The sequence below is a fragment of the Ranitomeya imitator genome, chromosome 6 (assembly GCF_032444005.1).
Source record: "Ranitomeya imitator isolate aRanImi1 chromosome 6, aRanImi1.pri, whole genome shotgun sequence".
Taxonomy (NCBI): Eukaryota; Metazoa; Chordata; class Amphibia; order Anura; family Dendrobatidae; genus Ranitomeya; species Ranitomeya imitator.
In genome coordinates, this window is record NC_091287.1 from 469,753,093 (window position 1) to 469,996,885 (window position 243,793).

Genomic DNA, 243,793 nt, shown 5'->3' on the forward strand with positions numbered 1-243,793 from the left:
ATATACAGTACAAACCAATATTTTGGACACACCTTCTCATTTAAAGATTTTTCTGTATTTTCATGACTATAAAAATTGTAAATTCACGCTGAAGGTATCAAAACTGTGAATCAACACATGTGGAATTATATACTTAACAAAAAAGTGGGAAACAACTGAAAATTTGTCTTATATTCTAGGTTCTTCAAAGTAGCCACCTTTTGCTTTGATGACTGCTTTGCACACTCTTGGCATTCTCTTGATGAGCTTCAAGAGGTAGTCACCAGAAATGGTTTTCACTTCAACCACCGTGTCTTTGTGCATCGCAGAAAAGCTGAACGGATGGACATGCCAGGTTCCCACCGTGAAGCATGGAGAAGGAGGTGTGATGGTGTGGGGGTGCTTTGCTGGTGACACTGTTGGGGATTTATTCAAAATTGAAGGCATACTGAACCAGCATGGCTACCACAGCATCTTGCAGCCTCATGCTATTCCATCCGGTTTGCATTTAGTTGGACCATCATTTATTTTTCAACAGGACAATGACCCCAAACACACCTCCAGGCTGTGTAAGGGCTATTTGACCAAGAGGGAGAGTGATGGGGTGCTATGCCAGATGACCTGTTCTCCACAGTCACCAGACCTGAACCCAATCGAGATGGTTTGGGGTGAGCTGGACCGCAGAGTGAAGGCAAAAGGGCCAACAAGTGCTAAGCATCTCTGGGAACTCCTTCAAGATTGTTGGAAGACCATTTCCGGTGACTACCTCTTGAATCTCATCAAGAGAATGCCAAAAGTGTGCAAAGCAGTCATCACAACAAAAGGTGGCTACTTTGAAGAACCTAGAATAAATTACATATTTTCAGTTGTTTCACACTTTTTTGTTAAGTATATAATTCCACATGTGTTAATTCATAGTTTTGATGCCTTCAGTGTGAATTTACAATTTTCATAGTCATGAAAATACAAAAAAACTGTGTCCAAACTCTTGGTCTGTACTGTGTATATATATATATATATATATATATATATACAGTGGGGCAAAAAAGTATTTAGTCAGTCAGCAATAGTGCAAGTTCCACCACTTAAAAAGATGAGAGGCGTCTGTAATTTACATCATAGGTAGACCTCAACTATGGGAGACAAACTGAGAAAAAAAAATCCAGAAAATCACATTGTCTGTTTTTTTAACATTTTATTTGCATATTATGGTGGAAAATAAGTATTTGGTCAGAAACAAAATTCCATCTCAATACTTTGTAATATATCCTTTGTTGGCAATGACAGAGGTCAAACATTTTCTGTAAGTCTTCACAAGGTTGCCACACACTGTTGTTGGTATGTTGGCCCATTCCTCCATGCAGATCTCCTCTAGAGCAGTGATGTTTTTGGCTTTTCGCTTGGCAACACGGACTTTCAACTCCCTCCAAAGGTTTTCTATAGGGTTGAGATCTGGAGACTGGCTAGGCCACTCCAGGACCTTGAAATGCTTCTTACGAAGCCACTCCTTCGTTGCCCTGGCGGTGTGCTTTGGATCATTGTCATGTTGAAAGACCCAACCACGTTTCATATTCAATGCCCTTGCTGATGGAAGGAGGTTTGCACTCAAAATCTCACGATACATGGCCCCATTCATTCTTTCATGTACCCGGATCAGTCGTCCTGGCCCCTTTGCAGAGAAACAGCCCCAAAGCATGATGTTTCCACCACCATGCTTTACAGTAGGTATGGTGTTTGATGGATGCAACTCAGTATTCTTTTTCCTCCAAACATGACAAGTTGTGTTTCTACCAAACAGTTCCAGTTTGGTTTCATCAGACCATAGGACATTCTCCCAAAACTCCTCTGGATCATCCAAATGCTCTCTAGCAAACTTCAGATGGGCCCGGACATGTACTGGCTTAAGCAGTGGGACACGTCTGGCACTGCAGGATCTGAGTCCATGGTGGCATAGTGTGTTACTTATGGTAGGCCTTGTTACATTGGTCCCAGCTCTCTGCAGTTCATTCACTAGGTCCCCCCGCGTGGTTCTGGGATTTTTGCTCACCGTTCTTGTGATCATTCTGACCCCACGGGGTGGGATTTTGTGTGGAGCCCCAGATCGAGGGAGATTATCAGTGGTCTTGTATGTCTTCCATTTTCTAATTATTGCTCCCACTGTTGATTTCTTCACTCCAAGCTGGTTGGCTATTGCAGATTCAGTCTTCCCAGCCTGGTGCAGGGCTACAATTTTGTTTCTGGTGTCCTTTGACAGCTCTTTGGTCTTCACCATAGTGGAGTTTGGAGTCAGACTGTTTGAGGGTGTGCACAGGTGTCTTTTTATACTGATAACAAGTTTAAACAGGTGCCATTACTACAGGTAATGAGTGGAGGAAAGAGGAGACTCTTAAAGAAGAAGTTACAGGTCTGTGAGAGCCAGAAATCTTGATTGTTTGTTTCTGACCAAATACTTATTTTCCACCATAATATGCAAATAAATTGTTAAAAAAACAGACAATGTGATTTTCTGGATTTTTTTTCTCAGTTTGTCTCCCATAGTTGAGGTCTACCTATGATGTAAATTACAGACGCCTCTCATCTTTTTAAGTGGTGGAACTTGCACTATTGCTGACTGACTAAATACTTTTTTGCCCCACTGTATATATATATATATATATATATATATATATATATTTACATATATACACACATATAAACACAGACACACACACACAGCTCTGGCATAAATTGAGAGACCACTACAAAATTTTCAGTTTGTCTTTTTAGGTATATTTTTGAGTAAAATGTAAGAAGTGTTCCTGTGTCTACCTTTGCAAGCAGCTGAGTGAGTCAACCTCACACAATATATATACAGTATAGTTCCATGAGCCTTGTTTTGTTTATAAAGGGGGGCTTACAGGGTTAGCTGGAGAGCTGGGCGGGACTAGCTAACCACACACACCTCCCACCTATGGGGGTTATTTCAGCAACATAATGTGACTATGGTTTGGTCAAATGATCTGTGTTCTACAGTCCTGAAAGAGGACAGATCTCTGTGTGTTGGATGGTCCTGCGAGTGGACCGGATTCCTGAAGATCACAGGGTAAGACCATGTACCTGTAGAGACTGTAACGGCTATCTGCATTGGGGAAGCTACCGAATTTCTGAGGGTCTGGGACTGTCGGGTTTGGCCTGTGGAGCAAGTCATCCTCTGGTACAGTGCTCCAAGTTAGGCAGCTTTCCTGGGAGCCTAGGACTGAGAAGTCAGTGTGTGGAGCGAAGCTCCAGGAAGGTAACCCAAAGTATGGGGGAACTGCGTGCACTGACGAGGGTCAGTTAATGAACTGTGCGGTCTCCCACGGTAACTGGATAAAGTGAGGTCCAGCGTGTTTAATGACTGCGATTTAAAGCCGTGTACTATGAAGTGCTATGGACTATATGTTAGGGATGTGATATATAACATGGCCTACAGTGGTTTATGAGTGTTTAATAAACCACATGGACTATTTGAGTGGAAAAAACATTCCTGTGTGTCTTAATCCCATTGCCAAGCGAGTGTCCCCAAAACAAACAGTGAGCGTTTCACTACAAATATATATACGGTGGGGGAAATAAGTATTTGATCCCTTGCTGATTTTGTAAGTTTGCCCACTGACAAAGTCATGAACAGTCTATAATTTTAAGGGTAGATTAAATATAACATTGAGAGATATAGCAAAAATAAAATCCAGAAAAGCACATTGTATAAATTATATAAATTTATTTGCATTTTGCAGTGAGAAATAAGTATTTGATCCCCTACCAACCATTAAGAGTTCTGGCTCCTACAGACTATAATACTACAGACAAAGGACCTTCACACAAAGACCGAAAAAAAAAAAACATATATAATCTTTATTGAAACAATCATTAAAAACATACAATGAGTAAATAATGCGATAGTAACCACTGATGCAGGACAAAAACAGTGGGACCCCCTGGACGAAGCATTTCAGTGCGAAACGCACGTCAGGTGTGGTGGGTCCCTGGGTTCCTCCTCTAGGTAACTATGCCTTTATTACTTCATTTGCAGTAGTCTGTATTTCCATCATGTGTCTGGGTTTACCTTAGATCTTTTGTCTATTTGTTATACATGCCTATTTCTTCTTATAGGGCTCGTATCTATTCAGGTGTATTTTACTTAGTTACATATGTTTAGTATCTTATACCCAGCCTGTTATTTTTACTGTACTACTGTTGTTTTGAGGTTGGTTCCTGCATGGGTCCCACTGTTTTTGTCCTGCAACAGTGGTTACTATCGCATTATTTACTCATTGTATGTTTTTAATGATTGTTTCAATAAAGATTATATATGTTTTTTACTTTTCGGTCTTTGTGTGAAGGTCCTTTGTCGGTAGTATTATGTGATTTCCTTCATGACCCTGGTAGGAATATTATTTGGTGTTTCTCCTACAGACCAATTAGATGCTCCTAATCAACTTTTTACCTGTATTAAAGACAGCTGTCTTACATAGTCACCTTTATAAAAGACTCCTGTCCACAGTCTCAATCAGGCAGACTCTAACCTCTACAATATGGGCAAGACCAAAGAGCTTTATAAGGATGTCATGGACAAGATTATATACCTGCAAAAAGCTAGAATGTGCTATAAAACCATAAGTAAGACGCTGGGTGAGAAATCAGCAAAAGATCAAATACTTATTGTATGTATGTCTGTATGTATATTTGACACAAAACTCAAAAAGCTTATAATAAATTTGTGGCCGGGAGTAGAATCGTATACCTCCCCCAGTATCAATGTCCAAATCTATGGGACAAATCAGGGAACTCCAAAACACATATTGCACAAGAGAACGGAGTACAAAAATCCCAAAGATCATGTTCATAAAAAGATATAAATTTTATTTTGACCAATACAAGCAGGTTATATAACAATACAATAAAGGCACATAGCCCAAATAAGGTGTAGAGGAAACCTATGGTATGCTTAAAGGTACCTTCACACTGACCAACTTCACAACGATATCGCTAGCGATCCGTGACGTTGCAGCGTCCTGGATAGCGATATCGTTGTGTTTGACACGCAGCAGCGATCTGGATCCTGCTGTGACATCGTTGGTCGGTGCAGAAAGTCCAGAACTTTATTTCATCGCTGGATCTCCTGCAGACATCGCTGAATCGGTGTGTGTGACGCCGATTCAGCGATGTCTTCACTGGTAACCAGGGTAAACATCGGGTTACTAAGTGCAGGGCCGCGCTTAGTAATCCGATGTTTACCCTGGTTACCAGTGTAAATGTAAAAAAAACAAAGACTTCATACTTACATTCCGGTGTCTGTCGGTCCCTCGGCATTCTGCTTCCCTGCACTGTCAGCGCCGGCCAGCCGTAAAGCAGATTACAGCGGTGACGTCACCGCTGTGCTTTAAGGCCAGCCGGCGCTCACAGTAAGTGCAGGAAAGCACAGCGCCGGGGGACAGACACCAGAATGTAAGTATCAAAGATGATCGCGATGTGCCGGCGGTGCAGGGAAGCAGAATGCTCCCTGCGTGCTTCCCTGAGACCCCCACAGCAACGCGATGTGATCGCGGGTCTCCTACCTCCCTCCCTGCAGTAAGTCCCGGATCCAAAATGGCCGTGGATCCGGGTCCTGCAGGGAGGGAGGTGGCTTACCAAGTGCCTGCTCAGAGAAGGCACTTGGTAACGCTGCACTGCTCTCAGACAGATCGGTGATCTGTCAGAGTGCTGAGCAAACTGGCAGATCACCGATCTGTATTGTCCCCCCCTGGAACAAAGTAAAAAAGTAAAAAAAAAAATTTCCAAGTGTGTAAAAAAAAAAAAAAAAAATCCTAAATAATGGAAAAAAATATATATATATTATTCCCATAAATACATTTCTTTATCTAAATAAAAAAAAAACAATAAAAGTTCACATATTTAGTATCGCCGCGTCCGTAACGACCCGACCTATAAAACTGGCCCACTAGTTAACCCCTTCAGTAAACACCGTAAGAAAAAAAAAAAAACGAGGCAAAAAACAACGCTTTATTATCATGCCGCCAAACAAAAAGTGGAATAACACGCGATCAAAAAGACGGATATAAATAACCATGGTACCGCTGAAAGCGTCATCTTGTCCCGCAAAAAATTAGCCGCCATACTGCAACATCAGCAAAAAAATAAAAAAGTTATAGTCCTCAGAATAAAGCGATGCAAAAATAATTATTTTTTTCTATAAAATAGTTTTTATCGTATAAAAGCGCCAAAACATAAAAAAAATGATATAAATGAGGTGTCGCTGTAATCGTACTGAACCGAAGATTAAAACTGCTTTATCAATTTTACCAAACGCGGAACGGTATAAACGCCTCCCCCAAAAGAAATTCATGAATAGCTGGTTTTTGGTCATTCTGCCTCACAAAAATCGGAATAAAAAGCGATCAAAAAATGTCACGTGCCCGAAAATGTTACCAATAAAAACGTCAACTCATCCCGCAAAAAACAAGACCTCACATGACTCTGTGGACTCAAATATGGAGAAATTATAGCTCTCAAAATGTGGTAACGCAAAAAATATTTTTTGCAATAAAAAGCGTCTTTCAGTGTGTGACGGCTGCCAATCATAAAAATCCGCTAAAAAACCCGCTATAAAAGTAAATGAAAAAAATGTATTTATTTCCATTTTCCCATTAGGGTTAGGGCTAGGGTTAGGGCTAGGGTTAGGGCTAGGGTTAGGGCTAGGGTTAGGGTTAGGGCTAGGGCTAGGGCTAGGGTTAGGGTTAGGGCTAGGGCTAGGGTTAGGGCTAGGGTTAGGGCTAGGGTTAGGGCTAGGGTTAGGGTTAGGGCTAGGGCTAGGGTTAGGGCTACAGTTAGGGTTGGGGCTAAAGTTAGGGTTAGGGTTTGGATTACATTTGCGATTGGGATTAGGATTAGGGGTGTGTCTGGGTTAGAGGTGTGGTTAGGGTTACCGTTGGGATTAGGGTTAGGGGTGTGTTTGGATTAGGGTTTCAGTTATAATTGGGGGGTTTCCACTGTTTAGGCACATCAGGGGGATCTCCAAACGCGACATGGCGACCGATCTCAATTCCATCCAATTCTGCATTGAAAAAGTAAAACAGTGCTCCTTCCCTTCCGAGCTCTCCCGTGTGCCCAAACAGGAGTTTACCCCAACATATGGGGTATCAGCGTACTCAGGACAAATTGGACAACAACTTTTGGGGTCCAATTTCTCCTGTTACCCTTGGGAAAATACAAAACTGGGGGCTAAAAAATAATTTTTGTGGGAAAAAAAGAGATTTTTTATTTTCACGGCTCTGCGTTATAAACTGTAGTGAAACACTTGGGGGCTCAAAGTTCTCACAACACATCTAGATAAGTTCATGGGGGGGTCTAGTTTCCAATATGGGGTCACTTGTGGGGGTTTCTACTGTTTAGGTATATTAGGGGCTCTGCAAACGCAATGTGACGCCTGCAGACCATTCCATTTAAGTCTGCATTCCAAATGGCGCTCCTTCCCTTCCGAGCCCTCCCATGCGCCCAAACGCTGGTTCCCCCCCACATATGGGGTATCAACGCACTCAGGACAAATTGGAGAACAACTTTTGGGGTCCAATTTCTCCTTTTACCCTCGAGAAAATACAAAACTGGGGGCTAAAAAATAATTTTGAGGGGAAATTTTTTTTTTTATTTTCACGGCTCTGCGTTATAAACTGTAGTGAAATACTTGGGGGCTCAAAGTTCTCACAACACATCTAGATAAGTTCCTTGGGGGGTCTAGTTTCCAATATGGGGTCACTTGTGGGGGTTTCTACTGTTTAGGTACATTAGGGGCTCTACAAACACAATGTGACGCCTGCAGACCATTCCATCTAAGTCTGTATTCCAAATGGCGCTCCTTCCCTTCCGAGCCCTCCCATGCGCCCAAACGCTGGTTCTCCCCCACATATAGGGTATCAGCGCACTCAGGACAAATTGCACAACAACTTTTGGGGTCCAATTTCTCCTGTTACCCTCAGGAAAATACAAAACTGGGGGCTAAAAAATTATTTTTGTGGGAAAAAAAATGTGTTTTATTTTTACGGCTCTGCATTATAAACTTCTGTGAAGCTCTTATTGGGTCAAAGTGCTCAACACACATCTAGATAAGTTCCTTAGGGGGTCTACTTTTCAAAATGGTGTCACTTGTGGGGGGTTTCAATGTTTAGGTACATCAGTGGCTCTCCAAACGCAACATGGCGTCCAATCTCAATTCCTGTCAATTTTGCATTGAAAGGTCAAACGGCGCTCCTTCCCTTCCGAGCTCTCCCATGCGCCCAAACAATGGTTTACCCCCACATATGGGGTATCAGAGTACTCAGGACAAATTGTGCCACAACTTTTGGGGTCCAATTTCTTCTCTTACCATTGGGAAAATAAAAAATTGTGGGCGAAAAGATAATTTTTGTGAAAAAAAAATGATTTTTTATTTTTACGGTTCTGCATTATAAACTTCTGTGAAGCACTTGGTGGGTCAAAGTGCTCACCACACCTCTAGATAAGTTCCTTAGGGGGTCTACTTTCCAAAATGGTGTCACTTGTGGGGGGTTTCAATGTTTAGGCACATCAGTGGCTCTCCAAACGCAACATGGCGTCCCATCTCAATTCCTGTCAATTTTGCATTGAAAGGTCAAACGGCGCTCCTTCCCTTCCGAGCTCTCCCATGCGCCCAAACAATGGTTTACCCCCACATATGGGGTATCAGAGTACTCAGGACAAATTGTGCCACAACTTTTGTGGTCCAATTTCTTCTCTTACCATTGGGAAAATAAAAAATTTGGGGCGAAAAGATAATGTTTGTGAAAAAAAATGATTTTTTATTTTTACGGTTCTGCATTATAAACTTCTGTGAAGCACTTGGTGGGTCAAAGTGCTCACCACACCTCTAGATAAGTTCCTTAGGGGGTCTACTTTCCAAAATGGTGTCACTTGTGGGGGGTTTCAATGTTTAGGCACATCAGTGGCTCTCCAAACGCAACATGGCGTCCCATCTCAATTCCAGTCAATTTTGCATTGAAAAGTCAAATGGCGCTCCTTCCCTTCCGAGCTCTGCCATGCGCCCAAACTGTGGTTAACCCCCACATATGGGGTATCAGCGTACTCAGGACAAATTGTACAACAACTTTTGGGGTCCATTTTCTCCTGTTACCCTTGGTAAAATAAAACAAATTGGAGCTGAAGTAAATTTTTTGTGAAAAAAATGTTAATTTTTATTTAAACATTCCAAAAATTCCTGTGAAACACCTGAAGGGTTAATAAACTTCTTGAATGTGGTTTTGAGAACCTTGAGGGGTGCAGTTTTTAGAATGGTGTCACACTTGGGTATTTTCTATCATATAGACCCCTCAAAATGACTTCAAATGAGATGTGGTCCCTAAAATAAAATGGTGTTGTAAAAATGAGAAATTGCTGGTCAACTTTTAACCCTTATAACTCCCTAACAAAAAAAAATTTGGGTTCCAAAATTGTGCTGATGTAAAGTAGACATGTGGGAAATGTTACTTATTAAGTATTTTGTGTGACATATCTCTGTGATTTAATTGCATAAAAATTCAAAGTTGGAAAATTGCGAAATTTTCAAAATTTTCGCCAAATTTCCGTTTTTTTCACAAATAAACGCAGGTAATATCAAAGAAATTTTACCACTATCATGAAGTACAATATGTCACGAGAAAACAATGTCAGAATCACCGGGATCCGTTGAAGCGTTCCAGAGTTATAACCTCATAAAGGGACAGTGGTCAGAATTGTAAAAATTGGCCCGGTCCATAACGTGCAAACCACCCTTGGGGGTAAAGGGGTTAAACACAAAAAAATTGTGCATCAACACAAATTCTAATAGTTCCAAAATGAAATCAGAAGAATGTCCATCCCAGTTGGCCGTCTTGAGGAAGAAGCATGTCGCTCTCAGGCCATCACAATGCCTAATTGAAGTATAGAGTGATTCTATATCGATGGTAACTAGGAGCATGCCCGCCTCGAGAGACAAGCCATCGACCCTTGTAAGTACATCAGCAGTGTCTCTGACATAGGAGGGGAGCATCTCCACAAGTGGTTTGAGGTAAAAATCAATAACCTTACACACATTGTCACACAACCCCCCTATGCCAGAGACAATTGGTCTGCCAGGGGAATTAACAGCATCTTTGTGCACTTTGGGCACTAGATAGAAGGTAGCAATTCTTGGGAATTTGGGTAGAAGACCATCAAGAACTTTCTTAGGGACAAACCCCGATTCGTTCGCATATGATAGGATGGATTCCAAATCCCTAGCAAAAGTCTGTATGGGATTATGAGGCAATATCTGATATGTGGTTTTATTTCTTAGTTGACGGAACGCCTCTTTTTCGTACTTATCGGTTGGCCAGATGACCACATTCCCTCCCTTGTCCGCTGGTTTGAAAACCACTGAATCCAGCAATTGTAATTCCCTCAGGGCCTTTCTCTGTATACCTGTAAGATTGTCATTACATATAAATTTTGTTATTTTCTTAAGATCCTCCGTAACAAGTCTACAGAAGATCTCCACCTGAGGACAAAGGGACAAGGGAGGGAATGTAAGAGGCACAACCGACGAGGGAAAATTACCTAAAGGTTTGGATTGTTGTTCCCTCAATAGATCTTCCAATACTTGTAAGGCTTCACGTTCCACATCCGTGGATGGACCTTGATTTGACTCCTTCTGGCTATATAACTTCTTTAATAACAGCTTACGACAAAATAGATGTGTATCTTTTAGGACTGTAAAAAAATCAAAATTATTGCAAGATACAAAATTTAAACCCAATTTTAACAAATCAATTTGTGTTTTTGAGAGAGAGTGGGAAGATAAATTAATTACCTCTAAATTAGAGTTTTTTGCTTTACGATCATATTTCATTGGAGGTGTAAACTTTCTTTTGCTAGTATACCGTCCCTTTGCAGCCCTTCCAGGTTGTATCTTTCTAGTTGTTTCTCTATTAGTAGATCATGATTGATTGGATGCCACACTCGATTTGTCAACCGAGGTCAGAGATGAGATGGAACCAGATCTTAACTGGGATGGAGGGCGTGCCTTTTTAATGTTGTTTCTCCACCGATATACTTTGCTATCTTGATAGTCGGAGTTATCCCTTTGTAATTTTTTAGTCTTAACTGCACCTATTTCCTGTTCCCATTTGGTGAAATCTTTATCTAAATCTCCATTTAATTTCACAAGGGCCTCTGGTGTCAAGTCCTCCTTAATTAATGTTTGTAAATTATCAATTTCTTTCTCAATCTCATCCAGTTTAGTCTCATCCAATCCCATCAATAATTCTATAAAACCTCTAGAGCATTGGGTAGCCAACTCCTCCCACTTCCCTTTGAAAACCTCATCCTCAATTAAAAATGATGGGAAGATCTGAATTTGTAAGCCCCTGGGAATCAAGTTACGGACCAGATATTGTCCCAAAGAGGCCATGTTCCACCACAACCTCGTCCTCCTTGTAAAGTGCTGCAGAATATGTTGGCGCTATAGAAATAAAATTATTATTAATATTTATTATTACCGTACATATGCACTATTAATTGCGGTCTTTGGGAATGCAGGTCCAGAGGGAGGTCTCCGGACCAGGATTCCCACCAATCTGCTTGCATTTAAAAGCCCACACATTGATAACTTTCTTTATATAAGGTTTACTTACTAAGTCTAAGGTGACAACCTGCCTAAACAAATTATATTATTGTCTGCAGATTCCAGATCTGTATGAGAGACAGATGGACAGACTTAGAAAGATAGATTAAAATTGCAACTCCAAGAAGAAAAGTCATGGAATTAGGGAAACTACAGGACAGATTGACATGTTGATGACATGCAAATGATGAAAATAGGAAACAATTTATTTTAAACATCTTGATTTATTCAGTATCGAGTGCTACATGCAGAACTTCCCACACTTACACGCCTTGACTCCTATCAATGAAGTTATTAGTGATTTCTGAGGAATGTTGTGCCACACGAAATGCACTTTGGCAGCAAATCATCAAGATCCTCTGCTGGCAGCTCCCTATGCAATTGCTGACCAATGACATCCCAGATGTCCTCGATGGGAGACAAATCCAGAGCCTCTAAGTCATGGTAGTACATTTAGGCTATGCAGGCTTAAGGCATTTTTTCATAATTTCAATATCATCAACATGTCTATTGATCCTGTGGTTTTTCACAATTCCACAACTTTTACTTCTTGGTGTTGCAATTTCAGTGTTGAGGATTATATATGGAACTTCTAAAATATGGATCTGCTCAGCAGCTCTACTACACTGGTGCTAGAGCAGAAGAATCCTAGATCCGAAAAGTTGTGCAACGTTATTGTCTGACACTCAGATAACTCTTATAAAGATCTAATATTTGCAGACATTTAAAGTCTAGTGATGAGCGAGTGTACTCGTTGCTTGGGTTTTCCCCAGCACACTCGGGTGGTCTCCGAGTATTTATGGCTGCTCGGAGATTTAGTTTTCCTTGCCACAGCTGGATGATTTAAGCTACTAGCCAGCCTGAGTACATGTGGAGGTTGCTGGGTTGCTAGGGAATCCCACATGTAATCAATCTGTCTAGTAGCCGCAAATCATCCAGCTGGGGCAAGGAAAACGAAATCTCTGCTGAATACTAACAAATACTCGGAGACCACCCGAGCGTGCTCGGGAAAACTCGAGCAACGAGTATACTCGCTCATCACTATTAAAGTCATGAGTGCTATTCCTCTTTTTATAGTACTAAATAGCACACATAAAACACAAGGTAAGTGCAGCCACCAGCATCAGCATGGCTGAAAGTGGTGGCACCCTTGAAATTGTTCCAGAATATAAAGTATTTCTCCACCAAAATTATTGCAAATACACATGCTTTGGTATGCATATGTTTATTTCCTTTGTGTGTATTGGAGCAACCCAAAAAAAAAGGCATATTGCGTATAATTTCATAAAACACCCACAAATGGGCAGAATTATGGGCAAAAATTATGGGTACAAAAAACTTTGTTTAAAGCATGTGCTGCTTGTTAAAACTCACCTGTGGCAAGCGACAGGTGTGGGCAAAATGAAAATCACACCTGAAACCAGATAAAAAGGGGAGAAGTTAACTCAATCTTTGCATTGTGTATCTATGTGCGCCACACTAAGCATGGAGAACAGAAAAAGGAGAAGAGAACAGTCTGAGGACTTGAGAACCGAAATTGTTGAAAAATATCCATAATCTCATGGTTTTAAGTCCATCTCCAGAGATCTTGATGTTCTTTTGTCCATGATGCGCAACATAGCTAAGAAGTTTACAACCCATGGCACTGGAGCTAATCTCCCTGAATGTGGATGGCAGAGAAAATTGATGAAAGGTTGCAATGCAGGATAGTTCGGATGGTGGATAAGCAGCCCCAACCAAGTTCCAAAGAAATTCAAGCTGTCCTGCAGGCTCAGAGTGCATCTGTGTCAAAGCGAACTATCTGTCAACATTTGAATGAAATGAAACACTATGGCAGGAGACCCAGGAGGATCCCATTGCTGGCACAGAAACATAAAAAAGCCAGACTGCCGTTTGCCAAAATGTATGTGCATAAGCCAAAATCCTTCAGGATAAGAGTCTTGTGGACAGATGAGACCAAGATCGAGCTTTCTGGTAAAGCACATCCTTCTGCTAGAAAAAAAGCGAGAGAAAAAAATGGGGGGAATGGAAAAATATATGAGTTCACCAAATGTAGAATGCCTCAATGAAGTGCGGTTCACGGAGTCTCCAGACCAGCTTCTGAGTAACAATTGCAATGGAAGACGGAAAAAATACAGCATCCACAACATATGGGAAGACCTGTGTTTCCCAGGTTCCCTCTACCCCACCCCACTTTTTCCCCATATGTTTTTTATTTTAATTTTGTTTTATGTTGCAATAAAAGTTATGTTTTAAATTAATACACCCATCTGTTGCGGATGCTCGATTTTTTCTTTATTCCATCACATCAATCTACTCTTTACCAAAAACAGAATGAGGACTACAAAGAAAAGAACACAGTACCTACAGTCAAATATGGTGGAGTTTCACAGATGTTTTGGGGTTGTTTTGCTGCTTCTGGCACTGGGTGCCTTGACTGTGTGCATGGCATCATGAAATCTGAAGATTACAAAAAGATTTTGGTTAACAATGTAGTTCTAAGTGTCAGAAAGCTGGGTTCGCGTCCCGGGTCATAGGACTTCCAGCAGGACAAGGACCCCAAGCATACCTCAAGAAACATCCAGAAATGGATGGAAACAAAGGACTGGAGATTCTGAAACTTAATCCCATTGAAGACCTGTGGAGAGATCTTAAACTTGCTGTTGGGAGAAGGCACCTTCAAATATGAGAGACCTATAGCAGTTTGCAAAGAAGAGAGGTCCAAAATTCTAGTTGAGGGGTGTAAGAAGCTTGTTCATGGTTATAGGAAGCGATTGATTGCAGCTATTTATTCCAAAGGGCGTGCAAGTAAATATTAGGTTGAGAGTGCCAACAATTTTATTCGGCCCATTTTGGGGTTTTGTGTGAAATTAAGTCCAATTTGCGTTTTATGCTATGTTTTTGTGCTATTCCAATTCACATAAAGAAAATAAACTTGTGTATAACAAAACATGTGTAATTGCAATAATTTTCTGGGAAAAATACTTCAGTTTCTGGAACAATTTTAAGGGTGCCAACACTTTCAGCCATGACTGTATGTAGAACGCTTTTAACACTTGTGTTCAGTATATACTTCCATCAAATATTTTAATGGCATTTATTTAAGAAAACAACCCTGACCAAACGATGTCAGCAAGACAAGGATGGGACTATTTATATATACTGTATACACCATCAAGAGCTTAAATTGAAAAATGTGCCCTGATCATCTTACCTGGCTGATGAAGTGTAGAGTTGGAGTCCATTAGCTGTCAAGGGGAAGAACATCATCCATCTTGGACATTTTTGAGATTTGGGACCATTTGTATGCTGTCAGTAATGAAGAGAAGACCACACATACAAGGCTCTTTCAATAGCAAAGAATAACAAGTATACTATAGACATATCCACATGGGACTGATGAGCTGAAGATTATCATTAGCAGGAAATTCACAGCTAAATCTGCATCAAATCATTATTTTTTGTTGCAGCTTTCATTGCAAAAATGCTGCAGGTTTCCCGCAGATTTCATCCTTTACATTTTTGCTCAGAGTGAAATCCACAATCCTTCATACATTGCTGGTAGTGTAAGACATTATACGGCAGAAAGTCCACAGAATCCAGTCACATGGTGATGTACCCTAAAGGTGAATTCACACACTGCAGATTCTATGGCAAAAATATCTGCTACTGGAAATCATTTCTATTTATCTGAATGAGGTTGGTTCAGAGTTTAACATTAAATCTGATTGGACACGATGAGAATTAGTTGCCGATTTGCCGCACAGATTTCTAGTAGCAAATTAACAACATAATACAGAAACATAAATGTAGATGAATTTAAGGATTGTATATTCTTCTCGTAAATTGACACAAAGTAAATTTTTAAATCCATAGCATGTCTATTCTTTTTGCAGGAGTAATTTCTGACTTTACCATGCATTGGTTGAATTTAGCAGCAAATCTGCATCAAAATCCACTGCCGCAAACAAATTCCCTTCACAGGTACCCTAAAATGGATTTTTACTTGATGACATATGAAATCCCACCAAACTTTTTCCCCAAGGTTCCATACATTATTATTGAATGGGGTTTTATCAAACCCCATTTACTAACAACATCAAAAATCTGCTGTGTATCATAGGCATGCTCCTGATTCCCTACACCACAGCATGGGTAAATCCTGCACCAAAATCATGTAAGAGTATGTGCATATTGAAGGCCTGATACATCAAGAACAGCGTTGTTCATCACGTCGGATGAGGAGATGGGCTGGAGTCAAACGCTCCTGATTCATGAAGAGGCGTACGCCTCCTCATGAATCTGGAGCACCGGTCGAGTGGTGAACACCGCCGCTTTTTATGAATTTGATGAATGTCCCGCCCCAGCTCTGCCTACTGTGTTGGAGACAGGTGACAATGGAGCGAGAAAGCCAAAATTATAATAATTTTTACAGCTCTTTAAGCTAGAATACTGGTGTAAAAGCTTTGATGCATCCAGCTCACTGTCTTTTTTTCTGAGGTTTAGAGTAGAAAATGAGCAGAAAATCCAAGTTTTTGAGGAGAATTTAGAGAGTTTCTGCAACAGTTTCTGCTCAAAATACTCCTAAAATTTACTCCGTGTGTACATACCCTGTGGTTTTTGGTGCACATTTATTAGTGTAATTTTCTCACTGTTGTGCACATGGAAAGGAATTAGAAAGAAAGGCACTGGCGAACTAGAAAAAGGTACAGAAAAGCTTCTTCTCCTCACCGTCCTCAAATAAGAACGCTACGACCAGAAAATGATCTGAAAACAAGTAAAAGACCTGTTCCTCCATATCATACATAATCAACAGTCAACAGAATTAGACTAAGACATGTCCACCCTGTCTAATATGTCTTCAGACTTAAGCTTCTCTGGGTTATATATAGTCGTGTCATACGCAGAATCCTTCGCTCTTATCTCATACATAAAGATTGTTGTCACTTTCCATGGGAAAATAGATATCACTCGTTCCTTGCAATTCCTGACTGGTGGGAACTGGTTGGCATTCGGCATCACTAAACAGGTGGCTGTTCCTGCAGAATGCACACACACGCAGCCAACAATCCAGTATGAGCAAGACATGGCGGTCTAGGCTTTCCACACATTCTTTGTGCAATCGGGTTTTAAAGGCCCTTGCCACACAAGCAGTAGACTCGGTCAATATTTGTAAGAGATGTTAAGTTTGATAAACTGTGTCTTTTTTAACCCCACATTTCCTCAAAGAGACACAGGGATATGTGATCTGCTGCAGACGGAGCAGCTGTGGGACGCTCATTGCTCCTTGATGTCATCGGCCTGTCAGAATTGACAGACAGACTGCACAAGCTCCTGCTTGCTCCATCGACCAAACAAAAACCACAGGCCGGCTCCATTTCACAAGGATCCTTTTCTGCTGGCTAAGGGTCTAGGAAGCTGCCTTGTTTATAACATGAGGAGCTCCATATACTTAGGAGACATGCACGCCTGGTGATAAGTTTACTACAATAACAGGGAAGCAGAGGACCATCAATCAGTGGTTGACTGATGTAAAGTGGGATGATCATTTATTAAAGTCTCAGTAGTCTTCTGGCTACTTTCTGCTTGTGTAGGTCTATTGTAAGGCTTGCGTCTTCGTATTTCATAAACAGAGACGGTTCCAGATTACCAGGACAGAGGTTTAGTTGACTGATTCATTGTCTACTGACCATTTAGACAATGTCATTACGGCACCAACCTGCACAGCATATTATGCACTTATCGGACTTGAGTCCACTGAAGTCAGTAGACGGCTTCATACAATTATGAGTGGTCATCAAAAAAGACTCATGGCTCATTCACACTTTAGCTTTTTCACATATATGAGAAAATCTAACTGTGCCAGAGCTGGTATGTCACTCTCCATAAGGAGAAACATTACCCCTTAGACCCCAGTCCAGAGCCTCTCACCTAGCCAAATCAGTTCTCATGCTTCACACTGACGAGGGCCAACAGCCCGAAACACCGCGTCTGTGAATTGAGATACTAATTTGGCTTTCATCCTAAGTCATATTGCACGACTCGTTAAAGGGTTGATTGTGACTCTTAGGATCGCTACTACCAACAGGTGGCGCTATAGAGTTAAGTCCTCTTTTTCTCTGAAGAAGCAATTTGCATATTGAGTTTCATCAGTGATTTTTCAGCATAGTGTCTTCTGAGTTTTTTTACAGCTTGGTCCAATTTTCAGCAATGTTCCACAATTTAAAAAAAAAAAAGTTTTTCCACCATCTCCCATCTGACTATGAAAATCGGACAACTGCTGTCCTTTTTTTCCACAGACCCATAGACTTGCATTGCCAAATTTGAACCGACACTCAAAATCGGATATGTCTCAGTGATTTTGCAAGGACCGCTTGGGTATTCTCACACAAATGTCATCAAAACAGAGTAAAAAAAAAAACTAAAGTGGTTGGATAGAGTAAAGAGGAAACAGTAGGGACTTTTTAAAAAGAAAGCCGACATGGACCAATGTACTATATTTCAATTGATGTCCATAACAAGGTATTTCATAATATTGAGGTGCTGAAGCAGCCTTTTCTAGAGTACACGTACTTTTAAACTAAAGTATATGAGAAAAGCTATCATAATATGATATTAAATAGTCATTTAGGATTAATATCTACTTTAGTTTCGAACCTCCCCTTATTCCCTGGGAGATAAGCGAGAAATATAATTCATCTGCCTATCCTCTCCCTTTGGCCAAAAAACATTACTTTCTATTCAGTTTCAATACGCATGTTCATGGGTGCGAGATAGGGCTCATTTTGGGTAATTCTTAAAAATCCTCTCCCCACTGTGAAAACAAATTGTTAGGGTTGGCGGATTGCACTAAATTAAACTATAAAGTGCAATCGCAACCCGAGTCCACCATGCAGATATGTTAACCTGCTGCTAGTGTAAACAAATGACGGATAAAAAACTAGCGAACGCACTGCGTTAAAACCACACAGCGAACGGGACGCAGAGTACCAAACTCAGCTAACCACCGAGCAGCACTAAAAAATATAAGTACCATACTCAGGTAACCACCGAGTGGCACAGAAAATATAAATATTAAGCTCAGCTACCCACAGAACGGCACAGAAAAATAACAAAAGTGCAATACCCTGTTAAACCCGCAGAGGTAAAAGCAAATGGCAAGCTAGGTGTGGAACCCTATCGCTCTCTCAGGGAAGTCTAGGCTAGTGGTTAGGCTTGCTCTTCAACTCAGCTGTGCCAACCGCACACACGACCGGAGACAGATGCTAAGCCAAGCGGAGGTTACCCACCCTACACTGCCTGTCTAGACACACAGTAACTGGTATAGATTGGCACACACACGTGCAAACAGAGTGGTAGCATATCCACCCACACAATCACCAAAGACGCTAGCACGCCCGCGTGTGGCGCTTAAAGCCTTTTATGCGCTAGGCTCCACCCCAAACACCCACGCCCAGATGGATGGGGTGTAGCTCGTGGGCCAATCTGGAGCCGCCACATCACCAGAGCAGTCAACGTCCGAGCACGAATGAAAAGGCGCCACACCATGGACATGATCAGTAAGATGATTTCTGGACTTAGACTCCAGAGGGTAGGGCTGCCTCTGTATACCACTGTTACCATAGACTTAGCTGGAGAGCCAGCAGTAACCACATGGACACTATGAAGCAGTGCAAGATGCTGGAACTGAAGTCTGTGCTAAGCAACAATCCTTACAGCTGGGCCTGGATGGGAGACCACAGAGGCGGACAAGGCCCAGGATCCATTCCGCGCAGTGAAAGAGTCCCGGCGCCTAGCACAAATACTGTCATTTTTCAGAAGCACATCTATCTCCCTGTGAAAAAGTTGATGTGCTGTTGACACTTTGTAAACTGCATGGGAACTGAATTAACATATTACCAATAGTGGTAAGTGAACGTGTGCTAACTTCGGAGTGCTCTAAAAATATGTTTGCGTCCCCGCAGCTGCATGTCTTGCGGCTGTTATACAACTGCAACACATGCAGGGATTGCTTGTTTGTTAGGCAATCCCTACGTGTGTTGCGGCTGTTGACAGGATAAAAACCAAAGCAGGTTTTTTTGTGATGAAGAGGTCATGTGGGACATTGAAATGCATTGACCTGTAACCTATACAATAAGATTCTCTTGATTTTATCCAGTCGAGCTTTTATCAGCAGCCATTGAACGACACCTCCATCCTGCTCTCTACAACACCTTGTCTGAGCACATTCACTCATCATTAATTACCAATCACATATCACTACACAGTCTGCATCAGTCCATGTACATGGGTCTCTAAAGTTGTAAAGATTGACTTGTTATATCATCAACACTCGTGTAGAAAACTACCTGTTCAAAAGGACCTTTACATATCATAACTGTAGGCCATCAGGTATCTAAAATGTGTGCTCACTTTAGGCTGAAACTAGCGAGCATTGCGGCTTTAAGTCTACTTATCTCAGCATGCTTAACATGTCACTCTACGCAATGAGAAGCGTTACCCCTTGGATATCGGTCAGACGCCTGTCACACAGCCAAACCAGATCTCACACTTTGCCCTCATGAGGGGCAGTACCCCGAAAAAAGGGTCTGCAAACTGAGTTTCTGGTTTTGGCTTTTATATTAAGTCGTGTGACAAGGCTGGTTAAAGGGTCGACATTGACTGTTAGGATTGCTACTTCCTATAGGTGGCACTAGAGTTCTAGTACTCTTTCTCTCTGAAGAAATAATTTGAATATTTCCCAGAGGAGCATTGGGGCTTTAAGTCTCCTCATCTCAGCATGCTTAACATGTCACTCTCCGCAAGAAGAAATGATACTCCTTGGATACCAGGCTGAGATTAGGAATCTGTTGCATAAGTTCATAATCATATTGCGGCATCATATCTATCTGCAAAAGTAGAGAAACCCTGGACAGAAAAAAGGTTAAGAACCTGAATGGCTGCACATTATGATCACTATGGTTCTATATTATTTGTGTGCCACCTTTTGTTTCCTCTATATTCTTCCATAAATGTGGTACTTTTAGGATAGAATATCTGTGTTAGAAGAAATAAAATGTCATAAAAAAAACTATATAAAACCAGAATCGCTTGGAAGTGTAGTACATACATATCTACAGTGGTCAGAAGCACTGCCTGCCATCAGGACTTCACCAATGGCATTGTTTTGGAAGCCTATATGGCGTATCTGCCACCATCGCTGCTGATATTAGCTGGTCACATAATCTGTACTGAATCATGGAATCCAGTGTCATGTGGCCTAGACGTTTATATTCTCAGGTCCATCATGGCCAACTTCTTGCGTAGTCCCTGACCCCTGTCACTGGGTCTGTTTGTTCAGTGCTAAAGTCACTGCATCCTGCAACGTTGCACGCTGATATGAGAGGACATTTGTCGATTATTCACGGTGTTGGTAAAGGTCTTGCCCTTGATGAGGAAAAGGCCAACTCTATTCCAAATATGTTTCTCAACAGGATGAAAACCCTTTAGCTAAAAATGAATACAGACGTCTTATGTTACTGTTAGCCCGATAAAGATCCAAGCACAGGAGAGCGGTCTGGAGACCATGCACAACCCTTAGTGACTGGTGAAACCTTGTTGATCTCGACCTTTAATGCTGATATATGATGAAAGACAAGCTACAAAGCCCTGTGGCCGTACAACAGAGGTCACTTTCACATCCCAGGCAAAATATCTGAGGCAGAGCTGCCGTGACCCAGGAGATTAAGTCATGGTGAAACTAGGGATTGTTCCTTCAGCAGTCTACTGAGAAAGTTACAGCGGCGGCTTCCCTCCTCTCTCCCTCCCCAGCTGAGCTTCTAAGAGGAAGAGAAGTCTTTTGAAGGCGCCAGGGCGTTATTGCACCACAAAGCGCTATATGTAGTATGCTGAGCTTTGTCACTGCTGCTGCAGGTTTCAGTGCCAAGCAAGCAAACAAATACAAACCCTTCTGTCTCCTGGAACTGGCTTTGACCTCCTGCGGTGAGAATCCATACACAGGCCAAGTCATTTCCTTAGCTTTTAATTCATCATAAGCTTGCGGTCTTTTTAATCAATTAAAATATGTATTCTTTATCTCATTCAATTTTCAGATACAACTGCTGATCACGTGCAACAGAATATTTGTGACTAATTGTATTCTTTGCAGACTTTATATGGTATTAAAAGAGCTCTCTGAAAGTATAAAGAAATAGAAAATGTTATTATAAAGTCCCAAATACCTATAATTAGAAAAATCACACATTGTCTAGGGAGATATTAACTATAGAACAGTAGAATGGCCGCTATATTGTTACAGCTACATAACTCTTATCCTATAAAGTTTATAGGACACCTTTGAGCAAGAGCTGTAGGCAGCTTCCTCGTGTAGGAAGATGTTTTCTCAGTGGATAATCAGTACATTAAATAGATTAGATATTTTGTTCTAATACTGGAAGTACCAGTTGTACTAACGTAAGAAGAGGCTGCTCACACTGCTGTCCACCTTCTTTGTTTGATCTAGTACTGGAGATACTGGGGGTGCTGAGGTAAGAAGAGGCTGCTTACACTGCTGTCCACCCTGTCTATCTGATGTAAAACTAGTGATACAGGGATGTTGAGGCAAGAAGAGGCTGCTCATACTGCTGCCCACCCTATCTTTCAAATATAATATTGGAAATACTAGGAGTGCTGGGGTAAGAAGATGCTTCTCACACTGCTGTCCTCCCTGATTTAATACTAATGATGATACCAGAGATGCTGAGGTAAGAAGAGGCTGCTCACACTGCTGTCCACCCTGTCTATCTGATGTAAAACTAGTTATACAGGGATGTTGAGGCAAGAAGAGGCTGCTCATACTGCTGCCCACCCTATCTTTCAAATATAATATTGGAAATACTAGGAGTGCTGGGGTAAGAAGATGCTTCTCACACTGCTGTCCTCCCTGATTTAATACTAATGATGATACCAGAGATGCTGAGGTAAGAAGAGGCTGCTCACACTGCTGTCCACCCTGTCTTTCTGATCTAATACTAGTGATACCAGGGATGCTGAGGTAAGAAGAGGCTGCTCACACTGCTGTCTACCCTGTAGTTTGATCAAATTCTGGAGATACCAGGGGTGCTGAAGTAAGAAGAGACTGCTCACACTGTAGTCCACGCTGTCTTTCAAATCTAATACTGGAAATACCGAGCATGCTGAGGTAAGAAAAGGCTGCTCAGACTGCTATTCAACCTGTCTATCTGATATAATAATGGACTTACCAAGGTGCTGAGATAAGCAGAGACTGCACATACTGCTGTCCTGTCAACACTGTCTTTCAAATCTAATACTGGAGATACCAGGGATGGTGAGGTAAGAATTGGCAGCTCAGCCTGTTGACCATGCTGTCTTTTTTATCTGATATTGGAGATACCAGTCGTGCTGATTTAGAAAGAGGCTAATGGTGTGAATTCCGCTCTTGGGCTCCCTCCGGTGGTTGTAAGTGGCACTTTTGTGAGTTCTGCTCTTGGGCTCCCTCTTGTGGTTTCTAGTGGTATGGCTGCTCCTTGGAGTTAGCTGTCATCAGCTGCCTCCACTTATCGTCTCTTCTGCTCGGCTATTTAGGCCTGGCTCTTTCTTCAGCCAGTGCCACTTGTAAATGGTTCCTGGTTGGATTCACATCTCTTTGGAGTTCCCTGTTATCCTGACCAGTTCAACAAAGCTAAGATTTTGCTTGCTCTTCTCTGTCCATAGATTGTGGACTTATCCATTCTGTGCTTTCTATGTTTGTCCAGCTTATCAGTGTGAATTAATTCTGTCTTGCTGGAAGCTCTGGGAGGCAGATTTGCCCTCCACACCTTTAGTCAGGTGTGGAGATTTTTTGTAAACTCTGCGTGGATTTTTGTAGTGTTTTATACTGACCGCACAGTATTCCATCCTGTCCTATCTATTTAGCTAGACTGGCCTCCTGTGCTCATCCTGGTTTCATTCTGTGTATGTCTTTTCCCTCTCCACTCACAGTCATTATTTGTGGGGGGCTAATCTATCCTTTGGGGATTTTCTCTGAGGCAAGATAGTTTTCCTGCTTCTGTCTTTAGGGGTAGTTAGCTCTTAGGCTGTGACGAGATGTCTAGGGAGAGTTAGGAGCATTCCACGGCTACTGCTAGGCTATGTGCACACGTTCAGGATTTCTTGCAGAAAATTCCTGAGAATTCCGGACATTTTCTGCAAGAAATCCGCAAGAAAACCACATGCGGTTTTGACGCGTTTTTGCCGCGGTTCTGACGCGTTTTTGCCGCGGTTTTTTCCGGACACTTCACAATGCATTTTGGATTGGGAAATCTGCAAAAAAACGGAAAATTAATGAACATGCTGTGTTTTTTGCCGCGATGCGTTTTTGTTGTGGAAAAAAACGCATCATGTGCACAAAACATGCGGAATTCATTCTAAATGACGGGATGCTTATTGTATGCGTTTTTTTTGTGGTTGTATAGCGTTTTTATCGGGAAAACCCACGAAAAAACCGCGAAAAAAATGCAACGTGTGCACACAGCCCTAGTGTTGTGTTTAGCTTAGGGACTGCGGTCAGTACAGTTACCACTTCCTTCAGAGCTCGTTCCATGTTGCTCCTAGACCACCGTATCATAACAGGCTAAGCAGACTTTTTTCCCACCCTGTCTTTCTGATCTAATACTAATGATATTAGGGGTGCTAAGGTCAGAAGAAGCTGCGCACATATTTGTCCACTTTGTCTTTCTTATTTAATACCAAAGATTGAGGGGTGCTAAGGTAGTAAGATACTTTTGTCTACTTTTTTATCTGATCTAATACTGGAATTACCATGGTGCTTAGATAAGTAGAAGTTATCTGTCTGTTAAAATTTTTATATAGATACAATATAATACAGCTGTCTTGTAACTGCTGGTGTTTATTCTGGCTCATAAACTGAATGGCATGCTTTTAAATGTCTTTTTTCTTGAATTTCCTTTAATAAAATGGCCTCTATTTCAACAGATCCAAAGTACCAGTATGTTTTTTTTAATCTAATACCGGAGATACCAGTAGTGCCGAGGTAAGAAGAGGCTGCTCACATAGCCACTCACCATGTCTTCCTGATCTAATACTTAAGATACCAGGGATGCTGTAAAAGGAAGAGCCTGCTCCTACTGCTGTCCACAGTGTGTTGTTTTATGTCGTACTAACGATTTCAGGGTTCAGGGATGCATGAATAGGAAAATATGAATGGTATCTACTTTGTCTATCTGATATAAAATTGAAGATGCCAGGGATGCTGAAGTAAGAAGAGGCTGCTCATACTGCTGTCCACACAGTATTTCTTATCTAATAAAGATACCAGAGAAGCTTTGGTAGGAAGAAGCCATTCGCACTGCTATCCACCTTGTCTATCTGTTCTAATATACTGGAGATACCAGGGGTGCTGAGATAGGAAAAGGCTGCTCACACTGCTGTCCTCTATGTCTATCTGATCTAATACTGAAGATACCAGAGATGTTGAGGTAAGAATAGGCTGCTCACACTGCTGTCCACCCTGTGTTTCTGATCTAGTATTGAAGTTACAAGGAGTGCTGTTGTAAGAAGAGGCTATCTCAGACTGATATCCTCCTTGTCTTTATGATCTAATACTGTAGATACAAGAACGACTTGTATCTGCAGTAAAACTAAGAAGAGGCTGTTCATACTGCTGTCCACACAGCATTTCTTATCTAATGCTAAAGATACGTAAGAAGAAGCTGTTGACACTGATGTCCACCTTGTCTATCTGATCTAATACTGGATATATCATGGTGCTCAGGTAAGAAGAGGGCTCTCACACTGCTGTCCAGCCTTTCTTTCTGATCTAATACTGGAAATACCAGGAGTGAAGAGGTCAGATGAGGCTGCTCACTGTGCTGTCCACCCTAAGCTTCTGAAGTAATAGATTTAAGAAGATACTTTTCAAATAACTGTCCACCATGACTTTCTGAATGACAATATGTGGTATTTGTTATCTCCAGGTCACAGCAGTAGAACTTCCGAATCCTACCGCTCATACTCAGACATTTTTCCTAACATTCTAGGACAGGTTTCTGTCAATCTAGCAAAGGTGGTGACAATTTTTATTCAATAGTGATTACCTTCATAGACCACCACTTTACTTTTTGATGCGCTTCTTGAGCCAAAGTCTGCAATGGATCCAGCAAACGGAGAAGTATGCATTCTTCGTCTACATTTCCCATTCCTTTTGAATCCAGTTCTGACTTTGGCTCCAGAAACTTATTAAGGTACTAATTTTGTATTTTTCCAAAAACCCTGTGTGTGAAGCTACCATAATAAGGGTTGCATGAGGCTAGAAGAGTTTGTTTTTTTCCCACAAACAGTGACATTCTTGTACATGGGCTGCGTATGGTATTGCAGCTTAGTCTCATTTACTTGAGGTTTAGTTGATGAAGCGCCTTACAACAGTTCAAATTGGAGTCTGGTGTTTTCAGTCAATTGGATGACTGAGTGGATGACATGTTTTATTTAAAGAACAGGGATCTATCAAAGTCTGATCTTCACAACACATTTGTAGAAGTGTATAATAGCATGAACAAAGGAGATTTCATAGGACCTAAGAAGAAGATTTATTGAAACTGGAAAAGGTTACAAAACCACCTCTATAGAGTTTGGACTCCACCAATCCACATTTTGACAGACTGTGTACAAATAGAGGAAATTCAAGATCATTATTATCCTCACTAATAGTGGTTAACCGACAATGATTACTCAAGATCAAGATATATAACAATTTTTGAGGTCACAAAGGAACCCAAGGTAGCAGCTAAGGCAAGGTTAATGAGACCATCATATGAAAGATGCTGAACAATTGTGGCGCCCCAGGGTCCTGGTCGTCACAGTAGCATTGCTTTCCTCACGGGGAGAGTGATGTTACGCTTGAAGGCAAGAAGGGATAACTGTAACCAGGTACCACCAACTTGCAACACATTCACACTCCAGGCCACCAGGGGGAGCTTTTGATCCTACTTACTAGGTGACTCCCTATATATATATATATATATATATATATATATATAACTGGTAGTCTGTAGGGAAAGTCAGTGAGTTCTTGCCAGGAAACAGACTGGATCAGTCTGAGACAGCAGAGGGTTTACCGAGCTGTGTAGCCGCAATGCAGCAGCTCCTGGAAAGAGACATTAAGCAAGCCGAATACATTGCAGAGAGCATACAGGAGAGCAAAGCACAGGAGAGAATACCACGGGGAGACCTGCCCCGAGCAGGCTGCCTCCTTCTGAGGTGCAGAGACCGGTAACCAGAACACCAAGGTTATAAGGACCTCTATGACTTACATCAGAGACCGCCAGGACAGCTGAACTCCACGTTACCTGTCCGACCTAACACCCAGGAGGCACGGTGGCACCCCTCAGAGGCCGGGGCATGTTAGAGTCCCTATAAACAGCCTCAAGCCACCAGTCATACGGGTTATGTCCTATCCTATCTGGGGGACAGAGAAAGAGAGATAACATCTGTGAGGACCTTATGGGAAGCCCTAGGCAGTAAGGGACTACAACACCACGGCGCTAGAGGAAGGCTTTTGATTTCCACCTGGATAAGGGAACTCCTAACTTGCCTTCAAGCTGGCCAGACCCTATCTGCCCTGTGATCCGGTGCCCTGGACTGTGGCTGCCATAAGCCGACAGTAAACAAGGTAAAGAGACTGCAAACCTGTGTCCTCATTAGTAACATAGTAACATAGTAACATAGTTAGTAAGGCCGAAAAAAGACATTTGTCCATCCAGTTCAGCCTATATTCCATCATAATAAATACCCAGATCTACGTCCTTCTACAGAACCTAATAATTGTATGATACAATATTGTTCTGCTCCAGGAAGACATCCAGGCCTCTCTTGAACCCCTCGACTGAGTTCGCCATCACCACCTCCTCAGGCAAGCAATTCCAGATTCTCACTGCCCTAACAGTAAAGAATCCTCTTCTATGTTGGTGGAAAAACCTTCTCTCCTCCAGACGCAAAGAATGCCCCCTTGTGCCCGTCACCTTCCTTGGTATAAACAGATCCTCAGCGAGATATTTGTATTGTCCCCTTATATACTTATACATGGTTATTAGATCGCCCCTCAGTCGTCTTTTTTCTAGACTAAATAATCCTAATTTCGCTAATCTATCTGGGTATTGTAGTTCTCCCATCCCCTTTGTTAATTTTGTTGCCCTCCTTTGTACTCTCTCTAGTTCCATTATATCCTTCCTGAGCACCAGTGCCCAAAACTGGACACAGTACTCCATGTACGGTCTAACTAGGGATTTGTACAGAGGCAGTATAATGCTCTCATCATGTGTATCCAGACCTCTTTTAATGCACCCCATGATCCTGTTTGCCTTGGCAGCTGCTGCCTGGCACTGGCTGCTCCAGGTAAGTTTATCATTAACTAGGATCCCCAAGTCCTTCTCCCTGTCAGATTTACCCAGTGGTTTCCCGTTCAGTGTGTAATGGTGATATTGATTCCCTCTTCCCATATGTATAACCTTACATTTATCATTGTTAAACCTCATCTGCCACCTTTCAGCCCAAGTTTCCAACTTATCCAGATCCATCTGTAGCAGAATACTATCTTCTCTTGTATTAACTGCTTTACATAGTTTTGTATCATCTGCAAATATCGATATTTTACTGTGTAAACCTTCTACCAGATCATTAATGAATATGTTGAAGAGAACAGGTCCCAATACTGACCCCTGCGGTACCCCACTGGTCACAGCGACCCAGTTAGAGACTATACCATTTATAACCACCCTCTGCTTTCTATCACTAAGCCAGTTACTAACCCATTTACACACATTTTCCCCCAGACCAAGCATTCTCATTTTGTGTACCAACCTCTTGTGCGGCACGGTATCAAACGCTTTGGAAAAATCGAGATATACCACGTCCAATGACTCACCGTGGTCCAGTCTATAGCTTACCTCTTCATAAAAACTGATTAGATTGGTTTGACAGGAGCGATTTCTCATAAACCCATGCTGATATGGAGTTAAACAGTTATTCTCATTGAGATAATCCAGAATAACATCCCTCAGAAACCCTTCAAATATTTTACCAACAATAGAGGTTAGACTTACTGGCCTATAATTTCCAGGTTCACTTTTAGAGCCCTTTTTGAATATTGGCACCACATTTGCTATGCGCCAGTCCTGCGGAACAGACCCTGTCGCTATAGAGTCACTAAAAATAAGAAATAATTCTTTACTGCGCCTTTCACCATCCTCCATCTACACACCGGGAGCTCTGGGGATATACTTCACCTGTGGGAAGTTATACCATCTAGCTGCCATAACATCACCCTCCCCCCCAGAGGACCCCTTAAAGCAGCGTTGGTCCCCACTGACCGAATACCACAGGTGGCGTCACAAACATAAACTTTATTCCCTTTAAAGATCTTCCCCTTTTAAATGGGAGCCCAGGGCCACGGACCGGGTCGCCACCGTGACATTCCCCTGTGAACCGCAGGACCCGGTACCGAGCACCCCACAGCCCTGGCGGGGCGACTCACAATCAATGGTCAGTATGGCAGGATTGCAAGGAGAAAGTCAGTGCTCTCCAAAAAGAAAATTGCTGCCCTACTGCAGTTAGCTAAACATCATGTGGACAAGTCAGAAGGCTATAGGAATAATATTTTGTGAGACCAAATGTTAGGAGTCGAGTTCCCACCGCTGAACAGGGGGAATCTCAAACCATGTCTGCTGTGGTCTCCCATTCTACATCAGCCGCAGTTGAGCCTGCTCAGCGGAGACGTCGGTCCCAGCGTCTCACTCAGTCTGATACTGTGCAAGGGGTTATTGCTGCCTTTCCAGGCTCTGCTGTTGTAGCCTGCACTGGTCAGTGGCGAGCAGACTTTTCTGGGACTAAGTCCTGCTTTGCACACACTGAGCATGCCCACATGAGGACCTCTCTTTGGAGGTCGGGGGTCACACGCTCAGGCCCTGTAGCAGCTCCCATTGGACCACTAGGAAGGTCCTTGTCTGCTGCAGCTATAAAAAGTTTGCATGGCCGCACGGCCATGCGCTAGTATCAACCTGTGTTATGAGCTTTGCTACTTGGTGGTCATGTCTGCATGTGGTTAGGTTTGGCTGAAATAAGCCCCTAGAATACCGGTACCTCCGGTGAGGAGTTTTGTATGCTTGGATTCAGGGCCCGGCTGAAATAAGCCCCTAGAATACCGGCACCTCCGGTGAGGAGTTGTTTGTGTGCTATGCTGACTGCATGACCACTCTTTGCTTTGCTCAGTTAGGTAGCTGTGATCCTCTGTGAGGTTAACAGGGTACAGCGTTTTCATATCTTGGCAATTCTGTGAAGTTAACAGAGTTCGCTTATACCGCCATATAGTGCCGCCAATTACTTTGCAGCAGATATCTCTGCACGGTGGACCCCGGGCTGCAAACGCACCTTGTTGTTTCCTTCCTATACTCGGTGCGTTCCGCTAGCCCTAACACCAAAGTAAAGATTTTTGGATTAAATGAAAAGCGTTATGTTTGGGGAAAGAAACACATTGCATTACAGCATAAAACATCATATCAATTTGTGAAACAAAGTGGTGGTAATATCATGATTTGAAACTGTTTGTTGCATCAGGGCAAGGATGATTTTCCATCTCTGATGGAACAATAAGTTCTGGATTTTATCTATAAATGCTTAAGGAAAATGTCAAGACATCGATCTATGATTTGAATCTCAAGAGACTGTGGGCCATGCAGCATGACAACTATCTGCAAAGAATGGTTGAAGACGAATAAAGTAAAAGTACTGACCTTAATCCTAAAGAAATTTTGTGGAAGGACCTGATTAGAACAGTCCGGGCTTACACCAGATACTTAAAGCAACGGTTCACATACATTATGTTTGCCATTCATAGACATGTAATATTGGATTATTTTCAACCCCCCAAAAGAAAAATGTTGAAGTCGTATATTCTTTATAATTTTTCAGACTATAAGACACAGTTTTTCCCAAAAAAATTTGGGAAGAAAATGGGGGGTGCATCTTATAGTCTGAACGCAAGTTGTGGCAGTGGTATAGCAGCGTCACTTCCTCAGGGTACCGGCGGCGGCAGAGGTGTGGCGATGCTGAGGCTTGGTGTTGGTGGTGGGTGGTGTGGAGTGCATCGTTGGTTTCCCTTCGGTCATCTTCCTGAAGCCGTGGATTGAGATCTAGGCTGACCTCCTGCGCTCCATTTTCCTGAGGCTGTGGGCTTGAGATCTCAGTGGCCCTCGGCTTCAGGAAAATGGCCGCTGCAGGCCGCGCGTGCGCAGATTGAAATCTCGGAGGCCATTTTCCTGAAGCTGAGAGCTGCCGAGATATCAATCTGCGCTCATGTGGCTTCAGGAAGATGGCCGCCGAGAAACCGGTGATGCACTCGGCTCTGCTCGCTGTGAACACCAGGCCGTGGCGTTGCCACATTTCTGCGGCCAGCATCCTGAGGAAGGGATCCTGCTCCATGCTTTGCCTCACCGCCGACACTGGACTCACAGCATTGCACCACTGGGATACCCCGGGACTGCAGCATTCCCCCACTTCTGCATCCTGAGGAAGGGACCATTCCTCCTGTGACCCCGCTCTACCACCTCTGGCCCTCAGGTAAGATACCTTAAATTCAGACAATAAGACGGACCTCCATCTTATAAAAAAAAATTTCTGCTATTTTCCACCACAAAATTTGGTGTGTGTCTTATGGATCAATGTGTCTTATAGTCTGAAAAATATGGTAATTTGTTTGATGTGGTTCTCTTTATCTGCTTTTAGGATTGAGGAAGTTTTTGGGCAAATGTATGCAATCATTCTGGAAATTCTGAAGGGTTTGCAAACTTTCAAGCACTACCGAAAATTCTTCCAGAGATTAGATTTGTGCTTTGTGATGTAAGGCTTGTATGTAACTGCTCGGCCATGGAAATGCATCCCATGGAGCTCTCGACACAGTTTTGAGTTCATGTTAATACCAGAAGAGGTTGGGACGCTACATTTTTTGAGTCACCAGAGAATTGGTGACTTTCATGCACTATACATCTCAGAAGTCAACGACTTCCCTTTGAAATTTCTCATGGTCTCTCACTTCATGGCTTTGTTGATGTGGTTCACAGAAGGTCATAAATTCAAAAAACATCCCAGAAACAAACAGCTGCCTCCGTCTTTATCATGAGGGTCTCCTGCATCCTTCTCATACATTGGTAATCTGACCTGGTGTTGGTAAGGCTGTTTTTTTCTATGTTCTTTGTTGATGTGGTTCCCAAATGCTTCCATCTTTCAATAATACCATTCACAGTTGATGATGGAAAATGTAGTTGGAAGACATTTGATGAACGGACTAGTTACATCGGTGACTCCTATTACAGGACCGCGCTGGTATCAGTGAGATCTTTACCACCAGCCGTTCGGGCCCAAATGTTAGTAAAGTCAGACAGCGTAGTGAGGGGCTGGATTTTATGCAACTCGACTGAATAAGAAAGCTGAATTCGTTGGGACCCAACACTATTGTCCATGTAGCATTTATTGTATACGACATGGGAAATAAAGTTGGCAAATGGCGGTGGAGGAGCACCCGACACATTTATTCTTTCAGCAGTGAACGCTTTCATGTGGAAGAATGTATGCACATAAGCCCGGTTTTAGCCCTGAGATCATATTCGGAATAGTTTGAGGCCGTGTGTACACTGTGGCATGCATGGCGCATTCTGCTAGGCCAGTAATTAAGTTAACTGGTAGCTGGTGACTATTGCACTGCAGCTGCCCCGGGCCTCTCCCCTGTGGCAGTGAGTGTGTGTGTGTGTATGTGTGTGTGTTTAGGAGGTGCTGTTTCCCACAGCTCTGATCTAATTCAGCTGTAATTCAATCTCCGTGTGACCAACACACAGCCAGCGCTCTCCCAGCCGCCGACAGTCTCCTCGCTCCCAGGCTGTGGGTGATACACATTTACACTGTCACTCTGACAGGCTCCCCTCATACAACCTCTGTGTATAGGCTTACAATGTCAATTGCCCAGTGGTTGGGGGCTGTCTGCGGCTCTTCCCCTCAGTTTCAGGCCTGGCCCCCCTGTGTACTGACTGCATACAGTAGACACCCTATACCTGTCACTCAGCCCCTGCAAAGAGACCTTTGTTTGATGGCATTTTGTAGGAGGGGGAGGCAGCTGAGCCTTATAATAAAACTGAGACCCTGGAACAGATGTAAGAGAGATCAAGGAACAATTCTCTGCTGATTTCAGCCATTTTCCTGAGATTTATTGTGCTTATTAGCTGCTATTCCATAAACGGCACATTATACCAGACCGCGTACATGTGGGCACTGCTAATGACTGGCTAATCAGATGGCAGAAGACATGCAGAACTTACCACAATCAAAAGAACTTTGAGGCCTTTTTATCACTGCTTTTACTTCTTCTCTTTATCTAGTTTTGTGTGTTTTGCGCCTTTTTCTTATTTATGCCATATTCATCCTTTTATTTTTTATTTTCCCCTATTTTCAAATCACCTTTTTATGTTTTTTTTCTGTATATAATATGGGATACCTGTTATAGGCTGATGAAAAAAGTCCAACCTGTTTGCCTCATATCAGATGCCTTATTGTTGATAAATCCTCTTTTATCACTTTATATAAATGACCTCTTCCAGGCTCCCCTTCATGTAAAACAAGCTCTGGGGGCAGAGTTATCTTCCAGGCAGCGTCCTCCCCTGAGCCTGGAAGAGGTAATTTATATAAAGTGATAAAAGATGATTTCTCAGCAACAACACATCTGATATGTGAAATCCAGGTAGGGTTTTTCAGCAGTCTATAACTTGTATGCCCGTGGTAATAGTTTATATAGGTCAAATGCGGTGACAGTGGTGACAGATTCCCTTTAAAGACAAAAATAACTATTTCTTACTTTGCGTAACATTCATGAATCGCTTGTGACATTTTTTTGCTCAAAAATGCCAACAGATTCAACAACACAAAAAAGAAATGTGACAAGAAAAAAAAGGAAATGATCTGGGCCTTAGTACATATATTTTTTTAATTATCCAACAAATAAGACACAAAAGTAGCTTTTTTGTTCATCTGGTATAGTGCAGAAGTTGGGGAATGTTCTCTAGATATCTGTGTATTATGTTCTGCAGAGACAAGTCCTGGCTGGAAGAAGTGATGGCTGTCTGTGCTGGATGAAGAAGAAAAGCGAAGATGAATATCTTCAACTAGAGATGTCACTGGTAGGTCATTTGTTACCTGTACACTTACACTATACACTGACACTGTATGCAAATCTCCTGTGTATAATGTCAATGGTGATTACTATATTATATGTACATTGATACTACATATAGAGCTCCTGTGTATAATGTCACTGGTGATCCCTGTATTACCTGTATACTATAAGCAGATCTCCTGTGTATAATTTAACTGGTGATCCCTGTATTATCTTTTTGCTGACACTATATACAGAGCTCTGTGAATAATGTCACTGGTGATCCCTGTATTACTTGTATTCTATTAACAGAGCTCCTGTGTATAATGTCACTGGTGATCCCGGTATAACCTGTATGCTATATGCAGAGCTCCTGTGTATAAAGTCACTGGTGAGTCACTGTATTACCTGTACAATGACACTATATACAGGGAACCTGTGTATAATGTCACTGGTGATCACTGTATTACCTGTACACTTACACTTTATATAGAACTCCTGTGTATAATATCACTGGTGATCCCTGTATTATCTGTACACTAACACTATATACAGAGCACCTGTGTATAGTGCCACTGGTGATCCCTATATTACCTTTATACTATATACAGAGCTCCTGTGTATAATGTTACTGGTGATCACTGTATTACCTGTATATTTGCACTATACAGTGTATACTATGTACAGAGCTCCTGTGTATAATGTAACTGGTGAGTCACTGTAAAACCTGTACACTTACACTATACACTGTATACTATGTATAAAGTTCCTGTGTGTAATGGCACTTATGGTAATATTAGTATTGTTTTTTTTAAATTAATGATAAGTATTGTAGAGTTCGGTCACTATGTAGTGGTAATATGTGGTCCAGTCATGGTGAGGAGATATTTTTCTCCTGTATATGTTATTATATGGACACTATGTGGTGGTAATACAGTTAGGGCCAGAAATATTTGGACAGTGACACAATTTTCGCGAGTTGGGCTCTGCATGCCACCACATTGGATTTGAAATGAAACCTCTACAACAGAATTCAAGTGCAGATTGTAACGTTTAATTTGAAGGGTTGAACAAAAATATCTGATAGAAAATGTAGGAATTGTACACATTTCTTTACAAACACTCCACATTTTAGGAGGTCAAAAGTAATTGGACAAATAAACATAACCCAAACAAAATATTTTTATTTTCAATATTTTGTTGCAAATCCTTTGGAGGCAATCACTGCCTTAAGTCTGAAACCCATGGACATCACCAAACGCTGGGTTTCCTCCTTCTTAATGCTTTGCCAAGCCTTTACAGCCGCAGCCTTCAGGTCTTGCTTGTTTGTGGGTCTTTCCGTCTTAAGTCTGGATTTGAGCAAGTGAAATGCATGCTCAATTGGGTTTAGATCTGGAGATTGACTTGGCCATTGCAGAATGTTCCACTTTTTGGCACTCATGAACTCCTGGGTAGCTTTGGATGTATGCTTGGGGTCATTGTCCATCTGTACTATGAAGCACCGTCCAATCAACTTTGCAGCATTTGGCTGAATCTGGGCTGAAAGTATATCCCGGTACACTTCAGAATTAATCCGGCTACTCTTGTCTGCTCTTATGTCATCAATAAACACAAGTGACCCAGTGCCATTGAAAGCCATGCATGCCCATGCCATCACGTTGCCTCCACCATGTTTTACAGAGGATGTGGTGTGCCTTGGATCATGTGCCGTTCCCTTTCTTCTCCAAACTTTTTTCTTCCCATCATTCTGGTACAGGTTGATCTTTGTCTCATCTGTCCATAGAATACTTTTCCAGAACTGAGCTGGCTTCTTGAGGTGTTTTCTGCAAATTTAACTCTGGCCTGTCTATTTTTGGTATTGATGAATGGTTTGCATCTAGATGTGAACCCTTTGTATTTACTGTCATGGAGTCTTCTCTTTACTGTTGACTTAGAGACAGATACACCTACTTCACTGAGAGTGTTCTGGACTTCAGTTGATGTTGTGAACGGGTTCTTCTTCACCAAATTAAGTATGCGGCGATCATCCACCACTGTTGTCATCCGTGGACGCCCAGGCCTTTTTGAGTTCCCAAGCTCACCAGTCAATTCCTTTTTTCTCAGAATGTACCCAACTGTTGATTTTGCTACTCCAAGCATGTCTGCTATCTCTCTGATGGATTTTTTCTTTTTTTTCAGCCTCAGGATGTTCTGCTTCACCTCAATTGAGAGTTCCTTTGACCGCATGTGTCTGCTCACAGCAACAGCTTCCAAATGCAAAACCACACACCTGGAATCCACCCCTGACCTTTTAACTACTTCATTGATTACAGGTTAACGAGGGAGACGCCTTCAGAGTTAATTGCAGCCCTTAGAGTCCATTGTCCAATTACTTTTGGTCCCTTGAAAAAGAGGACGCTATGCATTACAGAGCTATGATTCCTAAACCCTTTCTCCGATTTGGATGTGGAAACTATCATATTGCAGCTGGGAGTGTGCACTTTCAGCCCATATTATATATATAATTGTATTTCTGAACATGTTTTTGTAAACAGCTAAAATAACAAAACTTGTGTCACTGTCCAAATATTTCTGGCCCTAACTGTATATATAGTCTGGTCATGGTGTGACGGTATTTGTCCCTTGTCTGTGGTATTATTAGTCATCTTAAAAAATGTATATGACACATTCCCTTCAAGAAGAATAAATAAAAACATACCTAAAAAGTGTATTCGGTATATTAACAAATGTTTAAAAAGTTAGGAGTAGAGTAGGGCTCTGTCTACCTTGTCATATTAAAAAATATTTTGGCCAAAACAAAAGCTGATGGCCATGTATGTGATATGGTGTTCGATCAGAACGGCTAACGTGTGATTGGTGAGGACACGGTGCAGAAGTGGAGTTTTTCCAAGAGTGGGTGATAAGGCTGTGGAAGGTACGAGGGGTGAAGGCGGAGCTAGGGTAGAGTATCAAGGGGGCTCTAAAATTTGCCATTATGTGGCCCTGGGGTGGAAGTCCTGGTCCCAATCCCCGATTCCTCCTCACTAAACATAATTAAATGGTGGCATGCTCATGCATGTCTCGCTGCTGCAACTTTATTTATGTCTCTGGAATGGTTGCAGGGCCGGTTTTAGACAAAATGGGGCCCTGGGCAAAAGTTAAAAGTGGGGCCCCAAATGCTCACATATTGCAAAATCACACAGAAACATTTCAGTTGCTTTTACATGCGCTGAGTTCAGGCCGATAAACAAGCGTGATCGGCAATATTGAAGTCATTCGACACTTGTTTCCTGGTTACTTTACTCTGGCTGAGGAAGAATGATGGTGACAGATAGTCCTTGATAGAGTATAATTTAAGTCCCATATAGTATAATGCATTCCCATGGTCCTTGATAGAGAATAATGCAGCCCCCCTCAGAGTATAATGCAGACCGCCAAAGCACAGTATAATCCAGGCCTCTCCACAAACACACAGTATAGTGCAGGCCCCCTACACACAGTGTAATGCAGCCCAACCTCCACACACACACGCACACATAGACACAATACTTCTCCACCTCGTTCCCCCGCTGCTCTGGCTTCTGCAGAGCTTCTCATTGGCTCCTTTGCTAAGTCAGGGGCAGAGGGGGAGTGATGGGAGAGGGAGAGTCGTCTGACCCTCTCTCCTCCATCACCGCTTTCAACTGTATCAGCATCTATGATGCCGATAAGTTGAATGCGCGATTTGGGGGAGGTGGGGGCGGAGCTGGGCCCCTCTTACTCACGGGCCCTATAGAGGCCGTGTGGTGTTCCGCTATTAGCAGCATGCCACTAGCTGGGGGCCCCTAGAGGAGCGGGGGACCTAGGCAGCTGCCTGGTCGGCCTGCCCATAACACTGGCCCTGGATGAACGAAGATGTACTGGGCTACCTCTGTCAACGTCAAAGACACTGAATTATGTGGCAACAGTCATGTGCGAATTTGGCATCATTCAATTACGAACCCAGTAAGGAGAAATTAGGGTTTCGAGCCCCCTTGTTATAGTGATCGATAAGGTTACAGTGGGATCAAAATCTCCCTATTTGTAACTATTATACTTGTAGATTTGCGGCTAGGCGCTGGAGCACTGGAGTCACTGAACAACCATCCTTACCGGGTCCATCTTAGGCTTAGATTTCTGAACTTGGATACTGCTTTCTTGGATAGTGTGTCTGTATAATACTAATAGAGGCAAGACATTCAGCTAGAAAATCAGTTCCCCAACAATTCTGTACCTGTAACGACAGCCTTACTGGTACTTCTCACTATAAATCCTATCAGCACCTGCCAAAAGCTGCAACCCCTGATGACCAGTGCAATTTACTGCCATAGCCCCGGGGACACACTGTTTATATTAACGCTTGTCAGGCAGACTTGTAATTACTCAAATGTGAAAACTCACTGAAATGCAAACTCCAACGATAACATTATTTGACATCTTCAAAGTTTTCCTACTGTGATTCTTCAAATTCATAGGGGACGTATGAACATAAATATATTGTATTTGGCTTTATTTACTGCAATTTTCCAGCTTGTTAGAAAAGTTTTTTTTTTTTTATATAATTCTAAGCTATTCTCACTTTCTTTAATATAGATTTCATAATTGTAGTGGTAGGTGTAAAAAATGTCCAAAACACAACATAAATTGTAGTGGGTATGAGACTCTACTTACTCTACATTTTTTTTCATATCTAGTGTAGGAAATCTGCTGCATGGCCTTTTAACAATAATGCTTGTAACAATTAAGGAATATATTACAATAATGTTTTCCATTTAAAGGGGTTGTCGAAAATATAAATTAATATTCATCCTAATTTCCATAATGCCATAATCTCAACCACTCTCTAATATTCTTGAATTTAAAAAATCCCCTATCCTTACCTAATTACACTATCTGCTTTTCTTATTTTTTTACATCTTCCTTTTACATAACACTTTAAAAATCCCAGTGCATGCTGGGATACTCAAATGAAGCATCATGGGGCAGAGGCCGTTGCCTCTGCCTCATCAGTGATCCCACGTACCGTACATAATCCCTATTGGGCCATATGGATATCATAATGAAGGGTTCCGTACTCAGCAAGTCTCTCTCTGAGCTGGAATGGAAGATAAGACCAAGAGCTGCTCTGTACGGGTGTCTCAAAAAAGGTTTTTCTCTGATGCGTTTTAAGTCGATTCAACTCTCAGATTAAGAGTTGGATAAACTCAAAACGCGACAGAACACTCTTCTCTACCTTTATTACTTCAATGGATTTACAAGAAAAATCATTGGACTTAAAACAGTTACTGGACTAATTGTCCCCTTACAAATTAGCCTTCTCTTTGGGTACGGGGTTCAGTATTGTTGATCTATCTGATCTCAATGATTAATCAAACTATGGGACAGAAGTCCTCAGCTTCCCCTGGAGCATAAGCAGCGTGGTGTGGTTGGAATAATATGGTCCATATATTGCATTTTCTTACAGATTTCTAAATTAAAATCTGCAGCTTTTCTGCAACAAAAACACATATTTTTCACATTTTCTTACATTCTTTATGTTTGGTTTTGTTGTGAAAAGACACATAAAAAATGCAATACATCAATGCCAGGCCAGCAATTTACTCTTCAGATTTAAAGGGACTCTGTCACTTGAATTTGGAGGGAACAATCTTCAGCCATAGGGGCGGGGTTTTCGGGTGTTTGATTCACCCTTTCCTTACCCACTGGCTGCATGCTGGCTGCAATATTGGATTGAAGTTCATTCTCTGTCCTCCATAGTACATGCCTGCACAAGGCAAGGCAAGCGGGTAAGGAAAGGGTAAATCAAACACCCAAAAACCCCGCCCCTATGGCTGAAGATTGTTCCCTCCAAATTCAGGTGACAGAGTCCCTTTAAGGACCTTATTGAAATTTAAAACAAAAAAAACACAATAAAACAATGTTAAGCTCAGACTCTACACAAAAATACACAGCTTGTGGATAAGATCAAGTTATAACTCATTCATTTTGCTGGTATTGTAAAATGCTGATTAGAAAGTCTGCAGGTCTGTGCAGCATTTTGAGAGATATGTTCTCCTGTCCCTTGGTTTGAACAGGGAAGGGGAAACTCAGAACCTCTACCAATCTACAGTGCAGAACTAAGGATATAACATATTAAAGGTCTTGTCTGGGCTTAAGCTACAAGTCTGCAGTCACTCTGTGTGACTGCAGACTTGTGAATCCTCACATCACGCTCATTGTTCACAGTAAGGATTTTCTGGTGCCGACGCCGGGAGCGTCGGTCATGCGACCACAAGTATGCAATATGCATTCTCCCGGCTACATTCCGACTAGACGTTTTCTGGCCTACCTCACTACACTTGCATTGAGTTAGGTTGCGCCCATCTAGTCGGAATGTGGCTGGTAGAATGCATAGTGCTAACTTGCAGTTACATGACCACCACTTCCAGAGGATTCACAAGTCTGCAGTGACTGCAGACTTGTAGCTTAAGCCTGGACAATCCTTTAAATATGATTTGTCAATTAGCTAGGTTAATTTTTAATTGACATCCATTTGTGAGTTCCAATAACATTATATATATATATATATATATATATATATATATATATATATATATATATACACATACACACACACAGACGTACACATATACACACACCCTTATTTCAGTGTATTTTACACAAAACAATGCAGTTAATTTTTTTGGCTGACTTCAGGCAGTAAAAGTTGGGTTCTGTTGCATGTGTTCGTCAAGCGCTAACGGGGTTAAAATGTTCCCTGACCTCTGTAAATCACTCAGAAGAGCTGTGTGCTCTAATTCTCCGCTTTACACAGAGACGTTCCTAGCAAAACTGGCTGACTGTTCAACTGGGTCTTTCCAGGACTATAGAAAAGAAACATTATACTAGATGACCCAGTCCTGGGCTGACTATTGAGAATGTCACTTGCTTCCTTTAATCCTCACAAAGGCGGTATAGTGCAGGCAGCATTGCCGCACCGAAAAAAAAAACCTGGAAACTTCTGCCAATTTCTTCTTGAAAATTTATAGTCTGCCACCACTTTATCACTGTAAGCTGTCCCTTGTTTTCTCCTTTTACAGGCCTTTTTCCCAGTGGACAGTTCATGCCAGCTGTCTAGGCAGCAGGAACGTCCTTTTTTCCCAAGCCTCGACCTGTGGGAAAATCTTCATTGGCCAGTAATTGATTCCACCCTGCCAGCTCCATTACTTTAGGCCACAGTCAAACTGCCAGCAGTCTGGAGACAGCCAGCCACAGCCCTCCCTTACAGAACACTATTAACGGGCACAGTTACTGGCAGAGCTGCTAATACACAGTCCCCTGGCTGATGTGTCAGCCCACCCTGCAATTAGAACTAATCTGAAAATTGCCCAGTGTTTGCAGAGAAAGACGTGCACCTGATGGCTAATTGTTTGTGCCGGCTGATGTGAATATAACAGGAAAGTTACAACAAAATCTGTGCATGTTTCTCCACATCGTATAGAGGGGCAACAACACATACCCAAGATACAAAGATTACAACAAATCTTAATAAGAATGGTTTGGAGGATGTGTAAAAAATGTCACTATTGGACTAAGTCTTGTCATCCAGGTCCTGAGTTTTAGACCCCCTGTAGCCCAGTTCCTCATGGTTGCAACAAATGACTATGAAGTAGCCTTCCTTCTGCCTTCTTCGTGGTAGTAATAGCCATAACAATAGACAGATTCAACATCAGATTCTACGTCAGTCTGGCCCACAAGGTGGAACTATCTCAATTTTTTTTTTACTGGACCTCATCAAACAAGCCAATAATATCCACACCTCGCAGGTTGTGACTGGACCTCACCTTCTGAAGTGGTAGTCCATATCAAGATGAAACATGTTTCTCAATGTTCCTTTTTGTTTCCTAGACTCAGTCACATAAAGGAGTGCATAGTATATGATGGGTTTTGTAAAAAGAAAAATAGCCTCCCCTGCTCACCAACACCTAACTGGTGCCTCACTGACAAGGCCAGGCTCCCAGTGTAAGAAGCTCAGCTCTAGGTCCTTCAAGCCAATCGGAAAAACCAAGACTCATTAATTTGAGTGATGTCTAAAACTTATTCTTTAAACTGTCTTGTTGCTCATGATAAATGTCTTTAATGTTACAGATTGTTAGAAAAACAGACGCAAGCTGTGTGGCAGGTCTGACCTATCTCGCTGTGCTCCCAATGGTAACACGTAATTATGGTGTAGGTATTTATAAATTACTTATGGCCACAACTAATACTTATTTAGACATCTTTTTTTGTTAGGCCTCGTTCACACTTGTGCATATTGCACAGTAGTTGTGAGCCAAAATAAAAAAAATGGAATCTACAGAGAGAAAAGTATAATAGGAAGATTGACATATGTTCTGTGTTTTCAACCCTCTTATGATTTTGGCTTATAATACTACCTCAAAATACCAACTAAAATATGCAAATGTGAAGGTTGTCTTAAGGTACCTTCACACTGAGCGACTTAACAACGATATCGCTAGCGATCCGTGACGTTGTAGCGTCCTGGATAGCCATATCGTTGTGTTTGACACGCAGCAGCGATCTGGATCCTGCTGTGCCATCGTTGGTTGGAGCAGAAAGGCCAGAACTTTATTTCATCACTGGATCTCCCGCAGACATCACTGAATCGGCGTGTGTGACGCCGATTCACCGATGTCTTCACTGGTAACCAGGGTAAGCATCGGGTTACTAAGCGCAGGGCCGCGCTTAGTAACCCAATGTTTACCCTGGTTACCATTGTAAATGTGTCTGTCCCCTCGCCGTCAGCTTCCCGCACTGACTGTGAGCGCCGGCCGGCCGTAAAGCACAGCGGTGACGTCACCGCTCTGCTTTACGGCCGGCCGGTGCTGAGACAGTGCAGGGAAGCTGAGGCCGGGGGACAGACACTGGAATGTAAGTATGTACTTTTTTTTTTTTTTTACATTTACAATGGTAACCAGGGTAAACATCGGGTTACTAAGCGCGCCCTGCGCTTAGTAACCCGATGTTTACCCTGGTTACCCGGGGACTTCGGCATCGTTGGTCGCTGGAGAGCTGTCTGTATGACAGCTCTCCAGCGACCACACAGCGACGAAACAGCAACGCTGCAGCGATCGGCATCGTTGCCTATATCGCTGCAGCGTCTCTTAATGTGACGGTACCTTTAGGCTGTGGTGATATGTTGCAGCTGTATTGCAGCAAAAACTCAGGTATTTTGCAAAACTTGTGACACATTTAGCGGCATGCAAGTGTATGGGCACTCCTGGTCAAATTTACTAATTATTATTAGTAATATTTATTTATATAGCACCATTAATTCCATGGTGCTGTACATGAGAAAGGGGTTACATACAGAGTTATAGATATCATTTACAGTAAACAAGTTTACAGTGACAGACTGGTACAGCGGGGAGAGGACCCTGTCCTTGCGGACTTACATTCTATGGGATAGTGGGGAAGAGGCAGAAAGTAGAGGCGAGGCGATGGCGAGGCGATGGCTCTGGCGATGGCGAGGCGGCAGAATGGTTAATGCAGGCTGTATGCTTTCTTGAAGAGATGGGTTTTCAGGTTCCATCTGAAGGATCCGAGGGTGGTGGATAGTCGGATGGGTTGAGGCATGGAATTCCAGAGGATGGGGGATACTCGGGAGAAATCTTGGAGGCGGTTGTGTGAGGAATGAATAAGTGTGGAGGAGAGTAGGAGGTCTTGGGAGGATCGGAGATTATGTGAGGGAAGATATTGGGAGATTAGTTCAGAGATATAGGGAGCGGACAGGTTGTGGATGGCTTTGTAGATCAGTGTTAGTAGTTTGAACTGAATTCATTGGGGAATTGGGAGCCAGTGGAGGGATTTTCAGAGGGGAGAAGCAGGGGAGTAGCGAGGAGAGAGGTGGATTAGCCGGGCAGCAGAGTTGAGGACAGACTGGAGTGGTGCAAGAGAGTTAGCGGGGAGGCCACAGAGGAGGGTGTTTCAGTAGTTGAGGCGGGAGATCTACTGATCTACTAATCTACTGTTATTGTGAACAATTAAGCAAGTTGAAGATGAAATTAGGGAACACTAAAATCCCACATCCTAGATTCACTGAATGAAATATTCCAGTTGTAAATCTTTATTCATTACATAGTGTAATGTGTTGAGAACAATAAAACCTGAAAATGATCAATGTAAATCACAACTAATATCCCACGGAGGTCTGGAGTTGGAATGATGCTCATAATCAAAGTAGAAAATCAAATTACAGGCTGATCCAACTTCAGTGGAAATGCCTCAAGACAAGGAAATGATGCTCAGTAGTGTGTGTGGCCTCCATGTGCCTGTATGATCTACCTACAATGCCTGGGCATGCTCCTGATGAGGCAGTGGATGCTCTCCTCCAAACCTGGACTAAAGCATCCGCCAACTCTTGGACAGTCTGTGGTGCAACGTGACGTTGATGGATGGTGTGAGATATGATGTTCCAGATGTGTTCAATCAGATTCAGGTCTGGGGAATGGGAGGGCCAGTCCATAGCTTCAATGCCTTCATCTTGTAGGAACTGCTGACACACTCCAGCCACATGAGGTCTGGCATTGTCCTGCATTAGGAGGAACCCAGGGTCAACTGCACCAGCATATGGTCTCACAAGAGCTCTGAGGATCTCATCTTGGTACCTAATGGCAGTCAGGTTACCCCTGGTGAGCACATGGAGGGCTGTGTGGCCCTCAAAAGAAATGCCACCCCACACCATTACTGACCCACAGCAAACCGGTCATGCTGAAGAATGTTGCAGGCAGATCGCTCTCCACGGTGTCTCCAGACTCTGTCACATGTGCTCAGTGTGAACCTGCTTTCATCTGTGAAGAGCACAGGGTGTCAGTGGCAAATTTACCAATCCAGGTGTTCTATGGCAAATGTCAAGCGTCCTGCATGGTGTTGGGCTGTGAGCACAACCCCATCTGTGGATATCGGGCACTCAGACGGTTTCTAACCGTTTGTACAGACACATGCACATTTGTGGCCTGCTGGAGGTCATTTTGCAGGGCTCTGGCAGTGCTCCTCATGTTCCTCCTTGCACAAAGGCTGAGGTAGCGGTGCTGCTGCTGGGTTGTTGCCTCCTACGGCCCCTCCACATCTCCTGGTGTACTGGCCTGTCTCCTGGTAGCGCCTCCAGCCTCTGGACACTACGCTGACAGACACAGCAAACCTTCTTGCCACAGCTCACATTGATGTGCCATCCTGGATGAGTTGCACTACCTGAGCCACTTGTGTGGGTTGTAGAGTCCGTCTCATGCTACCATGAGTGTGAAAGCACAACCAACATTCAAAAGTGACCAAAACATCAGCCAAAAACATTGGTACTGAGATGTGGTCTGTGGTCCCCACCTGTAGAACCAAGAACCACTCCTTTATTGAGTGTGCCTTGATAATTGCCAATAATTTCCACCTATTGTCTATTCCATTTGCACAACAGCATGTGAAATTGTCAAACAGTGTTGCTTCCTAAGTGGACAGTTTGATTTCACAGAAGTTTGATTTACTTGAAGTTATATTCTGTTGTTTACGTGTTCCCTTTATTTTTTTTGAGCAGTGAATATATATATATATATATATATATATATATATATATATTTGACAAGATGTTCTTTTCCTGAAATTTTGCACCTTTTTCCTGCACACATAGCTTTGATCATTGTGGACAAATAGTTGTATTTTAACCTTATTGGTCCACAGGACTTGTTTCCAAAATGCATCAGTCTTGTTTAGATTTTCTTTTGCATACGTATGACACTGACAGTTGTGGTGTGGACACAGGAGAGCTTTTATTCTGATGCCACTTCCATGAAGGCCATATTTGTGTAGGTGTCTCTGAAGAGTAGAGCAATGTACTACAACTCCAGAGTCTGCTAAATCTTTCTGAAGGTCTTTTGCAGTCAAGAGAGGGTTCTGATTTGCCTCTCTAGAAATCCTACAAGCAAAATGACCCTCGTATATGATCCCCCTCTCTGCCTCACAACTGCCATTTCTTAATTACCGTATTTTTCGGACTAAAAGACGCACTTTTTCCCCCCCAAAAAAGGGGGGAAAACGGGGGGTGCGTCTAATAGTCGCAATGCAGGCTTACCTAGGTGGCAGAGGTGCGGTGGCAGAGGTCCGGTGGCAGAGGTGCGGTTGCGGGGGTGTGGCGGCAGAGGAGGCGCAGTAAGCGGGGTCCCTTTCCCCGGTATGGTGATGCAGCAGGCCCGGTATGCAGCAGAGCCGGGTGAATCCTCTTGTTATCGGTGGTGGCGGCCATTTTCCGGAGGCCGCGCGTGCGCAGATGGAGCGCTCTGCTTCCCGGGGCTTCAGGAAAATGGCCGCCGCGATCTCCATCTGCGCACGCGCGGCCTCCCGCAGCCATTTTCCTGAAGCCCCGGGAGCAGAGCGCTTCATCTGCACACGCGCGGCCTCAGGAAGATGGCCGCGCCCACCGATAACAAGAGGATTCACCCGGCTCTGCTGCATACCGGGCCTGCTGCATCACCATACCGGGGAAAGGGACCCCGCTTACTGCGCCTCCTCTGCCGCCACACCCCCGCCACCGCACCTCTGCCACCGGACCTCTGCCACCGCACCTCTGCCACCTAGGTAAGCCTGCATGGTACGCCAGGGACCCCTCTCACGCCATACCTCTCACTGCACCTCCTGATCCCAGCACCTCCTGATCCCAGCACCTCCTGATCCCAGCACCTTCTCATCCCAGCACCTCCTCATCCCAGCATCACCCCACCTCTGCCGACACCTTGCCTCCTGTGACCCTGCTCTGCCACCGCCATAAGATACTGTAAATTCGGACAATAAGACGGACCCCCATGTTATAAAAAATCTTTTTTTCTGCAATTTTCACCCCAAATTTGGGGTGCGTCTTATGGTCCGGTGCGTCTTATAGTCCGAAAAATACGGTACATTTTATACTGAGGAAAGGGCAACTTGAAAACGCTTTGCTATCTTCTTATAGACTTCTCCTGCTTTGTGGGCCTCCACCATTTTCAGAGTGCTCGGCAACTGCTTAAAAGAACCCATGGCTGCTGTTTTTTTTTTTGCAAAAGGTTAGAGGAGGCTGGGTTTTTATAAAGCTGGGAAATTTGTATCACCTGTCCTTTCCTAACAATGATAATGAACAAGCCATAACCGTAACAGGCTAATCAAGGTCTGAAACCTTGGACAAAGTTATCTGAGCGCACAAATTTCCATGGGTGCCTAAAGGTTTGCATAGGCCATTTTTCCCTTTTGTAATTCTTAAAATGAAAGAAAAATGACAATATGTACCATATTTTCTGGTGCATAAGATGACTGGGCGTATAAGACGACCCCCAACTTTTCCATATAAAATATGGAATTTGGGATATACCCACCGTATAAGAGGGGGGTCATCTTATAAGCCCAGTCATCTTATACGGCATGTGGTTCCCAGGGTCTGGAGGAGAGGAGACTCTCCTTCAGGCCCTGGGATCCATATTCATGTAAAAAATAAAGAATAAAAATAAATAATATGGATATACTCACCCCTCCGACGGACCCTGGCTCTCAGCGCTGCAAGCGTCTGCCTCCGTTCCTTTTTACATGAATAGGGATCCCAGGGCCTGAAGGAGAGTCTCCTCTCCTTCAGACCCTGGGAACCATCCAGGATCGCTCCATGCACCCGTACCCGGCGTATAAGACGACCTGCGACTTTTGGGACAATTTTTAGTGGTTAAAAAGTCGTCTTATACGCCGGAAAATACGGTATATATTTTTTTGCCTAAAATACAAAGGAAATGTGCCATCTTTAACTTTAGCCCTTTTATAGATCATTTCATCTTCAACCTGCTTAACTGTTCACAATAACAGGAATTTTGACTAGAGGGGCCCACATTTTTACATGCCACTGTATATAACTAATCATGTAATCAGGGGCGTAATTACAACAGGTGCAGGGGTTGTAATCGCACCCGGGCCCTGGAGCCTAGGGTGCTGTTGGCGCTTTCACATCGGGGCCCATAAGTTTCAAGTTACGCCACTGCATGTAATCACTACGAAGGGTATGTGTGCCTGAAACGCGTAGATGGATTTGTAATTTTTCCATGATATTTTAACTGCACTGATGTCTTTGCACTCGTTCACACTGAGAATAAAGTATTTACCGTAATCGTGAAGCTGGACTCCCTCTACCTCGTTTACACATGAATAACTCTACTGCAATGAAAGAGAAGAAGGGATCCGCACCGCTGGGACCACAATAGCCTAGTTTGTCAGCTCCGTGTTTAATCCTGCTGCAGGCATGTAACCTGAGATGTCGGGTGCTCGCATACTCCTTCTCCCATTGAAGATGTTTTAACTGTTTCTTCAAAAAAGCATGGATTTTCAAGACTGGTGAGTGCCACCTCTGCTTTCTACATATTGGGACATATATAACTCTTTCCCACACCATGATGTACTAATACATAATGGACAGGTGTGGATTAACGTACACTGACATACTTTTGCAGAAGACACTTGTGAAATTTGCTTTGCACTCACTTGTAGGCTGGAGGCCTCTACTGCACCCACATCCTTTGCTCCTGGACCAGCCGCACACACATCAGGGTATACGCAGGTTCGCTTTAACAAGTTGAACTCTACTGGACAGTTCAATTACATCAGTATTTAACATGCAGTATCGGTCACATCACACTCCGTTTCCAGTTTCATCAACACAGTACATTTCAAGCCTTTCGTTAACATCAGCTTGGACTATCCCTATGCTTGATTCTCTTGCCAGACCCAGGGATTTCCTGTCTAGCCCCACAGTACTCCGGAGATTTGTTACATCTCACTTTTGCGGTTTCCTCTGTATGGTAGAGTTTAAGGTACACTCCTCATTGCCTAATTTGGGCCATAGGCCACAGGAAAGTCCGCAGGAAATTTGGTAGGACCTCATGCTGTTAGAATGATATGTACGCCACGTCCCTCGAGTCCACTGCACCTTGAACTTCCACTTGTCATGAACCTCACATTTTCTCTAACTAATCCAGGAAATGATTCCCCTTTTTACTTGATACTGTCCCCCCATGTCTGGCTGGTCCCAAACATTTAACTGTATCATACACTATTCCCATTACTGTACACTAATAAGGTCCGCCACTGCCTTATTATAATTTATTTATATGGCACCATTGATTCCATGGTGCTGTACATGAGAAGGGGTTACATACAAAATACAGATATAATTGACAGTAAACAAACTAACAATGACAGACTGGTACAGAGGGAAGAGGCCCCAGCCCTTGCGGACTTACATTCTACAGGATCTATCCTAATGTTCCTAACTTTCACTACCTAAGTACTGGCCTATATTCAATGCTTCCCAATCCCCTGAGCTGAGTGTACTAGAGTTACCTTAGGCGTTACCTTCCAGTACCCACATAGCAGAATCAGTAATTATAACACTTTGCATATTTCACATTACACAATAAAATGCAACACAACCGCAAGTCAATATTCACACAACGCAAATTGTTGTCTTCAGGGTCAGGTACACGACAGTATCTGCCACTCGCACATTGCACCCTTGCCCCCACTACTGCTTCTCACCATGCTAGATGAGTAAAACAGACACGGGCTGCATTTTCATCTCTGTTGAAGCTGCAGGTTCCTATGCAGAGAATGGCGGTCAAGATGAGTTTGCCTTCAGCTGCTGCTCTTTGTATAGGCAGGGAGCAAGATGACCAGATTTCAGTTTTTCTTTTTTATTAAATTTGCAAAAATTTCTACATTTCTGTGTTTTTTTTCAGTCAAGATGGGGTGCAGAGTGTACATTATTGTGAAAAAAATGAACTTTTTTGAATTTACCAAATGGCTGCAATGAAACAAATAGTGAAAATATTTAAAGGGTCATGAATACTTTCCGTACCCACTGTAGGATCAAGTCCCCTTAGGGGACAAAAAAGTAAAAGTTTGAATCTCAACTTTTTCTTTCAATAAAAATAAAGACGTTAAATTAATTAAAAACCTAAACATATTTGATATCGCCACATCCATAAAGTCAGCTCTCACAAAATTTTAAATGAAATAACTCATTTGGGAAACAACATAAGGCGGAAAAAAAATCAAAATTCCAAAATTGTGGCTTTTCTGTGCTTCAAATTGTTATTAAAAAAACGACGACTTGTCCCGCAAAAAATAAGCCTTCACACACCTCTATAGAATAAAAACATTAAAGGACTCAGGATATGGAATTACAAGCCATTTTTTTTTACAAACTTCTGGTTTTTCTTCACATAAAAAAATATGCTCGTTTAATATCGCCACAATCATACGGACCTTGATTGTTACTGATTATTTTTACCATAAAATGAATGCCATAATAAAAAATAAGATTTTTTTTTACTACTATTCATTCAACTTGGATTGCTTTTCCTGATGTTCAGTGCATTTTATGATGAAATGGACGCTGGCATTCAAAACTGCAACTCGGACCACAAAAAACAAGCCCTTATCTGTATCTGCTTATGTCAATGGAAAATCAAAAAGTTATGGCTCTTTAAGGAAGGAAGGGTAGGGAAAAACGGAACGTAAAAATGCAAACTGGCTGTGGAAGGGGAGGGATTGATGATAGGTCAGCAATAGTAAATAATGGAAAACCACTTTGATCAATCTCTTATAGAGGTTGTTCAGGATTGTTACAAAAATGTGATTTTGCCCAAAAACATTGACATTTTTTATATGAATGAGGCCAAACTACAACCCAAGACAGAGCCCATGACGGACATAGCACAATTTCTCAAAAAAAACAAAACCCTCCACTTTAAATCACACAGATGCAATTGTTTCCTTACACAGTAGGACATTATTATACAGAAGTAGGTTTCCCTGTTTAAGTTGCACACTGTGTATTCAAAATCACATCTCCCTGAAAGTGATTGGGTCTCCGAACTTGTCCCTCGGACCTCTCCCACCACTCGCTCTTAACCTCTGAACTGAGAGGTGAAAATTACTAATTTCTTTTCAGAAGTGATTAGGATAATAAGGGAGATGTTTGCGCGGCGGGCACAAAGCGGAGGGTCACCTTTAATATAAACACGTAAGAGGAAATCTGAAGAAAACTGAATTTTCTCTGATCTCGAATTTCTCCAGGGTCACTTGTGAAAGTCGACTCCTTTCTCAATATGGCCAACAGCACAAGGAGTCACAAGGTCAAATGAGAAATAATGAAGTTGTTTCCAAAATGTAGACAACATTAAAAACTATCTTCAGTGCTTGATTCCATTATTTAAAATTTGCAGGACGGATGAATAGACCAAACGGAAAAACGTGTGATGATTACTGATGACATTTTTCTAATAAGTGGAACCTTATTGCTCCAAAAAAAATTAGGAGAAAACTTAATTCACACTGTAGTGTTGTAATTAGTTAAGAACAAAATGACTTACAAATGTCAGAGGAAAACAAAATCATCAACCAATTGCTATCTGGACCCTAAATCACCCTGAAAAACAAAGTAAAACATTTGATTTACAGTCAGATAAAACATTTTGTGAACTTCATGACAGCAACTCATAATGTGACTCTGTATCGTTCCATTGTTGACTGGGTGTAAGGGTTTCAATGTAGAAAAAGAAGCAGCATCCATTCCAGGTGAAAGGTATAAAGTCTTACGGTATGATGGTGGTGGAATAAAGACTTTATACCTTTCACCTGGAATGGATGCTGCTTCTTTTTCTACATTGTGAGTATTGGTCCAGTGGATCCATGGACGTTGGAGCGTGCATCCTGGCTTATTGAGTGCTTCTGGTTGCTGGGGTTTTTTTTGGGTGTAAGGGTTTGTCTGACTGTCCATGAAGACACCAATTGCGTCATGTGTATTATGTCTTGCCACTTTGTATATATTGTGTCATGTGCAGTGTAATATACATACTTTATAAGTCATGTAAAGGTAATGCATTATGTTTGGAATGTACAGTGTAGTATATGATAATATAAGATGAGGTAATGTAGGGACATATAATGTAGGGCTTAGTACATAAGGTAGGTAATATAAGAAAGGTGACTGTAGTTTGGTATTGATGTTGGGGTAAATTAGCGTTCATGTTTTCAACTAGCCCATAGTAAAAGAGGCTTAAGGTACTGTCACACATAACGATATCGTTTACGATATCGTTTCTTTTTGTGACATAGCAACGATATCGTTAAGGAAATCGTTATGTGTGACAGCGACCAACGATCAGGCCCCTGCTGGGAGATCGTTGGTCGCTGAGGAAAGTCCAGAACTTTATTTCGTCGTTGGATCTCCCGCTGACATCGTCTTCACTGGTAACCAGGGTAAACATCGGGTTACTAAGCGCAGGGCCACGCTTAGTAACCCGATGTTTACCCTGGTTACCAGCATAAACGTTAAAAAAACAAACACTACATACCATCCACCTCTCGTGTCTCCCCTTTTCCTCATAGTCTGTAAGCTTGCGAGTAGGGCCCTCATTCCTCCTGGTATCTGTTTTGAACTGTATTTCTGTTATGCTGTAATGTCTATTGTCTGTACAAGTCCCCTCTATAATTTGTAAAGCGCTGCGGAATATGTTGGCGCTATATAAATAAAAATTATTATATATTATTATTATTTACCTTCAGCTGTCTGTCCCCGGCGCTCTGCTTCTCTGCACTCCTCCTGCATCCTGTATCAGCGCCGGCCAGCCGGAAAGCACAGCGGTGACGTCACCGCTCTGCTTTCCGGCTGACCGGCGCTGACAGTGCAGAGGAAAGCAGAACGCTGGAGGACAGACAGCTGAAGATAAGTATGTAGTGTTTGTTTTTTTAACGTTTACGCTGGTAACCATGGTAAACATCGGGTTACTAAGCGCGGCCCTGCGCTTAGTAACCCGATGTTTATCCTGGTTACCGGGGACCTCGGGATTGTTGGTCGCTGGAGAGCTGTCTGTGTGACAGCTCTCCAGCGACCAAACAGCGACGCTGCAGCGATCGACATCATTGTCGGTATCGCTGCAGCGTCGCTTAGTGTGACGGTACCCTTAGTGTTAGGGCAAGTCATTGCTTCCTATAGATACAATAGTCAGATAGGATCGATTTCAAGTACAAGTAGGAAGTGTTCTGTGAGCACTGCAGTGCTGCTATATTGGGTGAACTATAGGAAAAGGAGACTAAGGGATGGGAATAGCGAGATCCTGAAGTGACCGACGAGACAGAGTAACCTTCCAGAAAAGGGGTCCTTGGATAGGACGATGTGTCTCGAGAAACGCTGAAGGCAACGGACCTAAAAAGGACTGAGTTTCTGGGAATAGTGTGGGTTCCGAGTGGTAGAACCAAGGCGCCAGTAGTGGAAGAAAAAGATTGCGGAACCGCTGAGCAAGTAGAGAGACTTGCTGATCAGGACATTGGCGACAATCTAGGCTGTGGCGAAACAGTGTGCCTCCCGGCCCTGGAGTAGACTACAGTGGAAGGATACCGTGTGACTGAAAATGCCTTATACTGCAAAGGAAACGTCTACTCCCGTCCTTATACATAACTTTTACCAAAGTAACAATCAGTAAAGATTGTGTTTTAGAACAGGTGTCTCCTTTATTGAACTCCGGAACCTATGATTCTGGCCAGCCAACACCACCAGTTATAGGCGGCCTGTAATGGACTCAAAACTAACACCAGCACCCAACCAGGACCCACACCAATGAAGTGCCGGGGCATAAAAGGAGAAGATGAGTGCCTTGCCCGCAGCCACTGCCTCTTGACGCTCTATATGGGCATGCACCTAACGAGATGGTGGATGGTGTCCCGGGGGATCATGGAGGATCTTCAGCCAGACTTCAAAAAGAGCATCAGTGACCTCCTGAACCGATAGTCAGATATATTGATACAAAATGTCCTAAAGGTTCTTAGATAGATTTCTTAGAAACATGAAGGACAAACAATGTTATTAATGCCTTTGGCATCCAGAAACTGGCCATCAAGAAAAAAACACTATTTCCATCAAGAAGAACCCCTGCACCGGTGTGAGGTCTGACAACGGCTATGAGACTATTATGTGAAAGTTGTGCAATCCTCCAAGAATATGCCTCCCCAGACTATCCTGGTGCAACCTCCAATCCAATATTGATGGATAATGTTCTAGACAGCAAAATCTTCACCATGGCATCTACAGACTTTCATATGCGCTCAATGTGAACCTGATCTCATTTGTGAGGAGAAATAGTTGCTAATAGTGGACCTGTTAATTCTGGTGTTCTCTGCGAATGTCAATCGAGCTGCAAGGTGATGATTTCTGGGCACAGATCCCTCTACTGAACATCCGGGCCCCATGAAGTTATGGACATCAGCAAAATGCAAAACTAGAGAAGAATTAGACAGGAAGGATAAGGAGAGAGTACTTGTCTGTGGCCACTTGCTAAGCCATTCCCTTTTGGGGGGTTGTCTTACTTTTCCTCTCCTGTACACCTGTGGTCACTTTCATTTTCACCCAAGTAGAAGGAATTGATTCACAATCACTTCTGCTTCCAAAACTTGACAGATTGATGTCCTTGAAGTGTAATTGACTTGAGGTTATCCGGTGATGTGTGTTATCTAAATTTTTGGACCAGTGTGAGCACAAGGACTATTTGTGGTTTTCCATAGAACTTCAGGTAGGCCTACAAAAACATCATAACTCTGTGTAAGGATCATAAAAGAAAAAAACAAAAAACATTCCTAAGCAAATGAGCTTATAAAAAAATTGTAAAAAAAAAAGTATATTTTAAAACAAATCAGATGCCAACTTGCTAGAAAGCCACCAGTGATGATCATAACTTGGTTGGGCTATGTCAAAGATTAGTTTATTCCCCTGTCTTCATATGTGCATTAGTGGGGCCGGATTCCTGTTATACAGACAGACTGAATTAGTACATGATGTTGAAAAGTAACGCTCGGAGCCAGATTGATGAAAAAACAAATTAGTGACAAAGCTGTATGGTAGATTCACTGGGTAGGTTGGTCCAGAAAATGTTAGAACAGATTCCCACCTTATCTGGGGTGTCCAGGTAAAGGGGTAGTGCCATTGCGTTCCATAGGATTCTTTTAGAACAGTAATTTATTAGGTTCTGCTAATGCGGTTGGTACCCTATGTCCTAATTTATTGAACAAGAGGGACAGTCACATATGTAGATGCCCCCTGCGTTGTCATGTTATCAATTTTACATTTGAAGAACTAAAAGGACCCTGCCTCCCCTCTTACTTGTCATTTTAATTTTTATTTCATAAATCAATAGTGTACATGAAAATAATCAACTTTTTAATATATCTTACTAGATAAATCTGAGTCTTTCACCTCCCAGACTGAAGACAGATTTTACCCATGAAATAGGAATTTTAAGAATAAATGATCAGTCATGGAGGAAAAGAACATTTCAACGTTTTTTAAGGTCATGTGTACAATTCATTTATGAAATAAAATTACTATTTAAATAGCCCACCACAGTCTTTGCTACTGAAGGTGCCTGAAAAGGTGCTGTTCTCAGAAAAGTGTCCTCTGGCTGTTATGTTTCTGCTCTTGAATCCATCTTAGACAATAGCGGCACTTTCTGCTATTCCAATCTTGGAAAACGATTTACAATCTAATTCTTTCATGGCTTTCTTTAAACCAATCTGATAGTTTGCCTTTATTTCTTGAAGGTAATTTCTTAAACTCCATAATGGAAAGTGATTGATCCCATCCTATGCAGTGAGTGCGGATTTCAGCAGCCAGCAGGATTCTGTAATGGCCAGCAATGACCCCTACTTGAAAAAAGGCTTTGTTTTCACCTGCACACTTGTTGCTATTTATGTGAATCCTGAGAACTTTGGCTTTCAAGCGCCACCAAGCATGAAAAGCACAAGTGCCTGCCCAGGTTTCAGCGGCTGAGTGTTTTAATAGGGATACGCACCTAGTCAGCACAGTTAATCTCATGTTTCCACAAGCTGACAGCGTGTCCAAGTTCCTAGCAAACATGATCATCTGAGAAAATGGACCTCATATATCCAGCTGGAATTCGTGCACTGTCTTTAGGGGGTCTGTCTGTGTATTAACAACAGTCTAAGCAAAATATAAAGCTAGTAAATCAATAAAAAGTCAATAAATTAAAAATGTCTTCACTTTCGAAAGTGCTAGGCTAGTCGGATGAAAAACAAGAAGAAACCTCTCACCCATTTTATTGAAATAGAACAGTGAAGGCAAACTCCTTCTCAGGGCTTGTCATTCTTGTACTCAATTCTGGGTTCACTGAAGGGTCGGACTGTCCAAGCGCAAAGAAAAATGGTGACGGCAGGTGCCGAAGTTCTAGAGATGATTTGACATTTTTCTTTATTTTTGCCGTTGACCAGTCCGACTACCACACAAATTTATGGTAGATTTTAGCTTGTCCTGAAATCCTGTTGAGAAAAGGATGCCATCATGTCCCAGAAGCTACAACGGCACATGCCACCTGCTCAAATTTTCGTTATTTCCACTAAAAATGTAGAAATTACAGAGTTGCACGAAAGCCAACTTTTATAGCAAATTCTCATATATGGAATAATTCTGATCCTGCTGCAGATCTGCTTGTGTTATTGTAATCCGACCCTACTCAAGTTTAAGAAGCCGATTCATCAAGCGGATTATCACAATTTTTTTTTAACTCTTTGAAATGTTGCAAAATTTTTGTGCAACTGATAGTTGTGCCAAATTGTTGAAACTTATGGTGTTTCTATGCAAATCCCAGCCAGGTGCACCAACTCTAGTAAATGAGGGGGCATGGCTGACAGTGCCTGCCAAATTCATCACAATTTCTGCCACAAATGTGGCGTAAATTACACAGGTCTGCAAACAACATTTTTTTCAAGAGCTGTTTTGGTTATTCCACGTAATCTTTATGTTTTTACATGCGCTGAATCCGAAAATGACCTCCGTTTTGTCATAGGACATCACGTTTTCTGACAATTCAAGTAACTACGTTAAATAAGACAATACCTCAAAATAAATGAAAATAGACTCATAAAATTAATTTTTTATTACAAATGTTTCATGAAAATCATTTTTTAACTGCAATGAGCTCACTAAGGCTGGTTTCACATTTGCGTTTTTTTGGGTGCGTTTTTGCGGTAAAAAACGCAAAAAAACGCATGTAAACGCATGCAAACGCTGCGTTTTTTTGACGCATGCGTTTTTGCATGTGGTGTAAAAAACGCGGCGTTTTACCGCGTTTACATGCATTTTTTCATGCGTTTGCGTTTTTAAAACGCATGCTGAGAAATGTGTGACAGCTGCCAATCATTAAAAAAAAGTAAAAAACCCACTATAAACAGAAATAGTTAGGGTTAGGGGTAGGGTTAGGGATCATAACCCTAACCCTAAAGGGATCCTAACCCTAACCCTACCCCTAACCCTAACCCTACCCCTAACCCTAAGGGATCCTAACCCTACCCCTAACCCTAACCCTACCCCTAACCCTAACCCTAACCCTAACCCTACCCCTAACCCTAAGGGATCCTAACCCTACCCCTAACCCTAACCATAAAGGGGTTAGGGTTAGGGGTAGGGTTAGGGGTAGGGTTAGGGGTAGGGTTAGGATCCCTTAGGGTTAGGGTTAGGGGTAGGGTTAGGGGTAGGGTTAGGGTTAGGGTTAGGGGTAGGGTTAGGATCCCTTAGGGTTAGGGGTAGGGGTAGGGTTAGGATCCCGTTATCACCTTTACGTTGGGTGGTGGCATATTAGTGTGTTTTCAGGGTTTTTAATAAAAAAACGCATGCATTTTTTAACGCAAAAAAACGCATGCACCAAAAAACGCATGCGTCCCCATTGACTCCAATGCATTTTTTTACACAAAAAAAACGCATGAAAACGCATGCGTTTTTTTTGGTCCAAAAAACGCTTCTAAAAATACTACAAGTAGCATTTTAGAAAAAAAACGCATGCAGTAAAAAATGCATGCGTTGCAAAACGCGACCAAACGCATGCACAAAAAAACGCATGCGTTTTCAATGTTAAATATAGGGGAAAAAAACGCATGCGTTTTTTTGAAAAAAACGCAGCAGACAAAAACGCAAGTGTGAAACCAGCCTAACACACACTAAAATCGATTCTTCTTCCCTGTGAGGCTTCCCTTGGTACTTTTACGCTTGTGAGTAGCATCTGGAATGTCTCTCTGGAGCGTCCAACAGTAGTCTGCCATCATTGTAATGCTCCATCTTCCCTGGTATCTTCTTTCCATCTCTTTAATGTCCTGGTGGAATCGTTCACATTGCTCTTCGCTCGCAGCTCCCAAATTTTCAGGAAAGTTGTCAAGGTAGGAATGGAGGAAATGCACTTTCAAACTCATCAGGTAACCTAAAGCTTGAAATGCTTTCAGCATTTGTCCGACGATTTTTTTGTAGCCAGGGTCTTGTATATCTTCAATGCATTGATGTGAATTAATTAATGACTTTTGACTTTCAAAACCCTAAGATAAAAAAAAAATACCAAAAATTGAGAAAAATATACTAAATTTGAAGAGAATTTTGCATTTTGTGGTAAATGCTGACGTCTAGGATTTTTTTCAATATTTTTCTCGTTTACAGAACACCAAAATACATGGAAATTAGATGAAAATAATCAAACAGCTTTTTAGTCGCAGACCTGTGTTACAAAAAAAGTATACCCAACCCTGATTACGTCTGCAGAACGTTACTGCAGCTGAAAGAAACGTCAAAGAGAGGTTCAAGCTTCTTTTTTTTTTTTCCAACATGTTTTATTGATTTAAAGGGACACTGTCACCTGAATTTGGAGGGAACAATCTTCAGCCATGGAGGCGGGGTTTTGTGCAGGCATGTAAGGCATGCAAGATTGCCTTGTGCAGGCATGTACTATGGAGGACAGAGAATGAACTTCAATCCAATATTGCAGCCAGCATGCAGCCAGCGGGTAAGGAAAGGGTGAATCAAAAACCCCAAAACCCCGCCTCCATGGCTGAAGATTGTTCCCTCCAAATTCAGGTGACAGTGTCCCTTTAAAGAGTATTAGGCTATGTGCACACGTTCAGGATTTTTCGCATTTTTTTCGTGTTTTTTTCGGTGGTTTTCCGCTGCAAAAGCGCTAAAAAAAGCTTACATTAAACAGCCGATTATTACAATGCAATCCGCAATTTTTGTGAACATCGCGGAAAAAAGCAGCATGTTCATTAATTTTGCACCTATATAATATAGTAGTGGAAAGCTCCAGAAAAATCCGCACAAAAAACGGGAAAAAAAAAAAAAAACGCAATAAAAACGTTAGCGGATTTCTTGCAGAAAAGTCCGGTTTTGTTCAGGAAAATTCTGCCAAGAATCCTGAACGTGTGCACATAGCCTTACAATAACAGATAATCATACAAGTCTTGAAGTGTCAAGCTTATTTGACAGTCGTAAAACTCACAATATTGGTTCATTGCCTAAAATTAAGTCATACAGGTTGGTTCAAGATTCTTAATGAACTTGGGACATCTTACTCCAACGCACACTCCATCAAGACTTACATGCAAAACACCTGTCATGATGAATAGGGACTAAGTGATAACAATAGAACAATGAAAAACGAGTCTAATATTGAAGCAATACTGATGAATCTGAATTTTAAGCACTCCCCATAGTCATATGTCATGTCCCTGCATTTGATGTGGGCTTGCATGCCTGACAACAGCATTTAACACGCACCGGCAGGGGGCACATCGCTTCACGCATCCATCTATGCCCCATGATATGATTGTGAGGCACTGATGGGTTGTCATGACAGTTGGGGGTCTGCTGATGACTCCATGCCTGTCGTTACAATCCTCCTGTGAAAGCCAAGCAATGGCGTTCATAGGAGACCGTGATTTTCTCTATACATAACAGGGCTGTTACACTGCTACGGTATGTATAGCACAAGTGATCAGACAATCACAGCTTCAAGTCCCCCAAGGGGACTAATAAATACAGTAAAAAGGGATTAAAAAATACATTGCAATAAAATGCTGTAAGAGGTGACCAAAATAGTATCAGTAAAAACATCATCCCAGGGTGTAAAATACTAGCCTTCACCCAGCCCCCTATCCCAAAAATTTTGAATGTTATGAGTCTCAGAAAATGGCAACAAATACATTTTTTTTTAAACAAATTTCCATATTTTTTTTCATCACCTAAAATCTGTTATCCACTACTAGAACAACCCCTTCTTACAACTAAATATTCGGTAAAATAATAGACCTCCTGTGCCGGCTCCGTTCACGCGGTGTTGGCACTACTGGGGCTGTGATGTGGTGTTGTGACATGTGACACCCGGCGCCCAATCAGCACTGGCGTCACTGTCTCCACCTTTGGACAAACTGAACATAAAGAGGAAGTCTGGGACCAGTTGCAGCCCAGACGTCCTCTTCACGCTTAGTTTGTCCAAAAGCAGAGACAGTGACGCCAGCGCTGATTTAGCGCCGGCAATCACGTGTCACAACATCGTATCACAGCCCCAGGACCACGAGTGCTGACACCGCGGGAATGGAGCCGGCACGGCAGATCAGTATAGGCTTTATTATTTTATACACCATTGACATTTTATGCATATGCTTTATCCGCAGCCTCCCGGGAAGAGTGAGGGAGTGTTGTTTAAAACGCTTCACGATTATCTTGCTAGGTAAACAGGCTGCCGATCACCAGACGAACGAGCAAATCTCTGGTTCGTAGGGTAAAATGATCTTTTGTGCAGTATAAAAGATCATCCTTTTCCGAGGTGCATTGCCCGGTGTAAAGAAGACTCACACTACTGAGAACTATGGAAGCCTATGTGTACTGGGCGAGCTAGTATAGATCACTCAGTGCACATCATTTACTTTGAACTACCTGTGTAACCAGCCATTCAAACGTCCACCAATTGGTAACATTTTACCAATCAGTGGTTGTATCGTGCTGCCGGTAGGTCCATGTAAACGGACCCTTGGTATGTAATGTTCTACTAAGGGTAACAGCCCCTAAGAGCAAGTTATAGATTCAGAAGGGTGAGGCTGCAAAAATAAATATTGCAAAGTTTAGGTTATCGTTACATTGGGTTTCAGGAAAAAAAGATTTTTATGAATGCTGGTGGTACTTGAGGGGATTGAAAGAGTGATAGGTCTTGAAGGGTGAAAGGGAGAATCCTCCTACAATCTAACATCTTTGGAGGCCTAAAACAAGGAATCCTGCAGAGTCCACACTTGGTGGATCAGCCCATGCGATATGTGGATTTACACATTGAAAGCAAGAAACATCAAAATCTTTGTCCATTCGAATAAATATTCTAAAGCTTTTTATCTGTGTGCTTCGTGCCCCTCCCCTATCCATATATTTTGTACCATAAATTTGCATCAAATCTGCGTTGTCGTGCATTAAAGTTACATTTTTCAACATTTCACAATTTGGACAGACAGGACAAATCTTTAGTAATGAAATACTCATGTAAGGGTTAAATATATGCAGGCAGGGTGAGATCAAGGTCAGTGGAGGTCCCTGGGCAGAACATTGGGGGTCTCTAAGTCAAGCTTCAAAGACTTGTAGCTGATCCTGGTATAAATCCTCTTGAGACAGTTTGTGGAGTCCTTTGGATGGTGAAGACCAAGGGCAATTTTCCCTTCCCAAAATCCGCTCAATAATCACACATAAAAAATGAAATATACATAGACATTGCAAGAATAACTCTTAGGAATTAGCTCTATAATTTTTCCGACAGAGCTGTGTTCTACAATACAAACGATTAATCTAGATGCGGGTTCATGCAGCGTAATAAAGCCAATGCTTAGACCATAGATCTTATTCACACTTTTTTGGATGTTTTAAACAATTGTCAATGAAAAATAAATGATCAAAGACACATTTGAGAGTTTTTGATGGCGGTTTGTATTTTTGGACACTGGTCACTAAGCAATGTCTGAATGGTGACAAAGTGGTGATTGTGCATGCCGGGATCCCACAACCCAGAAGTTATTATTATTATTATTATTTATTATTATAGCGCCATTTATTCCATGGCGCTTTACATGTGAGGAGGGGTATACATAATAAAACAAGTACAATAATCTTGAAAAATACAAGTCACAACTGGTACAGGAGGAGAGAGGACCCTGCCCGCGAGGGCTCACAATCTACAAGGGATGGGTGAGGATACAGTAGGTGAGGGTAGAGCTGGCCGTGCAGCGGTTTGGTCAATCGGTGGTTACTGCAGGTTGTAGGCTTGTCGGAAGAGGTGGGTCTTCAGGTTCTTTTTGAAGGTTTCGATGGTAGGCGAGAGTCTGATATGTTGTGGTAGAGCATTCCAGAGTAGGGGGGATGCACGAGAGAAATCTTGTATGCGATTGTGGGAAGAGGAGATAATAGGGGAGTAGAGAAGGAGATCTTGTGAGGATCGGAGGTTGCGTGCAGGAAAGTACCGGGAGACGAGGTCACAGATGTATGGAGGAGACAGGTTGTGGATGGCTTTATATGTCATGGTTAGGCTTTTGTACTGGAGTCTCTGGGTGATGGGGAGCCAGTGCAGGGATTGACAGAGGGGAGAGGCCGGGGAATAGCGGGGGGACAGGTGGATTAGTCGGGCAGCAGAGTTTAGAATAGATTGGAGGGGTGCAAGAGTGTTAGAGGGGAGGCCACAGAGCAGGAGGTTACAGTAGTCAAGGCGGGAGATGATGAGGGCATGGACTAGGGTTTTTGCAGATTCTTGGTTTAGGAATGTGCGGATCCGTGAAATATTTTTGAGTTGGAGGCGGCAGGCCTGGCCTGACTTTTGCTAGAAAGTCAGTCTCTTTCAGAGGACATTCGTGAGTGCTCTACGCACTTTTGTCAATAACTTATATTTAGGAAAATCACCAGTCTGGGACTGTCCGTTCTTTTATTAAATATAAAGGGCAGCTCCAGACTAGTGATAGGTTCTCTTTCAAGTAATATCTTGTTGGAGCGTGTAGACAAACTAAAATAATAAATTAGACCGTGAGGATGCATCAAGTCAAGTGCGGGATGAGGAGTGCAAGTCTGGGTGCACAGGCCACCATGGCCAATGTTAAGCCATTTAATAATGACAGTTGATGTCACTCAGAAGATACAATGCTCTGGAACTTCACAGGTCACTTATTTTTAAATGGGTTGTTTTGGGTGTATTATGTTTTTTTTTCATAAATGCTTAGATTGGTTTGGAAGATTTAAAAAAATCAAAAATTAACCGATTCCCCCTCATCTCCTGTTCTGCCAATGGTATCCCATCGCAGGAATGTGTGAAGTGGATCACGGTTTCCTCTAGTGATTGACTGCAGCAGGCACATGTTCCTATGATGGGACATCATTACTAAAACAGTAGATACTAGAAGGGGACCAGGCAGCTCCAGAACACGATCATGGGGCATTGTTATCAACTATGGATTCTTTTACTTATTTTCTTTTAAACCAATCTGATTTTGCATCTTTTAAACAAAAAAGGTTCCTAAAGAACACCTCTAATGTCTACATTTCCCTCCTCTGGTCATTATAATTACTTACTGTAAGTCTTATTATTTTAGGGAGTCATAAATATAGACGTAAGCTCTCCTTCCATATACTCTAGAAAAGTCAAATAACAGGAATATACAGACCAGTGCAGAAGTTGAATACAGTCGTGGAAAAAAATACTGCAAAAAGAATGCTTTAAAAAACACAAGTGCTAATTGTTTATTTTTATCAATTAACAAAATGCATAGCGAATGAACAAAAGAGAAAACTAAATCCAATCAATATTTGAAAAAGGTAGAGAAAACTGCACTTCCTAGTAAATTGTGTAAAATCATACATGGCAAGACTGAGCACAACAAGACACAAGGTAGTTATACTGCATCAGAAAGGTCTCTCCTGGGCAAAGATTTCAAAGACGACTGGGGCTTCAAGATGTTCTGTTCAAGATTTTTTTTTAAGAATCACCAAGAAATGGGCAACATTGAGGACTGTAAGGCTATGTGCACACGTTGCAGATTTGCCTGTGGAATTTTCTGTGCGGATTCTGCATCTCTTGGCAGTCTGAGCGTTTTTTATGCGGATTTGGTGCGTTTTTCCTGTAGATTCAGTGCAGATTTCATACATTTTTACCCCTGCATTTTCCTATAATGGAATGGGTGCAGAAACGCTGCAGAAACGCGCAAAGAATTGACATGTTCCTTTTTTTAATCCTCTGCAGAATTTTCTGCACCATTAGCACAGCATTTTTTCTTCCCATTGATTTACTTTGTACTGTAAATCAGTTGCGGTTCTGTAGCGTTTCTGTGCGGAAAAAACGCTGCAGATCCTCAGCAAATCCGTAACGTGTGCGCATACCCTAAGTGTTTGGTTGAGGAAACGTAGTACAGCAGATGAAAGACATATTGTGCCTTTTTCCATTCAAAACGGAACATGTCCTTCAGCTCAGAACTATCAGAAATCAGTGGGACGCGGCTACCTCCATCTAGTATTCGGAGAAGTCTGACCAGAAGTGGTCTTCATGGAAAAATTGCAGTCATACAGCGATAACTTTGAAATGGAAACAAGGCAAGTGACCGAATGATGCACAAAAGCAAAAGAACAGGGGTGGAGAAGAATTGTTAAATGTGGCCGTAACAGAAGGCAGATTGTTGGCCAAAGGGCTGGAGAACGGTACAATAATGAGTGTCTGCAGGCAACTGTGAAGCATGGTGGAGGGTCCTAGCTGGTTTGGGGCAATGTATCAGCAAATAAAGTCGGGCATTTGTACAGAATTAATGGTGCCTTCATTACGGAGAAATACAGGCAGATACCATCATGCAATACCATCACAGAGATGTCGGATTGGCTGCCAATTTATCCTGCAGGACAACATCCCCAAACATACAGCACATGTCATTAAGGACAATATTTTAAAGAAGAACGAGAAGTCTTGGAAGTGATGATCTGGTCCCCGCAGAGCTCTGATCTCAAAATCATCAGATCTGTATGGGATTACATGAAGATACAGAACGATTTGCTCAAGCGACATCCACAGAAGATCTGTGGTTAGCTGTCTGAGATGTTTGGAAGATCCTCCCTGCCGAGTTACTTCAAAAACTGCGTGCAAATGTACCGAGAAGAATTACCGCTGCTTTGGTGATCACACCAAATGTTGATTAGAGTTAGATTTCTCTTTTGTTGATTCATTTCGTATTCTGTGGACTGATGAAGTTAAATTATGAAAGCTCCTATTCCAACACATTCTTACTTTGCAGCATTTTTTCCAGACCTGCCTGAAATGTTTGCACATGACTATATATATATAATCCCAATTTGTTTGAATTTTGTGGCAGCCACTAGAATAACGTCACGTGTGTCATTATGGCAGATTTGTGCACATTGCCCCCTATTATTAAGCCCACTGTGACTGGAATAAATGAAAACACAGACAGGAGCGCTGACAAGTAAAATTTCTCTTTGATGAATAGACTCCTAGGACTTGAAAGGCCTGAGCGCTGACACCGCCAGATAATTCCTCAACATGTTCAAGCCATGAGGAGCGCTGACTACAGTTCCTGCCTATAATTGTGTAAAGTCTGAAATTGATCATTTCCCAGGGAGAATTAGGGCAATTGTGATAATACGATGCGGCTGTCTGAGCCGCTTATCTCCTCAAGCATCTTTCTTTCACATTATATTACTTCTATGTTTTGGGTCTAGGTTTTCTTCATCATTATGTATTGACCTATTGTCCTGGCCAGGGAGCGGATGCCTGGTCTGCAGCTGTTCAGGTTTTTAGACCATTCGCGTAGTATGGTGGCCGGCGCTGACTCCTTCACCTATAGACCAGATTCTCTCGGAATTAGAGAGTGCTCCACTTCATCATCCAGCATATGGAGCCTTGATTAGATTCCCATTCATCTGCACCACGGGAGGGAGGAGACGGAGATCTGAGACTCGGAGAAATAAGGGTGGGGAATTGATATTAAGAAAAGCTCATACAGTGACATAATTGGAGCTAGTCTGGTCGTCGGTATCAGCACTGTCAACGCAAACCAATAATTAGCATTAATGCACTGTGGCAACTGGATGTGGGTTCCTAAGGAGACTGTGGGCTGCAGCATTTGCATTCAATAAATTATTAAAGGTTGTCAGATGTTCAGACGGGAGCTGGTAATAAGGTGGTTAAGGGCCGACCACATGTCTAATTTGATCTGTGCACATCGGGCATTGCCGTCCTACCAGCCTATTCACATCTGTGCAGCACCAGTGCCGGACTAATAGCTAATGGCTTCACAATGAGGAATACATTAGTTGGATTAGGGGTTATTTCAAAGTGATTATTAAGCCGCATGTGAAAATCAGAAAGGGACATAATGACATCATGCTTCTGGTGACATGTAATAACAGGTTCTTTTATCAATTGTACTGAATAAAGTACAGGCAACTTTACTCTGAAATGTAAATGCCAGAGCCGCGGGATACAAGGCTGAAGCACGTGTCGTGGAGGAGAGGCGAATGTGCAGAGTCCGCAGTATAGGGTCCGCAGTGTACCTACAGCATAGGGTCCGCACGTACCTGCAGTATTGGGACCGCGCGTACCTGCAGTATAGGGTCCGCACGTACCTGCAGTATAGGGTCCGCGCGTACCTGCAGTATTGGGACCTCGCGTACCTGCAGTATAGGGTCCGCACGTACCTGCAGTATTAGGACCGTGCGTACCTGCAGTATAGGGTCCGCAACGTACCTGCAGTATAGGGTCCGCACGTACCTGCAGTATTGGATCCGCAACGTACCTGCAGTATAGGGTCCGCACGTACCTACAGTATAGGGTCAGCACGTACCTGCAGTATAGGGTCCGCAACGTACCTGCAGTATTGGGTCAGCAACGTACCTGCAGTATAGGGTCAGCAACGTACCTGCAGTATTGGGTCCGCAACGTACCTGCAGTATAGGGTCAGCAACGTACCTGCAGTATTGGGTCCGCAACGTACCTGCAGTATTGGGTCCGCACGTACCTGCAGTATTGGGTCCGCAACGTACCTGCAATATTGGGTCCGCAACGTACCTGCAGTATAGGGTCCGCAATGTACCTGCAGTATAGGGTCCGCAAGTACCCGCAGTATTGGGTCCGCAACGTACCTGCAGTATATGGTCCGCAAGGTTCCTGCAGTATAGGGTCCGCAACGTACCTGCAGTATTGGGACTGCGCGTACCTGCAGTATAGGGTCCGCAACGTACCTGCAGTATTGGGACCGCGCATACCTGCAGTATAGGGTCCGCAATGTACCTGCAGTATAGGGTTCGCAATGTACCTGCAGTATAGGGTCCGCAGTGTACCTACAGTATAGGGTCCGCAACGTACCTGCAGTATAGGGTCCACAGTGTACCTGCAGTATAGGGTCCGCAACCTACCTACAGTATAGGGTCCGCAACGTACTTGCAGTATTGGGACCGCGTGTACCTGCAGTAAAGGGTCCGCAACGTACCTACAGTATAGGGTCCGCAACGTACCTGCAGTATAGGGTCCGCAACGTACCTGCAGTATTGGGTCCGCAACGTACCTGCAGTATTGGGTCCGCTCCTGCCTGCAGTATTGGGTCCGCAATGAACCTGCAGTATAGGGTCCGCAACGAACCTGCAGTATAGGGTCCACGCGTACCTGCAGTATTAGATCCGCAGTGTACCTGCAGTATTGGGTCCGCAACGTACCTGCAGTATAGGGTCCACAGTGTACCTGCAGTATAGGGTCCGCAACGTACCTGCAGTATAGGGTCCGCAACGTACCTGCAGTATAGGGTCCGCAACATACCTGCAGTATTGGGTCCGCAACGTACTTGCAGTATTGGGACTGCGCGTACCTGCAGTATAGTGTCCTCAACGTACCTGCAGTATAGGGTCCGCAACGTACTTGCAGTATTGGGACCGCGTGTACCTGCAGTAAAGGGTCCGCAACGTACCTACAGTATAGGGTCCGCAACGTACCTGCAGTATAGGGTCCGCAACGTACCTGCAGTATTGGGTCCGCAACGTACCTGCAGTATTGGGTCCGCAACGTACTTGCAGTATTGGGTCTGCTCCTGCCTGCAGTATTGGGTCCGCAATGAACCTGCAGTATAGGGTCCGCAACGAACCTGCAGTATAGGGTCCACGCGTACCTGCAGTATTAGATCCGCAGTGTACCTGCAGTATAGGTCCGCAACGTACCTGCAGTATAGGGTCCGCAACGAACCTGCTGTATAGGGTCTGCAGCATATTGGGTCCGCATGTACCTGCAGTATTGGGTCCGCAACGTACCTGCAGTATAGGGTCCGCAACGTACTTGTAGTACAGGGTCCGCACGTACCTGCAGTAGTGGGTCAGCGTGTACCTGCAGTATTGGATCCGCGGGTACCTGGAGTATAGGAACCGCTCATACCTGCAGTATAGGGTCCGAAACATACCTGCAGTATTGGGTCCGCTCCTACCTGCAGTATTGGGTCCGCAATGTACCTGCAGTATTTGGTCCGCAACGTACCTGCAGTATTGGGTCCGCAACGTACCTGCAGTATTGGGTCAGCACGTACCTGCAGTATTGGGTCCGCAATGTACCTGCAGCATTGGGTCCGCAACGTACCTGCAGTATTGGGTCCGCAATGTACCTGCAGTATTGGGTCCACAACGTACCTGCAGTATTGGGTCCGCAACGTACCTGCAGTATAGGGTCCGCAACGTACTTGCAGTATAGGGTCCGCACGTACCTGCAGTATTGGGTCAGCACGTACCTGCAGTATTGGGTCCGCGGGTACCTGCAGTATAGGGTCCGCAACGTACCTGCAGTATAGGGTCCGTACGTACCTGCAGTATTGGGTCAGTGCGTACCTGCAGTATAGGATCCGCAGCGTACCTGCAGTATAGGGTCCGCGGGTACCTGCAGTATAGAATCCGCAACGTACCTGCAGTATAGGGTCCGCACGTACCTGCAGTATTGGGTTAGCGTGTACCTGCAGTATTGGGTCAGCGTGTACCTGCAGTATTGGGTCAGCGTGTACCTGCAGTATTGGGTCAGCGTGTACCTGCAGTATTGGGTCCGCGTGTACCTGCAGTATTGGGTCAGCGTGTACCTGCAGTATAGGGTCCGCTGGTCTCACTGCACAATATCAGTCTGCAAATGTACAAGAGCAATAATGTGGAAAAAGACAGGGTCACCAACATTATTACCGTAGTTTAACCCAATGAGGGTATATCCATATATAGAAAAAATGGGACCAAGAAGAGGACCATAATGGACAAACTGCAATGATACAACCAAAATCAACAAAGGAAAGAAAGCAGCAAACAGTCCAAAATTATGAAAAATACAAAAAAACTTTATTAACAATAATGCCAGATAAAAACATGACTTACATACTAACTATGTTACTAAGGCCGAAAAAAGACATTTGTCCATCCAGTTCAGCCTATATTCCATCATAATAAATCCCCAGATCTACGTCCTTCTACAGAACCTAATAATTGTATGATACAATATTGTTCTGCTCCAGGAAGACATCCAGGCCTCTCTTGAACCCCTCGACTGAGTTCGCCATCACCACCTCCTCAGGCAAGCAATTCCAGATTCTCACTGCCCTAACAGTAAAGAATCCTCTTCTATGTTGGTGGAAAAACCTTCTCTCCTCCACACGCAAAGAATGCCCCCTTGTGCCCGTCACCTTCCTTGGTATAAACAGATCCTCAGCGAGATATTTGTATTGTCCCCTTATATACTTATACATGGTTATTAGATCGCCCCTCAGTCGTCTTTTTTCTAGACTAAATAATCCTAATTTCGCTAATCTATCTGGGTATTGTAGTTCTCCCATCCCCTTTATTAATTTTGTTGCCCTCCTTTGTACTCTCTCTAGTTCCATTATATCCTTCCTGAGCATCGGTGCCCAAAACTGGACACAGTACTCCATGTGCGGTCTAACTAGGGATTTGTACAGAGGCAGTATAATGCTCTCATCATGTGTATCCAGACCTCTTTTAATGCACCCCATGATCCTGTTTGCCTTGGCAGCTGCTGTCTGGCACTGGCTGCTCCAGGTAAGTTTATCATTAACTAGGATCCCCAAGTCCTTCTCCCTGTCAGATTTACCCAGTGGTTTCCCGTTCAGTGTGTAATGGTGATATTGATTCCTTCTTCCCATGTGTATAACCTTACATTTATCATTGTTAAACCTCATCTGCCACCTTTCAGCCCAAGTTTCCAACTTATCCAGATCCATCTGTAGCAGAATACTATCTTCACTTGTATTAACTGCTTTACATAGTTTTGTATCATCTGCAAATATCGATATTTTACTGTGTAAACCTTCTACCAGATCATTAATGAATATGTTGAAGAGAACAGGTCCCAATACCGACCCCTGCGGTACCCCACTGGTCACAGCGACCCAGTTAGAGACTATACCATTTATAACCACCCTCTGCTTTCTATCACTAAGCCAGTTACTAACCCATTTACACACATTTTCCCACAGACCAAGCATTCTCATTTTGTGTACCAACCTCTTGTGCGGCACGGTATCAAACGCTTTGGAAAAATCGAGATATACCATGTCCAATGACTCACCGTGGTCCAGCCTATAGCTTACCTCTTCATAAAAACTGATTAGATTGGTTTGACAGGAGCGATTTCTCATAAACCCATGCTGATATGGAGTTAAACAGTTATTCTCATTGAGATAATCCAGAATATCATCCCTCAGAAACCCTTCAAATATTTTACCAACAATAGAGGTTAGACTTACTGGCCTATAATTTCCAGGTTCACTTTTAGAGCCTTTTTTGAATATTGGCACCACATTTGCTATGCGCCAATCCTGCGGAACAGACCCTGTCGCTATAGAGTCACTAAAAATAAGAAATAATGGTTTATCTATTACATTACTTAGTTCTCTTAGTACTCGTGGGTGTATGCCATCCGGACCCGGAGATTTATCTATTTTAATCTTATTTAGCCGGTTTCGCACCTCTTCTTGGGTTAGATTGGTGACCCTTAATATAGGGTTTTCATTGTTTCTTGGGATTTCACCTAGCATTTCATTTTCCACCGTGAATACCGTGGAGAAGAAGGTGTTTAATATGTTAGCTTTTTCCTCGTCATCTACAACCATTCTTTCCTCACTATTTTTTAAAGGGGCCTACATTTTCAGTTTTTATTCTTTTACCATTGATATAGTTGAAGAACAGTTTGGGATTAGTTTTACTCTCCTTAGCAATGTGCTTCTCTGTTTCCTTTTTGGCAGCTTTAATTAGTTTTTTAGATAAAGTATTTTTCTCCCTATAGTTTTTTAGAGCTTCAATGGTGCCATCCTGCTTTAGTAGTGCAAATGCTTTCTTTTTACTGTTAATTGCCTGTCTTACTTCTTGTTTAGCCACATTGGGATTTTCCTATTTCTAGTCCTTTTATTCCCACAAGGTATAAACCGCTTACAGTGCCTATTTAGGATGTTCTTAAACATTTCCCATTTATTATCTGTATTCTTATTTCTGAGGATATTGTCCCAGTCTACCAGATTAAGGGCATCTCTAAGCTGGTCAAACTTTGCCTTCCTAAAGTTCAGTGTTTTTGTGACTCCCTGACAAGTCCCCCTAGTGAAAGACAGGTGAAACTGTACAATATTGTAAGGCATTAGCCGAAACGCGCGTCGGGGTGGACAGGGGTGAGGTGCCAGTCCATACGTGGGATTTCTCAACTCTACCCGGTAGGTATACACTAGATATTGTTCATGGGCGCTGTTACAAAATCATGGACCACACGGTTCTGAGTATATTTAGCCACACTAGGCCAGCCCTGCACAATTATTGATTCCTTTTGAGTTCTTTTTTGTAGGGTTAGTAGTGTATGTACGGTATCTTTGTACTGTAGACACCTATCCCCTGTCCGTTTAGGTGCATGCTTTGTGTAGCGCGGGGATTGTTCTCCCTCTGTCATGTTTTTATCTGGCATTATTGTTAATAAAGATTTTTTGTATTTTTCATAATTTTGGACTGTTTGCTGCTTTCTTTCCTTTGTTCATTTTGCAAATGTACAAGATGGCTTGGCTGCACGGGTTGGATTGTACCCGTGGTCTGCAGATTAGGGGGTCTCAAAACTAAACTGGCAATAGTGTAATATTTCTTTATGTCGATTCTTTCCACGAGATCTTTGCTGTGACTTTTGCGGTAATACGATAAAACCAAAGAGTGATTTGTTCTGAAAAAAAAAAAAATAAACAATACTGACATGAGATTTTGCTGCACACTAGTGCATCTTTGTAAATTTATCTTCAAGGGTATGTTCCCAAGTGTGAAATACTGCTGTGAAATATGCTGCAAAATTTGCTGTGGGTAGAAAAAGTGCAATTTTGTTCACATTTCATCCTCTGCATTGCAAAAGGTAAAATAAGCAGCCATATCTGCAGAATAAATTAACATGTTGCAAATTTCATCTCTACAATGCATGTCAATCGTTTTGAAAACCGTGCCAGTTTGTTTTATGTGTGTTTAACTTAAAAGGAAGGCGTCAACAAAAGCAAAAAAGTGTTTGAAAAAAAAAGTAAAGTATTAATGATTTTATTTTTTCAAAAATATGTTTTTTATTAATCTTTTAAAATATGAAAAATCATTAAAGTTTTGATATTTTCAACTTTGGAACACTAGGGGGAGTAACTGCTGACATTTGCCATGAAAGCCTAGTGTACTGCTAGTTCACATTACGACTGCAGTAAATTAGGGTGGGATCTGCGGGTGTGTCTCTGGGTGTTTTCAAAAGGATAAGGGAGGAATGAAGTTTAGGATTACAGTGCGGAGACATTTTGTTGGTGACTGTGTAAGGGGTTACAAGGACTGTTGCGTGCGCTAAACCCGGCCCAGTTAGGTATTAGTGTTGTACATACTATTATGCATATTTATGCGACTTGTATTTGTATATTTTTGTCAAGCGTGCACATGTATGGTATACTAGCTGCTGCTGCACAATGTATATTGTTGTATTATTGGGGAAGTGCACTACTCACGTCCGTCTACTAGATGGCGGTACAATGGTACCCTAGCATACAGGGGTGTAAATATTTAATCATAGGAGGGGTTTGCGGTGGTTAAGTTAGGATTACTTCCTGAGTATGCAGTTGGGGCCGGAGCACCCATAGAGTTTGGGTGGGCTTAAGGCCTGGGCGACACAGCAAACCACGTAACATTTAACAGGTGAAGTGACCAGCCATCCACAGTAGCAGGTCAGGATAGCAACAGGCGCAGCAGAGTTGGAACGCAGTCTGGGAACAAGGAAAGGACAGAAGTGCAGATGAAGCAGCAGTGTGACCGTAGACTGAGCGGAGGACAAAAGGCAGGTCCGGGATAGTACACGGGACGCAGGTCGCTCAGAAATGGGGTGGGTCATCATGTGGGCTTATGCCCTTAGATCCAGTGCGAAACGGACAAGGGAACCCCCATGCTCAGAGACTTTGCTAAAGGAGGACGCTGTGTTACCGCAGGAGGCGGTGGGACCCCGTATTGTACTAGCGGACGTAGGACAGGAGGCAGAGAGAGGAAACGTTGTGAACTGTGTGAAAACTGATGCTAATATTGTTATTGACCAGGATGTGCTGCAACAAACTAAAAGTAAAGTTCCAAGTTTTAAGTACGTACTGGACTCTCATTGCATAATAACACAAGCAGTGGTACCTAAGCAAGCCCGATGGGACATCGAGGGTGCAGAAGGCATAGCTGAAGGTATGCGGACAGTGGGACAGTGTTTTCATGTGATGAGAGACCAGGGCACTCTACAACACATAGTCACAGCCACGACTACCACTCTGGCGCTCTCTCACAACTGCAAGGTGATGCCAAGATGTAGACAGCATCACTGAAGACGGCTGGCAAGGCTGGTTCTGTTAGTTGTCATTTGACTTCTCACAAGTCTTTACAGTGATATAAGTTGAGCTAACATATCACTGCAGCGGCAGCGCTCAGATCACAGTAATTGCTGGTAGGTGCTCATCGGCAGGACTTCTGGTAGTGATTACATGCCACTGGTGGCCGATTGTGTGCTCATTGGTATTTATTGTAATCTGAGTGCCACAATGACATGACGGCTCTTCTCAGATAACAGTCATTACAGGTGACAGAAGGAAATTGTAGCCCAATGCTATAGCGCCACCCTCCTCCAACAGCTGTGATACAGCTAAAGTATAAGGGTATGTTTCCACGTTGAGTAAACGCTGCGTGTTTGATGCTGCGTACAGCCGCAGCGTCAAACACGCAGCGTCCAGATGTTACAGCATAGTGGAGGGGATTTCAAGAAATCCCGTCTCCACTATGCATTAAAAGACGCATGCGGCTGACCCGTGTAAACGGACATGCGGTGCGTCTTTTCAGAACGCAGCATGTCCTTACATTGCGGTGACGCGTCAAACAACGCATGAAAAATGCAGGTGACCTGCCAGTGACCACAGGTGCAGATTTAGTGCAGATTTTACCTGCGTAAAATCCTGACCAAATCCTGATGCAATCCTGAACGTGGACACATGCCATAAGTACGTGTCCACGTTCAGGCTGGCCGGCGCTTTGGACGGAGTGGAAAACTTGTTCCGCCCAAAGCTCCGCACCCTTCTGGAGACGCGATGATGCCGGATGTGTTCATTGCACACATCGGGAATCATCGCACCCCACACATAGGGCCGTGTGTTATACCTTGCGGCGGCGCAGCGGCGCCGCAAGGTAAACGGACATGCTGCAATCTAAAAAGATGTGCCGCATGTCCGGAATCGCAGGGCCGCCGGGGGCGAGTTACCACGCATAGTGGAGACGGGATTTTATGAAATCCCCTCTGTTGTGAATTCTGTGGCAGAGCTCCCTCCTGTGGTCACAAGTGGTACTTCTGCTGATTCTCTCTGTGAGCTTCCGTTGGTGGAGGGAAGTGGTACTGCGGCTTCTGAGTTTCCTCCCTCAGGTGATGTGGTGAGGTCGTTAGGTGCTGCTCTACTTAACTCCACCTAGTGCTTTGATCCTGGCTTCCTGTCAATGTTCCAGTATTGGACTTGTTTTCCTCCTGGATCGTTCCTGTGGCCTGCTGCTCTGCATAGCTAAGTTTTCCTTTGCTATTTTGTTTGTTTTTTTTCTGTCCAGCTTTTCTATTTGTTTGCTGGAAGCTGTGGGACGCAGAGGGTGTACCTCCGTGCCGTTAGTTCGGTACGGAGGGTCTTTTTGCCCCCTTTGCGTGGTTTTTAGGGTTTTGTGTTGACCGCAAAGTTACCTTTCCTATCCTCGCTCTGTTCAGAAAGTCGGGCCTCACTTTGCTAAATCTATTTCATCTCTACGTTTGTCTTTTCATCTTTACTCACAGTCATTATATGTGGGGGGCTGCCTTTTCCTTTGGGGTATTTCTCTGAGGCAAGGTAGGCTTATTTTCTATCTTCAGGCTAGCTAGTTTCTCAGGCTGTGCCGAGTTGCATAGGGAGCGTTAGGCGCAATCCACGGCTGCCTCTAGTGTTTGTTGGAGAGGATCAGGGATTGCGGTCAACAGAGTTCCCACGTCTCAGAGCTCGTTCTATGTTTTTGGGTTATTGTCAGATCACTGTATGTGCTCTGACCTCTATGTCCACTGTGGTACTGAATTGCCTAGTCATAACAGTACAGGAAGCCAAAAGTACTAATGATTCTCAATAGAGGGAAAAAAGAAGTTCTGAGACCATTTTTTTTTCTCTGCACTGTGTTTTGCCTTTTTTTTACCCTAGACATTTGGGTGGTTCAGGACACAGGTGTAGCAATGGACATTAGAAGTCTGTCTTCATGTGTGGATCAGCTCTCGGCAAGAGTACAAAAGATTCAAGACACTATTGATCAGAAATCTATGTTAGAACCAAGAATTCCTATTCCTGATTTGTTTTTTGCAGATAGAACTAAGTTTCTGAGTTTCAAAAATAATTGTAAACTATTTCTGGCCTTGAAACCTCGCTCCTCTGGTGATCCAGTTCAACAGGTTTTGATCATTATTTCTTTTTTGCGTGGCGACCCTCAGGACTGGGCATTTTCTCTTGCGCCAGGAGATCCTGCATTAAGTAATATCGATGCGTTTTTCCTGGCGCTCGGATTGCTGTACGACGAACCTAATTCAGTGGATCAGGCAGAAAAAAATTTGCTGGCTCTTTGTCAGGGTCAGGATGAGATAGTTATATTGTCAGAAATTTAGAAAGTGGTCCGTTCTCACTCAATGGAATGAATCTGCGCTGACAGCTATGTTCAGAAAGGGTCTCTCTGAAGCCCTTAAGGATGTCATGGTGGGATTTCCTATGCCTGCTGGTTTGAATGAGTCTATGTCTTTGGCCATTCAGATTGGTCGACGCTTGCGTGAGCGTAAATCTGTGCACCATTTGGCGGTATTACCTGAGCTTAAACCTGAGCCTATGCAGTGCGATAGGACTTTGACCAGAGTTGAATGGCAAGAACACAGACGTCTGAATGGGCTGTGTTTCTACTGTGGTGATTCATAGTAACATAGTAACATAGTAACATAGTTAGTAAGGCCGAAAAAAGACATTTGTCCATCCAGTTCAGCCTATATTCCATCATAATAAATCCCCAGATCTACGTCCTTCTACAGAACCTAATAATTGTATGATACAATATTGTTCTGCTCCAGGAAGACATCCAGGCCTCTCTTGAACCCCTCGACTGAGTTCGCCATCACCACCTCCTCAGGCAAGCAATTCCAGATTCTCACTGCCCTAACAGTAAAGAATCCTCTTCTATGTTGGTGGAAAAACCTTCTCTCCTCCAGACGCAAAGAATGCCCCCTTGTGCCCGTCACCTTCCTTGGTATAAACAGATCCTCAGCGAGATATTTGTATTGTCCCCTTATATACTTATACATGGTTGTTAGATCGCCCCTCAGTCGTCTTTTTTCTAGACTAAATAATCCTAATTTCGCTAATCTATCTGGGTATTGTAGTTCTCCCATCCCCTTTATTAATTTTGTTGCCCTCCTTTGTACTCTCTCTAGTTCCATTATATCCTTCCTGAGCACCGGTGCCCAAAACTGGACACAGTACTCCATGTGCGGTCTAACTAGGGATTTGTACAGAGGCAGTATAATGCTCTCATCATGTGTATCCAGACCTCTTTTAATGCACCCCATGATCCTGTTTGCCTTGGCAGCTGCTGCCTGGCACTGGCTGCTCCAGGTAAGTTTATCATTAACTAGGATCCCCAAGTCCTTCTCCCTGTCAGATTTACCCAGTGGTTTCCCGTTCAGTGTGTAATGGTGATATTGATTCCCTCTTCCCATGTGATTCCACTCATGCTATCTCTGATTGTCCTAAGCGCGCTAAGCGGTTCACTAGGTCTGCCACCATTGGTATGGTACAGTCAAAATTTCTTCTGTCCGTTACCTTGATCTGCTCTTTGTCATCGTATTCTGTCATGGCATTTGTGGACTCAGGCGCTGCTCTGAATTTGATGGACTTGGAGTATGCTAGGCGTTGTGGGTTTTTCTTGGAGCCCTTGCAGTGTCCTATTCCATTGAGAGGAATTGATGCTACGCCTTTGGCCAAGAATAAGCCTCAGTACTGGACCCAGCTGACCATGTGCATGGCTTCTGCACATCAGGAGGTTATTCGCTTTCTGGTGTTGCATAATCTGCATGATGTGGTCGTGTTGGGGTTGCCATGGCTACAAGTCCATAATCCAGTATTAGATTGGAAATCCATGTCGGTGTCCAGCTGCGGTTGTCAGGGGGTACATGGTGATGTTCCATTTCTGTCAATTTCGTCATCCACCCCTTCTGAGGTTCCAGAGTTCTTGTCTGATTACCGGGATGTATTTGATGAGCCCAAGTCCGATGCCCTACCTCCGCATAGGGATTGTGATTGTGCTATCAATTTGATTCCTGGTAGTAAGTTCCCAAAAGGCCGATTGTTTAATTTATCTGTGCCTGAGCACGCCGCTATGCGGAGTTATGTGAAGGAGTCCTTGGAGAAGGGGCATATTCGCCCGTCATCGTCGCCATTAGGAGCAGGGTTCTTTTTTGTAGTCAAGAAGGATGGTTCGCTGAGACCTTGTATAGATTACCGCCTTCTAAATAAGATCACGGTTAAATTTCAGTACCCCTTGCCGTTGTTATCTGATTTGTTTGCTCGGATTAAGGGGGCTAGTTGGTTCACCAAGATAGATCTTCGTGGTGCGTATAATCTTGTGCGAATTAAGCGAGGCGATGAATGGAAAACTGCATTTAATACGCCCGAGGGTCATTTTGAGTATCTTGTAATGCCATTCGGACTTGCCAATGCTCCATCAGTGTTTCAGCCCTTTATGCATGACATCTTCCGAGAGTACCTGGATAAATTCCTGATTGTGTACTTGGATGACATTTTGATCTTCTCGGATGATTGGGAGTCTCATGTGAAGCAGGTCAGAACGGTTTTTCAGGTCCTGCGTGCTAATTCTTTGTTTGTGAAGGGATCAAAGTGTCTCTTTGGTGTGCAGAAGGTTTCATTTTTGGGGTTCATCTTTTCCCCTTCTACTATCGAGATGGATCCTGTTAAGGTCCAAGCCATCCATGATTGGACTCAGCCGACATCTCTGAAAAGTCTGCAAAAGTTCCTGGGCTTTGCTAATTTTTATCGTCGCTTCATCTGCAATTTTTCTAGTATTGCTAAACCATTGACCGATTTGACCAAGAATGGTGCTGATGTGGTCAATTGGTCTTCTGCTGCTGTGGAAGCTTTTCAAGAGTTGAAGCGTCGTTTTTCTTCTGCCCCTGTGTTGTGTCAACCAGATGTTTCGCTTCCGTTCCAGGTCGAGGTTGATGCTTCTGAGATTGGAGCAGGGGCTGTTTTGTCGCAGAGAAGTTCTGATTGCTCAGTGATGAAACCGTGTGCCTTCTTTTCCAGGAAGTTTTCGCCTGCTGAGCGAAATTATGATGTGGGCAACCGAGAGTTGCTGGCCATGAAGTGGGCATTCGAGGAGTGGCGTCATTGGCTTGAAGGAGCTAAGCATCGCGTGGTGGTATTGACTGATCATAAGAACTTGACTTATCTCGAGTCTGCCAAGCGGTTGAATCCTAGACAGGCTCGTTGGTCGCTGTTTTTTGACCGTTTTGACTTTGTGATTTCGTACCTTCCGGGCTCTAAAAATGTGAAGGCGGATGCTCTGTCTAGGAGTTTTGTGCCCGACTCTCCGGGTTTGTCTGAGCCGGCGGGTATCCTCAAGGAAGAAGTAATTGTGTCTGCCATCTCCCCTGATTTGCGGCGAGTGCTGCAAAAATTTCAGGCTAATAAACCTGATCGTTGTCCAGCGGAGAAACTGTTTGTCCCTGATAGGTGGACGAATAAAGTTATCTCTGAGGTTCATTGTTCGGTCTTGGCTGGTCATCCTGGAATCTTTGGTACCAGAGAGTTAGTGGCTAGATCCTTTTGGTGGCCATCTCTGTCGCGGGATGTGCGTACTTTTGTGCAGTCCTGTGGGATTTGTGCTCGGGCTAAGCCCTGCTGTTCTCGTGCCAGTGGGTTGCTTTTGCCCTTGCCGGTCCCGAAGAGGCCTTGGACACATATCTCTATGGATTTTATTTCAGATCTCCCCGTCTCTCAAAAGATGTCAGTCATTTGGGTGGTCTGTGATCGCTTCTCTAAGATGGTCCATTTAGTACCCTTGTCTAAATTGCCTTCCTCCTCTGATTTGGTGCCATTGTTCTTCCAGCATGTGGTTCGTTTACATGGCATTCCAGAGAATATCGTTTCTGACAGAGGTTCCCAGTTTGTTTCGAGGTTTTGGCGAGCTTTTTGTGGTAGGATGGGCATTGACTTGTCTTTTTCCTCGGCTTTCCATCCTCAGACTAATGGCCAGACCGAACGAACCAATCAGACCTTGGAAACATATCTGAGATGTTTTGTTTCTGCTGATCAGGATGACTGGGTGTCCTTTTTGCCTTTGGCTGAGTTCGCCCTTAATAATCGGGCCAGCTCGGCTACCTTGGTTTCGCCATTTTTCTGCAACTCTGGGTTCCATCCTCGTTTCTCGTCAGGACAGGTTGAGTCTTCAGACTGTCCTGGTGTGGATACTGTGGTGGACAGGTTGCAGCAGATTTGGACTCATGTAGTGGACAATTTGACCATGTCCCAGGAGAAGGCTCAACGTTTTGCTAATCGCAGACGCTGTGTGGGTCCCCGACTTCGTGTTGGGGATCTGGTTTGGTTATCTTCTCGTCATATTCCTATGAAGGTTTCCTCTCCTAAGTTTAAACCTCGTTTCATTGGTCCGTATAGGATTTCTGAGGTTCTTAATCCTGTGTCTTTTCGTCTGACCCTTCCAGATTCTTTTTCCATACATAACGTATTCCATAGGTCGTTGTTGCGGAGATACGTGGCACCTATGGTTCCATCTGTTGACCCTCCTGCCCCGGTTTTGGTGGAAGGGGAGTTGGAGTATATTGTGGAGATTTTGGATTCTCGTGTTTCAAGACGGAAACTCCAGTATCTGGTTAAGTGGAAGGGTTATGCTCAGGAAGATAATTCCTGGGTCTTTGCCTATGATGTCCATGCTCCCGATCTTGTTCGTACCTTTCATGTGGCTCATCCTGGTCGGCCTGGGGGCTCTGGTGAGGGTTCGGTGACCCCTCCTCAAGGGGGGGGGTACTGTTGTGAATTCTGTGGCAGAGCTCCCTCCTGTGGTCACAAGTGGTACTTCTGCTGATTCTCTCTGTGAGCTTCCGTTGGTGGAGGGAAGTGGTACTGCGGCTTCTGAGTTTCCTCCCTCAGGTGATGTGGTGAGGTCGTTAGGTGCTGCTCTACTTAACTCCACCTAGTGCTTTGATCCTGGCTTCCTGTCAATGTTCCAGTATTGGACTTGTTTTCCTCCTGGATCGTTCCTGTGGCCTGCTGCTCTGCATAGCTAAGTTTTCCTTTGCTATTTTGTTTGTTTTTTTTCTGTCCAGCTTTTCTATTTGTTTGCTGGAAGCTCTGGGACGCAGAGGGTGTACCTCCGTGCCGTTAGTTCGGTACGGAGGGTCTTTTTGCCCCCTTTGCGTGGTTTTTAGGGTTTTGTGTTGACCGCAAAGTTACCTTTCCTATCCTCGCTCTGTTCAGAAAGTCGGGCCTCACTTTGCTAAATCTATTTCATCTCTACGTTTGTCTTTTCATCTTTACTCACAGTCATTATATGTGGGGGGCTGCCTTATCCTTTGGGGTATTTCTCTGAGGCAAGGTAGGCTTATTTTCTATCTTCAGGCTAGCTAGTTTCTCAGGCTGTGCCGAGTTGCATAGGGAGCGTTAGGCGCAATCCACGGCTGCCTCTAGTGTTTGTTGGAGAGGATCAGGGATTGCGGTCAACAGAGTTCCCACGTCTCAGAGCTCGTTCTATGTTTTTGGGTTATTGTCAGATCACTGTATGTGCTCTGACCTCTATGTCCACTGTGGTACTGAATTGCCTAGTCATAACACCCCTCCACTATGCTGTAACATCTGGACGCTGCGTGTTTGACGCTGCGTCTCTATGCAGCGTCAAACACGCAGCGTTTCCTGAACGCGGAAACATACCCTCAGAGAAAGGATTCAGATACAATAATTAAAGCAAAGGTATTGATGACCCTGCCCATAAGAGCTTACAATCTACAAGTGTTGAAACCATCTGCAAATCAGGCTGTAAGTGCAATGGGGGATGGTGTCAATGTCCTTTTTTCACACTCGATTACTCATGACCTGCACAAAGCATCTCTAGAAAAAAGGTACATATATGCTAGCCACCTTTGGGAGAGACCCAAGTTGGGCTAAATGTAGCGGGACGAAAGAGACCGAAAAGCCCTCTACTTAAAGGAAATACATAGTGGATGCTTTCCTGAAACGGAAAGTACTTGCAAGCAGCACAATACAAAGAATAGCAGGTTTACCCAGAATCCTTTGCAGTGGGCGGAGCTATGCAAATCATCTCTTTCCACCCCAGTCTAATCCACAGCGCTTGGAACCGCCAAGCGTGCAATGCTGCGGATTAGTTTCTAAATTTACACAGCCAACCAATTCCTACCTGTGGACACGTGTTTCGGGCTTTAGGCCCTCATCAGCACAGGGCTGGAATTGGTTGGCTGTATGGAGTGGGGCTCGGTGAGCAAGCGATACATATATGCTAGCCACCTTAGGGAGAGACCCAAGTTGGGCTAAATGTAGCGGGACGAAAGAGGCCGAAAAGCCCTCTACTTAAAGGAAATACATAGTGGATGCTTTCCTGAAACGGAAAGTACTTGCAAGCAGCATAATACAAAGAATAGCAGGTTTACCCAGAATCCTTTGCAGTAGGCGGAGCTATGCAAATCATCTCTTTCCACTAGAAAAAAGGTATCATTTTTGTTGGGAATCAAACGAGTATACATCCATGCTACTTCCATATGTAAAAAAAAAAAGTGTCAACATGTTCCTTTTAAATGATAAGCTGTAAACTCTTCTGCTAAAGTTTCTGCTAAAGTATAAAATGAGCATCAAATGTCCAGCTACACCCGGGCAACTTTGGCCGCATTCATCAGCACATGGAGAAAGTGGATCAAAGAACTTGATAAAGAAAGTCTTCCTGGGTGGTGTGAGGATCCTACAGTGATAGCTGTCATCCAGAGGAAATAATCTAACACATGTTTATTTGTACATTTCCATTAAGGTGCCCGAGTTTTTCTACAGAATATCATGAACAATAGATTAGAAGAGGATAAAGCTGCAGAGAGGAAAGACTTGAGACATTCCAAAAAAGCAGCACTTAACCTCCTCCGTTCTGGGTCACGTAGACGACACCACTGAAGCAAAACTCATTCTACCGATGTAAGATCGTAACATTGCAAGGGACGTGCAACATACAAGGGGTTAAATATACATGTAAACGAGCACACAATGTAAGCAGCAGATGGAAGCGGATTCAGGTCTTCATGGGGCAACTAAGACTTGTAGCTAGGCTTTACGTACCCAAGTCTTGCATCTAAATACACTAACCATGCCAAGAAAGGCTTAGGCTACTTTCACACTAGGGTTTTTTTCACTACGTCGCAATGCGTCGTTTATGGGAAAAAACGCATCCTGCAAAGTTGTCTGCAGGATGCGTTTTTGCCCCATAGACTAACATTAGCGACGCATTGACACATGTCGCAACCGTCGTGCGACGGTTGCGCCTGACTGCCGGGAGCAAAAAAAGTTACATGTAACATTTTTTGCTGCTGACGGTCCGCCATTTCCGACCGCGCATGCGCGGCCGGAACTCCGCCCCCACCTCCCCGCACCTCACAATGGGGCAGCGGATGCGCCAGAGAAATGCATCTGCTGCCCCCGTTGTGCGGCGCATTCACTGCTAGCGTTGGTACGTCGGCCCGACGCACTGCGACGGGCCGAGTCCGACGCTAGTGTGAAAGTAGCCTTAGTGCCGCCTCTCGTGGCATCCAGTGCACATGATCCAGTGGCCCGGGGGTGTTGTACGGTTGGAGTCTCAGAATCAACATTTACACAAATCTGTGTAGGTGAAACTAAACTATTGTTACAGATCTGAGCAAGAACTTCAGATTCATAAGTTACGGAAATACTGCAGATTTTCCATCCAAACATTGAGATTCAGAGTCTGCATTGAAATACAGCACCAGACGTTTACGAGATTTCTGTAAGGTCATTCATAAGTATTTTATATTTTCTGGATAAAATGACCTGTTTTGCTGATTTTTCATTCCACAGCATGTCAATTTCTTTTGCGGATTTATTGTGGTAGGAGTTCAGATTTTCACCATAATCATGATTCAGGTGACATTCACAATCAGAGGCTGTGGGGTCACATGGGACGTGCCAAGACCAACAGCATCGCACAGCACGAAGAATGGAGCATAGAGCAGCATGGAGCACGGACCAGCATAGACCAATATGGAGCACGGACCAGCATAGAGCAGCATGGAGCATAGAGCAGCATGGAACATAGACCAACATGGAGCACAGACCACATAGAGCAGCATGGAACATAGACCAACATGGAGCACAGACCACATAGAGCAGCATGGAGCATAGACCAACATGGAGCACAGACCACATAGAGCAGCATGGAGCATAGACCAACATGGAGCACAGACCACATAGAGCAGCATGGAACATAGACCAACATGGAGCACAGACCACATAGAGCAGCATGGAGCATAGACCAACATGGAGCACAGACCACATAGAGCAGCATGGAGCATAGACCAACATGGAGCACAGACCACATAGAGCAGCATGGAGCATAGACCAACATGGAGCACAGACCACATAGAGCAGCATGGAACATAGACCAACATGGAGCACAGACCACATAGAGCAGCATGGAGCATAGACCAACATGGAGCACAGACCACATAGAGCAGCATGGAACATAGACCAACATGGAGCATGGACCAGCATAGACCAATATGGAGCACAGACCACATAGAGCAGCATGGAGCATAGACCAACATGGAGCACAGACCACATAGAGCAGCATGGAGCATAGACCAACATGGAGCACAGACCACATAGAGCAGCATGGAGCATAGACCAACATGGAGCACAGACCACATAGAGCAGCATGGAGCATAGACCAACATGGAGCACAGACCACATAGAGCAGCATGGAACATAGACCAACATGGAGCACAGACCACACAGAGCAGCATGGAGCATAGACCAACATGGAGCACAGACCACATAGAGCAGCATGGAACATAGACCAACATGGAGCATGGACCAGCATAGACCAATATGGAGCACAGACCACATAGAGCAGCATGGAGCATAGACCAACATGGAGCACAGACCACATAGAGCAGCATGGAGCATAGACCAACATGGAGCACAGACCACATAGAGCAGCATGGAACATAGACCAACATGGAGCACAGACCACATAGAGCAGCATGGAGCATAGACCAACATGGAGCACAGACCACATAGAGCAGCATGGAGCATAGACCAACATGGAGCACAGACCACATAGAGCAGCATGGAGCATAGACCAACATGGAGCACAGACCACATAGAGCAGCATGGAGCATAGACCAACATGGAGCACAGACCACATAGAGCAGCATGGAACATAGACCAACATGGAGCACAGACCACATAGAGCAGCATGGAGCATAGACCAACATGGAGCACAGACCACATAGAGCAGCATGGAACATAGACCAACATGGAGCATGGACCAGCATAGACCAATATGGAGCACAGACCACATAGAGCAGCATGGAGCATAGAGCAGCATGGACCATAGAGCTGCATAGAGCAGCATGAAGCAGCATGGAGCACGCACCAGCAGAACAGCATATAGCAGCATGGAGCATAGAGCAGCATATAGCATAGAGCAGTATGGAACATAGACCAGCCTGGAGCACGGACCAGCCTGGAGCATAGAGTAGCACAGAGGCTTATCTAGGGGGGCAGCCGGGGCATGTGCCCTGGGCACAGCCGGCAGGGTGGCGCAGTCGGGCGGCCTAATGTGGTGGTCCCAAGTGTCTTTCCTGTCAGTTGCATTCTGCCGCCCCCAGATAGGAGTCGGCCGTTCTCGGAGCTGGCTGTCAAGCTGGCAGCCGGCACATAGAAGCTGCAGCGCATCGGCTCCCAGTGATCAATTGTACTCGTGTCTTACAGGGGTATGTAGTGTAACGGGGCTGGGGGAGATTTTGTGTAACAGGGTGACGATTTGAGGACTCAAGTTTGGGAGCAAAGAAGGGACAGGTGCAGACAATATAGGGAGTGGGAGAAATTTGAAGATACAATATGAGGAGGAAGGTATGAGTTGGAGACATGTATGGTGGGGGATGGGTGCAGACAGCATGGAGCATAGAAATCACCAGCAGAGCAGAGATATTTCTTACTTTCTGTAAGTAAAGGCACTGATAGCAGACAGGGAAATCAGCAGCTAGATCAGCATGACTATCTGCAGCAAATCCACAACATGTGAACATGCCCTAAGTTTACGAGATGAATAAGTGAAAGTTTCATTGACCATAATTATTTTCAGTAACATTAAAGCTAGACAGAATATGGCTCCATGTACTTAGTAGGGTTTACAGCACCACAATATGGTGATATACAGTAGTAATGCATCCTGGGGAAAATAACTCGAGCGTACTTTTTTATCATCCAAAAGACTAGATCGATTATACAAATCACACTCTGATCAGAGTGTGATCACAGTGTGATCTGATTCTCTCAGATGAGAAAAAGATGGAGAAAAAACTTTCTCCATTCTGGGAGGTCACAGAAATCGGACTGCACTCAGATGTCATCCGAGTGCAGTTTGAGGTTTCCTAATGCACGCATTGACTTAAATCAGATATGTGCACAGTGCCATAGAAGAACATTGTTCCGTGTGCAATCCATTATTTTGCCGGATCGCACTCAGACAGCAAATACACTCTGCACTTGCCCATAGAGCATGTCATTTTCGGCCAGGTTCTGTATGTAACAGAAAGAAAAAATGTGATAAAGAGGCATAAGACAAGTCCAATATTGTCCCATCACCTTATATAAGTACAGTAACAGACCTAAGGCTATGTGCACACGTAAGAAAAGAATTTCCATCTCCAGGCAGAATCCGCAGCCGTGGATTTGCCGCGTTTTTTATGCGGATTTTGTGCGGTTTTTATGCGGAATTGATGTGGATTTTCTGCGTTTTCTGCCACTGTGGATTTTTAACATGGAGGGGTGCAGAAACGCTGCAGATCCGCACAGAAGTGACATGCACTTCTTTGAAATCCGCAGCAATTCCGCCCTGATTTTTCCGCACCATCTGCATAACTTTTTTTTACCCCATTGATTTACATTGTACTGTACATCACAGTGCGGATCTGCAGCGTTTCTGCGCGGTAAAATCCACATCGTCTGCACATAGCCTAAAGGTCTGTTCACAAATTGTGTTTTTGCAGCGAAACCCGCAGAATTTTACTGTCCCAGCAAAGTGAATGCGATTGCTGAAATTTCACGCCCATGTTGCTGATTTTGTCTTTGCAGATTTGAAGCGCTTTAAAATCTTTCGTTTTTTCAGATTTTTTTTAAAGTCCGATAAAGCAGTCTATGGGATAACACACACACAAAACAATATGGCAAAAGTGCAGCGCATGTAATGTCTGCAATATTTCCCTTTAAAATATGCAAACGTGCAGATCGATGTGTGACTCCGGCCTTAGACACGGGTAGTGCGCTACAGTCAGGGTTATGCCGCTTCAGACGAGTGGATGCAAAATCATCCCTTTTTTCAGTTGTCAGTGGTATGGCATCTGTATGTGCATTTTGTACATGTGTATGCCATAAAGTTTTCACATGAACAATTTATTAAATAAATGTCAAATAGTTTCCAATCTCTATAATTCTAATGTATCCGTGAAAAACGCACGACGTAAAGACGGTAACCCATAAGTAAGTTCTTTTCTTGCTCATTTGTTGACTAATAATGGGTGAGATTGATCCAGAATACGAATCAGAGTAGTGCATGCTGTATTTTCTTTTTTGCACACAGTCCATTGGTGCGAGTCTACAACATCTATGTGAACATACACATAGTCCCCAATTCATCAAAGCAGTTACAGCAGAAATCTTACTCCAGTCAAGGACTGAAATCCGGCATAGAGCAGAGACACACATAGCACTCGGCAGCCATGTCGGATTTATTAAGATGTGTGCTCCTCTTATTGAATCAGGAGCATCTAACAGTGAAGAGCGACCGTTCTCGGATAACGTGTTCTCTGAACATGCTCGAGTGTTATCCAAGAATCTTCGGCATGCTCGAATAATATATCCGAGTCCCTGCGAATATTCATTTCTCTTTAGCAGCGGGCACAGTTACAGCCGAAGCCGCCGGATCCTGCCTCTGTGACCCACTGCTCCACCGGTCCCCTCCCCGCCATCTTTCTGGGACAATGACTCATGTATAACCTGAAGGAGGCGTTTTCAGCACACAAAAATGTGCTGAAAAACTCGGCTTAAACACGAGTATAAGTTAATTTATTTCAGTTCTTCAATACAAAAAGTGAAACTCATTATATAGAGGCATTACACACAGAGTGATCTATTTCAAGTGTTTATTTCTGTTAATGTTGATGATTATCGCTTACAGCCAATGAAGACCCAAATGTCATTATCTCCGTAAATTATAATAATTAACAAAAACCAACTGCAAAGGCTTCCTAAGCATTTAAAAAGGTCCCTTATTCTGTTTCAGTAGGGAAATCATGGGGAAGACTGATGACTTGACAGATGTCCAGAAGGCAGCCATTTACACACTCCACAAGGAGGGGAAGCCACAAAAGGTCATTGCTAAAGAAGCCGGCTGTTCACAGAGTGCTGTATCCAAGCATATTAATGGAAAGTTGAGTGAAAGGGAAAAGTGTGGTAGAAAAAGGTGAACAAGCAACCGGGATAACTGCAGCCTTGAAAGGATTGTTAAGTAAAGGCCATTCAAAAATGTGGGGGAGATTCACAAGGAGTGGACTGCTGCTGGAGTCATTGCTTCAAGAGCCACCACACACAGGCGTACCCAGGACTTGGGCTACAAGTGTCACATTCCTTGTGTCAAGCCACTCCTGTCCAATAGACAACGCCAGAAGCATCTTACCTGGACCAAGGAGAGAAAGATCTGAACAGTTGCTCAGTGGTCCAAGGTGTTGTTTTCAGATGAAAGTAAATTTAGTATTTCATTTGGAAATCAAGATCCCAGAGTCTGGAGGAAGAGTGGAGAGGCCACAATCCAAGCTGCTTGAGCTCTAGTGTGAAGTTTCCACAATCAGTGATGGTTTGGGGAGCCATGTCATCTGCTGGTGTAGGTCCACGGTGTTTTATCAAGACCAGAGTCAGCGCAGCCGTCTACCAGGAAATTTTAGAGCACTTCATGCTGCCCTCTGCCGACAAGCTTTTTGGAGATAGAAATGTCATTCTCCAGCAGGACTTGGCACCTGTCCACGCTGCCAAAAGTACCAATACCTGGTTTACAAACAACAATATCACTGTGCTTGATTGGCCAGCAAACTCGCCTGACCTTAACCCCATAGAGAATCTATGGGGTATTGTCAAGAGGAAGATGAGGGACACCAGGACCAACAATGCAGATGAGCTGAAGGCTGTTATCAAAGCAACCTGGGTTTCCATAACACCTCAGCAGTGCCACAGGCTGATCACATCCATGCCACACCGTACTGATGCAGCAATTGATGCAAAAGGAGCCGTGACCAAGTATTGAGTGCATTTACTGAATATACATTTCAGTAGGCCAACATTTCGGATATTAAAATCATTTTTTCAACTTGGTGTTATAAAGTATTCTATTTTACTGAGATGACTTTTGGGTTTTCATTGGCTGTAAGCCATAATCATCAACATTAACAGAAATAAACACTTGAAATAGAGCACTCTGCTTGTAATGACTATGCAATATATGAGATTCACTTTTTGTATTGAACTGAAATAAATTAACTTTTTGATGATATTCTAATTTAGTGAGAAGCAGGTGTATATAGCGCCATCATTATTCCCAAGCCCATGTGGCAGACGGAGAGCACACAGACATGTAATACGCTGGTTTGAACGAGCCCCTATCAACATTATAATGCTGGTGTTCTTCCCTACTGCATGAAGCATCACAGAGAAAGCACAAGCTGTGAATGTATAGGATGTCTCCACCGCACCCAAAGCTTGTAGGAAAACTGAGACAGTGAGCAGCATTTGTTTATTGTTCTTAAGATAATGGCTTATTTCCTGCAGACATCCATGAAAAGGTGCCTGAGTGCACAGACAACAAGGAGGGAGCTCCAAAGGGGCGCTATCAACTTTCCTCAATGTAAACAGGTAAAGAAGAGATGGAAGAAGGAAACACAATCAGATCCTTAAAGGAAACAAAACAAAAATAAATAATAAAAAATAAACATTTTGCTTCCAGGATTCATGGAGTTTCTGGAAAACTTTTACAAAAATAATTGGTTTGACGTTACTAGGTTTGCATTTACACCGGCCAATTACCAGTAACTCTCGGCGTCACATTGTTCTATGTAATAAAAAGCTACGTGCTGCTGAGAATCCTTGCACTGAGACTTCTGCACCTCTCAACAGGTATTTTGGCCCATTCCTCAAGAGCAAACTGCTCCGGTTGTCTCGTGTTTGAAGCCATGTGCACACGTTCAGGTTTTTTCGTGGTTTTTTCGCGCTAAAAACGCTATAAAAACTCATTAAAAACGCATACATTATGCATTCTATCATTTAGAATGCATTCTGCATGTTTTGTGCACATGAATGCGTTTTTTTCCGCGAAAAAAACGCACCGCGGTAAAAAAATGAGCATGTTCATTATTTTTGCGGATTTTCTGCGTTTTTCCCGCAATTCTATGCATTTGGGAAAAAACGCACCAAAAACGCGTCAAAAACGCATCAAAATCGCGGTAAAAACGCATGCGGAATTCTGGCAGAAATGTCCGGTTTTTGTCAGGAAAATTTCTGCAAGAAATCCTGACGTGTGCACATACCCTAAAGGTTGCCTTTTTCAGACTGCAGGTTTCAGCTCTTTCCAAAGATGCTCAATAGGATTCAGGTCAGGGCTCATAGGAGGCCACTTCAGAATAGTCCACTGTTTTCCTCTTAGCCATTCTTGGGTGTTTTTAGCTGTGTGTTTTGGGTCATTATCCTGTTGCAAAACCCATGACCTGCGACTGAGATCAAGCTTTCTGACATTTGGTAGCAAATTCTCTCTAGAATCCCTTGATAGACTTTAGAATCTGCAGGGTACAATGAAATCTTGACACGCTGTACCACATGCAGCAAAGCAGCCCCAGAACATAACAGAGCCTCCTCCATGTTTCACAGTAGGGACAGTGTTCTTTTCTTGATATGCTTTGTTTTCCATCTGTGAACATACAGCTGATCTTCCTTGCCAAAAAGTTATATTTTTGCCTCATCTGTCCATAGGACATTCTCCCAGAAGCTTTGTGACTTGTCAACATATAGTTTGGCATATTCCAGTCTGGCTTTTTTATGATTTTTTTTCAACAGTTGTGTCCTCCTTGGTCGTCTCCCATGAAGTTTGTAATGCTCGCGCCCAGATTGGTTGGTGCGGGCGTATGAGGGTGCGGTCCCACTGGATTTCACTGCGGTTTTGCAACTGCGGTTTTCTATAGGAGCAGTTGTAAAACCGCTGCGGAATCCGCAGAAAGTGACATGCTGCGGAATGTAAACTGCTGAGTTTCCTTTTTTTTTTTTTCGCAGCATGTGCACAGCGTTTTTTGTTTCCCATAGGTTTACATTGTAATGTAAACTCATGGGAAACTGCTGCGGACCCGCAGCTGCGGAAACGCTGCGGATCCGCAGCATTTTCCGCATCGTGTGCACATACCCTGAGACTTGGGCTAGAGTAATAAAATTTTTGCTGAAATAAAAAGCAAAACAAAATAAAAATGTGTAAATTTTTATTCATAAAATTTTAGCAAAAAGCACCAAAAAATTAGGTCAAAGTGCAAGCTCTAATTACATCAGTATCTTTCTGATGTTTGGGGAATAAGGGGTTCTAGGATCACTAACCGCTCTAGAGTTAAGGGGAGCAAATACTTCCCTTTTCCTGGGCGCTGGTAACCCGCACCACGTCACTGCCACCAACGTACTTCCAGGCTAATGTTTATGTGGCTTCAAAACTTGATATCTAAGCCCTGTCACATAGGATTATTAGAAAACAGGTATTTTTATTGCTGTACCATGACCAATATCACAATGCAACTTAACTTACAAATTGCCCCAAAAGGTACGTAAGAAAAAAAATCTGCCCCAGAATGGGAATCCATCAGTGTGGATCTTGCATCATCTGATGAGCAACGTTCCTTCAGCTTCAAACCCAATATGGGAAACAATTCTGTTTTCACAAATACTGTTGATAGTCAGAGTTGTATCAAGACAAGTGTTCATATGTATAAAATATTTATGTAGAGATATTTATCTTCACCTATACCCAGGGGCTGCTGTTAGAAGACTCTGCAGAGTCCATGGCCAGAAATGCAGACATCTCTAATTACTCCATAAAGAAGAGCAGTCTGCGGGGAGCGTGTTGTGGCGTCAGGGGCGATGAACTTGGCTCACTGATTAGATTTCAGGCAGACGATACTTGAATTCTGGAGATTTTTATAATTTCTCAGAAAAGAGGTCTGAAGGCTAAAAGTACCCTTGTCAGAGCTGCCTGACGAATACAGGACATCGAAGCTCAGGAAAGTTCTTTACCTTTGTTGTTCCTGTACTGAGCGACTGACAGAAATCTGACGAACAAGAGAAATATATTAATGTGTCTTATTAGAGAGGATCTGAAGGTGATGTGGAGGGCTTCTATGGAGCATTAACAGGCCGTGCTCATATAGCGACGTGTGATAACGAAAGTCAAGTCCTTGCTCAGAGTATAGACAAAGATAAAATCATTATATATATATACATATATATATATATGTATATATATATAATGCAGCGGTTTGGTGGATCGGTGGTTACTGCAGGTTGTAGGCTTGTCGGAAGAGGTGGGTCTTCAGGTTCTTTTTGAAGGTTTCGATGGTAGGTGAGAGTCTGATATGTTGTGGTAGAGAGTTCCAGAGTAGGGGTGATTCGCGAGAGAAATCTTGTATGCGATTGTGGGAAGAGGAGATAAGAAGGGAGTAGAGAAGGAGATCTTGTGAGGATCGAGGTTGCATGCAGGAAAGTATCGGGAGACGAGGTCACCGATGTATGGAGGAGACAGGTTGTGGATGGCTTTGTATGTCAAGGTTAGGGTTTCGTACTGGAGTCTCTGGGTAATGGGGAGCCAGTGAAGGGATTGACAGAGGGGAGTGGGCGGGGAATAGCGGGGGGACAGGTGGATTAGTCAGGCAGCAGAGTTTAGAATAGATTGGAGGGGTGTGAGAGTGTTAGAGGGGAGGCCACAGAGCAGGAGGTTACAGTAGTCTACGCGGGAGATGATGAGGGCATGGACTAGGGTTTTTGCAGATTCTTGGTTTAGGAATGTACGGACCCGTGAAATATTTTTGAGTTGAAGGCAGCAGGAAGTGGAAAGAGCTTGGATATGTGGTGTGAAGGAGAGATCAGTGTCAAGGATTACCCTGACACAGCGAGCTTGGAGTGGGGAGAGTGGGCAGCCGTTTACTGTAATGGATAGGTTTGTTGGGGGGGTCGCGTGAGATGGAGGAAAGACGATGAATTCTATTTTATCCATGTTAAGTTTTAGAAATCTAGCGGAGAAGGATGAAATAGCGGACAGACATTGAGGGATTCTGGTTAGTAGGGTAGTGATATCTGGTCCAGAAATGTAGATCTGCGTGAGATTCTATGAGCTGTCCCAGGCCAAAAGTGTAAATGGAGAAGAGCAGGGGCCAAGGACTGAGCCTTGTGGGACTCCGACAGATAGGGGGCGAGGTGAGGAGGTGGTGTGTGAGTGGGAGACGCTGAATGTCCGGTCTGTTAGATATGACGAGATCCAGGATAGGGCCAAGTCTGTGATGCCAAGAGATGAGAGGGTCTGTAGTAATAGGGAATGGTCCACTGTGTCAAAGGCAGAGGACAGGTCCAGGAGGAGGAGGAGAGAGTAGTGTGGCTTGCTCTTGGCGGTTAATAGGTCATTGGTGACCTTACTTAGGGCAGTTTCAGTGGAGTGGTGTGACCGGAAGCCTGATTGTAAGCAGTCGAAGAGGGAGCAGGAAGAGAAATGAGAGGACAGTTTAAGATGGACGTGTTCCATTAGTTTGGAGGCATAGGGGAGAAGTGATATAGGGCGATAGCTAGATACAGAGGATGGGTCAAGAGAGGGCTTTTTGAAGATAGGTGTGATTGAGGCATGTTTAAAGCTTGAGGGGAAAACACCAGTTGTTAGTGATAGGTTGAAGAGATATGTTAGGGTTGGGATGAAGACTGTGGCGAGGTTTGGGATGAAGTTGGATGGGATCGGGTCAAGTGCACAGGTGGTGAGATGCGATCTTGAGAGTAGAGTGGAGAGTCGATCTTCTGTAATGGTGAAGCTGGTTTTGGAGGTGGAGGGCTTGGTAGTTGGAAGGGCTCTGGGGGTTGTCGACTAAAACGGTCTCTGATGTTATCAATCTTCTGCTTGAAAAATGAGGCAGTGTCTTCAGCTGAGATAAGTGGGGAGGGAGCAGGTGCTGGGGGACTGAGGAGAGAATTGAAGGTGTTGAATAACTGTTTAGGGTTGTGAGACAGGGAGGATATGAGAGATGAGAAGTAGGTTTGTTTAGCTTTGGCAAGTGTGGTCTTGAAAGTAGTGAGGGACTGTTGAAGTGCTCGTTGGAGTGGGATCTTTTCCATCTCCGCTCAGCAGCCCTTGAAGCTTGCCTCAGTTCTTTGGTCAGGCTGGTGTGCCAGGGCTGTCTGTTGATTTTGTGAGCTTTGGTATGTGTGAGAAGGGCCAGAGATTCCAAAGCTACAGCTATTGTGGTCTTATATAGAGCAGCAGCATCATCCGCATTGTGTAGGGAACTTATATCTGTGAGAGGGAGGAGGGATTCAGAGAATGAGCGTAGATCAAGGTGTTTAAGATTTCTGCGAGGGTGTGCAAGTTTGTGGGGTTGGGATTGTAGACAAGGAGTGGAGAGGGAAGAGAATGTGAGTAGATTGTGGTCAGAAAGAGGAAGAGGTGAGTTAGAGAGGTTAAATAGGGAGCAGAGGCGGGTGAAGATGAGGTTCAGTGAGTGACCGTCTTTGTGATTGGCTGCGGAAGACCATTGAGAGAGGCCGGAGGAGGAAGTGAGAGATAGAAGTTTAGTGGCAGTTGATAGGGAAGCGTCAATGGGGATGTTGAAGTCGCCCATGATGATAGTGGGGATGTCCGCAGAAAGGAAATGAAGTAGCCAGGTAGTATAGTTGTCAAAGCAGGTGGTAGCTGGTCCTGGGGGGGCGGTAAATGACAGCCAGTTGGAGGGGAGTAGATGCCCAGAGTGCACCTCAAAAGGAAGGGAGGGTAACAGAGGGTGGCAGTGGGATTAGGGTGAAGGAGCAGTTATCTGACAGGAGAAAACCAACTCCTCCGCCATGCTTGCTGCTGGGGCAGATATATATGATACAATATATATATATATATATATATATATATATATATATATATATATATATCAACAAATGAAGGCATCACGCCAACAAAGGTGTAAAAAAACAGTAATGGCAGCGTTTCAGTTGTGAAGTGTGAACCTTCCTCAAGTACACTTCAGAACGGAACCATTTCCAGCCATTATGGGCTAATAAACCACTGTTTTCTGCCTTCTTGTTTGGTGTGCTGCCTCCATTGCTTGCTTCATGTCTGGGTGGTTTGGTTTTGTCCAATTTTTCCTTTACGAGTTTGTTTTTCGCTCCCCTTCTTCCCAGAGCCATAAATTTCTTATTTTTCCAGTCAGTATGGCCATGTGAAGGCTTATTTTTTGTGGGACGAGATGTACTTTTGAACTACATCCTTGGTTTTAACATATCATGTACTGGAAAACGGGAAGAAAATTCGAAGTGCTGTGAAATTATAAAAAAGTGCAATTCCTCAATTTTTTTTCTCCTTTTTTTTTACCATGTTCACTAAACTGACCTGCCAGTATGAATCTTCAGGTCATTACGAGTTCATAGACACCAAACATGTATAGGTGCTTTTTTATTTAAGTGATGAAAAAAAAAATCCAAAGTTTCTTGAAAAACCTTTTTCTGAGACCTGTAGCAACTCAATTTTTCATGACCTTGGGTTGGGTGAGGGCTTATTTTTTGCGTGCCAATCTGAAGTTTTCATTGATACCATTTTGCCATAGATATGATCTTTTGATCGCCCGTTATTGCATTTTAATGCAATGTTGTGACGTCCAAAAAACAATTCTGGTGTTTTGATTTTGTTTCTCGTTACGCCTTTTACCAATCGGATTAATTATTTTTATGCATTGTTAGATCGGGTGATTCTGAATGCAGCAATACCAAATATTTGTTTTTTTATTGTTTTATTTTGAATGAGGCGAATGGGGGAGGGGATTAAACTTTTGTATTTTTTTTTAAAGTTTTTTTATTCTCTCTTTACTTTCTTCAAGAGTCTCCATGAGAGACTATCTGATCGCCTGTGCAGCCTGGCAATGACAACCAAAGGGGTCTGCTGCAGACCCTGGGTTGTCATGCCAACCCATCGGTGACCCATGCGTGGGATTAGTGACACACGTCTGGCGCGATTGTGTCAAATACCGCTGTCAGAGATTGACAGCCGCATTTAACATGTTAACAGGTGCGGGTGAAGCATGATTCCACCCGCGGCTGATAGGGGCAAATGACAGCTGATGAAATCAGCTGACATGTGCAGGAAAAGCTTCGGGCTCACTCATTGCCGAAGCCAGCAGCAAACAGGGGAGGCAACCTGAGAGGTAAATATGTCAGTTGGAAAGGGATTTAAGAAAACCTGACACCAAGTGTGGTTTTTTTTGGCTTTTTTTTCTATCCCCCCCCCCCCCCCAATTATTTTGTTTTCCTTAATCCATTATACAATTCCAGAGATATGGGGCTTTTTATTTCATGCTACATTTTTATTGTCTTTAGCAGCGTAAAGACACGCCCATAGAGACTTCTGTACGCAACGCCCCCTTGGAAAAGACCATAAAAATGAACACTGAGGGTATGTGCACACGTCAGGATTATTTCCTGACTAAATCCTGAGAATTCTGCCAGAAATCCGCGTTCTTTTTTCACGCGGATTTCTCGCGGAATTTGCGCTTTTTTTGTGCGTTTTTTGCACGGATTTTTTGCGTTTTTTTTTTTTTTTTCCGGAATGTCCTTTTTGATAGGAAATCCGCAAAAAATCCGGACATGCTCTAAAAAGATAGAGCATGTCCGGATTTTTTGCGGTATGCATTTTTTTTGCGGAAAAAAAGCTAACATCTGCACAAAAAATGCGGAATGCATTCTAAAAGATAGGATGCATAAGGTTAGCGTTTCTTACCGGATTTATAGCGTTTTTATGGCGAAATTCCGCAAAAAAAACCGCTAAAAATCCTGACGTGTGCACATACCCTGAGGCTATGTGCACACGTTGTGGATTAGGCTTAGGAATTTCTGGTGCGGATTCTGCTTCTCCTGGCAGAAAACGAACCTGCGGATTTGTCGCTTTTTTTGTGCGGTTCCGCAGTGTTTTTGCTGCAGCTTTCTTGCGGATCTGCTGCGTTTTTTACCCCTGCGGTTTTCTATAATGGAATGGGTACAACAATGCTGCAGATTCACAAAAAAGTATTGACATGCTCCTTCTTTTAAACCGCAGCGGATTTTCCGCAAATTGTGCCCAGCATTTTTTTTCTCATTGATTTACATTGTACTGTAAATCAATTGCGGATCTGCAGCGTTTCTGCCCTGCAAAAAACGCTGCGGATCTGCAGAGAATCCGCAACGTGTGCACATACCCTAAATCAAAAGGCTCATATCCCTGGAACAGTATGGCAATCGTGGATTAAAAAAAATATACACAAAAACTGAATACTAATGTGGTAGTAAAATAAGAGCAAAAACTGGACACTTTTGACCTGTTGATAGGACCTCTTTAAAATCATTTTATTTTCAAGAGTGTTTTAATCCTCAGCAAAGGCGTCTGGCAGCTGAGTCCCAGCTCTACATTGGAAACACATGCAACAAGAAGTGCGGGTATAAAGTCATGGCCAAAAGTTTTGAAACTCAAATTTTGATTTTCACAGTTTTCTGCTTCGGTTTTTAGGTTTTTTAAGACACAGTGCTCTGGTCACTGAGCTACAATTATCAGCATTTCATAAGTTTCTAAACGTTTATTGACAATTACATCAAGTTTATGGAAAGACTCAATAATTATAGTGTTGTCCCGTATTTTTCAAGACTTCTACAAATTGTCCTGGCAGCTGGATCTCAGCTTCTGGGCCAAATCCTGACTGATGACAACAGCTGAGGTTAATACAATTTCTGTTTTTGTTTGTCCACTGGCTTTTTAGGACTGACCACAAGTTCTCAATGGGATTGAGATCTGGGGACTTTCCAGGCCATGGACCCAAACTGCCAATGTCTTGTTCTCCAAGTCACTTAGATATCACCTTTTCCTTGCAACATGGTCTCCATCATGCTGGAAAAGTATTGTTAATCCACAAATTGCTCCTGCATCATTGGGAGACATTGCACTTGGAGGATTGTTAAATACCATGGTTTATTCATGGCAGTGTTCTTAGGAAAAATTGTGAGTGAGCCCTCTCCATAGATGAAAAGCAACCCTATACATGAAGGGTCACCTCACCTTCTCCTCTCCAATAATTCTTCCAGATGTCCCAGTCTGACGGGGGGGGGGGGGGGGGGGGGGTTTGCTTCATTAGAGAAAATAACTGAGTACAGGGATTGGACAGCAGAGGACTGGGGTAAAGTTAATGTTTCATGTGTACCGCAGATGTATTCATTCTCTACGAGACTGCTCTTCAGAGCCCCATTCTTGGAACTAATGGAAGTCTAAGCAGTCTAACCCCCAGTGATCATGAAATTCTTACCCACTAAATAAAGTATTGTACAAACCTTTTACTGGTTTATTTCTCAATATGTATCTAATAGTGGTGACACATGATCAACCACCATCCTGAATCTCAGGATTGATGGGGATCCCAACAGTCAGCCACCCCCCCAGCAATCGGGATATTATCCCTTATCCAGTGGATAGAGGATAACTTCCAAATTTGAGAATACTCCTTTAAAAATGTAAGAATACACATACTTTCAATATTAAAAAGTAAACTCTTCGGTATGATTTTCTCAGTAGTTGGGAATATATTTAAATTCTATTTTTCTTATTCATTAGACTACCAGTGGCTTCTGACACCCCAGCGGCGTAGCGACTTTCATCGTTAAAGGCAAGCCTAATTTCCCCAATTAAGCCGCTTGACAAGCAATATGACATGTGCCTAGCAGGGAAATCTTTCCTTCGCAGTTATCCACATTTCTCATGACTGGCGCGGCCTTTCTATAAGTTACAGCTGAGCAGTGCACTTTCCCATGCCGTCAGGGGTGAGGAGGTTAGGACTGAAGCATTGTGCCAGTTGTTTTTCACACAAGAATTCCTGCACACTGCAGTTCAGCTGAAAGAATCCGGCCTGTTGAAAGAGAAGGAGCCCCCCTCTCTGGTCCCGGCACCTCTCTAATACTTGCAACGCCCACCACTTGAGTAGGCATCTCACTTTAACCTGACATTGATCTGTACAAGTTGCAACACTAATTGGGGAAGGGGACATCCCCCCCACCCTCTATTTACCAAAGCCAGCCAGTCGGTAAATGAAACTTCTCCGCACCCGGCTGAGTGGAACAGTGGGGATATCACAGACTGCTCTCTAACCCCTGTAGTGCCGGAGGGGGCGAGCGGCTGAAGAGAAGCTGCTATTTACACTTCTCACACCCAAAACACAGGCCGTCCCCTCCTATCCGAATTATTGTACTTCATGTAACTGAGGGTAAGATTGTGCCCGTCCCACACACTGCATCAGGACCCCTTCTTATCTACACACAATCCCACCACAAATTTTACATACTTTATTAGGTACTTATTATTGTAGTTGAAGGCCCAAATAGGGGAAAGGGCCCCATAGCAAAGATAAAAATGGGTTTTCAGTATTTTGTGTGGTGAACCAAAGAAGGTGCTGGGCATCCTGCCCAATCTAATAGTTTGGGCACCACCGATTGGCTGCTAGCCAGCATGGTGCAATACACATAACCATGTGACTGGCCCCTTATAAAAGACTAACCTCAGAGAGCTGTAATGTGGGCACATTTTACCATTTCTATTACAGACTGGGATTTGCACAACTGGGTACAATTATACCAGTGAACCTCCCTCATAACAATGGGGCTTGTCTACATCTTCCGAGGAAAAGTATAGAAGCCTGCTCATGTATCATTCTATGATTTAGGGTGATTGTGGTCATGATTTCTATAACCCGTGTGGTCCGGGTTGGCACCACCACCACACACCTGTATACCTTGAACAGAAGTGGGAATTTTCCACAATCGTTTGTGGTCTTATGTTGTGCCTCCTATACAGAGTGCTCATAACCCATAGTGCATACACTTGCCACCTTTATGGTATATGCACGTATGGTACTTGCTACCTACAAGGACAAATCTAAGTGTACATGTCAAACAAGAGAGGACGTGCCTCATCTGTAGAGGTTTTCTTGTTTGTGCTCTGCTTATACAACCACGGCCGAAAGTGTTGGCACCCTTGAACTTGTTCCAGAAAATAAAGTATTTCTCACAGAATATTATAGCAACTGTCAACCCCTATAAGTAAAATAAAAACATTTCTACAAAAGGTGTCTATAACATTTAGCAACGATGGTAAAACCGGATATTTAGAAACGGCTGCATTTTCCAGGCCCTTGTTGCTCAGCCATACAGCTTGAAATATTTTGACCAGCACAAAAAGTGACAGAAGTAGTCTGTGGAATAGTTTGTGCAAATGATCCTTTCAGCATGACAAAAAAAAGTGCAAAATTGTATGAAATAAGACATTTATGCAGTGCACTCCTATGTAGTTGGGATCCTTTGCTTAGGCAAACAATCACTAAGCCTCACTTGTGGATATCATCGAGAGGGAAAATGTCCTCTCCATCACTCTGGAAGATGAGATCTCTTTGGATTTCACAGATAATTTGTTTGGTTGGGCAATTTAAAAGGCTTATGTCATATTTGTTCATCAGGAGCACAGTGCTCCCCTGCCTCACAGAAAAGGTGTGCTCCTGAAGAAACAGTTAAGGTCTGCTGAAAGGCTGAGCTACAGACCCAAACAGCACGCTCTCCGACACTGCCAGCCGAGGCTCTGAAGCCGGCCACATCTAGTGATCTGGTCAGTTTTAAAAACATCGCTTGAGGCTGTATTGTAGACAACTTGAAAGCGCACGCTCCTTCGTCTAGGAAACCGGCCACTGCACACTTAAATAGTGATCTAGGAAAGAAGCTGTAAATAAGAGAATTCAAAATCTTTCAGTAAAGTAGTAGATTGCAAAATAGCTTTTTTTTTTCCCCACAAGCACTTTGCAACTTGACCCATGAAAATGAGAAACCCCTTCAAGAACACTTCTAGCAATCAATGTGATTTTGAACAGATGAAGCACTTTACTTCACACCGGCCGAAGATGAGGAGAAGGTGTAGGACCAGATATCTCTGTGCTGCAGCTGTAAATCTGGAGGAAAATGTACAGGGTAAAGGCAGCAATGGTAAATGCTGTGTAATCATCTACCCGATAATGTGCAAACGCATCTCCTCAGTCATTAACTCTACAGCATAATGAGACATTTCTACACCAAGGCCCAAGGGCGCTTCACACTTGACGGTGTCTAAAATGTATCAACAATTAATGCTGGTGTCCACCTGGAAGTTCCTGAAGTTATTGCACTTCCCCACTAATTCATACCTGTATAATTGTATAAAAATACAGCTGTTCCATATAGGAGTGTTAACCAGAACCAGCTAAATTAAAAGCCAAGAAATTATAGACTATTTAAACAATTTACTGAAGGGAGGATAAAAATAATTTAAAGTTTGGTTCACGTTTGCTTTGACCAATATGACCCATCTGGGTGAAGATTTACAACAGTCCAAGGTTCCCCGTAAGTAACAAGATAAAGTGCAACGGATAGTCTTTTATGATCTGTATGCCATGTTTAGGAGCCATGTTGTACCACAAGGATCTGGTCAAAGGTGAAGCATCCGTTTAAAAAATTTTTAGTGTTTGATATCCAGCAGGGTTTGAGCGCTTAGAAATAACAAATCTAAAACATTAATCGGAAGAATCACTTTAAAGAAGTTATACAAGACTTTTTCTTTTATGGGGCTGAACACTTACTTGAATAGTCTCCATGGGAGACTAGAAGCTGCCATAAACCGATCGTCTGAGCTACATATAGGCAATGATCACATCGCCTATATGTAGCCGAATTACTCACTTGATATGAGCGCCGACCACTGGGCGGCACTCACATCAAGCCGGTAGTGACAACCATAGAGATCTCCAGGAGACCTATGGTTGTCATGCCAACCCACCGGTGATCCACGATCACGTGATGGGGTCACCGGTGGGCTGATTTCGTGCGCGATTGCCGGAAGCGCTTGTTAAATGTCGCTATCACCATTTGACAGTGGCATTTAACAGATTTGCAATTCCACCCTCGGCTATTCCTTGCACATGTCAGCTGTTCAAAACAGCTATGTCAGGAAAGATGTGGGCTCACCGCCAGAGCCCACATCAAAGGGAAGGAGTCCGACATCGGCGTACTATTATGCCCAACATCGGAAAGGTGTTAAACCGTAACAGGTCAGATTTTTTAATTCTGATCAGTGTCACTTTGTGGTAACTCTGGAACGCTTCATCGTATCCCAGTGATTCTGAGACAGTTTTTTCCTGACACATTGTATTTTATGTTATTGGCAAATTTTGGTCAATATATCTTGCAATTATTTGTGAAAATATCGGAATTTGGGGGAAAATGTAGAAAAATTTGCAAATTTTCACACTTTCAATCTTTCCATCCTTAAACCAGTTAGTCATGCTGTATAAAATAATTAATAAATAACATTTCCCATATGTCTACATCACATCTGCATCATTATTCAAACATTTTACATTTTGTTAGGTAGTTTTTAGCAATTTCCTATTTTTTTTTTTTTTACAAAACCTGTTTCTGTAGGGACTTAAGAATTAAAAGGACTTTGAGGGAGCTATATATTGGACACTCCAAAAAAGTGATACCATATTAAACAGTGCGCCCCTCAAATACTTCAAAACTGATGTCAGGAAATGTTTTAACCCTTCAGGTGCTACACAGGAATTAATGCAAACTCGAATGAAAAAAAAAATGTTGCTTTAGCCCCAATATTTGCACTTTTACAAGGAATAGCACAAGAAAGTGGACTCCACAATTTGTTACCTGGTTTCTTCTGAGCGTGCTGATGCCTCACATGTGCCTAGAACCCTCTGTGTGGACAAACAGCGTAAAGGAAGGAACCCCATTTGAATTTTGGAACACAAATATGGCTGAAATAGAGGTCAGGCACCATGTCGCATTTGCAATGTCCTTAAGGCACCCAATCTGGAGAAATCCCCCCACAAGTTACTTCATCACAAGTGACCCCCATTTTAGAAACTAGACCTCTCAAGGAATTCACCTATTGGTGATTCATAAAACTTTTTAAAATTTAGATGTGAAAACAAAAAATTATTTTTTTCCCTCTAAAATACGGTTTTAGCATCACATTAATAATATTTTTTACTGAACGCGGCTGTACCCCATATGTGGTTGGATACTACTGTTTGAGCACATGGCGGGGATCGGATGGGAAGGAGCGCTACTTGGCTTTTAGACTGCAGAGTCCACTTGAATAGTTTGAGCCCCTGAGGTGCCAGAACAGCAGAACTCCCCCCCACCAGGTGACCCCATACTATAAACTTCACTGCTTAAAAATTTCATTTAGGGTTGTAGTGAGTATTTTGAACCCATAGGTGCCTTACAATTTTATAACATTGGGACGTGGAAATATAGCATTTTAGTGGTAAAAATCATTTTTATGTTTTATTGTTCTCAAACCATTCCACTGTGTAATGAAGATTTGCAAATGGAGTATTTCATTCATTGATATCTTGGATGTGTTTTTTTTATCAATGGTGACTGAAGCAGTGAAAGAAAATATTTTACAAGGTAGACTGATTGTTACAGGATAGGTCATGTGGTGGTGCAAAGTCCAGTTCTTATGGACCCCTGGCTGATGGCCTGATTGGTAAAAAGTTACATGGCAATTATGGAACCTACTACAAGCAGTTACTCAAGATCTCTGCCATTAAAGCTAACCTGTCACCAGATTCTTGCTACCCGGACAATGGGCAGCAAAGATCAGAGCCAATAGAACATTCCTGGCTGGAAAGTAAACATACCGGTACATTGAAAAGGCATACAGGGACTATGGCCCAGATACATCCTAGTATTTTTATCCAGAGTCATGGCGTAAACCACTTTGAAAACTTTCCTAACTTCTACACAACTCAAGTTTCACAAAACTTTTGTGACTTTTGTTGTCACATCAATCCTGGTCAGATCAACCAAAGTGGGCAGAAAATAGACGAGGCACAGCAAAGCAATTTTTTTAAAAGTTTCTGGCGGTGTCCACCGAGGCAGATGCCATGGTTAAGATGCGCCAACGGAACATGCCTCTAAATTAATATGGCGCATCCTACTCCAGCATGGCCCTTTATTAAGGTTGACATATACGCCAGCCTTAACGAATCAGGCCCTGTGTGTCTTGGCTAACTAGTCTGAGGCAGGTTCCTGGTCAGCTTCTTCCCAACCTCGCTCGAGTTGACTGACAGGTTTCTACCTATGTGTCTACTTCGGAAAAAACTGTCAGTCAAACAGATCGGGGTGTGAAGATGTACCAAGTATGAAACTGTGTAACTAAGGAATAAAAAATGACCAAACGACTTGTATCTTTCATAGTATAATAAAAAGAAAAACAAACACTGGTCACAAATATTCCCATCACGCACAGTATAACAAGGAAATAGAACAGAAAAGCAAAACATGTCCGTACTACATAGAATATATATTTATTGAATGAGAATCTCTATATTACAGCACTCCGAGCAGCACAGCATCGGCCTCTAGCAGGGTGGTATCTGTGTAAGCCCCTAAGAATCTTGAGGTCATCTCCAGATCGTTCAGTCTCAGGCGCACTCTGGTCCCTTTCTGGTATTTTCTAAAAAAGGGAAGAAAGGAAAGATATTTAAAAATAGTTACATCCCCTGGGAATACTTATACTCCAGTTAAAATAAAAGTATTAATATTAGATTAAAAAAAAAGAGAAAAAAAATTGGAAGTGCCATAAAAATACCACATTGTTTTATGTCGCACAATATAATCATGGTCCAACAAGTATTTTATGTTGAATTTGAGCTAGACTGTAAAGATCTGATATGCAGCACTTTCCCTGGAAGCCGCCGTGAAGAACACAAAGATGTCATTGTGGAGCCTTAAGGTGCTGTGAAGGTTGTGTTGACTGTTCTTAGCTCTCGTGCATGGCGCGGCCATAGATGTTAAGGTGAAGAATAGTTATTTATTATCCGATAAACTTCGCCTGGGGCAGGTGTTCATTACGGATATTTGTACTTATATTTGGGCTCTGTTGTAACAAGCTTCTCGTTTCTCTGCACAATTCAGAGGCTTCAAGTCAACTTAATTCTACTTGCACCATCTCTACTGTAAAGATGTAGAGGACTTCCCACCACGGACATCCAATTCTTTTTATTTTGCACTATATCTCTGTAGGGTTCGTTTGCTAGTTATTCATTAATTACTATGTGAATTGAGAAGTTCAGTAGAAACAATTTGGCTTTCTCATTGACAACACTTAAAATGGAAATAATCACAACCCACAAGAAGATCTTCTAAATGTGATGTACAAAGAAGTATCGGTACAATTTGCATTTTATTCATTCAAGGTTGGCATACAAAGAGACAATTTTAATAAATTCCTTCCCAAAGTGCTCCCCAACCCTAAGCAACCAGTTGTAATCTGTAGGAAGCCCGGGAAAAAATGCTGTAACTTCCCTGCAGCACCACCGCAGGGGAAAGGTAGCATTACACAGGTCCTACTGAAATCAATGAGCTGTCTGAGTAATGCGGGACAGGACAGGTCCTCCAAAGTAAGATAGTCTTTGTAACAGCTCTGCTAAAGGGAACTTTGGTGCTCTAGACACCAAGGAAGCGACAGATGTAGCCAGGAATATTAGAATGTGCTCTGGACTCCGGGGATTGACGTAGTGCCTACCTAATTCATGTCTTATGTGAATGAATGAACGGACATCACCTCAATTTCTTCTACACTTCTGTTCAGGGAAAAACTGTATATCGACAAAGTGACCAGTGCAAGTAAGAATCACATGTTGAGAGTTAAAACCCAAAACTTCTCTAGGAGACCAATGGAAAGACTGGAAGGTTTCATGAAGATACGTTCAGAGAGGACATTTCTTCTGACATACTTCAGCCTTTCATCTCTTTACTCAACTCTAAAATATTTTCCTTAAAAATTCACTGATCAAACCGGCGGTTTTTCTGCAGAGCACAATTCAGGAACACGAGCGTCAATTATGTTCACATCTCCCATCAGAACGTACATTTTACCCGGATTTGATCAAAGTGCTGCTTAGCGCGCTCCCTTTTGATCCACAAACAAGGAATAACATGCAATAGAGTGTACATTAAGGGATTATTCAACACCCCCGAGTTATACAGCACTTATACGTTAATCTTACAGAAAGCGAGCATTTTGCTTTGAAAACATAAATAAAATGAACTTTTCATCCTGCCCCCTGTCATACAGTTATATGAGATATATATGCAAGTTAACAGGAATTTGCAGTTCTCCATGTGCCTTTTTTTGTGTCTTGGCGAGAAAAATCGCACTGAGATCGGCAATGCCAGGCTGGACAAAACATTGCGTTCTGATAGTTTTACAAGTTCAAACGTTTTAGAAAACATTGACAAATAATCTGCCTTGTTTCTAGACGCATACATTTGGAAAAGAGGCAAATTACTTTGTTAATGCATTTATGCTAGTAAGCTGCAAAAGTCTTGTCCGCAACCAGGGCTGTGGAGTTGGCAAGCCTAACCTCCGACTCCTCAATTTCCATGACACCGACTCCACAACTCAGACTCCACAGCCCTGTCCGCAACTACACAGTAACTTTTAAAGGTATTTAGTAAGATCAACCCTCCTAAGCCATCTATAGGAGCATGCAGGACATAGAAAGCTGAATAAAATGATACCTTGATATCTGTGATCTGACATGTTATTCCAAAGATATCCACGTTTTTCTTAATATTAACTGTTAAGATCTATGGGCCGGATATAGATCTCCCGGAGAATCTGCCTCTAGGGCTTAATTCGGCTAATTGATGGACTCCTGGGAGTCAAACACTCATAAATTAAAGTGTTTGTCGGAGAAGCAAACAGGGAGGTGTGACCGCTGTTGACAAACCCCAACTGTAGGGGATCACCACCGTGGCTACTGATTGGCTGCAGGAGCCACATGTTTCTATGATAAGAAGTCTGATTAGGACTGGGCAGTAGTGATGAGCCAGTGTACTCATTGCTTGGGTTTTCCTGAGCACGCTCGGGTGACCTTCGAGTATTTATGACTGCTCGGAGATTTAGTTTTCATCATGGCAGATGAATGATTTACAGCTACAAGCCAGGCTGAGTACATGTGGGGGTTGCCTGGTTGCTAGGGAATCCCCACATGTAATCAAGCAGGCTAGTAGCTGTAAATCATTCAACTGCTGCGATAAAAACAATCTCCGAGCAGTCAAATACTCGGAGGTCACCTGAGCGTGCTCGGGAAAACCCGAGCAACGAGTACACTCACTCATCGCTACTGGGCAGCGTAGGACCAGAAACACTAGAGGACTGGTCAGGCGAGTATTGCTTTTTTTTTTTTTTAAACCAATCTAAGCATATTGTCAGTAAAATTTACTCCCAAGATAACCCCTCTAAATATTATAAGGTTGTAACAAAGAAATGTTCATTAATATGGAAATTGTCAATATTCCCCCACACCCACTACAGAAGTACCTTTATAGAAATCACTGGTGGGCAGCCAAATAGCTCACCTAGGTCTGCACAAGTGGCTGAGGGTTACCCCGTAGCTGTTATTCCCTGTTATGGCTGCAAAACATTGTGCACAGCTTGTTCTATGGAGGTATTATACAGGCACGCAACCCAAAGTATTCTTGGCTTGAAAGCCCTCGAGAATAATCCATGGTGGATGATGTGTTTAGACAACACTGCCAGAAGATATCATCAAAATGAGTATCTGTATGAGGAGACACATTAGCGATAGGGATATCGAATTACCAAAGTGTATAATCTGTGTGCGTAAATAATGAACCTTTACGGTCTACTGTTTGGAGGCGTGAAAAAGGCCCTGTAGAAGGATTTGCAGGTGTCTGGAGCTTTGTGTAAACAGGTTTCACGGACCAAACCTTAAAATCTGGTACACAATCCTAAATTATACAGTTCCTACAGCGGAGCCGTAAAACACTGTAATAAACACTGGTCTGACTGGCGGAATCATGGTCATAATGGTGGGCCCTCAGCTACTAATGCTGGTCTCCTATTCCCACCTCCACTAAACAAAACAGAATACTAGACAGCCTTACAGGCCGAAACCGTATAAATCTACTGGTGGAAGGAAGTAGGTTAGAATAATCAGACTATGACCCCTTTAACACCATCCTAGGTTGGACGAGAAGCTGGGAGGTTGAAGTCACTGAACCTCAAAAAATGTATATTCTAATGTCTACACTGATCAGACTGCAGCAAAATATTTTGAAAGGGCAGGGAATGTAATAAACTAATAAAAAAGTCCTATAGTCACCATCTGTGAGCACAGTCACATCACTCCAGTGGTCCCTACTACCAGATAGTTTGGAAGGAAAGACTGGAGACCCCGGCAGCGGCCTGTGATTGGATGCAACTGTCGGGGAACTGGAATGGCACCTTGTGGGTGGGCTTTGGATGGTTTTCTGTTCCAATCACCTGACTGCAGCAGTCAATCACAGGTTTCTGAAAAGGGCTCAAGCAGTTCCTCCTTCAGTACCAACTCAAAGACTACAGCCTATACTGGAGAAATATTTCCACATACAGTCAATATCAAATTACGATCAAACTTTTTTTTTTAATTCAAAGGCTTATTTTTTGGGTCTACTTGTTTCGAGGTACATTTCAATACAAAATGTTAGAAAAAAAGGCCTATAGCTTAAAAACTGAAGACACATTGCTGGGATATGCCATTTCTTAATGATTAGTAAGGGTCCAAGTTCTGAAATCCTAAGATCCTAAGGTTTTTCCCAGAGCAGTGGTTCCTCAACCAATTGGCAGCGCAGGGGATGGCAGCATGGCCACACACAAGCCAATAGGGCTGGCGGCTGCTTCTTTAGCAGTTGGGTCACAAATTTGCAGGGTAAAATGTAAATTTGCAGGGTAAGGTACCTTCACACTGAACGATATCGCTAGCGATCCGTGACGTTGCAGCGTCCTGGATAGCGATATAGTTGTGTTTGACAGGCAGCAGCGATCAGGATACTGCTGTGCCATCGTTGGTCGGAGCAGAAAGTCCAGAACTTTATTTCGTCGCTGGATCTCCCGCAGACATCGCTGAATCGGCGTGTGTGTCGCCGATTCAGCAATGTCTTCACTGGTAACCAGGGTAAACATCGGGTTACTAAGCGCAGGGCCGCGCTTAGTAACCCGATGTTTACCCTGGTTACCAGCGTAAACGTAAACAAAAAAAAAAACACTACATACTTACATTTCGGTGTCTGTCCCCCAGCGCTGTGCTTCTCTGCACTGTGTAAGTGCCGGCCGGAAAGCAGAGCACAGCGGTGACGTCACCGCTGTGCTTTCCGGCTGGCGCTCACAGTCAGTGCAGAGAAGCACAGCGCTGGGGGACAGACACCGGAATGTAAGTATGTAGTGTTTTTTTTTACGTTTACGCTGGTAACCAGGGTAAACATCGGGTTACTAAGCGCGGCCCTGCGCTTAGTAACCTGATGTTTACCCTGGTTACCAGGGGACTTCGCATAGTTGGTCGCTGGAGAGCTGTCTGTGTGACACCTCTCCAGCGACCACACAGCGACGCTGCAGCGATCGGCATCGTTGTCTAGATCACCGGGGGTCCTAAAATCAGATTGTTATTTGTCTTGTTTCTATATAGTAAACAAAAAAAAAAAACTTCAGATCTGATGAAAGTGACCATTTTTCTCCCTTATTTTATTCTCACCGCTCTGGAATAATCCATTTTTTAATTTAAAAAAAAACCCCAATCAGTTCCAAAGATATGGTCAATTTTGCTTAGTGCCATTTGTTCTTTTCGAAGGCGGCATAAAGACCATATGATTACCACCAAAAAAAAGCCCATTCCTCTAAAACCATATGGCGGATTAAAAAAAAAAAAAAAAAAAGTAACAAAAAACAGAATACTCAGGGAAACAGAGGGAATAAAATAAGGGGAAAAACTGTCCACTTTTGATTTGGTGACGAGTCCACTTTAAACCATATTTGTGGCTTTACATTCGAGACAGAACAGGAAAAAAAAGGCACAAAAAGCATAAAAAAACCCCCTCAAACATAACTAAATACACAGTAAGCTGAAAATATCTTCATTAGAGCAGAACATTCAACTTCATCCAACAATTTCCTAAAAACAGACGAATCCGGATTTTGCGCCCATCCCCCCTTTTCTTCCCTATCTGTTGTAATAGCAGCTAAGTTATGAACAATGGCGGTGAAAGTTGTTGTGCCGCCTCGCTGTGCCGCCTCGCTGTGCCTGCAGGGGAGCTTATTTTCAATGAAAAGAACAGGCAATTACGTGGCGATACCAGTGTCACAAGCTCTAACTGCTGCTCCTTGTAATTTGAACACAATCTCCCAGATACTTTAATCACGTCTAATCCAATTTATTAAAGACATTCTTAAACAGCCCTGTCGCACCTGCATAGAGAGAGATCCCGAAAATCGCCAGCTTGAAAGGCATCTGACATGTCTGTCAGGTAATGTGGAGCATAAACACGGCCCTGTGTGACAGATGTTCCCTGCAGCTAAAACATTGGCGGACGGGAGATCAATGGAGAAAGGTAGCGGGAAGCGGAAATGTAGCTGCCGCTTACACAGACTCCCACGGCAATGGTTCAGAAGGAAGCACAAATGATAGGTTGCTGTAGGCATACAGGTAATCATACATAAACCTATTATTACACCCTGGCACCAAGGCTCTAATCCATAACACTGCTTTCAGAGGTGGATGCTTCAAAGTCGGAGATGGTTTTTGTTAATAGCCTCACGGTGCTCAACAACCAATAAACTTGATGTCCAGCTCCACTGATTCATCACACTCCTAGGAAGAGAAGACAGATTCGACATTTCAGGGAGAACTCAACCAATAAGCAGAGGGTAAAATATAGATTCTTAAACAACCTGTAAATCTCTGTATACAAGTACTACAACTTCTAAATAGAAGAGTGTAATACATCGTATGTCACCACCTATAGAAGGTAAGAAAGGAATATATTGTAAGCTGCCAGAATGGGAAGGAGACTGATTCTAAATCTAGAATCAGCCTTCATTAGAACATTTTAAGGGAAGCCCCAAGCTGGACACATTAATTTGAATTAGCTATTACTAGCCCCTTAGGACTTTTGTAAAATGAAGATTCATGGGATATCCCACTTGCCGGAATCAACTCCTTAGCATTGAACATACTGACACTGCAGAAGCTGAGAGAACACACACTGTCTGTGCATACCAATGCACTCTCCTCCTCTCCTGTCTGCAGCAGTAATACTACTGTGTAATCCTGTGTGCAGCGAGAGGCCACTGTAGACAGGAAAAAGGGATCAGAGAGAGCCAGTCCTGACACGATCTGCTCTTGACTCCTTCTTTCTCAGTGTGCACGGGGCTGAGGAATCAAATCAGGCAGCAATATAAAATCGACCGTTGTCAATCAACTTAAAGCGAACTTGTCAGCAGGATTCTGGTAAGTAAAATACAGACATTGTGAATGATATGCCCGTGCTTTGTGGGGCCGGACTGTAGGCAGAGTTGTGTCTTCCTGCTCTAAGAGAAACTAAGAAAAGACCTGTCCACAGGCCGCCCCAAGAACAAACAGCATGTCTTGTCTCTATGATGAGGAACGTGTTTGTGCTTTGGGGTGGTCTGTGGGAAGGTCTTTCCTTGGTTTCTCCCACCCCAGAGCATGAGCATCTCATTACCTGAAAACTAACATGGATTACACAAGAACCACAAGACTGATTTCCTCACTCCTGGTATCATTTTAATCAATTTAACAATGCCATCCTGACAATGCCTGTAGTTTACTTCACAAAATCCTGCTGACAGGTTCGCTTTAAGGGAAGGTGAGGAGGTACGTGCATTCAGACGCTTCCGTATATTATATAAAAAAAAATGTATTGAATATATAAACCAAAATAAGTAAAATCCATACTAAAAGTATAACTGGTTTAAATTGAGCTTTGCGGGATGTCAGACACCCTTTAAATAGGCATCTATGGCTCAAACAATTAAACAAGATTACAAGAAAATAACTTAAAAAGCACAAAATTTTAAACTGAACTATAAAAAACAGATAAGAAGGCCACACTGATCAATTTCTGCCCCCTGCAGATAGGGAATAACCTGTTTTCTTGGTAATAACCCCTTAAAACTCTTTACAGTTTAGGAAATTTTCAAGGTCCATTTATAAAACTTATTTTTTTTGTTTTATTTAAAACTTCTAACAAACCAATATTCCCACTGTCCATATCCCCCTACTGCTTACAGCCCAAACACTGGCCCACTTTCTTATTTGCCATTGTTTAGACTGAATGCAACACTTGAGACATTGCTACTCAGGGGAGCGGGCTGTTGCCAGAACAGCCATCTTACAGCACCTACAATGCTCATGATCTACTGGGCTAAAATAGCCAAGGTAGCCCATTAAAAAGCAATCCAAAGAGCATAAGCCATTGTATGTCTGAGCATGACTCCCTTTCTCACCATCTCCCAAGGTGGCTCCAGACTTTCCCACAGTATCGTGTTCCTGGCACAAACACACGCACGCAGCCAGCCAGCCTAGGTGATAATTCACTCTAACTTAAACCACTTTTTTCTTCTCTATCCTTTTTTTTTCAGAAATTCTCCAAACAAGGTATTATCTACATCTGAAATAGTGGCTGAAATTCTACCGCCTCTCCTGAGAAAAGAACAGGGAGGCTTATTGTGTCCCACAAAGGATTCTTGAGATATATTGACAGTGCAAGCAATCCATGGTCCTCTCGAGGGTGCAAAGGATTGTTAGCGAAGTTTTCTCACAGAAAACTAAAACGGAGGGAAAGTGGCGCATAGGAAACTTAGCTTGGCGACATACATACTATCAAAACAGACGGACACCTGACAACAACAACAGACTACAGATCGAGAACAAAGCTGGACTTTCATAGGTACTCAAAAGGAGAAATACAAACAAAACATGGCCTAGTGTGAGAAGATAGATGATGTACAGAATATGGAGTCCCGTATGGCCTAAACCCAAGAAGAACCATCTGCACTTGTCTGCCCAGACCACTCATGGTGCCACAACTTCTAAAGATCTCTTATTAGAGCAGGAACAGATTATACAACAATAAGAGAAATCCAGCACGGCAATTAGAAGGGTGGGAGAGGGTTCACCACTAGAGATTACCATAAAGATTTCAGGAGCCCAGTTTTGACCGCTTGTTCAATTCTTTGTTGCCCTGACTTTTCTTCTGAGGCCGGCATGATCGGCATATCATCTCCTAGGTCAAATCGTAGCTCCCTTGACCCCCAAAAATCATGACTTTGTGATGCACGTTATGACTAGAGATGAGCGAATTTGATCAGGTCCCTGCTTATTCAGCAAGCTATAGCACTTACCGAATAAGCTACAGCGAGAACCCGCATACATGGAGTGCGCCGGCTGATCAGCTGTTCGGCTCCGCAGCTGCATGTGTCGTGGCTGTCACAGTCACAACACACAGGCTCTCTATGCATGTGTTGTGATTGACACAGCCGCGACACATGCAGCTGCCGGCATCGGAGCAAGACGCTGTGAGGGAGCGCAGGGACGGTAAGTAGAATTGTTTTTTTTTTTTTTCTTAATTTTTTTTTTCTGCTGGGGACCATGCATACCAAGATAGGGATGAGGAACCATGCAACCAGGATAGGGATGAGGAGCCATGCAACCAGGATAGGGATGAGGAACCATGCAACCAGGATAGGGATGAGGAACCATGCATACCAGGGTAGTGATAAGGAGTAGTGATGAGCAAGTATACTTGTTGCTCGGGTTTTCCCGAGCACGCTAGGGTGGTCTCTGAGTATTTGTGACTGCTCGGAGATTTAGTTTCCTTGCCGCAGCTGCATGATTTGCGGCTACTACTTTTTAACATATTTATTAATGACCTTGTAGGGGGCATTCAGAGTAGAATTTCAATATTTGCAGATGACACTAAACTCTGCAGGGTAATCAATACAGAGGAGGACAATTTTATATTACAGGATGATTTATGTAAACTAGAGGCTTGGGCTGATAAATGGCAAATGAGCTTTAATGGGAATAAATGTAAGGTCATGCACTTGGGTAGAAGTAATAAGATGTATAATTATGTGCTTAATTCTAAAACTCTGGGCAAAACCGTCAATGAAAAAGACCTGGGTGTATGGGTGGATGACAAACTGATATTCAGTGGCCAGTGTCAGGCAGCTGCTACAAAGGCAAATAAAATAATGGGATGCATTAAAAGAGGCATAGATGCTCATGAGGAGAACATAATTTTACCTCTATACAAGTCACTAGTTCGACCACACTTAGAATACTGTGCACAGTTCTGGTCTCCGGTGTATAAGAAAGACATAGCTGAACTGGAGCGGGTGCAGAGAAGAGCGATCAAGGTTATTAGAGGACTGGGGGGTCTGCAATATCAAGATAGGTTATTACACTTGGGGCTATTAGTTTGGAAAAACGAAGACTAAGGGGTGATCTTATTTTAATGTATAAATATATGAGGGGACAGTACAAAGATCTTTCTGATGATCTTTTTAATCATAGACCTGAAACAGGGACAAGGGGGCATCCTCTACGTTTGGAGGAAAAAAGGTTTAAGCATAATAACAGACGCGGATTCTTTACTGTAAGAGCAGTGAGACTATGGAACTCTCTGCCGTATGATGTTGTAATGAGTGATTCATTACTTAAATTTAAGAGGGGACTGGATACCTTTCTGGAAAAGTATAATGTTACAGGGTATATACACTAGATTCCTTGATAGGGCGTTGATCCAGGGAACTAGTCTGATTGCCGTATGTGGAGTCGGGAAGGAATTTTTTTCCCCAATGTGGAGCTTACTCTTTGCCACATGGGTTTTTTTTTGCCTTCCTCTGGATCAACATGTTAGGGCATGTTAGGTTAGGCTATGGGTTGAACTAGATGGACTTAAAGTCTTCCTTTAACCTTAATAACTATGTAACTAGACAGCTTGAATACATGTGGGGATTCCCTAGCAACCAGGCAACCCCCACATGTACTCAGGCTCGCTAGCAGTCATAAATCATGCAGTTACGTCAACAAAAACGAAATCTCCGAGCAGTTATAAATACTTGGAGACCAATCGAGTGTGCTCGGGAAAACCCGGCAACGAGTACACTCGCTCATCACTAATAAGGAACCATGCATACGAGGATAGGGATGAGGAGCCATGCATACAAGGATGTGGACGAGGAACCATGCAGACCAGGATAGTGATAAAGAGCCATGCATACAAGAATAGTGATGAGGGGGACAATGGATACAAGGATAGCGATGAGGGGGACAATGCATACAAGGATAGCGATGAGGGGGACAATGCATACAAGGATAGCAATGAGGAGCCATGCATACAAGGATGTGGACGAGGAACCATGCAGACCAGGATAGTGATAAAGAGCCATGCATACAAGGATAGTGATGAGGGGGACAATGCATACAAGGATAGCGATGAGGGGGACAATGCATACAAGGATAGCAATGAGGAGCCATGCATACAAGGATGTGGACGAGGAACCATGCAGACCAGGATAGTGAAAGAGCCATGCATACAAGGATAGCGATGAGGGGGACAATGCATACCAGGATAGGGATGAGGGGACAATGCATACCAGGATAGCGATGAGGAGGACAAAGCATACCAGGATAGGGTTGAGGGGGCCATGCATAGCAGGATAGGGATGAGGGGGACAAAGCATTCCAGGATAGGGATGACGGGGACAAAGCAATCCAGCATAGGGATGAGGGGGACAATGCATACAAGGATAGCGATGAGGAGGCGATGCATACCAGGATAGGGATGAGGGGGCCCTGCATACAAGGATAGGGATGAGGAGGCCATGCTTACCAGGATAGGGATGATGGGCCATGCATACCAGGATAGGGATGAGGGGGGACAAAGCATTCCAGGATAGGGATGAGGGGGACAAAGCATACCAGGATAGGGATGAGCGGGACATGCATACCAGGATAGGGATGAGGAGGACAATGCATACCAGGATAGGGATGAGGGGGCCATGCATACCAGGATAGGGATGAGGGGACCATGCATACCAGGATAGGGTTGAGGGGGCCATGCATACCAGGATAGGGATGAGGGGGACAAAGCATTCCAGGATAGGGATGACGGGGACAAAGCATTCCAGCATAGGGATGAGGGGGACAATGCATACAAGGATAGCGATGAGGGGGACCATGCATACCAGGATAGGGATAAGGGGGCCCTGCATACAAGGATAGCGATGAGGAGGCGATGCATACCAGGATAGGGATGAGGGGGCCCTGAATACAAGGATAGGGATGAGGAGGCCATGCATACCAGGATAGGGATGATGGGCCATGCATACCAGGATAGGGATGAGGGGGGACAAAGCATTCCAGGATAGGGATGAGGGGGACAAAGCATACCAGGATAGGGATGAGGGGGCCATGCATACCGGGATAGGGATGAGCGGGACATGCATACCAGGATAGAGATGAGGAGGACAATGCATACCAGGATAGGGATGAGGGGGCCATGCATACCAGGATAGGGATGAGGGGACCATGCATACCAGGATAGGGATGAGGGGGCCATGCATACCAGGATAGGGATGAGGAGGACAATGCATACCAGGATAGGGATGAGGGGGCCCTGCATACCAGGATAGTGATGAGGGGGATAAAGCATTCCAGGATAGGGATGAGGGGGCCCTGCATATAAGGATAGCGATGAGGGGGACAATGCATACCAGGATAGGGATGAGGGGGACAATGCATACCAGGATAGGGATGAGGGGGACAATGCATACCAGGATAGGGATGAGGTGGCCATGCATACAAGGATAGGGATGAGGTGGCCATGCATACAAGGATAGGGATGAGGGGGACAAGAATTCCAGGATAGGGATGAAGGGGACAATGCATACCGGGATAAGGATGAGGGAGACAATGCATACCAGGATAGGGATGAGGGGGACAAGAATTCCAGGATAGGGATGAGGGGGACATGCTTATCAGGATAGGGATGAGGGGGACCATATATACCAGGATGGGCATGACAATGTATACCAGGCTTATACTCGAGTCAATAAGTTTTTCCAGTTTTGGGGGGTAAAATTAGGTGCCTCGGCTTATACAATTTTATTTCTATAGTGTCAACTCATTTAGCAGAACTTTAGAATTCAGAGGTGACAAGTACTGACAAAGAACAAATTACAGAGTAACACAATTCCACAGATACCAAAAGGAGCGAGGGCCCTGCTGCAAGCTTACAAATCTATGAGGAAATAGGGGAGACACTAAAAGTAAATAGTGAAAAGTGCTTGTAATGTATGGTTCAGCCATCAATATAATAAATAGGGTAAAATTGCAAGAACCGGTCACTAGCCAGTATCTGTACAGATACAAAGTGATAATAAGTGCATATAGGGTGTGTAAAATGATGCTACAAAGGACCAGATTTGGAGGACAAGTTTTGGAAGAGCAAAACAGGAATAGTTAGGTAAGTGAAGTGAGGCGATAAGCCAGTCTAAAGAAATGTGTTTTTAAGGCATGCTTACAACTGTGGGAATTAATCTAATTGTCCGAGGTGGTGCATTACAGAGAATTGGTGCAAGTCTTGGTGATGGAAGTAGCAGGCTCGGATTACTGAGGATGTTAGTCTTAGGCCAGGGTCACACCTGCGAGTGTGATGCGAAAAACTCACGCAAGTCTCTCGCATCAATACCCGTCACTGCCGCCGGCACTCGCACCATGCAGCCGCATACTCCGGTCCTGAGTGCCGATGGCAGTGTCTGGTATTGATGCGAGAGACTCACGTGAGTATCTCACATCACACTCACAAGTGTGACCCCGGCCTTATGTCATTAGCGGAACAGAGGGCCTGGGTAGGTTGTTAGACATAATGTATGGTCGTGCTGTTGGACAGAAATACAGTGGGTGAAAGTCTTGAACACGTCATCAATTTTCTAAATAAATACTTTTCTAAAGAAACTAATGACATTAAATTCTCACCAGATGTCGGTAACAAACCATCCAATCCACACAGGCAAAGAAATAAAGCCATAGATGTCCATAAATTAAGCTAAGTGTAATAATGAGAAATAACAGGAAAACATTTTGAACATGCTTACTGAAAATGTAATACTTTGTACAAAAGACATTGTTGGTGATGACAGCTTCAAGATGCCTCCTATATGGAGAAACTAGTCGCATGCATTGCTCAGGTAGGATTTTGGCCCATTCTTCCACTCAAACACTCTTCAAATCCTGAAGGTTCGGTGGGCTACTTCTATAAACTCTGAGCTTTAGCTCCTTCCATACATTTTCTATTGGATTCCGGTCAGATAATTGGATGGACGATAGCTTTATTTTCTCTCTCTCAAACCAATTGAGAGGGCTGTATGTTTGGGATCATTGTCTGAAATCTCTGGCTGCAAAGGTTTATCAACAATGTCTCAGTACATTTGTCCATTAATTCTTCCTTCAATATGAAGTTTACCAGTGCCATATACTGAAAAATGCTCCACCCCATAATGGTCCCACCTCCAAACTTCACTACTGATATGGTGTTTTGGGGGTGATATTCAGTGCCTTTTGGCCTCTAAACATTACGGCATATAAAGAGGTGTGAACCTGGCTGCTGCATACAGGATGGATTGGAGAGGGAAGAGTTTAGTAAGAAGGAGACCGATTAGTAGAGTTGCAGTAGTCCAGACAAGAATGAATCAGAACAGTTAGAGTTTTGGCAGAGCCAAAGGTAAGATAAGCTTACATTCTACAGATGTTTTTGAGGTGCAGGTGGCATGAGCAAGCGAGTGATCAGACGTAGGGAGTGAAGGAAGGGTCTGAGTCAAGTATAACCCCTAGAGACTGGGCCTACTGCTGGAGAGTTATGGTAGAACCACACACGGAAATGGCAATATTGGTCTTAGGTAGGTTAGTAGAAGAAGTGAAAACAACAAGGAGTTCAGACTTTGCCAGATTAAGCTTCAGATAGAGGGAGAACATGATGTTAGAGACAGTAGTCAGACAATCACTGGTATTTTGTAGTAATGCAGGGGTGATGTCAGGAGACTATGTGTATAGTTGGGTGTCATCAGCATAGAAATGGTACTGAAAACCAAATCTACTCATGGTTTGTTCAATAGGGGCAGTACAGCATATAGGGAAAAGAGGAGAGGGCCTAGGACTGAACCCCGAGGAACCCCGACAGTAAAGAGGAAGAGGAGCTAGAAAAACACATATTGAAGGAGCGTTCAGAAAGGAATGAGAACCAAGAGAGCAGCATCCTAGAGACTGATAGAGCAGAGCATAGTGAGGAAGAGCTGGCGATCCATAGTATTGAATGCTGCAGAGAGATCCAGGACAATCGGTAGGGAGTAGCAGCCATTAGATTTACCTATTGGTAAATCATTAGAGAATTTACCGTATATACTCATATATAAGCCGAGTTTTTCAGCAAATTTTTTTGTGCTGAAAACGCCCCCCTCGGCTTATACACGAGTAATGGTCCAGAAAGCCGGAGGGGGAGTGGGAGCAGCGGCAGGAGCTGGCGGATGTAACTGTGCAGCTGCTAAATAGAAATGAATATTCATTTCTCTAATAGCGCACAGTGACAGCTGCAGCCGCCGGCTTCCAGAAGACATCTTACTCATCCTCCTCCGCGCCGTTGCAGCATCTTGATTGTCCCGGCGCCTGCAGCTCTTCCTGTGCTGCGCGATGCCGTAGCACCACTCATTAAGGTAATGAATATGCACACATCTCCACTCCCATAGGTGTGGAGCACATTCATTACCTTAATGAGCGGTATCACGTGATTGCTCAGCACAGGAAGAGTTGCAGGCGCCGGGACCAACGAGATGCTGAGATGGCGCGGAGGAGGGCGAGTATGATGGGTTTTTGGGGAATAGGAAGCACGCATACCGGGACGGGGGGAGCCATGCATACAACGACGGGATCAGAGGGCAGCCATGCATACGACGGGACCGGGGAAGCCATGCATACAACGACGGGACGGGGAGGGGGGAGCCACGCATACCAGGACAGGACGGTGGGGAAGCCACGCATACAGGACAGGACGGGGGGAAGCCACGCATACCAGGACAGGACGGGGGAAGCCACGCATACCAGAACAGGACGGGGGAGCCACGCATAGCAGGATAGGACGGGGAGCCACGCATAGCAGGACAGGGATGAGGGGACAATGCAAACCCAGCTTACACTCAAGTCAATAAGATTACCCAGTTTTCCGTGGCAAAATTAGATGGGTCGGCTTATACGTTAGTAAGGGCAGTTTCAGTTACTTCATTATAAGGCAAAAGGTACAGAATAGAGAGGATACTAATAGTCACCAAATTAGGCTTATATAAATAGATGAATTTAAAAAAATCTTGGACACAAGGCATTATACATTGTTAATTCTCCATATTCTGATTCAAGCATCCTGGTCCACATCAAAGTATTACAAGCAATGCTAAGAAAAGAAGTTCATTGTGTGCCACACAAGCTTGGGATAGTTGGGTCATAAGTAGGATCAAGAAAAAAAATGCTTTCTTCAGTTGCCTTTGATCCGATCTACTTCATGAGTAACCTATTTTTTGCCTATTTAGACAAGAGTAAATCTCCTACACTAGAATACAGTTTACAATGTCAGCACTAAGGCGATAGAAAGCTACATCAACCCAATATAATGAGTCACCACAGTAAAGACGACGTACTCCAACCACATTGTCAGTAACCGTATCAGGACCACATTTTACTATGCGGTTACAAAGCTCCTACTAGGAGGGAGACTCATTAAAAAAAAAAAAGAAAAAGAGTGATGGCGCTAATGAACACAAAACAGAATAACAAAGAAGGAATGTCAGTACGTGGCACAGGTCTCCGAGACTAAAGGTAGGTGTTAGTCACAGAAATCCTTCATCGTCTAATAACGAAGTGCATCCACAGAATAATAATGTTTTTTATTAAACCATTGTGAGCGGAACGCCTCCCTCGATGGCGTGATATAACCAGGATGCTGTTTTCAGATCCTGATTAAATCAGCAACAGAAAAGCAGATGAAATCTATGTTCTATCACAGAGACAAAATGCCAGGCAAGCAAGCTGTCCCGGCAATGTGGAGAGGCCACAATGTCCCGTGGCCAGCGTCACCCCTTTAGATCTCATTTCAGCAGATTATCTTGTACTTGCACAAGACACAGCAGCTGTACACAAGATGTTGTTAAGTATACACAGGAGTCGTCCTGATTGCCACCACATCATCGCTATTGACCAGGAGATGCATGGAATTCCGGCTTTTGAAATCCAAACAAAAGCAGCGGGTCACTTAGGAAAAAGCCAAGTGGCAACAACAGATAAGTGCGGTATGGGCTGAGGTATTCATGAAAGGAATACAGGGAAACGATCACCAATGGATCCAGTGTCCGAATAGATGGTTCAACACAGCGTTTTGCTCTGTCAAGTGCTATCAATAATGCCAACATTACCAAGTGGTGGGATCAAGCATGAGAGAAGTCTGCTGGGTAGAAACGTAAAACGTAACCATCTGGGATGAAATTTACCAAATTTTGAAAAAAGAAAAAGCATGCCCCCAAAAAACTTTGCACTTCAAATACTGTACTATAAACGATTACATACATGATATGTAACACCATATTTCATCAAATATAATCCCCATTTAAGGCTACCTTCAGATAGAACCGTCCATACCACAGAAGCACAGAGCTATAATGAAACTTGCTCAGTGGTAGCACAGAGTTTCTCAGTTGCTGTTCCTTTGGAACAGCAACTGTACTATGTACTATGGATGACAGAGAATGAACTTCAATCCAATATTGCAGCCAGTGGGTAAGGAAAGGGTGAATCAAACACCTGAAAACCCCGCCCCTATGGCTGAAAATTGTTCCCTCCAAATTCAGGTGACAGAGTCCCTTTAACAGTGTCTGCAGGCGTAGACTTGATGGGATTAGTAGTCTTATCAGCTGACGCCTGTGACCCAAGGTAAACTTTTTACCTCGGGTCACAGTCATGGGCTCATACGGTCATCTGACAGCGTCAGAGCCACAGCTTTTGGAGCAGTAGTAATGATCTTACCGCCGATTAGAGCCAGCGCTGTTTCTCGTGCTGTCATGCACAGTACAATCACAAACAGTAACACAGACTTCCTAGTGAAGTCCGTGTTCTGGGTCCGTTCCCGAACAGTAGGTGTTCGGTACAGACCCCGAACTTTACTATTCAGGTTTGCCCATCTCTAAAGATGATGCAAAATTATTACTGAGAACACAATTTTTTACTAGAACAGACATGTCAGGTGAGCAGTCAGGTCCTCCAAGATTTTTGATCCTGGATATTCTAATGAGAATATTTATTTCTCTAAATGTAGATCAATATTTCCAAAACTCTAGTCTTCATGGCCCCCAACAGGTCATGTTTCCAGGATTTCCATAGCGTTGCACAGGAGAGAGAGTTCCTGATGCCTTGAAGATACTTCTATCAACTGTGCAATACTAAGGGTACCGTCACACAGTGACATTTTGATCGCTACAACGGCACGATCCGTGACGCTCCAGCATCGTAACAATATCGCTCCAGCGTCGTAGACTGCTGTCACACTTTGCAATCTACGACGCTGGAGCGATAATTTCATGACGTATGTGCGATGTAGAAGCCGTTGGTTACTATGCGCACATCGTATACAATATCGTGCACACCTTTGTTACACCATGCGATCATGCCGCCACAGCGGGACACTAGACGACGAAAGAAAGTTTCAAACGATCTGCTACGATGTACGATTCTCAGCGGGGTCCCTGATCGCAGGAGCGTGTCAGACACAACGAGATCGCTGGAACGTCACGGATATATCGCTGGAACGTCACAAATCGTGCCGTCGTAGCGATCAAAATGCCACTGTGTGACGGTACCCTAAGGAAATCCTGAAAACATGACATGTTGGTGGCTATGAGGACTGGGATTTTGTAAGCACTGGTATAGAATGATCACACGTCTCCTACATTACTAGGTTATTTGGATATGCAAATTGCCACGAGAGAGGAAGAGGATTTTAGTGCATATTGTAAGTAGCAATTCTAAAAGTCACTCGTGACCTTTTGACAAGCCTTGCTATATGACTTAGGATAAAAGCCAAGCCAAAATTTCAATTTGCAGACATGTGTTTCAGGGTATTGCCCCTCATCAGTGCAAAATATGAGATCAGATCTGGTTGTATGAGAGGCTTTTTAGTGGGATCTAATGAGGTATCGTTTTTCCTTGTGTAGAGTGACACTCCTAGCCTGGCAAGCCAATGCATTCCTCCTAAGTCAGCCCAAAAAGAGTTGTTTTATGGCACCTACAGGCAATAAAACTGTTGGCTGGTGAAAAAGCCAAATTGTCAGATATCTGATATTCATAGGAAATTTATCAGTATCACTGTTGCAGAAAACTAACAGATTTAGCTCGCTTATATTTTCAAGATATTATGTGTGCATTAAAGTTTTATGTCTAGACATTGTTCAGAAAACTGCAGAATTGTGAATGCAGCTCTGAAGTATAATACACACCAAGTCATGAAAAATGTACGCTCAACATTAAAATTGGAACACCAAAAAGAAAAAGTTGGGGAATTTTAGAAATCAAAGGTTCGATAGACATGTTAATGATATGCAAATGATGAAGAAAAGGATACAAAGTTTTCAAACATCCAGATTTATTCAGTATTGAGTACGACGGCACTCAGAAATCCCCACTGCTATCAATGAGATTATTAATGATTATCTGAAGAATGTTCTGTTACATTGAATGTACATGAGCATGCTAATCATCATGATCTGCTGCTGGCAGCTACCTTTGCAGTTGCCGAATAAGCGAGCACCGAGCCGTTTGTGCCTGGAATGAAGACTGGAGTGGTCCGTCTACTGTACATCATGCCACTCCACACAATCTGACCAGTGTGACATTCCCTTGTAAAGACCTTTTCACATTGAGAGGTCTTGAAAATTTTGTTTCCATTTTTTATAAATTTGCATATCATTAACATGTCTACTGAACCTGTGATTGCCATAACTGCACAAATTTTCCTATGAATGTATGATAGTTTCCATGTGCACTTTTCATGGATACTGAAATACTATCAGCTCATGAAACCAGTGAACGAACAACGCGGCAGCCAAGACGTTCCCTAACCAGTTCCTTGAGCGTGTTCAGTACATTTATACAGTAATTCAAGTGATGATTTATAGGCGGCTGATGCCAAATCTCTATTTTAAGGAAATGGAGGGAATTCCAGGACAAAGATCATTTAAAAAAACAAAACAAAAAAAAAAGTTGTGTTGACTGCATCAAATTGGGTTGTGCTTAGAACACACTACAGCTACTTGAACCTTTTTTTTTTTGTAAAAAAAAAAAAAAAAAAAAAGAGCACAAGATATTAAGCAGTCATTACTGGCTAAGTAACGGGAACTGTCACAATGCTAGTGAACGCTTTATTCTACTGGTGGGAAAATAAGCTTCTGTCTCAAGGGGAAAGTGCTCAGCGCTCTTGGCTGCAGTGATAACATCTGAAAGTTACCAGGAAATCAGACAAAAGTAACCACATTGTGTTCACGGCTCACCACGTACGGCAGGAACAAGCCCACATGTCAGCGAAAAGAGGTCCTATAGTAACAAAGATTGGTCGGAAAGCACACTTCATAGGAAAAACCTCCAGATCCAAAGCCATCCTCCCCAAAGGTTTTATTTTTTTACTTCACACTGGGCATTAAGAGCAATTGTCATATAGGAATATGAGGACACCTCCTAAAGGGAACCTGATGGCAGGATTAATCCTCACAATGTGCATCAGCCTCCAAATAAGAGTGTCTCATAAATTATACAGTAGATAAGTGTTTATGTAGCTACAGCAAGACTTGGCCCCGTAACCGGTACCTGCCCTAGTCTGGGAGGTCCGTATGGAATTTGATTTACCTCGCGGATACTAAGAAATCCTTCAGAATGTGACAAAACTGTGCAGAAAAATACACAACAAAAACACATGGTGTGCACATCCTCTTAGATCGGTATGGTTCTGATGGCCGGCATAGACCAGAGGAGTGCAGCATCGGGCCGGAAGCGAGGCAGGGCCCCACCAGTCAGTCACATTGTTTAGTGACCACTGCCAAGTGCTACTGGTCGGCCCAAATAGTGCAGCACTAGAGGAGCAATGTCGATCTGGTAGGAACCATTTTTCTTCTCTTATATTTCCCTGGACCCATAAATAAGGGTTTATCCAGTAGTGAACAACCCTTTAGACTTCACAGTTTGTTTTTTTTAATAAAAGATTACATTTTTTACATTTGGTTTTAGTTTCTTTAGTAGAAGTTTTCAGAAAATTAAGAGAAAAGGGTTTACAGTAAATCAAGGTAAGCATTACATTTTTGGGGTGATTATCCAGTTCCCAAAAAAGCAAATATCAATTTCCAATACTAATGTGAATGCGTGGTTTTTTTATAATTCATTACTATGAAGTGTTAAGAACATAATGGTAAAAAAAAAAAAAAAAAAAGGATATGAAATGAGAAAATTGCCGTATTTAATAATAATCTTAATAATGACCTTTATTATTATATAGCGCTAACATATTCCGCAGCACTTTACAGGTTGCACACATTATCATCGCTGTCCCCGATGGGGCTCACAAGCTAGATTCCCTATCAGTATGTCTTTGGAATGTGGGAGGAAATTGGAGAACCCGGAGGAAACCCACGCAAACACGGAGAGAACATACAAACTCCTCACAGATGTTGTCCTTGGTGGGATTTGAAAGCTGCAATGCTAACCACTGAGCCACCGTGCTGCCATTAAACATGCCAACTCGAAAAACTTCTATTTAAGCATCTCATCTGAAGCCTTAACCCTCACCCATTCCCTGTATAGGACGTCAGCCAGTGGTCAGATTATCAATCTGCACGGTATGTAAAGGTGCTTCTGCGGTGGAGAGACCTGGGCTATAATGCACTAGATCATAAGAGGTTAAATCCAATCAGTGCATGTGTCTGATATACAACGTAAGCTGTAAACTACGGCATTTTTCCTTTTTTTTAGGACAACAATGGAAATCAGTGAGGCGGGCTATCAATTACTCACACAGTACAGTGTGCTTCCTCCGGAGTCTCTCACGTTACCATACACAATGGTTTTGCTGTTCCTTCAGCCTTCACTGTACAGGTGCAGCCCATACAAAACCTAGAGAACGTGTCCGGATGGGATTCCGAGAGAGCGAGGACACCAATTTACTAAATATGGAACCCAATAAATATCAGATGACAGGTGGTTGCTACGACAGAATGACAAGAAGGGCATTTTCACCGCACTGGCCGATGTAAGGAAGAGCAGAGAAATGGCCCGGCATCACTTGTCACCTCCCAACAGACGGGGTAACCGGTGAGCTGGAATCAGGACGGCCGCCGAGTGCACATTAAGGACTTCCTAAAAGTGGGGGCCACAAACATGTCTACTGAACGTCTATGGACATCTGCAATCATTTCTGACACTACTCATAGAAGCGCTATCCATATGCCATATTAGTATATACGGTTTCCATAGAGGGGGCTTGGGACCCTCTATATGTACAAGAATGGAGAACCAGTGCATCCATGCCATGCGTAGACAGCTACTCAGAAGAATGGATGGCCTGCAGTGTTGCATTCCCCGACCCTGGCCACAGTTGCCATACCCAGAGGAGAGGTGTCAGACCAATAACCAATTGGCTTGCAAGTTTTATTCTGAAAAGGTGTTTACTATGCGATACATCCCTTGAAGGAGATGAAGTTGGCCATTGCAGTGATCATACTACAGAAGACTTTATTACTGACTGCATGGTACTGAAATGTACAATCCTGATAACCTGATGTTCTCAGATTGTCATAGGTGGAGATAGATGACGAATATAACGGGCAGTTGCATTTCTTAAAGATTGTTAGGAAGGGTAAGGATGATACACAGACTCCTTGGGTAAGTGTTTGTCCAAAGAAACATTATTCCTAATTAATACAAGGGTTATCAAAGATTGAGAACCAGAATAGTATTTATCAGCAGCCATGAAGCTAATCTGCAGGTAAAGGGACACTGAATGGTGTCCTATTGGTGCCGATTATTAGCCATCATTGTTTTTTGGGGCAGTTCAGTGTCCAGGATAAAATGCCCAGTATAGCACCACTCCAGCATTTGGTATTATACTCACCAGCAGCAGTCTTCAGCTCTTCCCAGACCCGCTCTGGACTCGACCCACCATCTTGTGACCACAACTACTGACTGATGGGAAGTCCGAGGTAACAGTCTATGAGCCTCGCTGTTGTCCTGCTCCCGCTCTCATAGACGTAGCAAACACTGGAGCGATCCGGCAGGTCACAACCAGCAGAAGACAACCGAAGCGGCATCGAAAACAGATGAAGATGGCGACTGGTGAGTACATTACTAAGGGCAGGTGCATTAGCGACACCACTCCAGCACTGAAATAAAAAACTAAACGTTGGAGTGGTGCTTTAAGGAAACCAGTAATATAAAAACTGGTATTTGTCAGACACAGATAATATGGAGAAATATAAACTGCTAATTTTAATATCTATCTCTCCCAGTCATATACTCACCCTCCAGCGTCTTCAGCTTTTTTTGGTGGCGCACCGGTCTAGTGACCGCAGCTTCTGGGCGGCTGGAAATCAGAAGCTACGTCACGAGCTCTCAATACAAGTCTGAGAGCCAGAAGGAGGCTTTCATAGAACTGTACAGGGTTGTGACCTCCAGCTCCTTCCATGAAACACAGGAGCTGCTGGTAGATCACAAACTGGCAGAGACCAACAGATGAAGACGCCAGAGGGTGAGTATAAGACAGAGGCCTTAGATTTAAAGCACCATTCCAGTGGTAAAATAAAAAAAAGCAAAAACGTTGGAGTGGTGCTTTAATAGTGTCCCTGCATCCGACATTCCAGTTGGACAGCCACATATTTAAAACAGAACATATCTGCAGCTTACCATTATGTCTGCAGTCAAATATTGTTTGTTTAGCTTTTATGACAGGCTTCGTTAAAGGGGTTGTCTCACGAACAAAGTAAATTTTAAATTCATAGATCTTGGAATAATATTAAGTTCCACAATTGGATGTGTTAAAAAGAAACATACCCGTGCTGATATAATCTTATAAATGTGTCCCTGCTATGTACTGCTAAGTGCGGTGTCCGACCATACACAGCTGCTCCATCCATGGTCGAAACGTACCACAGCTCCTGGCCAAGGAAAGAAGCATTACTCAAAGAGTGCACAAACGACAGTACGCGAATGCAGTTGGTGCGTTCCATGGTAACACATTTTCCTGCTTTTTTTTTTTTTTTTTAAATCACAGGAGGAAAGAGTTTCCCATCTCTCAAGTCCTCTGAGCTCATCATAAGTCAGGTCACTGACATAGGATCTCCGGGGGCCACTGAGCTCTGATGTCACTGACTTGATTTAATATGAGCTCACAACACTGGTGATACATCAGAAACACTTGCTCCTGTTATAAAACAGGAAACAGGAAAAAGTGTTTCTTTAAAAAGGAGTAGCTGCAAGCCCCTGCTGATTCGTCTGTATACTCGCTTATCATAAGTGACTTATGCTTCCTTCACTGGCCAGGAGCTGTGGTATGTGCTGACTATGAACTGCAGCAGCTTTCTTGGTCAGACACCGCAAATATCAGTACATATAGCAGGGGCACATTTACAAAAAAAATCTCCGCACAGGAACATTTTTTAAACACGTCCAACTGTGGAACTTACTATTATTCCAAAATATATTATTTGCAATGTATGTTTGTGGGACAACCACTTTAACCCCTTCACCAGCTTGGGTTTTTCCGTTTTTCTGCTCCCCTTCTTCCCAGAGCAATAACTTTTTTTATTTTTCCGTCAATATGGCCGTGTGAGGGTTTGATTTTTACGGCATGAGTTCTACTTTTGAATGACTCCATTGGATTTGGCAAATAGTGAACTGAAAAACGAGAAAAAAAATTGACAGTGCAGTGAAATTACAAAAAAATGCAATTCCACATTTTTTTAAACTTTATTTTGTTTACTATGTTCACTAAATGCTAAAAACGACCTGCCATTATGATTCTCCATGTCATTACTAGTTTGTAGATACCAAACATGTATAGTTTTTTTTTTTTTTATTGAAGTGGTGAAAAAAATACAAAGTTTCACAAAAAAAAGTTATTTTCAGAGATCATTGGCTTCTCCATTTTTTGTGATCTGGGGCTAGGTGAGAGCTTACTTTTTGAGTACTAAGCGGACGTTTTTATTTAATTTTGGTGTAGATATGATCTTTTAATTACCAGTTATTGCATTTTAATGCAATGCTGCGCCAACTAAAAAAACGTAATTCTGGCGCTTTGATTTTTTTTCTCATTACCGATCGGATTAATTCTTTTTGTATAAAGATAGATAGGCGTATAAATGTTTTTTTTTTATTTTGAATGGGGGGGGGGCGATTTAAACTTTTATAGCTTTTATTTTTTGTAAAAAAAAAATGTTCTTTTTCTTTTTTACTCAACAGTGGTAGACTAGACGCTGCGATTATCTGATCGCTTGATCTACACACAGCAGGGCTTCAGCCTTGCTCTGTGTAGCAGAAATCCTTACTTGCTGAGCGCCGACTGTTGGGCGGAGCTCATAGCTATCCAGCAATGACAACCACCACAGGGGTCTCCTGGAGACCCAGGGTTGTCATTCCAACCCATCGGCAGTCATGTGACATAGGTGCTGATGGGCGGGCTTAGTGATGCACTTCCGGTGCGAGCATGTTAAATGCCACTGACACGTACCGGAAAAGTTGCGGACTCATCGCCGGAGTCCGCAGCAAACAGGGGGAGGCAATCTTAGACATACCTATACGTCTAAAGTTGTAAAGGGGTTAAAAATGAACAAGTCACCAGTTTTTCCCGATATAACCTACGGCCACCACCTTTCAGCCCTATGTGACAGCATTCTATATTGCTCCACATATGACTCAAATTCGCCCTACAAGGCAAAAAAAGGGGCTTTTATTATACTCACCTATGGGGCGGTCTGGTCCTATGGGCGTTGCTGGTCTTGGTCCGGTGTCCCCTCTTTTCTTGCAATGTCGTCCTCCTTCATGTGTATGACGCGTCCTACACCATCCACACAGTGATCCCTTTACGCTTCTGCACAGGCTCAATTCTCTCGGTCCGGCCAAGGGCAAAGTACTGCAGTGTGAATGTGTGGGAAAAGGTCAAAAGAGAGTCGGCACATGTGCACTGCAATACTTTACTTTGCTCTGCCCTCGGGGAGAGCAGGCAGCGGACCAAGACAAGTGACACCCATCGGACCAGATCGTCCCGTAGGAGAGTATAATAAAAAGGTATTTTTTCTGTCTGGCAGGGCGAACTGGAGTCATATGTGCAGCATTATAGAATGCTGTCACATGGGGCTGAAAGGTGGTGGCAGTAGGTTAGAGGGAAAAAATGGTGACAGGTTCCCTTTAAGAACCGCCGCACAACCTGCCCCACCCTCTCCTAGTGTTTCATCACCCATCCCCTGCAGACTGTGAGCCCTCGCGGGCAGGGTCCTCCCTCCTTATGTACCCGTGTGCCTCATTTGCTCATGTTTAAAGGGCCACTGTCACCCCCCTCCAGCCGTTATAAACTAAAAGAGCCACCTTGTGCAGCAGTAATGCTGCATTCTAACAAGGTGGCTCTTTTAGTTTTAGGTTCAAGTATACCCCAAATACAGCGTTTTTATACTTAGCCACAATTCCTGTCTCTAGCCAGGGAGGTGGGTCCTCACTCCCCAGCTCTAACCGCTCCTCTGCCGTCACTCCAATCTTCCTGCGCTTTCGGCGCCGCCCCCTCAGCGCTGTGTACGTTTCAAAACCAGCGCCTGCGCAGTGTACTGCTGTGCTGCGCAGACGCAGTATGCTCTGGCCGTCTGACGTCCCAGCCAGGCTTGCAGACTGCGCTGGCATTGCGGCTAGCCACCTTTGGAATCCCCGCCCTGCACTGTGTTATGCATTATGCACAGTGCGGGGCGGGGATTCCATTCCGTAGAGCTAGAAACATAGATTATGATACCCCAAAGAGATGTGTCAATGCTACTTAAAAGCAAGAACACTAAAAAATTAAATGTAAAAAGGAAGAAAGTGCAAAGGGGTAGAGGAGGCGCAGGAGGGGCGGGAAAGGGGGTCCTGAGTCACATGAAGGCCATGGAGACAGGAGCAGCTATAGCAGGAGAGCGGAGCCCACGACCCAGGCTGCCCGGCAGGAGGTAAGAAAGGATGGATCGTCGGCCACAGCAGCACCATCAGAGAACCTCTCCGTGCCCCATAGGGGGACAGGAAGAACAATGGTGATTGCAGGAAGGGGAGGGTACTTAACCGCTTTGTGTTTCCTGTCCCCAATTAGGATGGGGAGACATCCTCCAATGCTGCTGTAGTGGAAGGTGACTGGAGAAACAAGGATAGTTAACTGGGGAGGGGAATTGGTGGTCAAGGAGCTGAAAAGTCTTTGGGTTGTTTGGCAATAACACCTGACTTCCTATTTCCATGGCCATGGTAAGCCAATACACATGTTCCCCTGTACCTATGCTCATGATACAAGCTTTGGCTTCTTCACAAAAAGAGTTACTTTTTCCGGATACTTGATTAAGTCCACACACTGCAGGTTTCAAGTGCCAGAGGAAGCAAAGCAGCTCCAGGACATGGCTGAGCCACCACCATGCTTCATTGCAGGCAAGGTGTTCTTTTCAGTGTATACACCATTCTTTTTCCTCCATAGCCCTGAAAAATACTACTTTTCTTAATTGATCCACAGAACAAAATCACTAAACTTCTTGCTTATTTTTATAGTTTTGAGCATAATGGAGCCTGGAGCCAACTTTTCTTGTGCTTTGGTGTCAGTAGAGATGTATATCTTGACATTTGGGGATGGAGACCTTCAGTGTTTAGTATGTGCCTTACTGTGGTAACTGAATCCTCTGTGCTTGCTACCACATCTTTTGACAGGTATTTTGAAGTCTCTCAAAGGATTTTGACCACCTGCCCCCTCACAAACCTGGTGGTAGCCAGTGATCGCTTCCTTTTTCTGCCAATCCAGGTAGAGTAGCCAGTGTTCCTGAACTTACAAATCATGCTTCAAGGTTTATCTAGAGAAATATTCAATTTTCAGAAGTCGTCCTTAGGTCTAGTATCAATTGGAGGTCCCAAGGCTGTTATACATGATGTCATCTTCTGCCTACTCAATGATAGTGCTATATTTGTCCCCTAACCTATCATTTATTGTTCCACTGTGCATTCTCAAAAAACATATATATATGTGGCACAGCTTTTTGTCCCAGAATATGAAGTTATTTGTGGATTTATAAACCGAAAAATGGTTTACCAAAGTTTAAATTACACAGATATTTTACCACGGAGATATCCAACATTTTCGTTAGCATTCTCACACTTATCTGAAGGTGATCGGTGCATAAATGGAGGCACAGTAGATGTGGACCAATAGAGCTTACAATCTATTTTAAAAGTCAGATGATGGAGAGAGCCGCACGTAAGGGATCATGTCCATTACAGAGATTGCCGCATGTCACATGAGAGTAATGGGGGTCAGTGGCAAGGAGTGTTACCCTTGTGGCCTGCCCTTTTACCGTCTGACAGTCTGCATGTAGCACGCAGTTGGCATCAGTGTAATCACAATAAATGAGAAGCCTTTAAACATCATGGGCCACGGCGTGCTAAGCCCCAACAGCTGCTGCATGCTGTCTACAAGTGTGAGAGCACCTTCCTGACAAGTTCTCAGGCTCAGCTCTAAGGTCAGCAGAGGATTAGGACAGTGAGCCCACTAGCCATACTGACAGCTGCGCTACCCTGCAGCCGCAGCGCCTCTCAGCAATGTTATCAGAGGGGACACGTCCAGACTGGCGGAGAACATTCATCTTGCGTGTCTTACCCATTGCTCACACAGAGTTGGCTGGGAGATCTCGGACTGGGAAATAGGACAGCACCACCATGTCAATTAAGCAGCCATTTATCCACGGCAAGTCACCTGTTACATGAGGCAATGAAGGGGTTTAAGTACATGTAAGAATTAATGTCTTGGTCTGACAATTTAGGACACGGCATTCCTGTATTTTTTTCCAGAAGCAATGCCTTTAGGGGCCAATATCTCTATAATACGACAGAATACTTGCCATCACAATCAACCTGTTTTTCCATTGGCCTAGACTTGAGGGCTTGATTTTTGTGTTGCAAGTTGTATTGTTTAATGGCATGATCATAAGGTACATACGCTGCATTGACGACTTTTTATAACTTTTTATTGGGTGGATCTGGATAGGACCTGCAGTCCTGGCCTTTATCAGTTGCATGGTCCAGCTGGGGCCCCAGGCGAATGGCGGAGACAACAGTACAGTAGATTGAACTAACTGACCTGCAACACAGAGGTAGTTTTGTTATTTTATGGAAAGGAGTTAAGTATGCTTTTCACCTTTCTTGATTTCATGTGACAGTGTGCTTCGATATAATTGCGTATGGAGGTACACTATGGCACCATAGCAAGGATATGTTATAACTTCTAGATCGGCTGGACTCAACTGCGGAGACGTCCGCCGATAGCCCTTATCGGCCACTTGTGTTCCCCAACTACATAGAGTAGCAGTGGGAATGTCTAACCATGACTCTACTCATTGATAAGAGACATCAGGGCACTGTACTCGATGTTCGGTGGATAAAGGATAACGTCTTTCAACGGGAATACCCCTTTAATATCTCTTTTAAAGGTTAGATCCACAAACCAATTATTTAGCAAGTGATGTCGTTAATAAAAAATGAAAACTCCAAAAATTGGCTTTTCATGAAGTTGATGCTAGTATTTGTGAAGATTCCCATACATATTCAAATAAAATTGACGAAAACTAATAATTTCAGCAGGTACAGGCGAGTGATGTGCATGGGGCTTCCCAATTCTCTCCTAACAACGGTATAAGAAATAAAAAGATGGATTTTTACTTTAAAGGGATTGTCTGGGACTTTTATATAGATGGCCTATCCTTAAAATAGGTCAATAATATCCGATTGGTGGGGCACGACATCCAGCACTCCCGCTGATTGGCTGATCATGGTTCTTGCCGGACGTGCAGAGTTGCACAGCTGTCAACTGCATACTAGCCGCGGACAGGTACTGCACATTTGTCCCCTGATTTTAACGGGGTGGAAGTGCAGTCCCCGGCCGCGGCCACTATTCTGTTGACAGAGCAGAGTAATGCAACTCCGCAACTAAGCACATCCGGCTGCTGCAAATAGCTGATCACCCGGTGTGCCAGGTGTCCCACCTCCACCGATCAGATATTCATGACCTATTCTAAGAATAGACAATCAATGTAAAATTCCCCAACAGCCTCTTCAAATGCCCCATGTTTGGCAGCAATTTACTGGTACTCCCCTCTCCCCACACAAAATACATGCCGGCTCAGCCAAGGCGAGTGTGCAAGTGCATGAGGCAGTCTAGAGACATAGCTGTGAGCCAAATGGCCGTTCAGACAACAGCTGTCTCCCCGTGTATGGCCAGCTGATGAAGTAGAGCTAGAAACATAGATTGTGATACTCCAAAGAGATGTGTCAATGCTACTTAAAAGTAAGAACACTAAAAAATTAAATGTAAAAAGGAAGAAAGTACAAAAGGGATGGAGGAGGCGCAGGAGGGGCGGGAAAGGGGGTCCCGAGTCACATGAAGGCCATGGAGACAGGAGCAGCTATAGCAGGAAAGCAGAGCCCCCGACCCAGGCTGCCCGGCAGGAGGTAAAGGATGGGTGCTCTCGATCGCCGGCCACAGCAGCACCATCAGAGAACCTCTCCGTGCCCCATAGGGGGACAGGAAGAACAATGGTGACTGCAGGAAGGGGAGGGTACTTAACCGCTTTGTGTTTCCTGTCCCCAATTAGGATGGGGAGACATCCTCCAATGCTGCTGTCGTGGAAGGTGACTGGAGAAACAAGGATAGTTAACTGGGGAGGGGAATTGGTGGTCAAGGAGCTGTAAAGTCTTTGGGTTGTTTGGCAATAACACCTGACTTCCTATTTCCATGGCCCTGGTAAGCCAATACACATGTTCCCTTGTACCTGTACCTGTGCTCATGACCAGGCCCTGGTAAGCCAATACACATTTTCCCCTATACATATGCTCATGCTCCAGGCCCTGGTAAGCCAATCCACATATTCCCCTGCACCTATTGCTCATGCTCCAGGCCCTGGTAAGCCAATGCACATGTTCCCCTGTACCCATTGCTCATAATCCAGGCACTGGTAAGCCAATCCAAATGTTCCCCTGTACCTATGCTCATGATCCAGGCCCTGGTAAGCCAATACACACATGTTCCCCTGTACCCATTGCTCATGATCCAGGCCCTGGTAAGCCAATACACACATGTTCCCCTGTACCTATGCTCATGATCCAGGCCCAGGTAAGCCAATACACATATGTTCCCCTGTACCTATGCTCATGCTCCAGGCCCAGGTAAGCCAATACACATATGTTCCCCTGTACCCATTGCTCATGATCCAGGCCCTGGTAAGCCAATACACACATGTTCCCCTGTACCTATGCTCATGATCCAGGCCCAGGTAAGCCAATACACATATGTTCCCCTGTACCTATGCTCATGCTCCAGGCCCTGGTAAGCCAATACACATTTTCCCCTGTACCTATTGCTCATGATCCAGGCCCTGGTAAGCCAATGCACATACTACTTAGCACATGTCTGCTAGTAAAATCTACCAGTTCCCTAATGCAATATTTTAAGGGTTAACTCGCAAAATCCTGGAGAGTGTTAGAAAAGCTTTAACAGGCAGCTGCATTCCAGGGTCTCAGCTTCAGACCACAGAATGACGGCTGCTTGAAGTTATGGGACTAGCGGGAAACATAATGCCATAAAGTAGGATTAGCACAGGTATGCCATTGTGCGCCAGTGCTTATGTTTACCCAGTTACACACGGTAGAAGACCTGTATTTGCCTATACTTGAAATGTAAAACCAAATGTCTTCCTTTAGTAGAGAGGTAAAATGTTTTTTATAGAAAATAAAAGGTAAAATTCTATTTTCGGATATATGTGACATCTGTCCTATTATGTGAATGGCGATAAAAGCAGCAGAAATGTCAACGTCAATTAGGATCTAGCTATAAGTAGATGACGGGGCGCAGGGAACCATCCTGGCTCCATTTACTAGCATTTCCTTACACATACAGCATTCATTATCACACCTGGCTTGTGGTGCTGTAAAAGGTGGATTTACAAGTACAATGTAAAAGTAAAGTATGAAGACATGTGGATCCAGCAGATTCCTGCCCCGTATAAGGTGACCGCTTATATTACAAGGCTTTCTGCTCACGTTGTGTCACCATGTCCATTGACCGATCTCTATTATTTTTTTGCTAGAGGATCCAATCATTTCTCACAGGATCTGATGACTTTTGGCAGTAAATTGGATTCAGAGGTTCATCCTTATGTCATGATCAGCCCTACTGGATCGTCTTTGTATGAGATTTTCCTCCATGATGAGCATCAGCCAAGACTTTCCAATGATCATGACTTCATAGAAATGACTGCTCTGCCATTTCTGGGGTCATGTATCTTGACATTTAGATGGGCATTGGCCTGTATTAGCCACCAGTTATGTCTCGCCTTTCTCCTGATCACAGATAATCATCGCCATAAGACATGCTGTGTCCCTCTGCACACCTTGTAGCCCCTGCTATAAGCATGATGTAAGGCTACTTTCACACTAGCGTCGTTCGGAATATGTCGCAATGCGTCGTTTAGGGGAAAAAACGCATCCTGCAAAGTTGTCTGCAGGATGCGTTTTTTCCCCATAGACTAATATTAGCGACGCATTGACACACGTCGCAACCGTCGTGCGACGGTTGCGTCGTGTTTTGGCGGACCGTCGGCAGCAAAAAACATTACATGTAACGTTTTTTGCTGCGTCCTGTCCGCCATTTCCGACCCCGCATGCGCGGCCGGAACTCCGCCCCCACCTCCCTGCACCTCACAATGGGGCAGCGGATGCGTTGAAAAACTGCATCCGCTGCCCCCGTTGTGCGGCGCTTGCACAGTGTGCGTCGGTACGTCGGGCCGACACAGCGCGACGGCCCCGTACCGACGCTAGTGTGAAAGTAGCCTAAGGGGATGCTCGCGGCACATGGAGGAATAGGCTGCAGATTTTACACATGGATTTACACAATCTGAAACAAAATTACTTTTACAGTTTTATGGATCTGATTCATTTACAACTGCACAATTTATCCTCACAGACCATGACTTGAGGAGCAGATTTTAAAATATGCAAAACGTAAATTTTTACACAAAATTTTAACATTTTCATTGGGGCAGGGGAATCCGTTGTGAATTCTTAGCCGTCAATGACAAAACGTGCAAGTTACACATGCCGAATGCGGCAGATTCTTGCTTTGTGGACATGCCCTAACCGCTATATGTGCATATATCAGGAATCCAATGCATCCGCCATTAGGAAGTCATAATTAAATTCAACATTTGGCTATGAAGGTTTAAAGGGAACCTGTCCTGTCCAGAAACGCTATTTACCTGCAGATATAGGGTTCACCTATAGGTATACAGCACTAAAAACATTGTCTGGTCTTCCCTATGTAAACTGCAGACTTCTCAATCCTTTCAGCACACACATTGCACGCTGTCAGGATTCCCCATACATGCAGTCACCTGCAGACTAGACGGGAGGAACAACTGAACTGAGCGAGGCCGAGCACATTTAGTCATAATGTGGATGGAAAAAACGAAAATCACATACTTGACCATGCGCTCTCGCAAGCAATGCCGGAAAATCCTGACAGTGTTAGGCGGGTGCACAGTAAAGATTCAAAAGTCTGCAGTCACAGAGGCATGCAGCTTTTGCTGCATAGTTAGCAGTGACTGGCACTGCACCGACCCAGTGTCTGTGGCCACAGGGAGTAGACAACTTCATTTTCCCCTTTTTAAAAAATAAATCTACCTGATTGCTTGCACTGTGCGGTAACCAATTCCATGCTGAAATTTGCACGTTAGTATGAGTGAGACAGACCAAGTCCGCCAAGTGACATGTACCAGACAGAGGTTCAATACGGAGCTGCAAAGACACCATTTTCTTGGGTCTGATCATTTATGGTAACTAAATGGAACAGGAGGACTTTATTTTGATACCAGGGGAACATTTATTCCTTGTGCCCTCCTGGCAATAAATTAAGATCATCCCTTGCAAAGTCAGGTGCACGCCCAACAGATGACTTCAAGCATCCCAGTAAACCCACTTTGTGAAAATACCTATAAACCTCTCGTGGGCGGCTCAGATCATCATCATCACAATGGTGGCTCAACTCGAGTCATATACCTATAACAGACCGCTACCTGCCAGGCACAGCTGTAGACCAAGGCGGATGGAGATGGGCAGTGGCATTCTCTTCTCGGCAGTGCAGGAATATGTCTTATGCCATGTGTACCAGGCCCTGCACACTCGGCTGGGTAGGGAGCGGTGATGGAGAAGATACCATGGTCGCTCGGCTGGGTGTTAATCACGTAAGGCAGCAAAACCGGTCATTCCCAGGAATATCATTTATGTGTCACTATATTGCTGACATGGGCTCATTTGAGACCCCGCAATAAGCAGAGTACGTCCAGCAGCTGTAATCTCACAGCCCCTAATACTTTTTCCCAGCAGGCAGCTCCAAACACAAACATTTAGAGGCCCTCACAAGCTATTTATAACAAAACGGACATTTTTTAATAACTCCGCCAGGACAAGGAAGTCCCAGTTTAAATTCCATACATCATTTTTATATCGCTATTAGGACAACTCGAGCCCGGCTGGACATAGCGCTCACAAGCAAATAAATGGATCAGACCAAGGGTAAACACAAGCCTCAAGGGTGGGAGAGGTCATTATTCTGCACATTGGATGCCTTTGTGCGTCGTTGACACGTGCCAATGCGGTATTATACGTTATTATTACTCATTTTATAGTACCTTTAATTCCAGGGTGTGGTACATAGAAAAAAAAGTGCAAAGAGGATTCACATTCTGTAACAACAGAGAAAGCGAATCCTGCCCACCAGGGCAAAGGAGACCATAGGAGAGGTTAGTCGTGGAGAGGAAAGAGAGATATGAAGGGTTGGCCTCGAAAGGACCAGAGATTACTTGTGGAGACCAGACCAGAGATGTATGAGGAGGCCGCGTTATGTCCCCACTGAGCTAAAACCGTGATGCTGAAGCCATTCAGCGGCCACCGAATGGCTGCAGCGGTCACATGACATTACACAATGCTGATAGAGGAATGTCGCCGGTCTAGGAGGTAAACATTGTTTTTTTTAATTTCCAGAATATAAGACATAACAAAAAAGTGTGAAACAACTGAAATTAAGTATATAATTCCACATGTGTTAATTCATAGCTTTGATGCCTTCAGTGTGAATTTACAATTTTCATAGTCATGAAAATACGGAAAAATCTTTAAATGAGGTGTGTACAAACTTTGTCTGTACTGTATACATACACACACATACATATATATATTTATATATATATACACACACACACACACACATATACACACTGTGTGCAGAATTATTAGGCAAGTTGTATTTTGATCCCATGATACTTTTCATACATGTTGTCCTACTCCACGCTGTTCAGGCTTGAGAGCCAACTACCAATTAAGTAAATCAGGTGATGTGCATCTCTGTAATGAGGAGGGGTGTTGTCTACAGACATCAACACCCTATATAAGGTGTGCTTAACTTTTAGGCAACTTCGTTTCCTTTGGCAAAATGGGTCAGAAGAGAGATTTGACGGGCTCTGAAAAGTCCAAAATTGTGAGATGTCTGCAGAGGGATGCAGCAGTCTTGAAATTACCAAACTTTTATAGCGTGATCACCGAACACTCAAGCGTTTCATGGCAAATAGCCAACAGGGTTGCAAGAAGCGTGTTGGGCAAAAAAGGTGCAAAATAACTGCCCATGAATTGAGGAAAATCAAGTGTGAAGCTGCCAAGATGCCATTTGCCACCAGTTTTGCCATATTTCAGAGCTGCAACGTTACTGGAGTAACAAAAAGCGCAAGGTGTGCGATACTCAGGGACATGGACAAGGTAAGGAAGGCTGAAAAACAACCACCTTGGAACATGAAACATAAGATAAGCAGAACAATATTGTATCATACAATTATTAGGTTCTGTAAAAGGACGTAAATCTGGGGATTTATTATGATGGAATATAGGCTGAACTGGATGGACAAATGTCTTTTTTCGGCCTTACTAACTATGTTACTATGTTATAAAACGTCAAGACTGGGCCAAGAAATATCTTAAGACTGACTTTTCAAAGGTTTTATGGACTGATGAAATGAGAGAGACTCTTGATGGGCCAGATGGATGGACCAGAGGCTGGATCAGTAAAGGGCAGAGAGCTCCACTCCGACTCAGACGCCAGCAAGGTGGAGTTGTGTTACTGGTATGGGCTGGTATCGTCAAAGATGAACTTGTGGGACCTTTTCGGGTTGAGGATGGAGTGAAGCTCAACTCCCAGACCTACTGCCAGTTTCTGGAAGACTTCTTCAAGCAGTGGTACAGGAAGAAGTCGGTATCGTTCAAGAAAAACATGATTTTCATGCAGGACAATGCTCCATCACATGCCTCCAACTACTCTACAGCGTGGCTTTCCAGTAGAGGTCACAAGGAAGAAAAAATAATGACATGGCCCCCTTGTTCACCTGATCTGAACCCCATAGAGAACCTGTGGTCCCTCATAAAATGTGAGATCTACAGGGAGGGAAAACAGTCCACCTCTCGGAACAGTGTCTGGAGGCTGTGGTGGCCGCTGCATGCAATGTTCATCGTAAACAGATCAAGCAACTGACAGAATCTATGGATGGAGGCTGTTAAGTGTCATCATAAAGAAAGGTGGCTATATTGGGCACTCATTTTTGGGGGTTTTGTTTTTGCACTTCAAATGTTTATTTCTAAATTTTGTGCAGTGATATTGGTTTACCTGGTGAAAATAAACAAGTGAGATGGGAATATATTTGGTTTTTATTAAGTTTGCCTAATAATTCTGCACAGTAATAATTACCTGCACAAACAGATATCCTCCTAAGATAGCCAAATAAAAAAAAAAACACTCCAACTTACAAAAAATTTTAGGCTTTGATATTTATGAGTCTTTTGGGTTGATTGAAAACATAGTTGCTGATCAATAATAAAAATAATCCTCTAAAATACAACTTGCTTAAATTATATATATAATCTTTACTTTTATATAGCGCTAACATATTCCACAGCGCTTTACAGTTTTGCACACATTATCATATATATATGTATATACACACACATACACACACACACACACGGGTATATATTTTTTTATTTATTCTACACATAGTACATATACAATACATATTTAATATGAACCATTTCCTACAGTGCAGTATAATAATAGTATATCCTACGGCTGTAGAGGTTGATGAACCTTTACTTGCTGTGTCTGAAGTAAAAAATAAAACACGGCGATAATTTTCCAGCAGAGAAAATCTCTGAAAACTCAGATGTTTATCAGGAGCCGTCCACAAACCTCAAGAAACGTATATATTTAATAAAGTACTAAGAAAACCATCTACAGCAGCTAATTTATGATGGAGTGCCCTCTAGTGCTGGGAGGGGTGTAATGAACAAGAGAGGAAAAAAAGAACACTAGCAGTCAAGTATACGTATGTACAGTATATTGTTTCCTTCTAGTGCTAAAGCTTAAAATTTACCTCCCCAAATAATGAAAACATATTTTATTTATACACATCAATCTTAGGAGAGAGTCACCACCACAAGTTTGCTACGGCCATTGAAATTTTTTCACAAGCAAAACATTTTTTAGGTGGCCTTATCTAAAAAAAAAAAAATAACCTTTTTTTTTTATATTCCAGTTTGTGGTATGTTTTTGTGACCTGTTATATTTACAGATACATCACGCCTTTTCACTAAAGATGGGTGGGATTGATTGGCGTACATGGGCCCATCGCCCAGATCAATAGTCTCTGGCTGCTAGATGGGAGGCTCGCTAATCTCTTAGCTTCTGGGATCCCTGAGGCGGCTGACAATTAGTCAGACTAACGCGATGTCATCATGGCAGCCTGATGGACAGATGACATTGCACCAGCCCTAGCTAATCAAAATACTTGACAGGAAACCTGAAAGGCAAAAGATACGTGAGCCTCCCCTCCATCAGCCAGCGACCACTGACCTGCCCAAAGAACCACGGTCCAGCGGACCGATCCTCCCATCTCTACTTTTCATACCTCCTTTTCATTTTTTTTGTGCGGATCGATTGTCCTTTATAAAAAAAAAAAAAAAAATTACAAAAGACATATCCTACTTTGATGTGTTGTACAAATTTGCCAATGCAAGTCAATGTCCCTGTAAAAAAGCAAAAATCAGAGTTCACACAAATGTTGTGTGCCATTAGGGTATGTTCCCCATGGTCAGTAAGCGCTGCGGGTTGGACGCTGTGTACATCCACAGTGTTCAACCCGCAGTGTCCAGATGTTATAGCATAATGGATGGGATTTCAAGAAATCCCATGTCCACTATGCGTGCAGGGACGCCTCTGGCTTCCCTGTGGAGACACACATGCGGCGCGTATTTCCAGACTGCAGCATGTCTATTTATCTTGAGGAAATTTCACCTGTCCAATGTATTGGGCGCGGTGATTCCACACGGTTCAGTGAACACACGCGGAATCACCTGCGTTCAAAAGCCGGCAGTGCTTTGGAAGGAGCGGATATGTGCTGCGTCCAAAGCGCTGCCTAATACTGACCGTGGGGACGTAGCCCTAGTGTTTTACCATGAAAGTGCAGGGAAACGCAAAGACATTTTCATCATATGAAGAAAACGGATGAATCAGGGATTAAAACTGACATAAGGACCAAACATGGGTGCAAAACAGTGAAAAAAAAAAAAAAAAAAAACACACACGGTTTACCACGTACGACAAAAAAAATGACAAGAAATCGGCCTTCACTGGAGTTTTCACTCATCCATTGGTTTTTCTCAATTGGTTTAAAATGCATATGACTTGTGCTTTTGCTTAATTTTTTCAATATGACAAGTAATTACGGTATATGACAAATTTAGTAATCACATGATCAATGAACCACGAGAAATAAATGTTGCAAAAATGTATAATAAAGAACATAAAACACCTGTAATAATTCCTTTTTTTGTGTTGATTATTGTAAAAAAAAAAAATAGAAAAATAGAAAAGGACACAAAAATCTGTCTGAAAACCAGTCGGTCTGCCATTATGCAGCTTTATTACAAAAATGTATATCTGTATCTGTCTAAGTAAAAACGATTAAGGCTGCAATGAAGTACCGATGGAAGATTTTCTATGAGGGGTCTAAAAGAAAAACTACCGTAAGTGAAAACTATTCCTGAATCTACATCCAACTACTATCTGAAATAAAAGAAATAAACAATCTCCATTAAGTTTTTAAAATGGTAAAAAAAAGATGAAACTGATTACGAAAAATCCAGATTTATTAAAATATATTCTCTACGATTTGCTGAAACCAGAAGCCGCTCCATGAAGACTGGTAAAATCTTTCACAAGTACCAGCCAAACTCCACTGAAGTTGCCAGGTCTGCCAAAAATACGCTTACAGTGGATTGCTGTGAACAATGAGGCTCTGACACTTTTCCCTCCCTCGTTATACATAATTACAAGATGCAAAATGTATCCTTTGAAAGGGTAATTAAGAGGGACGTCCTACTAATTTCCAATTGCCTTCTCCAAACATCTGTTTCTGCACCAAAACCTGTCATTATGTTTAGTGGTTCGTTTCGTCCGGTGATAGAAGTTATAGGTGGGCAGCAAAAGGTTGCATTCCAGGTACAAGGGAAGCCATCTTTACAGAGGGTCTTCAGACTTGTTGTCCAGCCTAATGATCACTGACACGTTAGACATGTTGAAACCGTGATAATTTAAAGAGAGCATGACATTACGACCTCATGCCTGGTGAGCAAAGTCTACCAAGGTGTTCCCTCACAGCTAGACATACGCTATGGGGTACTTTATGTACCAATACTACCCCATAAAGACCAGAACGTACCACGCTGGACATCGGGCAGTATGTGGAAAATTCTCATATTACAGGTGGCACCACTCATGGTCATATCGTTTTGTAGTATTCCACTTGAAGAACTTAAAAAAGCAAAAATCTAGAAGTTTGCAGAACACTGCAAACAAGAAAGGGCGCTACCAACATGACATGGTCTGGGAGAAGACCTCATCCTATACCAAGCGTGAAATAACCGGCACGTAAGCCCCCAATCCAAGTCGGCCTCGCATGGAGACGTTGAGACAGCTTTGTGTCAGGTCTAGACAGTTTCCTACAACAGGTAGATACAAGCACCAGGACTGAATAGCGAAAACAGAATTCTCCCCATTCATTGACCTTGGTAATATGCTAAAGCTTAATTAAGATGTCGAGATTGACAGCTAATTAACTCCTTCTTTGCCAGTGATCTTCAGCTCCTGTATACTGCAGATTATCTCAGAAGTGTGGATAGATGGAAGGCGCAATCCGTGTGCTATTATCACTTTCCACAGAAATATCTGGAGTGGGGTAGGACGCAGCATTTTTTTTTTTTAAGGGATAAACTACCTGGCTACAGCAACAAGTGGCCTCGTTGGTTCAGCTCCTGACTCTCAAACTTTGAAGAACAAGGATCCAAGATTCCCAGCACGGTCAAACCTCAAAACAACATCTGCCCATATGGAATAGTGCCATCATACAACGAGGCCTTCCCATAGAGGCACGCACAGATTGTAGGGAATGGGATAGTAGACTAATGCTGCCCAAACCATGGGCAGGATGAATCAGACATTGGCTCTGCCATCTCAGCCAGATACGTTTTACCCTGAAAGGTTGTGGCATTGCAGACCAAACATGGCTTTAACAAGCAGTCTGGGATTATGCAACTTGAGTGACTATCCCCGGCAGCTTCTCCCCACCCCGTTCCCCTTGACGGACAGGTCTATCCCAGTGTGTGTGGAAAGAAAGAAACTGGTCAGTTTAGGGGCGTTGGGCAAGGAGAACATGTCAGGAACTGACCTGGACACCAGTCAGCTTTTCAAAGTATAAAACATACATGACTGAAAAGACACAGCAGGACACTCAACCGTGTTATCGGCGATTTGGGCAGAAGGTATCAGCTGTCAGGTTTCCTATAAAATATGGCCACTCAATGCGAGAATCCATACTGTAAAAAGTCACCAAACATTCTATTCATATATTAATGTACATTATTATGTCAAAATATAGATACAAGAAGCAGAAATAGCTAATCTTAGCCAGAAGCATTCTTGTGCTTGCTCCTCTATCAATAGTAACTAACCTAATACAGATTAGTGGACAAATCCATATAGCTACCAACAAAATGAGTACCAAGTACCCACAGACCACTATATCACAATACAGTAAAATAAATAAAGTTTATTGAAAACACATTTTAAAAAATATACATAACACCATGTGAGTTTTATCAAAGAGAATTAGTCAAAAATTCCATGAGCAGCGGAAATACCGCATCCAACCATGTCATGCTAAGCATTAAGATACATTGAAATCAATATTAATGTTACTCTCATTTAAATATAAGATCCCCAAAAAAACATCCTTTAAGGTAATTTCAGCGTCTATTATTCCCGGATGATGAGAATTCAATATATAGAATGAGTGGATACATGCTTACCCATAGTCAGTGCACCGCTGCCCCGGAACGCCCCGACGCGCGTTTCGCCCGTGCTTTTTCAAGGGGAGTGTGTTCCTGCCCCCACCTTACCTCATTAAATACCCCCCGAATAGTAACACCAGCCAGTAGGGTGCTCGCATGCCGAAACGCTGCCGCCAAATTCCCAGCTGCATCAACTCCGGTACTCATTTCCGGCGCGCGCTAGAGGAAATCCCTCTCTGACGTCATATTGCACGCACCGGAAGTGGATTGAGACCTTCGGTGACACAGGGAAGAGGCGAGCGACTGCGCATGCGCATACCGGCGCCATATTCAAGGAGCCCTTAAGGAAGATGCCATGTTTATGTGCCCTATGCAAAAAAGAAAGAAAGTGCGCCTGCGCGTAGCGGTGCCATTGTTAAGGAGTCCATAGTGTAACGCCGTCTCCCAATACCCTCGAAAGCGGAAGAAGAAAATTATCCATCTATCTATACCGCACCGAGCGGAATTACCCAAAAATACTAAGGCCAGCTGTAAGTAGCACACAAAGAAAAGCCCCTTCCTCCCCTATTCTACCCCAGGACACAGTCCGTATAAAGAAATGGTACAAGGAGGATATCAATATATATTCTCATCATCCGCATAATAAGAACAAACTCAAAATAAACTATAATACAAAATAAACATTCATAAAGAATGTATATGTGCCATAAGCAATAGTGCATAAAAACATACCACATTATACAACATGTAAATACAGATTAACCGTTTCAGGGAAACCCGAAACGGTAAGTGAATAATGACTCAATCCCCAGGGGATCCCTAAAGAAAGAACCATATAATAACTATGGACCTCCTCCTCCAAGAATCCATATGTGATATTAAATACTACACATATGACATATCCCATATTTCATGTAAAACATACAATTAATATTAATATACACAAAAACAATAGTGAACATAAACAATACAATTACCACATATAAATACACAAACATAAATAATAAATCACCATAAATATGAACATTATTTCGTTTATTTGTTGTTTTCCTCTATATTCCTGCTCTCTATATGCGATCCTTCTTCTCATGTATTCAACCGGGCCATGTTCATCATTTATGTGTAAAAGGTCCGGAAGAAAGTAGACTCTCCAAGATGTAGAAAATAAGCGAGGGGGGAGGGGGAAAGTCACAAATAATTCTTCTTTAAGATGAAGATCAATCACCAAAACCTCACATTCAAGCAAGAGATGATCCTACTACTAAAAATGAATAAACAAAGAAGAAAAATTAAAAACACACATAGAAAAAGTTAAAAAACAGGGATTACAAAAATGGTACAAAACTAATTTTTTCATTTAGTCCATCAGGGGACATAGTGCCCAATTCAATAATCCATTTGGATTCAGTTTGGGCCAGAATCTGTTTAATATTTCCTCCTCTAATGCCACAGTGGACCTTATCAATTCCCCTGACCCTAAATCCTCTCGGATCAGACTGATGATATAATTTAAAGTGTTTCGGTATTGTTTTCAGCAATGATAGGTCATCCACCTCCTCTGCCGCAATGATGTCACGCACGTGTTCTCTGGTCCTGATACGCAGCTCACGTGATGTCAATCCAACGTAAGCCTTGTTGCAGGGACAGACGGCATGGTATATGACATACGTTGTACTACAAGAAATATAGCTGGTGACCGCAAAGGCATCTTCCTTAAGGGCTCCTTGAATATGGCGCCGGTATGCGCATGCGCAGTCGCTCGCCTCTTTTCCCTGTGTCACCGAAGGTCTCAATCCACTTCCGGTGAGCGCAATATGACGTCAGAGAGGGATTTCCTCTAGCGCGCGCCGGAAATGAGTACCGGAGTTGATGCAGCTGGGAATTTGGCGGCAGCGTCTCGGCATGCGAGCACCCTACTGGCTGGTGTTACTATTCGGGGGGTATTTAATGAGGTAAGGTGGGGGCAGGAACACACTCCCCTTGAAAAAGCACGGGCGAAACGCGCGTCGGGGCGTTCCGGGGCAGCGGTGCACTGACTATGGGTAAGCATGTATCCACTCATTCTATATATTGAATTCTCATCATCCGGGAATAATAGACGCTGAAATTACCTTAAAGGATGTTTTTTTTGGGGATCTTATATTTAAATGAGAGTAACATTAATATTGATTTCAATGTATCTTAATGCTTAGCATGACATGGTTGGATGCGGTATTTCCGCTGCTCATGGAATTTTTGACTAATTCTCTTTGATAAAACTCACATGGTGTTATGTATATTTTTTAAAATGTGTTTTCAATAAACTTTATTGATTTTACTGTATTGTGATATAGTGGTCTGTGGGTACTTGGTACTCATTTTGTTGGTAATTATTATGTGTAAGACAATCTATATATGCAAGCAGTGAAAGAAGAATTCAGCCCTGTGGTCTGCAGAACTGTGAATACAGCTCTGGATAATGAGGTAGGATATAATTTGGGAATATTATATTATAGATCATTTATGTACGGTAGATTCTGTATATAAGCGGTGAAACGGTGTATAAAAGGTGGTAACATATATACCCAGCAAGGTGCAGGCCACCCTATAAATCATTTATTGCGCGCACACAGAGCAGGATGTAGACATGGCAGTGCTTACTGTTCCAGTCTGTAATATATCACCCATGTATAGATCTCATGCTCAGGTTTACACACAGACTACACATTTACCTGGTGTAGAATATACACACTGTGCAATAAAGCACCATTACTGTCCTGTAAGGGATAGATGCTTTAAATGTGCCGATAAACCAGAGAACAGTCCATGTCACCTGCCTAACATAAGACCAAGACACCGGAGGCCGCTTGGCCCCTCCATTAATAGAATTGTGCCTGTTCTTCCTCCCATTAACGGGAACAGCAGCAGATCATATTTTTTCTTCATTCATAATAAGGATAATTCACCATCAATAATAAAACTACCATGGGAATCAATTCAGGCACTGGCATGTTTCACCAAATAATCCTATTTTTTTTTTTACACCATAGCTCGACAGACCCCAGTCAGTCAGTATCAGAGATCGATGGAAACCACACCAGAGATGCCAAGAAACCCTTCAATTCAGAGGTCAATGCCTAATGGCCTTTTGTGGAGACTTCTGACTTGTTCCTTAGGACTGTTACTGCACTAATTTGGATAAATATCTCCAGCTGTGCCCATCATAGTAGTTTGGTCATTACCGTATATACTTGAGTATAAGCCGACCCGAGTATAAGCCGACCTGAGTATAAGCCGACCCGAGTATAAGCCGACCCGAGTATAAGCCGACCCCCCTAATTTTGCCACAAAAAACTGGGAAAACTTAATGACTCGAGTATAAGCCTAGGGTGGAAAATGCAGCAGCTACCGGTAAATGTCAAAAGTAAAAATAGATACCAATAAAAGTAAAATTAATTGAGACATCAGTAAGTTAAGTGTTTTTGAATATCCATATTGAATCAGGAGCCCCATATAATGCTCCATACAGTTTATGATGGCCCCATAAGATGCTCCATATTAACATATGCCCATATAATGCTGCACAAATGTTGATTATGACCCCATTAGATGCTCCATACAGACATTTGCCCCGTATAATGCTCCACAAATGTGGATTATGGCCCCATAAAATGCTCCATACAGATAATTGCCCCATATAATGCTGCACATGGCCACATATGATGCCCCATACAGACATTAGCCCCCATATAATGCTGCACATGGCCACATAAGATACAGATACTTGCCCCATATGCTGTTGCTGCGATTTAAAAAATAAAAAAATTACATACTCACCTCTCAGGTCCCCGGCACTTGCTATACTCACCTTTCCCGCTCCACCACTGACCGCCGCTGTGTCTTCCCATCCTCTGCGCCGACATTCAGGAAGAGGGCCGCGCGCACTAATCGCATCACCGCGCCCTCTTACCTGAGCGACACTGCGGAAGACAACGGCGCCGCTGGTGGAACGAGGAGCAGGTGAGTATCGCACACTGCCCCCCATCATACTCACCTACTCCTGGTGCCGTCACTGCACCTCTGTTCCCCGGCGTCACATTTTCTTCCTGTGGTGAGCGGTCTCTGTAACCACTCATTACAGTAATGAATATGTGGCTCCACCCCGATGGGAGGTGGAGCCGCATATTCATGACTGTAATGAGCTGTACCATGTGGCCGCTCACTACAGGAAGAAGCTGCAGCGCTGGAAGAAGCAGGGACCGTGCCAGGAGTAGGCGAGTATAATTAGACAGCCCCCGCTCCTCCTCCCCTGCCGACCCCTGGGTATGACTCGAGTAAGCCAAGAGGGGGACTTTCAGCCCAAAAAAGTGGGCTGAAAATCTTGGCTTATACTCGAGTATATACGGTATTTAATTTCAGCCACAACACAACATCAGATGATCTCCCCATCACATCATTCCTTTGGTTATGGATTACAAACACCAATGCCAAATAATGAGGGTAAAAATGGCCTGAATTTGTACTAGTTTATTTCACACTTTGCGCACAAGCAAAATAAATAGAGTTGACACATTGTCCAATTAACCCGTTTACCTCCAAAGGTGGTTTGCTCGTTCATAACCGGGCTAATTTTTACAATTTTGACCACTGTCTCTTTATGACCCGACACACACAATGTGTTGGTGCACAGTGAAATATTTTTCAGGCACAGTGCAAAGCTCAGAAAGCAAGGAGCGCCAGATTTTACTGTTGCAGGTGCTATGACCCACCAGGAGAGCCCATGAGGTGCCAGACCAGCAAACCCGCCATAAGTGACCACATTTTACAGACTACACTTTTCAATGAATTCATCTAGGGGTGCAGTGATCATATTGATACCACAGGTGTGTCACAGAATTTTAGACCATTGGGCAGCAAAAAAAAAAAAAAACTACATTTTTACCACCAAAATGTAGTTTTAGCTCCAGATTTTACATTTTCACACAAGAAGTGGATAAAAATGGCACCAATACTTGTCCCACAACTTCTACTGAATGTGGCAATATCCCATATGTGGCTGTACAGTGCTACTTAGCCATACGGAGAGACTAGGGAGGAACGGAGCAATATTTGCCTCCTGGAGCGCAGATTTTCCTAAAAGGGTTTGCAGACTCCATATGTACTTCCTTTGTACTACCAGTAACATGGAAGCCCATATATTTCCGTTAACAGATGATAGACCTGAGTGGGGACTTGCTATTTTTGTGAACTGATTTTTTGTAGGGAACATTTTACGTAACATTTTAATCACTTTTATCCTGAGCACTTACTTTGGGCTTTCCATCTAAATCTCTGAATGACGCGATTCAGATTAAACCCCCAAGGATCCATTCACTATAATGAGGCAGCAGAGTTAGTCTGGACTCCATCTGGCCTCTGTTCAGAAGTGCACAAAACTGTGGCCGATGGCAGTTTTATGGAATCCTAAAAAGACTGACACCGATCACCGGTCCTACAGCATCCACAGTGCCTCCGTCTGCCTCATTATAGGGAATATTCCACCAGAGGTTCCATCTGAATCACGTTTTTCAGATATATACACGGAAACCCCGGTGTAAGCGCTCAGCGCACAGCGCAGGATAAACGTCCGCCGAGCCTTACTGCGATCTTTGGGAGGCAGAATGAAAAAAATCAACAGCAGGTGAAGAATTCGTTTTATTTATTTTTTACACCGTTCCTCATGCTGTATAAGTGATTAGGCGACTATTTTTTCGGTTGGTGCGATTACAGCGATACCAGATTTATATTGAGTTTTTATATTTAGCTGCGGTCACACATTAAAAGACGTTTTTTATTTTTAAAAAAATTGTTTTTGCATCACCATATTTTGAGAGCTATAATTTTTTCATATTTTGGCCCACGGAGTCATGTGAGGTTTTGTTTTTTTATGGGACGAGTTGATGTTTTTGTTACCAGTTTTGAGCATATGACATTTCTTGATCACTTTCTATTCCCTGTTTTGAAGGCAGAACGAACAAAAAATACAGCGATTCAGGAATTTCTTCTTTTTTTTTGGGGGGGGGGGGGGGGGGGGGGAGGTGGTTATGCAGTTCCATGTGTAGTAAAATTGATAAGGCAGTTTTATTCTTCGGGTAAGGCTACTTTCACACTAGCGTCGGAATCTCCCCGTCACAATGCGTCGGGGAGAGATTCAGACGCTAGCGTTTAGCGCATTGCACAATGGAGGCAGCGGATGCATTTCTCCGGCGCATCCGCTGCCCCATTGTAAGGTGCGGGGAGGTGGGGGCGGAGTTCCGGCCGCGCATGCACGGTCGGAAAAAGCGGTCCGTCAGGAGCAAAAAACGTTACATGTAGCGTTTTTTGCTCCCGACGGTCCGCCAAAGCACGACGCATCCGTCGCTCGACGGATGCGACGTGTGGCAATCCGTCGCAAATGCGTCGTCAATACAAGTCTATGGGGAAAAAACGCATCCTGCAAGCACTTTTGCAGGATGCGTTTTTTTCTGCAAAACGACGCATTGTGACGGATTGCAGAAAACGCTAGTGTGAAAGTAGCCTTAGTATGATTACAGAGATACCTCATTTATATCCTTTTTTTGTTCTTTTGCCGCTTTTACACAAAAACTATTTTCTACAGAAAATAATTATTATTGCATTATTCTGAGAGCTATAACTTTTTATATTTTACGTTGAATAGGCCGTTTGGCAGCTTGTTTTTGCAGGACAATATGACATTTTCAGCGGTGCCATGTTTATTTATATCGCATTTTGTTCCACTTTGTTTGGCGGTATGATGACAAAGCATTGTTTTTTGCCCTGTTTTTTATTTTCTATGGTGTTCACTAAAGGGGTTAACTAGTGGAAGAGTTTTATAGGTCAGGTCGTTGCGGAGGATATATATATACCAAATATATGTACTTTTATTGTTTAGATTTTTTTCATACAAATATTATTGGATACAATATCTTTAGATTTTAAATTTTTTAAAAAAATATTTTTACAATTTAAAAAAAAAAAAAACTACTTTTTTTTTACTTTTCTTCCACTATGGGATGATCATTTTTTTGCAGGCTGATGGCTTGTATAGTACGGCGATGCAGCAGCATCCCTATGGTTTGCAAACTGTTAGCTCTGCACTGACAGAGAAAGTTGCTGATCATGCACTGCGAATGAGCAAGCAACTTTCCTAGCTCTGGTGACCCAGATGTTGTCATGACGACATCAGGTCACCATGGCAACGATCTGGACCCCGCGTCATAGTACGGGATCTCTGATCTAAAGGCAGAGGGGCTGCTGGCTTTCCGAATGCTGCTATCGTGTTCGATCGCAGCATTTCGGGGTTTTACAGTTCCAGGAGCGGTGCGGGACAGCTCTTGGCACTTCGTTTCGGGTGTCAGCTGCGGCGATTGCCCGCACACAGGCCGTTTGTGTGGGTGATCGCAATGACTTAATAATCCGTCCCTGGTCAGATAGGCCCAGGGCACATGGACGGATTATTATGTCAGATTTCAGAAATGGGTTAAAGTAATTGTGTCACAAACAAAAGTACCGCATTTTTCCCATTATAAGACGCACTTTTTTCCCCCTAAATTTGGGGGGGAAATGGGGGTGCGTCTTATAATGCGTATATACCTTACCGTTACCGTTAATGCAGGCTGCGATGAGGGAGTGTCCGGCGGTGCTGCCCCGGGTGTGTCTGATGCTGCCGGGGCTCTGCTGACATTTTGTGAAAGGCCAGAGCCCCGGTAGTTCCACGGTTTCCTATGAGGTGGACTCCAGGAAAATGGCCGCCGGGGGCGGCACATGCGTAGATGGAGATCACAAAATGTCGGCAGAGCCCTGGCAGCACCGGAGACACCTGAAGCAGCACTGAACATCTCCGTAGCATCTGCCGAGCACCCGCAGCACCAGATACACACGCAGTAGCACCACCGGACACCCCCATAGCACTGCTGGGCAGCCACAGCAGCACCAGACACACACACAGGTGCACCGCTCTTCGGAACACCCCCTCATCCCAGCCTGCGGCCTGCAGTAACGCCCCACTCCTGCCTCCTCCAGCAGCGACCCTGGTACCCCGCTTCACCCCAACCACCACCTGCGGTAAGCAATAAGACGCATGGATTATAAGAACCAACACCATTTTATAAAAAAAAAAATGTTTCCTATTTTTCATCTTAAATTTTGTGGTGCGTTTTATAATCCGAAAAATATTTTAATCAATAGATTTTGGAATAATAATAATTTCCACAATTGGATGTGTTTAAATAAAATGTTCCTGTACTGAGATAATCTTATAAATGTGCCCCTGCTGTGTACTGTGTAATGGCCGTGTCTGACCGACCAGGAACATGGTCTGATCATACCGCAGCTCCTGGGGGGGAGCAAAAGAGTATACAGACATTACAGCAGGGGATCACAGCGGATTCTTTCTTTGAGGTAAATTAGTGTCAAAACAGGCAGTGAAATGTTTTAGGGTATGTGTCCACGTTCAGGATTGCATCAGGATTTGGTCAGGATTCTTCATCAGTTTTTGTAAGCCAAAACCAGGAGTGGGTGATAAATGCAGAAGTGGTGCATATGTTTCTATTATACTTTTCCTCCAATTGTTCCACTCCTGGTTTTGGCTTACAAATACTGATGAAAAATCCTGACCAAATCCTGATGCAATCCTGAACATGGACACATACCCTTACTCACAGAAAGAATCAGCTGCGATCCCCTGCTGTCCTGTCTGTATACGCTCTCTTGCTTCCTCCCTGCCAGGAGCCGTGGTATGATCAGACCATGTTCCTGCACAGTCAGACACAGGCCTTTTTATTTAGTGCACCTGACATGCTAACTTCTTTGGCGTTTCCAAGGGGGCAGAGCTCATGGGGTAATCATGCATAACAGCCTTAAGACAGCTCCCCCCAGCCAGCCCCCAAGAGAAACCTGTGATCAATGACCTTTAGTAAAAACCATAGAAATAAGCATAACATGACAGATTAAAAAAAAAAAAAAAATTGAATAATCAGGGAGCAGTAAAACCAGAACAACACCACCTCACCGCTTTTGTCCAAGTGATGGGTAAGCTTTAAAAACGTTTTCAATTTTTAAAGGAATTTGTCAGTAGGATCAACCCTCCAAAGCAGTCTACATATTGATATCTGCAATTCAATATCTTACTCGAGAGAAAACCATATTCTTCTTAAAATGTAAACGAGCTGTTAAGATCTATGGGCTGGACATAGATCTCTGTGAGAATCTGCCTCACAGACTGTCAGTCATTACATGTCTCACACTGGTAACGACCCCTTTTATTAAAATTAAGCTCTGGAGGCAGATTCTCAGAGAGATCTACACTGTGTTCCAAATTATTATTAGTGTTCCAAAGAGTTTAGGAGTGATAAGGTTACAATTTTTTTGTTTGTCATTTAAACTCATTGATGATGACGTGTGTCAGGGCTCTTTATATCACTGAAAGCAAGTGCAGATACCTGTGCAAATTAGTTTGGCAGGGGTGTCCAAATAAAGGCAAGACTACTTAAGAAGGCTGTTCCACATTATTAATCAGCCTACATTTTTGGCCAAAATGGGAAAGAAAAAGGATGTCGGCTGCTGAGAAGCAACAAATTGTGGAGTATTTAGGTCAAGGCATGACTACAATCAACATTACCAAGACACTTCATCGTGGTCATCGCACAATCAAGAAGTATGTAGCTGGTTCCCAGCACACACGAGTGAGTGCTGAAAAGGAAAAATTGAGGACTCTTTCCAACAGGCAATTGTGTAAGGTTAATAGAGCAGCTGCAAAAATGCCTTGTCATAGCAGCAGACACGTTTTTGAAGCTGCTGGTGCCTCCAACGTCCCCAAAACAACAAGATGCAGGGTCCTTCAGAGGTTTGCAGCTGTGCGTAAGCCATCCTGTCGACCACCTCTATCCACTGCACACAAGCAGAAACGGCTCCAGTGGGCCAAACGATACATGAAGACTGACTTCCAAACTGTTTTGTTCACCGATGAGTGCCATGCAACACTCGATGGTCCAGATGGATGGAGTGGAGGATGGCTGGTTGATGGACATCCCATGAAAACACAGCTAAGGCGCCAACAAGGAGGAGGTGGAGTAATGTTTTGGGCTGGAATCGTGGGGAGAGAGATTGTCGGCCCTGAAGGGGTAAAGATGAACTCCATAATCTATGTGGAGTTTCTAAAACAACACTTCCTGCCATGGTTCAAGAGGAAGAACCGTGCTTTCCGCAGCAAGATCATTTTCATGCATGATAATGCACCGTCTCATGCTGCAAAAAACACATCTGCATCTCTGGCTGCTATGGGCATAAAAGAGGACAAACTTATGGTGTGGCCACCATCTTCCCCTGACCTCAACCCCATTGAGAACCTCTGGAGCATCATCAAAAGAAGTGTCTATGATAGGCGGAAGAAAGTTCACATCTAAGCAACAGCTCTGGGAGGGTATTCTATCCACATGCAAAACAACTGAAGCAGAAACCATCCAAAAACTGACAAATTCAATGGACGAGAGAGTTCAGAAGCTTCTTTCGAACAAGGGGTCCTATGTGCAAATGTAACATCACCTAGAATAAAGTTTTCACTTGAAAACTGTTTGATTTCATTTTGTAAGAAGCTGATAATGCTTATAACTTCACAAGTGACCATTTTTGTTCAAAGTTAAATAAAAAAAGGTTGAAAACTCTGCTGTGCATAATAATTTGGAACATGCATTTTGAGTGTTTATTTTTTTTTTTAAAAGATACAGTTTTCATAGGCAGTTTGTTCCAAAACATTGCAATTATACTAGAATAGTAGATGTATACCCAGAACAACAATTGGAGTACTCAGTCCAAAAATTTGTAAAAACATGTACAATGCTTTATTACATCAATTATTAATACAATGATATCAAGAATTCACATATACAGGGTAAGGGTACCTTGACCGCACCTTGAGAAAGAGCAGCGAAACGCGCGTCGGTGGCGGCGTGACACGGGTCCGGCTCCTTACTACATTATGGGTAAGCTCCCCAAATGAGTACTTTAACTCTGCTACATATTAGTATGCCGCAACTTTGCAAGAACCCCTGATGATAGCTGGTATATGTGTTTGGGGAAAGCTTCCCAGTGAAACTATGGGCACTATGCACTTTATGGTTTGATATTACCTGCCGGTACACCTGTGACTACCCTTACCCTGTATATGTGAATTCTTGTTATCATTGTATTAATAATTGATGTAATAAAGCATTGTACATGTTTTTTACAAATTTTTGGACTGAGTACTCCAATTGTTGTTCTGGGTATATATTGTTATTAGGAGTGTCCATTGGACGACATATTGCCTATGACATAAGGGCTGTACAGACGCAACTCATGGGCTGTAGAATATATAGAGTGTTCTATTTGGTTTGGCTTTATAGAATAGTAGATGACTGGAAAACAACAATGACTGCAATTCGGATAGGTACTTTAGAGAAAATATGAGGAAATATTATTTGCATAATAATTTGGAACACAGTGTATGTCTGGCCCATAAATCTAAAAAGCTCATTTACATAATAAGAAAAACGTGGAATTTTTGGTAATAAAGCATCAGATCGCAGATATCAAGGTATAATTTTTTTAACTTTCTATGACCTGCATGTCCTGCATAGACGGCTTAGGAGGAACAATCCTATTCGCTTTCAGGTTTCACTTGTTTGCTGTATAATTATCAATATAGTGAAGCTCACTAGTAAGACGACAGTAAGGATCCAGCACCATCATACTGAAAAAACACTGTCTCGATTCAGTATTGCTGGGTCTCTTACTGGAATAAATTTGCTCTGTTGCTTTAGTCTTTGCATTTGATTCTCTATTTTATTTGTGCCACTTTTTAAGTTGTCTTTCTTTTTTACTCTTCCTTGACAACTTTGCTTTTTCATTTGTTTTAGACTGAATAATGAATTCTCACTTACCAAATTTAGCATTTTTTTTTGCTTATCTCATTCCAGTTCGTGCCTGGAGTAAAGGCCCCTTCACATTAAGCGACGCTGCAACGATACCGACAACGATCCGGATCGCTGCAGCGTCGCTGTTTGGTCGCTGGAGAGCTGTCACACAGACCGCTCTCCAGCGACCAACGATGCCGGTAACCAGGGTAAACATCGGGTAACTAAGCGCAGGGCTGCGCTTAGTAACCCGATGTTTACCCTGGTTACCATCCTAAAAGTAAAAAAAAACAAACACTACATACTTACCTACCGCTGTCTGTCCTCCAGCGCTGTGCTCTGCACTCCTCCTGTACTGACTGAGCACAGCGGCCGGTAAGCAGAGCGGTGACGTCACCGCTCTGCTTTCCGGCTGACCGACGCTCACAGCCAGTACAGGAGGAGTGCAGAGCACAGCGCTGGAGGACAGACAGCGGTAGGCAAGTATGTAGTGTTTGTTTTTTTTACTTTTAGGATGGTAACCAGGGTAAACACCGGGTTACTAAGCGCGGCCCTGCGCTTAGTAACCCGATGTTTACCCTGGTTACCAGTGAAGACATCGCTGGATCGGTGTCACACACGCCGATCCAGCGATGTCAGGAGGAGTCCAGCGACGAAATAAAGTTCTGGACTTTATTCAGCGACCAACGATCTCCCAGCAGGGGCCTGATCGTTGGTCGCTGTCACACATAACGATTTCATTAACGATATCGTTGCTACGTCACAAAAAGCACCGATATCGTTAACAATATCGTTATGTGTGAAGGTACCTTAAGGTTTCTGGTAGCATTTTTAATTTGGTGCACTTTTTAGACAACTTTTTAAAGGATTTAAAACTTTTGGTGCTTTTGCACAAAATTAATGAGTTGAATGCAGCAATTAGAAGAATTTGGTGCAAAAAAAACAAACAAAAAAAAAACACAAGTGTATTAATACCACAATACAAAAAAAAGTGTCCTCCCCCAAACAGCAAATGATGAATTGGGGCTTATGATTCGGACAATCGGCCTTCTTACTATACATTCCGATAAATACGGCGGCCACTTATTCAGGGTTGTTACTTGGTTTAGATTTAATAAGACTACAATATATGAAGTATTCCCTTCGCCTCTTATATCCCCTCTCCCCCTGCACACATTCCCTTGCTCCCAATTTCGACCCTGGGAAGATTGCAGGCACAGACTTAGGTCAATAAGAAACACTGGCCGGCACAATAGGCCTCGCCTCAAACAGTGCTGTTGACAGACACCACTACAAAGGAAGTGAATAGAGTCCCCCTCAGTTCTCACACAGAGCGAAGAATGAGTCAGTGTACTGCCGCTTTGCTGCCCTGTTTGTACAGTGTATACAGCTTTTGTCCTCTGCCACTGTTTCTAGCTCAATGGGGGCAAGAGAGCCCTAGAAGTGAGGGCGGAAGAATGACTCCCCTCTTCACTCCTGTGCTCTGTGTCATACCCACCGGCTCAAAAGAACGGCCCAGCCCAAAGCTTAAAGTCAATGTTAAAAGTTTATTGCCGGTCGTCTAAATAAATAAATCACAAGGAAAAGAGATCAAGAAAATAGGGGCATCACTTACACAAGGGCACAATGCAAATCCTTCATCCTCTCGAAATTCCTTCAGGATTTCCCAGGTTAAAATAAAGAAAAAAGTAAGAAGACATCCAGTACCATCACATACTAGAATGGTAGGCGAGTAACATGGGATCCAAACGGAGCTGGCTGCTTACACTCGCGATAATTCTTACATTTACAATAAATCTATAGATCACCAAAAAATGTAAATCTGAGTCTTCGTTGAAGGTTTTGACTGTTTTTGTCTTATTTTCTGAACGTTCAGAAATTTTCCCATGCATTGTCTTTGTCTGGATCTCTCTAACCCAACATATCAAGACTTTCACCTACCATGGAAACCATCAAAAGGATCCTGAAGACCTACCTCTTCAGACAAGCCTACAACCTGCAGCAACCCTTGTTCCATCAAACCGCTGCATGACCAGCTTTATCCTCACCTACTGTATCCTCACCCATCCCTTGTAGATTGTGAGCCCTCGCGGTCAGGGTTCTCTCTCCTCCTGTACCAGTGACTTGTACTGTTCAAGATCATTGTACTTGTTTTTATTATGTAAAGCGCCATGGAATAAATGGCGCTATAATAATAATAATAACTACAGTGACCTGTATCAGTGGGGATGGACGTCATTGTACACTACCCAACACATCAGATCCTCTATATTTAAATATTTGATTGGTTCTTGGAATCTGGTAAAATCCATCACCTCAATGGCTGAGCCAAATAGGGACTGTAAAGTGCTGTCAGCCTCCCTAGAACTACAGGTCAAAAAGTTTTGTGTCCAGGTGAGCTTGTTTCATTCAGGTGGAGTTGAGTTTAAAGGGGTTGTCTAGTGTCCGATCTGATCATCTGCATGGAGATGCTAATTAATGTTAAATATTATCAGTCTCCTGAAACATGTTGTCCCATATGGAGGCAGCCATCAAAGATAGAGGCCCACCTTCGAGGTAGACTACATCACACACGCTGAAAAAAAATGAAAGAATATACAAGACACAGTTGTGACAGGTAGTTGTGTGCACGTGCACACAGGGTGGGGAGAAGTCTCCTCATGAATACAGCGGACTCCTAAACCAGGTGGCCAGTATATGCTTTGATCCCTTCCGTACGTCAAATAACAGTATTTGTTAGGATTTTTGCTATGAGGAAAGTGAACCTGTTGCCCATGTGTAAGACAGTATAATCAGCTGTCAGATCATCTTTAAAGAAGTCTTCTCAATCACTTGTATAGCTCTGGAGGCAGATTCTCAGGGAGATCTATGACCAGCCCATAGATCTTAAGAACACATTTACGTAGTAAGGAAAACGTGGCATTTTCTGGAGTAAGACATCAGATTGCCGATATCAAGGTGTCATTTTATTGTACTGTCTATGACCTACATGCCCGTATAGACAACTTATGAGGGTTGATCCTAATGGCATATTCCCTTTAAGTAAATGAAATGCCATACAAATAGTATTGAATGTTAAAGCTAGAAACGGACAATGTCCTTCGCATATATGCCTTAGGGTTTTGGCGAGTATAGGTCTTTTTTTATTTTATTGGGGCCAAGCATAGGGAATGGGAAGGGGTTGTCCTAGTGGTGGAAAACCCCTTTAAAAAAAGTATATGGCCTGAGAGACTGGTGCACCCACCATGGATTTAAAAAAGCTACAATTCTCCAACACAGGCACTTCTACAAGTATCAGTTTTGCTCAGACGGCTATTTTACAGATATATGGGTGATGGTGTGCACTCGAGTCTGGGACACGGAGGTGCTGGTATAACGGACCGTGTGATCCAAGTCAATCAAATGTAGAAATATACCGCACACTCGATTTTGGTATGATGCAAAAAAAGGTTTTTGTGCCAAATTTATTCAAATGCAAGATACAAAAGATTGCCACATACCTTCCAGGTATGTCCTTTGTATAGGGTCAGATAAATTCTCAGTGTCCCGGGTATATGGAGCCTGATAGGGGAGGTTGTCCCACTGTTGGAGCTTGTTCCTAGTATGCTGTCAGCGGCGCTCCCGCGCCCTGCTGTGGGAATAACATTCCCACAGCAGGGCGCGGGAGCGCCGCTGACAGCATACTAGGAACAAGCTCCAACAGTGGGACAACCTCCCCTATCAGGCTCCATATACCCGGGACACTGAGAATTTATCTGACCCTATACAAAGGACATACCTGGAAGGGATCGCTCATTTTCCTCTACCATTGCCACTGTTGTACATATTGATAACAAGAACCAGAGCAACCCCATGAGTAAGACCCGGGAAGGGTCGAAACGTTGGGTTCTCTCCTTCATCTGGGTTCTTTCCTTCATTTTTTCAATGTGGCAATCTTTTGTATCTTGCATTTGAATAAATTTGGCACAAAAACCTTTTTTTGCATCATACCAAAATCGAGTGTGCGGTATATTTCTACATTTGACAGACGGCTATTTTAAGCGGCTTATAAACAGTGACCGCCACTGTGCACACATCTGTATGGCAGTCTTGCTTCTCAGAAAACTGGGGGAAGTATAGATACGACCTTACTTTACAAGACAATCAAACCTTGGGATCCTCCCAGTATGACCATGGGAGGCAGGCAGACTTTACAGGAGGGTCTACCACGTAACTCAGGCGGATGCGAAAATCGGTTAATGAGAGTCACAGATCCAGGGACCTGCCCTGAAGTACAGGGAGCAGAGTGACCATCCATAAGCTGCAACCTGCAAGTACAAACCGTCCACAGCCGAGAACGAGGAGACGAATGTGTCCAGAAGGAAGCACGATGTTCACATGTACACAACGTGCAGTTCAGTCAGACTTACCCACCATTCACAGTAGTGAAGTGGGACCATCTACACGACTGACCATTACTCCCAAATTATCGTAGCACATAGCAAGGTTGGAAGTCATCGTACATTCACATAAAACATAGAACAATTATGCATCCATGAATTTTGGATTTCCATCTTTCACACGTGCACAAACTCTGTGCTGCACAATATATGCGACTATACACGTAGCGAACATAAAGGAATTCCCAAATATAGGTTTAGAGAGGTCGCCCTAATACAGTGCCTTGTGGAAGCATTCACCTCCTTGGCATTTTGTGTGTTTTGCTACCACATAACCTGGAATTTCACAGTTTTATTTTTTGAGGGCTTACATCAGTTCATGTAAAGTACATGCCTATAAACTTTTTTTTGTGAAGCAAACAACAAATAGGACAAAATAACTGAAAACTTCAGTTTGCATAACTACAAATCTGTTCACCCCTCTAAAGTCAGTACTTTGTAGAGCCTCCTTGTGCAGCAATTACAGCTGCAAGTCACTTTAGATGAGTCTCTATGAGCTTTCCACATCTTGTCACTGGGATTGTCGCCCATTTCTCAAGGCAAAACTGCTCCAGCTCCTTCAAGTTAGTTGGTATCCTCTGGTGAACAGCAATCTCCAAGTCTGACCACTGATTCTCAATTGGATTAAGCTCTGGGCTGTGACTAGGCCACTCCAAAAACATTTACACATTTTCCCTTAAATCACTCGAGTGTTGCTTTAGCAGTATGCTTTGGGACATTGTCTTCGTTTAAGGTGAACCTGTCCCAGCTGCCAAAAAAAAAAAAATCCCCACAGCATGATGCTGCCACCATGTTTCATTCTGGGGATTGTGCTCTTGGGGTGATGAACTGTGTTGATTTGGTGCCAGACAATTTTGGCCTTATCTGACCACAGCAACTTCCTCCATACATTTGGGAAGTCTCCCTCATATCTTTTGGCTAACTCAAAACGAGCCTTACAATTTTTGTGTGTTTCTGCCTATTCTTCTATAAAGGCCACCTCTATGTAACATACAGCTTATTGAGGTAATATGGATAGATACTCCAGTCTCTATTTTTGAACTCTGTAGCTTCAGGATTACCTTTGGTCCCTGTGCTGCTTATCTGATTAATGCCCTCCTTGCATGGGCTGAGAGTTTAAGTGGGCGGCCCTCTCTTGGCAGATTTCTTGTGATACTATGTTCTTTCCATTTGAGGATAATGGATTTGATGGTGGTCCGGGGGATCATCAGAGATTGGGATATATATTTTTAATAACCCAACACTGACTTGTACTTCTCAACACCTTTGTCCCTGACTTGTTTGGAGATCTCCTTGGTCGTCATGGTGTTTGGTCAGTGGTGCCTCTTCGATAATGATGTTGCAGCCGCTGTGGCCTTTCAGACAAGGTAAAGTGTATATACTGACAGACAGGTGACACTTAGATTGCGCACAGGGGGACATCTAGTCACTAACTATGTGAAGGTAATTGCTTGCACTATAAATGTTTAGGGGCTTCATTGCAAAAGGGGTGAATACATATGAGCATGCCAATTTTTAGTTATTAGATCCCATGAATTTAATTTATGCCTATATTTTTATCACTTCACCAACTTAAACTATTTAGTGCTGATGCATCAAACAAACCAGATTCCAAAAATATTTATACATACCCGTATTTTTCGGACTATAAGATGCATCTGGACCATAAGAGGTTGTGGACCATAAGAGGCAACGGATCATAAGACGCACCCCAAATTTTCAGAAGAAAATTAGGGAAAAAAATTAATGCGAAAAATGGGGGTCCATCTTACAGTCTGAATTATTCAGCTTACTGGGTGGGGGTAGGGTGTGATCGGGAGCGCTGGTGGAGCGGTGGTCACAGGAGGTATTCGGTTGTCTGGCGATGATCTGATTCATCCCAGGCTGGTGCGACAGGTTCAGTGGGGCGGGGGCTCCACCATTTTGTAAAAGCCCCCACACATCCATCCCAGGATAGTGTGCGGCAGTTTTGGCTGTGCTCGGTGGTGCGGGGGCTCCGCCGACATTTTGTGAAAGCCCGGAGCCGCTGCACTTCCATTGCTGTAATGCTGTGGTCTCCAGGAAAATGACTGCCAAAGGCGGCACATGCACAGAATAGGATCTCGGCACCGAGATCTCATCTCCTGGGATCTCAATCTACACACGCGCCGTATTACAGCAATGGAAGTGCGGTGGCTCCGGGCTTTCACAAAATGTCGCGGAGCCCCCACACCACCGATCATCAGCCTGGGATGGATGTGTGGGGGCTCTGGGATTTCACAAAATGTTGGTGGAGCCTGGGATATGAGACTCCTGGTAAGTACATCCAGACTATAAGACGCACCTCAGTTTTCCTCCAAAAAATTTTGGGAAAAAAATGCATCTTATAGTCCGAAAAATACAGTATATATTGTAATGTAACAAAATAAGTAAAAAGCCAAGGGGGTGAATATTTTTGCAAACCACTTTACATACAAATATTGTGTCCTTAAAAAGCTGGGCTCCAATACTGTACCTCTGTGTGCCTTAAATTTAAAACAAACACCAATATTTTCTCACACAGAACAGCGGCGTGCAACAATGTGGTCCGTGCAAAAAGGCCCATTTCTATAGTGCAGGGTGAAAACATCCACTGCATGTACACCCTATGTACACACCCAAACATAAGAACATGGTGCCCTATGGAGACATTATACAGCGGCACACAGTACGGAGCCGGGAGGTGTATAATATATAGTTTGGTGTTTAGTGACAACTACCTTCCACCAAGTCTGGGACTTACTAATATTAATGGTGAACGGGGAAATGACATTATGCCAGAAAACCAAAACAGGATCGGAAAGAAACTAGGAAGAGTGCTCCCTAGAGGCTGTAAGAGGAAGTACACTGGTAAGATTCATCCATAATAAATATACAGATATGGTGGATGAACGGTCTCCTCAATGAAGTGGCATTTAGGAGAGGTTCCACTGCATATACAGAGTGTACTATATATAGTGCAAACAAAATCCATTTGCCCTAGTGTGTATGGTACCAAAACAACGGAACAGACGGTTAAATAAAGAACACTTTGCATGAGCCGATAATTGGCCGAACACTCGTTCACAATCATTCCCAATGATCCACTGCAGAACTCTTGTTCTTCGGGTGATTGCATTGCCTAAACGTGCCAAAAGAGTCATGGTTGTCGAAAGAAACAGGAGATGTACTGCCAACAATCTGCAAACTATAAATGGAGGATTGTATTAGAGGAAATCCGTCAGCAAGTTTTTGCTCCTTAATCAGAGACCAATAAGATGTAGGGGTAGAGAAACTAATTCCTAGAATGTGTCACTTTCTCAGCAGCTGCTGTAGTTTCCATAGAATCAGTGTTATTAGCAGATTATCACTGCGGGACTAGGTGCCTCGTGCCTTCTAGTCAAGTGCTGTGTAACCCCACCCCATCTCTGATTGACAGGTTCCCTGCCAATCAGGGGTGTGGGCGGGGCTACACAGCTCAGTGTTCTGACCACTGCTACATCTAAGGAGGAGGCAGTGACATTGCTGGAATCAGGCTCTCCTTCCCTATATAATGCTGCTCTCGGATTACATAGCAAAATCCTGCTGAGAAATCCCCTTTAGCAATCCCCATATAATGTGCATTGGCCTCTGTAAAATGCCCTTAAGCGAGCACCAATCAATTGGTGTGTCACTGATTACCACTCGTTATGGGCAGAAATCCACCAATGTAAACCCACCTTAAAGATGTTGTGCAGGTATATAATACTCAGCACTTATCCTAACACGGGATAAGACTGCCTTATTACTGGAATCTGGGGACATGCCTGGCTCTGTGCGCTAGTCCACATATTGGAGGATTGCAGGACCTGCCGTAAGTCAGAAAAAAAAAATAGTGCATCCATTTTTTCCCACTCAGACCATTGGTCTATTTTGAAAATCATCCATGTGCACTGGCTGTAATAGGTCCGTGTAAGGACCATGGCACACAAGGACAACACACAGCGGGCAGCACGGTGGCTCAGTGGTTAGCTCTGCAGCCTTGCAGCACTGGGTTCAAATCCCACCAAGCACAACATCTGCAAGTAGTTTGTATGTTCTCTCCGTGTTTGCTTGGGTTTCCTCCGGGCTCTCCGGTTTCCTCCCACATTCCAAAGACATACTGATAGGGAATTTAGATTGTGAGCCCCATCAGGGACAGTGATGATAATGTGTGCAAAATGTAAAGCGCTGCAGAATATGTTAGAGCTATATAAAAATAAAGATTATTATTATTAAGTATAACATGCATGTCTGAACAAGCCATTAGGATAAGTCACCAAGATCAGATAGATGGGCAATGAGCCCATGGCACCCCCACTGATCGGCTTCTATCATCCCCGGCAGGATGTGAACAGCACTGGCTGTGTTCAGTGTGGAGCGGCTGCTGTCCAGGATTGCAAATCAATTCTACAATTATCCAGAGATCCCGAGAACTTGGGCTCCAGCTAAATAGAGCGGATGTTGATCATACGCACTGCCATTCCATTCACTGGGAGCAGCACTCCCAGGGGATAACTTTCCAACTTAAAAACACCCCTTTAAGGACAGGTCATCAATATTATATATCTAAAAAGACAACGCTTTGAGTTGAAAATGCAGGAAGTATCCACCATTTACTGCTCAGAGGGTCATGTCCTGGTGGGAGAGCAGCTCAGCAGGAGGTGCAGCACAAAGGATCTTCATACCAGGAAACCCTCGAGAGCGTCGTACAGTAATGCCATTGTCTACATGCAGGAATGACTGGAATATCCTGGTAACCCACACACAGGTGTGCTCACCCGGACCGAAAACAACGCCAGGTATTAAGACATTTCCATATATCAAGAATGAAATCACAGGTGCCAGTGCATACCTCGGGTGACCCCATCAGCAGCCACATGACATCCACACAAAGCATTAATCCCTGCAGAACAGTCATGACGAGGTCAAGAGAGCTGAAGCCTAACAATCAGCGACCGGCACCCTACTCTCATAGAGAAATAAGGAACCTGACTGTGAGACATTAGAGGTGGCAGAGCGTCTAAAGTGTACTGAAGTGTCCAGAGCCAACAGTAGATGTTCGGCAAAAGGTGCATTGGACATTATAGATTTCAACATGCCCGATCCTTTCTACTAACAGGAGATAAGGACCAACAGAGAGTAATTGTGCAAGTGTTCTCCGAAGGAGCATGGCACCAAGCCACTGCCAGATGGAGAATAAAAGACAGACTACCTGACCAGAGAGATATCAAAAAATAGTAAAGCCGCACCCTATAGTTACACAGTCTCTATGGACACCAGGACGCACGTCCTCACCAGGGGGTCCATCTCAGTACACGGATCCAAATTCAAATGAAGAGAAGGATAGCACCACAACAGGATGTGAAAAAGCAGCTCACATTTTTATTCTGCCTCCTGTGGCAACGCTTCGGTCCGAAGTGCTTGATAAAGGTCTTCGGACCAAAACGTTGCCACAGGAGGCAGAATAAAAATGTGAGCTGCTTTTTCACATCCTGTTGTGGTGCTGTCCTTCTCTTCATTTGAATTTGGATACCTGACCAGGAGAGAGTCGGGACGCCCTAATACACATTAGATGGTTGCACGTACCATTGAAATCAGTGGGTCCTGTCAATATACACACACGTGGTCATAATTATTATTATTATTTATTATTATAGCGCCATTTATTCCATGGCGCTTTACATGTGAGGAGGGGTATACATAATAAAAACAGGTACAATAATCTTGAACAATACAAGTCACAACTGGTACAGGAGGAGAGACGACCCTGCCCACGAGGGCTCACAATCTACAAGGGATGGGTGAGAATACAGTAGGTGAGGGTAGAGCTGGTCGTGCAGCGGTTTGGTCGATCGATGGTTACTGCAGGTTGTAGGCTTCTTGGTACCCCTTGTTTAATGGCAGAAAAACCCACAATGGTCACAAAAATAACTTGAATCTGACAAAAGTAATAAATAAAAGATTAATGAAAATGAACAAATGAAAGTCAGACATTCCTTTTCACCCATGCTTCCACAGGATTTAAGAAAAAATTAAGACTCATGAAATCGGCCTGGACAGAAATGATGGTACCCCTGAAAATAATGTGACAAAAGGGACATGTTAAATCAAGGTGTGTCCACTAACTAGCATCACAGGTGTCTACAATCTTGGAATCAGTGAGTGGCCTGTATATAGGGCTACAGATACTCACTGTGCTGTTTGGTGACATGGTGTGTATCACACTTGACATGGACCACAGGAAGCAAAGGAAAGAGTTGTCTCAGGAGATCAGAAAGAAAATTGTAGACAAACATTTTAAAGGTAAAAGTTATCTCCAAGCAGCTTGATGTTCCAGTGACTACAGTTGCACATATTATTCAGAAATTAAGGATCCATGGGACTGTAGCCAACCTCCCTGGAAGTGGACGCAGGAAAATTGATGACAAATCCAAGAAGCGGATAATACGAATGGTAACAAAAGAGCACAGATAAACTTCTAAACAGATTAAAGGTGAACTTCAAGCTCAAGGAAAATCAGTGTCAGATCACACCATCCATCGTAGTATGAGCCAAAGTGATCTTCATGGGAGACGACCAAGGAGGACACCACTGTTGAAAAAAAATCATAAAAAAGCCAGACTGGAATTTGCCAAACTACATGTTGACAAGCCACAAAGCTTCTGGGAGAATGTCCTATGGACAGATGAGAAAAAAATTGAACTTTTTGGCAAGGCATATCAGCTCTTATGTTCACAGAAGGAAAAATGAAGCATATCAGGAAAAGAACACTGTCCCTACTGTGAAACATGGAGGAGACTTATGTTCTGGGGCTGCTTTGCTGCATCTGGCACAGGGTGTCTAGAATCTGTGCAGGGTACAATGAAATCTTAAGACTATCAAGGGATTCTAGAGAGAAATGTGCTGCCCAGTGTCAGAAAGCTTGGTCTCAGTCACAGGTCATGGGTCTTTCAACAGGATAATGACCCAAAATACGCAGCTAAAAACATCCAAGAATGGGTAAGAGGTAAACATTGGACTATTCTGAAGTGGCCTTCTAGGAGCCCTGATCTAAATCCTATTGAGCGTCTTTGGAAAGAGCTGAAACCTGCAGTCTGAAAAAGGCAACCTTCAAACACGAGACAACTGGAGCAGTTTGCTCTTGAGGAGTGGGCCAAAATACCTGTCGAGAGGTGCAGAAATCTCATTGACAGTTACAGGAATCGTCTGATTACAGTGATTGCCTCTAAAGGTTGTGCAACAAAAGTTAAGGGTACCATCGTTTCTGTCCAGGCCTATTTCATAAGTTTTACTTATTTTTATTTTTTTTAATTCTGTGGAAGCATGGTTGAAAAGCAATATCTGACTTGTCAGATTCAAGTTATTTCTGTGACCATTGTGGGTTTTTCTGTCATTAAACGAGGGGTACCAACAATTTTGAATATGTGTGTATATCTAGTGTGTATGACCAGTGTATTGGCAACTTTTGACTCAGTTGACAGTCTTTCTCCATTTTCCTTTTTGTGTGGTTCTATTTCGTTACATGTTGAACAGAATATCATGGCCAATTCAAAAGTAAGAGGCATCAAGAGGGTAAATCGGCCACTGAACAAGTTTCCTAAGGGTCTTTTGGTAGACATTGTGGTACTATCCTCAATGAATGGAGTAAGGTTGAAGCAAAATGAATCCAATAGTAAGATGTGTAAATCAAGCAATGTCCATAAATCACAATTCTGGCACTTCAAATACCACTGTACCTTATAACAGACCACAAACAGACCACAGTGATTGTGAAGGTGTATAGTTCGGGCATTCCCCCTCTGTTATGATAGGCAATTCAGTAACACAATGTACATAGTGATCAGAGCACATACAGTGATCTGACAATAACCCAAAATAATAGAACGAGCTCTGAGACGTGGAAACTCTGTAGACCGCAATTCCTGATCCTCTCCAAACACAACTAGAGGCAGCTGTGGATTGCGCCTAACGCTCCCTATGCAACTCGGCACAGCCTGAGAAACTAACTAGCCTGAAGATAGAAAAATAAGCCTACCTTGCCTCAGAGAAATACCCCAAAGGAAAAGGCAGCCCCCCACATATAATGACTGTGAGTAAGATGAAAAGACAAACGTAGGGATGAAATAGATTCAGCAAAGTGAGGCCCGATATTCTAGACAGAACGAGGATAGGAAAGATAACTTTGCGGTCTACACAAAACCCTAAAGAAAACCACGCAAAGGGGGCAAAAAGACCCTCCGTACCGAACTAACGGCACGGAGGTACACCCTTTGCGTCCCAGAGCTTCCAGCAAAACAAATAGACAAGCTGGACAGAAAAAATAGCAACAAATAGCAAAGAAGCACTTAGCTATGCAGAGCAGCAGGCCACAGGAATGATCCAGAGAAACACAAGTCCAACACTGGAACATTGACAGGAAGCATGGATCAAAGCATCAGGTGGAGTTAAGTAGAGAAGCAGCTAACGACCTCACCAGATCACCTGAGGGAGGAAACTCAGAAGCTGCAGTACCACTTGTGACCACAGGAGTGAACTCTGCCACAGAATTCACAACAGTACCCCCCCCTTGAGGAGGGGTCACCGAACCCTCACCAGAGCCCCCAGGCTGACCAGGATGAGCCACATGAAAGGCACGAACAAGATCGGGAGCATGGACATCAGAGGCAAAAACCCAGGAATTATCTTCCTGAGCATAACCCTTCCATTTAACCAGATACTGGAGTTTCCGTCTTGAAACACGAGAATCCAAAATCTTCTCCACAATATACTCCAATTCCCCCTCCACCAAAACCGGGGCAGGAGGGTCAACAGATGGGACCATAGGTGCCACGTATCTCCGCAACAATGACCTATGGAATACGTTATGTATGGAAAAAGAATCTGGAAGGGTCAGACGAAAAGACACAGGATTAAGAACCTCAGAAATCCTATACGGACCAATAAAACGAGGTTTAAACTTAGGAGAGGAAACCTTCATAGGAATATGACGAGAAGATAACCAAACCAGATCCCCAACACGAAGTCGGGGACCCACACGGCGTCTGCGATTAGCGAAAAGTTGAGCCTTCTCCTGGGACAAGGTCAAATTGTCCACTACTTGAGTCCAAATCTGCTGCAACCTGTTGTGGAGATCAGACTGAACTAAAGGAATCCGTCTTGTCTTCTTCCTGAGAAATCTCGCTTACAACAAGATACATTTCTGCTGACTTGACATTTCCTTTTATGGAAGTAATCATGTGTGCATTCCTTCTTTCAATAGCAGCCTTTCATTCACCTTCCAGATGATGTAACTTTCTACTGATAAAGACTGGTATAGATTGTTTATGTAAGAGATAGTGAAATATGAGCGCTTGTGCGCATGTCTGTAAAAGAATAATTCTTTTCTATATAAAGGGAGGGCAAAGCCCAGAGAGAGAGATGTGCTCCTGGGCTTCCCTTGTATATGATCACACAATACCTTGTTTGCGTGTCATTTACTCTGGATCCCTACCTCTAGTAAGCCAGGGACTGAGAAGGACTCAACATTTCTTTGGCGCACCGAACAGGGACCCGAGATGAGAGTATTTGCTCGAGATTCACCTGCAGATACGGACAATGGAGATCTGGGATAATGGACGGCAAATGAACTGAAAAACCTGGCCAGGTAAGAGACATTATTAGTTCTCTTTTATCTGCCTTGTATTGTCCGAAAGATCTCTATGAGCCGTGTCACGCTGGGTTAGTCTAGTAGTGAGTAGATACCTATAAAACTCGGGTTACTATATTGTATAGATTTATGAGTCCTGTCCCTGGCAGTGTGTGAACAGAGTGAAGGTTGTGGTATGTTGTGAAAGAAGAGCAAAAGTGCGTAGAAAAATAAGCCGAAATAGTTGGGGTATAAGCCTTATACACGGAAGTCAGCCTAACTGGGTCATGTGGTTGCGTCCTTTCGGGGAGACCTCCGCCCATGCTTGACTCTCATTTAAGTGCTTAACCTCCTTCATTTCTGGATAAGGTTTGATAGAATGAGCCCAGGACGCGGGTCCATGAGCCTGGGACAAGTATGCTAACTGACACAGAAAGTTTTGTGATCTGTTTGGTGTTGCTGATCCTGTTTGCGTGCATTATAGGAATCAAGTTTATTCTGCACATTAGAAAGAACGGAGCAGATCAGCCCTTCAATATTTTAGCTCCCTAGGAGAGAAGGCAACGAGACATCACTCCAGAGAGGTGGTTGTCCAAACGTCACCTAGGGTAGATACAGCTATTATTGAAAAGAAAAATGGGAAATAAACAGACAAAAACCGTCTTAGGACAAGTGGAAGCAGCAGATATCATACAGGAAAGATGTGGGAAGACAGTCAGAAGTCAGATTAGAAGGGTAAGAGAAAAATTGGGAATTTCAGAAGCACTTATGTTTAGCACTGAATGGGAAAGACTGAGTAAAGAACGAGGTGGAATTATCAAAGACAATGGGTGGGAAGAAATCATACACTGTATGATAGAGGTCTCAAAAACAGCTAAAGAGGAGAATTGGAAGTATGATCCAGACACTTCCAAATGGATTATGGGGAAGGGAAAAAGTTGTGACATAATCCCACCACCTTACCTAGATCCAAAAGCCCAATCATTTGTACCATCTGGAGGAGCAGAAGGAGGAAAACAATTTCCAGCCTTGTATCCCAATCTTGGTGGGGTAGGAGGATGGGTATGTTCACACTGTGGACAACAAAATCCAGATTGGAGAAATGATTGCCTAGTCTGTGGTACACCTAGACATGGCGCTGTACTTGCCCCTGTTAGGGTAGTACCAAGACCCTTTAGGGAACCTGGTGCTGACGGGGTAATGGGAACTAGATATCACCAGACCCGACAGTATTTTCCTTGGTCCCCTGCTGAAGGTATGTCCCTCCTGCATAATGCGCCTGATCCCACTCAATATCCCATCCGATTTGCACAATACATACAACAAATCATGCAGACTCATGCTGGGGTCTGGGCGGACGGGGAAGAATTATGTAGAATGAAAATGTCCCCCGGACTTTTTCAGGAATTATTGACACACCTACAGCCCAATAGACCAGTGGCAGAAGGGGGTGCCTTACAGACAGAAGCATCAGGTACCCAGTTCACAGAGGCATTAATAATTTTCATGAGAGAAAAACAGAGGGAAAGGGGATCTACGGGTGTGATTATGCAGAAATTTGGGCAAAGTATTGAAGAATATAGTCAAAAATTAGAAAATAGCTTTAGGGATGAAGGATTGGATTTGACTGATGCTTCAGTAAGGAGACTTTTTACAAAACAATTAACAGAGGGGCTAGATCCGAAAATCAGAGAAAAATTTAAATCCTCTACTCCAGATTGGAGAACAATTGAACAACCAAATATTGTGAAACAACGATGTTTAGGAATAGTCATGGATATGAGAGAGAATCGTAAGCCTGTTAGAATAGCACAAGCTAATACAGGAGGAAGAGTGAGACACAACTTTCCTTGCCACTACTGTAAAAAGCCAGGTCATTTCCAAAGAGAGTGCAGGAAGAAGTTGGCAGATATAAAGTCAGGCAAATTTGTTCCCAGAAATAACCCTCCCCAAACGGACAACCAGCAGAAATCTACCATCATAGATGGTCCCATACCAGATTCAGATTGACTCGATGTGTTACAAACTTCCCTACCAGCTAGAAGACCTATGATACAGGTGAATGTGGGGGGGAGAGAGATTCCATTTTTGATAGATACAGGTGCAACTTCCTCAATTTTGAATCAAGATTTTCTTCCGAATCCGGAAGATATTTCAGAACAAACAACTTTGGCTGAGGGTTATGATGGGGTAATTCGAACACTGCCATATACTGTGCCCCTAGAGGTCTCATTAGGACCTAAATGTTTTGCATCCAGATTTTTGTATGCCAGAGGTGCCCCAACATGTTTGTTAGGAACTGATGTCCTAAAGAAATTAGAAGCTAACATCAATTTTAGGGAAGATGGCACAGTTATACTGACTATCCCTGATGATGCAGAAATATTAGAACAATATGTCAGAATTCAGGCTTTTGAGGATTATGCTGAAGAAAAAGAGTACACCACAGATCTAGACCTCTCAACGGTCCCAGAAACACTGTGGGCACAGGGTGACACCGATGTGGGATTATTGCATATCTCTCCTGTAAAACTATCTGTGCAACCAGGAACTGTTCTCCCACAGCTCAGACAATACCCTGTGAGTGCCCAGCAGGAACTAGCGATTACAAAACAGATAGAGGGATATAAAGAGAAAGGAGTTTTGGTAGAGATACAATCACCTGCTAACACTCCTCTGTATCCAGTCAAAAAGAGAACTCTTGATAAGAGTTCTATGCCCAAATATCGTATGGTACATGATCTAAGAGAAATAAACAAAGTTCTAGATCCAATCACCCCAGTTGTACCCAATCCTCATACGTTACTATCACAGATACCAGCCAGTTCTCAAGTATTTACTGTAATAGATCTTTCAAATGCATTTTTCTCGGTTCCTTTACACCAAGATAGTTGGCATTTGTTTGCATTTACATTTAAGGGCAAACAGTTGGCGTGGACACGCCTTCCACAGGGAATGATACACTCCCCTACTCTTTATTCAAATGCCCTACAAACAGTCCTTCAGAGGTTTGAACCCGAACCACAGGTAGTAATTTTGCAGTATGTGGATGACCTACTACTTTGCTGCCCAGATCTAGAAACTGCAGAAAGGTCCACTGTGAGTTTACTATGTTTTTTAGAAAAAGAAGGGTGTAAAGTGAATAGACAAAAGCTACAAGTTTGTCAGACCAAAGTGGTCTTTCTAGGTCATTGCATTTCTCAAGGTAAAAAGCATCTTACACCTCAAAGAACTGAAGCAATAAGACAGATGAATGAGCCTAGAAATCATAAACAGCTACGAGCATTTTTAGGAATAGTGTCTCATTGTAGACAATGGATTATACATGCCAGTCAACTAATGCAACCACTGTATGACTGTGTAAAAAGTGAACCTTATTTGTTGACAAAAGAAGGTCAGATTTCGTTCCAACAATTAAAAGATGCCCTTGTTTCAGCTCCAGCGTTAGGGCTACCAGACTACACCAAACCGTTTCAGCTTATGGCTGCAGAAGTTGATTCCCATGCTACAGGAGTTCTTACCCAGAAGCATGCAGGGAAACAAAGACCAATTGCATATCTTTCAGCAAGGTTAGATCCCGTAGCTAGAGCAGCGCCAACCTGTGTACGTGTAGTTGTTGCTGTCTCACTATTGTTGGACAAAGCATCAGAAATTGTTCTAGAGTATCCACTCACAGTTCAAACTACACATGATGTTTATGGGATATTAAACCAGGTCCAACCAAAACACATTTCCATGGCCAGACATTTGCGGCTACAGTGTTCTTTGTTGCTCCCCTCTACTATCACATTTGCTAGGCTTCAGACTCTCAATATAGCTACACTGCTACCTCTCGAGTCTGAAGGGGGGAATAAGGACACTGATCCACACGCAAATTTTTTCCCTACAGACACACATGATTGTACAGAGCTCATTTTACAAGAAACGGTAGGCTTACCCAATGTATCCGAAACACCACTTCAAAATCCAGATTTAGAGCTGTTTATAGATGGTAGTAGGTTTGCAGATGACACAGGTAACTTCCATACAGGGTATGCAGTTGTGTCAGAATCTGAAACTCTCAAAGCAGAACCACTTCCACCGAAACAGTCTGCACAAGAAGCAGAACTAACAGCATTGATTGAAGCTCTTAAAATAGCTGAGAACCAGACAGCTAATATATACACTGATTCTAGGTATGCACATGGTATTGTGTTTGATTTTGGAGTAATCTGGAGAGCTAGAGGTTACATGACAGCGTCAGGACAACCTGTAAAACATGCTTCTCTGATCAAACAGATCTTAGAGGCTGCACAAGAAACAAAAGAAGTAGCAGTAATCAAGGTAGCTGCACATGTGAGACTCGACACTAGGGAATCTAGGGGAAATGATAGGGCTGATAAAGCAGCCAATGCAGCAGCTGTCAAACCCTTACAACAGGTCCATACTGTAAACCTCACAGAAAATACTGAAGATAGACTGAGACAAGCACAGGAAGATGCAGGAGAAGAGGAGAGGGACAGGTGGAAAAAGGAAGGGGCAGAAGAACAAGCGGGAATTTGGAAGAAAGATGGACTAATATGTCTACCTAGAGCCTGGTATCCGATTGTAGTTGGTGGACTGCACCACCCTACTCATGTGTCTGCAAATGCAATGACACTACTGGCAAAGCAAGTCTGGTTGGCTCCAGGTTTTGGCAACTATGCAAGAGACTATTGTGCTGCATGCGCTATATGCCTGACACATAATCCCGGACAGACAGCAAAGACCCCTATGAAGCACCACGTCCGACCTCTCTACCCGTTTCAGCGATTACAAATAGACTTTATCCAGCTGCCAAAAAGTAATGGGTATGAGTATGTGTTGGTATGTGTGGACATGTTCTCGGGGTGGCCAGAGGCCTATCCAGTTCGGAAGGCTTCAGCTAAAAACACTGCTGTAAAGCTAGTTGCCGAACTGATACCCCGTTACGGTCTCCCTGAAGTGATCGAGTCAGATAGGGGTACTCATTTCACTGGAGAAATATTTCAAAATGTACTGAAAATGTTGGGTGTTGAAAGTCAGTTACACACTCCGTACCATCCTCAAAGTTCTGGTAAGGTAGAACGCATGAATGGAACTTTAAAATTAAAAATACAGAAAGCCATGGCTGAAACAGGAAAGCCTTGGACAGAATGCCTTCCACTGGCCCTTTACTCAATACGTAATACCCCAAGGGGTAAGACTAAACTGTCTCCATATGAAATTTTGTTTGGCAGGACTGCCAATTTAGGATGTTATTTTCCACAGCAACTTGTGTTAAATATTGAGTCATTGACTTCTTATGTGCAAAATCTTCAGAAACAATTAACTAAGGTGCATGCACAAGTTTTTGCTTCCCTTCCAGATCCTGACAACACAGAAGGAAGTCACAAGTTGGAACCAGGTGATCAAGTCTATGTAAAAAGACACACCAGAAAGGCTCTAGAACCAAGGTTTGACGGACCCTTCCAAGTCCTGTTGACAACACCTACATCAGTCAAGCTTGAAGGAAAGGCATCATGGATACATGCAAGCCATTGCAAGAAAAGCAGTATAAAACTCATGATATTGATGTTAATAATGATAACCTCAACGGAGGCGTGGGATAGACTGAATTCTCTAGCCCCTTTGAACAATAGATTCGTACAACATCATAGAAAATTAGTGCATGACTTGTTAAACAATACACAAACCCTGACAGATTGTTGGATCTGTACCCATTCGCCGGTATCAGCCACAAGTATACCTTTTCTAGCAGTTCCCGTATCAGCAGAAGAAATATTCGCTTGGCCTAATTGTTCAGACAACCTGGCCAACAACCAAATTGGTAATGCTAGGCTGTGGAATACAACAATCGCCATACCAATTGTGGGATGGGTAGAATTTCCTTGGTGGCAGGGTAATCTCTCAGGGAGTAACACACATCTACAATATTTAGCATTTAGGGGAGGAAAATGGGTACCTAGAAATAAGACTGGATTAACTAATTTAGGACAGGTCCCCACAGAAAATCTACAGCTTAGTTTCAGTACAACCGTCCCCCCCTCTGATGCTTTCAAACCTGTAGTATTGGAAAGATACATACATAATAGAAAATGGAAACATTCTAAATTGTTCCCCCAAGGTGATGCAAACAGTTGTACAAGTAAGCTGGGGAACCTGGTTTGTAATAAATCCGATGAGTATATCAAAGGAATGCCTGTATGTGGGAATCCCGCAGCCGGGTACTGTAGCCCCTTGGGACAAAAACCCTCTTGGTGTATGCTTCAGAATGTATCTAGATTTGTGGACTTGGCTCACAGATTGGTATTGCAGCACTCAGCTCTATGGGATCTGCCTGAAGGTACATTTTGGATATGCGGAGAAGGAGCATATAAATGGCTTCCCGTAGGTATAAAGGGTACTTGTACATTGGGACGCCTAACCCCGGCTACATTCATAATTTCAAATAAACAAGTGAATATGCAAGCCGTACCCAAGCACACACTATATAAAAGAGCTGCAGATAACTCACCACGTCCCTCGGGGAGGCCACATATAGTACAAATGGGAATTCCTAACAAAATTGCTAGTACCATTTTTATTTATCCTATGTTAACACAAATGTGGGATAAATTAGTTAGAGCCACGGATTATCTAGATGATCAGATTTGGGACATATTGGACATATTAAATACCAGTATAGCTGTACAGAATCAGCTTATAATAGTCACTAACCAACATACCCTGGTATTGGATTACCTAACTGCCTCACAAGGGGGTATGTGTCAAATCATCGGACCCACCTGCTGTCATTATATAGACCCGAATAGTACTATGAGTATGACATTTAAATTAAAGGACGTACAACGACTCAGAGATCAGTATGACAAAGACAATGACCAGAATAAGGATAGCTGGTGGTCAGATACCTTTTCTTTTCTTAACCCAGCCAACTGGTTCAGAGGAATCGGTGGGTGGGTTGCTGGGATTATGCAGAGCATAATACATATAGTTATGATTATTGTAGTCATATACGTACTATTCCAGATTGTGCTCAAGAGTATCTCAGTATGCACAGATAAACTTTGTGTAATAGATGCAAGAGTATAAAGTTTTTTTTCCTTCTTCTCTTATGTTATCCTTTGCTAATACTGATTATTGCGCTTATTTTGCTATCCCTTTGTAATATCTGTACTTATTGCAAAACAAAGAAAAGGTTGCGAGAGTTAAACGGAAGAATTAATACTAGATTTGATTCTCTTATTGAATACAAGCATGTACATGTGTAATACCAAATAAAGGCTTTGTCTTTGGCCCTGTGGTAATAAAATAAATAAAAGAAAATGTCAAAGGGGGGAATTGTGGAGATCAGACTGAACTAAAGGAATCCGTCTTGTCTTCTTCCTGAGAAATCTCGCTTACAACAAGATACATTTCTGCTGACTTGACATTTCCTTTTATGGAAGTAATCATGTGTGCATTCCTTCTTTCAATAGCAGCCTTTCATTCACCTTCCAGATGATGTAACTTTCTACTGATAAAGACTGGTATAGATTGTTTATGTAAGAGATAGTGAAATATGAGCGCTTGTGCGCATGTCTGTAAAAGAATAATTCTTTTCTATATAAAGGGAGGGCAAAGCCCAGAGAGAGAGATGTGCTCCTGGGCTTCCCTTGTATATGATCACACAATACCTTGTTTGCGTGTCATTTACTCTGGATCCCTACCTCTAGTAAGCCAGGGACTGAGAAGGACTCAACACTGTCCACCACAGTATCCACACCAGGACAGTCCGAAGACTCAACCTGTCCTGTAGAGAAACGAGGATGGAACCCAGAATGGCAAAAAAACGGCGAAACCAAGGTAGCCGAGCTGGCCCGATTATTAAGGGCGAACTCAGCCAAAGGCAAAAAGGACACCCAGTCATCCTGATCAGCAGAAACAAAGCATCTCAGATATGTTTCCAAGGTCTGATTGGTTCGTTCTGTCTGGCCATTAGTCTGAGGATGGAAAGCCGAGGAAAAAGACAAGTCAATGCCCATCCTACCACAAAAGGCTCGCCAAAACCTCAAAACAAACTGGGAACCTCTGTCAGAAACAATATTCTCTGGAATGCCATGCAAACGAACCACATGCTGGAAGAACAAAAAGGCACCAAATCAGAGGAGGAAGGCAATTTAGACAAGGGTACCAGATGGACCATCTTAGAAAAGCGATCACAGACCACCCAAATGACTGACATCTTTTGAGAAACGGGAAGGTCAGAAATAAAATCCATAGAGATATGTGTCCAAGGCCTCTTCGGGACCGGCAAGGGCAAAAGCAACCCACTGGCACGAGAACAGCAGGGCTTAGCCCGAGCACAAATCCCACAGGACTGCACAAAAGTATGCACATCCCGCGACAGTGAGGGCCACCAAAAGGATCTAGCCACTAACTCTCTGGTACCAAAGATTCCAGGATGACCAGCCAACACCGAACAATGAAGTTCAGAGATAACTCTATTCGTCCACCTATCAGGGACAAACAGTTTCTCCGCTGGGCAACGATCAGGTTTATTAGCCTGAAATTTTTGCAGCACCCGCCGCAAATCAGGGGAGATGGCAGACACAATTACTCCTTCCTTGAGGATACCCGCCGGCTCAGATAAACCCGGAGAGTCGGGCACAAAACTCCTAGACAGAGCATCCGCCTTCACATTTTTAGAGCCCGGAAGGTACGAAATCACAGTCAAAACGGGTAAAAAACAACGACCAACGAGCTTGTCTAGGATTCAAGCGCTTGGCAGACTCGAGATAAGTCAAGTTCTTATGATCAGTCAATACCACCACGCGATGCTTAGCTCCTTCAAGCCAATGACGCCACTCCTCGAATGCCCACTTCATGGCCAGCAACTCTCGGTTGCCCACATCATAATTTCGCTCAGCAGGCGAAAACTTCCTGGAAAAGAAAGCGCATGGTTTCATCACTGAGCAACCAGAACCTCTGTGACAAAACAGCCCCTGCTCCAATCTCAGAAGCATCAACCTCGACCTGGAACGGAAGAGAAACATCTGGTTGACACAACACAGGGGCAGAAGAAAAACGACGCTTCAACTCTTGAAAAGCTTCCACAGCAGCAGAAGACCATTCAGCACCCTTCTTGGTCAAATCGGTCAATGGTTTGGCAACACTAGAAAAATTGCAGATGAAGCGACGATAAAAATTAGCAAAGCCCAGGAACTTTTGCAGACTTTTCAGACATGTCGGCTGAGTCCAATCATGGATGGCTTGGACCTTAACCGGATCCATCTCGATAGTAGAAGGGGAAAAGATGAACCCCAAAAATGAAACCTTCTGAACACCAAAGAGACACTTTGATCCCTTCACAAACAAAGAATTAGCACGCAGGACCTGAAAAACCGTTCTGACCTGCTTCACATGAGACTCCCAATCATCCGAGAAGATCAAAATGTCATCCAAGTACACAATCAGAAATTTATCCAGGTACTCACGGAAGATGTCATGCATAAAGGATTGAAACACTGATGGAGCATTGGCAAGTCCGAACGGCATCACTAGATACTCAAAATGACCCTCGGGCGTATTAAATGCAGTTTTCCATTCATCGCCTTGCCTGATTCTCACCAGATTATACGCACCACGAAGATCTATCTTAGTGAACCAACTAGCCCCCTTAATCCGAGCAAACAAATCAGATAACAATGGCAAGGGGTACTGAAATTTAACAGTGATCTTATTAAGAAGGCGGTAATCTATACACGGTCTCAGCGAACCATCCTTCTTGGCTACAAAAAGAACCCTGCTCCTAATGGCGACGATGACGGGCGAATATGCCCCTTCTCCAGGGATTCCTTCACATAACAGCGCATAGCGGTGTGCTCAGGCACGGATAAATTAAACAGTCGACCTTTTGGGAATTTACTACCAGGAATCAAATTGATAGCACAATCACAATCCCTATGCGGAGGCAGGGCATCGGACTTGGGCTCATCAAATACATCCCGGTAATCAGACAAGAACTCTGGAACCTCAGAAGGGGTGGATGACGAAATTGACAGAAATGGAACATCACCATGTACCCCCTGACAACCCCAGCTGGACACCAACATGGAATTCCAATCCAATACTGGATTATGGGCTTGTAGCCATGGCAACCCCAACACGACCACATCATGCAGATTATGCAACACCAGAAAGCGAATAACTTCCTGATGTGCAGGAGCCATGCACATGGTCAGCTGGGTCCAGTATTGAGGCTTATTCTTGGCCAAAGGTGTAGCATCAATTCCTCTCAATGGAATAGGACACTGCAAGGGCTCCAATAAAAACCCACAACGTTTAGCATAATCCAAGTCCATCAAATTCAGGGCAGCACCTGAATCCACAAACGCCATGACAGAATACGACGACAAGGAGCATATCAAGGTAACGGACAGAAGAAATTTTGACTGTACAATACCAATGGTGGCAGACCTAGCGAACCGCTTAGTGCGCTTAGGACAATCAGAGATAGCATGAGTGGAATCACCACAGTAGAAACACAGCCCATTCAGACGTCTGTGTTCTTGCCGTTCAACTCTGGTCAAAGTCCTATCGCACTGCATAGGCTCAGGTTTAATCTCAGGTAATACCGCCAAATGGTACACAGATTTACGCTCACGCAAGCGTCGACCGATCTGAATGGCCAAAGACATAGACTCATTCAAACCAGCGGGCATAGGAAATCCCACCATGACATCCTTAATGGCTTCAGAGAGACCCTTTCTGAAAATGGCTGCAAGCGCAGATTCATTCCATTGAGTGAGCACGGACCATTTTCTAAATTTCTGGCAATATAGCTCTATCTCATCCTGAGCCTGACAAAGAGCCAGCAAATTTTTTTCTGCCTGATCTACTGAATTAGGCTCATCGTACAGCAATCCAAGCGCCAGGAAAAACGCATCGATATCACTCAATGCAGGATCTCCTGACGCAAGAGAAAATGCCCAGTCCTGAGGGTCGCCACGCAAAAAAGAAATGACGATCCTAACCTGTTGCGCTGGGTCACCAGAGGAGCGAGGTTTCAAAGCCAGAAACAGTTTACAATTATTCTTGAAACTCAGAAATTTAGTTCTATCTCCAAAAAACAAATCTGGAATAGGAATTCTCGGTTCTAACAAAGAATTCTGAACCACAAAATTTTGAATATCTTGAACTCTTGCCGTGAGCTGATCTACACATGAAGACAGACCTTTAATGTCCATTGTAACACCTGTGTCCTGAACCACCCAAATGTCTAGGGGAAAAAAAAGACAAATCACAGTGCAAAGGAAAAAAAATGGTCTCAGAACTTCTTTTTTCCCTCTATTGAGAATCATTAGTACTTTTGGCTTCCTGTACTGTTATGATAGGCAATTCAGTAACACAATGTACATAGCGATCAGAGCACATACAGTGATCTGACAATAACCCAAAATAATAGAACGAGCTCTGAGACGTGGAAACTCTGTAGACCGCAATTCCTGATCCTCTCCAAACACAACTAGAGGCAGCTGTGGATTGCGCCTAACGCTCCCTATGCAACTCGGCACAGCCTGAGAAACTAACTAGCCTGAAGATAGAAAAATAAGCCTACCTTGCCTCAGAGAAATACCCCAAAAGAAAAGGCAGCCCCCCACATATAATGACTGTGAGTAAGATGAAAAGACAAACGTAGGGATGAAATAGATTCAGCAAAGTGAGGCCCGATATTCTAGACAGAACGAGGATAGGAAAGATAACTTTGCGGTCTACACAAAACCCTAAAGAAAACCACGCAAAGGGGGCAAAAAGACCCTCCGTACCGAACTAACGGCACGGAGGTACACCCTTTGCGTCCCAGAGCTTCCAGCAAAACAAATAGACAAGCTGGACAGAAAAAATAGCAACAAATAGCAAAGAAGCACTTAGCTATGCAGAGCAGCAGGCCACAGGAATGATCCAGAGAAACACAAGTCCAACACTGGAACATTGACAGGAAGCATGGATCAAAGCATCAGGTGGAGTTAAGTAGAGAAGCAGCTAACGACCTCACCAGATCACCTGAGGGAGGAAACTCAGAAGTTGCAGTACCACTTGTGACCACAGGAGTGAACTCTGCCACAGAATTCACAACACCCCTCACCCCGACGTGCGTTTCACCCTGAGCTTCTTCTCAGACTATCTACCTTCACTATCACTGCAGTCTGTCTGTTATAAGGTACAGTGGCTCATCTATTTCCCATCTGGCTTTATACTTATGCCTTGGATGGGGTTCATTTCAGCCTCTTCATGTTTTTATAGGTGCAGACCTGTTAGGGGATGATGTAAACACCCCTCCACCTTATTCACTCTTGACAGCTACTTACCTCACACGCTATATTTCATTGGCCTTCCCAAAACAAATCCCAAATAAAACCATTCTAGTAATGCATATCACAAACTTGGGTGTATTCTAAGGGTTCTCCAAATTTGGGGATGTGATGATTTTTCTTAAATGTATGCATTTGGAGCTAAAAAAATACAAATCAGCTTTGCAATTATCATAAGTGTCATTAACAATTTGGAATGGTTTGGCTTTCACCGGCGCTTTGTTTCTCTGCACATTCAACTTTGATGTAGTCTGTAGTCACAAATCAGCTGAGAGGAGCTCAGAAAAGAAAGATAAAACAGTTACTAACTCCCTGTCAGACCTTCATAGTGAGCAGACTTCTCAATTAACCCATTCCGCAGCCAGTAATAGAAAGTGCGACACAAAGGGTATAAAGGGAAAGCTGATCATCTTTGCACAAAACTCCATTGCAAACATTCTTAGATACATTCAATGTGAAATAGAACTAAAATAATTCCCCAAAAGTGGACAACTCCTTTAAAAAGTGTTATTACCCGGTATAAAATAATGAGATATCGTTAGCACCGGTTGATGAAAACTGACTCACACAATGAAGCCACAGTGGCCAACAGTTTGGAATTTGCCGGGACCGTCGAGAACTCGAGAAAAATTGCAGAGAATTCAGCCATGTTACGGTTCAAAACGTTCATGTAAACCCAGGCCAAATACGGGTGCACTGATATTTTTCAGTGTTCGGCTACAGGACTTAAATGACCCTAAATGCTGGTTAACCCCTTGTTCTTGTTTTTTTGCTCCTCCCATATGTTCTATTCAGATGAATATATCCCCGAATGTTGGTTCTCTGTACTCCCACTAGTTTACCCCCTATACACAGCCAAAAGAAAGAAAAGAAGTGAAGCCTCAGTCTCTTGTCCGCCGCTCCTGGACTGAAGTTACTTTTCAGAATCAGTGTGAAGAGACTGGCAACAAGCAGGTCTCTGGAGGATTAGGGTGCCGCCTGTGGCTCAGCAAGTGTGTCTTTACTTTGGATTTATTCTGGCAGTGCACACAATGGGCGAGATGACAAAATGTCACAAGACTTGTTGGGAACGTGCAGCAGCTGCAGTGTCCGCTCGCTCACACAGGTAGTGATGATGGCGGATTGACTCAATCACGGAGCTCCACTTATTTGCTGTCAATATGTCTTGTGTTCCCCGCTGCGCTGACCCGCCCGCCGCTGACAGATTGTGTGTGCAGTTCATTTAACGCGTAAAGAGGAACGCTGTGTGGTGCGAAAGCCTCTCAGGCGCTCACCCCACCTGAGGGTGTTGTTGGCAGCAGATGTTGGCCTGAAAACATGTTTGTGTTCCCTTCATGACCTCTGAAACATAGAACCTGCAGACCTGAATCAGTGTCTATCCTCAATGGGAAAGATCGCACCGATCGGCCTGGGAAAATTATTCTAGCGCTACCACTGTGTAACGACAGCGACAGCGTCGCTATCTGTAAGAATCAGGGAAGCGGAACAGCAGGACAACATTAGGGGGTCCTGAACTTTGAAAGATCCCTTGACAATAAGCTTATCATGAAGTGCCCCTGCTAGGGCCTGCAGTAATCAGCTGTGACCTGTGCCGAAAACCCGAGAACAAGCGGTCAATTTAGCTGTAGTGCCACCACAGGAGAACTTCTAGATTACAGGTCCTCCAGAGTAAGAAATGATCTGTGCAACCGATCACTACTCTGGAAGACCGATGCGGATCCTGAACAGAGTCCAACATGGCAACTAAGAATTCTTTAAAATATTGTATGAAAATGGATGTTTTGAACTGGAAAATGATTTATTAATGGGTCCTGGAAGGTGGGAAAAAAAACAAACCTCCAGGACCACCACTGCTGCTCTGTACTCAGCACCGAGTCCCCACATGGTCTCCTGGCATGAACATCCATTGTGGGTGACAGGTGCGCGCTGAGGCCAATTGGCGGCCACTGATCGGAGCATTTACAGAAGAAAAGGTGGGGAAGAATTATTAAGACCGGTGTTCTTTACGCCACTCTCAATAAAAAGCACGCTGGCGTAAGACGTGCCTGATTTATTTATTTTTTCAATATTATATTTTAATCCGGTACATTTTTTACTACAGAACACAAGAAAATGACAGCTAAAAGGAGAAAGTAATGAGCAAAACGTAGGCCAAAAGTGACATCTCACTGCATATAGCATCACGTAATCATAAAACTAAAAAAAGGAAAATCTCTGATCATTTACTACAAACAGAAGACACTGGGTCTGATTTGTCAAGAGGCGCCCACATCTTAATAAATAAAGCACATCACGTGACCAGAAATCCTAATTTATTGAATTCCATGGCTGGGGTAGATGCGCATTACAGTTATTATGGCATAAAAGTATAGTAAGTAGGTCAGGTCGCAGGTAATTTGGCCCCATCCTTTTATTTTTGGGAAGGTTGCGGGAGCTTTGGGGAAAGTATAAAAAGTTGCAGATCGTGAAATACAAATTGCGTGCTCCATAATTGGCGACTTTTCACGGCAGTTACTGGTCTAAGGGCAATGAAAAATATCCCTTACTGTTTCTTCTGGCTTGGCTGAAATGCAAATGCTGCAGCCGATCAGTGGCTGCTGACTGGCTGCAGCGCTCATATGACACCTGTGTCACATGTGGCTACCAGGAAACCAGCGAGAGATGAAGCACTGAGTATTGAGGAGAAGTGCTAGTCTGGGAAGAGAGTGCTCTTTATTTCCCCACCACCCCGGACTATGAATAAGGGGCTACTCAGCAGTGGATGATCACTTTAATAAGAATCGGTCACTGTTTATAGAAAGAGCATCTGTTAGATGTTACTTGTAAAAATGTCATCTACTAGTGCAATTCCCAAAAAAAAAAAACAAATGACACCCCGTTATGGCACTCGTCACCATTGAGGTGGTTACCCAGAACGCCTATACTCCTGAAAGGTAAATTGTTCGGCAATGGTACAACTTTTGCCCCCATAATATGTGAATACCAGGAAAACAAGCCATTCTGAAGTGTAGAAATGCTTGCTGACCATCTATAACAGATATAACAGAGTGGTGTACCCATTTCTCACGTCTGAAAAACAAAGCTGAAAGTAATGGATCACTAAGAAGCAGATGATAAAATATGCACATACCAATAGGAGGATGAATGGAATTTTTATCTTGAAGGTAAACTGCATGGTACTTGCTTTTCTGGAATTATTTTTTATAGGAAACCAAGCTCCGGTTCACGACTATTCCACTTTATACTCTACTGTTCTGGCAAATCACATAACAAACCCCGCAGAGGACAACAAAATATTCAGCGGGCACCATCAGAAGACTACGGGTGGATGATGACCTTTGCAATTAATCCATTTCAGACAAAAAAAAGTTTTTCGTGAACCAGGCAAACTGTATATGACGTTAAATAGCCCAAAATAATTTGATGGAGTACATACCGTAACTAAAAATGAAAGTTAACATTTAACCCATTGCACCTTGGTTTCCACGTGAGAAATTTTGAAGGACTGTCAGGCAGTTCAGATTGATTAAGTGTCAGGATGAGAGATCTACCAACAATCAAATCTACAGTCTATGGGCTTATAAGTGCCCAGCAGGGTGGCATTTTAATATTATATATATATATATATATATATATATATACACACACACACTGTATATTACAGTGACCTATGGATGTGATTGCTCAGTATCTCTGTATGTACAGAAAGCTAAGCTCAGGAACCATGGAGACATGAAAGACAAACAGCCATGTCTCGGATTGCATGGCTGGATGACTGTTTCTGTGTCGAGCACTTGACAGGTCTAATCCTCTGGCACTATGTGCACAGATCAGGGTTCAGTAGGTACAGGCTTCTCTCATCACCAGGATGCCCGCTGGATTACATGGCTGCCTGCACATGTGCTGCTCTTGTACTAGAGCCAGGTACCGCTGGATGGAGAAGACATTACGGAAATCTAAAGAACTGTGTGACAATGAGACCGCCACATTTATTAGAGCTCCAGCTTTCGGTCTTGGAGTCCCTTCATACAGACAGATTATCTCCCAGTAATGAGCCATGGATGATGGAGGGAGACGATACCGCTCGCTACCTTTCATGATCATGAGGAAGTGCACACTGCGATCAGTCATATCATAAGATTGTTCCTTCTCTTTGCACGACATTGTGCTTCCAACCTACCATAACTTTCTAAACAACAGATTTGTCATTTCTCATTGGGCGAGATTATACTTGGCATTGACCAGGAAAGCGGAGTCATACAAAGGCCAGTTCAGAGATCTCCAGCTGTGTAATATGGCCTATACTTAATGCTTCGATGTACATTAGGGGATGTGTCATCAGAAAATTATCTATTGTTTAAACCAAATGTTTATGTTAAATGCATTTTTTTAAAAAATATCATCATTAATGTGTTTTTAACATTTTTCACATACTATATTAAAAAAACAAAATCTGAAATCTTGCATAATTCCCTGAAAATTGGCTCCTCCCCGGCATACTATATACCTTGCCTGAAAATTGGCTCCTCCCCGGCATACTATATACCTTGCCTGAAAATTGGCTCCTCCCCAGCATACTATATACCCTGCCTACTACCACTGGGCTCCTCAGCTTAGTCAAAAAGCAGTGAGAGAAAGACAAAGAAATTAAAGCCCGAAAAGAAAAATAATGAACGCCCGACCGGCAACTAAGGGTGGGAGCTGTGTCCTGCAATGAAGACTACGAGAAAGGGATTTCACGGAAATAAATGCTTATTTCTCGTTCGTCTTATTGGGGGACACAGTAATCAGGGGAAGTTCCAAAGCTGTCCCAGGGGTGAGAAACACTTAAACTGTATACAGTTACCAGAGAACATTTTCCACCGTTTCCCAATGAACTACAGAGATCTCTCTGATCAGCTTAAAAGGGGGAGGACTGAGGGACAGTTGGACCCTTAGAGGTCTCGTGGCTCCCAGGAAATAACATGGTGGCCATGAGTTTTCCCTGCCCGGGCAGGCAGTTCTGACCTCTGCCCTATAAAGATGAATAAAGTTGGACAGGATAGCCAAAGCAAGAACTTGCTTTTGAATTGTGGAACCAAAAGTCCTGTAGATAAATTAAATGACCAAAAAGAAATTGGGTAGAAGAGGACAACCCTGGGAAAGGTCTGTCTGGAAAGTATGGGAGATGTCTGGGGAGCTCTCGACTCAAACTACAGAATCCTAAATTAATCGCCATTCAAAATACTCAGCCCAATCTGGGGAAGGAGAAACCTGCCCTGATAAGGAAAGACTATGAGTCCTTTGGAATGTGGATGAGCCCAGATGTCTGCCCTGACCCGTCACCTATCAGGGGAAGCTCTTTTGTGGGCGGTACGCCACTTGGGAGACCCTTAGAGGCCTAAGATCTCCATACGTCCTTCAGGTCCAAGAAACTGATCAGAAGTCGATCATTTCAACGACCTGCCTTAATTCCATTGTAGGACATATACGCTCCACCTGATTTATCTGGATTTAAGAATTAGGAATGGATTCCTCTGTAGCCTGCCATTCATACTTACCTACAATGAATGTTTAATGGGATCCCTAGCCATTTAGCATCCCTCACATTGGAGGCAATTGTTTTATATTTTGCTCATGTTACTTTATTGTATGTTAATAAAATTGCAATTGATTTTTATATTTAATGTTTCTCCTTGTGTGCTTTTTCTAGCCACTTAGAGTTCCCTTAATGGAAGAGAAACAAACTCAGACTGGGTTTCTGTGTTGTTTTGGCACATTGTACATTTGGATCGCACCCTTTTTGATTGAATGATCAGCCACAGGCCTTGCTTTTGGTGATGGCCCGCTGAGAAAAAATAAATGGTCAGAATAATGCATGTGCAACTTGCCAAACTGACGGTCTTAGTTAGCCTGACTTACTCCTCTCTGACGAGGCATTTGCTTTGGGAAGTGATCAGGGTCCGTCTGGACTGGTTACATGCTACCTTCAGCAGAGGAGTCGGGAGTGTGATGGTGGGACTCCACAAGGGAAGAAGTCCGAGTACTGACTGATCTATTACGATACTTCCTATGAGGGATCTCGTTTAGTTGAACCAGTTAAGGTAAGTGGAAAGAGCACCTGTTGGTCTGCTTAGATGCCATGTAGCTCATTTGTGCTAAAAGGCCTAAAACTGAGAGAAGACAATGGTTAAAAAGGTCAGAATCACTCTACCTCAGTGTTCCCCAACTCCCGTTCTCAAGGCCCACCAACAGATCATGTTTTCAGGATTTCCTTTGTATTGCACAGGTGATGCAATTATCACCTGTACAAGTCTAAGAAGATCCTGAAAACATGACCTCTTGGTGGGCCTTGAGAACTGGAGTTGGGAACCCCTGCTCTAACTAGTCATAATCTGACTCCTCTGGGGTAGATTGGATAGAGCATCCTGAGTGATCTGACAGTGCCAAGGCGGAACTAACTATCCAACAACAGTGACGTGTTCCAACTATCATCTGGAGAGGTACCAGAAACTCTCCCTAAGGAAGACAACAACAAACAGCCTGCCTGGTCCAAGGGTCACTAAGGTTTGAGAAAAAAGTGAGGCCCGACAGGATTATGACCAAGGGCGCCAAAGCCGGCCAATGCAGGTGCACAAAGCAAGCGGAGGATAGATGGAGGAAAACTATCTTGGGTGCTCCATCTCAGGAAGAGGAAGTTTTGGGGCCCCACCAGCAGGAAAAGGCGTGACCCCGCCAGCACGTGGGTCAATTACTCACTTTGATTGGACAGAGGGCGGGAGCATTATAAATCCATTGATTGGCCAGTGGGAGACATCATTTGCACTGATTGGCCGGGGGATGTGCACACTGACTGTTGATTGGCCGGTAGACAAACACCCACCGGCAACACTGATTAGTCAGGGGGCAGGGGCTGCCGTAAACATTGATTGGCTAGAGGTGTGAGAACATTTAACGAACTGATCATAAATAGTAATATAGAGTGTGGATAGTGTAGGACTACACCCAAGCCTGACATTGCCCATATTGCAGGTGTTTTGAGCAAACACAGGTTACGAGATTGAACACCTAATGTGACAATCACAAACACACCACCATTCAGGAGTTCTATCTCCACCCCATCAGCCACATGCATCCTTAATGGTATGGGAAGGAGCCCCTTCCCCACTGATACATCTGCCGACCCAAGGGCAAACACAAGAGAGGAGAGGAGAAGGACAGAGGAAAGGACAAACACAAACATTAGGAGGTGCACAGGGATAAAACGGGGGGAACAAAGTAACTGCTAAGAATCAAAACGCCACAAAAGGAGATGCCGCCGTGCCGAACTGTCACCCTAAGAGCAATCCATCTGAAAAAGAAAAAAAAGAGAAAAAATAGTGCCTAACCTGGCCACTAAAGGCCTAAAAGTGGCCTCCAACTGACACTATGAAAAACTGAGGAGCCTGTTGCGAGCAGCCGAGACATAGTCTGTGGGGGAGGAGACAATTTTATTTAAATAGCAATAGTGCCAGATTTTTTTAGTTAATGATCTAAAAAATAAAATATCAAACATTTTTAAAAAATACACGTAACAAATAATTTAACCAATATGACATTTTCTAATGACATTTCCTTTAAAGTAGAAGAAGCAAACTTGGCCCAAGTTACTGTAGCCTCTGAAAATTATACAATCAGTTTTGGTAAAATACATTTCATTTTCACTACTCATCAATGTATCTTATCCCCAAAAACTTGTGCAAGTGTGAGTTTAAATATGTTACAGTACATTTGTTAATAACTATCATGGCAAATGCACGTTAATAATTTCACCTAGTCTTCCATATGGATATGTCTTCTCAACCTTTTTTTTTTTTATAGGAAGGACTCAATATTGTGTTAATCCTGCATGTATGCTATTCTTGGATATCTTTATGCAAAGATTTTTTGTTCTTGTTTTTGTTTTTATGTGACTAAGCAATCATATATATTTGTGTTCTTTGTATTTCCTGCCTCATATATAGCCAAAGTATTTTTGTATGTGTTTTTTGCCTGTTCTGAGAACTTTTCTGTCCCGTGTGGTCGAGTTGTGATCTACGCACACTTTCAGGTGTTTTTACTTCGAATTATCTTCCCAATCAATCACTGCACCGGTGTGCCTACCGGATGCTCACATAAAAAGAACTGAACAGGCTACATACCAAATATCATGATTAAGGGTGCTGCGTCACCTGAAACGCGTAGATAGTGTTTTTTTACCTATATTGTGCTGATGTTTTATCCTCTGCTTCTCATATGAAGTGAATAAAGTATTTAGTTTTTACTTTTCACTGCCTCGTTGAGCTGGAATTCCTTTCTCTTTTGCAAGTGTGAGTTTACAAGAATGCACCATACCAGAGGAAAAATAAAAATGTATACCCCGTGTGCATAATTAGGCATTTTATATTTCTGATGATTCATTTTATTATTGAATAAGTACAGAGCTGTCACCCAACCCAAACTGTTGATAAAGCTGAGTACCTAAAGTAAAAGTGAGGTTTTGGTTCCTTAGGAGAAAATCTCTGTATGCAGAATTATTAGGAAACTAAATGTCAAACCTACATTTCCCATCTCCACTGTTTTTTTTTTTATCTGTTACAGTGAGGATAATAACTCAAAACGTACAAAAATATATTTCGGACATTTAAAAAAATACATCAGTGACCAATATAGCTTCCCTTCTTTTCCATACCAGTCATAAGCTCCATCCATGGAATCTGCCACTTTATTAATCTGCTGACGATCTACTTTTTGCGCAGCACCAACCACAGCCCCCCAGACACTGTTCAGAGAGGTGACTGCTTTCTTTCATCGTAAATCTCCCATTTAAAAGGGGGTGAGTATGTGTGACTGTAGACTTGTGACTCCTCACAACGCGCAGTGGGCACCCTGTCAGGATTCTCTGGTGCCAGCGCCGGGAGCGTGGCTACAAGTGTACAATTTGCATATATGTGGTCACGTGCTGGCTAGACGTTCATGGCCCCGCTCAAAACAAATCAATTGAGAGACTTTATACCGTTGGAAAATTAGCATAAAAATTAGGTTGTAAAATATTTGCCTAATTGTAGTTAAAGTGTATATCTCATTATTATAAACTACAAAAGAATAGCCACGTGGAAACTTTTTGCTTTCGGCTCTACGTTTTACACTGTGCCTATACCTTCAATCAGGTATTAAGGCTGCAGTGGTTATTGGGGAGTCGGAGCATCCTCACAATAATATTGTCATACACGGTACTAGATACAGGATACATGCACAATATACTTTTGATCGAGGTCTTAGGTCATTCATCATGGTGAGCATATGATGATTTAACCCTCTGGGCTCGCAAACCCAATATCTGCACATAGTGTTCCAGAGTATTCATATTCCTAGCTCTGGATGGAACAAGGGCGTCATTTTCAACATCATAGAGGTTATAAAAAATAGATGCGTTACTAAAAAAATAAACTATCAAATAAGATAAGTGAATGAACAGTAAACACAAATCAAAACAATATTTTTCCATTCAAAACAGTAGCAATTCTTCTAGGAACACTTGCACAAAGTCAGGGAGGGATTGCTTAGAATAATAGTCAGGGGTACGAGTAACCAATTATCCCCTTAATGACCACCAATACGTCTTTTAGGCTACGTTCACATTAGCGTTACGCTAATGTGCGTCGCTGTTGCGTCGGCGACGCGCCCCTATGTTTAACATAGGGGACGCGTGCGTTGTTTTGGTGGCGTTTTTCGCCATGTGCGTCGTTTCCGACGCTAGCGTCGGACGCAAGAAAACGCTACATGTAGCATTTTCTGTGCGTCCGATTTTCGTCAAAAACGACGCACGCATCGCAAAATGCTCGCGTGTTTGCGTGCGTTTTTCCGTGCGTTGCCGCTGCGTCGCCGACGCAATGGCGACGCGACGCTAATGTGAACGTAGACTTAACTGACCTGAGATATAAGAGAATAGCCTCCCCATACAGTTAACAATCTAGCATCTGTCAGTTGTGCACTATAGCTGACAACTTGCTGCATCAGCCATGATCAGTGTTTGCACCATCCAAATCTGTTTAACCCCTTGGATGCTGCTGTAAATAGTGACTACATCATTATAAATGGTTAACAGAGTGTGAGAGCTTCCTCTTTATCCAAACTGGTGCCCTCAGATAATGATTGTGTGGTCCTGATGTTTGCCATGGCACTTCACAACCAAATAGTGGCCTTAGAGTCTGCCGGCTGTTGTAACCTGTTCAGAAGTTACCGACATTTAGGTGGTAAAAATACACATTTTCATTTCTGTCATACCACTTTGCATTAATTCCTGTAAAGCACCTGAAGGGTTAATAAACTACCTGACAGCAGTTTTCGATATGTCAGGGGGTGCTGTTTTTAAAATGGTATCACGTTTGGTGGTTTACCAATATATGAGACCCCTAAAGTCACTTCAAACATGGATAAGTCCCTAAAAAAATAAATTTTGTAAATTTCCTTGAAAAAATGAAAAATTGCTGCTACATTTTTAAACCTCCTAAAATGCTAACAAAATAAAATAGCATTTTACAAATGGTGCTGATGTAAAGTCGACATGTGGGAAATGTTATTTATTCATGGTCTGCTGTGGTATGACCATCTGGATTAAAGGGATAATTATTCAAATGTAGAAAATTGCTAAATTTTTTACATTTTTCTCAAATTTTAGATATTTGTTATAAATAAACACTAAACATATTGACCTAAATTTACCATTATCATAAAGTATAATGTGTCATGAAAAAAACAGTCTCAAAATCACTGGGATATGTTGAAGCGTTCTAGAGTTATTACCACATAAAGTGACACTGGTCAGATTTCAAAAATTTGGCTCGGTCACTAAGGGGTTAAATTAAAACACGTGATAATGAACATTGGGTGTATGATACAGCGGCGCTAGTATAGAAGGTCTCTTAGTGCTGCAAATAAAAAGAACCACAAAGTTTTCAGTTAGATAAAATATTGTACTGCTGATAAATTTGCGCAAAGAAAGACCTAGAAGGGAGAAAAATTGCATTCACTGGAGGTAATATGCTAATATACAAGCAAGCTAAAACAGGAAAACAGATTGCACTATGCCCAGAGAATGATTGCACTTTACCCCCACTCAGTTAGTACTCTCAGGGAACTATACAGAGGAGCATCAAGTGTACATCCCGAGAGGCAACAAAGTAATATAAAGTCATCTGGAGGAAAAGGAAAGGGTTAACCAAACACTGTTCACAACAACTTTAGAAATAACCAGGAGGTGTCTAATTCACCAGACCAGGACAGAGAACTATTGGAGCCAGCTTAAATAGGGCAAGAGCAGACACGGCTGGTTCTCCTGCAGCATCTGACCACAGGCAGTCACCATGCTTAGTGCAGCAAAGATTTAAATCCTTCTTACCTGCCTAGGAGCTGCATCTCTAGAAGTCGATGCCTGAGTTACTCTGTGCTGACCAGAACCAACTATGGAGTCACAAGCCACAGACCCTGACGCCGCCATGACAGTTGGAGATGTTTGAAAACAATCTCCTTGTGATTGTTTCTTTTGCCACTGCATCTAAGGTCCTCAATATTACCCATTGCTTCTTCAAAAGCGTTGGAACAGTTAATCTTGAAACCAGTCTGCTTTGCAATGTTTGTCTGGCAGAGACCTTGCTGATGCAGTATAACAACCTTGTATCTTGCTGCTGTGCTTAATCTTCACATGGTTTGCGACCTGTGACAGGAAACGGTCTTCCACAACCATCCCTTTGTAACAGTTATAACAGCTGTTCCTCACCCAGTTTCAACAACTAGATCAGTTAATGACTGGGCTTCAACCTACATATGAAAATAATGTTCATTATCGTACTGGTGATAAACTTGCGCAAAGAAAGACCTAGAAGGGAGAAAAATTGCATTCACTGGAGGTAATACGCTAGTATACAAGCAAGCTAAAACAGGAAAACAGATTGCACTATGCCCATAGAATGATTGCACTTTACCCCCAGTCAGTTAGTACCCACAGCACAGCGGTAAGGAGGTGTAAACAGTAATTTAGGGTTACAAGAGAGCTGGAATAGAACAACGGATTGCACTTAGCCCATTCAATGTATGTGCTTATACCCAGCTTAGCACAAGCACTTCGCTCAGCTGTAAAGGAAAACGTTTGTGTACAACAGAGAAGGGTTAATAACCTGGATGTCTTTGCTGTGTCTGGAAGAAAGGGGTTATAGTTACAGCGCGGAGAATGAGTTACAAATCCACAGGAAGGATAATTGAGCAATTCTATGTAAATGTTAAATAGTCCACAGTTCTGATAGATAAAGTCTTATAGGAAGTATTGCATTCCTTTAAGTTGCGGGCCCCTTGGGGTTAATGATGAGAAGGCTGGTAGAAACAGTTAAAAAAAACATGCATGTATTTCCTGCAATGTACACAACCAGAAGCTGCCCCGGCCAGTGGCCAAGCTTCTGTTAAGATATCGGTGCGGCACGCATTAGTAAGATTAGCCGGGTTGGAAATCTGCTGTCTGCGTACCATTTTACCTTGCGTTGAGATGAGAGCCGCTGGTTCGTCCTCAGCGATGCAAGCGACAGAAGTATCCGGCGGTCTGCGTGAATCCTGGTTGCCAGAACGCGGTTGCTACCTCCTGGTGAGCAGTGAGTGGAGCAGGACCTGCCATGACATGCAGGATCACTTGGGACCGGGAGGTCTAGGCTGAATGTCAACAGGTACGAATGGCAAAAAGGAACAAGAATATCCAACGCGTTTCGGAAAGAGTGCTTTCCTTCATCCTTACAGCTGAGCGAAGTGCTTGTGCTAAGCTGGGTATAAGCACATACATTGAACGGGCTAAGTGCAATCCGTTGTTCTATTCCAGCTCTCTTGTAACCCTAAATTACTGTTTACACCTCCTTACAGCTGTGCTGTGGGTACTAACTGACTGGGGGTAAAGTGCAATCATTCTATGGGCATAGTGCAATCTGTTTTCCTGTTTTAGCTTGCTTGTATACTAGCGTATTACCTCCAGTGAATGCAATTTTTCTCCCTTCTAGGTCTTTCTTTGCGCAAGTTTATCACCAGTACGATAATGAACATTATTTTCATATGTAGGTTGAAGCCCAGTCATTAACTGATCTAGTTGTTGAAACTGGGTGAGGAACAGCTGTTATAACTGTTACAAAGGGATGGTTGTGGAAGACAGTTTCCTGTCACAGGTCGCAAACCATGTGAAGATTAAGCACAGCAGCAAGATACAAGGTTGTTATACTGCATCAGCAAGGTCTCTGCCAGACAAACATTGCAAAGCAGACTGGTTTCAAGATTAACTGTTCCAACGCTTTTGAAGAAGCAATGGGTAATATTGAGGACCTTAGATGCAGTGGCAAAAGAAACAATCACAAGGAGATTGTTTTCAAACATCTCCAACTGTCATGGCGGCGTCAGGGTCTGTGGCTTGTGACTCCATAGTTGGTTCTGGTCAGCACAGAGTAACTCAGGCATCGACTTCTAGAGATGCAGCTCCTAGGCAGGTAAGAAGGATTTAAATCTTTGCTGCACTAAGCATGGTGACTGCCTGTGGTCAGATGCTGCAGGAGAACCAGCCGTGTCTGCTCTTGCCCTATTTAAGCTGGCTCCAATAGTTCTCTGTCCTGGTCTGGTGAATTAGACACCTCCTGGTTATTTCTAAAGTTGTTGTGAACAGTGTTTGGTTAACCCTTTCCTTTTCCTCCAGATGACTTTATATTACTTTGTTGCCTCTCGGGATGTACACTTGATGCTCCTCTGTATATTTCCCCGAGAGAATGTTGTGTGATTGTGCTTCCGTTTTCTCCCTGTCTGAATTCTTTTGTATTTCCTCGTACACTGTACAGATAAGTGCTACTTAGGAGCATAGGAAGGCATGAAAGCTCGGGCATCTCCAAATTCAGGGTTTAATCCTGGGATAGACATAGGTGCACATCTATTATCCCACAGTCACACCATGACAGAAACTTAGTGCGGCAGATAGACACATCATGCTCACTTCCCTTCAAAATTGGAAGATATTCAGCAGTGTCATCAACTCAGAATTGGCAACAACCAGTGCGACCCAGCTACACCCATCTGCTCTATCTAAAAGTGGATTTGGTTCTTTATGGTTTTGTGTATCTATTTTTCGCACACACTACTATGCATTTATGCTTTGTCACATTAATGTGCATTTATAGTCCGGTATGTGTTTAGGTGTTTGTATGTACAGGTCCTTCTCAAAAAATTAGCATATAGTGTTAAATTTCATTATTTACCATAATGTAATGATTACAATTAAACTTTCATATATTATAGATTCATTATCCACCAACTGAAATTTGTCACGTCTTTTATTGTTTTAATACTGATGATTTTGGCATACAACTCCTGATAACCCAAAAAACCTGTCTCAATAAATTAGCATATTTCACCCATCCAATCAAATAAAAGTGTTTTTTAATAACAAACAAAAAAAACATCAAATAATAACGTTCAGTTATGCACTCAATACTTGGTCGGGAATCCTTTGGCAGAAATGACTGCTTCAATGCGGCGTGGCATGGAGGCAATCAGCCTGTGACACTGCTGAGATGTTATGGAGGCCCAGGATGCTTCAATAGCGGCCTTAAGCTCATCCAGAGTGTTGGGTCTTGCGTCTCTCAACTTTCTCTTCACAATATCCCACAGATTCTCTATGGGGTTCAGGTCAGGAGAGTTGGCAGGCCAATTGAGCACAGTAATACCATGGTCCGTAAACCATTTACCAGTGGTTTTGGCACTGTGAGCAGGTGCCAGATCGTGCTGAAAAATGAAATCTTCATCTCCATAAAGCATTTCAGCCGATGGAAGCATGAAGTGCTCCAAAATCTCCTGATAGCTAGCTGCATTGACCCTGCCCTTGATGAAACACAGTGGACCAACACCAGCAGCTGACATGGCACCCCACACCATCACTGACTGTGGGTACTTGACACTGGACTTCAGGCATTTTGGCATTTCCTTCTCCCCAGTCTTCCTCCAGACTCTGGCACCTTGATTTCCGAATGACATGCAAAATTTGCTTTCATCAGAAAAAAGTACTTGGGACCACTTAGCAACAGTCCAGTGCTGCTTCTCTGTAGCCCATTTCGGCACCTGTAGCCCATTTCCTGCACACGCCTGTGCACGGTGGCTCTGGATGTTTCCACACCAGACTCAGTCCACTGCTTCCTCAGGTTCCCCAAGGTCTGGAATCGGTCCTTCTCCACAATCTTCCTCAGGGTCCAGTCTCCTCTTCTCGTTGTACAGCGTTTTCTGCCACATTGTTTCCTTCCAACAGACTTACCATTGAGGTGCCTTGATACAGCACTCTGGGAACAGCCTATTTGTTGAGAAATTTCTTTCTGGGTCTTACCCTCTTGCTTGAGGGTGTCAATGATGGCCTTCTTGACATCTGTCAGGTCGCTAGTCTTACCCATGATGGGGGTTTTGAGTAATGAACCAGGCAGGGAGTTTATAAAAGCCTCAGGTATCTTTTGCATGTGTTTAGAGTTAATTAGTTGATTCAGAAGATTAGGGTAATAGGTCGTTTAGAGAACCTTTTCTTGATATGCTAATTTATTGAGACAGGTTTTTTGGGTTATCAGGAGTTCTATGCCAAAATCATCAGTATTAAAACAATAAAAGACGTGACAAATTTCAGTTGGTGGATAATGAATCTATAATATATGAAAGTTTAATTGTAATCATTACATTATGGTAAATAATGAAATTTAACACTATATGCTAATTTTTTGAGAAGGACCTGTATATGTATGTATAGTCCGGTATATATCCGTAGTGTATATGTGTATATATGGAGTCCGGTATTATGTATGTGACCAGGTATATATATTTATATATTTGTTCATCTTTATTTTCACTTATTTTTATCTATTCATCCATTTGTATTTATATTTTGATTTTCCATTATTATTATGTAATCCTTATTTGTATTTGATTCTATTCCCTTCACTTCTATATTGTTTTTTAATATATTTTCTCTCTCTTTTTCATTTCAGTCACTCGGTGTCATATTCTTGTTCACTCTATTCACTTTCTGCACCTATTGAGGTATGAGCACTTGCACTTTCTTTTCTTAATGTGAGGAGTTCATGTCCTTTCCTGGTTATCGATCTTTCCGTTCACGTGTCAGTGTTTACCTCTGCGGCGCGCGCTCCCATTGGCTGGCGTGCCTTGGACACGTGTCATAGCAGCATCGCACTCCTGGCCCTCCCATTAAAGCGTCAGTGATGGGCGTGAACCTGTGACGGATGCCGACTCCTCGGTTTCCGGTCACAGCCGCGCTATCGGAAGCGCCGCATTAGCCGCTCCTTCCATATGCAGTTCAGGGTATTTAAACCAGCCAGTACATCTCACACACTACGCCCCCCGAGGAAGCAAGTGTGCGAAACGTACGTTGGGGTTTCTCTTCCCGCACTCAGGTATAGGATGACTCTTTATATCTCCTCTGTATTATTATTTGAACACAGTGCGCCCATTATGCTAGACAATCGTATTCGGTTTTGTTTCCATTTGGATAAATTAGCGAGCATTATTATATATATATAATACATATATACAGTGGGGCAAAAAAGTATTTAGTCAGTCAGCAATAGTGCAAGTTCCACCACTTAAAAAGATGAGAGGCATCTGTAATTTACATCATAGGTAGACCTCAACTATGGGAGACAAACTGTGAAAAAAAAATCCAGAAAATCACATTGTCTGTTTTTTTAACATTTTATTTGCATATTATGGTGGAAAATAAGTATTTGGTCTGAAACAAAATTTCATCTCAATACTTTGTAACATATCCTTTGTTGGCAATGACAGAGGTCAAACGTTTTCTGTAAGTCTTCACAAGGTTGCCACACACTGTTGTTGGTATGTTGGCCCATTCCTCCATGCAGATCTCCTCTAGAGCAGTGATGTTTTTGGCTTTTTGCTTGGCAACACGGACTATCAACTCCCTCCAAAGGTTTTCTATAGGGTTGAGACCTGGAGACTGGCTAGGCCACTCCAGGACCTTGAAATGCTTCTTACGAAGCCACTCCTTCGTTGCCCTGGCGGTGTGCCCTGGATCATTGTCATGTTGAAAGACCCAGCCACGTTTCATCTTCAATGCCCTTGCTGATGGAAGGAGGTTTGCACTCAAAATCTCACGATACATGGCCCCATTCATTCTTTCATGTACCCGGATCAGTCGTCCTGGCCCCTTTGCAGAGAAACAGCCCCAAAGCATGATGTTTCCACCACCATGCTTTACAGTAGGTATGGTGTTTGATGGATGCAACTCAGTATTCTTTTTCCTCCAAACACGACAAGTTGTGTTTCTACCAAACAGTTCCAGTTTGGTTTCATCAGACCATAGGACATTCTCCCAAAACTCCTCTGGATCATCCAAATGCTCTCTAGCAAACTTCAGACGGGCCCGGACATGTACTGGCTTAAGCAGTGGGACACGTCTGGCACTGCAGGATCTGAGTCCATGGTGGCGTAGTGTGTTACTTATGGTAGGCCTTGTTACATTGGTCCCAGCTCTCTGCAGTTCATTCACTAGGTCCCCCCGCGTGGTTCTGGGATTTTTGCTCACCGTTCTTGTGATCATTCTGACCCCACGGGGTGGGATTTTGCGTGGAGCCCCAGATCGAGGGAGATTATCAGTGGTCTTGTATGTCTTCCATTTTCTAATTATTGCTCCCACTGTTGATTTCTTCAGTCCAAGCTGGTTGGCTATTGCAGATTCAGTCTTCCCAGCCTGGTGCAGGGCTACAATTTTGTTTCTGGTGTCCTTTGACAGCTCTTTGGTCTTCACCATAGTGGAGTTTGGAGTCAGACTGTTTGAGGGTGTGCACAGGTGTCTTTTTATACTGATAACAAGTTTAAACAGGTGCCATTACTACAGGTAATGAGTGGAGGAAAGAGGAGACTCTTAAAGAAGAAGTTACAGGTCTGTGAGAGCCAGAAATCTTGATTGTTTGTTTCTGACCAAATACTTATTTTCCACCATAATATGCAAATAAAATGTTAAAAAAACAGACAATGTGATTTTCTGGATTTTTTTTTCTCAGTTTGTCTCCCATAGTTGAGGTCTACCTATGATGCAAATTATAGACGCCTCTCATCTTTTTAAGTGGTGGAACTTGCACTATTGCTGACTGACTAAATACTTTTTTGCCCCACTGTATATATACACACATACATACATACACACGTCTGATTGGCACCTTTATAGTCTATAACATTAGGGCAATTCCCACTTGGGATATAATTTAGCCTATATATGCTCGCACAGTTACTGTTGGGTCATATTTTTTTTGATTGATTGCACTTTGGCACAATGCACTTTTGATATTATTAGATGTTATTCAGAGTCTTGACCAGCTGGGTAATATTATACAGTGCCTACAAGTAGTATTCAACCCCCTGCAGATTTAGCAGGTTTACACATTTGGAATTAACTTGGCATTGTGACATTTGGACTGTAGATCAGCCTGGAAGTGTGAAATGCACTGCAGCAAAAAAGAATGTTATTTCTTTGTTTATTTTTTTTTTAAATTGTGAAAAGTCTTTTCAGAGGGTCATTTATTATTCAACCCCTCAACCCACCAGAATTCTGTTTGGCTCCCCTAAAGTATTAAGAAGTAGTTCAGGCACAAAGAACAATGAGCTTCACATGTTTGGATTAATTATCTCTTTTTCCAGCCTTTTCTGACTATTTAAGACCCTCCCCAAACTTGTGAACAGCACTCATACATGGTCAACATGGGAAAGACAAAGGAGCATTCCAAGGCCATCAGAGACAAGATCGTGGAGGGTCACAAGGCTGGCAAGGGGTACAAAACCCTTTCCAAGGAGTTGGGCCTACCTGTCTCCACTGTTGGGAGCATCATCCGGAAGTGGAAGGCTTATGGAACTACTGTTAGCCTTCCACGGCCTGGACAGCCTTAGAAAGTTTCCTCCCGTGCAGAGGCCAGGCTTGTCCGAAGAGTCAAGGCTAACCCAAGGACAACAAGGAAGGAGCTCCGGGAAGATCTCATGGCAGTGGGGACATTGGTTTCAGTCAATACCATAAGTAACGTACTCCACCGCAATGGTCTCCGTTCCAGACGAGCCTGTAAGGTACCTTTACTTTCAAAGCGTCATGTCAAGGCTCGTCTACAGTTTGCTCATGATCACTTGGAGGACTCTGAGACTGACTGGTTCAAGGTTCTCTGGTCTGATGAGACCAAGATTGAGATCTTTGGTGCCAACCACACACGTGACATTTGGAGACTGGATGGCACTGCATACGACCTCAAGAATACCATCCCTACAGTCAAGCATGGTGGTGGCAGCATCATGCTGTGGGGCTGTTTCTCAGCCAAAGGGCCTGGCCATCTGGTCCGCATCCATGGGAAGATGGATAGCACGGCCTACCTGGAGATTTTGGCCAAGAACCTCCGCTCCTCCATCAAGGATCTTAAGATGGGTCGTCATTTCATCTTCCAACAAGACAACGACCCAAAGCACACAGCCAAGAAAACCAAGGCCTGGTTCAAGAGGCAAAAAATCAAGGTGTTGCAGTGGCCTAGTAAGTCTCCTGACCTTAACCCAATTGAAAACTTGTGGAAGGAGCTCAAGATTAAAGTCCACATGAGACACCCAAAGAACCTAGATAACTTGGAGAAGATCTGCATGGAGGAGTGGGCCAAGATAACTCCAGAGACCTGTGCCGGCCTGATCAGGTCTTATAAAAGACGATTATTAGCTGTAATTGCAAACAAAGGTTATTCCACAAAATATTAAACCTAGGGGTTGAATAATAATTGACCCACACTTTTATGTTTAAAATTTATAAACATTTAACTGAGCAACAAAACTTTTTGGTTTGTAAGATTTATGCATCTGTTAATAAATCCTGCTCTTGTTTGAAGTTTGAAGGCTCTATCTTATTTGCATCTTATTAAACCTGCTAAATCTGCAGGGGGTTGAATACTACTTGTAGGCACTGTATATTGTATTTGTCACATACATTTATTAAGTTCTATATGTATTGTATTTTTTAGTTACACTTCTACTATATAATTGTCTATGGGTCACTTCCGTCTTTCTGTCTGTCCTCCTGTCTGTCTGTCACGGAAATCCCAAGTCGCTGATTGGTCGTGGCCGTTTTGCCACGATCAATCAACGACGGGCACAGTACAGCAGCAAAATGGCCGCTCCTTACTCCCCGCAGTCAGTGCCGCTCCATAATCCCCTCCAGTCAGCGCTCACAAAGGGTTAATGGCAGCATTAACGGACTGCGTTATGCCGCGGTGTAACGCAGTCCGTTAGCGCTGCTATTAACCCTGGGTGACCAACTTTTTACTATTGATGCTGCTTATGCAGCATCAATAGTAAAAAGATCTAATTTTAAAAATAAAAAAAAAGTAAAAAATCATTATATACTCACCCTCCATTGGCCCCCAGAATCCAGCCGAGGCCTTTCCCGCTCCTCGCGACGCTCCGGTGACCGCTCCATGCATTGCGGTCTCGCAAGACCGCTACGTCATCATTTCGCGTGACCGCAATGCACTCTTGGGACCGGAGCGTCGCGAGAAGCATCGGTAAACGCCTCGGCTGGATCCGGGGGGGGCGACAGAGGGTGAGTATATAACTATTTTTTTATTTTAATTCTTTTTTAACAGGGATATGGTGCCCACATTGCTATATACTACGTGGACTGTGTTATATACTGCATGGGCAGTGTTATATACTACGTCTTTGTGCTATATACTACATGGCTGTGCTATATACTACGTGGCTGCAATATTTTACGTGGCTGGGCAATATACTACGTGTCTGTGCTATATACTACTTGTCTGGGCAATATACTACGTGTCTGGGCAATATACTACATGGCAATTTGAACCACGCTTCGCTAATTGCTCATGGCCGGCTGAATCCTGGGTGTAAATTGCATTATTCTGAAAACTTTGTAAATAAACTACATACAGATTCTAGAATACCTGATGCGTTAGAATCGGGCCACCATCTAGTATTATATATTCCTCCAGTGGTCATTATTTTAGTGCAATATCCTGCCTCTTGTTTGCGGTACTAGTTTGCTGTCTGTATCTTTTCTAAATTGTGTCTTTATACTAATTAATATTTTTATGCTGGTTTTTAAAATTTGTGTATAATAAAATTTACATTCTATCTATATAGCTCTTGGGCCTAGTTGTTTTTTTCGGTTTTTCTTTATATTACTTTGTTGCCTCTCGGGATGTACACTTGATGCTCCTCTGTATAGTTCCCTGAGAGAATGTTGTGTGATTGTGCTTCCGTTTTTCCCTGTCTGAATTGTTTTGTATTTCCTCGTACACTGGAGCATAGGAAGGCATGAAAGCTCGGGCATCTCCAAGTTCAGGGTTTAATCCTGGGATAGACATAGGTGCACATCTATTATCCCACAGTCACACCATGACAGAAACTTAGTGCGGCAGATGAAAGACACATCATGCTCACTTCCCTTCAAAATTGGAAGATATTCAGCAGTGTCCAACTCAGAATTGGCAACAACCAGTGCGACCCAGCTACACCCATCTGCTCTTCTGAGAAATCTATCTAAAAGTGGTCTACATGGAAGAATTGCTGCCACAAATCCATAGAGTTTGACATGGAAACAAGGCCACTTTGCATGAAAACGTAGGAACTGGGAAAGGGAGAAACTTGGCATCAGGGGCATTAGACTGATGAGTCAAGGGGTTGGACAGCAGTACAATGATGATTGTCTACAGGCACCAGTGAAGCATGGTGGAGGTTAGTTGCACGTTTGGGGATGTATTTCAGCGAATGGAGTTGGAGATTGTCAGGATTAATGGTGTCCTCATTGCTGAGAAAATAGAATTATTCTTACCGTTAATTCGGTTTCTAGGAACCTTCCACAACGGCATATGGAGGTTGTCTCTTTGCCCTAATAGGGAACAGGAAACACAAGAGAGGTTAAAAGCACCTCCCACCTCCCATTCACCAGTGACTTATAACTGAAACCATAGCACCGGTTTGCCTTCTGAGTCCCAGAATTAATCCAGGAAATATAGAGGGTGGGAAATTAGCGCCGTCGTGGAAGGTTCCTAGAAACCGAATTAACGGTAAGAATAATTCTATTTTCTCTAGTCACCTTCCACGACGGCATATGGAGGAATACCAACTAATTGGCACTAGGGAGGGACAACGGCCTGAAGAACCTTGCGGCCGAAGACTAAATCTCTATTGGATAATACATCCAACCTATAATGTTTGGAGAAGGTATGGAGTGACGACCACGTAGCTGCCCTGCAGATCTGCTCTGGAGATGCGCCTGCTCTTTCTGCCCAGGAGACCGACGTAGATCTAGTTGAATGGGCCTTGATTCCTACCGGAGGTAGTTTATTTTGAGCAAGGTAAGCTTCTGTAATGGCTTTTTTAATCCATGTAGCAATGGTACTCTTGGCTACCTTCTTCCCTTTATTTTGACCTGAGGAGTGGACAAAAAAGTTGTGATCAACTCTAAGAGCACTGGTTTGATCCAAGTAATGTAGCAGGATACGCCTAACATCGAGAGTATTAAATCTTCTTTCCTCAGAGTTTGCAGGATTATTGCAAAAGGTTGGTAATACTATTTCTTAAGAACGATGGAATTCAGAGACCACTTTTGGGAGGAAAGAGGGATCAAGACGGAGTATTATTGAGTCTTCTCTAACCAGTAGATAAGGTTCTCTTATTGATAAGGCCTGTAATTCACCCACTCTTCTAGCTGAAGTTATAGCTACCAAGAAAACAGTCTTGTAGGCGAGATTTTGTGGGGAACAGGTAGACAAAGGTTCAAACGGTGGACCTGTAAGGCCTTGAAGCACAACATTGAGATCCCATGGAGGAACTATAACTTGCTTCCTAGGGTTCATTCTGTTTGCTGAGGTCATGAACCTTTTAATCCAGCGATGTCCTGCTAGATCTTGATCAAAGATGGAACTGAGCGCAGAGACCTGGACTTTCAGAGTACTGGGTTTTAGACCAATTTCTAGGCCTCTTTGTAAAAAGTCTAATATCTTAGATATATCTGGCCTGAGAGGGTCTGGAGGGTTAGGCAGACAAAAAGATGAAATTTTTTTCCAGATTTTATTATAAATAGCATTTGTTACCGGTTTTCTGGATTTTTGAAGAGTAGCTATAACAGGGTTTGATAACCCTTTCGCTCTCAGCACGTTGGCTTCAGAAACCACGCCGCTAAATTCCATCTCTGAGGATCCGAGTGAAGAACTGGGCCCTGGGAAAGGAGATTGGCCTTTATCGGTAACATTATCGGTCCGTCCACCTGAAGTTGAACAATCAGGTTGAACCAACTTCTCTTGGGCCAAAATGGAGCAACCAAAATAGTTGGAGTCTTTTCTATCCGAATTTTCCATAGCACCTTTGCAAGAATCGGAATGGGCGGAAATGCGTACGCCAGATGAAAATGCCAATCTTGAACTAAGGCATCTACTGCTCTGGGATTTCCTCTTGGATCCAGGGAAAAAAATATTCCTACTTTCGCATTCTGGTGAGAAGCAAAGAGGTCGACCTCCGGGAGACCCCATCTGTTTACCAAAAAGTTGAAAGTTTGCCGATCCAGACCCCATTCGCCTGGGTGAATATCCTGTCGGCTCAAATAATCTGCCTGAAAATTGGCAGTACCTTTTAGATGAGTTGCCGTCAGAGACAGTAAATGTTTCTCGGCCCAGGCAAAGATTCGGGCAGAGATATTTTTTAGGCTGGTGAATCTTGTACTGCCCTGATGCCTGATGTGAGCCACCGTGGTCATGTTGTCCGAGTATATCTGGACATGTTGTCCAGAGAGTTGATGATTTGCTGCAAGGAGAGCTTCTTCCACAGCTTTGAGTTCTCGGAAGTTTGATGATCTCTCTCTGATTGACGGGTCCCAAAGACCCTGATAAGGAACATGATTTACCATGGCTCCCCAGCCTCTCTTGCTGGCATCTGATTTGATTGTGGTTAACGGGAATTGAATCCAACTCACACCCCTGCGAAGGTTTTCGGACTTCATCCACCACGTTAGGGATGCTTTCACTCGACCTGGAGTGTGAATCCTCTTGTTTAAAGAGCCAGGACGACCATCCCAATTGTCTAGCACATGGGTCTGGAGAATTCTTGAGTGGGCTTGAGCCCAAGCCACCGACTGAATGCAGGCTGTCATGGAGCCTAATAGTGACATTCCTTCCCGGAGTGTGGGAGATCTCATCTCCTTGTATTTTTTGACCTTTACTACTAATGGTAGTCTGTGATCTTCTGGAAGGAAGGACATCTGTTTTTCCGAGTCCAGTATTACTCCCAAAAACTTTCTGGTTTTTGAGGGTTGAAGCTGGGATTTCTTTATGTTTGGTATCCAACCCAGAGACTTCAATATCTCTAATGTGGTTGATACATGAGATACCAGGGTCATTTTGGTGGGAGCCACTATCAGCAGATCGTCCAGATAAGGCACTATACAAACCCCTTGTCTCAGAATGAATGACACGGCTTCCGCCATTACTTTGGAGAACACTCTCGGAGCTGATGAGATGCCGAAGGGAAGGACTCCAAACTGATAGTGCTCCACCTGATGATTCCCCTGAATCGCAAACCTGAGATATTTTTTGTGTTTCGGGTGAATAGGGATATGAAAATACGCATCTTTCAGGTCGATTGTCGCCATAAAGGCGTGCTGATGTATTAAAGGAATGGCTGATTTTACAGACTCCATCTTGAATCTTCGATATTTTACATGTTGATTCAGACCCTTTAGATTTATGAAGATACGTACTTCCCCTGATGGTTTTGGTACCAGAAATAAACGGGAATAATGTCCCTGACCCCATTCTGACTGTGGAACTGGGGAGATCACATTTGATTTTAAAAGGTCTCAGACCCAGAGTAAGCAGTTTGTGATCCCTCATTGAGAGGGTGGTAATCGTTAGACCCTGAGGGGGGGAGAAGTTAACTCGATCAATAGGCCATCCTTGATAACATTGAGGACCCAGTGGGAGCTGGTGATGTTTTCCCACTGATCCACATATTTTGAGAGTCTTCCCCCCACCGGGTCGGAGTCATTGTTTATCTTGCTGGAATGACTGTTGCTGCTGCTGCTGTTGTTGAGGGACAAAGATATTTTTCCCTCTGCCTTGAGCATAGCTCCACCTGCCGGTCTTGCCTTTACCCCTCGGCTGAGAGGGCCGAGACAGTGGGGCACGAAAAAACCGTTTCCTTGGTTGTTTTTGGTCCGGGAGTGCCTTTTTCTTGTCGGTCGCTTTATCCAAAATGTCGTCTAAAGCTGGACCAAACACATAGTCTCCCTTAAAGGGGATGGCACATAACTTGGCCTTAGACGTGATGTCACCACTCCATAATTTAAGCCAGAGGGCTCTTCTGGCAGAGTTAGAGAGCACTAAAGATCTGGCGGCAATTCTAACTGATTCCAGAGAAGCATCCGCCAGAAACCCAGTAGCCTTATGTAAGATAGGGAGAGAATCCAACATCTCACTTCTGGAGGTACCCTGAGAAATGTGCGATTCTAATTTCTCCAGCCAACAGGAAAGGGTCCTCGCTACACAGGTGGAGGCAATATTAGCCTTGAGGACAGAAGAAGAAGACTCCCATGATTTCTTCAGGAGACTCTCAATCTTCCTATCCATAGGGTCTTTCAACTGCGACGCATCCTCAAAGGGGAGAGCAGTTCTTTTGGCGACTCTGGCCACCTGCACATCCACCTTGGGAATGTAGAGTTTGACAAGGTCACCTTCTAGAGGAAATCTATGTTTTATCTCAGAAGGCATACTAAGGCGCTTCTCAGGGAGTTCCCACTCTTGCTCAATCATATTAATAACATTTGCATGAACGGGGAATCCTGCCTTCTTCTCCGATCTGAGCCCACCAAACATATGATCCTGTATGGACTGTGGTACAGTTTCCTCTTCAAGCCCCATGGTATTACGAACAGCAGACACCAGGTCCTCAATATAATCCGCGGAGAAGAGGTATTTCCTGACCTCAGCCTTAGGGGATGCTGGATCTTCCCAGCCAGCAGATGAAGAAAAAGAGTGGTCTGAATCCGAATCCGATTCAACGACCTGAATCTTCCTCTTCTTAGCTGGGGAATGTGGTGGTGGAGGCGGGGGTGGAGGTGTGAAGGCTGCCAAGGAAGATTGTACCTCCTGTTTAACAAGAGAGCGTATCTCATCTAGAAGGGATGGTTGCTCGGCTTTTACTATCTTGTCGGTGCATGGCTGACATAGTTTTTTATCCCAAGTAGGAGGGAGCTTTGCAGAACAGACCGGACACTTCTTCCTAATAGCAGCTCTAGGGGCAGACTTTTCTCCCTGAAACAGAGAGGGAGAGAAGAATGAGGAGCTAACCCCTAAAAAAACTACCTCCCGGATCCAGACCCTGCATACTCACAGTAGCAGGGGTAGCGCTGGGCTCCGCAGACGCAGGGCACAAAGAACCATCCATACTGAAGAGATTATAGTCTTACCTTCAGTGGTGGTTCAGCAGGCTTTTATGGAGTAGGTCTCCCAGCACCTGCCTCAAGCGATAGGGTTTTCCCCTCCTCCTCCTCCTCCAGGATCCACGTGTGGGACGCCATTGGCACCGACACCGCCGCCGGCGAAACCCAGAAGAGCCGGCTTCAGGGAGATACGAAAAACGGAAGTGACGCACGCGCGACCGCTGACGTCACTTCCGGAACGCCGAACCGAGCAGCATGGAGGGAGGAAGCCGGGAAGCTCAGAGAGGATCCCGGCTGGGGATCCCGGCCTGCTTTACCCTCGCGGGGGCGCAGGAAGGCCGGGAAGGGTCCCGATGTACCTGCCAAGCAGGACGGCGGGAGCAGCCCACGGAGAGGCACAAGGCGACCCCAGCTGCCCGGCTGAAACACAGGTAGGACCTGAAAAATGACTGTAGCCACCGGCCACTACAGCATATGGAACCTCTCCCTGTCCCATGGGGAACAGGAAAGACACTGGTGAATGGGAGGTGCTTTTAACCTCTCTTGTGTTTCCTGTTCCCCATTAGGGCAAAGAGACAACCTCCCTATGCCGTCGTGGAAGGTGACTAGAGAAATACAGGCAGATACATATCCATCATGTAATAAGAACCGAGAGACGTCTGATTGGCTTCAAATCTATTCTGCAGCAGAAGAACCCAAACATATAGGCAATGTCATTAAGAAATATCTTCAGTGTAAAGGAAATGAACCCTGAAGTGATTAATTGACCCGCAAGGTGCCCTGATCTCACCATCATATACACCATGTTGGATTACATAAAGAAGCAGAAGGATTTGCATGAGCCTACATCGACAGGTGATCCGTGCTTAGTTCTCCAAGATGTCTGGAGGAAGCTTCCTGTGGAGTTCCTTCAGAAACTGTGTGTTCTTTTGAAGATAAATAATGGTCACAGCAAATAATGATATCAATTACAATTGTCTGTCTTCTTTCATTGATTTTGTAATTGATAAAAAAAACTATTAAAACACTTCTGTTATTGAAAACATTCTCATTTTGTTTTTTCCGCACCTGTCTAAAACTATCACAGTACTGTGTATAATATACATATATATATTAAACCCTTTCCTTTCATATGTAAATGTACTTACTCGCCATCTTGTTCAGGTTTTGTACAAACACAGTGGAATTTGCCTCCGAAATCGATGTACAGGTCATTGTCCACAACTTGGAAGATTGTTCCGGCCACTACCTTATCCTTAGCAGGTCCCAGCTGTATAAGTGGGGAATGGCGGAGTAAACTGGCAAAGCTTTCTTTGTCACTGGCAGCACCCTGGAAAGACAGACCGTAAGGAATAATGATTAAAAAATGGTAGACAGCAAAGTACAATTATGTACAGAAGAAACAAATGGCCGCACAGCACACACAGAGATGGCCTCCTCCAGAATAAGCAGCATGGATTACATTGTACAGAAGTACTGAGCAGTGTGGCTGTGAGTCAAACACTGGAGAGCGCAAAACAGTTGCCTGAAACTCCATCTGCCTGCGTTTTCCTATATCTGCAGCTCAGTTTTCTAAATGCTCCTTAGACCCCCACTCCTCTCCAAAGAGTAGAAAAGGCTCTGTGACCTGACACCTCCGTGCTGACCATTGAAGAGGAAGTTCACACATGTCGGTTTTACGGCCAATTTTACGGTGTTTTTGGTGCCTAAAATATGGAGCATTTTAAACTACCAGCACATTCAATGAAATTTTGGAAATCTACGCTAAGTTTTTGCCATAAAATAGCATGCTAATTTTTACAACGCTTTCACAGAATGTTTTACCCATTCAAGCAAATGAATAATAAAAAAAGCAAAAACACTACAAAAAATGTATCTAAAAACGCAACAAACATGCGAGGAATGTATGGAGGAAGAAAGCAACAAGTGAAGATACCATTCTGCCATTTTTTTTTTTTTTATAGTGGATTGTGAGATCAGGAGGCAGGGGAAGAAGCAGGTTATTGGATAAGATAGATTATAAACTTTCTTATATTGCCTTGTACTACTGATTTAGGTAAACGACAGTCACCATTTAGGACCCAAAAATGCCTGGTCATTAAAGTGGCAGTCTTTACTTCTTAAATGGATGAACATGTAAACTGCTTGCAAAACCAAGTAACTTTGTAATTTACTCCTTATAAAAAAAATCCACTCTATTCTCAGCAGGGAAGGGATTTTACAGTTTACTTGTTCCTAGCCTACCGGCCACCAGCCTATCGCCTCTTATAGAAGAACTCGCTTGCTATGCTCTGAAGCTGGCAGGTGATCGCTTGGTCTGGCCAGCTCCAGTGTCCAGTGGTTTGTACAAAAGCCTTTGTGGGTGATGAAGAATGGAGAAACTAGTCACATGCATTGCTCAGGTGTGATTTTCGCCTGTTCCTCCACACAAACACTCTTCACATCCTGAAGGTTCGGTGGATTTCCTCTATGAACTCTGAGCTTTAGTTCCTTCCACACATTTTCTATAGGATTCAGGTCCTGTGATCGGCTTGGCCACTCTAGCAGATTTATTTTTGTTCTCTGAAACCAACTGAACATTTCCTGATGATCCAGCGGTGTGTCTGGGATCATTGTCTTGCAGAACTGTCCACTCTTGTTTCATCATCATTATCCTGGTAGATGGCAGCAAATGTTTATCAAGAATGTCTCGGTACGCTTGTCCATTCATCCTTTCTTCAGTTATATGAAGTTTGCTAGTGCCATATGCTGAAATGCCCCACACCATGTTCCCACCTCCAAACTTCACTGTTGATATGGTGTTTTTAGGGTGATATTTAGTGCCTTTTGGCCCCCAAACCTAGCATGTATTATGGCGTCCAAAGAGCTCAATTTTGGTCTCATCTGACCAGACGACTATATTGTCCCAGTATTTCACAGGCTTGTCTAAATGATGTTGAGCAAACTTTAAACACACTTGAACATGCTTTTTGTTTAGCACTGGAGTCATGCCAGGTCAACGTACACACAGGCCACGGAGGACGAGTGCATCACTTCGAGTTTTCTTTTAAATAATTGTACCTGCTGATTCCAGGTCTTTCTGTAGCTCTCCACAGGTGGCCCTTGGCAACCCTTCTGATAATTTTTTTTCACTCCTCTGTCTGAAATCTTGCTGGGAGCACCTGATCGTGGCCAGTTTATGTGGAAAGCATTAAGCTACTTACTGGTAGCGGCGTTTTTCGGAGGCCCATGACAGCACACGAGAGAGGGGATCCGCCCTTAAGGAACAGGAAACCTACAGATACAAAAGGGCGGCACCTCTCCCCATGCATCAGTTGTATTTCAGAGCCTGAGAGGACTGCCGCGGTTAGTGGTACACAAATATACAATATATACATTATATACATTTGAAACAAAATAACCCATTATTGTAATAAGACACCATACGTGAGATTTACATATTACGCTATATACATATCAGGAAGTGCTACCCCCACGTGAATAGGGAGGGAACTAAGGGTGCTGTCATGGGCCTCCGAAAAACGCCGCTACCAGTAAGTAGCTTAATGCTTTATTCGGACTCCCATGACAGCACACGAGAGATTTACAGAGATGTAAGCTACCTTAGGGAGGGACTATAGATTGTAGCACCCTTAACCCAAAGGAAAGATCAGAGGAGGACCCCAAATCCAACCGATAGTGTTTAAAGAAAGTGGAAGGGGATGACCATGTGGCCGCCTTACATATCTGCTCCACTGACACTCCAGATCTTTCTGCCCAGGATGACGCCATGGCCCGGGTGGAATGTGCCTTTAGGTTCTGCGGAGCTGGCCCCCCACCTGCTGTATAAGCTAGAGAGATAGTTTCCCTAATCCATTTAGCCAGTAAATATTTCGATACTCTAAATCCTTTCTTTGGACCTTGGAAGGAAAGAAGCAGTGCCCCATCCTTCTTCCAATTATCAGTAGCTGAAATATACTGAAGAAGAGATCTCCTGACGTCTAACGTATGAAGCTCCTGCTCTTTAGGATTAGAGGGATTAGGAATAAAGGACGGCAAAACTATCTCCTGTGATCTATGGAACCGTGTCGCCACCTTTGGCAGATATGCTGGGTCTGGTCTAAGGACTACTCTGTCTGACAAGATTTCAGTGTATGGAGGAGCTCTGGAAAGTGCCTGTATATCCCCTATCCTGCGAGCTGAGGTTATGGCGATCAGGAAGGCTGTCTTAAGTGTCAACATTTTGATCGAGGCCTCCTGCAGAGGTTCAAAGGGGGGTTTAGTTAGAGAGGACAGAACTAAATTTAAATCCCATGGAACTGTTCTGTCTTTATGCAGTGGTGTAGATCTACTAACTGCCTTCATAAACCTCGCTATCCAGTAGTTATTCGCTATATTACAGGAAAACAGGGCACCTAAAGCTGAGACCTGTACCCTAAGGGTACTAGGAGAGAGTTTCAACTCGAACCCCTTCTGTAGGAACTCTAGGATTTGTTGTACTGGCACCCCGTCTTGGATATTAAACTTTGAACAAGACAAGAACTTTCTCCAAGTCCTAGAGTAGATTTTCGTAGTTACTTGCTTTCTACTCTTTAGGAGCGTCTCCACCAAGTTTGGAGAGAAGCCTTTTCCCACTAATAGTGACCGTTCAAACACCATGCCGTCAAATGGAGCCCCGTCACTTGTGGATGGGAGATCGGTCCCTGCGAAAGCAAGTTCGGGATCTCTGGCAGTACCCAGGGGACCGCTACAGACATTGTCTTGAGCCAGGCAAACCAGGTTCTTCTGGGCCAAAAGGGGGCGATAAGGATGACTTTCGCTCGATCCTCCCTGATTTTCCTCACCACTAGAGGTATCAGGTTCAGTGGTGGGAAAGCATAGGCTAGTGGAAAATCCCATTTCATGAGAAACGCGTCTACCGCCAGGGGATTCTCCCTGGGATTTAGGGAGCAAAAAAGTTTTACTTTTCTGTTGTTTCTGGTGGCGAATAGATCCACCACTGGTTGACCCCATCTGCGGACGACAAGATTGAAAATGTCCTCGTTGAGAGACCACTCTCCCTGTTTTAACACATTTCGGCTGAGGAAATCTGCTGCCACATTTTCTTTTCCTTTGATGTGAAGAGCTGTCAAAGATAGAAAATTGAGCTCTGCCACCTGGAACAACCGATCCGTGATCTGCATTAAAGTTTCGGAACGAGTTCCCCCTTGCCGGTTTATGTAAGCGACCGCCACTCTGTTGTCCGACAGAATTCTGACGTGCTGGCCCTGCAGATATACGAGGAATTTTTTAACAGCCAGTTCAACCGCCAACAACTCTCTTTGATTTGATGAAAATGTTGTGAAGGGTTCCCACTGTCCCTGGACCACCATGTCCCCCATATAGGCTCCCCACCCTGAAGAGCTGGCATCCGTGGTTATCACGTGGGTGACATCTATCATCCAGGGAACCCCTGCTGATAAATTTTGTTTATCTAGCCACCATCTAAGGGAATTCAATGTTATCGGCCTCAATGTCAATTTTCCATTCAATGCGCCTCCTAAGGCTCTGTCATGGAACAGGACTTCATTTTGTAGGGACCTGGTGTGGAACTGAGCCCACTTAACTGCTGGGATGCAAGATGTGAGTGACCCAAGTAGAGACATTGCTTGCCTAAGTGTCATGGAAGGTGTATTGATTGCTCTTAATACAAAACTCTGAATTTGGTCCATTTTCTCTATAGGGAGGAGACACTGCTGTGTCACTGAATTCAACATTAACCCCAGGAATTTTTGAACATTTAGGGGCTGTAATTTAGATTTTTCAAAGTTTATGATCCAACCCAACCGTTCTAGTTTGGTTTTAGCAATCTCCCATTGTGACAGACAATGATCTACCGAGTTACCTACAATGAGGAAATCGTCTAAGTAGGGGACTATAAGGATATTTGACTCTCTTAAATGCGCCATAACTTCCGCAATTATTTTAGTAAACACCCTAGGTGCCGAGGTGATCCCAAAGGGGAGCGCTCTGAATTGAAAATGTCGAATCCTACCCCCCATTAGTATCGCTACCCTCAGGTATCGTTGGAAATCAGCATGAATGGGTACATGATAGTAGGCATCTTTCAAATCCACTACTACCATGAAACAGTTGTTGAAAAGCATTTTTATTGCCGAATTGATGGACTCCATTTTGAAAGTATGTTTCACCAAAAACTTATTGAGACCCTTAAGATTTATAATGGTCCTGTAAGATTTATCAGGCTTCTGGATTAGGAACAGGGGAGAGTAAAACCCTTCCCCTGCCTGAGAATACGGCACTTCTACCAAAACATTTTTGGAACAGAGAGTCCTCACTTCCTCTTCTAGGGCGAATTGTTCAGTGGGAGATGAGCGCCAGGGTGTTAACCTAAATTTGTCCTGTGGAATATGAACAAATTCCAGCTTGAGACCATGGGAAACAGTGTCTTTTATCCAAACGCTGTTTGTGATTTTCGACCACTCTGCCGAGAAATGCAATAGTCTCCCTCCCACTGGAATTGCCAGTCATTGGTCTTGTTTTTTATTTTCCGTCTGGTTACGGCGAAACATGAGACCTGTACCTCGCTTTCGCCTATCCTCCCATCTGGGACGATCTCTCCCTGGTGAAAAGGCTCGCTTTCCTCCCCGGTTGAACCTTCTTTTGTTGAAGGGACGACGGTATGGATTGAACAGGTTGGGAAACTTTTTCTTATCATCTCCTGCTTTCTCCAGGAGTTCATCCAGGGTAGGCCCAAATAAATATTCGCCTTTACAAGGGATAGCGCAGAGCTTCGCTTTTGCCTGCATATCCCCCGGCCAGCATTTCAGCCATAGGGCTCTCCTTGCAGCATTAGAAAGTCCTGCTGCTCTAGCTGCCAACTTTACGGAGTCAATTGAGGCGTCTGATAAAAAAGCCGCCCCCTCCTGGATTACAGGTAATGCTGAGAGAATGGACTCTCTAGAGGCCCCTTGTTTTAATTGGGTCTCCAACTGGTCCAGCCAGACCATCATTGACCTTGCCGTGCAGGTTGAAGCTACCGCAGGTCTTAAGGAGCCAGCTGCCATCTCCCAGGTTCCCTTCAGGAAGGTATCCACTTTCCTATCCAGGGGGTCTTTAAGTGTTCCCATATCTTCAAATGGGAGAGAAGATCGTTTAGCTACCTTGGCAATTGCTGCATCCAGCTTGGGTGCTTTCTCCCAGTTACCTACTGCTGGGTCATCAAAAGGGTATCGGCGTTTTTGCGCAGGTGGTAAGGAGCCTTTTCTCTCAGGTTTCCTCCATTCCCTATTAATAAGATCTTGTATTTTCTCATTTAAAGGAAACACTCTGCGCTTCTTTTGCTCCAATCCACTGAACATCATTTGTTCTTTGGATAGTTGAGGCTTGGGTTCCGATATACCCATTGTGCCTCTGACCGCCTTTACCAATTTGTCTATCCTTTCTAGGGGTAGGCAAAACCGAGCAGCGTCTTCTTCCGAAGAGGAGGATGATGCTGCTGAATTGTCTGATTCTTCGGACTTGTCCTTTTCCACAGACGAATCAGATGCCCACTCAGTTCTCTGCCTAGAACCTCCTGACTGTGAAAGGTTTTTAAAGGACTCTTTAACCTCCATTCTAATCATCTCCTTGAGACTGGCCGTAATAGAGGAGGATTCTTCGGCTACCTACGGGGATAAGTAAGGTAGACTAGAGTGTAAAATCTACATGCTATACCCCCTCCCCTCCTTCCAGAACCTCACCGTCTGCTGGATACAGGGGTCACATAGTTTTTTAGGGTGTGAGTCAGGCAAGGGAACCCCGCAGATGGCACATTCCCTATGCTTCGCCTTACTGACGTTTTTCCTTCCCTGCATAAAACACATGAGGGGAGACTAGTCACTAAGTGAACTTTCTCGAAGATCACTTACCAGTGGCTGCTCACACCCAGAAATACCGAAGCACGAGGGGGATCCTTTTTGACTGACCCTCCAGACCCCTGTCTGGAGGAGCTTCTGCGGCCCGAACCATCGCTCCTTTTTTCATGTTCCTTCTCCTTGGGTTTCTGGGATGCTTGTTCCAGCAGCACAACCTGCTGATCCTGATCTGAATCCATTTTCAGTAAATTGGAGCCAGAACCCGGGAACATGCTGCTGGAGCCGCCTTATAAGGCCCCTCCTTCGGTCAGCGCACCTTGCCCAGCTTGTTTGTTTAATTTTCCCGCCCCCCCGCAGCTGTGGGGAATCAATCGTCGCTCCGGAGGGATTGCGGCATGATCTCCGGTGGGCGCCGCCATCTTGGAGCCCCCGCGCATGCGCAGGAGCTCACCGATCCGGAAGACGTCGCCGGCTCCGCCCCCCGACGTCACCACAGCTTACAGCGCTTCCTGTCAGCGCTGCAGCTCTCGTGGAACGCCGAGGCCGGCCAGCTACGATCCGATCGGCGCCCCCCAGATGCCGCCGCGCTCCCCCCTGCTCCAGAGAGACCCACAGCCCACGGGAAGGGCGACTTACCAGACGCTGGCCCCGGAGACCGGACACCCCCTGGCGACCGCTCCTCGCTGCCTAGTCACCGCCGTGCCGCCCTGCCAGGGCCACCGTGACTACTTCAGGTACCCACACCGGCCGAAGTGGGAGACCCTCTCGCCACCAGAATCGGTCCGGCCGGCCTGGACTCCTGTAGTTTCTATAGGCATCCAGTCCCTTCAGGAACAGGAAACCAACTGATGCATGGGGAGAGGTGCCGCCCTTTTGTATCTGTAGGTTTCCTGTTCCTTAAGGGCGGATCCCCTCTCTCGTGTGCTGTCATGGGAGTCCGAATAAATGATGTTCTTTCCACTTCCAGATTATGGCCAAAACAGTGATGACTAGAACCTTGAGTAATTTACAAATTCTTCTGTAAACAATGCTATCAGTATGGTTTGGAACAATAAGGTTGTGAAGGTCTTGAGACAGCTCACTGGTTTTATCCATAATGGATTTTTTTGTGTGTGTGGCACCTTGGTAATGAGACACCTTTTTATAGGTCATCAGTTGAAGCAGCTGATATTTTCCACCAACTGGCGGGATTGCTTTCTAATTAACGTACTGATATATTTCAGCTGGTGTCATGACTATCCATGACTCTTTACACCTCTTTCTTCATATCCCTGTGTCATCCATCATTATTACACAATTTATGGACATCTGTGGTTTGATTTCTTTGTCTGTGTAGATTGGATGGGTGGTTACTAACATCTGGTGAGAATTTCTCGTCAATAGCTGCTTTATTTTTTCACCCTCTGTATATTGATCAGTATGCAGCCATATACGAGTGTAATCTATGGAGCTAAGCAGGAAGTACTTCTTTCCTTCAAACAGAAAGTTTTGGCTTTCATAATCATTCCTGACCTATAAATGCAGCTCAAAGGTGATAAAAGCGGAGGGAATCGTCAATGTCATACACTTCTTGACACTTGTCAGGCGAGAACATCTCCGTAGAAGAAGTGCTGCTTGTTCGCTGTCTCCTCATCACATCATCTTCAGAACCATGGATTAATAGCAGGACCATGAAACACCTCATCACCATGGAGACTGAAGCGGAGGGCGTACAAGCCGGCGGATCCTGTCACCATACGTTCTTAAAGCCTCATTAGCAGCATAAGCCCCGGTGTAACCTACACAGAGGACTTCACTACCGCCATGAATGCTGAGCTACACTTATGTCAAAAAAACAAAGGCGGGACAACAAATTCTACCACAAGAACAATGGTACGTCAGAGCTACGGGACAGGATCAAGGGAATGTCATGGAAAAGCACAAATCCTGTCAGAGAGCGGCCATGTATAAGACACGCGGCTGGGACGGCTCTCACCTCAGGAAATAACGCCATTATGGATTCTGGAGCCGGGTTCGTCTCTCCCTCCAGAAAAAAGGAATACATTGGATGCCAAACCAAACGGTTTTAGGTGAAAGCACAGGGGTCCATGGATTTATATGGGCGTCTGTCCCAGGGTGCTGTCAGGATGACGTCCTGGAAATAAAAGTCCTGTGTGCAGATCATCCTAAAATACTCATATGGGAACTGTGCCGGACCCCCATATAAGTCAGTGGGGCCCCTCTGCTGCCGTACGCACAAGGGCCACACAGGATGACAATTCCTGTCATCCGTTCTGGTTGTTCTGAACAGAATAGATATACGGACATGTGAACAGCGGCTTACAGGAGCCCGAACGTAGGCTACACAAACATGACTGAGGTCACTGGGTACATCCCCAAAATGATATAAAACTGGTGTCGCTTTTATTTCTAGGGTATAGGATTGCTTGTTCACACACATCTAGGCAGACCAGCATAGTCGAGGGACCAGCAACGTGGTGTGGCCTGTGAGTTACCGTACAATACCACTATTTGGCATACATTTGTTTATGTTGCTTGAACAATATTTATGCAAAACTATGTGCCCCCCCCCCAAAAAAAAAAAAGTACTACTAATCACAGGCACTGCTGACCAGTGCGAACATCCGCACATCATAATCCAAGAGCGCTGGCTCCCCCATGTGGCCATTCCAGATGGCTGCACCTCATCTCCGCAGCTTCAGCTGTCAGTCACTTGCTTATGTTAAGATTTCTGTGGGAGACAGTGACGCAGATTTCAGAGTAGGATGAAAGATATTAGAAGGTGTTCCCATCACTGAAGGTTCTGGTGTAACAGTAGAATATGAAACTCCATTCTGAAATGTAGGGGCCGACCTCTGGAGGATGAGAGTCTTCGTAAAGGGAAACTGTCGTCAGGGTTTGCTATGTAATCCGAGAGCAGCATGATCTAGGGGCAGAGACCCCGATTCCAGCGATGTGCCACTTAGTGACCTGTTTGCTGTCATTTTAATACAATCACCGTTTTCTCTACAGCAGATGTCACAGTTCTCTGATTGCTATAACCCTGTCCACACCACTGGCAGCTTTCTGTGTACACTGTGCATAGGCAGAAAGTTGCTAATCCTTGGTGGGGGCGGGGTTATACGCAAAGAGTTGACAAACAGGCAGAAGACACTGATTTTATTGAAACAGCAACACACAGCCTAATAAATGACACATTGCTGGAATCAGGGTCTCTTCTTCCCGTACATCATGCTGCTTCCAGATTACATGGCAAAAACCTGCCGACACATTCCCTTTAATAGTTTTTCCCGTGTTATGCAGTAAAACAAAGCTCCATTTAAAGGGATTGTCCAAGCACGCTCTTTTCCTTAGGTTCTGGTGTACTAAAAAAAAAAAACCACAACCCTATACTTATGTCCTACCGATTCCACCCTGTGCCTCTGTACCGCTGATCAGGTGCGGACTGTTGCAGCCAATCAGAGGAGAGAGGGGGGCCCAGTCAGCATTACGGAGGAGGGAGCAGTACCTGTGAGTATATGGTTGTTTCTATCTGTAAAGCTCACAGTGGTTTTAAAAATAAAAAACAGGTGGACTGTTGCTTTAATAGAAAGGTGGACTTCTCTGCAGTGACGGCACCGCCCTAGAAATAGGCCATTATTGTCTATGAAAACTATTACACTGATCCAGGATACTACAATTGTGTGAAATCACCTCTGGGTTTGCTGGATACAACGGTCGGGCCTGAAAATGGAGGAACGTTCGTCTTCTTTTAGGCTAAATATGAATGAGACACAACCGCTTTCCCTGGAGCCTGGACATGCGCCCATGTGTCAATGTCTGGACATAATGCAGATATGCGAGCCCCGATGGGGGCAGAGACGATGATGCCTGTAAGGGGCTATAGGAGTCAAATACAAGCAGTATAAAATGTAATAATATGCGCCCCCAATGTCACTAAGCCGGGGCTTTATGGACTGTGTAGAGACCTGCGGTATCGTCATCCCGGGGATCTCAGTGACTGCAGACACCACACATTACAACCAGCCATGCACAAGAGCTGGAGAGAACCCGCGACAAAACATCACTACTGGAAACAAGAGCTGGAGAGAACCCGCGACAAAACATCACTACTGGAAACAAGAGCTGGAGAGAACCCGCCACAAAACATCATCACTGGAAACAAGAGCTGGAGAGAACCCGCCACAAAACATCACTACTGGAAACAAGAGCTGGAGAGAACCCGCCACAAAACATCACTACTGGAAACAAGAGCTGGAGAGAACCCGCCACAAAACATCATTACTGGAAACAAGAGCTGGAGAGAACCCGCCACAAAACATCACTACTGGAAACAAGAGCTGGAGAGAACCCGCCACAAAACATCACTACTGGAAACAAGAGCTGGAGAGAACCCGCCACAAAACATCACTACTGGAAACGAGAGCTGGAGAGAACCCGCCACAAAACATCACTACTGGAAACAAGAGCTGGAGAGAACCCGCCACAAAACATCACTACTGGAAACAAGAGCTGGAGAGAACCCGCCACAAAACATCATTACTGGAAACAAGAGCTGGAGAGAACCCGCCACAAAACATCACTACTGGAAACAAGAGCTGGAGAGAACCCGCCACAAAACATCATTACTGGAAACAAGAGCTGGAGAGAACCCGCCACAAAACATCACTACTGGAAACAAGAGCTGGAGAGAACCCGCCACAAAACATCACTACTGGAAACAAGAGCTGGAGAGAACCCGCCACAAACATCATTACTGGAAACAAGAGCTGGAGAGAACCCGCCACAAAACATCACTACTGGAAACAAGAGCTGGAGAGAACCCGCCACAAAACATCATTACTGGAAACAAGAGCTGGAGAGAACCCGCCACAAAACATCACTACTGGAAACAAGAGCTGGAGAGAACCCGCCACAAAACATCATCACTGGAAACGAGAGCTGGAGAGAACCCGCCACAAAACATCATCACTGGAAACAAGAGCTGGAGAGAACCCGCCACAAAACATCACTACTGGAAACAAGAGCTGGAGAGAACCCGCCACATAACATCATCACTGGAAACAAGAGCTGGAGAGAACCCGCCACAAAACATCACTACTGGAAATTTGCTAAAACCTTTCATATAACAGATTAATAATGAACAGCAAAACCCCAACCTAAAAGCCAGAGTTTGTTGCCTGCTGCGGACAGATCAGTGACTTATAACAGCAAAGTCTGCTCTGCTGATGCATACAGCAGAAGATAATCCCTGGTCCATGCAGCAATATACCAGCACTTGCCATTCCTTTCACATCACTGATCTGTTAGCAGCAGGCACCACACAGTAACACAGCACCTGTATACAGAGCCCCATCGTGCAGTATTTCTCTCTTACTCTTGACCCCTCTATATACAGCCCATTATTCAGCACATGTGTATTTTTACAGGGAATCTATCACCAGGTTTTGCCACCTAATCGAGAGACAGAATGGTGTAGAGACAGAGACCCTGATTGCAAGGATGTGTCACGAAGGCTACTTTCACACGTCTTTCCTCTGCCGTCGCAATACGTTGATTTTTGAGAATACAGGATCCTGCATTTTCCCATAGACTTGTATTAGCGATGTATCATGACGGATGGACACAGGTTTCGTCCGCCGTGCACTGGATCCTGTGGAATGTGACGGGTCGTCTTTTGCATCCAGTGTTTCAGACTGCGCGTGCCCGGCAGGAAATCTCGCTCGCACTCTCTTCCCTCACCCAGAATACAGACGGAAATGTGAAAGAACAATCTTCCGTTAGTACGTCGCACTGACGCTTTGTGACGGTCGACTACCGACGGAAATGTGAAAGTAGCCTTACTGGGCTGCTTGCTGTACTTGTGATAAAATGACTTATCAGCATGAAATCATCACTACAAGACTAGTAAACCTGCCGTAATGTAGTCATCAACATTCATAAGCTCTGAATAAAACCGCCCAACTAATTGGCAGCTTTCTGCCTATGCACAGTATACACAGAAAGCTGCCAATCAGTGGTGTGGACAGGGCAATACCAGGCCCAGCATTCAGAGAAACGGTAGATCTGCAGCAGAGAAAACTGTGATGTTATCAAAGCTGCAGCATGTGACACATCGCTAGAATCAGGGTCTCTGCTCCTACATCATGTTGCTTTCAGTTGGGGTAGCAAACAATGTTAAAATATTCTCTGCTTCCTGTTGTAAGCTTGGCACTGTAATAATGAAGGCTCCATCTCACAGCGGCAGCTCCGATGAGGCTGAACTGTCCCAGGAACAGAGTTCAGCGGATTTGCTCGCGTTCCCTCTTCGCTCCGGCTGATCCGCTGTCCGGGGCCGCAGGTGTCAGCACAGGGCTATTCCCATCGCTGCCTTTCATGGCTACACAGATGGAGAAGCACAATCAGCCGCCCCTCGCCGTGTGTGTAACTCCCATAGAAACTGATCAAAGTTGTGGAAAAGCAGAGCTCACTGCCCAGAGCTACGTCTCCTCAGACATCTTCCTGGCTGGCGGACCCTTCTCCATTTCTGTCCCGCCTGCTGCCTCGGTTATCAGGCTGCACAGCTTGTGACAAACAACATAAATGACTCATTGCTATGTAACATGCCGCCCTCACCTTCCAGCCGCCCTAGGCGCGTGCTCTCTAGTGCCATAATATGGCCAATGTGCCCTGTGTGGCAGATATCACAGTGACCGACGCTTCATCCAATCATAATGTTGTCATGACTACAGCTCAAAGGTCCCAAGAAGCCCAGCAGGGCTGATTTCTCGCCACATTCACTCTTCCTGACCTTCTGCCATCAGACCTGAGTCACAGTCAAAGGCGCCATATTGTCACATCCTAAAATCAAATGGATTTCCCTTCTCAGCCAATCAGGCTGCAGATTTCATTCTAAAATTGGAGTCTAAAATATGAGAGAAGATCTGATTGGCTGCTATGGGAATCTCATTGTCCGTGTCTATAGCGCCCCCTGTGTAAGTATGACAGGACTGCACTGCTGGGCGCGCACCCTGCACCGGCCGCTCCTCTCACCTTTCCTCCGGCAGCAGCAGTCACCCGTGACGCAGCCGGCTTCCGCTCATCCCCGGCAGCGCCGATCCCGAGCTCTGACTCCCCGGATGCCGCTGTACTGAATGACCGCACTGCCTTCCTGACAGGCGCCCGCAGAGCGCTCAGCCACCTCCCGGCATGTGTACAGCAGGGCGCCGCCATGTTGGATGCTGCGGACGTACAGCACCCAGGAATCATAGAGCGCAGAAAGAACCGTGGCGGCGCAACAGCGACCTCTGCTGCTCGGAGATGTTCTCTGCAAACTGAACACACGCAGCTTCACCGGCAGAGGGCAGCATAGACACAGGCTGACTTGGGATACGCGTATTTTGGATGCGTTTTTTTGTATGGAGACTGGATGCGCATAGTTTGGGGGCGTGCTGACCAGACCATGTCTTAGACTACGTTCAGATTTGCGGTGCGTCGGGCGCAACCGCGACGACGCATGCGCCATGCGCCCCTATATTTAAGGCTACGTTTACATTTGCGTTGTGTGCTGCGTCGGCGACGCAACGCACAATGCACGCAAAAACGCATGCAAAACGTTGCGTTTTGTGACGCATGCGTTCATTTTTATAGCGCAAAAAAATGCAACAAGCTGCGTCCTCTGCGCCCTGACGCTTGCGCCCAAAAATCGCATGCGTCACAAAACGCAACAAAACGCATGTCCATGCGCCCCCCATGTTAAATATAGGGACGCATGGCGCATGCGTCGCCGCGGTTGCGCCTGACGCACCGCAAATTTGAACGTAGCATAACATGGGGGGGCGCATGGACATGCGTTTTGTTGCATTTTGTGACGCATGCGTTTTTTGGGCGCAAGCGTCAGGGCATAGAGGACGCAGCTTGTTGCATTTTTTTGCGCTATAAAAATGAACGCATGCGTCACAAAACGCAGTGTTTTGCTGCGCTTTTGCGTGCGTTGTGTCGCCGACGCAGCACACAACAACGCAAATGTGAACGTAGCCTTAATGTCTTCAGGACATGCTCCCTAATCTCCTGAAGTAATAGAGCAGCCAAACCCCTATATCAGTACAGAGAGAGAGACCAAACACCCTGAATGATCCCAGATCAATGTCTACAAAGATAGACCATACACATTAAAAATGTAAATAATGAACCCCAGACCAAACTACTAATCAAAAACATCCACCCAAAATTACAGACCAGACACGCTAAATTATAAGGGACAGTGGCAGCGCTCATCGAGCTCCATCTGCCCCATAGACAATGAGTAGATCCGTCATACACAGGCTTCACTCCTTGGTTGTCGGGTGATAACAAGTTACCGCCTATACTGTGGACAGAATATAACAGCAGTGTGCAGCGCGCCTCACCAGGGCTCCGTTCATTCACTATATGGCTGCTGAGCGCTGCACTCTGCCCCCAGAGAAGTAATGGAGCGGTAGTCAGGTATGTGACCTGTCGCTCCATTCACTCACTATATGGCTGCCGAGCGCTGCACTCTGCCCCCAGAGAAGTAATGGAGCGGTAGTCAGGTATCTGACCTGTCGCTCCATTCACTCACTATATGGCTGCCGAGCGCTGCACTCTGCCCCCAGAGAAGTAATGGAGCGGTAGTCAGGTATGTGACCTGTCGCTCCATTCACTCACTATATGGCTGCCGAGCGCTGCACTCTGCCCCCAGAGAAGTAATGGAGCGGTAGTCAGGTATGTGACCTGTCGCTCCATTCACTCACTATATGGCTGCCGAGCGCTGCACTCTGCCCCCAGAGAAGTAATGGAGCGGTAGTCAGGTATCTGACCTGTCGCTCCATTCACTCACTATATGGCTGCCGAGCGCTGCACTCTGCCCCCAGAGAAGTAATGGAGCGGTAGTCAGGTATGTGACCTGTCGCTCCATTCACTCACTATATGGCTGCCGAGCGCTGCACTCTGCCCCCAGAGAAGTAATGGAGCGGTAGTCAGGTATCTGACCTGTCGCTCCATTCACTCACTATATGGCTGCTGAGCGCTGCACTCTGCCCCCAGAGAAGTAATGGAGCGGTAGTCAGGTATCTGACCTGTCGCTCCATTCACTCACTATATGGCTGCCGAGCGCTGCACTCTGCCCCCAGAGAAGTAATGGAGCGGTAGTTGGTATCTGACCTGTCGCTCCATTCACTCACTATATGGCTGCCGAGCGCTGCACCCTGCCCTCTGAATAGTAATGGAGCGGTAGTCATTCACTTTATGGCTGCCGAGCGCTGCGCTCTGCCCCCGAGAAGTAATGGAGCAGTAGTTGGCATCTGACCTGTCGCTCCATTCATTCACTATATGGCTGCCGAGCGCTGCACTCTGCCCGGAGAAGTAATGGAGCGGTAGTTGGCATCTGACCTGTCACTCCATTCATTCACTATATGGATGCCGAGCGCTGCACTCTGCCCCTGAGAAGTATTGGAGCGGTAGTTGGCATCTGACCTGTTGCTCCATTCATTCACTATATGGCTGCTGAGTGCTGCACTCTGCCCGGAGAAGTAATGGAGCGGTAGTCGGGAATCTGACCTGTCGCTCCATTCATTCACTATATGGCTGCCAAGCGCTGCACTCTGCCCCCTGAGAAGTAATGGAGCGGTAGTCGGGAATCTGACCTGTCGCTCCATTCATTCACTATATGGCTGCTGAGCGCTGCACTCTGCCCTCTGAGAAGTAATGGAGCAGTAGTTGGCATCTGACCTGTCACTCCATTCATTCACTATATGGCTGCCAAGCGCTGCACTCTGCCCCCTGAGAAGTAATGGAGCGGTAGTCGGGAATCTGACCTGTCGCTCCATTCATTCACTATATGGCTGCTGAGCGCTGCACTCTGCCCTCTGAGAAGTAATGGAGCGGTAGTTGGCATCTGACCTGTCACTCCATTCATTCACTATATGGCTGCTGAGCGCTGCACCCTGCCCTCTGAGAAGTAATGGAGCAGTAGTTGGCATCTGACCTGTCAGTCCATTCATTCACTATATGGCTGCTGAGCGCTGCACCCTGCCCTCTGAGAAGTAATGGAGCGGTAGTTGGCATCTGACCTGTCGCTCCATTCATTCACTATATGGCTGCTGAGCAAAGTGGAGCACCCGCTAGGGCCGTGAGGATATTCGGTACCGGGCCGGTTCTTAAAGGGGAAGTAAAGGCAGCAATGACCCGGTCCGTGACCCTGGGAATGCAATAAAAGTGGAATAAAAGGGGGATAAAGTTTATGGGATAAATGTTTGTGACGCCACCTGTGGTACTCGGCAATAAAGATGTTAGCCGACGCAGCTTGAAGAATCCGCCGGGGCTGATGGTGATGCAGCAGAGTTGGTACAGCTCTCCACAGGTAGAGCTTTAGTCCCAGGGCACTCAGGTTGTAAATGATGATGATGCTGATAGTGGATGTGGTGCAGGGTGGATGGCGCAGTAAATAAATGTAAGGACACAGCGTGGTGCAGTTTCCAATTCTTTACTCACAGTTCTTAGTTGGCCCAGGCGGGGTGCTGTGTCCTCCAGATTTGTGGTCCAGCCAGCTCTCAAGCAATTTGGATGCACTTTCCAGAACCCTCTTTCTGTTCCTTTCTCTGGCCGTCTCTCTGCGCTGTCTTCACCTCTCCTGCCCTGCGCCTGCCACAGTGTCCCAAGCCCAGCCTCGGATCTTGTCAGGTGGCGAGCTCTAAGTCCCCCAGGATCCTATATGGCTGCCTTTTCAGTGAATGTGTGCAGATTTGACTGTGCTTCCAGCAAAAGCCACAGCCTCCGGTTATTTAGCTGAGTCCTTAGTTTCTCCACTATAATAGGGCCGGTCCCCTTGCCTGTAAGTAACGGTAGAAAAGGTGCTCACTGCTTTTTAGAGGTGCTCAGGACCAAATAACAATATTATGAAAAAACTCTGGCACACTATTAGATACTCAGAAAGTCTCTTATTATGAATTTTTATTTCAAAAATAACGGTGAATTTCCATCAAAGATATCATCATATTTCAAAATGGTGAATTTCCATATATCCTTATGCTTCCATAAAAGACGTGGGTTTTATTTTCAATATTAGATATGCATCTCTTATACTTTGTATGGACACAATAATCAATCCTTTTAATCTCTCAACGTTTCGGCTGTGAAGCCTTTTTCAAGAGAAACAATGTCCTTCTGTAACATACATGGAAAGATATGCATTAACATCAAGATAATGAAGAGATAAATAAGAAACATAAAAGAAAGAAAAAAGAAAAAACAAAAAGCAAAAAACAGAAAGCAGGGGGACAAAATGTAGTGAGACCCCCTTTAACATGTAAATTCTACATAATTCACCTTCTAAATGCCATCTAGTGTAAATAAAACGAGAACCTTGAATAGGAAGCATCCCTAACTATGGGGTTTTTTATGGATAATTATCCCCTTAAATAAACGGAACTAGTAGGACATACATCTGAAAATACCCATATCAAATGATCACAATGGTGTGAAGGAAAAGGATAGCTCGCACTGAGGTACAATGGCACTGTGATGGATAACAATGTGATATCCTAAACTATTGGCATACCCTCAAGAGACCCCTATATATACCAAAGGTGAAATAGCAAAAGTACATACTTGCAAAAATGTAGAGAGCCGGATAGGGAAAACCCACTGTGGGAATAAGTATATATAAAACGCTTTAAGATAAAGGAATGAACCATTATAATATATGTGCAGCGTAAAGAGAGTGTAGTAGAATTACCTTAGTGTATGGTGACTGCCATAGAAGTGCTGCTTCGACCGCGAGGAAAACCGCTGACGGGAGGCAGTGAGAAGTGACTGTGCGGCCGACATTTTATGCTGTACCGGTGCTCGTGCCCGTGAAAGAACTTCCAGGTGAAGGTGCAAGTGCCGGACCTGCGCAAAGAGGTCCGGAGAGAGACAGGGAAAGTTGAGGGAGGCCGAAATAGTGCGCTTGCGCAGAAGAGCCCGAGCCCGGGCTTCACACAGCTCCTCAGTGCTGCAAGATAATAGAAAGAAAGAACCATGAATTAAAGACACGGGTTAACAATATATCAGACTAAATATGTAAAGTTATTTCTAAGTATATAGTACAAGGAGAACATATATAAACATAATAAAACAACCAAGAGGGCTCAAATACTTATGAATGCCCGCTGGATACATAAAGAGAAGGTTAATGTAGAATGACACAATGTCATGGCACATAATAATAAGAGATTGAAAATCGGACATCTGACATGATGAAACCAGGGATTCAAGCTAAACCAGGGATTCAAGCTTCAGGAGGCTAATTTGCATATTCCAGGTGCCTTCTGGGAGAAGCGAAGTCTCCCTAAGCTAGAAGATCGTTGGGTACAGCCGGGACCAGCTGCTTCGAAAGCATCACCAAACCAGGGATTCAAGCTTCAGGAGGCTAATTTGCATATTCCAGGTGCCTTCTGGGAGAAGCGAAGTCTCCCTAAGCTAGAAGATCGTTGGGTACAGCCGGGACCAGCTGCTTCGAAAGCATCACCAAACCAGGGATTCAAGCTTCAGGAGGCTAATTTGCATATTCCAGGTGCCTTCTGGGAGAAGCGAAGTCTCCCTAAGCTAGAAGATCGTTGGGTACAGCCGGGACCAGCTGCTTCGAAAGCATCACCAAACCAGGGATTCAAGCTTCAGGAGGCTAATTTGCATATTCCAGGTGCCTTCTGGGAGAAGCGAAGTCTCCCTAAGCTAGAAGATCGTTGGGTACAGCCGGGACCAGCTGCTTCGAAAGCATCACCAAACCAGGGATTCAAGCTTCAGGAGGCTAATTTGCATATTCCAGGTGCCTTCTGGGAGAAGCGAAGTCTCCCTAAGCTAGAAGATCGTTGGGTACAGCCGGGACCAGCTGCTTCGAAAGCATCACCAAACCAGGGATTCAAGCTTCAGGAGGCTAATTTGCATATTCCAGGTGCCTTCTGGGAGAAGCGAAGTCTCCCTAAGCTAGAAGATCGTTGGGTACAGCCGGGACCAGCTGCTTCGAAAGCATCACCAAACCAGGGATTCAAGCTTCAGGAGGCTAATTTGCATATTCCAGGTGCCTTCTGGGAGAAGCGAAGTCTCCCTAAGCTAGAAGATCGTTGGGTACAGCCGGGACCAGCTGCTTCGAAAGCATCACCAAACCAGGGATTCAAGCTTCAGGAGGCTAATTTGCATATTCCAGGTGCCTTCTGGGAGAAGCGAAGTCTCCCTAAGCTAGAAGATCGTTGGATACAGCCGGGACCAGCTGCTTCGAAAGCATCACCAAACCAGGGATTCAAGCTTCAGGAGGCTAATTTGCATATTCCAGGTGCCTTCTGGGAGAAGCGAAGTCTCCCTAAGCTAGAAGATCGTTGGGTACAGCCGGGACCAGCTGCTTCGAAAGCATCACCAAACCAGGGATTCAAGCTTCAGGAGGCTAATTTGCATATTCCAGGTGCCTTCTGGGAGAAGCGAAGTCTCCCTAAGCTAGAAGATCGTTGGGTACAGCCGGGACCAGCTGCTTCGAAAGCATCACCAAACCAGGGATTCAAGCTTCAGGAGGCTAATTTGCATATTCCAGGTGCCTTCTGGGAGAAGCGAAGTCTCCCTAAGCTAGAAGATCGTTGGATACAGCCGGGACCAGCTGCTTCGAAAGCATCACCAAACCAGGGATTCAAGCTTCAGGAGGCTAATTTGCATATTCCAGGTGCCTTCTGGGAGAAGCGAAGTCTCCCTAAGCTAGAAGATCGTTGGGTACAGCCGGGACCAGCTGCTTCGAAAGCATCACCAAACCAGGGATTCAAGCTTCAGGAGGCTAATTTGCATATTCCAGGTGCCTTCTGGGAGAAGCGAAGTCTCCCTAAGCTAGAAGATCGTTGGGTACAGCCGGGACCAGCTGCTTCGAAAGCATCACCAAACCAGGGATTCAAGCTTCAGGAGGCTAATTTGCATATTCCAGGTGCCTTCTGGGAGAAGCGAAGTCTCCCTAAGCTAGAAGATCGTTGGATACAGCCGGGACCAGCTGCTTCGAAAGCATCACCAAACCAGGGATTCAAGCTTCAGGAGGCTAATTTGCATATTCCAGGTGCCTTCTGGGAGAAGCGAAGTCTCCCTAAGCTAGAAGATCGTTGGGTACAGCCGGGACCAGCTGCTTCGAAAGCATCACCAAACCAGGGATTCAAGCTTCAGGAGGCTAATTTGCATATTCCAGGTGCCTTCTGGGAGAAGCGAAGTCTCCCTAAGCTAGAAGATCGTTGGGTACAGCCGGGACCAGCTGCTTCGAAAGCATCACCAAACCGCGCGCCTTACGGCGCGCGAATTTTTGCCTGTAGGACATTATTGCAAGAGAGCTTGGCTGAGTAGATTACACAAGAAGGAAAACACACAGCAAGTCAGCAGGATCTAGGAGCAACATGGCAGATGTGACAACCTACATGGTGAGCTGCAGCATGTGCTACATGTTCACAGATCGACCAGAAGAAGAATCCAATTTCACCTGTCAGAAGTGTAGACTAGTGGCCCTTTTAGAAGAAAAGGTGCGGGGTCTGGAAGAAAGAATAGCAACTTTGAAACTCATCAAAGAGAATGAAGACTTTCTAGACAGAACAGAAGCATCTCTACTGGTCACAGAAGGTGAAAAAAGTGTCAGAGAACCTCCAAAAGCAGATGAGTGGAAGCATGTGACCAAAAGAAGCAAGAAGACCATGGAGAAATCACCAACCACACAACTGAAGAACCGATATCAAATCTTTGTAGAGGATGAAGATGGCACACCTAAGAATGAAGCAATACCAGCAAGCAAAAAAGAAAAGGGCACACAGCAACAAGTGACAGCAAAAAGTACAGCCAAGAAGCAACGAAGAGTGGTGGTGGTGGGAGACTCACTACTGAGAGGCACAGAAGCAGCCATCTGCAGACCGGACATAACTGCAAGAGAAGTATGCTGCCTTCCAGGTGCGATGATCAAGGATGTGACCGATAGGATACCAAAGCTCTTCAGCTCCAAGGACGTCCACCCATTTCTTCTGATACATGTTGGCACCAATGACACGGCAAGGAAGGACCTACCGACAATCTGCAAGGACTTTGAAGAGTTGGGGAAGAAAGTAAAGGAACTGGATGCACAGGTAGTTTTTTCTTCTATCCTTCCAGTAGACGGGCATGGTACCAGGAGATGGAACAGGATCCTTGATGCAAACAACTGGCTAAGACGATGGTGCAGACAACAAGGATTCGGATTCCTGGACCACGGTGTGAATTACTGGTATGATGGACTCCTCGCCAGAGACGGACTACACCTCAACAAACCTGGGAAACACACATTCGCCAGAAGACTCGCTACACTCATCAGGAGGGCGTTAAACTAGAAGAAGAGGGGACGGGAAGAAAAACATTAGACTCGAACAAAGACGACCCAGGAAAACATACTCTGAAGGGAGGTAAGAACATTTCTAAAACAATCCACAGTGAGGAGATTGGAACAAAACAAAATCCTCTAAACTGCATGCTCGCAAACGCCAGAAGCCTGACAAACAAGATGGAAGAACTAGAAGCAGAAATATCTACAGGTAACTTTGACATAGTGGGAATAACCGAGACATGGTTAGATGAAAGCTATGACTGGGCAGTCAACTTACAGGGTTACAGTCTGTTTAGAAAGGATCGTAAAAATCGGAGAGGAGGAGGGGTTTGTCTCTATGTAAAGTCTTGTCTAAAGTCCACTTTAAGGGAGGATATTAGCGAAGGGAATGAGGATGTCGAGTCCATATGGGTTGAAATTCATGGAGGGAAAAATGGTAACAAAATTCTCATTGGGGTCTGTTACAAACCCCCAAATATAACAGAAAGCATGGAAAGTCTACTTCTAAAGCAGATAGATGAAGCTGCAACCCATAATGAGGTCCTGGTTATGGGGGACTTTAACTACCCGGATATTAACTGGGAAACAGAAACCTGTGAAACCCATAAAGGCAACAGGTTTCTGCTAATAACCAAGAAAAATTATCTTTCACAATTGGTGCAGAATCCAACCAGAGGAGCAGCACTTTTAGACCTAATACTATCTAATAGACCTGACAGAATAACAAATCTGCAGGTGGTCGGGCATTTAGGAAATAGCGACCACAATATTGTGCAGTTTCACCTGTCTTTCACTAGGGGGACTTGTCAGGGAGTCACAAAAACATTGAACTTTAGGAAGGCAAAGTTTGAACAGCTTAGAGATGCCCTTAATCTGGTAGACTGGGACAATATCCTCAGAAATAAGAATACAGATAATAAATGGGAAATGTTTAAGAACATCCTAAATAGGCAGTGTAAGCGGTTTATACCTTGTGGGAATAAAAGGACTAGAAATAGGAAAAACCCAATGTGGCTAAACAAAGAAGTAAGACAGGCAATTAACAGTAAAAAGAAAGCATTTGCACTACTAAAGCAGGATGGCACCATTGAAGCTCTAAAAAACTATAGGGAGAAAAATACTTTATCTAAAAAACTAATTAAAGCTGCCAAAAAGGAAACAGAGAAGCACATTGCTAAGGAGAGTAAAACTAATCCCAAACTGTTCTTCAACTATATCAATAGTAAAAGAATAAAAACTGAAAATGTAGGCCCCTTAAAAAATAGTGAGGAAAGAATGGTTGTAGATGACGAGGAAAAAGCTAACATATTAAACACCTTCTTCTCCACGGTATTCACGGTGGAAAATGAAATGCTAGGTGAAATCCCAAGAAACAATGAAAACCCTATATTAAGGGTCACCAATCTAACCCAAGAAGAGGTGCGAAACCGGCTAAATAAGATTAAAATAGATAAATCTCCGGGGCCGGATGGCATACACCCACGATAACTAAGAGAACTAAGTAATGTAATAGATAAACCATTATTTCTTATTTTTAGTGACTCTATAGCGACAGGGTCTGTTCCGCAGGATTGGCGCATAGCAAATGTGGTGCCAATATTCAAAAAGGGCTCTAAAAGTGAACCTGGAAATTATAGGCCAGTAAGTCTAACCTCTATTGTTGGTAAAATATTTGAAGGGTTTCTGAGGGATGTTATTCTGGATTATCTCAATGAGAATAACTGTTTAACTCCATATCAGCATGGGTTTATGAGAAATCGCTCCTGTCAAACCAATCTAATTAGTTTTTATGAAGAGGTAAGCTATAGGCTGGACCACGGTGAGTCATTGGACGTGGTATATCTCGATTTTTCCAAAGCGTTTGATACCGTGCCGCACAAGAGGTTGGCACACAAAATGAGAATGCTTGGTCTGGGGGAACATGTGTGTAAATGGGTTAGTAACTGGCTTAGTGATAGAAAGCAGAGGGTGGTTATAAATGGTATAGTCTCTAACTGGGTCGCTGTGACCAGTGGGGTACCGCAGGGGTCAGTATTGGGACCTGTTCTCTTCAACATATTCATTAATGATCTGGTAAAAGGTTTACACAGTAAAATATCGATATTTGCAGATGATACAAAACTATGTAAAGCAGTTAATACAAGAGAAGATAGTATTCTGCTACAGATGGATCTGGATAAGTTGGAAACTTGGGCTGAAAGGTGGCAGATGAGGTTTAACAATGATAAATGTAAGGTTATACACATGGGAAGAGGGAATCAATATCACCATTACACACTGAACGGGAAACCACTGGGTAAATCTGACAGGGAGAAGGACTTGGGGATCCTAGTTAATGATAAACTTACCTGGAGCAGCCAGTGCCAGGCAGCAGCTGCCAAGGCAAACAGGATCATGGGGTGCATTAAAAGAGGTCTGGATACACATGATGAGAGCATTATACTGCCTCTGTACAAATCCCTAGTTAGACCGCACATGGAGTACTGTGTCCAGTTTTGGGCACCGGTGCTCAGGAAGGATATAATGGAACTAGAGAGAGTACAAAGGAGGGCAACAAAATTAATAAAGGGGATGGGAGAACTACAATACCCAGATAGATTAGCGAAATTAGGATTATTTAGTCTAGAAAAAAGACGACTGAGGGGCGATCTAATAACCATGTATAAGTATATAAGGGGACAATACAAATATCTCGCTGAGGATCTGTTTATACCAAGGAAGGTGACGGGCACAAGGGGGCATTCTTTGCGTCTGGAGGAGAGAAGGTTTTTCCACCAACATAGAAGAGGATTCTTTACTGTTAGGGCAGTGAGAATCTGGAATTGCTTGCCTGAGGAGGTGGTGATGGCGAACTCAGTCGAGGGGTTCAAGAGAGGCCTGGATGTCTTCCTGGAGCAGAACAATATTGTATCATACAATTATTAGGTTCTGTAGAAGGACGTAGATCTGGGTATTTATTATGATGGAATATAGGCTGAACTGGATGGACAAATGTCTTTTTTCGGCCTTACTAACTATGTTACTATGTTACTATGTTACTCGTAATTGATCCAGATTTGAACAAGACCATAATATAAACCATGATTAACAATAGACCTCATATTCCCTGTTTAAACCATGCGGGGCCAAAGTTTGCAATGTATAAATCCAAAAGGACTCCCGCTCCTTCAGTCTCTTAATTCTGTCTCCTCCCCTCCTCAAAACCCGTACGTGGTCTATTACTTGGAACCTCAATTGGGCCACATTATGATTGTTTTGTAGAAAATGAGCCGGAATAGGTAGAAGGGTCCTGCCACATCTAATGGTGGATTTGTGTTTAGAAATGCGGTCTCGGATATGTTGGGTAGTCTCTCCAACATATCCGAGACCGCAAGGACACTTTATCAAATATACCACGAAGGATGAGTTACCGTTGAACTGTCCCTTGATGGGAAATCTCTTTCCCGACTGTGGGTGTGTGAAGGAGTCACCCTTAAGTACATTAGAGCACTGTTGACAATTCAAACATGGAAATGTGCCATTGCGAGGAGAAGTCAAGACTCCCTGTGTGAGGCCCCTCTTAAGGTACCGTCACACTAAGCGACGCTGCAGCGATACCGACAACGATCCGGATCGCTGCAGCGTCGCTGTTTGGTCGCTGGAGAGCTGTCACACAGACAGCTCTCCAGCGACCAACGATCCCGAGGTCCCCGGTAACCAGGGTAAACATCGGGTTACTAAGCGCAGGGCCGCGCTTAGTAACCCGATGTTTACCCTGGTTACCATCCTAAAAGTAAAAAAACAAACGCTTCATACTTACCTACCGCTGTCTGTCCTCGGCGCTCTGCTTCTCTGGTCTGGCTGTGAGCGCCGGGCAGCCGGAAAGCAGAGCGATGATGTCACCGCTCTGCTTTCCGGCCGCTGTGCTCACAGCCAGACCAGAGAAGCAGAGCGCCGAGGACAGACAGCGGTAGGTAAGTATGTAGCGGTTGTTATTTTTACTTTAACGATGGTAACCAGGGTAAACATCGGGTTACTAAGCGCGGCCCTGCGCTTAGTAACCCGATGTTTACCCTGGTTACCAGCAAAGACATCGCTGAATCGGTGTCACACACGCCGATTCAGCGATGTCTACGGGGAGTCCAGCGACGAAACAAAGTTCTGGACTTTCTTCCCCGACCAGCGACAGCACAGCAGGGGCCTGATCGCTGCTGCCTGTCACACTGGACGATATTACTAGCGAGGACGCTGCAACGTCACGGATCGCTAGCGATATCGTCTAGTGTGACGGTACCTTTACTCAGGCCTACATCAGCCCTGATTAAATGATCTTTAATATTAGAGCAATGTTTACTACAAATTATAGGTTTGGAAACAAATTCCTTGACCTGCGGGTATACTTTCTTTAAAATATCCCAGTGTTGAAGGATACATTTGTTAATGAGATGGTTCAAAGGATGAAATGTGCTAACAAAAGCCATCCTAGGGGTCTTAGAGCATATGTCAGGTCTGGTTGCGTCTCTGTGAAATCTAAGAACATGTTCCGGGTACCCCCTATTACGAAATTTCTCATTCATTTCTTGATGTCGGATACGACTAATCTCGGAATTGGACACAATCCTATCAATCCTGACATGTTGGGATTTCGGAAGAGCTCTTTTTATATGATGTGGATGACAGCTGTCATATTTCAAGAGACTGTTCCTATCTGTGGGCTTCACAAACAGATCCGTCTCAACCTCTCTATGTTCATTAATAATGACTCTAGTGTCCAAAAAACTCATGGAAACTGGATCGTGAGATAAAGAAAAAGTAAGGCCCGGTAAACTAGAGTTGAGGTCTATATGAAAGTTACAAAGGGTTTGTATATCGCCAGTCCATATGATGAAAATGTCGTCTATATACCGACGCCAGTAGATCACGGAAGACGTAAAACTGGGATGTGTATAGACATATGTAATTTCGAAATTATCCATAAAAATATTTGCATATGGGGGTGCCATGTTGGACCCCATGGCAGTCCCCTTCCTCTGTATAAAAAACTGGTCATCAAAAATGAAAAAATTACGAGTCATTACTAGCGTGAGTAGATCCTTACAAAATTTTTGTTGTTGAATGGAGAAGTTTGTATGAGAGGCTAAGAAGGACATAACTGACCTAATGCCATCCTCGTGTCTTATGCTTGTATATAGGCTATTGACATCCATAGAAACTAACAGACAGTCAGTTGGAAGTCTTCCTACGTTTTTAAGAGATGTTAAAAAGTCGGTTGTGTCCTTGAGGTAGGACCTGATCTTTGGTACCAGGGGGGATAGAATTTTGTCTAACGTGATGGCTAGAGGAGATAACAAGGATTCCGTGGATGCGACTATGGGACGCCCTGGGGGCCTCACAGGGTGTTTATGAATTTTGGGGAGTGTGTAGAACACTGATATAACAGGATGTTGCTTTATTAAAAATTCTCCCAATTTCGTATCAATAATGCCCGTTGTAGTGTAATAAGTCACCAGATCTCTAATTTCTCTACTGATCTCAAAAGTGGGGTTACTGCCAATGGCTTGATACGTCTCCTTGTCTCCAAGTTGTGTCCTAATCTCTTGCATATAGTAGTCCCGGTCTAATACTACAATTGAACCCCCCTTGTCCGCCGGTTTTATTATAATTTGTTTATTATCTCTTAATGTTAACAAAGCCCTCTTCTCCTCAACAGAAAGATTATGTCTCACATGGTGATTACCCTTCTCAATGGATTCTAAAACTTTTTTGACGTCATTCTTTACCAACTCTATATATGTTTCAACCGGATGGTAGATATGAGGGGGTTGAAAAGAACTGTGAGTTCGCAAATCTAAAGATTTTAAAGTGAATCCCAAACCAATAGTCTCAGATACAGGAGGAATATCTGTTAATGTTTTAGAAAAATGCGCTTTCAATCTTATGTTCCTGAAAAAACGGTACAATTCTTGATCCAACTGGAACGAGTTGAATTGTGGGACCGGACAGAAGCTAAGTCCTTTTTGCAAGACAGTCAGTTCTGCGGGGGATAAACATTGTGACGAGATGTTGTATACGATGTTGTTGGGAATGTCCGTACCTGGGATCTGGTCGCCATCCGGCGTTGTTCTGATCCGTGTCCGTCGCCCCCTCCTCGGTTTCCTTTGTGGCCTTGGCCCGGACGTTGTTCTAAAAAAGAAGAGCGTGCTGAACCAAAGTCGCTTTCTGAACTGGTGGAGAATGGACTGTAGTCTCTTCTCGTTGGTCTCCGATTTCTGGAGTAGGTGGTGGACTGCCATTTATATACTTGGTTATTTCTATAGTCCTCGGTGTCGCGCAAAAATTTATTACGCTTCCTGATCTGCAAACTATCGCGTAAATCAGAGACTGTCTTGTCCACTTTGTCCTTCAACCCTTTGAAGTCCTCTGGTGAAGATGTACTCCTAAGCTGTTGCTCCGTAGATGAGATCCTGCTTTTCAATTCCACAATCTCCTTCTGTAAAAAATCAATGGTTAATATCATTAAGTCCATAGAACATTTGTTGAGAATTGACTCAAATTTACCACAATACTCAATGTTATCTTGAAACAGTGTAGGTCTCAATGGAACCCTGAGGCCTCTGGGTATGCGCTGGACCCAGTGTCGGACTGGCCCACCGGGAGATCGGAGAATCCTCCGGTGGGCCCTCCCCCTCACCAGACTCCTGCTCTGTCATGTATTATGATTGCATGCACCCAGCAGTGAGTGTTATTCCATAACGTGGTGCCGGCTGCCTGCACCGCTCAGTAACATGTGATGTGAGGTGAGAGCTTTCTCTTCACCTGCTGCGGCTTCTATTGATGTCTTGGCGCCGCTCTCTCAGCTGCGCAAGTGCTCATGAGATCAATAGAAGCGGCAGCAGCAGGTGATAGAAAGCTCTCACCTCACATCATATGTTACTGAGGAGCAGTGCAGGCGGCCGGCACCGGGTATAGAATAACCCGCACAGCGCCACGCACAGCACAGAGCCACAGGATGTGACACACTGCACACAGTGTCTAGAACGGAGTTGATTTTTTGAGGGCATGATGTCACTGGAAGGGGCGGGGCCTCCATCAGACCAGTGACCTGATAGCAGGAAGCAGCGCTGTGCCGACTGAGGCTGCTGGAGCCCTGTAAGTAGAGGACCGAGGGGGCTGCACTATGGAACTGTGGGAGGAGAGGAATGAGGGTCTGCACAATGGATCCTTGCACAGACAGGAATGAAGACCCAGGACTCAGTGTGAGTGGTCAGAGGATGAATTTATTTGATGTAACTTGAAAGGGGCTGTGTGGAGAAGGGGGGAGGATGAGGCTGTGTGGAGAAGGAGAGATGATGAGGGGGCTGTGTGGAGGAGGGATGAGGGGGCTGTGTGGAGGAGGGATGAGGGGGCTGTGTGGAGGAGGGATGATGAGGAGGCTGTGCGGAGGAGGGATGATGAGGAGGCTGTGTGGAGAAGGAGAGATGATGAGGGGGCTGTGTGGAGGAGGGATGAGGGGGCTGTGTGGAGGAAGGATGATGAGGGGGCTGTGTGGAGAAGAAGAGATGATGAGGGGGCTGTGTGGAGAAGGGGGGAGGATGAGGCTGTGTGGAGAAGGAGAGATGATGAGGGGGCTGTGTGGAGGAGAGATGAGGGGGCTGTGTGGAGAAGGAGAGATGATGAGGGGGCTGTGTGGAGGAGGGATGATGAGGGGGCTGTGTGGAGGAGGGATGATGAGGAGGCTGTGTGGAGAAGAGATGATGAGGCTGTGTGGAGAAGATGAGATGATGAGGGGGCTGTGTGGAGAAGGAGAGATGAGGGGGCTGTGTGGAGAAGGGATGATGAGGGGGCTGTGTGGAGAAGGAGAGATGAGGAGGCTGTGTGGAGAAGGAGAGATGATGAGGGGGCTGTGTGGAGAAGGAGGGATGATGAGTAGGCTGTGTGGAGAAGGAGAGATGATGAGGGGGCTGTGTGGAGAAGAGATGATGAGGGGGCTGTGTGGAGAAGAAGAGATGATGAGGGGGCTGTGTGGAGAAGGGGGGAGGATGAGGCTGTGTGGAGAAGGAGGGATGATGAGGGGGCTGTGTGGAGAAGGAGAGATGATGAGGGGGCTGTGTGGAGGAGGGATGATGAGGGGGCTGTGTGGAGGAGGGATGATGAGGAGGCTGTGTGGAGAAGAGATGATGAGGAGGCTGTGTGGAGAAGATGAGATGATGAGGGGGCTGTGTGGAGAAGGAGAGATGAGGGGGCTGTGTGGAGAAGGGATGATGAGGGGGCTGTGTGGAGAAGGAGAGATGAGGAGGCTGTGTGGAGAAGGAGAGATGATGAGGAGGCTGTGTGGAGAAGGAGGGATGATGAGGAGGCTGTGTGGAGAAGGAGAGATGATGAGGGGGCTGTGTGGAGAAGAGATGATGAGGGGGCTGTGTGGAGAAGAAGAGATGATGAGGGGGCTGTGTGGAGAAGAGATGATGAGGAGGCTGTGTGGAGAAGGAGAGATGATGAGGGGGCTGTGTGGAGGAGAGATGAGGGGGCTGTGTGGAGAAGGAGAGATGATGAGGGGGCTGTGTGGAGGAGGGATGATGAGGGGGCTGTGTGGAGGAGGGATGATGAGGAGGCTGTGTGGAGAAGAGATGATGAGGAGGCTGTGTGGAGAAGATGAGATGATGAGGGGGCTGTGTGGAGAAGGAGAGATGAGGGGGCTGTGTGGAGAAGAAGGGATGATGAGGGGCTGTGTGGAGAAGGAGGGATGATGAGGGGGCTGTGTGGAGAAGAAGGGATGATGAGGGGCTGTGTGGAAAAGGAGGGATGATGAGGGGGCTGTGTGGAGAAGAAGAGATGATGAGGGGGCTGTGTGGAGAAGAAGGGATGATGAGGGGGCTGTGTGGAGAAGGAGGGATGATGAGGGGGCTGTGTGGAGAAGAAGGGATGATGAGGGGCTGTGTGGAGAAGGAGGGATGATGAGGGGGCTGTGTGGAGAAGAAGGGATGATGAGGGGCTGTGTGGAGAAGGAGGGATGATGAGGGGGCTGTGTGGAGAAGAAGGGATGATGAGGGGCTGTGTGGAAAAGGAGGGATGATGAGGGGGCTGTGTGGAGAAGGAGAGATGATGAGGGGGCTGTGTGGAGAAGAAGGGATGATGAGGGGCTGTGTGGAAAAGGAGGGACGATGAGGGGGCTGTGTGGAGAAGGAGAAATGATGAGGGGGCTGTGTGGAGAAGAAGGGATGATGAGGGGCTGTGTGGAAAAGGAGGGATGATGAGCTTTGTGGAAAAGGGGGGGGTGATGAGGGGGCTGTGTGGAGAAGGGGGGATGATGAGGAGGCTGTGTGGAAAAGGGGGGATGATGAGCTTTGTGGAAAAAGAGGTGATCCAGGGCTGTGTGGAGAAGAGGGGGGGAGTGAGAAAAAGCCCATTGGTGAGTTCACCGCCTCTGCACTGTGGGACTTTCTCACTGTGCTAGTGGGGATCTCACCAAGGTCACCGCAGTTCAGGGGCCTGGCTGAGAACATAGCCTCAGTGACTTGCCGTAACCTCGATGAGGTTAGCCGACGCCAGTGACGGAGGTAAACTTTATACCTCCGATCACAGCTGTGGGCTCACATCATTTGACAGCGTGTGAACATCAGCTGTCTGACTGGCGGATCAGAAGCAGTGTTTGCTGCTCTGTCTTGCATCTGACAGAGTGGTAAACACTGGATGTATTGGCCCCCCATTCAAATGAATAGGGTCCAGGTGTAAGAGGGTGAACTGTAGTCCCACTGAGAGGGCACTAGGACCCTGTGGTTTTTGCCTGTTGCAGCAGAGGACAGACCTCCCAGAGACAATGTGTGCTGCGGGGTGGGGTCTAGTGTCTCGAGTGTAAAGTGAAAGTAGGAAGTGAGAGCTGAGAGAGAAAAGGCGGGAAGAAAAGGAGAAGCTGCTGTGAGATCTTAAAAAGAGACTGTGTGGATTTACTGCAAGTGTTTTTGGAGGAAAAGAAGCTTTTGAGAGACTTTTTGTTGCTAACGTTCCCCTGGAGAAGAGCTAACCTTTTGTTTAACTCTGTGAGAGACTTGTGTTGCTAACGTTTCCTGGAGAGGAGCTAACCCTTTATTTAAGAAAAGACGGAGACTTTGCTAAGAACCCAGTACGAATTTGGAAGTCTGTGGATTCCCTGTGCATTGAGTGGAGGAACAAGTCTGGACAGACTGCTGATACCGAGACGGACAGATTGTCGTGGAACCATTCCTAGGAGCTA

At 43.9% G+C, this 243,793-nt stretch overlaps 1 protein-coding gene and 1 long non-coding RNA gene across 2 annotated transcripts; both read right to left on the reverse strand.

The window, feature by feature from the left end:
- Positions 1-104,235: 104,235 nt before the first annotated feature.
- On the reverse strand, positions 104,236-225,496 carry MRPS28 (mitochondrial ribosomal protein S28). The gene is made up of 3 exons (XM_069731520.1): positions 225,282-225,496; positions 211,563-211,744; positions 104,236-104,400 (listed from the first exon to the last, which is right to left on the reverse strand). Exons 1-3 carry the CDS (start codon positions 225,459-225,461, stop codon positions 104,274-104,276), a joined length of 489 nt encoding a protein of 162 aa, XP_069587621.1. The 5' UTR covers positions 225,462-225,496; the 3' UTR covers positions 104,236-104,273.
- Positions 225,497-229,212: 3,716 nt separating this feature from the next.
- LOC138641474 (uncharacterized) lies at positions 229,213-240,299 on the reverse strand. The gene is made up of 4 exons (XR_011313869.1): positions 239,660-240,299; positions 229,981-230,238; positions 229,854-229,889; positions 229,213-229,409 (listed from the first exon to the last, which is right to left on the reverse strand). It is a non-coding gene; the product is annotated as an uncharacterized lncRNA (long non-coding RNA).
- Positions 240,300-243,793: the final 3,494 nt, after the last annotated feature.

What these genes read in the sequence shown, in the direction of transcription:
- MRPS28 (XM_069731520.1), bottom strand. Translation starts at nt 225,461, where the DNA reads ATGGCGGCGCCCTGCTGTACACATGCCGGGAGGTGGCTGAGCGCTCTG. An exon ending in CTGCTGCTGCCGGAGGAAAG is followed by an intron (nt 211,745 to 225,281) that starts GTGAGAGGAGCG and finishes CTGTCTTTCCAG; the next exon opens with GGTGCTGCCAGTGACAAAGA. An exon ending in AAACCTGAACAAGATGGCGA is followed by an intron (nt 104,401 to 211,562) that starts GTAAGTACATTT and finishes TCCCTTTTTTAG; the next exon opens with AAAATACCAGAAAGGGACCA.